The sequence below is a fragment of the Capra hircus genome, chromosome 12, assembly GCF_001704415.2.
Source record: "Capra hircus breed San Clemente chromosome 12, ASM170441v1, whole genome shotgun sequence".
NCBI classification, from domain to species: domain Eukaryota; kingdom Metazoa; phylum Chordata; class Mammalia; order Artiodactyla; family Bovidae; genus Capra; species Capra hircus.
The window spans coordinates 16,365,297-16,653,654 of record NC_030819.1 but is presented as its reverse complement, the minus strand read 5'-3'; the positions used below and the strand labels follow the sequence as shown (position 1 = coordinate 16,653,654).

The following is a 288,358-nucleotide window of genomic DNA, read 5'->3' as shown; positions in this document are numbered from 1 at the left end:
CTGGTCCTAGCACTGAAATCCAGCAGCCTTCTTTAAGCTTCTTCTCCTGTGACTAGTTGGCAGTGTTTGACCCCATGAACCTGGTCCTTTTCCTAGGAAACCATGGTTTCCATGGCACCCGCTCTCATGCTTCTCTCGCCGCCATTTTTTGTTTGTGATGGATTTTCCCTGTGGAGCACAGGTTCCACCTGGCGTGGGCTGCATGGGCTTAGTTGCCCCCATCACATGGGACCTTGCTTCCCCAACCAGGAAGGAACCCGTGTCCCCTGCATTGGCAGGCCGGTTCTTAGCCACTGGACACCAGGGAATTCCCTCACCACCAGTTCTTGAACTCTGCTAGGGCTCCCAGAATGGAATTCTCCAAGAGCACATTTCTTCTCACCTTCCAAGAGCACCTTCTTCTCACTTTTCCCTCACTCTTTCCCTTTGGAAACCTCTTGACTCTATTATGTCTCTTAAACACACCCAGATATAAGGCACAGTTCTTGGCCTGTCTTTTGCATCCAGTGTCCAGTTCCCTGTCTCCTCCAGGAGAGAGGCCAGTTCCTCCAACTGAGAAAAGCAGTGGCGCATGGGGCAGGGACATTTGCCATCTGTGGGACCCTGGGCGTGAAGCTCATTGCCCTGAGCCTCAATTATCCCACATGTTAAATGAGACCATGGGCATTAAATGAATATTAAAGATAGAATAGCTGTAACCAAAAAGGCAATCAATAACAAATTTTGGTGAGGATGAGGAGAAATGCAAGTGTTACTGCATTGCTCATGGAAGTGTAAGAGAGAACAGCTACTTTGGAAAACAGACAATTTCATAAAAAGTTAAAATTTTATCATCTGACCCAGCAATTTCACTCTTGAGTTCATCTTCCCAAAAGAAATTAAAACATACATCCCTACAAAGACTTGTATGCCTTTAGCAGCATTACCATAGTCATCCAAAAGTGGGAACAATATAAATGTTCATAAAGTAGTGAATGGATATAAAATTTGTGGTATATCCATGCAGTGAAATATCATTCAGCAATAAAAACTGAGCAAAGAACATGCTACAATATTGATAAGGCTCAGGAACATTATACTAAGTGACAGGAACTAAATTCAAAAGATTACATACAGGATGAGGAACACATGTACACCCATGACAGATTCATGTCAATGGATGGCAAAACCAATACAATATTGTAAAGTAAATAAATAAATAAAACTGAAAAAAAAAAGATTACATACATTTTGTACTGTTCTATTTGTTAAGAAATGTCCCAAAGAGAAAAATCCATCACACAAAATACAGATTAGTGCTTGCCTGAGGTTTGATGATGGGAGTGGAGATGGGCTACAAACACACAACAGATCTTTTAAGAGTGCATATCCTATAACTGGATTGTAGTGATGTTGCATAATTCTGATTTACCAAAAAATCATTGTTTATATCCCTGGGTCAGGAAGATCCCCTGTAGGAGAAAATGAAAACTGCTCAGAGTTAGACATGACCGAGCAACTAAGCACACTGCATACATATTGTTTATATGTGGGTGAATTTTATATTATTTTAAATAATATTTATTAATATTTTTATCTTCTTAATAATGCTTATACTTGATGCTTCACTGTTCCTTAGTGATTATTATCTAAAATAAGATAAGATAGCCCCAGAAATAAGACACAGGCTGCTCTTTTAGAATGAGCATATAAAAATCAAGAGACAATGGGTCTGTCCAAAAAGATTGAGAGACAAGAAAGCGTGACTCAGAGGCATGCCTGAACCCCTACATCTGAAGCTGTAATCAAATCAATTGTGTTTTATACATCAGTCTTTCATGAGCTTGGTTTTCATGACTAAACCCTACTATAACTGTCCACCTCTCAGCCCCCTGTGTTAGTTGCTCAGTTGTCTGTGACTCTGTGACTCCATGGACAGTAGCCCACAAGGCTCCTCTGCCCACAGAATTCTCCAGGCAAGAATACTGAAGTGGGTAGCCATTCCCTTCTCCAGGGGGTTTCCTGATCCAGGGACTGAATCCAGGTCTCCTGCATTGCAGGCTAATTCTTTACCATCTGAGCCACCAGGCCACCTAGCAAGATTCATTTGGTTTGTCAAAAATATTTTTTAATAGGCTTTGTTGAGGTACTCTTTAGCTTAGTTCTTGCTTAAGTCATTACAATATCTCAATTATTGGTATAAAACTCAGACTTTAAAAACACATAATTATACTCAGAATTTTAATGATTGCTAAAATCACACATAATAATAGACAATATAATTGACTATCCTTGTCTATACCTTTGTTCTGTGAGAGGAAACTAAAACACCAGATCGAAAGCAACTCTGGTCTCTTAAACTTTGAAATCAATTCAATAAACTCAGAAAATCATATTCACATAACATAAAGAATTTATTTTTAAATACAACCAGAAATCAAATATATGCACAAATTCAGACAATATTCATGGTTTATAGCAAATTAAACATTAACAAGATATTACAGGCAGGGTTTTACAGAAATGAAGATTTAAATCATTACTTGGCTTGTTCTTGGTATTTAAATAATTATTGAGAGCAGAGTCTTGGATGAGTTTACCCCCCTGAGTGGCATACATGAGACATATAGGCTTTCATTTTGTTGATCAAATTAGCATAGCATCATATAATTAACATCGATTGCCCAGTCAGTAAAACTGGCACTTACACCCCTTTATCTGAGCCTTATAACAGCCAGCGACCCTGAAAAAGAGGATATTTGCTTTCTCCCTGCCCATCGTGAGTGAAAGAGGCACAAGAACTGGGCACTCGCTCCTTTAGGGAGTTTATCATGACAGCAGCCTCCAGATGGGCAGAGCTGGCAACTTCCTTGCTGCTGGTGTGAACTGCATGATCTCATGCCTTCCTGAGACGGGACAGCACTGAGGGGCTTTATTTGCCCTGCACCTGCCCTGTGGGCAGCAGCATTGATTTCTGCTCCCAGAGACCCTCAATAAGTGGACCCATTCACTGGGAATGTGGCCCTGCACATCACCCAGGAAGAAAGACATGGGTCTTCTACCTCTCATACCCATCAATGATGGAACTTTGATCCTTATTTTCCAAGATATTTATTTTTTTCAGATATGGCAGAGACCAGAAACCCACCCACAGCCCTTAATTCTGGATCTATGAGAAATGATGCAACCTAATATTTCATTTTTTTAAAAAAGATGCATTATCAATCTGCTCCTGCTCACTGACTCATAGCAAATTTCTCACAACCAAAAGAAGCAAGTTGAAGAAAAGCATTAAAATGATACTTTCTCTTCTATTCTTTACTGAAATTTTTCTTTTTCTTTTTTGGGAGGAAATGAGGTAGTTCTAGTAAACTGACCATAGCAGATGGTCATAAAACATTGAACCTGAGTAATGGAAGAGGTCTTATAACATCAGCTTATGCTTGACTTAGTTAAATTCAGACCTTTCCAGAGGAATAATTTTTATTTCATTTGCAAAGATCTCTAAGGGAAGAAATTTCCCAAACTCATTTCATACAGTGGTTCATAACTGATGCTCCCAATTCTTTCTGATCCCAATTGAAGTTGGATTTTTTCATGCAGTTCTGGACGATTTTTTCATGTAGTTCTGACCTCTCTTCAACCTCTGGCTCTTATATAACCTTTGCACTTTGGAGGGCAATCAATACAACTCTTTGTGGCAAAGGGATTCTGGCTACCTATTCTTTGATTATTATAAAATCACAGAACATAAGAAATGAAAGGCATGTTAGAGATGTTATGCTCTGACTTCCCTGCTATGTAGAAACCCTCCAATAGCACCAACCCCCACTTAAACAGTCCCAGGGATGGAGGATTCCTTACACCACAGGACAATGGTCTGCTGTAGCACAACCTATATTGTCAATAAATCTCTAAATCAAAATGTTGTTATTTGAATTTGAGTCAGTTCTAGTGAAGAGGATGAACCTAGAGGCTGTTATACAGAATGAAGAAAGTCAAAAAGAGAAACACGAATATCATATATTAACACATATATATGGAATCTAGAAAGATGGTACTGATGAACCTATTTGCAGCACAGGAACAGAGACACAGATATTAAGAAGAGACTTGTCAACACAGCGGGGGAAGGAGAGGGAGGGGCAAATTGAGACAGTAGCATTGAAACATATATATTACCATATATAAAACAGACAGTTAATGGGAAGTTGCTGTATAACACAAGGAGCTCAGTCTTGTGCTCTGTGACAGCCTAGAGGAGTGGGATGGGGTGTTATGTGGGAGGGAGGTCCAAGAGGGCGGGGATAGATGTAGCTTACGGCTGATTCACACTGCTGTATGGCAGAAACCTACACAACATTGTAAAGCAATTATCCTCCAATTTAAAATAAAAAAGTGTTCTTAGTGAGAACAGTTTGCCTCCCAGGAACTTCCACTGGGCTCCTAATGGCCTTTCTAGAAAGATACAAAACCTCTTTCTCATAAGAGCCCTTCAGATAGTTGACAGTATATGTGACCTCTTCCCCCACTGCCCTAACACTGCCCTCATACAGACATTCCAATACCACACACAGCATCACCTTCCCTTACAGATCAGGGGACTGGATTATACCCTAGACTTTCAGGCTATGGTCCTCATTTGCATTATGTTGCAATAAAGCTATAGAAATACCATAAATCACAGTTTAAAAGCTATATCTGTAATTTAAGGACATGAACAGCTAAGTATAAATATGCTAGTAAAGAAAAGCAATCTTCACTTGAAAAGTGGAAGCTCTACAACTGTTCACATCAATCATCTCCAAAATGAGGTATACCCAAAATAATCTTTGGGATGCAGGAAGAAACATATAACCTCTACTGATATGTCTTAGTCTAAAGTGAAAGACAGGAACTAAGCCCTACTAATATTTATTATACAAGGCAATACTTGTAATCTCTTTAAGAAGTTTCCACATCACAACAAACTGTGGAAACTTCTTAAAGAGATGGGAATGCCAGACTACCTCACCTGCCTCCTGAGAAATCTGTACGCAGGTCAAGAAGCAACAGTTAGAACTGGACATGGAACAACAGACTGGTTCCAAATCAGGAAAGGAGCATGTCAAGGCTGTATGTTGTCACCCAGCTTATTTAACTTATATGCAGAGTATATCACATGAAATGCTGGCTGGATGAAGCACGAGTTGGAGTCAAGATTGCCGGGAGAAATATCAATAATCTAAGATTTGCAGATGACACCACCCTATGGCAGAAAGCAAAGAACTAAAGAGTCTCTTGATGAAAGTGAAAGAAGAGAGTGAAAAAGTTGGCTTAAAACTCAACATTCAGAAATCTAAGATCATGGCATCTGGTCCCATCTGTTCATGGCAAATAGATGGGGAAACAATGGAAACAGTGACAGACTTTATTTTGGGGGGCTCAAAAATCACTGCAGATGATGACTGCAGCCATGAAATTAAAAGATGCTTGCCCCTTGGATGAAAGTTATGGCCAACCTAGACAGCATATTAAAAGGCAGAGACATTACTTTGTTAACAAAGGTCCATCTAGTCAAAGCTATGGTTTTACCAGTAGTCATGTATGGATGTGAGAGTTGGACTATAAAGAAAGCTGAGTGCTGAAGAATTGATGCTTTTGAACTGCGATGTTGGAGAAGACTCTTGAGAGTCCCTTGGACTGCAAGGAGATCCAACCAGTTCATCCTAATGGAAATCGGTCCTAAATATTCATTGGAAGGACTGTTGCTGAAGCTGAAGCTCCAGTACTTGGGCCATCTGATGAGAAGAACTGACTCACTGGAAAAGACCCTGATGCTGGGGAAGATTGAAGGCAGGAGGAGAAGGGGATGACAAAGGATGAATTTGTTGGTAAACTCCAGGAGTTGGTGATGGATAGGGAGGCTGCAGTCCATGGGGTCACAAAAAGTTGGACACTTCTGAGAGACTGAACTGAATACTTGTATATACTTTATAAATAAGCATGCATAAGTGAGGGGTTGGAGAAAGCAATGGCAACCCACTCCAGTACTCTTGCCTGGAAAATCCCATGGACGGAGGAGCCTGGTAGGCTGCACTCCATGGGGTCGCTAAGAGTCAGATACGACTGAGCATCTTCACTTTCACTTTTCACTTTCATGCCTTGGAGAAGGAAATGGCAACCCACTCCAGTGTTCTTGCCTGGAGAATCCCAGGGATGGGGGAGCCTGGTGGGCTGCCATCTATGGGGTCGCACAGAGTCGGACATGACTGAAGCAACTTAGCAGCAGCAGTAGCAGCAGGTGAGGGGTACATGCTCAGATTCCCTTAATTATGGAGACACACTATCAAGCATGTCTGAGACCTTGGTTTAAAACCCTGCTCATCATCTATTAATTCACTAATCTAAATTGAAAATTTCTGTAAGGAAAGCAGAACATTAATGTCCTACTGCATAGCAGCGACATTTCACAAGGTAATCTAAGATCATGTCAACAAAAAACACATCAGGAATACATTTTAATGTGTTTTCAATAGCTGTTTCAATAAACATTTGACCTAGCTATTGAACATGGCTCCTCTGTCCATGGGATTCTCCAGAACTTCAGAACACTGGAGTGGGTTGCCATTTCCTTCTCCAAGGCATGAAAGTAAAAAGTGAAAGTGAAGATGCTCAGTCGTATCTGACTCTTAGCGACCCCATGGAGTGCAGCCTACCAGGCTCCTCCGTCCATGGGATTTTCCAGGCAAGAGTACTAGAGTGGGTTGCCATTGCCTTCTCCAACCCCTCACTTCTGCATGCTTATTTATTGTTTGTCTAAACCTCTCCAAAATAGCATGAATGGAAACAATAGTTAGCTAATTGCCTTACAAAAATGCGTGTGGGTGCTAAGGAGCTTCAGTTATGTCCAACTGTTTGTGACCCTATAGACTGACTGCAGCCTGGCAGGCTCCTCTGTCCATGGGATTCTCCGGCAAGAATACTGGAGTGGGTTGCCATTGCCTTCTTCAGATCTTCCCAACCCAGGGATCGAATCTGTGTCTAGATCCCAGGATTGAGATGGGCAGATGAAGTCACCAGTGCCACCTGGGAGCCTGAATCAAAAAGGTATATTCTAATACCAATTAAATCAAATTACAAATCATCAATTTACCTTTTTTATTTTAACAAGACGACAGTAGAATTTACCTGAGTTGAGAGAATATTTTTTCTTAGAGAATGTTGATAATGACTGTTTTTATCTTCTCTAATGCCAGTGCACAAAGCAGGCACAGACTGTGTTTCATCCAGGGACATAGCTCATAAGTCAGGATATTTTATTACAAATACAAGCTATGTGATTTTTCTTTTCCTTCATGAATAAAGTGCTAATGTTTTATATTTTTCTCCATCTTTAAAATGAGGCCAGTGGCATTAAGATACAAGGAAACATCTCACTTAAAAGAAGAAAGCAAGCATAGTTAGAAATTAAGGGAAATAAGAAGTGAGACAGTGAGAAGTGAGGAGTAAGGCCTTATGGAGAGGTGAACCAAGCACAATTGTTTGAAAAGTGTTTATACTCTCAATTCACAAGTGATATTTACATATGGCAGTGTCAGTAATAACAGCAAATCATCCTCAGAGTGGAGCAGTTCACTGTAATATGAAGGCAAAAGAAATACTTCAGAGTCATGTTAACTATTCAGTGAATCTGCAGCACTTCTTTCTTAATGAATAACACAAACACACACCAAAAGCACTGAACAATTACATGTTAATTTTCCTCTGATTTTTCTTCAAGGATAGTTGATTTACAATGTTGTGTTAGTTTCGTGTGTACAGCAAAGTGACTCAGTTATATCTATATATATTCTTTTTCGAATTCTTTTCCACTATGGTTTCCTGTGCTAAACAGTAGGTCCTTGCTATTTATGTATTTTATATATAGTAGTATCGATTAATCCCAAACTCCTAATTTATTCCTCCTTCCTCTCGCCCCTTTGGGAAAACATAAGTTTGTTTTCTGCGTCTGTGAGTCTAATTCTGTTTTCCTCTGATTTTTCAAAAAACAGCTATTGTTATCAGAACTGAGGAGTCAGAGGTGATAATTGCTCATATTTAGCATGTATTTTAATAAATGTCGGCACCTTCCTTTTTGTATGTGATGACACCAGCTGTATTGCTCCTCTCTCCATTCTCCTGTGACACCTTCAGCAGTGGTGATGGAAGCCGAGTGGCAGGGCCCGCAGACAAAGCAGAACCCTGAAGATGCTAACATGCTCCGGAGGACTAGCGAGCCTTGCCACCCTCCCTCTTGCCACCCTCCTTCTTACCCATTCCCCTCAAAGTCCGACCAACAAATAGAGCCCAGCGCCAATACGCCTTCCGCCCGGAAATCCTCTGATGAAGCTGCCTGATTTGAATCCTAACTAGAAAAACCAAAGGATTCCAGCTCCGACTCCAGGGGAAGATGAATAACATAAATGGCCTTCTCCCCTGGAAAAAAATCTAATTATATGTGTATAGATTTTTTTAAAGGTTGGCACTGAATACTCAGAAATATATTAAAATCATATTTACCCTCAATAGGAAAACTGAAAGGGGAAATGATATTCTGAGACAAAAGGCCAACTTTAAAATTCGAGAGACGATGACAGTCACAAAATGCAGGCATGGGATGAAAGGGTACCCACAAAATGCTGACATCTTTCTCATCAGACATGTAGGGAGAGTTCAGAAGCTAAAAACCATCATCGTTTCACTGTCCCCTTCTGAGCATCTTCTCAGTAAGTGGAAGCTCCTTTTCTCACCTTGAACTTAATAAAAAATCTTTTTGAACATGAGGGGTTTTTTTGTTGTTAGTGATGGTTATGGATTTGCTATAAATCTATCCTAATGAATTCAACAGTTGCTAATATACTGTCATTACTAAAATTAATATAAATAATAACATAGGAAGGCAAGACAGCATAGTACTGAGAACATGAACCTTGGACTCAGAAAGGCCTGACTTTGAGTTCTCATTTTTTTAGTTGACCAGAGAAGTGCTTACTGATCCGGGTCAAATCTCTATGACATTTTATAAATATAGGTCCCAGCAAAGCAGTCCTTAAACTTAAATACTAGAGGCATGGTATTCGAGAAGACATTTTGGGGCTTGCCTGTTGGCTCAGTGTGAAAGAATCCACCTCCCAGTGCCAGAGATTCGGAATTGATCCCTGGTTTGGGAAGAAACTTCATACTGCAGAGCCACTGAGCCCTGCGTCACAACTATTGAGCCTGTGTCCTACAGCTCAGGAACCACAACCACCGGGCCTGCACCACAGCTACTGAAGCCCGCGTCCTCTTGAGTCTGTGCTCTGCAACAGGAGAGGCCACTGCAAGGAAGAGCCCTTGAGCCATAACTGGAAAGTGGCCCCCACTTGGAGCAACTAGAGAAAAGCCTACACAGTGGGGAAGACCCAGCACAGCTAAAAATAAATAAATAAATGTAATTATTTTTTACAAAAGATATTTTGCCACCAACTTTAAACACAAATATTTTGATCGTTCAGCCTCTACATCCCAGGACACTATTCATCTAGATTCCACAGCTTAGAATATTTAAATTCATCATCTACTAAGTTCAGTTCAGTTCAGTCGCTCAGTCGTGTCCGACTCTTTGCAACACCATGAATCGCAGCACGCCAGGCCTCCCTGTCCATCACCAACTCCCGGAGTTCACTCAGACTCACATCCATCAAGTCCGTGATGCCACCCAGCCATCTCATCCTTGGTCGTCCCCTTCTCCTCCTGCCCCCAATCCCTACCAGCATCAGAGTCTTTTCCAATGAGTCAACTCTTCTCATGAGGTGGCCAAAGTACTGGAGTTTCAGCTTTGGCATCATTCCTTCCAAAGAACACCCAGGCCTGATCTCCTTCAGAATGGACTGGTTGGATCTCCTTGCAGTCCAAGGGACTCTCAAGAGTCTTCTCCAACACCACAGTTCAAAAGCATCAATTCTTCGGTGCTCAGCCTTCTTCACAGTCCAACTCTCACATCCATACATGACCACAGGAAAAACCATATCCTTGACTAGACGGACCTTAGTCGGCAAAGTAATGTCTCTGCTTTTGAATATACTATCTAGGTTGGTCATAACTTTTCTTCCAAGGAGTAAGTGTCTTTTAATTTCATGGCTGCAGTCACCATCTGCAGTGATTCTGGAGCCCCCAAAAAGTAAAGTCTGACACTGTTTCCACTGTTTCCCCATCTATTTCCCATGAAGTGATGGGACCGGATGCCATGATCTTCGTTTTCTGAATGTTGAGCTTTAAGCCAACTTTTTCACTCTCCTCTTTCACTTTCATCAAGAGGCTTTTTAGTTCCTCTTCACTTTCTGCCATAAGGGTGGTGTTATCTGCATATCTGAGGTTATTGATATTTCTCTGGGCAATCTTGATTCTGGCTTGTGTTTGTTCCAGTCCAGCGTTTCTCATGATGTGCTCTGCATATAAGTTAAATAAGCTGGGTGACAATATACAGCATACTTGACGTACTCCTTTTCCTATTTGGAGCCAGTCTGTTGTTCCATGTCCAGTTCTAACTGTGGCTTCCTGACCTGCATACAGGTTTCTCAAGAGGTAGGTCAGGTGGTCTGGTATTCCCATCTCTTTCAGAATTTTCCACAGTTTAGTGTGATCCACACAGTCAAAGGCTTTGGCATAGTCAATAAAACAGAAATAGATGTTTTTCTGGAACTCCCTACTAAGCCAGGCAGAAAATGTTCATTAATCATAAAAACAATTCCTGAAGATGTGCAAGTGATATCACATGATGCTGAAGTGAAACTCCTGTTTACCTGTATTTTGATGCCTGGTGTTGTGTATCAAATTGCATCAAAACTTAGCAGCTTAAAACAACAAAAATTTGATCTCACAGTTTCTGTGAGTAGAAATCTGGGAGCAGCTTAACTGGGAGATTCCAGCTCAAGAATCACCTCTCTTGGTGATAGTACTTCCCTCATGACTCAGCTGGTGAAGAATCTGCCTGCAATGCAGGAAACGCTGAGGACGTGGCTTCTATCCCTGGATTGGGAAGGTCCTCTGGAGGAGGGCATGGCAACCCATCCCACTATTCTTGCAGGAAAAATCCCAGGGATAGAGGACCCTAGCAGTCCATGGGCTCACAAAGAGATGGACAAGACTGAAGCTACTGAGAATCTACAGTCCTCTTGATATAAGCCGTGAAACAGGGCTGCTATCTCATCTGAAGGCTTGACTGGGAGATGATCGGCTTCCAGGCTACCTCATGGAACTGGTTGTTAGCAGGGATTTTAGCTTTCCATTTCATGGGCCACTCTGTTGGTTGCCTGAGTGTCTTCATGACAGGGCACCTGGCCTCTCCAGTTCCTTGTCAACTATCAGACTGATGGCTGATATTTCTTGCCTTGTGAGCCTCTCCAACCAATAGTGTACAATACAGCAACTAGCTTCCCCTAGAGTTAAGTGAAAAGAGAGAAAGATTGAGAAGGAACCCAGTTTTGAAAAAGTGAAAGTGTTAGCCGCTCAGTCGTGTCCATCTCTTTGCGACCCCATGGAGTGTAGTCTGCCAGGCTCCTCTGTCCATAGAATTCTCCAGGCAAGAATACTGGAGTGGGTTGCCATTTCCTTCCCCAGGGGATCTTCCCAACCCGGGGATCATCTTATGTGTCTCTTATGTCTCCTGCATTGGGAGGCAGATTCCTTACTGTCTGAGCCACCAGGGCAGCCCTGAAACCATTATCTTTTATAACCTAATCCAGGGAGTGCTGTGTCACCACTTCTCCATACCGTGTTGATCACACAGACAATTCTGGTACAGTGTGGGAAGGGATGACACCGAAATGCAAAGACCAGGAGGTGGGGATTATTGCATGCCATCCCGGGGGCTCACTACCACAGTCCTATCAGGTAACAGCAGAATGGGCTTTTCTCTGCTTTAAGGCTGTGGACTTTCTCAAAGAAAACAGACAGCCTCATGGTTGGGGGAAAGCTCTTCATTAGAGTAAATCAGAGGAAAAGATTTATTCATAGGCTTTTGAATGTGAAGTCATTCAAGAAGATACATATTGTAGTTATTACGTTTCTATAGTGAAAACACTTTTTTTTTGCTACAGCTTTTCTACATGGAATGAAAGAAAAGATGATTCAGAAAACTCACCTATAGATACCACAGTCTCCAAAACATGTTTAGTTTGTGAACAAATCTAGTCAGGAGCTAAATTTTCAAGAAAAATAACTTTGATACATAGAATTTTGAATCTGGAGGCTACCTGGAGTCTTGTCTTCATTTTATGGGTGATGAAAGGGGCATCCTGATTAGTAACTGCCTTCCCAAGGGGACACTGAGACAGAGGAAGAAGTTGGAAAGGAATTCTCATACAAATGATATTTCCAGTTATTTTTTAATGAGGAACAGCTCGGACTAAGACTTTGTCAGTACATTGCACAGGCTTATTTTAATTCATTCAACAGATACTTAGGAAGGCCTCTCTGTGCCAAGAAAAAGAGAAATAAAGATAAGACTTGGTTCCTGTCTTCAAGGAGACCATCTTCTCAAAGGGGAGCGAGAGAAACAAGCATGAAGTGTAATGTCAAGACAGCCTGGGAAGTGATCACACGTGGCAGGTAGCAGTTGAAACGAACAATGACTAGAAGGTGATAGGTCGTGCTTTATTGATCATCTGAGTAGATATGGGCCACTTAAGCTGAGTGTCTGCAAGCCTATTTCATTTATTAGGCTAATGCTTCTGTCTTCCAAGTTATTTGCTAGAGTAATGAATTTTTAGATAGAATATAGTTAGGGATTGTTTTGAGCCCTGAGAATATTGGCCTTTCACTGTAACTTAAACACTTGAGACCTGGATTATAATAAATGATACCATGGACAGAGGAGCTTGGTAGGCTACAGTACACGGGGTTGCAAAAAGTTGGAAACGATTGAGCAACTAATCCTTTCACTTTCAAATGATACTTAAATCAAAGTTAAGCATTCTCAAACTTTTGTTGTATCTGTATATTCCCTCATTAAGCAACTGACTAATATCTACCACGTGCCAGGCACTGAGCTTCTTGCTGCCAAGATTATACCTAAACACCACAAGGAAGTATAGACTTGAAAAGTTAAACTAAAACCCCTCAGTCTTCTGGAGGTGAAAGAAAACATCTGAAAATATTTGTTGCTGCCATGCTGGATCTGCTAGAGTCACTCTTCTTTGAAGAAATTCTTTAGGTTTCCTTAACACATAACGTACAGGAGACATTAGTCAACCTGGTGATGTCATAGAATGGACTTTCATTTCCAGAGTGTATCTGTGATAAGTATGTTTTCCCTCCTTACTGATCATGAGAAACTGGAGCTGGAAGGAAAGTTTGAATCATTGATGGGAAGTCATAGCTATTCACTTGCGTGTGTGGTTCATCAGAACGTTCAGGTTTTCCCAGGACTGGCTTGTTAATGGCTGAACGAGCTAAACGCCAATCAGGAGCAAACCACTTTGTTTCCCATGAATACGTCCACTTCTGTGACCTAGAGCCTTCGCTCAAATCCCATCTATTTAGGGGGGAATTCAGGGACAATAGATTAATGGCATTAATATTTCTCTCTTCACCTCCTGGAGGGCTGGTATTTTTCAGGAGAAGGTGACATCAGTGTGAAACTCACCCCTCTTAAGCTTTCAGAAACCTGTCTTCTTATTTAAAGATTAGATTATCCTTCTCCCATTGTTTTCCATTAGATTTTGTTTCCTTTCTCCTTTTTGGGGAAGGCCAGTTCACTATTTTTAAAAGGTGATGGACCATGTCAGGATTTAGAACGTGAAAGGAAAGAGATTGGTTTGGATTTTCTCACTCTCTTTGTGTGCTCTAAAGCTCAATAAACTTCGAATGGTGACTGCAGGTATAGGGGTAGAGGAGAGCTTTTGTGTCCTTAGAAAACGTAGGTTTCAGTTGGATTATAGAGGTAGTCAAGAGATAGGGGAAAAAAAGTTCAAATAGCACTTTGACTACTTTCCATGTCAATGGATCTGTATCAGCCATATTCCATTGCCATAAGAATCAGCATGTTCACGTATTGATAAAAAATTTTTAAAGGAGCACAATACCAGTTATCAAAAAACTGGATGAGTTTGTTGTAATGAAGACAGGACTGTATGTAGTTTATATTCAAGTTTATGAATTTTTCTGAATACTGAATTGTCAAAACTGTACTGATGCTCTATGTGAAAGGATCAGTCCAAACTGTTAATCTGCCTGATACATCTTTTTGCATTTTTTTTAAAGACTCTAAGCAAAAAATTTAAGCTCTTTCCAGCACAACTGTATAGATTCACTGGGACTTGGCAATATTCACATATGGTGTAGATCTACTGTTACTTTTCTTTAGAGCAATTTAACAAAATAACAGTGTATAGCGTACCTAAGGTAAGGGGTAAAACCAAGATGTGCAATTCTCATCAGAGGTTTATATTATAAGAGGGAATTTCTTTAGTCTACACTTAAAATATGAAACTAAGCAATGGCCATTGGTCAATATTTATCAGCATATATGCTTCCCCAGTTTCTTTACCACTTAATATTTGTTACAAGAGCAGAGTTGCCTGTGGCTACTCAAGGGTTAAAATATTAATTTATTAAAATTTTCCAATTTCAACCACTTGACTTTCGGAGAAGTGGGGGATTTTTTTGTGAGAGACAAGAATCAGGGAGTTAGCAGCCTTGAGTTCACAGCCAGCGAATTTACTTTTTTCACAGTTACTTAGCACTATTCACTTCTAAGCACTTAGCCTAGCCCTCCCTTTCCCAGACAGTTGTGCATATCAGAAATGACTGGGAAGGGACTTCCCTGGCTTTTGGTCCAGTGGTTGAGATTTCATACTCCTATGTAAGGGGCACGGGTTTGATCCCTGGCTGGGAAACTAATCTTTCACATGCCACACACCACAGCCAAGAAAAATTTTTAAAGAAATGACTGAGAAAAATATAACGTTATCCTGTGCATTAGGAACTGAAGACAACACTTCTAGCCAAGACTAAGGGATGACTAAATGAGACGTGGCACTACCATTTTTTTTGTTGTGATGACTCTCCAATTTGGAGATATAAATGTGTGTAATAATCTGTTATCACATAGCCAACGCTGCCCATTACTCTTTCTCTTCATGTCTTTCTCTTTGGGTCCACATATGGATTAAAGGGAGGATAAATTAATTAACTATGCATAATTACCGAATTTTCCAAACACTCGCAGACTTTAACACTGGAAGCAAAAGCAGGCTGTATATCGCTAGTAGTCGGTGTAGATGGTAGATAGGCATCATCTATTGTAAATCTATTCCCACAGAGGGATTAAGTGAATTCAAATTCAAATTATGTAGCCACAATATGCTGTCCAATGTGAAGCTTTGTAAAAATTCCTCATTGGGAAAATGGAATAATGCTTTAAATACAGGATATTTGCCAAAATTATGCCAACCACCAGGTGCATTTAGGTATCGAAAGATAATGAATTTAGAGAATATGGGACTTATACAACTTTTAAAGTTTTGTGATTGGGTAATTCTGTTATTTGGCTAGAGGTATTAATTTAATTAAATGTACAAGAGGACTTTCTCCCAATACCCAGAGAAGAAGATTTGCATTTCAGAAAATTATCACAGCTTGTTATATAATTGCAGCCGCTGGGGCTGGATGCCTTCAACAATGCCCCAAATTTTCTTCTGCCTCTTGCTTCTCCAATGATAATACACCTCCCCTTCAAAGTCTCCCAGCCTATCATTTCCTGCGACTCATATCTTCCTGTAAGAAGCAAGTTTGTGGGTTCATTAATAGAAAACTTAGAGGGTTCACTCCATATTAATCTAATTGGACGTTTTTGAGCAGGACAAGAATAATAATGGGATTAATTATTGTAATTTGTGCAGCTGAAATATACACATAAATAGGCAACCTGTATTTTTCTATATTGCGGGTGGAAGATGAATTTCAGACATTAGGACCTGGGAGAGCCGGGAGCTGCAGCTGTGGAGTGAGTGCCCCTCCCATGGTTCTGGCCAGCAGCCCCGACATCTTTGCACAAAGTAATCACAGATCACAGCATTTAATCACTGAAAACAAGCACTCCAGAGGACAGCAGTGTCAATATCCCACTCTCTCATTATCTGTTTGGATTGCACATCCACACTGTCAGATAAACAGAGTGGAAAATTAAGATTAAAAATATGGTAATTTCATTTCAGGCAGCAGGCACCACTCACTGCCCCTATTATGCTATTGATTACCTCTGAATTCAATTTTTCTTTCAATGCAAACTTTAATCTGTTTGCTACCCAGCAATTCAACTCCCCAAGGGCTATTTGAGAGTAAGTAACCATTTAATCTGATGCTAACTGAAAAATCACCGTCCTTAATGAATTGTGTAAATCATTCAGCTCTAAAGCACCTTTGACTTCTATTTCATTTTTTATTTTCTACTCAATATAGGAAAGGATCCGCGTGTGAATAATTACAAAGTAGCAAGTATTTTTACATAGAGCAAATATGATAAAAACCCTATTATAGTGGGGCATGTGTAATGAACAGTACTTTTTAATTTCAAAATAGCTATTCATTAAAAAAGAATGGAAGATTAAAAAGAGAGGCTCAAAGCTCAAGGTAAAAGTTGATAGACATTGTAATTACATGGTTAATTTCAAAGATTTATATGCTGTTATGATTTAAAAGGAATTTTTATGACCTGACATTTTCATTGGAGAAGATTTTTTATTTAAAATTAATCTTCGAGCTCCTATTCTTAATTATTTCTTGGCAAGCGATAAATGGGAATACAAAAAAAAAGTGTCCTATATCAAATTTTAAGCAGAATAAATGCTGGCGAAATCTCGAACAGGAGTAAAGTGGTTTTTACTTATTTGAATGGCTTTACATTGAAATCCCAGGTTGAAGGAATTTGTGGGAAAGAGCTGGAAATCATTGGCCCATTTAAGGGCGCAGCAATCTGACTGCAATGCAGCATTTATGACATTTCAAAATATCAACTTGGAGAGAGGGTTTTGCTCCAGCGATTTGATTGTCTTTCGAGCGGGTGTTAAGAGTTTGCAACAGGTCTTTTTCTCGGCTGGTCCCAGACCCCGAGGACTCCCTCGGAGCGAGGGTGGGGGGCTGAGCCAGCCCGGCCTGCCTCTTCCATCCGCGCGGAAGGAGCCGGAGCCGGAGCCGAAGCCCGGTGCTCGCCCGCGCCTGCTGGCACCTCTGCAGAGACCGGGGGGATGCCAGAGGCCGGCCGCTCCCCGCTGACCAGTGACACTGCGCTTCCCTATGACCATCCCCACCAAGCTCAGGGCCGCGGGGGACGACGTGGAGGGGGTCCTGATTACCCGGGCTAAGGGGCACCGCGCGACCGCAGAGGGTGGCGCGCGGGGGCCGATGGCGGACTGGGGGTCTCTGTAGCCCAGTGTCCCCATCCCCCTACCGTCGCGAGGTCGCGACCTGGGCGCCCCTCACTCCCTCGCCTCCTTGCGGGGGACCGCGGCTGCCAGCGAGGCCGCTGCCGAAGTTCGGGGACGAAGACTGCATGTGATCTCGCTTTTCCTGGCGCGTCCACGCTCCACCGGGGCGGGGGGACTTGAGGCCCTGCTTCCCCATCTTCACCCCCGCTTGCTGCTCCTCCGCAGGTGTTGGGCACGGTCCCTGGCTCCCCCTTCCTGCCTTCGTCCCAGCACCTCCCTCCCTGGGTCGGGGGTCCTGGGCGCTTGGGGAGCGGGTACCTAGGAGACTAGGGGCGGGGTGCCTAGAGGGGGCACCGCTGTCGGAGAGCAGAGGGAAGCAAAGAGCAGGCAGCAACTGCATCCTGCAGGCTCTGGAGGAGCGAAGTTGTGCCCTCCCCGGGCGAAAGGGGGACCCCGAGGGAACTCGGGGACGCGGAAACCTTCACTGCTGGGCGCGCCGGTAGGGTCCATGGTTATGCGCCGCGCCTCCGCCTTCCGCGGCCACTGGGCCTCCGCCTCGAGCTCGGGCTGCGGCGGCCGTGCGCCCCAGGGCGGCCCGTGGTCGGTCTCCAGGCGCTTCCGAGGTTTCCTCGGAGGTTCCCATGCCTGCGCTCCGCAGCCGGCGGGCAGGCGTGGTCCAGCCCAGGCTCTGCCGGTCTGCGCTCTGGAGTCCACATCTTCACTGGGGCTCTGCTCTCTGCAAGCACATCACTTCCCGGGGGTGGGGAGGACCGGAGAGAGCGAGCAAAGACCAGCGCGAGCGCCTGAGCCAGGAGGTCATCTCAGCTCCATCTGAGCCTGCCCTTTGGCTGTGACTCCGGGTAATTTAAGAAGAGCCTGCACAAAGTTCGGGGCCGGGGAGGAGTCCTGGGGTGGAATATACAAAAAGTCAGCTGTGCCGGCCAAAAACGGAGAAAGGAATTCTATCCTGCGCCCAGCCCTGGCTCTGAAATTCTGAACTTGAGCTGGTGGCTGTTATTTCAGGTCAACCACGGTTCTGAGAAGGCAGGAGGGCCAGTTTCTCCCCCTTCTGCTTTAAAGTACAAACCATCTGAGCCTCCAGGGCAGTCATTGCTCCAGATCAAAACCCCATCATGTGCTCTAGGGATTTCCGCTTGCTGGGGGTAGGAAGGAGGGTGGGGGATAACAACTCTGTCGGTTTGGTTTTCTTTTATTTTTTCTGAATCAACATTAGCAAAGACTTATTTCATTTATTAGATATTTATTGAGCATCAGACACTGTGCCAGGCAGAACCCTGTCACGGTTCAGGTAGTTTTTAAAAGCTTTTTATTTTGTGGAAAGCAGTGAGTGGCTGCATAACAATACGTAATGTATTTTAAATACGTGCACTCTAACTGGCTGCAATAGTTTCCTTAGAAATCATCTGAACTAGACTGTCACTGATGGTTTAAAGATTGTGGATCCTAGAAATTCTCAACTGCTAGGTTCTGCCCTGAAAGTGATCTCAGCTCCCTGCTTGGAGCTATAACTTTTTAAATATTTAAAACTGTAACCCTTAATAGATCAGAAGCCTGGGAATTCTCATGAGTTTTGATATAGAACAAAGTTTGACTATACAGGCATCCCTATGTTTGAAACGGTACGTTTTAAGAAGAGTTTTATTTGCTTTTTCTAAAAACTGCCAAAGGCCAGCATGTCCGTGAGGCAGCACATTTTTCAGTTTTGAAATACTGAGTTAAATGTAAACCTCAAAAGGAACAGGAAAGCAACATTTGTTCTGATCTTTGCTCTAAAAGTGCCTGAGCCAATTTATTTTTTAGTTGTCGATTTGTAAAGGAACACTTTCACCAAGAGGTGGCATGTCTAGGAGCTGGGCCCATTAGGTTTGCATTTTCTCAGTGTGAAAACGCATGTAAAGCAGCCATATTTGTAAATTCGGTATTATGATGGTGTATGTAAATTGAATACTTAACTGCAAGACCTCGTTAAATATAAATAGTCTGATGTGTTACGTAATATGACAAAAATGCAGATTTATGTTCTTCAGTCTGTTTTCTCTGATGTCAAGTGAATTGCATTGAAGTCTTATAATACTGAAGATACACTATCGGTACTGAAAAACGGAAGATTTTCTATCATCAGCCTATATTTTCTTGATCTTTTTTTGAAAGTTATGTTCTGTTGTGTAAATAGTCATTTCTTCTGGTCTGCATATTGGGTGACAGGATTCGGAGAGCAGTTGCTAGGAATACAGGGATGTCTTGTTTCACTGTACTTCACTTTATTGCATTTCATGGATATTGTGTTTTTTACAAATTGAAGGTTTGAAGCAACCCTGTGTCAATCATCCTTCCATGCCATGTTTTTCTAACAGCATTTGTTCACTTCATGTCCCTGTACCCCATTTTGCTAATTCTCACAGTATTTCAAACTTTTGCATTATCTTTACATTTGTTATAGTTATCGGTGATGTGATTTTTTTTTAATGTTACTACTACACTCGTTGAAGGCTTAAGATGGTTAGTACATTTAGCAATAAAGTATTTTTAATTAAGATATATAATTTTTTTTGACTTAGTGGTAAATAATCTGCATGTAATGCAGGAGATGCGGGTTCAATCCATGGGTCGACAAGATTCCCTGGAGAAGGAAATGGCAACCCACTCCAGTATTCTTGTCTGGGAAATCCCTTGGACAGGGAAGCCTGGTGGGCTACAGTTCACAAGGTCATGAAAGAGTCAGACACAACTTGGAGACTAAACAACAACAATAATTTTTTTAAAGACATAATGCTATTGCACACTCAACAGACTACAATATAAACATAACTTTTATAAGCTCTGAGAAGCCAAAACATGTATCCCCTGCTTTATTGCTGCATTTGCTTCATTTTGGGCTTCCCTTGTGGCTCAGCTGGTAAAGAATCCACCTGCAGTGCAGGAGACCCGGGTTTGTTCCCTGGATTGGGAAGATCCACTGTAGAAGGGAAAGGCTACTCACTCCAGTATTCTGGCCTGGAGAACTCCATGGACTGTATAGTTCATGGGGTCGCATAGAGCAACTTTCACTTTCCCTTTATTTCAGTGGTCTGGAACTAAATCCCCAATATCTTAAAGGTATGCCGATAACTAAAACGATCAAAAAACAGGTTGCTACTCTCAGTATAAGGCTTACTTCCTTTTCTAGTGGAGTTTTTCTTCCTTCTCTGTCCTTCACATATGTTTTAAAAACAACCATGTGCATGAGTACATTTGACACACAAATATCACATTCCTTTGCTTTTAAAAATTGAGCACTGGGAAATAAGAAGCAGCATTAATGGAGCTGTCACTTCCCAGGTAACTGTGACAGTTACTTTGGAAATCAAGGCCCTGATGGTTCTCTAGGTGAAACATTTCTAAATCAAAAGCTGGCCTGGAAAAAAAAAAAGCTAGTCTGACCATCAGCACCAGGACCAGGAAGCACTTAGGGTCTCCATCAAGGCAGAGCTGTGTCAGCGACACTGCCCAGAGAGGAAGCAGGTGTCCATCTGGGGAAGATGAGAATCAGCCAGAAACTCTGCAGACTGGATCCCACACATCTGAGTTCCCAAGGACGGGGGACCAGCTGCCTGGCAAATGATCATCCACAGAGAGAGGTAGTTCTGCCTTGGGAACATGTATGGAAAATAAATGACACATGTGTTCATGATTAGCCTAGATGAGGGAGTTCTGGCAATCTTTCACAAGGAGGTAGGAAAATCCATGAAAAAAAAAAGTATTTTAAAGGTGTGGGTGTAAATTATAAGAATGCTCAAAACTGGATGAAAAGGTAGAGAAGAGAAAAAATATCAGGACTTGGGTGCCTGTTTGTTAGTTCATTTGTTTAGTAAATGTTTACTGAGCACCTACTAGCTCCAGGCACTGGTCAAGCTTTGGGGATATGGCCCCTTCCTGAAAGGAGCTAACGTTGCATTCATTAAAATCAATGCCTCCCATTGGTTGAGTTGCTCAAAGAAAAAAGCAATACATCATTATTGCTAGGTGCAAACTCTATGCTTTACTTTAGGATTGGAGTGTCCCTCTGGTCAAGAAAACCAAAGAAATTCCAAATGGTGTTTTGCCCACTGATTCATTCAAATTCAGTCCCCAAAGGCTGTCCAGACTCATCAATTTTCACATAGAGGAAAATTTACATTTCAAGCCCCTACATCTGCAGTGAGGGTATTAGAAATATTAGCTCATTTAATCTACAAATGACACTTCAAGACTGTTTTTATCACTTTCTCACAGGTGAGGAAAATGATGCTCAGAGATGCTATATTTCTTACTCAAGGCATACAGCTGTTTAGTGAGAGAAGTATGTTTTGAATCTAAATTGATCCTCCCAAAGCTTAACTCTCCTTCAGTGTTAGAACCTGTGGAACTATGTGGAATCACCTTATAAACTGCAAGGTATTATGTAAATGTAAGTGAGGAATCTCTACTGCCCATTAGCTCTGAGTTTATTTTAAATACCAGTTCTTCTAGTTATGAAATAAAAGATGTGACTATCATTTCATTATTGTTAGTGAAATGATTCCTAGTCATCTTTCTCTCATGTGATTTTTTTCACTTGAATTTTTGATATAGAGATGGATCAAAAACAACTTATCTTTCTATCCATAGATATCTATCATTCCTACCCCAAGATGGCTTGTTCTGAAAAATTTGTGTTCTCAAGCTAATACCTCTGATGTAGGCTCTCTGTGTGTTATTCTACTATGTTAAAGATTGGGTTCCTTCTAATTAAGGCACTCCTCCAAAAATAATTCAAATAGAATGAAAACTTCAGAATCATTTCCAACTGCTTACCAATTGCAACCCCACTAAATAAATTTTCTTTATCATCACCATCTATAATTCTCAGAATAGTTAAGCGTCATCTGAATGCCAAATAACATTCTTGGGACAGAAGGGATCTTTACAATTTACTTATCAACTGTAGAAAAGTACAAGTGAATCTTTGGAACTTGGGCAAATACTACGGATGCAGGAAGTTTCTCAGCACGTTGATCGGTGGAGCAGGCAGTGACGACAGCGTCACTCAAATGAGGAGCTCTGTAAGTCTTAATCCATTATTTCCTTTTTCTGAGGAGGTTGGAATCAACCAAGCTAGTAGAATCAACTGTAGAGATATTCATTTTATGGAATGAATGGTTTATTAAGGAGAAGCCAAGCCTCCACATCTCAGTTGGTAAAGAATCCGCCTGCAATGTGGGAGACATGGGTTTGATTCCTGGGTTGGGAAGATCCCCTTGGAGAAGGGAAAGAGAAATTCCCACTCCAGTATTCTGGCCTGGAAAATTCCATGGACTAAGTCCATGAGGTTGCAAAGAGTCAGACACAACAGGGCGACTTTCACTTCACTTCACTTCACTTCACAAGATCTCATAGATAATCTGAAAAAGAAAGGCAGCTGCAATAGTGAATGATTCACCTAAGTTATAAGGCATTAAAGACATAAAAATAAAGGATAAGATGTTGATTTCCTTCTCTAAAGTCTTCTTGCCAACTCCCAACCTCACGCAGTTGTGTCCGTGGTGAAAGGTACTTTGTAGGTTAGTTCTTAATCACTGTTGTTGAGCTGTTGAGCCTCTATGGAGGCTTCCAAAACCTCATCCATCTGAAGCTGAGTTTTCTGTTAACCTAATAGCATCTTTTCATGAAAGACGTTTTGCAATTTACATAGGGCTTCCACAAATGTCTTCTCCTCTCCGTCTTCATAACACCACTGCAGGGTAGGAAGTTTTCTTCAGTTTTGCAAATAGAGACAGGAGGCAACTGAGATGCAGAGAGATGCCCTAACTCTTCCATTGCAAGACACCCAGGAAGTGCCAGGGCCAATGCCCCTCCTTCCAAGGCCAGTAACCCTTCCATGCCTCTACATGGAAACCAATTTGGGTTCCCCATTGAGCTGTCAAATTTCCGGTTTAAAAGTTTGAAGATCTGCAGGGACATATAAATGATAGCATGATCAAGCTTTATTAACAGAAAGAAAGTTCAACACTCTACTTCCCATGAGACTTTCAAAAACGACCTTTAATTCTTCAACTCATTTTTCACTTCTGACCAGATGGCATAATACACAATCTGGGCTTGATGGAAACATGCTTATTTGCAGTCAGCTTAAACTCCTGCTTCTACTCTGTAGGATATTTCAGGTTCATGTTCAAAAGCTGCTTAGCTGCCTAGCTATTGGTCTCTTGGTCAGTGGGGGTGAGTGAATTATGCTGAAATAGTGCCAGCTTAGCTGAATTTTAAGGAGTTATTCACAGAAACAAAATGTTTGAAGCTTGCATTCTACTGGGGCTGTGTATCTGACGGCTAGGTGCTGGTTTGTTTTGGGTTTTTTGTGGGTATTTTTTTTAGTTACTTAAAGAGATTCTCTTTCTTTTCCCCTCCCCTTAAATATGCGTCTTGAGTTGGTCTGTCTTCATCAATTTAACACTTTTGAAGGATATTCCCCAGCCCTGCTCTAAGATGATGGACACTGCTGATCCTGTATGCAGCCACATCTGTAGCATCTCAGCCTCCACCCAGGGTGTTAACCAGATTATTTTTCTATCACTGTCGCCCACACCGAATATGCTGAATACTGTATCTCTAAACTGGCCAGCCCACTCTCACAGCCTGAGTCTCTATTATCGGCAGCCACAGCATGCATGTTTATTTAGTTTCTAGTCCTGAGGGAATCCTCTCCATGTACCCTTCCCCAAGTAACAAAATCTTTGGATTTTTCCCTTTTCTGTTACATCTCCTGAAATGCTCATTGTCGGTTACGTGTATTCGGAATGGTTACAGAAAGCTGTCCCACGAGAGTTACGTGTCCCTGCCTGCTTTGAATTCTGGCGCATGATGACTATGCGATTATTTAATGCGTGCCTGCCTCGTGTCTTCTGGGCTGGTTTCCGTCCCAGTGCGTCCCCTGCTGCAGTCTCCTTAAGCACAGCAACTCACAAGCTGTTCGAAACTGTGTCTCCTTCTTTATTTCACATCCTTGCCTTGCTTGCTCTAGACGTGCATTTCCGTGCCAGGCTCTTGATCAGGGCACAAGCTGACGATTCCTTAACTGCCAATATCAGGACAGTTCTGTAAACCAGCCCACACAAGGTAGCAGATTTATATTTGCACGCTGAGCGCCTTAGTAGAGATGATAACAGAGGAGCCAAAATGCCATTGAGAATGATGGCTTGAGTGTAGCTAATGCACAGTAACTAGGCTGTTTCCCTGTAAACAGCACACTTCATTGCAGAGGCAAAACTTGGGATTTGGAAAGAAGGGCTGGAGTAGGGAGTACCTACCCAAAATGCCCCTAGATGGCATATGATTTCTTTACAATTGAATCTGTAAGAGGATACATTTACTCCAGTGTTTTTCTGTGTGTGTGTGTGTTGTTTTTTTCTTTTTAAAAAACTATTCTTGGGAATTCCCTGATAGTCTGGTGATTAAGACTAGGCACTCTTACTAACAAGGACCCAGGTTCGACCCCTGGTCAAGGATCCCACAAACTAGGGCTTCCCTAATAATCCAGTGGTTAAGACTGTACCTCCACTGCAGGGGATGAAGGTTCTCTCCCTAGTTGGGGCACTAAGATCCCACATGCTTTATGGCCTGGTCAAACATTTTTTTCTTTTTTTTTTAAATTCATGGGAGATCTCACAAACTGTGCAGTGAGTCTGTAAACAAAAACAAAAACCCACACAACTGTATCGAAAATATCATTTTAAAAGAACTATTCTTCATTCCTACTTATGTTTTCCAAGCTGCTATAAAATTGCTAAAGGCATTTATTTATCCTGATGATTTTGATCCTTGAAAGAGAACAGTTGATGAGGTAGGATTCTGAGATATGATTTTGTTTCCTTTCTAGAGTAAGATTTTAGAAACAAATGAGCCTTTTGCTAGCTCTGATATACCCAGGAGAAAGTGTGACTAAAAACATCTTAAGTACAAGAAGCTTCCTCTGACTAAACAGAGGAAGCAGGCTCGCCTTTTCACAGGAGCAGCCTCACTCAAGTGGCCCTGCTTTATCCTCACTCTTCTTTAGTGAGAATTTGCACTTAGACCTGGTGAAGAAGGATGACAGGCTTCCCAGGTGGCGCTAGTAGTAAAGAACCTTCGTGCCGGTGCAGGAGACATGAGAAATGCGGGTTTGGGCCCAGGGTCAGGAAGATCCCCTGGAGGAGGGCATGGCAACCCACTCCAGTGTTCTTGCCTGGAAACCGCTATGGACCAGAAGAGCCTGGTGGGCTGTGGTTCTTAGGGCCACAAAGAGTTGGACACAACTGAAGTGACTCAGTACACACACCAAGAAGGATGACAAATCCTTGATAAATTATTATCAGGATTCCCACATTAGAGGCAGAGCACTGAAGGCCCAAGAGGTCAAGGGATCCATCAAAGGTCCTGGAGGAAGCATATCTTTCTCTCAGTGTTTCCATGGTGCCTGGCATTGCCTGGGGGACAAAGATGGATTCCTACTGAGCAGGCAAGGCCAAAGGAAAAGAGGTGCCTTCTGATACAGAGAAACAGGGCAGCCTGCGACCAGAAGGAGGGTCAGGCCAAGTCTGCCTCAGGGAGACTAGCGGATTGACTGATAGCCAACAACTCATGTTTACTTGCAGAAAGGGGATAACAAAAACATACATCCTATTATTGAATATATTTTTAGCAAGGGGCTGCTGTGTAAATAGCATTGTTCTGGGCATCTAATGACTAAATGCATGCAGAGCACCAAACCATGAAGTTCTAGTACTTGTGTAATTGCTGAGCCATAGTAGGTGCTCAGTAAATTTGTTGTAATATTTAGTCACTCACTACTAAGCCTGAACTCACACTCTGCCAAGAGGGTGGTATATGTGATTTGACAGGCTAAATTTTATATAGCAGATTTTAGGGAGGTAAGATTTAAGTTGGTTTGTGAAGTAAGCTTTAACAAAATTTTTAATTTTCAAATAATTTCTGACTTAAAAAAATTGCAAATATAAGAAAATTCCTGTATACCCCTCACTCTTGTCTTCTTCAAATGTTAGCATCTTACACAAATGCAGCATGATCATGAAATTAAAACCCGCTGTTCTATTAAAGGTCATTATCTGGTCTGGGATCCAGGATTTAATCAAGGATCAGGCCTTGTATTCATCTCTCATGTTTCCTTACTTCTAATCTGAATCCATTCCTTCCTCAGTGTTTCTTTGTATTTCATGATCTTGACACTTTGGAAGAGCACTGGCCAGTTATTTTGTAGAATGTCCCTCCACGTGAATTTGCCTGGTGCATCATCTTGATTAAATTTAAATTGTGTCTTTTTGGCAAGAATTTCATGAATCGCTGTTGTTCCCTTATTAGGCACACCATCACACCATGTCTCAAAAATAAATAAATAAATAAATAAATAAAATAAGTGGTGTTGAAAGTGAAGTAAAAGTTGCTCGGTCTTGTCCAACTCTTTTCAACTCTGTGGACTGTAGCCCACCAGGCTCCTTTGTCCTTGTAATTCTCCAGGGAAGAATACTCAAGTGGGTAGCCATTCCCTTCTCGAAGGGATCTTCCCGATCCAGGAATCGAACCTGGGTTTCCTGCATTGCAGGCAGATTCTTTACCGTCTGAGTCACCAGGGAAGCCCATAGGTCGTGTTAGTTGTGACCATTTGGTAATGATGGTATCTGACAGGTTTCTCTACCAGAACGTTACTGGTCTCCTTTTGCAATTAATGAATTTCTCATGGGAAGGTATTTTGAGACCATGTAACATCCTGTTTCTTATTATGCTTTGCCAGCTAATTTTATCATCAACTCATGATTCTTGCCTATAAAAATTATTACTGTGGTGTTTGCCAAAGAGTAATTTTCTATTTCCATCATTCCTTTCACACTTACTAGTCAGCATTCCACTATTAAAGAGGAGCTGTCTCTTATCCCCTTTATTTATGCATGTGTATGTGTGTGCACAGTCTCTCAGTCATGTTTGACTGTTTGCGACTCTATGGACTGTAGCGCACCAGGCTCTTCTGTCCACGGAATTATCCAGGCAAGAATATTGGAGTGATCTGCCTTGCCCTCCTCCAGGGGACCTTCCTGACCCAAGGACTGAACTTGCATCTTCTGTGTCTCCTGCACTGACAGGTGGATTCTTTACCACTGTGCCACCTGAGAAGACCATGTAACCCTTTCCTAAATCACCCATATCTGCTAAGATCATCCTGCCTGGCCACATCACAATATATACTTTGTTCCTTTATTTTTACAAGTGTGGTTTAGTTTCAATTATTTGTGATAATTCTTAATAGCATATATTATCCAAATAATGATGGCCTGGTATTATGAGACCTTACTGAAGATCACTGTTATTAAGTCTTGCTGAGAAGTGGGGCATGGTTGCCAAACTTTTTAATAGGAATTATAGGGTTATGGGGCCGAAAGCAAGGTATGGCAGGATTCAGCAGTTCAATTAAATCTGTAAGACTGTTAAAGACAAAGGTGATTAGTGGCAGATCTGGGAATGAATTCAGTAGATGGAAGGTATAGTTAAGGAGCTAAATGCCAAGAATCTCATAGAATTTCTGTAAAAGAAACACTTGCATGAATCACGGGGCTTCACAGATGGCGCTAGTGGTAAAGAACCCACCTGCCAGTGCAGGAGACATAAGAGACACAGGTTCGATCCCTCAGCTGGGAAGATCCCCTAGAGAAGGGAGTGGCAACCCACTCCAGTACTCTTGCCTGGAAAATCCCATTGACAGAGGAGCCTGATGGGCTACAGTCCTTGGGCCCGCAAAGAGTTGGACACGACTGAGCAACTTGGCACACAAAGATGAATTATGAACTATGATTCCCTTATACTAAGAGTAAGAAGTCTTTGCCTAATTCAAATATATGCCTAGATTGAATGAATGAATGAATGTGTGTGTGTGCTTCCTCTAATTACATGCAGAAGATAGAACAAAGATAGAAGGTCAGAGGCATTGCACTTAAGCTTCTTCACCAAGAAGTAGCACTTTTAAAAGCCCAGCCATGTGCGGAGTTTGGAATCTTGCCCTGAATATTTCTCAGGACTCTATCGAAATATCCTCCTTGTCAGTGAAGTGTCTCTTACAAGCCCTGAGAAGGAATTCAGAGGTGTAGTTTTTAGGCCAGTTGATATCTAGAATGACTCTGGGTAGAAAATGGCATGTGCTCATCTCTTTTGTTGTTCAGTCACTCAGTTGTGCCTGACTTTCTGTGACCCCACGGACTGCAGCACACCAGCCTTCCCTGTCCTTCACTATCTCCTGGAGTTTGTTCAAACTCATGTCCATTGAGTCAGTGATGCCGTCCAACCATCTCATCCTCTGTCGTCCCCTTCTCATCTCTTTAGTTCTTTCCTAAAAAAAAGTAATTTGTGGGTATACTCTTGCCTAGCTTCTTAACATGTGCCCACTGAGCTTTTGGAGAGTAACAACTTAGGTCAGGCAGATAGAAAATAATAAAGTTTTCATCATTTTATTATATGTGCACCTCCTAGTGGATGGCAGGGTGATTTAAACTTCCTGTGGCCTAATTTGGGCTTCCCTGGTGGCTCAGAGGGTAAAGCATCTGCCTACAATGTGGGAGATCCAGGTTCAATCCCAGGGTCGGGAAGATCCTCTGGAGAAGGAAATGGCAACCCACTCCAGTACTCTTGCCTGGAAAATCCCATGGCCTGATTTATTTTCATCCTGATTTGCAAGGCTGCTTTAGGATTTCCACATTCCTTATAATTTGGGCATTTATGACACACTTTACAAGGCACTTGTGTAATGCGATATCAAACTTAAAAGTGGTATTGTATATACAGAAACTCTATTATTAAAAATTACTAAGTAGCTCTATTTGTTTACAGTAAAAAGAGACTCGCTTATAAACCAGATCGAAGATTCCTCTAGGCATAAAGACTTAATTAGCAACCTGGAAGTTAGTCTCTCTTGTTTCGCTATCTAAGTAACTTATTGCTACAAAATTCCTTGGACAAACTTATCTCAGTTATTCATCTTTCACTCCCAGACCAGGTGTATATTTAAGTCTTTATTGAATTTGTTACAATATTGCTTCTATTTTTATTTTTATTTATTTTTGGCTTCTCTGGGTCTGTTGCTTTTCTCTAGTTGCAGTGAGCATGGGCTACCCTTCATTGTGGTGTACAGGTTTCTCAGTGCAGTGGAGCGTGGGCTCAAGATGCACAGGCTTAGTTGTCCGTGGCATAGGGAATCTTCCTGGACCAGGAATCGAACCGATGTCCCCTGAATTGGCAGATGGATTCTTATCCACTGTACCATCAGGGAAATCTCAAACCAGGTATATTTGACTTGGACACATGAAAAAGTCTCTATACAAGTCTCACAAGTTTGCTTCCAGATATATTTGAAAATCATCCTACAGAAGGCTGACCAGTCAATGCAAATGTGTTGACTCTGGGAACCATGTCAGCAGCTCTCTCTCTCTCCCCATTAATAAACCAAACGGATCAAGCTGAGCCTGGGTTGTCTCTCTCATGGTGCATCCTTCCCAAAGCCTTGTGTTCCTTCAAAGAATTTTTAACATCCCTCTCGGACCCCAAATTCCATGAAATAACTAGAAATTGAAGCCGTCTCCTCATTTGACTCTATCCACAAGCAATACAATTGCCAACCTTCCCTTTCGCCCATTTTCATTGCAGATATTAAATTAGCAAGAAATATTGAGTGGGCTCTACTATGGCCAGGCGAGTGACCAGGGCCAGGTACACCCTGGATATGACATCCAGAAACATTTATCTCTTGCACAGTTTCTTATTGTTACCCTCATTAAATCTCTTCTCCAGAAAAGATCTAAAACTCTGGTTCTCAAGGTTTAGTCCTCAGACCAGCAGCATTGGCATCACGTGTTAGAAATGCAGATCCTCAGGTCTCACCCCAGATTTGCAGAATCAGAATTCCGGGGTTGGGGTCTCCCCACCCCAGCACCTGTGTGATTCAGATTCACCCTGAAGTTGGAAAACTACTTAGATGTGCTCAGCCACTCAGTCGTGTCCAACTCTTTGCGACCCCATAGCCTGTAGCCAGCCAGGCTCCTCTGTCCATGGGACTGTTCAGGCAAAAATACCACAGTGGGCTGCCATTTCCTCCTCCAGGGGATCTTTCTGACCCAGGGATGGAACCGGAATCTCCTGCACCTTCTGCATTCCAGATGGATTCTTTTACCGCTGAGCCACCAGGGAAGCCCAAATTACTAGCATACAGAGAGCTACTGGTTGAGACAAATGTACGTGCGCAGTGACTGGAGGCAAGTCTCTCAGTTGTCTGGGCTTTTTCTGATAGCTTCTCTTGATAACGGGGCATTTTGTCACCAAAATTTCATGTTAACTGCATACTAACCCTGTGTCCAAAAACTGAGATTCTAGGTTTTTCAAAAAACTTAAATGAGATTTTATTCATTTGTACATCCTTTTTCTGATACTCAGCTGCTGCTGCTGCTGCTGCTGCTGCTAAGTCACTTCAGTCGTGTCCGACTCTGTGTGACCCCATAGACGGCAGCCCACCAGGCTCCCCTGTCCCTGGGATTCTCCAGGCAAGAACACTGGAGTGGGTTGCCATTTCCTTCTCCAATGCATGAAAGTGAAAATTGAAAGTGAAGTCGCTCAGTCGTATCCGACTCTTAGCGACCCCATGGACTGCAGCCTACCAGGCTCCTCTGTCCATGGGATTTTCCAGGCAAGAGTACTGGAGTGGGGTGCCATTGCCTTCTCCAGATACTCAGCTAATCATGCCTAATTCAAATCTGGAGGGAATTCAGCTTGGCCAATTCCTGTGTTTTGAGTTTAAATTCCAGATAAATTGTTACCTAATCCTTTTTTTCTTTTCAAACAATTAAGCATTCACCCATTACTCCTCTTACTAACACAACTCAGAGGAAATAAGAAAACAAATTCAATGTTTAAAAAACAGAGGAAACTGTCAAAAACCATGTACCTCCCACACACCACTCAGTCTAAGTATCTGTCACGTTTATCTATACTCTTCCATGAATTCCGTATCGTCTTGCCAGTTGTTTTTGCATGGTTAGGAGTCATGTATTATCAAACGTTTAGAAAAAGCTGAAGTAAAGCCAGTGAATTGCCAGAGTAGTAATTAGTAAAAGTTTATGTGTATACACCAAAAAGACAGTTTGCAAGCCAAAGCACTCAAATCAAAACATGAAATGAGGCTCAGTTTGATAAAACATATCGTTATCAAGCAGCTTATATAGTGAGAAAACAGGGACTGTTTATTCTTCTATGTGATTGGTTCGAATATTAGAATTTTCAGTGGTTACCTCATATCAGCTTGGGAAACAGCTCAAGTTTTGCTTATAATTTCCAGAGGCATAAGTGAAAAAATGATCCTGTTCAAGTTAAATAAGTTAAATGAAGCTTTATTTACTTGACTAAACTGGTTTTGTCTGCCCGGGGAATTTTCAAGACTGGACTCCGTTTTTCATTTCAACAGCATAAAAATCAAATATTTAGTCATTGCATGGTTCAACCTGGAAGAAAGCATTAGGATTATTTGAAGAAACCAAGAATCTCATAAACGAATATCACAACCCCATTTCTCAGATGAATTAACTGAGGCCTAGAAAGGTTGATTGGATATAACTATTAGCCAGAATTCTCTGCTGATCAGCTCCAAATGCAAATCCCTTTAAGTTGGATTTCCAACTCAAAGATATTTTAATCAAATAAATTATAATAGAAAATCTCTCTTCTATTTTTGAATAAAATTCAATCTGAACATAATCCTTGTTAACACCTGCATTTCATAAGCAGCTGGATAGGATAAAGCTTTGTGGTAGTGACAAACCAGGTAAGGGTTTTGACCTATGATTTGGAAATAGCTAGAGGAAATGGGGGCTTCCCGAATTGCACTAGTGGTAAAGAACCCGCCTGCCAGTGCAGGAGACGTAAGAGTTGAGGGTTCAATCCTTGGGTCAGGAAAATTCCCCTGGAGGAAGGCATGGCAACCCACTTCAGTGTTCTTGCCTGGAGAATCCCCATGAACAGAGGAGCCTTGCAGGCTATAGTTCACAGGGTCGCAAAGAGTTGGACCCAAATGAAGTGACTTAGCACAAATGCAGAGGAATTGGGAGCAAATGAAAATTACCCCCACACAGACACTCACACAGACATACACACATGTACACACACATATGCACAAGATGTGATATTCAAATAAATGTAGACTTAAGTGGCAAGGAGGTTGTGCTCCTGAATACTCTGGGTCTTTCTCCACTTTCCCACCCTCTCTTCCAGACACATGATTAATCCTAATTAACTGAGCATGAAGACCAAGGCAGGTAAGACTCAGGTGGTTCCTCCATTCCTCTCTTCCTCTTCTCTGGCCACCTTGGAGTGTATTCCAAACCTGCATGCTCAGTCGTGTCTGACTCTTTGTGACCCCAGGGACTGTAGCCCATCAGGCTCCTCTGTCCATGGGATGCTCCAGGCAAGAATACTGGAGCTGGTTGCCATTTCCTTCTCTAGGGCATCTTCCCAGCCCAGGGATCTAATGTGTGTCTCCTGCATCGGCAAGAGGATTCTTTTACCACTGAGTCACCGGAGAAGCCCATATTCCAAACAATGAAGCTACAAAACCAGGAAGGAGGACTGCCCAACCCATATACGTGCTGACCTGAAAGAGAAATCAAGTGCTATCATACTAAGCCTTGGTGATTTAGGGACTTGTCTATTGCAGCACCTCACGTTATATACCCTTTGGAATTCAACCTGGAAACCTGAAGTTGAGTTGCACCTGGACTTCCTCTCCAGCCACCTGCTTCATCAGCAATGGGACCAAATCTTAAACTTTAAGTCAAATGTTGAGTCATTCTTTCATTAGACAAATATTCTTGAGCACCTAGTGTCTGTTGGGTATGCAGTCATTAAGGATTCAATTAAGACACACACACCTGCCCTTACATTGCAGCAGAAAAGAAAGAAAATCTAACAACTCTGAGCCAGCCCCTGAACAGAAGTAATTTCTTCCCCATTTGAGCTCCGGTGGGGTCTGTACACACTTAGGTCTTCCCTCCCAAAGTGAAAGTGAAAGTTGCTCAGTCGTGTCTAACTCTTTGGAACTCCAAGGACTATACAGCCCATGGACTTCTCCAGGCCAGAATACTGGAGTGGGTAGCCTTGCCCTTCTCCAGGGGATCTTTCCAACCCAGGAATCGAACCCAGGTCTCCTGTATTGCAGGTGGATTCTTTACCAGCTGAGCCACAAGGGAAGCCCTTCCCCTCCTGTAATTAGTAGTGTGAAAGCGAAACTGTTAGTCACGCAGTCATGTCTGACTCTCTGTGACTCTAAGGACTGTAGCCCATCAGGCTCCTCTGTCCTTGGGATTCTTCAGGCAAGAATACTGGAGTGGGTTGCCATTTCCTTTTCCAGAAACAAGTAGTAATAAAACATAAAACTAATGCTTTGGAACACTGCCTCTTTTCCCGCTAGGTGTAAGCTATCTGATGGTGGAGCATTTACCATATTTATCTATGCATTGTCTGTACATAAAAGGCTCTCATGGGCTTCCCTTGTGGCGCAGCTGGTAAAGAATCTGCCTGCAATGCAGGAGACGTGGGTTGCATCCCTGTGTTGGGAAGATCCCTTGGAGAAGGGAAAGGCTCCCCACTCCAGCATTCTGGCCTGGAGAATTCCATAGACTGTATATAGTCCATGGGGTCACAAAGAGTCAGACACGACTGAGCGACTTTCACTCACTCAAGAGGCTCTCCATAAATAATGAAAAAACTTCCCTGGTGACTCAGATGATAAAGAATCCGCCTGCAATGCGGGAGACCTGGGCTCGATCCCTGGGTCAGGAAGATCTCCTGGAGAAGGGCAGTCCTTGGGGCTTCCCTAGTGGCTCAGTTGGTAAAGAAAGTGAAAGTGAAATCGCTCAGTCGTGTCCGACTCTTTGCGACTCCTTGGACTGTAAACTACCAGGTTCCTCCATCCATGGGATTTTCCAAGCAAAGATACTGGAGTGGGTTGCCATTTCCTTCTCAGTTGGTAAAGAATCTGCCTGCAGTGCAGGAGACATGGGTTTGATCCCCAGGTCGGGAAGATCCCCTGGAGAAGGAAATGACAACCCACTTCAGTACTCTTCCCTGGAGAATTCCATGGAGAGAGGAGCGGAGCAGGCTTCAGTCCATGAGATGACGAAGAGTCGGACATGACTGTGTGACTAACTTTCACTTTCACTTTCATAAATAATTATTGATGATTTATATGGAGAGATATGTTACGTTTGTGAAAGCAATTGGCAGGATTGTTTCTGAGATGTAGGGACTAGGAGCAAGTGGGTCTAGGAAGGCTTTGTGGTGATTTTCAGGAGCATCTGATTGTGATCTAAGATTTTGTAATTAAGCATTTTCCTCCTGTGTACTGGCACATAGGGAGCACTCAGTAGGATGTTGAAAGGATAAGCTAAATGAATGGGGTTCCCACTTTCTATTGATCTGTGGCTCTCTTGATTGAATGAATTCCTACCCTAAGGTACCGTCAGTAATTGAATGAGACATAGCATGCATTTTTGCAGCAAATAAAGACATTAGCAAATCCACAGAATGATAGGAATATTTCATTTTTTCTTAACATCTTAAAAAATCAATAGACATATAGTTTCTGGTCATTTAAATCATCTCAAATATAATTTTCTTTATAGATTAGAACTCAGTTGGCAAAGTTTAGAGGATTTTTATTTAAAGTTTACTGAACCTATATAAAGTATAAATTGGTAATCTTAAGATTCTGCTAACAAAATTTTTCCAAGATTGAAAGGAGTGTATAGACTTTCATAGTAATTTAAAGAGTTCAGTTTTCCAAAGCTTCTACCTTTCATAAAAAGCAAACTGAAGACTAAAGGGAAATGAGATAATCATATTTTTATTCTAGTTTTAATTCCATTTTAGGAAAATAGTTTACATTTTTAGCAAACTAGAATTAATTTATCAAGTGATAATTAAAATTTATAAAACATTTTGGTAAAATGTATTTTTATTTTGTTTCCCCCTTCTTCCTATTTTTTTTTTCTGTTGAGGAACACCACAAACACTTTCATTTTGTAAGTTATATTCTTATATTTTTTAATATTCTGTTTTGTTGTTATTGTTCTAGCCATGATGTGATATTTTAGATGAAATTTTTGACCACTATGTAGCAACATCATTTGGGAGTATTAGTGAAGTAGTTATCTGCCTGTATTGATTTTATATTTCTAGATACGGATACTTTTCTTTTGAAGTGTTATTTACTCTGCATCTTAAATTTCTATAAGTAGTGATTAAATTATTAAGGTTGGATTTGCTCTCGTATAGAAATAAAGAGATTAATCCTGCTATAACACTATTCAGTAAACATGAAAGAGAAGCTGCTGTTTAAAAAACAGAAAGAAGGCTCAGAAGCAGCAGAAAGTTTAACCTGGCATAACGAAGCAAATGTAAATTACATTAAAGTACAGAGTAATAGCAGTAACATATGCTAATGACTTGCACCTTTTAATTAATGAAGTTGTTTATCGGGCTCCAGACAGCCAGGCAGGAGTCTCTCCTATTATTTTTGGAGGCGTACAATCTTGCAAATTTAAAGTTGTTACGTATGGAACAAATCCAGTGATCTCCATGTAATTCAGAGGAGCCTTTCCAAGCCTGAAGTTTTAATTGCAGATATTAATAAGATGAGTAAGAAAAGTGACCAAGAAGTAATGATAAAGGAAGAAACAGAAAGTAAGGCTGTGTATGTAGCAAAATGATAATTGCTCTTTTAAAAAGTCTTTAAATAGAAAAAGTTAGAAATAATGAAAGTTATTTGGGGTGTATATTTGAGTGGTGGTAGTAGCAAGTACAGATGTGAGAGTTGGACCATAAGGAAGGCTGGGCGCCAAAGAATTGATGCTTTCCATCTGTGGTGCTGAAGAAGACTCTTGAGGGTCCCTTGGACTGCAAAGAGATCAAACCAGTCAATCCTAGAGGAAATCAAGCCTGAATATTCATTGGAAGGGCTGATGCTGAAGCTGAAGCTCCAATACTTTGGCCACCTGATGTGAGGAACCAATTCATTGGAAAAGACACTGATGGTGGGAAAGATTGAGGGCAGGAAAAAGGGATGACAGAGGATGAAGTGCTTGGATGGCATCGCTGACTCAATGAACATGAGTTTGAGCAAAATCCAGGAGATGGTGAAGGACAAGGAAGCCTGGTGTGCTGCAGTTCATGGGGTCGCAAAGAGTAGGACACCACTGAGCAACTGAACAACAACAACAAGGGCAAGAAATGTTTTCCTTTATTCCCACTTTCCAATACTTCTCAACTTTCTTTTTCAGCATATCCCATTTTAAAGTGGAAATGTGACAACTGCTCTGCCATATTCAAAGGCTTTCTTCAGTGGGTCTGAAGACATTTTTGGAGCAGAAGATACCTCAGACACAGACAAGAGCAAGCCATCCCCTGAAGAAATTGGAGTGAGCATGCAGTTCGCTCTCCTCTGGGCTTGCTTTCATGGGGAACCCAGGTCAGGGAGTCAGGAGAACTCTCCCTACCTGCATGCAGCTTGAGCCCTGGAAAAGAGGAGCAATTAACAGGGACATCAGAGAGCATCTCCCAGATGAGACAAACCAATAACAAGGATCCTCTGCAAGCACCAGAGAGCAGACTTGAACAATACCCAGGAAGGCTCCCAACCTGAGAAATGCGAGCCTGATTGAAATGGGGTAATCCTGTGGCTCACCGCACTGCTCACTCATTCAGATCATTAACATGAAACACCACAAAACATCACCTTTCATTAAGGCTCTGATGATGCTGCCCCAGAACTCCTTTCCTTCCATCACTCCTGTCAGTCAATTCTAAATTCTCTCAAGTTTTGGATTCCCAATGGCTTTCCCATTGGTCTACTTGCTCTCCTAGAGGTGGGTGTTGAAATTTCTTTTGTAGCATCGTTACTGAGCCTGAGTTAATACGAAATCAAGTGCACATTTTTAAAATATGCATTTGGAACAGTTTTGACAGATTTATACAACCAAGAAATCACAACCACTTCTAAGACAGCAATATTTCCATCCCTCCCAAAGTTTTCTATTTTTTTAAATTGAAGTACAGTTGATTTACAATGTTGGGCAAATTGGCTATATAGCAAGTGACTCAGTTATATACATATACACATTCTTTTTTTATATTCTTTTCCATTATGTTTTATAACAGCAGACTGGATATATTTCCCTGTGCTATACAATAGGACTTTGTTGTTTATCTAGTCTAAATGTAATCATTTGCATCAACTAACCCCAAACTCCCAGTCAGTCCCTCTCCCTCCCCCTACCTTGGCAACCACAAGGCTGTTATCTATGTCTGTGAGTCTGCTTCTGTTTTGTAGACAAGTTTATTAGTGCCATATTTTAGATTTTATGGGGAAATATCACTCCCAAAGTTTCTTTGTGCCCCTTTTCGTGTGATCCCTCCCAGCTCCCTCTAAATCCTTCACCATATCCTCAGGTAACCATCCATCTGCTTTCTGTCATTATAGATTTTTCATTCATAAAAAGTGTTTTCATTTTCTAAACATTGATATAAATGGAATAGTACAGTATATATATACTCTTCTGTATCTTGTCTTTTTAACTCAGCATAATGGCTTTGATGAGCTTCCCAGGTGGCACTAGTGGTAAAGAAGCCGCCTGCCAATGCAGGAGATATAAGAGATGCGAATTCGATTCCTGGGTCGGGAAGATCCCCTGGAGGAGGGCATGGCAAACCACTCCAGTATTCTTGCCAGGGCAATCCTATGAACAGAGGAGTCTGGTGGGCTACAGTAATCAGTTCAGTTCAGTTCAGTTGCTCAGTCGTGTCCGACTCTTTGCGACCCCATGAATCGCAGCACGCCAGGCCTCCCTGTTCATCACCAACTCCCGGAGTTCACTCAGACTCACGTCCATCGAGTCCGTGATGCCATCCAGCCATCTCATCCTCGGTTGCCCCCTTCTCCTCCTGCCCCCAATCCCTCCCAGCATCAGAGTCTTTTCCAATGAGTCAACTCTTCACATGAGTTGGCCGAAGTACTGGAGTTTCAGCTTTAGCATCATTCCTTCCAAAGAAATCCCAGGCCTGATCTCCTTCAGAATGGACTGGTTGGATCTCCTTGCAGTCCAAGGGACTCTCAAGAGTCTTCTCCAACACCACAGTTCAAAAGCATCAATTCTTCGGCGCTCAGCCTTCCTCACAGTCCAACTCTCACATCCATACATGACCACAGGAAAAACCATAGCCTGGACTAGACAGATCTTAGTCAGCAAAGTAATGTCTCTGGTTTTGAATATGTTATCTAGGTTGGTCATAACCCTCCTGCCAAGGAGTAAGCGTCTTTTAATTTCATGGCTGCAGTCACCATTTGCAGTGATTTTGGAGCCCCCCAAAATAAAGTCTGCCACTGTTTCCACTGTTTCCCCATCTATTTCCCATGAAGTGATGGGACCGGATGCCATGATCTTCGTTTTCTGAATGTTGAGCTTTAAGACAACTTTTTCGCTCTCCTCTTTCACTTTCATCAAGGGGCTTTTTAGCTCCTTTTCACTTTCTGCCATAAGGGTGGTGTCATCTGCATATCTGAGGTTATTGATATTTCTCCCGGCAATCTTGATTCCCGCTTGTGTTTCTTCCAGTCCAGCGTTTCTCATGATGTACTCTGCATAGAAGTTAAATAAGCAGGGTGACAATATACAGCCTTGATGTACTCCTACAGTACATAGGGTCGCAAAAAGTTGGACACGAATGAAGTGGTTTAGCTCTCAGGCAAAGGCTTTGATATTCATTCAGGTTATTAAGGGTAGTAGCTGTCTCCTTTTTTATTGATGAAGTGAAGTGAAGTGAAAGTTGCGCAGTTGTGTCCAACTCTTTGCAACCCCATGGACTATACAGTCCATGGAATTCTCCAGGCCAGAATACTAGAGTGGGTAGCCTTTCCCTTCTCCAGGAGATCTTCCCAACCCAGGGATCAAACCCAGGTCTCCCACATTGCAGGTGGATACTTTACCAGCTGAACCACAAGGGAAGCCCAGTCAGTATAAAAAATACTGATTTTTATTGATAATCAGTATTTTATTGTATGAATGGGCATCATTTTGTTTATTTCTTCATCTGCTGATGGACATCGAGGTTGTTTTCATGTGGGGGGTATTACAATTAAGTTGCTATGTAAATTCAGGAAAAGTCTTTGTGTGAACATATATTTTCATTTCTTGTGGGTAAATATCTAGAAGTGGAATGGCTAGCTTACGTGTTAGATGTATGTTTAACTTTATAAGAGAATATGGTTTCCAGTTTTAGTACCCAGAGCTGTTTCAGTAGCCCAGGATCCTCACCGTCACTTGGCACATTCGGCGTTTAGCCCCTCTGGTGACTATGTCACATACGCATAGCTCACTGTGGGTCACACCTCAGCATCACTTCCCCACCGCCTTGTGGCAGAAAGCCTGGAGAAGAACTTCCAGCTTCCTCCTCTCTGCACGGTTTGTTCTCTGTGTTTGAGTCTTCGTTCTGCTCCAGAAACATCTTTAGACCCACCAGCAACAGGCTTTGCTTCTGCCTGGAAATGATCCTCACCACTTCCTTTCCAGAGCTTTCTATCCCATCCTGACTGTGAAACAAGGCCGCATTCACTGAATTCTTGCTGTGTTCATTTGCTAGGGCTGCTGGAAAAAATTACCGCCAACTTGGGGGCTTAAAAAGACAGAAATGTATTCTCTTGCAGTTCAACAGCTCAGAGTGCAAAACAAAGGTGCGGCAGGGTGGGTTCTGTGGGCTCTGGGGGAGTCCGCTCTCTGAGGGGGGTTCCTGGGCTTGGAGCCACGGCACTCCAGTCAGGCCTCTGTCGGCACGTGCGCTGCCCTCTGCGTGCACCCTCTCCTCTGCGAGTCCTCTCTCAGTGTCCCCCCACCCCATTGTCTCTCTTATAAGGACACTTGTCACACAATTTAAGGCTTACCTGGATAACCCACGATGATCTGTCCATCTCAAGATCCTGAATCAAAATGGCAAAGACCCTTTTTGCGGACAAGATGATGTTCACAGACTCCAGGAATGTGCCTTGAATACATTTGGTCGGGGCGGGGGGTGGTCATTTTTCAATGTCCCACACTCGGTAAGAAGGAGGCACAGTGCTAAACACTGTGTTGACCATATGATTTCCTCATAAAGCCTTGTGAGGTATTTTTCCTGTTTGGGGGTAATATGGGTGTAACCAAGTACCTTGGACAGATGAACCATTCTGCAAAGCAAAAATGCAGGCAAAGACCTGAAGAACAAATGTATGTACACCAAGGGGGGAAAGGAGGGTGGGATAAGTGGGGAGACTGGGACTGACATATACACACCACCAGGTATAAAATACTAATGGGAACCTACTCTATAGTACAGGGGATAAAAAAAGAAGGCACAATGTTTGTAGGACATGTATCAAGTTAACCTTATTACAAATGCATTCTGATGTGCATTAGGTGCAGACAAACACTGTTTGATTCCCCTTCTACAAGGTACCTAGAATAGTCAAATCCACAGAGTCAGAAAGTACATGGGTCCCTACTGGGGGCAGGGAGACAGAGGGGTGGGGAGAGGGAATGGGGAATTAGTATTTAATGGGGGCAGAGTTTCAGGTTAGGAAGGTGAAACTTTCAGGAAATGGATGGTGCTGAGAATTGCAAAACAATGTGAAAAAACATTAAACAAACAAACAAAAAAAGGAATATCTTGTCAAAGGCAGGTGCCAGTGAGAGGTAGAATCAGGGGAATCCTACAGCGTTTCCTGTCTCCTATGTCACCTTTTGCTTGTCCCAGAGATTCTGAAACTGCCAGAATACTGACAGTATCACCAGAAACATGTTTACTGAGTCATTTCTTAAACTTAAATCTACCGATTTTGCTTCATTATTGAACATTCTAATTGGTTTTGGGTTGGTGATTCTTAACCCTGGTGACATATCAGATTCACCAAGAGCTTTTATTTATTTTTAACTGAAGGATAATTGCTTTACAACATTGGTTTCATTTCTGCCATACACCAGCATGAATCACTGAGAGCTTTTAAAAGTGACTCAGCCCAGTTCACCCCTGAAACTTTGAGCCAGATTTGGGGAGGGTGTGAGGTGGGGGTCGGTGGGGGGAGTGTCCAGCTTTTGGAAAAGCTTCTCAGGTAATCCTTTTGTACAGCTAGAATTGAGGAATCCTGGGATTCTCAATTGAATCTGTGGCTTACCTGCAGTATTCCATTTTAGAAGTCCGCTATAGTAGGTTAATTTAATGATCAGCAATGACCCTCAAGATCTTCCCGTGTCAAAGTCTAAGTCCTGTTTCACACTTAACCACCAAGTCTCTGGACAATGCAGGAGAGGTGACTTAGAGTGTCACTACTTAAAGTGCTCATCCATTTAAAGTGTTATATATAGGGATGAATGAATAAATGAGTGAGTTTATTCTACAGCTCTGTCTGCCTTCTCCGGTCAATCACCCCCCAGGAGCTTGCTGAAGAAAGAGATCTTCTGGACCTTTATCTGTAGAAAATTACATATCAGAAATACATCACCAAAAACTTCACACACAGAGGCGAAATGAAAGACATCATATTCATCAAAGGAACGTGGAGTCAATTGTAATTTTTTTCTTTGTATTAAGAAAAGTGTATTATTTCCTTCTTTCGCATAATTAGACGTGGCTGGATGGATTTCATCTGATTTTTTTTCCTCTCTGAAAACTGCCTAAAGATTAAAAGCAAGCATGGAAAGATTTATCCCTAAAGTAAATATTTGGGAGACAGTTATGGCACCTTAATATTTGCTCCTTTGAACACAGTAATTAAGGAATTTAGATACGCATGCTGATATACTTCAAGTGTTCACTTGGAATACCTTATTCACCACTCTGTATTTGCCTTTCCCACAAACCATGTGCTTTTGAATATGAGTCTTTGGGGCTTTGTGGTGCTTGATGTTTCACTACAATTTCTCCCTCCTGCTACAATTTGGCTGAGTAATTTCTAGTTTTCAGGTTTTCTGTGAAAAGCTTACTGTGTACAACGTTAATTGTTTTGCTCTTCTGTATTATACTAGAGTCTGTTTGCATATTTTCCATAGGGAACTAGAGGCTACTCAAGCCTGTTCTTGGATTTACTTTTTTTTTCCTGTGTAATCTACACTCTTTAGGAAGACACAGAAAGAGAAATTTGGTGTGGTTGTCAAGTAATCTCCGAGTTTCTTCCACATTGACGTCTGTTTTGCTGATAATAAGTCATAATCAAATGCCTGTGTTTATGTCTTGCCAAATGGAAGAAACATTTGACAAACATATGACAAACCAAGACAGTGTGTTAAAAAACAGAGACATCACTTTGCTGACAAATGTCCATATAGTCAAAGCTGTGGTTTTTCCAGTAGTCATGTACAGATGTGAGAGTTGAACCATAAAGAAAGCAGAGCACTGAAGAACTGATGCTTTTGAACTGTGGTGCTGGAGAAGACTCTTGCGTCCCTTGGACTGCAAGGAGATCAAATCAGTCAATCCTAGAGGAAATAAGCCCTGAATATTCATTAGAAGGACTGATGCTGAAGCTGAAGCTACAATACTTTGGCCACCTGATGCGAAGAATCGACTCATTGGAAAAGACCCTGATGTCGGGAAAGATTGAAGGCAAAAAGAGAAGGGGGCAGCAGAGGATGAGATAGTTAGATAGCATCCCTGACTCAATGGACATGAATCTGAGCAAACTCCAGGAGGTAGTGAGGATAGCGAAACCTGGAATGCTGTAGTCCATGGGGTCGCAAAGAGTCATACATAACTTAGCAATTGAACAACAGCAGCAACAACAACAAGTGGAAGAAAGGGTCTCCGAGAGGGCCCTTCCATGGAATATAAAAAGTCCCCAAGTTGAGAACACGTCATGGATCTGTTCTCTGGCAAGATGCACAGAAAAATGGGCTGAGGGGTCCTGCATGATTTCATACAAACTTATCCTCTAGTGCAGTTTCAGGGAATTTGAGCAGGTTCTCAAAAACAATGGCTCCCTAGGGAACTATTTTCTGAAAGAATTGCATAATTTCATATTTTCCAGAAAGGACTCAGAAGGAAAATTTCTTAAAATTTCCCCTCTGAATGTGCTGAGTCCTCATCTGCTTGAATGGTTAGAAAAATGAGCTCTAGAAAGTTTGAACAAAGGCTTGCCAAGAGAGTCTGCACTATAACTCTGTCCTCAAATGCCCAGTGGGTGGAGGGCGTGGCCTTGAAAAAAAGTTGACACATACCAATTTTCTCTGCTGTCATCATAATAAGTACGGTTCCCACAGTCGGCTGATTTGGATTGTTTGGGCCATTGCTGAACTGATGGAGATGCCACATACTCAATCTGATTTTTATCATTTCAGAGATCAGTGATTTGGGGGCCAAACTGATGACTCAATCAATTTCTGGGGAGGGTTTAAGTGACTCTCAGGGCATCAGACTTCATAATGTTGAGCATCACTGATCAACTGGGCAAATTAACATAGTTACACTCATGACGAGTATAACTCATGAGGAGTGTAACTGAGGAGCCTGGCAGGCTTTAGTCCATGCAATTCTCGAGGAAAGAATACTGGAGCAGGAGGCATTTCCTTCTCCAGGGGATCTTCCCAACCCAGGGATAGAACCAGGATTTCCTGCATTGTAGGCAGACTCTTTACTGTCTGAGCCACCAGGGAAGCCCAGTTACATTCATAATTGATCACAAACTATGCGTATCTTTCCACTTTGTCAAAAAGTGCTAGCTAATGTCTACTGAGCACTTAATCTGGAGAAACACATTCCTTCCAGGAAGCAATGAATATTCATAAAATGTGGCCTTTGCTTAAGGGGATTTTACTGTCTCTATAAACAGCACACTGTTAGTGCATTGATGGGGCGTGAATAAAGAACAAAATGTGAAATAATGCCATTTGCAGAAACATGGACGGACTTAGAGATTATCATACTGAACACAGTAAGTCAGATGACTGTCTTCTTGCTGTGTCCTCTGAAGGCAGGTGCTGGGAGAGCCAGGGAAAGAGAAGGAATAGAGGGAGGGAAGAAGGGGAAGGGGAGGGAGGTGATAGGCAATCTCTGGTATCTCTTCTTATAAGGGCGCTAATCTCAGCTTGAGGACCCCACCCTCATGCTCTAATCACTTCCCAAAGGACCCCCCAAAATTGGGGTTGGGGCATCAAGATATGAATTTTGAGGGGGACACAAACATTCAGTTCATAACTCTATCCCTCTAACCTCAATAAAAGAATGTAAGTAAAGTTCTTTACAAGGGAAATAAAGTCCGGGTAATGGAGTGAGACTGCTAACAGTGATAGGCCCAGAAATTAGGTAATGTATATTGGTGAAAATTGGCAAATATTTATTGATAAATTTAATTTCTGTGAAAGAAAAATAAGCAATCTCACTGTGTGTTTTAAATAACAGAGCTTTTAATAACAAGATAATAAAATAATCTTTATTTTAGATCTAATCTATGCTAAAATTTAATTGACCACCACTTCATTTTATTCATGGTAGCTATAGTTTTTTATAACCTCAGGCTCTATAATAAACATATCCATTTTCATGACCAGTTGTTTTGTATTTTTCCTTTTTAAATCAAACACTTATTTTTGAATAGTTTTAGATGTATAGAAAAAATTTCTCAGATTTAGTTTTCCCTGTTGTTAACATTTTACCTTACTATGGTATATACTAGTTACAACTAAGGAACCAACATGAGTACATTACAATTAAGTAAACTCCATATTTCATTCGAATTTCAGTTTTTCCCCCCAACTCCCCTTTTCTGTTCCAGGATCCATCCAGGATACGTTGTTACATTTAGAAGTCATGTTTCCCTAGATTTCTTTGGCCTCCAACAGTTTCTCAAGCTTCACTTGTTTTTGATGACTTTGACCACTTCGAGATGTACTGGTCAGGTAGTTTATATAATGTTCTTCAATGATAGTTTGTCTGATGTTTTGGTTATACTGGGATTGCATGTGTTGGGGACGAAGGCCACAGAGGTGGAGGGCCATTGTCATCACATCAGGTAAAGAGTATACGCTAGAAACATGACTTACCACTGATAACGCTCATCTTGATCACGTGGCAGAAGTGGTGTTTCCCACTTATTCTCCTCTCCTTTCCATAATCTCTTTGGAAGGAGGTCACTAGGCATAGCCCATACTCAAGGAGTGGGAGTTAAGCTCCATCTCCTTTAGGGGGGATATCTACCTAAACAATTCTGAATTCTTCTGTAGTATATTTCTCTCTTCCTCCCTTACTTTTTATTCAACCATTCATTTCCTTCACTATGGACCCATGGATTTTTATTTTGTACTTTATCCTTAAGATATAAGCCAACATTGATTTTGTCATTCAAATTGTTGCCGGTTTGGCCACTGAGAGATCATTCAGGTTGGTTGATGTGTCCATCTCTGCAGCCCCCTTGTTTTCTTTCTGTGTACTGCCTTTCTTTCAGTTACTTCAAGACATTCCAGGCTCATCCTGTACATACTATGTCCCAACCAGAGAATTAGCCGTATCTCCAAGGAGCCCAGTTCTATTACCATGACCAGTTTTCAAACAACTGCAGTACAAAACAGGGGTGTCTAGGGAATTCCCTGGTGGTTCAGAGGTTAAAACTCCAGTATTTTCACTGCCCAGGGAACTAAGATCCCACATGCCCCACAGTGCTACCAAAGAAAACCAAAAACAGGTATGTCCTTGTTGAAAATAGTTTTAATCAAGATCACAGCTCATTCTCGACTCTCTCCATGTTGCTTCTCATTTAAAATTTTTTCCTTTAAAGCAGCATGTAAATTCCTCCCCATAGTTTGCTCTCCACTGGAAACACTTCACCATAGTTCATGGCCATTTATTCTTTTCCACACTAGTTGAAGTAATACACAGTGTACAACCGAATAGCCAAATCAGATTATTCTAGATGTTGATAAATTTGCGGCTGAATGCTACTTACTAGAGAAAGGGAAAAGTGAAGGTGAAGACAAGGGAGACCAGGAAGAAGGGCACCTGGAGCGTTCATGTACAATGCCTGCGGACAAGTAAGCAAGATGATGTCTACTCAACGGTCACCAGCCTGTCATTAGTCCTATAACCTCAGCACACATTTCTGACAGTCTCAATGTTCCTTGTATATTACAACATTTATTCTACTTGAATAATTCTATTCTACATCTATTCTACAACATTCTATTCTACTTCTCTCATGGATGAACCTAAAAGATGGCAGTTTTTAAAAAATTAATTAATTTATTTTAATTGGAGGCTAATTACTTTACAATATTGTAGTGGTTTTTGCCACACATTGACATGAATCAGCCATGGGTGTACATGTGTTTCCCGTTCTGAACCCCCCTCCCACCTCCCTCCCCATCCCATCCCTCAGGGTCATCCCAGTGCACCAGCCCTGAGCACCCTGTCTCATGCATTGAACCTGGACTGGCGAGAAAGATGGCAGTTTTAAACAAAAAGTCAATCTTGTAGCTCTGAACAAACAAAAAGTTGAACAATTCAGAATGAAGATGAATAATTTCAGCCTTCAGATCCTGAAAAACTGGAAGGAGAGCTATCCAAGATGAAATCATTAATGATTTTTGGAGCAGCTCATTGCAAAGATGCCCAAATATTGCAAAACATGCCGTTTGTGTTCTTCACCCCTTTGCCACAACACCCTCTGTGTTCCAACAAAAACAGAATAGATGAAGAGAGTTGATGTTGCACCCGATATGAAGTCTGACTCAGCCCTATTGTTCCAAATGTTAATACCTGATAAAGGGAAAGATATAAAATAGAGTTTGTTAAAGATGTATTCAGTATGTTGAGTTATAATGCAAAGTATAAACTGAAAGATGTTTTGTTCTTTATACAGGCTTTCCAGGTGGCACTAGTGATAAAGAACCTGTCTGCCAGTGCAGGGGATGTAAGAGACATGGGTTTGATCCCAGGGGATCTTGTTCTCAATAAAATAAAATCATATTTGTATAAGTTATAGTACATGTGAAGTGAAAGTTGCTCAGTCATGTCCGACTCTTTGTGACCCCATGAACTGTAGCCTGCCAGGCTTCTCTGTCCATGGAATTCTCCAGGCCAGAGCATTGGAATGGGCCAGCCATTCCCTTCTCCAGGGGATCTTCCCAACCCAGGGATCGAACCCAGGACTCCCATATTGCAGGCAGATTCTTTACCTTCTGAGTCACCAGGGAAGCCATAGTATATGTTAAAAGTATCTAAGTTATCTGTAATGAAAGACAATTCATTAAAAATCGAGCAAAATATTTGAAAAAGTATCTCACTGAAAGAAAATATGCCTGGCAAATGAACAGATAAAAAGATGCTGAACATTACTAGTCATTAAGGATATGAAATTAAAACCAAATGAGATACCATGACACACCCACTAGAATGGCTAAAACTAAAAAGACCGACAATACCAAGTGTTGGTGAGGATGCGAGGAATACGGAATTCTCATTCATTTCTTAGCACAGAAGAAATTTATTCTCTTACAGTTCTGGAGCCCTGAAGTCCAGATTCAGGGTGCAGGCAGAATCACATCCCCTCTGCAGGCTCTAGCAAAGAATCCTTCCTCTTCCATCTTCCAGAGGCTGTCGGCTTTCCTTGGCTCCTGGCTGCATCTCTCTCTGCTCCACCCTCATGTCACCTCTTCTCCATTTGTCTATCTCTAAAGTCTCTGAGTCTCTCTTACAAGGATACATGTGACAGCACTTAGGATCCACCTGGATAATCCCAGATGAATTACTCTTCTGGAGAATCTTTCTTAATCACATCTTTTGCCACATTAATTTTCACAGTATCAAAGGATTAGAATACAGATGTATTTTTAGCCCCTTACACAATCCAAATGTCTGTCAATGGGTGAATGGAAAAACAAATTGTGATACATCCATACAGTGCAATATCACATGGGCATAACAAAGAACTAGCTACTGATAAATGCCACAGCATAGATGCACTTCAACAGCACTTTGCTAAGTGAAAGAAGTCAGATTCAAAAAACTACAAATGGTATGATTTCATGTGTATGATATACCAGAAAGGAAACACCATGGGGACAGAAACCTTATCAGTAGTGGCCAAGGGCTGGAGGTGCAAGGAGACTGACTTCAAAGGGACATGAGGGAATTGTGGGGTGATGGAAATGTTACATATATTGGTTATGTAACTATATGGGCTTCCCTTGTAGCTTAGCTGGTAAAGAATCCACCTGCAATGCATGGTTCAATTCCTGGGTCAGGAAGGTCCCCTGGAGAAGAGACAGACTGCCCATTCGAGTATTCTTGGGTCTTCCCTCATGGCTCAGATGGTAAAGAATCTGCCTGCAATGAGGGAGACCTGGGTTCAATCCCTGGGTTAGGAAGATCTCCTGAAGAAGGACATGGCAACCCACAGCAGTATTCTTACCTGGAGAATCTTCATGGACAGAGGAGCCTGGCGGGCTACAGTTCATGGGGTCACAAAGAGTCGGACACGACTAAGTGATTAAGCACAGCACACAGCACATGTGACTATATACTTTAAAACTCATCAAACTGCACACTTAACATTGATAAATTTTCTTTTTCATGAAAGAAAGTGAAAGTGAAAGTCACTCAGTCGTGTTCGACTCCCTGCAACACCATACAGTCCGTGGAGTTCTCCAGGCCAGAATACTGGAGTGGGTAGCCTTTCCCTTCACCAGGGATCAAACCCAGGTCTCCCTCATTGCAGGCAGATTCTCTATCAGCTCAGCCACCAGGGAAGCCCTTTTTCATAAAGTATACCTCAGTAAGGGCTTCCCTGGTGGCTCAGCAGTAAAGAGTCTGCCTGCAATGCAGGAGGCACGAGAACTCTGCAGTTCTTGTGCAGTTCAATCTCTGGGTTGGGAAGATCCCCTGGAGGAGGGTGTGGCAACCCACTCCAGTATTCTGGCCTGAAGAGTCCCACAGAGAGAGGAGCCTGGAAGGCTGCAGTCCATGGGGTTGCACAGAGCCAGACACAACTGAAGCGACTTAACACCGCACAGCATACCTCAATAAACCCATTTTTAAACTAGCGTATCAATCAAATTTTGATAATTTCATGTGTTTAATCTGAGACACCTTTGCGTTCCTGATAATATTCTTTCCATATGGTATGTGCTTAGTCGCTCAGTCATGTCCAACTCTTCAAAACCCCATGGACTGTAGCCCGCCAGGCTCCTCTCTCCATGGGGATTCTCCAGGCAAGAATACTGGAGTGGGTTGCCATGCCCTCCTCCAGGGGATGTCCTCCACCCAGGAATTAAACAGGGTCTCTGCATTGTAGGCAGATTCTTTACTATCTGAGCCACCAGGCAAACCCCTCAATATGGTATAATTTTTCATTATCCCATGGTTTAAGAAAAGTTTAGAAACCTCCTTCCTTTCTGTCTCTCTACTCTGGAATACATTTTCAGCCACTGTGAAGAAGATAAGTGAAATGAATACTATCCCAAGACCACATTTGTCCAAGTGACATGGAAGGCCTCTCAGTTTCTAGAATGTCTTGGAGCTCCCAGACCTACAGAGTTTCTTCCCTAGCTGCTACATCCACCTCTTAATCAGCTTCCGATGTTCTTCTCTATTTCAGTCCCTTCTCCATAGTGACACCCCAAATTTTACCCCTGTCAGAGAAATTCTTGTGCAGTACCAGTTAGGACTCTTAATAACACACTCTTAAACCTGTCTTCCAGCCTCATCACTACCACCTTCAACAGAGTACACTGTGTTTCTGGCTTCAGAATGTCTCATGTTTCTTACAGACAGTGCATCTCATACTCCTGTGATTTTGCTTTTATTCTTCCTGGTTTCCTATATGCCCTCCCTGCCACTCAGCTCATCATATGCTGATTGGTTCAGGCCTCAGGCCACTGCTAGTCTCTGAAACAGTCACTATGGTCAGAGGATGAGGGTCCTCTTACGGGTGGTCCACTGGATGGGAACCCTTATATTCCCAGAGCTGCCAGTTGACCTCCACCTCTCCTAGAGATAAGGACAGGGCCATCTATAGAGGTGAAGAGCGCTAGGCACTCCCGCTTCCTTGCCACTCAGAAGATTATCTGTAATTGTGTGTGTGAGTGTGAATGTGTCTACACAGGCACACTCACGTGCACACGTGCGAGTGCACACATGCAACACACACACACACACACACACACACACACACACCCCGCTGCCCTGAGTGCCTGTGGGTAACACAAGGGGAGGCAGCTCGGGAGCCCACCTACAGCGCGCAGGTGAGGAGTGGCTCCAGGTGAGAATCACTGGGCACCATCACAGGCACCTTTGCGGGCAAGACCAACTCCCTTTAAACTACATCCAAGCCGGCATTGTCTATTCCATGTATATTTTATTCTTTCTTTTCTTTTGACCAGGTAACTGATAGTGTAGACGCCCCCCTCCCCCTCGCCCCCATATCCCCCGCCAAAAACAATGTTCTAGAAAAACCTATCACTCGGTGACTACCTATGCAGCGTCTACACGGCCCCTCCTGGGGCCAGTAAGCCCCGGCCTCCCTTTTTCCGGAGAGCCGAGGACTCACCTCCCTTCCTCACACCGCCTTCCCACCAGGAGGACACCCTGCGGGAAGCCGGGAGAAGCCCTCGCTCAGCCCCGGACGTCCCCGTGGGAACCCGCCCGCGATCGCCCTCCCCTGCGGCCCGTGCGCACCTCGCCCCGCCTGCGGGATCCGGAGGCCCTGCCTCTGATCGCGTTCCAGGCAGCAGGCGGGCTCCCAGCGCCTGTGATGTGCGGCCAGGGAGCGCGCGCAGCGTCCCGGGCGCCAGCCTGTGATCGCCCGCCAAACGCACTAGCGCAGCTCCGGCCCGCGCCCCAGGCTCCCGCTCGAAGCGCCCCGGACCGAGGAATCGGGGAAGCGGGCTCAGGCCGGCGGCCGTGGTCTGCTGTGGCCCCCAGAGGCTTTGTGCGCCCACCTACACCGGGCCACCGACCAGATCCAGCGAGGACCCCCAAACTTGCCCCTCAGGGGTCTCTAATGTCCACACGCTTCCGGACAGAGCGGGGCTGGGGGTGCATCCAGCCCTCGGACACAGGACTCAGCGCCCGAGCTGCTTGTCACATGAGCTGGAGGAGAGAGAAGGTGAACTCCTGCCTGCTCGCCGTTCTCGGGGCCTCTGCCTGGCTGAGCGTGTGTCCACTTAGGGGAAGACCTCTCTGGAATGGTGCCTTAGTTCCCCACAGGTGGTTATCAGGACAGGTGTGAATAGTTTAGCAAGAAAGAAACGTTTCTGCCTTAAACTCCTCCCTGTGCAGTCTCAAAGCAGACAAAAGCCTGCCATTAGCGTAGGTGGTGCAAAGCCACCTGTTCAAATAACTCAGATCAATAGTGAAAAGCAGCCTTGGAAAAAAGAAAAGAACCCAAAACCAGTGCAAATACTTGAATACAAGTCGAAGGATTAAGCTTCATCAACAGGGTAACAGGCAAGGAGCAGGAGAGGTGTTGCCCTGTTTGTGATAGGAACTTGCAGGGGTTATTTTTAGCAGCCTATTTGATTCCATCAGATGGCAAGATAGCAGCTTTCTTAGCCTTGTCAAAATAAAAATACCGGAGAAAAGTCCAGTCTGCTCTGATCCAGCAAACATTTGTGTTTGAAAATCCCAATTTCAGGTAATGGGTGAGCAGTAGGATTCTGTTCAGGAAAACAGCCAGGCGCTGGAGAGGTTGTATCTCTGGTTGTTGTTACTGCCTGCTTACATCCCAATAAAACAAAACCATGATTTCATCAGCATTAATTTTCAATATTTTTGAAATGTTATTTTTACATTTGTTTCCTGGCATAAGAGAAAATCAGGGGAGGGAGTGGGAACACCGCAGAAAAAGGAGCCAAAAGAAACCTGACTTGGGAAGAGTGGGTGGGAGATCAAAGGGCTGCGGTGGCAGAGCTGGTAGGGAAGGACCAGTGCCTGCAGTGTGGGAACAGAGCCCATGGATGCATCGGGATGTGGGCAAAGAAGGGACCAGACTGCCCTTAGAGCAGGGCAAGAGGCCTCTGCCCCGAGCCTCACACTTTAGAGGACCCCAGTCTAACCCTCCTCTGACATCCCCTCCCCAGTATACATGGGGTGAAACTTCTGAGAACCAAGAGGACACATGTGTCCAGAGCCCTCTCCTCCAGATGCTCGCTTGACAAGAGTGTGGTCCACAGACCAGCAGCATCAGCATCACCTGGACGCTGGTGAGACATGCAGGCTCCCTGGCCTGCCCTCTGAGCATAGCATATTAACAAGAGTCTGCAGCCTCACAAGATCCCCAGGGGGATTACTGGCACCTTAAAGATCCAGAAGGACTAATGTAGATACTCAGGGTATCCAGGAGCCCAGAATGGCCGGCCCAAATGACTCCAGCCCACATCGAGAACATGCATGGGCCTGTTCCATCCGCCCAAGGTTGATAGCACCATGCAACACCACAGGTGTGAGTAGTCCTGGGCCTGGAAGGGCCCATTTTTCAGGGTAGGGAGGGGTGGACAGAACATGCCTATACCATCTGGGGTGTCTCTACTACTGTGAGTAAGGCTCTTTTAGGTGTGGGCTGTGGGCATGGGCCTGCTTGCCCCACACCTCCATGTTTCAGTAAGAACTCTGAGAATTCAAGAATTCTAAATTTGAATCAAGCCAATTCGAATATAGCCTTCCAGGTAGTTGGGAAGGATTATTAAGGTGGGAGGATAACACATTATTGAACACTCTGTCAGGTTGATTTATAGTTCTACCTATTTAGACATATAATATGTGGGCCTCTATTTGTGCTCCTGTTCTGGTCCAGAAAATATCAGGAGCAAGCCCTACCAGCAATAGAAACTTCCTACAGTAAAGCAGAGGGGGAAAAAAAACAAACAGAAAAAGTGTTGGTATAACATAGCACACTTGGCCCATAAATACATTGTCTCCATTCAGTTTTCTAAAAGTTTAATCTGAATTTTTTGTTATTGAGATGTATTGGCTATTCTTCTATGGCCCAGATGCCACATTTAGCCAGGCTCTGATGAGTTAGACCAGCTGCCCTCAGTAACTCCTTTGGTACCTAAGCCGGCTAGCCCTCTCCATACTACGCAAGTCTGGTTCTTCAACTTTCTTCTTCCCAGAATAATGAACTCCAAGCCAAAGCCTTCAAGATTCTTCAACCAATTCTGCCCCAGGGCAAATTTGAGTGATAGTTTGATTAAATAGGCAAGGCTGAAGGGCTTCTCATGTGGTAGTAGTGGTAAAGAAGCCATCTCCCAATGCAGGAGACATAGGAGACTCAGGTTTGATCCCTACATCAGGAAGATTACCCGGAGGAGGACTTGGCAACCCACTCCAGTATTCTTGCCTGGAGAATCCCACGGACAGAGGAGCCTGGAAGGCTACAGTCCATAGGGTGGCAAAGAGTTCGACACGACTGAAGTGACTTAGCACACATGCAAGCTGCACCAAGGGTGGGTGGTGCTCAAATTTTTCTCTCTGGATGCCCAAAATGAAGCTGAATTCGATTGCCTATGTGTTATCCAGGGTATTGACAATTTCCTTATTGTGATTTTATATTATTGGGCAACCTGGTTGTTAAAATATCTCTACTGGTCAAGTTCCCTGTCATACTTAATGAGGATGTGTTCTTCCCTTCCAGGTGGATCACAAACACCCACCCTTGCAAATTATGGGTGGTGTCCACTGCTTCTTCTATTAGAGAGAAAGCGATATGGCAAACTCACTTGAGTTTAAGTGTCAAAGACTTAATGTTTTATACTTTCATGAGACTATGGGATCTCAGTTCTGAAAGAACCTCAAGGAAAGGTATCCACCTGAATGAATCAACAATGATAACCCTTTATGCATCAGTGGAAAACATAGTTTGTATAGAAGGTCTTCCCCAGGGCTCCAGAAATCGCAATGCTTGGGCAGCTACCTGGTCTATCTCCTCAAAAACTACCCTTGAAGAGAGGCTCCTGGCTCTAATGAAATCAACATAGCGATATCTTTATCAGGTAGGGTTAATTATTGCTGACTCCAACATAGAACTTGTTCTCAAAAAGACTCTACTGCCTCCACCCAAAATACTAATAGTCAGGAGTCCTATTCCAATTAGAAGGAGAGGAAACCAAGGTGAGAAAGCAAGAAAGAGGACAAACAGCCGTCTACAAGTAGCTAGTTCTCCTTTGTGGATTGGCTATACTGAGGTCCAGCCATAGACATCAGGGCTGGGCTGGCTTGTTGATGCAGTTTACCTACCAGTCCTCACCTTGGCCCCAGCTGCTGTAGAAACACCTGAAAGTCCAATTCCACGCAAAGAAGTAATTGTCTCAGGTTCCCAATTATCATCTGCATTTTTACCCCTACACATGTAAATGAGAAGCTGGAACATTCATACAATATGGAAAACCACCAACTTTTTCAGGGAAATTTGCCTAACTTTTCTTGTTGCCTGATGACTGATCTTAGGTGCCTTCCCAAGAGACATGTGTCAGCATATCTAGACCCATTGTGTTATTTGGAAGCCAAAATTATCAGCGAAAACTAGATCATATAGGACCATTATGTGGCTGTTCCTGAGCTGCAATGACAAAGTAGTTGGTGTGTATCACTGGGTTTTCTTAACTCTTTCACAGTGATATGTATGTATTTATTAAATAAGTTTTCAAAGTTTTAGAAATGAATGATTATCTGTCCTAAGTGTGTCCTAATGGTGTGGGGATATTGAAGCCAGGAGATTCTGTGAAGGTGGATAAGATATTGTTCATACATAAAACACAGAAGAACTGTACAAAAAAGATCTTCACGACCCAGATAATCACAACAGTGTGATCACTCACCTAGAGCCAGACATCCTGGAATGAGAAGTCAAGTGGGCCTTAGGAAGCATCACTATGAACAAAGCTAGTGGAGGTGATGGAATTCCAGTTGAGCTAGTTCAAATCTTAAAAGATGATGCTGTGAAAGTGCTGCACTCAATATGCCAGCAAATTTGAAAGTCAGCAGTGGCCACAGGACTGGAAAAGGTCAGTTTTCATTTCAATCCCAAACTACCACACAATTGCACTCATCTCACATGCTAGTAAAGTAATGCTCACAAAGCAATACGTGAACTGTGAACTTCCAGATGTTCAAGCTGGTTTTAGAAAGGGCAGAGGAACCACAGATCAAATTGCCAACATCCGCTAGATCATTGAAAAGGCAAGACAATTCTGCTTTATTGACTATGCCAAAGCCTTTGACTGTGTGGATCACAATAAACTGTGGAAAATTCTGCAAGAGATGGGAATACCAGACCACCTGACCTGCCTCTTGAGAAACCTGTATGCAGGTCAGGAAGCAACAGTTAGAACTGGACATGGAACAACAGACTGGTTCCAAATAGGAAAAGGAGTACATCAAGGCTGTATATTGTCACCCTGCATATTTAACTTATATGAAGAGTAGTACATCATGAGAAACGCTGGGCTGAAAGAAACAAGCTGGAGTCAAGATTGCTGGGAAAAATATCAATAACCTCAGATATGCAGATGACACCACCCTTATGGCAGAAAGTGAAGAAGAACTAAAGACCCTCTTGATGAATGTGAAAGAGGAGACTGAAAAAGTTGGCTTAAAGCTCAACATTCAGAAAACTAAGATCATGGCATCATGGGAAATAGATGGGGAAACAGTGGAAACAGTGTCAGACTTTATTTTGGGGGGCTCCAAAATCACGGCAGATGGTGATTGCAGCCATGAAATTAAAAGATGCTTACTTCTTGGAAGGAAAGTTATGACCAACCTAGGTAGCATATTCAAAAGCAGAGACATTACTTTGTCAACAAAGGTCCATCCAGTCAAGGCTATGGTTTTTCCAGTAGTCATGTGTGGATGTGAGAGCTGGACTATAAAGAAAGCTGAGTGCGAAAGAACTGATGCTTTTGAACTGTGGTGTTGGAGAAGACTCTTGAGAGTCCCTTGGACTGCAAGATGATTCAACCAGTCCATCCTAAAGGAGATCAGTCCTGGGTGTTCATTAGAAGGACTGATGTTGAAGCTGAAACTCCAGTACTTTGGTCACCTGATGCGAAGAGCTGACTCATTTGAAAAGACCCTGATGCTGGGAAAGATTGAGGACAGGAGAAGGGAACGATGAGATGATTGGATGGCATCACCGACTCAATGGACATGGGTTTGGGTGAACTCTGGGAGTTGGTGATGGACAGGGAGGCCTGGCATGCTGCGGTTCATGGGGTCGCAAAGAGTCAGACACGGCTGAGTGACTGAACTGAACTGAATTGAACTGAACCCTTATTTAGGCTTTGTTTTTTATATATATTGGAGGTGGGTGTAGGAATACCATAGCAATGATTCTGTTGTCATTACTTTACATATCAAGAGTCAAGGGTGTCTGTTGGTCCCTTACTGATGAAATTAACTCTGGTTACTTGGTTAGGGTGCTGTCTGCCCGATTTTTCTACTTTAACGAGACAATGACTCTTTTATTAACTAATTACTCTGGGAAATCAGTCTATGAAAATTCCCTGTCTCTTCCATCCCTCAAACATCACTCTGTATTCATTTATCAGACAACTGCTGAATTTTATCAGAATTACTTATGACAGCAATGACTGCTATATGGTACTTTATCTGTCAAACACTTTTCTACATTTGTTAGTTGGCAATCTACTGAAAAAAAGACCTTTCCATTCACATTTTTCTATCTCTCTATCTTATATTTTAGTAAAAGTATTATAAACTCTTGGATTTTTTTTAAAAAAACCATTGTGTTAGGGAATTCCCTGGTGGTCCAGTTGTTAAGACTCTGAACTTCTACCACAGGGGGCATAGATTCTATTTCTACTTGGGGAACTAGGATTCTGCATGCCAAAAAAATATTTGTTGTCATAAAATGTAAAGTTTTAAAATTCTCAATCCTCTGTTGACTGTTTCTTTCTTACTTACAACACTTCTAACATGATATAAACTTTGTCTCAGAGACATATTAATTTTTGTTTAGGTAGTCTGCAAAATTAAATTTAAAAAATGTTTTTCACATAATGTACTCCAAAATTAAATAGCTTATGGGTAAAACACTGTTTTGGAGTACTCAAAGCTTCTACCTATTGGGATGGATAATTGTAAGTTGGCTAGTTAGTTTTAGGAGCATGAATTTAGTTGCTGAGTGAAAGAGTAAATTTAATCAGAACTGTCCAAAGTAAGCTTTCCATAAAGCATTCTTGGTGTATCTAAGTCTTGATCTTGCTTCTTGAAAAATCATACAAATTCCAGTGTTGACCCCTGAGGCGAGTTAGATGGGCCTGGAGTATAGATGGAGGTCTTACAGGGCTGAGGCATGTTATTTCTTCTATTAATGTTCTATTTTCAGTTCTGAATTCAAATAAATATATATTTCTCTCAGATTTTTCAACACATAGACTGCTGTTTCAGATTTTTGAAAGAAAAGTGAGGTGAATTTCCTTTAGAACATTAGCTTTAATAAGCAGGAGCTTTTTAATCCTTATTCTTTCTGTTTTTAAAGAAAAATCAACAGCTTACACATAAAGTCCTGTGTTTTCCGAAAGGCTTTTAAAGGGGCCTGCTGTGTTTCCAGGAGAAGGCAATGGCAACCCACTCCAGTACTCTCGCCTGGAAAATCCCATGTACGGAGGAGCATGGTAGGCTGCAGTCCATCGGGTCACTAAAAGTCGGACACGACTGAGCGACTTCACTTTCACTTTTCACTTTCATGCATTGGAAAAGGAAATGGCAACCCACTCCAGTGTTCTTGCCTGGAGAATCCCAGGGACGGGGAGCCTCGTGGGCTGCCGTCTCTGGGGTCGCACAGAGTCAAACGCGACTGAGGTGACTTAGCAGCAGCAGCAGCAGCAGCAGCAGCTGTGTTTCCAAGTACTGTCTTCATCAGGAGCATGCTACTCATTCATGAATAGAGTGGGTACAAACACACTCAACAAACACACTTAAGGAAAACAGCCTTCCTAATGTTGAGCAGGAATTTAACTTTTTAATGCTGTTAAAAATATTGCTAATGTGCAACATGGATGCATATTGTCACCCTGCTTATTTAACTTATATGCAGAGTACATCATGAGAAATGCTGGGCTGGAAGAAGCACAAGCCAGAATGAAGATTGCCGGGAGAAATATCAATAACCTCAGATATGCAGATGACACCACCCTTATGGCAGAAAGTGAAGAGGAACTAAAAAGCCTCTTGATGAAAGTGAAAGTGGAGAGTGAAAAAGTTGGCTTAAAGCTCAACATTCAGAAAACGAAGATCATGGCATCCGGTCCCATTACTTCATGGGGAATAGATGGGGAAACAGTGGAGACAGTGTCAGACTTTATTTTTTGGGCTCCAAAATCACTGCAGATGGTGACTGCAGCCATGAAATTAAAAGACGCTTACTCCTTGGAAGAAAAGTTATGAGCAACCTAGACAGCATATTCAAAAGCAGAGACATTACTTTGCCAACTAAGGTCCGTCTAGTCAAGGCTATGGTTTTTCCTGTGGTCATGTATGGATGTGAGAGTTGGACTGTGAAGAAGACTGAGTACCAAAGAATTGATGCTTTTGAACTGTGGTGTTGGAGAAGACTCTTGAGAGTCCCTTGGACTGCAAGGAGATCCAACCAGTCCATTCTGAAGGAGATCAGGCCTGGGATTTCTTTGGAAGGACTGATGCTAAAGCTGAAACTCCAGTACTTTGGCCACCTCATGCGAAGAGTTGACTCATTGGAAAAGACTCTGATGCTGGGAGGGATTGGGGGCAGGAGGAGAAGGGGACAACAGAGGATGAGATGGCTGGATGGCATCACTGACTCGATGGATGTGAGTCTGAGTGAACTCCGGGAGTTGGTGATGGACAGGGAGGCCTGGCGTGCTGCGATTCATGGTGTCGCAAAGAGTCGGACACGACTGAGCGACTGAACTGAACTAAACTGAACTGAACATGGATTACCTAGAGATTGTCACATTGAGTGAAGTAAGTCAGACAGAGAAGGAGAAATATCATATGACCCTTATATGTGGAATCCAAAAAGAAATGATACAAACGAACTTACAACTCAGAGACTCAGACTTAGAAAACGAACTGATTGCCAGGGTGGGGGAAGGATAGGGGGAAGGGATAGTTAAGGAGTTTGGGCTAGATATGTACACTCTGCTATATTTAAAATGAATAACCAACAAGGACCTACTGTATAGCACATGGAACTGCTTGATGTTATTTGGCAGGCTGGATGGGAGCGGGGTTTGGGGGAGAATGGATACATGTATATGTACTACTGAGTTCCTTCACTGTGAAACTATCACAACATTGTTAACAGGCTATGTGCCAACACAAAACAAAAACTTAAAAAAAGAATTTTTAATGTATAGTGGGGCCTTTTGAGTTTATATGGTCTAATTTTAAACATAAATATCATAATAACGATGAATAAAGACAATAGTGTTGATAGAGAGTTTCTCAACTGTCTGGGGTTAAGAATCAGTTTTATTTATATTTTCATTACATTGCAAACTAATCAATGACCCCAGTGTGCATGACTGGTGTGCGGCTCAGCCACGTGCACCTCCCCTGCAAGTGTGACACGCTGGTCTCTGGCCTGTTCAAGATCCCAGCCATCCCAAGTGTGGCTGTCACAGCAATAGAAGATGGTTGTGAGTGTCTAGCTTTCTTAAAATCCCTGTACTTACTTCTAACCTGGTTACAAACAGGTTGTGGACTAACATTAGCTCACAAGCCACACTGTGAGTGTCACCGCCATATTTAATCTTGGCAATAACCCTCTGAGAACCATACTACTCCCATCTCAACGTTACAAAGAAACTGAGGCACTGTGGGGTTCTGAACCTTAAGAACCCACGAATATCAGCAGAACTTGAATCCAAAGCCAGTCAGGGTCCAGAGGAGCCGGTATCTGTCCCTGGAAGGCTGGCTCCAGAGCCTGTGCTCCTCCCTGTGTGCTTGTCATTTTAACTACACGTGAAGGAGGAACAGTCTGGTTTAGGCCATCAGATGAGGACCTCCTCAAATAGTCTACAAACCTCCTTCACCCACACTCGTCTTGCTCTCCTCTCCTGGTGGTTAGGAATCACCAAGGTCATGAGTCCACCCTGTGTCTTTGGATGCTCTTGGTCCCTCCATCATCCCAACCAAAGCAATGGTCCAAGGGCAGGAACTGGATTCATTTCCCAGATGAAGGATGTGAGATTCAAAGAGGTGGAAACACTTAGCCAAGCATGTAACTATGGCTGTATGGATATAAGGGGACCAGAGCCCATTTTGTCAAGGATGATGCCAGTTTATTGTCCTGGCACCTTTGCTGGTTACTGCTTTCCTTTAACTCTCAAGAGTTCCACTCTGGACAGTACATTCTTTGGACACCCACGCTGCTAGTGAGCAGTAGAGAAAGACCTGACAGATCAGTGTGACTGATTTCAAAGCCAGGGCTTCTCTGTTATCCTAGGCTACCTTAGAATTTCAAAATCATGAAGTTGAGAACTTATTCTCAGTAATCTATTCATCCAGCAAACAGTTACTAGGCACCACACCCCCTATGTGACACACACAGAGCTGAAAGATGTAATTAAAAAAATGAATAGGGCACAGTTCCAAGTCTTTCTCATGTGGTTTAGTGAGAAGACAGACCACGTATGAATACTCATAGTCAGCGAAGGCTACATAATTTACAGGACCCAGAGCAAAATGTAATAGAACAAAGTCCCTTGTTTAAAAAATAAGTATCTCAAGATGGTGACAACAGGACACTAGCCAAGCATGGTTCAGTTTAACAAATGAGAGGTGCTCAGGGTATTATAGAAATCTGAGTTAACTAGGATGATGATTGATCTCAAGGTGACTTCTTTGAAGAGGTGACAACTGGGCTGACCCTAGAGAATGAGGATATCTCCCCTAGATGGAGCTTGTTTTTTAGACCACATGGTATTGGGGAGAATGACTACGTCATCATTTTGACTTAAATGTTAAGTCACTAGCAGTTTTCTGTGACTGTACATCCTAATCACCAACCACTGGAGCTGTGACACATGCTGAGGGGGGACATGTGCTGTCCTGACCTCCCTTCAAGGAGTTGATGTCCAGCTGCTGGAAGTGCTGCCAGTGGGCAACCTTAAACCACCAGCCCCTCTGGGGGCAGCCTCTGTGCAATGACCCATCCAGGTGGAGGTATAAAGACCTGGTCATTGGACGTGTCAGGACAACCCTGGACAGCCATCTTCTCTTCAGAGCCCCCATGGGGACATCTAAGGTCACCTGGCCGGTGTTCCAGCTCAATTTCTTCCTCTGCTCTATCCCTTCTGATTCCACCAGTGGTGATATCACGGGTGCCCCTAATAAACATCCCAGCACTAAACTCCATCTGAGTACATCCCAGAGAACCAATCAGCAACCAGTATCAAAAAAAAATCCCAGTATTTGGGGAGGATTTTTATTTGACAATTATTGGATATTTACATACTTGTAACATTTTAAAATCCCAAAATAGAATACAGAGAGATGGAAACAAGGACTTTGTGTGTCGTGTGGTCCCTCTGGTTCAAAATTCTTAATTTGATAAGGATGAAAGCACATATGCCACGTAGTTTGTGAATATTAATCTATGAATTTACTGAAATTTGAGGCAACATTTTTGTAAAAAAATTGTTTTTGAGGGATGATGAAGTCTGCAACTTTTTAGTGGAGGATATAAAATGGGATAGACTAGAGATTTCTTCAAGAAAATAAGAGATACCGAGGGAACATTTCATGCAAAAATGGGCACAATAAAGGACAGAAATGGTATGGACTTAACAGAAGCAGAAGATATTAAGAACAGGTGGCAAGAATACACAGAACTATAAGAAAGATCTTCATGACCCAGATAACCATGATGGTGTGGTCACTCACCTACAGCCAGACATCCTGAAATGAGAAGTCAAGTGAGCCTTAGGAAGCATCACTATGAACAAAGCTAGTGGAGGTGATGGAATTCCAATTGAGCTATTTCAAATATGATGATGCTGTCAAAGTGCTGCATTCAACATGCCAGCAAATTTGAAAAACTCAGCGGTGGCCACAGGACAGGAAAAGGTCAGTTTTCATTCCAATCCCCCAAAAAGGCAACAGCAAAGAATGCTCAAACTACCACACAATTGCACTCATCTCACACTCTAGTAAAGTAATGCTAGCCAGGCTTCTGCAAGTCAGGCTTCAACAGTACGTGACCCATGAACTTTCAGATGTTCAAGCTGGATTTAGAAAAGACAGAGGAACCAGAGATCAAATTACAAACATCCCATTCAGAAGGCTGTCTTTTCACCTTGCTTATAGTTTCCTTTGTTGTGCAGAAGCTTTTAATTTTAATTAGATCCCATTTGTTTATTTTTGCTTTTATTTCCAGAATTCTGGGAGGTGGATCATAGAGGATCCTGCTGTGATTTATGTCGGAGAGTGTTTTGCCTATGTTCTCCTCTAGGAGTTTTATAATTTCTGATCTTACATTTAGATCTTTAATCCATTTTGAGTTTATTTTTGTGTGCGGTGTTAGAAAGTGATCTAGTTTCATTCTTTTACAAGTGGTTGACCAGTTTTCCCAGCACCACTTGTTAAAGAGATTGTCTTTACTCCATTGTATATTCTTGCCTCCTTTGTCAAAGATAAGGTGTCCATATGTGTGTGGATTTATCTCGGGGCTTTCTATTTTGTTCCATTGATCTATATGTCTGTCTTTGTGCCAGTACCATACTGTCTTGATGACTGTGGCTTTGTAGTAGAGCCTGAAGTCAGGCAAGTTGATTCCTCCAGTTCCATTCTTCTTTCTCAAGATTGCTTTGGCTATTCGAGGTTTTTTGTATTTCCATACAAATCTTGAAATTATTTGTTCTAGTTCTGTGAAAAATGTGGCTGGTAGCTTGATAGGGATTGCACTGAATTTGTAAATTGCAAAAGACAGCCTTCTGAATGGGAGAAAATACTAGCAAAGGAAGCAACTGACAAACAACTAATCTCAAAAATATACAAGCAACTTCTGCAGCTCAATTCTAGAAAAATAAACGACCCAATCAAAAAATGGGCCAAAGAACTAAATAGACATTTCTCCAAAGAAGACATACGGATGGCTAACAAACACATGAAAAGATGCTCAACATCACTCATTATTAGAGAAATGCAAATCAAAACCACAATGAGGTACCACTTCACACCAGTCAGAATGGCTGCGATCTAAAAATCTGCAAGCAATAAATGCTGGAGAGGGTGTGGAGAAAAGGGAACCCTCCTACACTGTTGGTGGGAATGCAAACTAGTACAGCCACTATGGAGAACAGTGTGGAGATTCCTTAAAAAATTGCAAATAGAACTACCTTATGACCCAGCAATCCCACTGCTGGGCATACACACCAAGGAAACCAGAATTGAAAGAGACACATGTACCCCAATGTTCATCGCAGCACTGTTTATAATAGCCAGGACATGGAAACAACCTAGATGTCCATCAGTAGATGAATGGATAAGAAAGCTGTGGTACATATACACAATGGAGTATTACTCAGCCATTAAAAAGAATTCATTTGAATCAGTTCTGATGAGATGGATGAAACTGGAGCCGATTATACAGAGTGAAGTAAGCCAGAAAGAAAAACACCAATACAGTATACTAACACATATATATGGAATTTAGGAAGATGGCAATGACGACCCTGTATGCAAGACAGGAAAAAAGACACAGCTGTGTATAACAGACTTTTGGACTCAGAGGGAGAGGGAGAGGGTGGGATGATTTGGGAGAATGGCATTCTAACATGTATACTATCATGTAAGAATTGAATCACCAGTCTATGTCTGATGCAGGATACAGCATGCTTGGGGCTGGTGCATGGGGATGACCCAGAGAGATGTTATGGGGAGGGAAGTGGGAGGGGGGTTCATGTTTGGGAATGCATGTAAGAATTAAAGATTTTAAAATTTAAAAAATAAAAAACTTAAAAAAAAAAAAAACAAATTACAAACATCCACTGGATCATCAAAAATGCAAGACTTCCAGAAAAACATCTACTTCTGCTTTATTGACTACATCAAAGCCTTTGACTGTGTGGATCACAACAAATTGTGGCAAATTCTTAAAGAGATGGAATACCAGAAGATCTGACCTGCCTCCTGAGAAATCTGTATGCAGGTAAAGAAACAACAATTAGAACTGGACATGGAACAACAGACTGGTTCCAAATTGGGCAAGGAGTATGTCAAGGCTGCATATTGTGACCCTGCTTATTTAACTTATATGTAGAATAGATCATACTAAATGCTGGGCTGGAAGAATCACAAGCTGGAATCAAGACTGCCAGGAGAAATATCAATAATCTCAGATATGCAGAGGACACCACCCTTACAGCAGAAAGTGAAGAAATAAAGAGCTTCTTTGACTAAAGTGAAAGAGGAGAGTGAAAAAGTTGGGTTAAAACTCGACATTCAGAAAACTAAGATCATGGCATCCCATCATTTCACGGCAAATAGAAGGGGAAACAATGCAGACAGTGAGACTTATTTTGGGGGGCTCCAAAATCACTGCAGCCACGAAATTAAAAAGACACTTGCTCCTTGGAAGAAAAGCTATGATCAACCTAGACTGCACATTAAAAAGCAGAGACATTACTTTGCAACAAAGGTCTGTCTAGTCAAAGCTCTGGTTTTTCCAGTAGTCATGTATGGATGTGAGAGTTGGACTATAGAGAAAGCTGAGCACCAAAGAATTGATGCTTTTGAACTGTGGTTTTGGTGAAGACTATTGAAGTCTCTTGGAGTGCTAGGAGATCAAACCAGTCAATCCTCAAGGAAATCAGCCCTAAATATTCATCGGAAGGACTGACGCTGAAGTTGAAACTCCAATACTTTGGCCACCTGATGCGAAGAACTGACTCATTGGAAAAGACCCTGATGCTGGGTAAGATTGAAGGCAGAAGGAGAAGGGGACAACAGAGGATGAGATGGTTGGATGGCATCACCGACTTGATGAGGAAACTCATCAAGTAAACTCTGGGAGTTGGTGATGGACAGAGAAGCCTGGTGTGCTGCAGTACATGGGGTTGCAAAGGGTCGGACACAACTGAGCAACTGAACTGAATCTATTTCCTTTAGTGACACATACTGTACTAATTCAGTTTCAATAAATGAACTTTGGAGAATTAGGTCATTTGGAGACTAAATGGGGTTGATTATACAAACATGGATTTTGGAGTTTTGTTTTGAATTTGAACTTTCTCAGTTCTCCTCATTCCAAGTGAAAGATTTCCTTGCTTTTAATAAAAGTTCATCTGTCCCCTGAAATACATTAGTGAAATTACAAAGACATTTTCTCTTGAGATGTGGTATCCAGAATGTCATACACATTTCTAGGTAAAGATGTGTTGAGAAAACACTACAAAATAGAATCATAGTGAAAGTTTGACTTACAAACCCAGGTGCTAAATCTAACACACTCAAGTCCTAAGATTATGAACATCATTAAACTTCTCAGAATTCGATATGAAACAAATACTCAGATTTGAGACGAGAGGCTTCTAATATATCTAGGCAAAGTATCCGAAAGAAAAACCCAGATTTTCATCAATTTACATAAGGTCATATGTACCTTATGTAAAGGTACATATTAACATTTAACTCACCAGATCATAATACTTAGTCTAAATCACTGCCTTGTGGAATTGACTTCAATTGTTTCTTCAGAAAACACATTTATGCCTTTATTTAAAGCAGTTAGCATTAGAAAGCATTGAAAGCATTGAAAGCAGTTAGCATCTTTCCTACTAGTGGAGGTTAAAAAGGAGGGTGGGAGGAAACTTTCGGAGGTGATTGATATGTTTATGGCATAGACAGTGAGGTTGACTTCATGTATTATCTTCAAACTCTTCAAGTTGTTTCCATTTAATATGTACAACTTTTGCTATGTCAATCATACCTCAATAAGTGGTTAAAAAAAATAAAATCTAGAATGATTTGGACAGAATTGGAGAGATGAAGTAGGATTTATTTTGGTTGTTTAGACAAGATACAGAAGTTATACCGAGAGCTTCACATGAAGCCATTTGCTATGGGCTAGAAGACAACCCTTGTGCAGAGTTCATATTTTAACAACTCAGCAAAAATAACTCCTCAGGTATAGATTATTCACCTTTAAATGACCGGACCGCTGCATTTGAATGAGATTCTACAAGAAACATGGGGCCGAGAACTTTTTTTAGCTAACTCAATTGTGAATTATGACATGCAACAGAGAAGTGAGGAAAATAAATGAAGAGCCCAACCAATACCCACCTAAGCCCTGCCCCCAACAAGGGAATATTTTAAGTAACTCAGAAGCTGACTTTCAACACTATGATTTGATTGTAACTATGTCTGAACCTTGTGTAAAGGGAATCATACATTTTCTTGGGGGTCAGGCCTAAGTTTGTGTTGCATCTGTGTGGTTGATTTTCAACTGCTATCACTGCTGGGGGATATTCTGTTACATCACAGCCCATTTTCCTTCTGCTGTTCATGAGAATGTGGGTAATGTCTAGTTTGCGGCTACTAGGAACTAGGTTTCTAAGAACATCCTTGAACAAATGTATATGTTTGGAGCAGAATTAATGGATCTGAGGGCGCACAGTATGAGTAAATGCTGTCAAATTGTTTTCCAAAGTTTTTTGCCAACATATACTTTTTTGCACATGCAGCAGTGCACAAGAGTTCCCACTGCTTCATTGGCACTCAATTCTTATTCTCAAACTTTTTAATCTTAGCTCTCTGCTGGGTGTTTAGCGGTATCTCGTTGAGGTTTTCACATTTGCATTTCCTGGGTAACTAATGAGACTGAGCCCTTTCGCAGTTCTTGGCCATGTGGATATTCTCTTCTGTGAAGGGCCTATTTGAGTCTCTTGTCCGTTTCTCTAATTGGGCTTTCTGTGTTTTTCTTAATGAGTTTTAGGAGTTCTTTATTTCGTGTTACTGGTTCTCAGATGTTGGACTGCATCACAATCACCCTTAGGCCTTGTTAAGGCAACTGGGGACCACTGGTCCCCATCACTAGTGTTTCTGATTCAGTACATATGGGACACAAGAATCAGCATTTCTAACAAGTTCCCAGGTGATGCTGCTGCTGCTGGCCTAATGACCACACTTTGAGAACATATATCCTGTAGGCGCTTTAAATGTAGCAGCAGTAGAGGTTTCTTGTTAGTTTGGAGCAAAAATCAAAACCCCCAAACTCCAACAACTTAATACTTGATTCAATCCTGGGACATAAGCTATGACTTTCGCTTAGTGGAAAGGGTACAGCTGAGCTTACTTCAGTAGCAACTGTTTCAATCAGTGACACCCACCTCTGCATAGAGCATCTAGTGTACTTTTAACCTAGAAGAGTTGGAATGGATCTTAAGGAAACACACTAGCTTTCAATAGGAAGGACATGAGTCAGACCTCTAAAAACGAAAACACAGATCTTTGGAGATGAAAACATTTATTTCAACTAAATTTTGTTTCATTGAAAAAGTCTATAATGCCATTAAAAAAGAAATAAAATAGAAACATTTAACTGCCTTTAAGAAAAAAACAAAAAACCTCTAAAGACCAAATAAACACATACATATACATTTCAAATATTTCCACTATTTTAACAAACCTCAATATTATCCTTGTTGTCATTTCAGTCTCCTGAAATAAGAACCCTGACTACTATATAATTATTGGACTAAACATTAACCGTATTATTTCTAAATACAAACTACACTCAATGTATTTGGGTAGTTTGCCGAGTATGTGGTTTTTAAGGCTTGATTCTATGAAATATCTGTTTTTCTCTGGTAAAGAGTCCAAATACCAGCTATCAGATGGCACACATATATATATATGCAATTTGAGGGTGGTTATTGAGAGGTCATGAAAGTACACTTAAAACCAGGGCAGTAACTTTAGTAACTTGAACTCAATACACCATACCCACCACCATGGAGAAAAGCTAAGGACCTACAGCTCAAATCAAGTACTGCAGGCCGTAGAAGTATTCTGGTTTGTTGATCTACTGATCTGAAAGACCTAGACAAAGTGCAATTAGTGGTCAGAAGTAAACTAACCTGGGCAGGCTCATGAACGTGAACCTTCCTGATGCATCCTGAGAGCACAGGGCATAAACACAGTCAACGTAGGTAACGGCTTTCTATTTTTCTCACTTTCTAGTTCTCTCTTTCTATCCTATTTAGACAACATTTCAATGATGGCTAAACCAAAAGGCTTATGTCAGCAGAGGGTCAGTCGTCATGAGAAATCCAGATGAAATCACCACTACATACTCAGGAATTTCATTTAGCAGCATGGCCTTTTAGAAATATCACCAAGCTGAAGCTAAAACTGCAACAGGTATATCAAGTCAGAGCCATGGATTCTAGAAGCTGATCTATGATCACTCACATGTCTGTCATTATCCAAGCCCCATAGAATGGCAATTTCCCGAAAGCATTCCTTTCTCTTCCATCTCTTTTAGAAGATATAATGAAATACTGACCTTCATTTATCTTGGGGGATGGGGAGGAGGGCTCTCCTACGTAATGCCTCCTATTGTAATTTCAACTAAAGTGTATTTTTTGTTTTCCCTATTTTGTACTAGCTTAACTAGAGGTCTTTGGTGGGGAATAGTGGATCCTACTTATGTTAAAGAAAGTGGTAAGGCAAAATGGCAACTTTCACAAAGTCTTCAAGTAAACAGAATCCCTGATATAACTGGAAAGGAATATGTAGTCTGGGGACAGTAAAAAACATCTATGACAACTTTGTCTTACACCTTAGAATATGTGCTTTGGCTCTGGAGTCTCTTTAAGGCACGAAACCTGGTAGACAGCTTTTACTGGTGGCCTGTACCTCTGATTTAGATAAGAAAAAAATACTATTAACATATAAATAACAATATTTTGTTAGGAGCCTGAAACCACTGGGTGAAGTTGCAGGAAAAAAACCCAAATAGACTAACATATTCTATGTGTAAATATCTGCTGCTGGTATAAAAATAAGTAAAATGTAGTTTACACAGTGCAAAAACTATTGGAAAAATGCCTCTGGAACAGACTTGACGTCATGGTAGAATCACAGTGCTGTCTCAAAAATCGTTAAGGCTGAGGGCTGTCCACTGGAAGCGTTCATAACCACATGGCCATTGTGAGTAATATCTGGATAATTCCTCTTGAAGTACACCTAAAAAAAAGGACAGGTATAAAAACATGTTTAAAAGTTTTCAAGTCCTCCTCCCTAAGGTAGCGCATTTCTCTGTCCACTTTTCATATGAAGCAATCATATCACTAGTGGAGACACAATATTAAAAACCAGGGATGTATTTATTCTGTGGAGGAAGTAGCCCCCATTAAAACCCTCAGTGGGGCTGGGCTTAATGCCAAACAACCTGTAGATCCACTACAGTTCTGATCATTCTGATCCACAGATATGCTTTATCAGTACATTAAATTGATAAGCAAAATCATCTTACTGACTCAAAGCCTGGAGATAAATTAAAAACAGGGTGACAAAGAGGCTGGGAAATCTTAGCGTCTGCACGGGGCTTTCTCATTTTCACACATAAAATGAGCACAATCGATTTGGATGTTAATATCAGGTTGTAATCCCTATATTTTATAAACTCTGATTGACAAGCATTGAAACGCTGCCGTATATGTATGAAATATCCTGGCGTTTAATTTGTGCGGCAAAGCAGTTATAGGGCCTATAGAAATGTGATCTGTGGATAGTGGGTCCCAAGAATGAAAAGAGAATCAAAAGCTTTAACAATGACTCAACCAAGCAACTTCTCTAAAACGTAAGATGATACCAAACAATACGACAGTTCTTTGCCAGGCCTTTGAGTTCTTGAATTCTACCAATTTCTAGCTGAACTAGAAGAGATACAGGTTTTCTGATAAATGTATAATCAGAACACAAAGGAAATGAAATGCTGTCAAGTTTCTCTGTTCCACAATCATCACTTTTTAGTAGCTGTATCGTATCTTGGTTCCTTGACGGATACACATAACAAAATGAAATAATGTCAAGACTTGTGAGCTCTTATCTCCAAATGTGTTTAGGTGAAAAAGGGCTTCAAAAGTAATTTTTTTCCTCCAAGGAAGAATGTGAAAAGTTTTGTTTAAGTCTTTAAAACAGAAAATGCACCATCTATCTGAGGCTGACTCGTTGTCACGTGCTGGGTTGCTTAGACACATGATTCTTACAAAACCTCACTCTAAGGATGCTGTCAACAAAGTTATCATGAGAGATAGTAGGCTTCATAGTTGAAACAGAAAAGCTCTGAGACACCTACTTTCTTATTAGCTGTACTTTCTTTTTCTCTTATTGCTTGCATACTTGCTAATCTCAAAACCACACTGCATATGAAATGCTGTATATAAAAATGTCACATGAGGAGAAAAATAAATTCTCCAAGAATGCTTGGACCCCACTGGGTAAAATCTGAAGCTATTTCCATTATAATGTAAGCATCGAAAAGCAAGGGTCTTGGGCGGGGGGGCTAACTGCATTTCATCTTCCTCCTCAATTTAAAAAAAAATTGTCGTACTTGAGTTGTTATATATTTATGTACAAAACTGTTAGTAAAACTAAAAGCAGTGCTCCCTCAAAGGAAATTAGTTTCAATTTCTAATGCTTGATACACCACCCCATCAACTGGTTCTTTTCAAATGACTTTGTCAATGTCATTTTTTATTAAAAAATTTTATTATTAGCAAGTTTTAACCAAAATGGTCTTCATTTCATGGTCTAAAATACTTGAAACTAAATGAAAAGAAGCTGCCTGTGTGCATAACCTCCTTGGTTTGACTTTTCTCTCATCTGTTACCCTGGTGGAGCCCACACTCACAGTAGGAGTGAGAGAAAGCATCTTTTTCACAGGGTGGGTTATGAAGGGAGTTGAGATGATTGAACGATTGTTAGCAGAGTCCCCGTGGATGGGCTGAGCCTGGGATGGAAAAGCCCAGTCTCACCCTCTCTCTCTCTCCTGGGACCACTGCTGACCCTGGAAAAATCACTTAAGCTCTCTCCGCATCGGCTGCCTGATTTGTGAAATGAGACAACGACCTACCTCATATGAACTAATTGATGGCTACAAACTGCAGGATGAAAACAGGGTGAGCTAAATGTTGGGTGTGATTACGATGGCGCTCAGAGACACGGCCCCTTAGCCCACGGAAAGTAGCAGCAGCATCTGGTTTGAACAATGAAAACAAAACATCTAGGAGTCCCTTGGTGAATCTTTTGATTTTATCGTTACAGTGGGACAGGCTTGCAGTTAACACGCAGTTGAATCAATAAATATAGTAACCCAAGAGGCAGTAATCCTGGGCTTCCCTCATAGTTCAGCTGGTAAAGGATCCTCCTGCAATGCAGGAGATCCTGGTTCAACTCCTGGGTTTTGAAGATCCCCTGGAGAAGGGAAAGGCTACCCACTCCAGTATTCTTGGGCTTCCCTGGTGGCTCAGATGGTAAAGAATCTGCCTTCGATGCAGGAGACCTGGGCTCGATTCCTGGGTTTTGAAGATCCCCTGGAGAAGGGAAAGGCTACCCACTCCGGTATTCTGACCTGGAGAATTCCATAGACTGTATAGTCCACGGGGTCACAAAGAGTCGGACACAACTGAACGACTTTCACTTTCAGGAGGCAGAAAGGTAATTAAAAGACTTAACACTTTCTAACCTGTGACTTTGATAAGTTTAAAGGTAATTAAAAGACTTAACACTTTCTAACCTGTGACTTTGATAAGTTACTTAGGCCCTTCTGCCTCAATTTCTTCATCTGAGGAAAAATACTACCAGCTCAAAATGGTTTTTAATGAAGATTAAAAAGACACAATGCCAAAAAAGTTCAATTCAGGGTAAGCAAAACGTAAGACCAGTGAGTGTTGGGTTTCTTGAGACTTTTCATGTCCTACTCTGGTTTGGTTCATTATAGGTCCAATGTAGGCTGAAACAGTATTTCAACTCCAACTTGTAAACAAAGCTATAAACTCTCCCATGCATGGCCAAAGGTCAGCAACGGATGGTTCAAAAGTGTAGAGTTGTGAGTCAAGACTGTCCATTAATTCTCACTGAACCGCATGACCCTAGTTTAACCTCAGCTACCCTCTACCTCCTCATCTTTAAGTCAGGTCTAATATTAGTACACTTCCTGGCAGGTGTATTATCAAAGTTATCTGGAGAATTAGAGAGGATTTCTTCATTTAACAGAATTTTGGATTTCCTCTCTTATCCTCTCAGAAATCACTCTCAGAAGCAAGGACACTGGAGATTAACAAGTAAGCCCAATATATGATGAAATCAGGAATGATCTGAAATCACAAATGACAAAATATCTGAATGAACTGCCTTATGCAACTGGACCCAATGGGCTGCAGCCAGCCAGACAGAAGGTACCTAAAGAGAGCAGATCTGAGAACTGATGGGACAGCAGATCTCCAACTGCCTGGTGAATTCCAAGGTGCCAATAAGGAATCATAGAGAATCGCTGTCTTTGCCTAAAGCATGTCCTAGGTGAGGTCCCAGGACAAGAGAGATTCTGAACTGCAATCAGCATTGTAGCTGCCCAACTCTATAGGTTAGGGAAAAGTTCAGGCTAAATGACTATGTATTCTCAGTTTCTCTCTAGCACACACATGCTCAATCTTAATCTGGGTCATGAGGAGTGCTTCTATGTTAAAAGCACAGGAATTCCCTTAAGTCTGAAATGAAGCACTAGCCACAACTATCCAACAAATATATGGTCTTAAAATAACAGAATTAAAAAGTGAGTAGTAAGAATAATAATAAATAAAAAGGTAATACAGTTTGTAAAACAAAACAAAAAAAGGGAAAAGGAATAGGATCAGCACATGATGGATGAAAGAAATACTCACTGGACAGACAAATATTATGAAAAAAATAATACATTAAAAAGAAAATGTAGGATAATCAACCTGTAAACAACAGATTTCTGAGTACAAGAAAACATGCAATAGTAACAAAAGATGAAACATGACAAAGTGAAAGAGAAGATAAAGTAGTGAATGGAAAATCGGGGATCTGTAACAACCTAGAGGGGTGGGTGGGGGAGGGAGGTGGGAAGGAGGCTCAAGTGGGAGGAGACCTATGTATACCTATGGCTCATTCATGTTGATATTCTGGAGAAACCAACACAATACTGTAAAGCAATTATCCTTCAATTAAAAATAAGTTTAGAAAAGAGAAAGCAAAAAAAAAAAAAAAAACAAAAACAAAACAACAACAAAAAAGAAAAACCATAAATACTTTTTAGCCATTAAAAGAGTGAGATAACTATACTCATAGATAGTAATATTAAGTGAAAAAAGGAACAGTTATCATTGTGCTTAAAAACAGGAAGGCCACATATGCACAAGTTCTCACTGGTACACAGAACAAGTCAACAGAATAGCCAAAAATGGTACTGGGGCTCCACCCTGGGGGAGGAGCCCTGTAATGACAGGAATGGTAAAGTGACTTTTTAATTTATGAACTGATTTTATATAAATGTTAAGATTTTTGAATTTTGTAGCATTAGACATATCATTTCTTTAAAAACTGATTATTAAAAATAAAATTTAATTATTTTCTGATGCTACTCAGAATAACTGTGGGCACACGTCCGTATTGTTGGGAGGTAACGGTTCAATATACATCCTTTTAAAAAGTGATCCCACTTTTATATTACAAAACACTCTGTATTTTCATAGCGCTTAAGCATCTGCTCTCTCATCTGATCCCTGTAAAAAGGGAAGAAGCTGACAGGGCTGTAATCCCTGCCCTACACACAGGTGAGGAGGACCTGAGGCTCAGAGACCTGGGGGGACACAAGGCTACATGGCTGCCAAGTGCCAACTCCATCTATTCAGACTGGTCCAGGCTCCTAGATCTAGGATATGACGTTTCATAACTTTTGGGTTGTTATCTGGTAATAACATGAATAGATAAAATGAAATTTCTGTTACACATACTGGGAACACAGGAACTTCAAAAAACAAAACGAGAAAAAGAAAAACAAAAACAGACCCTCAATCAGGTCTACTTCATCACAGAAGAAAATGAATGACAGGCAGTAATCCTTTGTTATGTGATGAACTGGGTCCTCTCCAATTTTACATGTTGAAGTCCTAAATCCACCAGTCCGCCAGAATGTCATTTTATTTGGAGCCAGGGTCTTTAAAGGGGTGATTCAGTTATAATGAAGTCATATAGGTGGGTCCTAACCCCCAGACTGCAGTCCTTATAAGAAGAGGAGATCAGGACACAGGCACACAGGGGGAAGACCATGTGAGACACAGAGAGAAGACGGCGCCCCCAAACCAAGGAGAGAGACCTCAGGGGAAGCCTCCCCTGCCGACACCTTGACCTCAGACTTCCAGCCCCCAGGGCTGTGAAAAATATGTTTCTGTTAAGTTGCCTACTCTGTGCTTCTCCTATGGCAATCCTAGCAAACTAATGCACCTCAACTTTATGTAGCTAACAGGTACTTTTCTTTACTATTTCATGGATCATCTAAAAGTGTCCATCAGACAGTGATTCAGCTTGCCTGTACCAACATTTTCAGATAATCAACGAAGTGAAGAAAACGTGACTTGGAAGAACCCTTTCGCGGAAGTTGAGTTTTGTTTTCAAATGAATGAATTCTGTTAGAGTAAAAAGCTTGTTGATTCAGGCTAATCCTCTTGGTGTAACAGCTCCGAAGTGTGTATTGATTTCTGATGCTTTTACATATTAAAAGTTGACAATCTGACAGCCTGTTCTCTTACGAGGACTAGGTATATATGCAGAAATGACGTCAAGAAAATACTCAACTGGGATGGGAATCAGGATATGTATTTTTGTCTTTCTGTAGAAAGTGAAAGAAAGTGAGATTTCTGGCTGTTTCGTGGCGAGAATACACAGGGAATCCCAGAAGGATGATGGGATCTTAGCAGGAAGTTCTAACGGGGAGACATTCTAGTGGATGAAAGTGTTTCGTGATGTGAAATTTCAGGGATAAGAAAATACAGCGCTCTGAGTACAGCTTCTCTATACTTGCATACAATATAAGTAAGTAGGAAAAGTTCAGAACACAGTCTCTGTTGTCCCCAAACTCTTTAGCCAGCTTGGTGACCCTGCACAGGTACTGGTCTTCATTTCCAAGAGGATGAATGAGATAAAACAACGACAGAGAACTCCGTCCACAGTGTGAAGGCATTGTGAATCCTGACTTATCCTGATGATAGTTTCATCTTCTAGAAGGAAAAGGAAGCATAGGGTGGGGAGGTAAGGGGTGCGGGTGGGGGGTGGTGGCGGGGCAAATGGACCTAATTCTAAACACTGAAGAATCGGGAAGAAAGTGACATACGATGGAGGAGTTTCCCTTACAGATTAGAAAACAGAAGTGCTCCACATATTTCCCCGCTAAATCTTTCTAGACTGATAAACAACATTCCTTTTTTTTTCTCCTCCAACGCTCCAGGATATTCCTCAACAGCACTTGCATCACAAATGTGCTGAGCACCAATCAGAATGAATGTAAAGGGTCTGCAAAATGAAACTATTCTGTGTTCCCTGAGAATCTGAACCCAGAGTCCAACGTGGGGCCAGTTCAATCCGAAATCTCACTTGTGTGCGCACATCCTGACCCCTCCCCCACCTCTGCTGTAGAGTCTCAGCAGCCCTGCCTTCCACCTCAAAAGTATTCTTAAGACCTAGTCATGAAGCTTTGTCTCTGGAGGCTTGTAATTGAAAAGGGCACAGAGTGCTTGTTACCAGACCCCTGGTGCCAGAGCGTTTGAGGAGTGAACCTTGGAGACGAACTTTAATTACAACTCCCCGCAGTGGGCTCACCTGTTTTGCTGTTTCAGTGAGGGCAGCGGCCTCGGCCTTGCCCAGTTGTTGCACCATCTTATAAAACAGGCTGTCTCTATTTTGCAGCAAAACATACGGCTCATCATATTCTTTCAGTCTCCCTGAATCCAAAACCTGTAGATCAGCAGAAAGAAAGCATTAGCACACAATGTTTTGCAGTAACGTATTATAATGCAGACAATATTTCGGAAAGGGATAGGACAGGGAGAACAGAGAATCTATTTGGGTGGTAGCACTGGCTGGTGTTTAAACGGTTTGATTACCCTGTTTTACTAGACAGAAAGGCCTAACCCGACCTTTTATTATTATAATGTTAAAGGAAGAAAATGAAAGTTTCAGACTATGATTACTTGCACTCGGCATATTATATTCTGCCCCATGGGGTTGTTATCGTTAGTAAGTGCTTCTAGCTCTCAGACTCTGAGCTTTGAAGGCTGTTTATACAGATACACAGAGTTGGGAAATTTCTTCATTCAAGAAAATCAAACTCAATCTAGCTACAAAGCAGGTTGATGTCATATAAACTGATGGCAGTGACCTGACAGCAAATTAATTAACTCCACGTTGGTTTCACAGAACCCGAGGAACATTGGGGGACAAAAATCAAATGCTTCTGGAATTTCCTTGGGTTCATGGAATATTTCAGGTGCTGACTTTGGCTGTAGCTTATTGCTCTGAGTGAAAGGCTGGCAAAAAGAGCTGCTACCTCAACAGCTTTAGCTGAATTGCTCAGCACAGAAACAAATCTCTAGAAATCCAATTTTCTATCTTTCGATGAGACTAAAGAAGCAATTAAGAAACAGCTCCAAATTCCAGCGATCACTGCATGCACAGCACACGAGGACAGGCCAATCTGAATTCCAGAGCATCGGAATTTGTTGTTGCAAATTATCTCTCCTTGCATCTTGTTCTTTATTCAGCTGCCGGCCTTTCGGGCATTTTACTGCTCATTAATATGTCCACTAATTTGAAACTGAAAGGTAGAGGAAGGGGCTGTTAACTTTGCCTTTCTGCTTATTAGTGGCTTTGCTTAATGGTTTCAGAGGGAAGGAAGAGTCTGAAGCCATTGGCCCAAATGACGTACCTAGGAAAACAGTTCTGATGTTAAGTGGTACTTAGTTCTCCATTTAGGTCATATTTAGAGTAAATGCATCTTCGGAGAATACGCTGAGACGCTAAGCAGGACACAGGTTGTTTTTCCACACCTAGGTATTGCAGTTAACTCTGTCCCAGGGTATTTAATCGCAAACATTTTATTAAGTCTCATAAAGGCCATTTTCCTGTTAAACTTTTGTTTACTACTGGGAATACCTGCTAAGAGCAGGCCTCACAAAAGAGTTCAAAAATAAATGAATCTGTTACATCTACATAATTATTAAAATGTCCTATAATTTGACATGCCAATTTATATGCCCTGAATGTGTAATTTTACTTAAGTATAGCGTTATAGAGCATAACCATTCTTCCTGATGTTGAAGGAAAAAAATGCAATTTTAAAACATAGGTCTCTCTCACGCCAGAGACTAAGTATACATATCAAATTACTTCATACAATGAAGAGCTTCACATTCTTCAAAAGCCACAACTTTTAAAAATCACCACCTCTGAGTTGGTAGAAATGAGTTCTCTGGCTATAAGAACTATATATTTTTCAGTGGAAATCACTAATATTAATATTTTTCTAACTTTCTACTTTATTCAAATTTGAATGAATACTAAATCTTTCCATTTTCTTTCATATTGCCTAAAACACATGCCACTGAGATAGTAGTTCTCAGAACTGCTGAATATCTAAAAAAGGGAAAGGCAGAAAAAAAGTAATAGGATTAACAATATAAAAGGCAGAAAGATCTATTTGACCCTTAAAAGTATTAGCAATGTAATGATTGTGCATAAGGGCAGTTTTTGTGTGTGTGTGTGGGGTGGGGGTGGGCGGGCAGTGACAAATCCAAGTGGACATGCGACAATAGTTCCAGGTTTTCAGTTACTAGGAAAACCTTACTAAAACAAAGCTTGAATTGATGAAGAAAAGCAAAGAATATAAAAACCATAAGATTGCCTACAAACAGAAGAAGTGGGATCTCTGAGTTTATCGGCTCTTGTTTTTGGTCCATCATCATAGATTTCCAAAAAATTCTCTAACTGCAGACACTGAAAATATTTAACATGGGCAACAATACCGTTAGGCCAATAGTAGATTTTCATATGCCAACTTTGCTCATGTTACCAGGGAGAATCTGGGGTGATCTGAAGACTGGACTGTGTAAGGATTGGAGGGAAAAGCTGTGCTATTGGCTGAAGACAAAACAGGTCACAAGCAACCAGCTAATCCTAAACAGTACAGGAAGGGGCCTTTAATGTAGAGATAGTGCTGAGTTGTAGAAGAAAGGGGATTTCTCATTTGTCTGTCTTGCTCCACTGTTTTTCGACAACAGAGAAAGTAAGGAAGATTACATTAGCTGTCATTATGACTCCATCATGTTTAATAAACTTAAAATTGAGAGAACATCTTTGTAAAATAGAATTCTTAGCCTAACACATTAATGGTGCTTAATGAACCAAAACTGGGTAAATCCCTTTGGAGAGTCAACACATAAACAAAGCTATTAATTAGGTCACAGTTGTTTCCCAACAAGCCTTCTGCTTGATGTACTTATATTAAACAAAACCATATCCATCCGTCTTTGTGCAGAAGTATTCACCAGTGCAACAAAATGTGATTATTATACCGTAAGCGCTTGTAATTACACGACTTTATGGTGACAACACGGTTGGCTCTGCCCTTCATCAGCATCTGTCACTTCCCCAGCTCCTCCCCGACTGAGGCTGGCCGCCCACTCTCTGGAGCACTGGGCTTTCTAGCAGATTGACTCGCCTTTATGTCTACATTAAAGCTTTAGGAACACTTCCTGGAAAAATTTCCAGAAAGTATACTTTCTGGAAAGGAATACTTTCTGCAAAGGACACAGGTGGGGGCATCCCTCAGAGAATTCATTTTTAGGATGAATTCTCTGAATTCATTCTAGAGAATGAATGAATTCATTTCTAGAACACGATGAAGATGTGAATATCACGATAAAGTGAGGCACTCAAATATTCTGGTTTCCCAGGGTGTATAGAAGTTATGTTCACACTACACTGTAGCCTAGCAAGCCTGCAACAGGATTAAGTCTGCCTTAATTTAAAAATATTTCATTGCCCAAAACTTGCTAACCATCATCAGGGCCTTCAGCAAGAGAGACTAATAATATCAAAGATCAGTGATCACAGATCACCATAACAAATATGATAATGAAAGTAGTGAATGTGAAATAGTGCTGAAAGTTACCAAAAGGTGACACAGAGACATGGAGCAATAAGCACATGCAATTGGAAAATGGACTCGATAGACTTTCTAGACTTAGGGTTGCCACAGACCATCAATTTGTAAAAACTACAACATCTGCAAAGCACAGTTAAGCAAAGTATGCCTATGTTTCTAAATCACACAAGAAAAAAACTCTCGAAAATGAAAGCTTCGAGAAAGAACATTATTTATGGTGCTTCTTTTTTGCCAAATTGAAAAGTTGACTGGTAATCAGAAGTTCTAGAACAAAACACAAGGTTTAAATCTGGGGTGGGTGGAGAACAGAGGACAATACCCCACCTCTGAAGCTGCAGTATGCGCATCTCTTAGGTCCCATGAAGTCTAATCCTGCCGAGCCTACCAGAGGAGTCAGCAACTACCACCAGCTCAGACCAAGATGTAAGTAAGTGGCCAAGTTGACATTTCCCCACGGGACCTCCCGTCACATCACTGATGACCCAACCAGGAGCCCTAAACTGAAGGTCACCCAACACAGGAGTGGGAAGGGGAGCTCCACAGTGAAGGGCAAGGTCAACCACGGAAAACAAGTCCAGTCATTGCAAAGGTGAGAGGCTTCAAAGACAATCCTTGTGTTTCCCTTCCTCTCCATCTTCCCCATTCACCCAGATACTCAGTCTCCACACCTAGACACCAACATCGACTCCTCTCTCTTTCCTCAGATCCCATGTTCAATCCATTACACAGTCTACTTGGCTCCATGTCCTTCTCGATCCCAGATCCAACCATCTCACCATTTCCATTGCTACCACCTTAGCCTAAACCACCAATTTTAGAGAGGGCAATATTATGAGAGCAATGTCTGGAGATCTAACCTAGATAATAGCTAACTAACATGATTAGCACAGTGTATCTTTTATTTTTCCATGCCTCCAATTCCTATGTAAAAGATTTCCTAAATTAAATGCTATTTGTTGAAATCCTTTGTTTTTCTCACTAGGCCTTTTCTCAAAGACTCCCCTCAGGAAATCTTGTGAATATTCCAAAGCTGAGATATTCTGCAATCTAACCTGACAACTTCTAGGCAGTCTAAATAAAAGGCTAATTTTATGATTAAGGGAATCCAAAAATCCAGGAAAAAAAATCTGTGACATAGAGGAAATGACTGTGTTCTTGAACACTGAAATTTGAAGCCTTGCCTAGCATTTGAATTATTTTTCTGGTTTTTCATCTCAATGAAAAATAACAATTCCAATAAACTTTTAATATGAAAATATGAAGTTACTAGATATATTATTTAATAGCACATTCTAAAAGTGTGGGTCCATACTTGAGTTACTGTCAAGAATAAGAATAACTAATTGGACATATAACTAATAACTAATTGAGTTACTGTCAAGAATAAGAATAACTAATTGGACATTACTGTTTTACATGGAAAGATACATTGAAAAATGGAACATAAATGGAAATAACTGAAATAACACAGGAGAGCGTCTTACCATTATCTTGTCACTATCAATGATAGTATTCAATCTGTGTGCTATGGTTAGCACTGTGCAGTGGGCAAATTTCTCACGGATTTTTTTTTGTATTAACTCATCGGTTCTAGAAACAAAGAACTTGAAGTTATTAGTTCAATAAAGACAGAGCAGACTTCAGAAAAAATTACCATATAATAATTTCATAAGACTTTTAAAAATCAATACTTTAAGACATAATCTTGCTCATCAAAAACTGAGTAGAAAAAAGTCTCTTTAAAAGACTTTTTGTAAAACAATGTAAAACAGTCTTCCTTAGAAACTTCCTGAAACTATCAGGAGCTGGATTAGAAATGAAGCTCTCTTAGGATGCCTCATAACAACATTAACACATTTTGGTTTCTTTCTCTGTTTTCTAAAATTAATGTGATCAAGAGACAAATGTGGGCAAAAGAGAGCACTTAGAACATTTCTCAGCAACATTACTTTTTTTCCTTTCACCACATTTAAATTTCACATTTCAATTTCAGGGGCCAAAGCTCTGTACCTTGGATCCACATTGGCCGTGGCTTCGTCAATAATCAATATCCGATTTTTCCTGAGGATAGCCCTGGCAAGGCACACCAGTTGTCTCTGTCCAACGCTAAAGTTTGATCCGGATTCTGCTAATTCGGTATCCATTTTACCAGGAAGATCTTCGATGGCTTCCTTCAGTTGCACCTGTGGATACAGAAAGAAGGACACTTTCCTGAAGGAACTGCTACTAAAGGCGACAAGCCTCTGAGACATCAGTGCTTTGAGGTCATCAGGACGCCTTACATATCTTACACGTACAGCAAGGAGATGGGGAGAGCGCCTTCATATCAGCAAGGACGACAGTGCAGTCAGTGAAGGACACAAAGGTCTCATGACCGATCCTGCCACAGGACACCTACTGGGAACCTCCCCTAGGGACTACTTCAGAAAGTCTCTCAAAAAATGAAGCTATTTCTCTCATTGTGATCTAAACGTGATCTTTATGGCTGACTCAAGTTTCCCAAACTACATTCTGCAGTGGAGTCAGAACTCTACATAGGAAAAAAAAAAATTTTTAATTCCTGCAGGAAGTATGGTTCTCTAAAGACATAATCCAATGAAGAATTCATTTTCGAAGGTCTGAAAGTTTAAAAAAAAAATTCAAACAACGACTAACTGTACAGCTGTAACACGTAAGCCTATTCAGGGGGCTTCTTTCCCAAGTTTAACACTATACTACTAGGCCACTCAAGGCTGTTTAACTTCAATGTCATGAAAGTTTCATAGTGAATGGAAATCTTGTGAAACACAAGACACAACATAACATTTTATTTCCCCAGCCTATGGGAGTGGATAGTGTTTAATCTATTGTTATAAGATTAACCAGTATTACAAAATTAAAAAGAAAAAAAATTTGACTGCCAAAGATAATCTGCTTTCAGAAACTAGAATTACTGGCAGGAAATTGTGACAACTCAGAATCAAAATGCTCAGAGTCAAATCCAATCTGTATAAATTGCAGATTTCAGAGCTTGGAAGAGTGACACTAAATGACAAAAGGTATACATTCAAAACACAATGTGAGCAATTGGTCATTGAGATTTGTACAACAATGACAAAAATACGATTTTTTTTAAGGAAATAAGCCACACTTTTCTGAAATTAAGAGATCAAGCAACTATTCAGTAACTATTAAGCGCTTACTTTTTAAAAGCAAAAAACTGAGGCTAGGTCACATGAGGAATTAAGAACCTCTATATGGTTTAGAAAGCTAGAAAGAGTTTCTGCCATAAGCAGCTTACCAACTTTAAAACTAGGGCAAATATACAAAATAATTAGTATTAAAATATATAAACCATTAGCACCCTAATAGTCAAAATCTTTTTCATGCAAGGGTAAGGAAATTCAAGGAAGTGGTGTAAAGTCAAACACAAATAATAGAAAATCTTCTAGAAATTAACCTATCCATATAAAAACTGAGCAAAAGCACCAGGCTTCTTCTGTTACCTGTATTCATGTTGTAGCATTAAAATGACATGACTCCCAATAAATAATTATTATCACAATCCGAATGTGTGATTTACCATTCTGCAAAAAGTTTTCTGAAACTTCGCAGCATTTTATTACCATGATTTCATTTATCTTTCAGTTAATAATCAAAAACTACTATTGCCCACACTGAGTAGATATTACCTGAGAAAAGAGGAATAAAATGAATGTTGCAGGGTTCAGTTCAGTTCAATTCAGTCACTCAGTTGTGTCCGACTCTTTGTGACCTCATGGACTGCCGCATGCCAGGCCTCTCTGTCTGTCACCAACTCCCACAGTCCACCCAAACTTATGTCCATAGAGTCGGTGACACCATGCAACCATCTCATCCTCTGTCGTTCGCTTCTCCTCCTGCCTTCAACCTTTCCCAGCATCAGGGTCTTTTCAAATGAGTCAGCTCTTCGCATCAGGGGGCCTAAGTATTGGAGTTTCAGCTTCAACATCAGTCCTTCCAATGAACACCCAGGACTGGTCTCCTTTAGGATGGACGGGTTGGATCTCCTTGCAGTTCAAGGGACTCTCAAGAGTCTTTTTCAACACCACAGTTCAAAAGCATCAATTCTTCAATGCTCAGCTTTCTTTATAGTTCAAATCTCACACCCATACATGACTACTGGAAAAACCATAGCCCTTACTAGATGGATCTTTGTTGGAAAATAAATGTCTCTGCTTTTTAATAGGCTAAGTTGGTCGTAACTTTCCTTCCAAGGAGTATGCGTCTTTTAATTTCATGGCTGCAATCACCATCAGCAGTGATTTTACAGCCCCAAAACATAAAGTCTGTCACTGTTCCAACTGTTTCCCCATCTATTCGCCATGAAGTGATGGGACTGGATGCCATAATCTTAGTTTTCTGAATGTTGAGCTTTAAGCCAACTTTTTCACACTCCTCTTCCACTGGGCAGGAGGAAGAACAAGCTGGAATCAAGATTGCCAGGAGAAATATCAATAACCTCAGATATGCAGATGACACCACTCTTAATGGCAGAAAGTAAAGAAGAACTAGAGAGCCTTTTGATGAATGTGAAAGAGGAGAGTGGAAAAGTTGGCTTCAAGCTCAACATTCAGAAAACTAAGATCATGGCATCTGGTCCCATCACTTCATGGCAATCTATTTCTCACTTCCACTGTATAATCATAAGGAATTTGACTTAGGTCATTCTTGAATGGTCATACCACTAGGTTTTCCCTACTTTCTTCAATTTAAGTCTGAATTTGGCAATAAGGAGTTCATGATCTAAGCCACAGTCAGCTCCTGGTCTTGTTTTTGCTGACTGCATAGAGCTTCACCATTTCTGGCTGCAAAGAATGTAATTGATGTGATTTCGGTGTTGACCGTCTAGTGATGTCCATGTGTAGAGTCTTCTCTTGTGTTGTTGGAAGAGGGTGCTATGACCACTGCGTTCTCTTGGCAAAACTCTCTTAGCCTTTGCCCTGCTTCATTCTGTCCTCTAAGGCCAAATGTGCCTATTACTCCAGGTGTTTCTTGACTTCCTACTTTTGCATTCCAGTCCCCTATAATGAAAAGGACATCTTTTTTGGGTGTTAGTTCTAGAAGGTCTTGTAGGTCTTCATAGAACTGTTCAACTTCAGCTTCTTCAACATTACTGCAAGGGGCATAGACTTGGATTACCACAATATTAAACAAACAGAGATCATTCCGTCGTTTTTGAGATTGTTTCCAAGTACTGCATTTTGGAATCTTTTGTTGACTATGAGGGCTAACTCCATTTCTTCTAAGGGATCCTTGCCCACAGTAGTAGATAAAATGGTCATCTGAGTTAAATTCACCCAGTCCAGTCCATTTTAGTTCGCTGATTCCTAGAATGTCGACGTTCACTCTTGCCATCTCCTGTTTGACCACTTCCAATTTGCCTTGATTTATGGACCTAACATTCCAGGTTCCTATGCAATATTGCTCTTTACAGCATCAGACCTTGCTTCTATCACCAGTCACATCCACAACTGGGTGTTTTTGCTTTGGCTCCATCCCTTCATTCTTTCTGGAGTTATTTCTCCACTGATCTCCAGTAGCATACTTCAGGGTAGTTAGGATATTAATTCACTAGGTCACTAGTAGAATTTGACCCCCTAATGTTAACTTCTAGTTCAGTGTTCTGTTAAGGACAAAATCATGTTATCTAGTTGCTTTGGGTTCTAGGGAAAAAGCCAAAAAGTATGAGGCATTATACTGCCGGTTTTCATTATCAATCAATACACACATTTTAAACGCACCTATGTCATCAACATTCTCCTAGGAGGTAAACAAATTCTTTTAAACTGATAGGCTCCCATTAATTACTTGCAATGCTATAAATGCACACACATAGAAACTGATGTTAAGATGTTAATTACATTACATAAATTACCTCTTCTAAGGCATTCCACAGTTCCTCATCTGAATGCTCATTGAAGGGATCCAGATTCTTCCTCATTGTTCCAGTGAATAAAACAGGTTCCTATATATTGCAAAATAGGAACTGTTATTTCTGTAAACTATTTTTATTTTACACAAATGCTTACAGAAAATAATTTAAATTCAAACAAACCCAACATTCATTATAATCATTAATAACAAGGTTTTGGGACCTTTGCTATGTCACGTGGCATGAGGGCTTAGCTGCTCCAAGCCATATGGGATGCTAGTTACTAAACCGCAGATTGAAACCACGACCCCTGCATTGTAAGACAGACTCTTTACCCCAGGCCCACCAGGGCAGTCCCAAGAGGTGTTTGTTTTGATGAAGTGACCCGCTTTTCATATTATATTCTAGAGTTATTACTTAAGCTAATCTATGGAATAAATTGGTTTTGAAAGACAAGACTTTTTGCAAGTGCCTGGTGGTCCAGTGGCTAAGACTCAGAGCTCCCCATTCAGGGCGTCAGGGTTCAATCCCTGGTCTGGGAACTAGAATCTCACATGTTGCAACTAAGGATCCTGTGTGCTGCAACAAAGCCACGGCACAGCCAAATAGAATAAATAAATACTTTTTTTTTTTTTTTTTTTTTACAAAAAGACAGACCTTCCTTCCTTCCTTGAGCAATGAAAGGTCCCACAGGACCAATAAGTTTGGGAATGGTGGTTTGGGTGGTTTAGGAGAAAAGGAACGGGGACCCCATTTGAAGTTCAGTCACAGATTTCATAACAAGGGCCTCGCTCCACTGTCACTTCCTTCAACAACTTCTCTTTGGAAATCTTGTTAAAGTGAATGAGTCTCTTCAAATATTACGGGACTAAAATGAGATTCTTTGCAGAAAGAAGGATCCTTCACTTCTGAACCCTTGACCAAGGCCTGTAGTTGATTTATGCTAAGTGTTAAATGGAACTCTCAGACATGCTATTGGCCTCAGGGGGGTTCTGCTAATTATCACCAATCCACTGTTAATTGTCACAAAAAGAAAAGAAATTAACTATCTCACAATGCTATAAGGGTGTCACCTAAGTCCATACTATTGCTCTCAGAGGAAATACTTGGCAGCATCTATTGTTTATTTAGCAGCAATGGATGAAAAACAATTGTTTTGTACATAAGAATATTTCTGTTTGCAATGACATGTCAAAAACATATTTCAAAATCAGTAAAATTTCAATCAAAACTTGCGGAATGAAAAGAATGATGTACCAGAACACTAACCGATTGAAGCTATAAAAACAGCAGGCAATTTGTGAACAGTGTCTGTTTTAATTTGTCAATATATTTTATGTATGGTGTCCATTTTGGTTTCTACTCACTCTACTTTCATCCACTTGCCAAATATGAAACCATTATATTAGCTTCAAAAGGTAACAACAGTGTTCACAGTAGACACATACTCCAAGGGCAGACAAGGGTCGGATTAATGATAATTTCTGACAGATATCATTATTAAAGTACCCACTTATAACCAACAAAGTTACTAATCACATAAATAAGAGTTGTAAAACTGTTCTGCAGGCAGAACACTTCAGTGTAGAGATTTATGGTAGGACCTACAAGCTTCATATAAATATACACTAACATTTATTAGGCTAAGAGTCTTTTTTCTGAAGGCACAAAATTAAGCCTCACTTAATAAGATCCCCTAGAGAAGGAAATGGCAATCCACTCCAGTACTATTGCCCGGAAAATCCCATGGACAGAGGAGCCTGGTAGGCTACAGTCCATGGGGTCGCAAAGAGTCGGACACGACTGAACGACTTCACTTTCTTTCTTTTTCTTTCACTTTAATAAAAAGTAGCTGGCACAGTACAGTTGAAGAACAAACACTCTTGTACAATGTAGTATTTTAAATGAAGCATCGGTTTCCAATCTGTTTTTCATCAAGGTTTAAAGTCAGATGTAATCCTTTGTGCCATATTCAATAGTAACTTTTTCCTTTGTTATGAATATGACATGAGTTCATATTAGGTGTGTGACCCAAATATGGCCACGCTGAATCACAGCATTTAGTTTGGTAAATTGATAATCCCTTGATACAACCGAAAGACTGAACGGCAGTCTGAAGGGACCTTTAGCATAGGCTGCTGGAAGAAAAGGCTGTTATCTTTGTCGGATAACAATCCTGCAAAGAAACACTACCTACTAACCTTCTAATGCTTAAAATGACCTAGGACCAAGACAAAAAGTATACAAATGGTTACAAACAAGGCAAATAAAGGACAATCATTTCAGTACTAAACTAGGACTATCATGAGTAGCTACTACTAAGAAATTAACACAACAGTGTAAATTAACAATTGTTGTGGTTTAATCACTAAATCGTGTCTGACTCTTTCACGACCTCACAGACTGTAACTTGCCAAGCTACCCTGCCCATGGAACTCTCTAGGCAAGAATGCTGGAGTGGGTTGCCATCTCCCGCTCCTGGGGATCTCTGTAACCTAGCAATTGAACCCACATCTCCTACACTGGCAGGCGGATTCTTTACCACTGAGCCACCAGGGAAGCTCCATAAATCAACTATACTTCAATTTTTTAAAAAAGTATCTACTGCTGCTGTTTCCTGGTGTCCTAAAGCTCTGTTCTCCTTTCTAATCTGAGGACTTTTCACAGGAGGAAACTCATCTCCCTGTTTCAAGAATAAGAGAAGCACCTGAAGTCACTTTAAATTTTGGTACTCTCATCATTTTTTTTTCTAGATCCTGTAGCCTCTGAAGGATCTAATCATCATCCATATTCAGAAGAAAAGGACACTGTTTGCCAACAAAGAAAGAAGAATTTAAGTCATGTAAAGTCCTCTTTCAGGGGCTCCAGGGAGCAGTTCCAAGAAGACTTCAGTGTCAGGAACAAAGGGTGACTGAATACTTTAGGCTAGAATCCAATTATATTTCTTTACTAGTAACAGCATATCCAACTCCTCTCTTTCAGTTTAATTCTCAACAAGATAAAAAGGGAAAGAAAACCAGAAAACCATGGAGAAGTCAATGAGATAGCTCTGGTTCATCTTCTTCAACTTACTGAAGAAAACACAAGGAACAGAAATACCAAAAGAGCAGAGGGGGCTGTTTAAAAAATACCAAGCTTTTGCTTTGATACAGAGAAAAACTATTAAATATAAGAAATGACTCTAATCATAATTAAGATGATGGATGCTGATCTGTGCCGACCTCTGGGCTCCCATCATAAACACTGAATTCACATGGAATCCCTCTTCAAAAGAAAACATTTTCCTTGTGCCATTTTCTCTAGGTACAAAGAATCATCCAAAGAGGCTCGTATTAGCGATTATACTTGGGGTAACCTATTAAGACTCAAGTTTCCTTACTGGCAACTGGGGCTAACGGTGCAAGGCTGATGTGCAAAGCTGGAACAACAGTGATGCTAACACTGACCAGGAGACCAGCCCAACAGGGGACAGGGAGGGGCGGGATCTATCCAACTGCAAGCTCAGTCAATGGATCAGAAAGTCAATTTTGTGCCTTGTGACTGTCATTTTATCTTTTATGTTAGCTGGAACAGAATGGATATCCTAGATGGTTTTAAAGTCCACTTCCAAGAAGAGCAAAGCTAATTAGAAGAATGGAGAGTAAAAACCAGCATATAGAATAATAATGTTTTAAAAAAACTTTGTGTGTGTGCAAGTGCAGACATGAGATTTCATGTTATGAAGCAGTTCTACTGTGGATGACAGTCAACAGGGTACTGAAGTCCTCACAGGGTGATCAGCTGCTCAGGTTCTGGAGTTGGGAATCACCAAAAAACACATAGGAAATTCAGGCTCTGCTGCTTACTTGCTAAGTGGGTTAAGCTCTTAGTGCCTCAGTTATCAAATCTGTCAGATAAGGATAATAAGAGAATTATGAGGATTAAGGAGGAGAGGGTAGGGAAAGAGGCAAACATGTGTTAAGAATTCCACAAGTGTTAGGAATTATTATTAATACTGTGTAAGTTGTCAGGGGCTGCAATAAAAACTAGAGCAACAGAAATGAGGGACAGAAGTCATGTCTTCAAGGAGAACAAGACAGCTGTCAAGAATGTGGAAAGCATTGAGAAAAGTGCCAGAGGTCTTCGTGGGGGACGGAAAAGTGTGACTGGGGTTCAGGGTGATGGTCAGGAACAAATTTGGTGGAAGGGGAGCCAACAACCAAGAGAAATAGTGATATTCTTTCTTCTTGCTCCTTGGAGAAAAGACATTACAAAAATTTTTCAGTTATGCTTTTGCCTAACACTCTACTGCGTTGCTTTTAAATTTTGCTTCACTCTTTAAATTTCTATAAACAATGTGGTTTACGTTACAAGCAATAAAATTACTGAAAATCACCAAGGACTATAAAAACATGAAAAGAAAGAGCAAAGCCTTTCCAAAATGTGTTAGTCTTTTAGAAATAACACCTGAAAGGTCAGTGCCTTCATTCTTAAGAATACTTATAATTACTGTTGACTGACTGGTCCCAAGAATCAGCCATGGGATCTAAGTTACATTTTTAGTGTTAGTCACTCAGGACCCGATGGATTGTACCCATCAGGCTCCTCTGTCCACGTGATTCTCCAGGCAAGGATACTGGGGTGGGTAGCCATCTCCTTCTCCAGGGGATCTTTCCAACCCAAGGATTGAACCCAGGTCTCCCGCATGGCTGAAAGATTCTTTACTATCTGAGCCACCAGGGAACCCCACATATTTTTAAAAAGTATTTGTTTAACTTATTTGTTTGGCTGCAGCTGGTCTTTGTTATGCCATGTGGAACCTAGTTTTTTGAACGGGGATTGAACCTGAGCCCCCTGCACTGAGAGCAGAGTCTTAGCCACTGAACCACTGGGAAAGTCCTTAATCATATCTCACAACAAATCTGTGTCACATTAGTTTCTAGACGTGGTTCAAGGACCAGGACCTGCAGACAAGTGACATCCTCAAGGCCCTACAGTCACATGAGACAGAGCAGGAATTAAAAAGTGGCTCATGTTGACAGTCTATGCCCTATCCCTGGCTGCCTCCTGAATGATTCTCCTGGGACACTTTACACAAACATTCTCTTTTATCAAATAGCATTGCGCCTCAGAAACAAAGACATAGAGAGTGAAAAAATAAAGTTCTGTGTTTACAATGGTTAGTGATCATTATCTACATGGATACAAAGCTTAGCACTGTTTTGTAAGCACGCTCCCTGCAGTGTGTACACAGAGCATGCTCAAACGTAGGGTGGAAACTGATGGAACAGAACCAAAACGTGGTGATGTCAAGGGATGTTTAGTCTTTGCTCAGATGTGCTTCCAAAACATTACTGGCAGAGCCAAGAATCATCGAACGTTATTTCTTTATTTATACTGCTCTTTTATGTACACAAGCATACAACCTTTTCTTATTAAGAAGCATTAAAAGTAATACAGGGCACGGTTTCTCAATCCTTTTATCCAGGACATAAAAGTACTTTACAGACACACCCGTTATGTCTTAGAACTAATCTCATTTGGCCCATTTCAGAAATGGGTAATGGCACCCTACTCCAGTACTCTTGCCTGGAAAATCTGATGCATGGAGGAGCCTGGTAGGCTGCAGTCCACGGGGTCACTAAGAGTCGGGCACGACTGAGTGACTTCACTTTCACTTTTCACTTTCATGCATTGGAGAAGGAAATGGCAACCCACTCCAGTGTTCTTGCCTAGAGAATCCCAGGGATGGGGGAGCCTGGTGGGCTGCCGTCTGTGGGCTCGCACAGAGTCGGACACAACTGAAGTGACTTAGCAGCAGCAGAGACGGGTAAAATCAAAACTTAAAAATGGGAATCCAGAAACATTTATTTTCTACATTAATCACCAAGTCAGCCACCAAGAACAGACTGCTAAGTACTTCAGGTAAGAATCCACCTGCCAATGCAGGAGACTTAAGAGATGCAGGTTCAATCCCTGGGTTGGGAAGATCCCTTGGAGGAGGGCATGGCAACCCACTCCAGTATTCCTGTCCAGAATCCCATGAACAGAGAAGCCTGGCAGGCTGCAGTCCATAGCATCACACGGAATTGGACATAACTGAAGTGACTTAGCATGCACACACAGCAGCAATGCACAAGGATTCTAATTTCTGCACATCCTTGTGAACACTTGGTTCTTTTTTTTCCTTAAAAATTGTTGACATCTTTAGAGGTATGAGGTGGCATTTCACTGGTCTAAAAACAATATCTTGATTCCAAAAGTGCTTATACTAATTCCAGGTATTTTAAAGGAAAGGGGTGGGGAACAACAGTTGAACTGTCATAAGACACAAGTCTATGCTCTCCTTCCTTTGGGTGCCACGTTCTATATGCTTCCTAATAACATTTCAGAGCTCATTATACCCGCATTCCAGGAAGCACATTTGCCTGGCTCTTAATCTCTCTTTTCTATGGTTCTCTTAAAGGTATCTATTTTTCTCAGCATTCCTTGATGGTCAGATGATTGTAGAGAATTTTTTTTAAAACACCAAAGATAAAAAAATAAAACCAGCAAGTTTATCATAGCAGAGGGCAGGATTAAAGATGAAGGCACAGAGTCTATGTTGTCCTTGGCTATATACATGGAGGATAGTAACGGATCAACAGACATCCTCTGCATTATTTTACGTGGATGAAACATAAGTAATGACAAGAGCGTCTACTATGCAAATAATCAAGCACTCATACATATTTAAGAAGTTAAAAAAAAAGGAAGAATCAGAAACCAGGAAGAGATGGTTAATTCAATGTTCCACCAACACAGAAGCCATGCACTGGGCCTATGTGAATCGATCCACATGCACTGACCTATTTAATCTCACAGCAGCTCGAGGAGTTGGTACTGTGAGCTGCCTTGTAAGGGAGAGGAAATGGAATTCCATGTCCTGTGCTTTTCCTCACTATTCTGTACTGAATGCCTGGTTAAAACCACTTATTAACGGCTAATTTCTAAAACTTTGCCCTGTCCATCTATACACACTGTAATTCTCAAAGTCCTACACTTTCACAGAAAGCCTTCAACTCTAAAGATGCAGCTTATTTCTTATAGCAAAATTCCATCATTAAGACACTTAAATTAAGATGCCGGTTTTTCCCAAAAGAAACCTTTCATATGTTAAACCATTTATAATTGTTTTCTCAGAATTATGTGGTTATCAGTGGTCAAAATAGAAGTACCTGAAGAAGCTTAAATTCAGAAATCTTATCTGGAAAAGTTATTAAACCACACACACACAAAAGAAACAAACTAACAACAAAAAACCCTGATACCCGAGAAAGTATCTGTGAAAATACCTGTACTTAAAAATATGCTCTACTGGGGGAAAAAAAATCAATACTTTCATCCAACTAAAACCAACAAATCAAAAGAAATTAAATTTAGATGGTGTATAAAAAGAACATGTGAAAATGCTCTGATGTGCATACCTGAGGTATAATTGACATTTTCTTCCTTAAATCATGAAGACCAATTTCGGTTGTCAAGATTTTATCAATCCAGATTTTACCTTCAGGCTCCGACAATCTAAAAAGGGCAGCGATGAGAGAACTTTTTCCAGCTCCTGTTCTTCCCACAATGCCAACCTGTAAAGAGATCCAGGAAGGATTAAGAACTAACAATATGCAGCAAACCTAGGAAAAACCCTGGTTGCTGAAGATGAATTTTAAAAGTTCTACTGAGTGTAGTCTCTCTAGTTCCTCAACTGTGGCACTGTTGAGATTTGGGCTCAGGTAATTCTTTGCTGGGGAAGGGAAGCTGTCCTGAGAATTGTAGGATGGATACCAGTAGCCATGGAGTCTACCCATTTGATGACAGAAACACGCGCCAGGTGGTGGAAACCAAAAATGACAGACATTGACAAATTTGCCATGGTGAAGACCCCTGGTTCAAAGAACAGAATCAGTCCACAATCAGTAAAAAGTCAGAAGCTTTCCAAGTGTTCCATTAGAATTCAGCTTTTAAATTAGTTGTATTCCTAGTGTCTAGATATTTCGAACATTGAGAATTATGTGAGCAATTTTGCAGATATGTCAACAAGTCAAGTCAGAAGTCTTACATACAAACAAATATTCAGATTTCCAGATTTCTTTCAGTTAAGAGGACGTATTCTTCCGTAGACAAACTAAATCACTTCCAGATAATAAATACCTTACTAATGACTTGTCTTGAAAGGAAACATCTTAAAATTTTAAAATGCTAGTCTCAGTGTCTTAAAAGGCAGTAGCCAGGTAGACAAAACACACATAATGAGGTCAACAAAAACAACAACACAAACAACACTTTCTATTTATATGGGATCTTTCATCTCAGCACTTCAAAAGACATTTTACAAACCAATTAATACTTATAATTAAACCCTGGAAAGATATGTGTCAAGTATCAGCCAACTTATTAAAATCTAAGCAAACAGAAATTAAGTGCATTAACAATAAGATCAAAGATTCAATATAATGCACGGAAAATGCAGATCAGGAGTAAAATTTTATTGTAAAAACTGGTTAGTTGTCCGAATTCAAACATGTATGCAGAAATTGGTCTTTTTTACCAATCAGGTGGCAATCTACAAATTCCCTGGTAGGGCATACGATACGCTTTCATGTGTGCTAAGTCACTTCCATCGTGTCTGACACTCTGTAGCCCGCCAGGCTCCTCTGTCCATGGGATTCTCCAGGCAAGAATACTGGAGTGGATTGCCATTTCCTCCTCCAGGGGATCTTACCAATTCAGGGATCAACCGGCATCTCTTCATTTCTATCACTGACAGGTGGATTCTTTACAACTAGCAGCACCTGGGAAGTCCACGATATTAGCCAAGCCCAGAGGGCATAGCAAGCACCAGCAACTTGTGACCAGCAGTACTCCCCTCTGCGGCCTTCTGAAGTTGGCTTTAGTGATGTTCAATAATTCAATTTCAAAAATTTAGACACATTAGCAAAAAGAAAAGTGGCTTTTCTTTGTACCTATTTTGTATGATATGATAAATCCTGATTTATATATTATAGATGGGACACTTTCTGCATCTAGGCAGGTCCTAGAGAATATATATATATGTGCGTGTATGTGTTCTGTGTTTCACATGTAGATTTTGAACATGCGGATTTCATTCCAGACCATCACAATAATGGGAATATCAAAAAATAACTCAAGTCATATGGATATTTTTCTTCCTCTGAATTTGTCTTCCTCTAAAAAATGTTAACCATCACCTGATCCCTCTTCGGGTTGGAGTAACTTCAAGAACACTGAATACAGGTCACCGTGACAAATATAATTATAATGAAAAGATTTGAAGTATTGCAGGAATTACCAAAATGTGACAGAGATATGAAGTGAGTAAATGCTATAGGAAAAATGGTGTTGCTGCTCGTGCTTAATGCAGAGTTGCCACAAACATTCCATTTGTGAAAAAACAGAACCCCAAAGAAACAGCACTTTGAAACACAATAAAACCAGGTATGCCTGCATTTCTGGGTGTTTTAATATGTAAATCAACACACAACACAATACAGGTGAGAACTGTGTCTATGAAAATGTTTGTACACTTCTATGCTACTCATATTGGTGGTAGTTTAGTTCCTAAGTTGTGTTTTCCTGTTGTGACCTCATGGGCTGTAGCCTGCCAGACTCCTCTAACCATGGGATTCTCCAGGCAAGAATACTGGAGTGGGTTGCCATTTCATTCTCCAGGGGATTTTCCCAACTCGGGAACTGAACCTGGGTCTCCTGCATTGCAGGCAGTTTCTTTACTGAGTCACCAGGGAAGCCCATGCTATAAATATCAGCAGTTTCTTTACTGAGTCACCAGGGAAGCCCATGCTATAAATATCAGCTATACTGAAACTGATGCATCTGTGTAAACTGGGATATTTGTACACTTTGGGCAAATGGCCAAGATATGGCAGGGACACTAAGGGCTGCTCAGGGCCACAGGAATGCAACTTCAACAGTCCAGCGAGGAAGAGGTAAGAACAGAACAACTCAAATAAAGCCCAGAGCAGGCTATCTCTACCGTTCACTTATCGAAACTATCATCTGAACGTCTTTCCCAGGTCACCAACGGGTTTTACAAATTGCCGATGGTGAGTGCCACCAGTGTCACTGAAATTTACATGCCTGAAACCAAAGACATTCAGAGAAATTCTTTACAGAGGTCTTGCTCAAATGCAATGCTGAGAAAGGAGGTCTCTTTGGGCCTGAGACTCTGCATTTCTGAGAGGCTCCCAGGTGTTGTAGGTGCTGTGGTCCTGGCAACATAGTCTGAGTTGCAAGGAATTAGGAAGCTGGGACAATCTGGGAGTGAGGGGAGGGTTTGCTGAGGATATATTATGTAAAAAGGAGAAAGGGTAGGAAACTAATATTTTTGCACATTATAGCAAGGTCTAGTAAGCATCGGTAAAAATGTATTATTCAAGAAATAGCTCCGAGCGAGAAAAAAATAACAAACCAAAATCAATCTACCTCTAGAGCTGTAAAACGCTTTAAAATGGCCCAGTACTTTCTAAAATGATCAAATCAACCACAAAATCATCTAAATGAAAAATGCAGCCCGTGTTCAGAATCTACTCAGGAAGTCTACGGTGCTATTTACCTCATTTTGGTTCTTTATTTTTACTTGCTATTTCTTCTATGAATTAGAAACCAGCATAATACCTATTAATTTTTCCCATTTACTTCTGGGAATAGGGACAGCAGAGAAAATGAGAGAAAGAGAATTAAAGCCCCAGTTGTGCTAGGCTGGCTCACTCCCACATCCCCCCCACTCTTAGCTCTCAATCAAATCCAAGACCAAAGGGGTGTCCTGGAGTGATGGGGGCTGGGACAGGTGAGCATGAGGGGAAACCTGGGATGTACACAGGCAGAGTGAAATGACTTCATAGACACACTGCCCGAGTGTCATCTCCAAACACAGAAATGAAGCTAACAGTGATACTCACAGTGGACTGAGACACAGATCAAAAGTCACGTTATTGCAGTTTTTAATTCACTCTCCAGACTCAATTTTCCTACATACATTTTAGAAGCTCGGATAGACCTATGATTCAGGGATTTAAAGATGGAAGAATGCACGTAGTTGTATTGCAGTTCCTTAGATAATTCGTATTTTATGGCTTTTGGGGGAACTTAAGATGGGTAAATTAACAGAAATATATATACAACAGGAAATATGGTGGACACAACGTCTGCAAGCAAGCAAACCTCACTTCCTTCCCAACCTATGAGCCAGTTTTTGCTGTGTGACTGACTGAGGCTTCTCCCTGCATATCATTTGGGCATTAAATTGAATACTCTTTCGCGTCACAAGGGTATCATTCATTAAATTACAGCTCCAGTCCACTAGATGGGTGTGTGGTGGGAAGAGTTTTAAGGAGCAGTTAAATACCAAGTATTTAACATGAGAGGTAATAGGTTATTTACGCAGTTGTGCTGTGTGTGTGTTTTGGTTACTGGTTGTTCACAACTATGGGTTACTCATTCACTTTCCCAGCGGGGAGGCTCTCAGCACACTCTGTGTGCCCTGAAAAATACAATTTTGTGGGGGAACAGAGATGAAAATAAGATACTCTCTGATCTTTAAGAAGCCTTAGGTATCTGTGAGATACAGACCCCAAATTACAAAGCGTGTCAAAGATGGCATCAATTAAAGGTGGTAAAATACAGATAATTTAACACTTACCAACTTACCCATTTTTACGTGGACAGTTTAGCGTTAAGCACATTCACTCTGCTGTCCCTCCCGAATATTTTCCCCCTTGTAAAACTGAAACGAACTCTGTATGCATGATACGACAACCACCAATTCCCCTCGCTCAGGTCATGGCAACCACCATCTGATTTTCTTTCTTTATGGATCTGAGTACTCTAGGAAATCTCAAGTAAGGGGAATCCTACAGTACTGGTTCCTTTTCTGTCTGCCTTATTATCATTTCACCTGATGTCCTGGGATCGGGATGTTCTTCCTTTTTCAGGCTGAATGTTTCACTGTGAGGATACACCACATTTGTTTATCCATTCGCCTGTCACTTTCTTTAGACAGACACTGAGGAAGAATTGAGTGTCTTGCAGAAGCAGACGCGCTAGAGTCAGCTCAGAGAATGAGGAGCCGTACACTGGGCAGGTGCCGAGGGGAAGGGTCTCTGAGATAGAGGGCAGCATGTGCAGTGGGGGCTGGGAGGACAGCAAGCTTCGGGAGAGCCCACAGACGACCAGGAGTATGTGAACATTAGAACCTGAAGCTCGAGGGGCAGGCGGGGCCAAGGTAGGCAGGGAAGAGGTTCCTACTGCCTTGTCGACTCTCACTAAGTCTCTTTTCCAAGAGCCTGCCCTGGTTCCCACCGACAGACTGATCGAATCTTCATGCACACAGGATGAAAAGACTGCCCCCGACACACCGCTCAGGAATCCCAGAGCACATGCGGGGCTAAATGTTCACAGGTAAACTATTACAGAAGGAAGTGGCTGAAACAAACCTTTTCTCTTGATTTAATCAGTGCTGTCAGGTGCTTCAATACCAGAGGGCCATCTAGGCTGTACGAGAAGTTCACATTGTCAAAGATGATCACACCTTCATGGGGCCAGGACGGCAGCGGGCGTTTCTGGGATTCCCAGGGCGCTTCTTTTTCCAGATCTGTATACTCGATCACCCTTTCTACTGAAATCATCTGAAACATAGGACATCACATGAGTTAGGAACAGAGGGTCTTCGTAATGGGTGTCAGGTTATAAATGAAACTTCTGCTTTTGTATCTTTATATCTGCATTTCTATAGTTAAGAATATCTCAGGTCTTAGCATCTACAAAAGACAGAAGTACTGCATCTACAAAAGACAGAAGTGCTAATTTAAAGAGCATACTGATGATGGGTAACTTTTTCACTGTCTCGTAACACATTTATTATGGCTACCATGTTCAACATTATATCAAGACTGAATGACCTAGAGAAATTAAATACTCTAAGTGACCCAATTTTCATATATAAATTTTTTTAAATAGACAACCTTGTCAATGAAAACAGTATGTGTGGACAGAAATCATTATTATTAATATTTTTCTATAGAAGGATCATCTGTTGTAGATGAGAAGAACTGGATGGTCATTACACCTCATTTTAATAATTAGCTACTTTCTATTCTAGTAGAGAGTGAAATAGACAAATTTCAGTTTCATCATTTTTCTCTCTTTAGGAAAAAATGAAAATATTCAAAAAAGGAAGCAATTTATGTATTGACTAAGGCCTCTTAAACAAACATAACTTGACACCTTTGATAGTACTTTCCAAAAGAAGGGCCATCAGTAAGTTCAGGCATTCAACACATACAAGGAGACATTCTAAAATGGAGATGGTGGGGAATAATTAAATTAATTGAACAAATAAACTTCAAAATACTAAATTCTTAAACTATTAAATAACAAATGTAAACAAGCCTCTAAGAAATAAGCTGTATCTTCTGCAGGATGTCAGAAACTCCCTCCTACAGAGGCATGTATTAAATTTGAAGACAGCTTGTGATGAATATAAAACCAGCTGACGTGGCATACATAAGACTGAGAAAAGATGTGTTTATTTTATTTTAAATAAATGTTAAACAGATGCTGGAAGGATCTAATAAACCCTGTTAGCTATGATGTAAAAAACAGTTTAAAGAGGTTTTTTTTTTTTTTTTTACATAATAATTGCCTTTATGTCATTTAACGTTAAGGAAAAGGCTAAAAGGTAACATCACCATATTTTCAACTTCGGCACTTTGCCTGACGCACCACTGGAACATCCCCATGAGCGTGAGGGCGTAGGACAGCGCCAGGCCAACCTGCCCAGCATCCAAAGCTAAATGAGGAAGAAGAAAGGAAACATTTCAATCCCACTGTTAACCCTGAGCTGGGCTTCTTCCATCACTGTGCCTAGACTTCTCTATAATATTTAAATCACTGGCAAATAGATAGTGTTAATTATACTTTTACTAAGTGTTGATAGAGAGCATGAAAGAAGAGTAAAAAAAAAAAAAAAAAAAAACCACTATGAACACAGAAAACTATTAAAAGAGCTTATTAATCCTGCCTGACAGGGTTGACATACTCTTGACAGTTATGATGTAGGGAAGGAAACACGTCATCATGCAGACTTTCGTCACTATGGTTTCAAGGATCATCATGTAATTTCACTTTTTACGTGCAACGCAGCCACAGTTGGAAACCACGAAAAAACAAGTCAATTGGTTCTAAGAGCCAGTGCTTTTAAATCCAAAATACTGCTCTTGTTCCATTATTTAAACCAGTGATTCAGTGTTGTTACTATGGAATAGTAATTCACAATAGGGACGGTGAATGCATGCCATGCACACCAACACCAGCCGCTCATCTGGTACCCACACAGCAGTGAGGATGGCGTTCTTCCCTGCAGAGAATGTTTCTCACTGCAGTACACCAGGCATCTATAACCAAGAGATCTGAGTAGTCCTAAAGCCACAAGCTGGACAAAAAGCTTAACAGCAAACTTGTTCCTCTCTTCCCAAGCTAAAATGCTAGCAGTAATGTTCAGAAGGTCAGTTGCTAGGCTGACTTCATCCCACTGAAGACAGATTAAAGGGATCAAAGATCACATCAAGAAGTCTCACCAAAAGCCTCATCAAGACACAAGTGACTCCTCTACAGGGGCCACACTGCAGTATCACATGGTGCAAACACTTTAACACAATTCATTAGAACGAAACCGTATATTAGACAAAGGGGCAATAAGGTAAAACAATAACTGCAAATGAAGCTGTAACTATAATCAAACTACAGTGATGCACTTACTTTTCGCCAGAATCAGGGACCCAAAGGCAACAACAATGACAAACACAGCACAGATGGCATCCAGACGCACAGCGAACCATCGGGACGTCGTCAGAAATAAGAACCAAGCCTCTGGGTTTGAGGACAGAAATAAGCAGAATGAATAACCAGAGATATCATGTAGGCTGCTTTGAACTGGGACGGGGTCTTCTGTGCAGGTGAACTACAGAAGATTTTTACATAGGTTAGGACAGCAAAGTTATAGGCTCAAGCACCATGAGGATTGCAACAAGCTAGCTTCTGACATGACAACGTATGGGAACACAGGAATCACTCCAGGAGCCTTGTGGGATGCAGGCACTGGAAACTTCAAGCCACAGGTTATAAAGAGAAATATGATCCTAATAATTAACATACAAAAATGGCCCCATCGTTGTGTGTCTTATGGTACTGGGCTCCAAGTGAGGCTTATCCTCTCACAAAGTTGACTGTTCCCAAGTCTAGGGTGGCACGGAGCGTACCTGGCACTGTTTCCAGCACCATCTGCACTTACTACAGGGCCCCACATAGTGTTAATTCTTAGGAGCCAGTATTTGAAGGACCATCAGATAACAGTATCTGCATGTGGCTTTCCAAATGTCATTTCATCAGTTGGACCAGGATTTTACTAATGTAGAGGAAATTCTGGATGCCCTATCTAATAATGGAGAAATTATTTTCCTTAAGGCTCTTAAAGGATGAGATGCTTAGATAGTATCACCGACTCAAAGGACATGAGTTTGAGCAAACTCCTGGAGACAGTGGAGGACAGGGAAGCCTGGCGTGCTGCAGTCCATGGGGTCGCAAAGAGTCGGACACGAATGACCAAATACAGCATGCTCTGAAAAGAGTCCGCAAACTTAACAGCCTGTGGGCCAAGAATGGACACAGCTTGCTTTTCTAAATAAAGTTTTATTGGGAGATAGTCACAGCAATTTGTTGATGTATTCTTTTTGCCTGCCTTAGTGCTATAATAGCAAAGATGAGTAGTTGCAACAGAGACTGTGTGTTTTTTAAGTTTGTAAACATCCTTCTTAAAGGGCCAAAGGAATAGGATGTGGTGACAGTTGGACAATGCAAGGCAGTAGGAGGAGGAAAAGCAGGGGTGACAGGGAAGAGAGGAGCACACACAGGGTGCTGAGAGGAAGGGCTGGGGGAGGCAGGTTTACAGAGTGAGAGGCAGAGCGGCATAGAGAGCGGTGCGGGCCAGCAAGGCCACCTGAGAGGGAGGTCAGGCCTCAGAAGGCAGCATATCCCATCCTTTGAAATCATTTCCAGAATTCTACAGACCTGAGTGCAAGTCCTGGTGTGAGTCAAACAGTTCCTGAAACCTCTGTTCAGCTTTGTAGGCCCGGATGGTCCAGAGGCCTTGGAGAGAAGACGATAAGTGGGAAAACACCGGGCTCCGGGCTGGGGAAGCAGAGACAGACACACGACAGAGAAAATCAGGGAGGCTGGATGCGAGGAAGTCAACTGTTTCCTGTGCTTGGCCGGTCATTTACCTTCCGAAGGGGCACACCCAGGACTTCTTGGTGACTGCCTGGCAAAGTACCTACTGTGACCCTCAAATCACTTCTCATCCCTAGCTTCACTTTCACGACCCACATATAACAGATTCCCTTCAAAGTCATCTTTGACCAAATTTAATTTGGACCTGTATTTAGATAAAGCATTTCTGTACTAACTCATTCATCAAGGTCCCCCTCAATCTTGCCTCCCTCCCTATTCTTCTCTGCCATCCCTCCAGGTAGAAGTCATAATTCACTAATTTCTGATTATCATTTTTAAATGTAATCCTCCATAAGAGTCCTCACCGCACTGAATTTTTACGAGCTTTGTGTTGTTACCACCATAACATTAGAAATTTAAGGGCTGGCAGAGGACAGGGGTGAGATAAGTGAGGTGAGCGGACAGTCTGCCATCTCTCAGCATCATCCCTGCACCTGCACCAGAGTCTCTGGGCAGGTCACAGAGAACCTGGTGCTATACTGCCCTTGTGACCACAGGACGCGTGAATTAAGGCATATTCCGCTCTGGGAAACTGATGGATGTTCTTATAAGTGCCCTGCTGGATACCCAGGGAATTTGGAGGTCACTGTGGCATGTCACACTCAAATCACCCTTGCATCTTTTGACATGGCCTCAGTGGCCATTCGCTTTTGAGTGATTTCATGTGGGCTTTGGGCCTGCTGTCACATGACTGGTCATTCATTTCCTGCCATCTTCTCTAAGAGCACACTGACCACAAGCACCAGGGTGAGGATCCTGACCATCAGGGAACAGGTGGGCTGCAGGCTGCTGGGCAGTGAGGACCCCCTACGGTTCTCATTTCGATTGTGAATAAGGCTGTAAGCTGTTTTTTCCATAGGAAGACTATAACCTGTGACCTTTGTCAGGGATGAGTTGTATTAATATCCTGTGTTGTATTAATATCAGCAGGACATCACTTTGTTACCTGTGCATCTCTTGAAAAAGATTATTACTTGTATCATGATGCACTATTTTCCTTTTTAGAAAAATGATGCACTATTTTCCTTGTACTGAGTGGCTGGTCTATGTCACGAAGTATGTGATGAGCAAGACAAAATCAGTCCCGATCCTCATGGTGCGCACATTCATTCTCCTTGCGCTATAATGCAAAGCTGAAACTAACCCACTACCAGCTCCATGTGCCTTAAGGGCCACACTGACTCATAAGGCCCCTAATATGCAATTACCAAATGTAGACTTGGTGAGAAATTCCAGGACAGAATCTGCAGGATTTCAGGGTTCTGGTTAATTATCATAAATGGAAGTCAGTCTGCACTGACATCCCAAATTAAGAGCCCCGGTACTCACTTGTAGATTCTAGGCGTTTGACGTCTCGCGATGTTTCTAAGAAATATCGCCGGAGGACAAAGAAAACAATGCCAAGGGGAACGAGGGGTATGGCGATCCAAGGAATCACCGCCACTGCCACGCCCACCACACCAATCACTTGTAGAAATGTCTGAAAGAGAAAATATAGATACAAGGGCCTGTTTATCCAGCATTCTACTGAAAAATAAAATTTAATAGGTTGCTTTGTTAGGATTAAACTCCTTTTCCTCAAAGGATATGTTGGAAAAGGGTGGTCCTGGTGGTGTTTACTGTACACTTACCGTGTGTACAACACTGGGCTAAGTACGAAGTTTCTAGGTATAAGCTCTTTTGATCAACTAAGTAGCCCTAAAGCTCCTGGAAAAGATGAGAATATCTGAGGCTCACAAAACAGAAACTATTGTGAGACAGTCAGTTGTCATCCTATCACAGATGATGAAACCAGAAACCTCAGCTATACATGGAGAGATAAAGAAGTGGTTGGTTACAAATTCTGAGTTCAGAAAAGGTAGAAACATTCAAATATTGACCTTTGAAAGCTGGAATTCTTCTTTCTTGGTTTTCTGTCCATTGTGACTGTTTATGAGTGCTGACTGCACATAGGTCTGTACATTCAAAGCATCGCATGTATTAACTCATTATTTATCACAGTAACCCTACTGAGTAACAGCATTCTCTCATTTTATAGATGGAGAGCAAAATCAACTTGATGTCGAGTGCAAAGCATAAGTCACAGAGCCAGGGGGAGTCTTGGCGTGCGTGACTGTGATAAATTTAATCTTCCCCCAAACTTACAGAAATGCTGGACTGGAAGAAACACAAGCTGGAATCAAGATTGCTGGGAGAAATATCAATAACCTCAGATATGCAGATGACACCACCCTTATGGCAGAAAGTGAAGAGGAACTAAAAAGCCTCTTGATGAAAGTGAAAGAGGAGAGTGAAAAAGTTGGCTTAAAGCTCAACATTCAGAAAACAAAGATCATGGCATCCGGTCCCATCACTTCATGGGAAATAGATGGGGAAATAGTAGAAACAGTGTCAGGCTTTATTTTTGGGGACTCCACTGCAAATGGTGACTGTAGCCATGAAATTAAAAGACACTTACTCCTTGGAAGAAAAGTTATGACCAACCTAGATAGCATATTCAAAAGCAGAGACATAACTTTGCTGACTAAGGTCCATCTAGTCAAGGCTATGGGTGTTCTTTGGAAGGAATGATGCTAAAGCTGAAACTCCAGTACTTTGGCCACCTCATGCGAAGAGTTGACTCATTGGAAAACACTCTCATGCTGGGAGGGATTGGGGGCAGGAGGAGAAGGGGACGACAGAGGATGAGATGGCTAGATGGTATCACTGACTCGATGGACATGAGTTTGAGTGAACTCTGGGAGTTGGTGATGGACAGGGAGGCCTGGCGTGCTGTGATTCATGGGGTCGCAAAGAGTCAGACACGACTGAGCGACTGAACTTAACTGAAGGGAAAAAGTGGTGCGCTTATGAATCAAAATGAGTGATATTTTCTATTCCATGCAGTATAAATTGGTAGTTGAGATTAAGGAAAAAAGCTAGTATTTGGAATCTTGTGAATCCCCAGAAATTCAACGGTCTCCACCCCCAGGTCAGCCTTCTTGGAGCAAGCAGCCTGGTTAGGACATCAAGATGACTAAAACTGAGGATCCTGTCACTACCACCTGTGGAAGGGAAATCTGATGGCACCTCTGAACGGATGCTGTCTTTGGACAGCAGCTGTTTCTGACAAAAACACAGTGGCATCTAAGTAAATTGTTAACTAAGTACACAAACACAGGAGAGAAAGGTAAAAAAAGTAATGCTTTCTGAAAAATTGTTAATGGCTTTGTGCAAAAAACCATTCAAAAAATGTGAAAACTAAAATAACTACTTTATTCCTAGTGCACATGGTAAATTTTCTCATTTCACTGAAGAAATTCCACCATTTCCTATATTCAGTTGACACCAAATAAGTGCTGGTGACTACCTCACACTCAAACTTATCAATAGATAATTCATAAGGCTTGCAATGGGTGCCACCTCTCCAGTATTTTACAGGCATTATATAATTTCATTATCATATCAAATCTGAATAGGAGATTCCTGTTTTAAAAGTTCAGTGAGGTTTAGTAATTTGCTCAAAGTCAGAGAATTCATTGATTTTGACTCCAAGCCTGTACTTTTAATTTCTGCCTGCTATGGTATCCCACATACATATAAAATTCATAATAAGAAAGTTAAGATCTAAATATCTTCCCCTTTTATATTTTTCCCCGTTTATCTGAATTCTCTATTTCTGTTGAATTTCTTAGGGTTACATGGGTCTCTTCCATGCAGGCACCAGTCCATGTTTACTAGTTAATTAGGGCATCAGAGCCTGCTCACCTCAAACAGCAGACAGATCAGGAAAAGGTCTTAAAAGTATGAATGCTACACATTTTAATAAATACTGTTTAACAGACACTTACATATTTTAATAAATACTGTTTAAATAATAAATGTTTCATAAGCATAAAAAACAACCCAATTTAATTGTCATAAATACATAAACCCCAAGAACACAAAATGAGACTACGTTTTCTAAGTTCAATATATACATTTGGGTTAAAGTTTCCCCAGGAATTCTCTATGCCTACAATTAACACTATATTCTACTATTGCAGATATAACGTATTCCTTTCACAAGCACAGTTTTAAATATGAGGGCCTGTTTGCCTGTTTAGCATTTAAATTCCAAATTGCTTACAGTCCTGTAGGAATTCCTAGGTATCTACCCACATTTTACTTTCAACTTAATTCCACAGGATTCTATTCCTGCTAGTCTTTGTGAAGCTTGTGCCAAAGAACATGTTTTCTATAAACAGCAGTAAAAATGTATTCTTCTTATTTTATGCAAATAAATATGCCATCCATACTTTTGGCTCACTACATGCTTATTTGAACTCTCTCTCGCTCATGCACATATTAGGCACAATGTGAAATATGTATTTAATCATAAAGTCCCTTAATAAGTAGACATTACTTTTATTATCTGTGTACAATAATAAAAAAAAAATCAGGATCATTATGACGGCTAACACCTCAGAAGACTCTCAAACCTTTGAATTTTCCTGTCAGAGTCTTAAGAATTTTGTTCTAAGTTGTGATAAGTACAAATCATCCTACCTGCCTTAAACTTCTACTGATTTATAATGGAAGATATGACTCAAATGCCATAAACAAGATTCATCTCTTGGCACAAGTTTCTTTTGATTTAGGGAAAGAAACAAATGCTGCCGAGTTTTGATCAATAAGGTGTCTGCTGACGTGGGTGTAGGAGTGATTCTATTTGTTCTGGAAACATATGAGATAAAAAAAATCACCTTTTAATGAAATGACTATCTCACCATTGTGCTGCTAGGATAACACAAGATACTTGTTTTAAAATCTTGAACAGGCTGCACAAAACTCTCCAAGTACTAAGAAATAAAATGTAATTTCTATGAATCAATATTCAGTACCCTTCAAACACAAGACAAATATTAGTAAAGGGAAAAACGAGGAAAGCTCTTCAGTGTAAGGTCCTAAATCTAATACTGACCTAGAGTTAATATTGAGTCTGCAGGTGTTAAGTGGAGACAGTATCTTGAATGTTCACGGGAGTTTAGAGACCAGCTCTGGTTTGGTTCCAGACCCTTCGTTTATCACCTGTTTCTCTTGACCTCATCCAACCCAGTTAATTCTGTTAAATCAGAAAATGATGGGAAGTTGGTGTGTCTTATCTATATGATGAGATCCATACACACTCTAGTATTAATTGAGTTTTCTAAACGTGTGCTGTCCTTAGGATTCATTAACCATCCCTTTCATCCCTAATTTGACTGCCTCAGATCTTTTCTGAGGCATCCACTCTGGCTGCGAAACCTGTGTAATTCTTCAGTTAGCTCTTAATCCTGAGTCACAGCTAGCTCTTCTGAAGCATAAACGGTGAGATTTGGTTTACAGTTCCTGAACCAACACAACAGAAACCATTAGGAAAACACAGTGCACTTTCCCCTTCCTTTGTGTTCAGCAAATCTCAATGATCAATAGCTTCCTGTCTAACCTTTGTCAGGGTCTGAGCTTATTATGAAATTCAAGACACAGAATCCATCTAGTTGCTATTTTAAAAAGGGCCACCTTAACACAACTACTGAAGCCCACATGCCCTGAAGCCCGAGCTCCACAAAAAGAGAAACCACAACGGGAAACCTGCGCACTGCAATTAGAGAGTAGCCCCTGCTCATCGCAAGCAGAGAAAAGCCAGCACAGCAACTAAGACTCAGCACAGCAAAAAATAAAGTAATTCAAAAGTCAGTTCTAATGAGGTGGATAAACCTAGAGCCTACTATACCGAGTGAAGTAAGTCAGAAAGAGAGAGAGAAATATCATATACTAATGCATATATATGGAATCTAGAAAAATGGTGCTCTAGAAAAATGGTACTGAAGAATCTTTTGCAGGGCAGCAGTGGAGAAACAGACATGGAGAACAGACTTATAGACATGGGGAGAGGAAAGGAGAGGGTGAGAGGTATGGAGAAAGTAACATAGACACTTACGTTACCATATGTAAATCAGATAGACAACAAGAATTTGCTGTGTGTCTCAGGGAACTCAAAAAGGGGCTCTGTATCAACCTAGAGGGGTGGGATGGGGCGGGAGAGGGGAGGAAGGTTCAAAAGGGAAGGGATATATGTATACCCATGGCTGATTCATGTGGGTTTGACAGAAAACAACAAAATTCTGTAAAGCAATTATCCAACATTTAAAAAATAAATGAATTTATAAAAATAAATATAATAATCAAATAATTAAAAGGCAGACCTTAAAAATAATCCACATAAAAGTGGAAATAAAATGTTGAACAAGGTACCTCATAAAAAAACTAAATAAAAGAAAGCTGGAGTATCTATCTAACATGAAGTTAGGATAGACTGCTAGAAATAAAGGAAAACATTTCATAAGAATAAATGGTCAAAACAACAAAATTTTGTAAAGCAATTCTCCTTCAATTAAAAGATAAATAAATTTCAAAATTTATAGAGGGTCAATTTTATCCAATAGATTTTTTTCTAAATCCAAATTTACATGAGCCTAATAACATAGCTCAATAATGTGTAAGGCAAAATCTGACAAAGCTTAGTAGAAATACACAATGCCATACCCATAGTAGGAGATTTAAACTTACCTACCTCAAAAACTGAATAGGATAAACAAGTTAAAAAAAAAAAAATCAATGGAGATATAAAATATTTTTAAAACATCATTAACAAATATGACCTAGTCAAGAAATATACAATAAGGTAGTCATTAGATGTTCCTTTCAATTATATATCCTATACTATAAAGCAAGTATCAACAAACTTTAATGGACAGAAAGAGTACAGAACATATTCTGACCTAAGTGGATTTAACAAAGAATCAGTAACAAAAAGGTAACTATTGTATCATTAATATTTGGAAGTTCAGTAACACATTGAAGTATCATCTAATTCAAAATTGCGATAAAAATCAAGTATTCTGACATAAAATAAAAATCTACAGATATTAAAATTTGAAGGCTATAACTAAGGCTGTGCTTAGATGCTGTGTATTTCCCTCTCTCCACACCCAAAGACATTAGGCCCGGAGAGTTTCACGAGTAGATTGTGAAGAAAGTTTTACCAAATTCATCCAGGGAATTTGAGTCCAGCATTATCATAATATAAAAATCAGATAAAAACATTAAAAGAAACAAAAATTATAATCCAAACTGTCTTAAGAACACTAAAGGACACACCAATAAACTGAATCTAACAACACAAAAAAGTAATGTTTCACAATCAAACTTGGCTAGGTAAGTCAGAAATCCACAGGGCTGGCTGTTACAAGCGATAGGCTGGAACTTTTGGGCAGGAGCCAATACTGTTCACATAGGCAGAATTTCTTTCTATTCACAGAAGCCTTAGCTCTTAAGCCCTTTCAACAGACTGAATTAGGCCCACCAAGACTATCTAAGATACGATTCCTTACTTAAGTGAACTGATTATGCACTTTAATCATTTTTACATAATATCTACACAGTAACAGCTTGACTACTTTTTGACTGAGTAACTGTGGAAAGCCGCCTGGCCAAACTGGCACATAAACTGACTCTGGTAGCTCAGTGGTTAGGATTCCAGGCTTTCACTGCCACGACCTGGGGTTCAATCCTGGGTCAGGGAACTGAGATTCCCACAAGCTTGAGGTAAGGCAAAAAATGAAAAAAAGAAAATACATTAACAAAAAGATATATTTCTCATGTATTTTTATGAGGTCTGCATACCTTTGATACTAAAAACTGGCAAAACATTCAAAGAAAAGTATAAACCAATGTAACTCATGAAGAAATGAAAATATTCTTGACAAAATATTAACAAATTGCCTATAGTGATATGAAAAGAAAAAAATATGTTACATATTATGACCAGCTGTAGTTTATTTAAGCAATATAAGGTTAATTTAACCTGCAAATATGACTTGGTATAATTTATTACATTTAAAGGTTAATGGTGAATAATCATATGATTATCTCAACCAATTTAGAAAACATACTGGCCAAATTTCAAGACCTAGTCTTGATTTTTAAAAACAGTAAAATTCTCAGGAATTTAGGAATTAAGGGAAATATTCAATCTACCTAAAAAACTGTAGTTAACATCATTCTTGATGGAAAAACATTGAAATAGTTTGCCTTAATAGTATAAGGATTTATCATTCTTTTCAACATTTTACTCAAACCTCTGCCACAGCAAGGAAATAAAACTAATAAATATTCTAAGTGAAGAAGTAAAACTGACATGATTGTGGACATAGAAAATTCTATATAATTAAAGAAGAAAAACTAAGTTCAAGAAATGCAAAGTAGATTCACAAACAAATCATTATATTTCTACACAGTAGCAACAAGGAAGTGGAAAGTGATCTTAAAAACCATTCCATAAATACAATTGAAAGACATCAAATATTCAGGAATGAAGTCAACCAAAGCATTATAAGACTTATAAAAACTAAAAAACACTTCTAAAATTAAAGATGACCTCAGTAAGTCAAATATATAACTGACCTCAGACACTCCTCAAACCAACCTACAGATAAAAGGAAATATTAATCAAAATTCCAGAAGGCTTTCTTTGAAAACAAATTTAAAGGTTTCTAAAATTTATACAGAAATGTAAGTGATCTAGAATGATCCAAACAATCTCGAAGAAGTACTGAGTTAGAGGAATTAAACCAGAAGACGTCAAGTCTTATTAACACATACAATAACTAAGACTGCGGTATTGGTAGAAGGATAAACTAATCAGTGGAACAAAATAAAATATGCCAAATAAATAAAGTATACAAACTCAGACTTGACTACACAGAGTCAAATGATTTTGAATCAGGTGCCAATTCAATCCATAAAGATGTTGTAAATAAATGTGGCTAGCATAACTGGGAAAAAAAATGACCAGTAAGCAGGCATGAAAAAGAACTCTATCATTAATCATCAGGAAAATGCAAATTGACACCACAATGAGAGTAGTCATGCACAGAAAGACTAGACACAAAGCCTGATAATATTATGTGTTGCAAAAATTGCAAAGGTGTGGAACAACCAGAACTCCCATATATTGCTGGTGGGTGTGTAAAAAGGGTGCAACAATCTTGAAAAGTTTTATGGTAATTTTAAGTTAACAAACGCTTACCTTATGACTGAGCAATTCCACCCATACATACGCATTCCATGGAGAGGAATGATAACCTATGGCCATATAAACACTTCTTAGAGAAGGTTCCCTGCTAAAAGCTACACACAACGCAAATGTCCATCAACTAGAGAATGGATACATAAATTGTGGCATCTTCATACAATAGAATGACTCAGAAAGGAGTAAGAAAGAAAAGAACCACTGAAACATGCCACAACATGGGTAGGTCTTGAAAATCTTGAAAACATGTTAAGCAAAAGAAGGCAGCGCAGAAAAACCTGTACTGTGTTGATTCCATTTATTTTAGGAGCACAAAAGCAGGAAAACTGACACAGGCTGACAGCAATTTAGCACAACCGTCGGGTGTGGAAATTTACTCCAGAGGGCCAAGAGAGATTTTTGGAGGTGATGAGAATGCTCGAAATCTGGTTTTGTGTGCTAATCAAAGGAAGGCTAAATCAACAGACCCAAAGCAAGAGTTGCAAGAAACAAATGCACCCTAAAACTCACAAGCAGAGAACAACCACAAGATAAATAGACTACAATAAATCATGTTCCACAACAGACTGAAGCAATATATCCACATGTAAAATGCTAAGTACAGGGTTTTAACAAAAAACAAGAATTAAGGAAGTTTTTCAGCACACCCACTCTTCGTTTTGTTAAGACAGAATTTTGCAAAGACAGAACTGAATAAATGTACCCAAGAATAGAATATGGAGGACTTCCCTGGTGCAGTGGATAAAAATCAGCCTACCAATGCAGGGGTTCAATCCCTGGTCGGGGAAGATACCACATGCTAAGGAGCAACTAAGTCCAAGTACCACAACTACTGAAGCCCTTGTGCTCCATAGCATGATAAACCTGAGCACCCCAACTAAAGAGCGGCCTCTGCTCGACGGGCCTAAAAAAGCCCGTGCGTACCAATGAAGAACCAATTCAAACAAAAATAATTAAAAAATAAAAACAACAGCATATGGCCCTCAACCTGAGTAAGTATTTGATGTTTGATCATTTCTAAACATACAAGATGCCAGGGAGAGAAAGTATTGTGAATAACAGCTGTAGTTTTTGAATGGACATCATCCAATGATGCTATAATATAAAATTTTATGCTCTAAACACCACCAGGTTTGAAAAAAATGGGGTCCTTATTTTTTTTCTTTAGGTCTTAATTAGCTTCTTGTTAAACTATAAACATTATCACTGGAGCACACATGCTGGGACATACCAAATGCAACACTTGGTTGCCAGCCTAAGAAGGTCCCGCTGATTAACTGTCACCAGGCTGATGCTGACGGTGCTGATTTCTAAGTGTGCTATTATGCTGGGAAAAAACCCAACCATCTCATCTTTCATTAAAAAGAAAGGTAAACAAGCATATGAGTGGGCTTATGTGAAGTATATTACCTTGATATCAGAAACCCAAGGGTCAAGTGTTTGTAAATATTTCCAGTAACCAACATCATTGATTCTCCTTTCTATTAATGAGGAAACCCACTTAAAGTTGGCAGTATGCATAAATCTCTGGGACTAGCATTTCCAGGGAATATTCGATCCCTGCAAATTCCTAACTAAAACACTTTTGTTGATTTTAAAAGCGTGAAAATGCTGTGACTCAGTTCAAATGAATGAGTTTACTTTTAAAGAGTCCGTAAAACAGAGATCTTTCAAACAGGGCAAGGCTGCCTAACTAACGATCTCTTTTGTCCAACTGGGATTTGAGGGAGGGGTTGGGGGAAGGGGTCAACACACCACAGAAAAGCTCAAAATGACAAAGTCATTGTTCAGTGAAAGGGGCTGGAATGCTTTCTACACACTTTCCCTGACATCTCTACACAATGAAATGCAAGGGTCAGTGGTACCAAGACAAGTAAAGGCAGTTCCACTCTTTGCTTTTATAAAAGCAAGTGACCCAGCCTATTATGCTGAGTCTCAGGCTTTGTTCTCAATATCCAGATGCAGTAGCCTGTTCTTCTGTGCTCCCCTCTCTGGAAAGCAATGACAGAGGACACCTCCTTCACTTTTTCTTTTTTGGGGGCATTTTCACTTCATAAAACTGCAGTCAGTGCGTTGTGTGTGTGCTGAGGAGGGAATGACAAGGTCCCTGGTGGTCTCACCATGGCCGGCATTGGTGGTTCAAGAGGCCTCAGGATAAGCCCTTTGTGTCCATGAAAGGACCTGAAGAGTCAGTTATTTGAGCCCAGCCGAGCTGTTGTTGTGGAGTTTTCTTGGGGCGGGGGGCAGGGAGCGGCAGGGAGAGAATCAGGAGTGTGAGGAGGACAGGTTTGGCAATTCAGCTTTTCTCAATAAATTACAGCACTTAGCTGCATGCAAGTTTGCATGCTCAGAGCAGTCTCCCAATTTTTTAGTCTGCATAAATTCAAGCTTTATTAATATGCATAAATTCTTACTGGTCATTTCCACATATTCTGCTATTGGAGGACTTCTTGAAAATGTGTTTGTGTTTCATCCTTTTAATCAAAGGGAGTGTGTGTAAAAGTCGCTCAGTCGTGTCTGACTCTTTGTGATCCCATAAACTATACAGTCCATGGAATTCTCCAGGCCAGAATACTGGAGTAGCCTTTCCCTTCTCCAGGGGATCTTCCCAAACCAGGGATCAAACCCAGGTCTTTAGTGGAAAGAGTTTAGGAATAATTGAGATTCCTTACTACATGTTACCTGAGATCTTGAAGCTTCAGAAATTCTACAGAAATATTTCGCTCTATTCCCCACTGGCCCCCAACCCAGTGAGCCTACATTAGGAAGTGTCCATTAGGGACTTTCCTGGTAGTCCAGTGGGGTTTTCCTAGTGGCTCAGAGACAAAAGCATCTGCCTGCCACGCAAGAGACCTGGGTTCATTCCCTGGGTCAGGAAGAGGACCTGCACAAGGGAATGTCTATCCACTCCTGTATTCTTGCCTGGAGAATTCCATGGACAGAGGAAACTAAGAGGCGATACAATCTATGGGATCCGCAAAGAGTTGGACACAATTGAGCAATTAACACTACATTTTACTTTTGTGGTCTAGTGGTTAAGATTCCTCGATTCCAGTGCAGGGGGTATGGGTTCAATTCCTGATCAGGGCATTAGGATCCCACAGGCTTCAGAGTGCAGCCAAAACGTTTAAAAATCCATTAAAATCTTCGGGAATTACAAACCTAGAAACACTGTGTGTGATACACATTCACATGGTGATACACACGGGCCTAGAAATTGTGACAATTACTTTAGTGCAACATAATGCATTATTGGATTATTTTTCCTCATTAAAAAATATATATAACCCTGTATGCCAGACAGCAAAAGAGACACAGGTGTATAGAACAGTCTTTTGGACTCTGTGGGAGAGGGAGAGGGTGGGATGATTTGGGAGAATGGCATTGAAAAATGTATAATATCATATAAGTAAATAATCGCCCATCTAGGTTCAATGCAGGATACAGGATGCTTGGGGCTGGTGCACTGGGAGGACCCAGAGGGATGGTACGGGGAGGGAGGTGGGAGGGGGGTTCAGGATGGGGAACACATGTACACCCGTGGCAGATTCATGTTGATGTATGGCAAAACCAATACTATATTATAAAGTAATTAGCCTCCAATTAAAATAAATAAATTTAAATTAATTTTAAAAATGTGGCATTTAAAAAAACTAACTAGCCATTATTTATCATTTAACATGTAGCTAGATATTACACCAAGAATTTTATTGACTCCATTATATCTACCAAACAAATTTTCTGAAATTGGTCATATTATCTCTATTTTATGGAGAAGGAAAGTACAGCTTTTTGGGAAAAGGGAGAAACCTAGGATTCAAGACTGGAAAGGCAGACTGTGGGGTTCCCCACTCCAGCACTTAAAGCTCTTGGCATCATGAATGATTACCAGTTAACACAAAATCTGTATATGATTTAATATACCCTCAGACCATGAAAACCATCAAGATTTTCCTAGAGATTTAAGAACTCTATAAAACAAAACATTTTCAAGATTCTCACATCATCAGAATCATACTAAATAGACTTCGGCAACTGGGTTTTTTTCATGCTGACTTCCTCTTCCTTTGTAATGAACAGCTGGTAACTATAATTTCACTGGACAGGTAACTGAAGAATCAAACTAGCAGTGTATAAACCTGTGACTGCCCCTCTGTTAGGATATGAGGAAAACATTGCCATCACCTGAGGGAACAGACTGTATTGCAGTGTAGAATCTCAATTAAGAACGGAGGGTTTTCATCAGCCACACCTGACATTATGATCTGGCTGTTCCAAAGATGAAATTGGACAAACCAGTGCCTCTTCCTGTCTTCCCTACCTTGTCAAAACCTCAACATTCTACCAACATTCCAAACCAAATTCCTGTGCTGATGACACAAGTCATCCTATGTCCTGACCCCTGCTGGGCCTCTCCATCTTTATCTCCTCCAATGACTGATCTCCAACTTCACAATCCAACTATTTATGCTATGCCGGTGCCACTAACATCCCAGGAATTCGGTTCCCTGCCCTTTGTGCCTCCTCCATCCCTAAATAAGGTTCTAGAAGCCATCCCCAACTCCCCAGGCAGGGTTTCAGAAGATGCTCCCTTAACTGCTGCAATCTAAATAGTTGGCCAACGCTAGAGTAATTCAGAATCTTAATGTTTTGGTATAATTTATCAACATGCATAGGTATCAGGTCAGAGTATCTCTGTATAAATCCCATCTGTACTGTGTCATTCATCGAGCACGTCTACGACAACTGTGAAACTCAGCACAGAATTCTCCTTTATTTCTCCAATTCATCCCTCACTCCCATGCATCTGCTGTCTCATTAACATATTTGCTATTCAAGCAAAGCCTTTATTAAGACCACCCAGAATATCCAACTTGCCAGACAAACAACTCATGCACTTGGAATTCACAATTTAACAGTTTAGATAAGTACTGTCATCTATGAAGTTCTAATACCTTTCTATGATATATTAGTCTGTCATTGAAGAAAGTACACTTGATTCCTAAATAAGCAAACATTCGGGGATTTGAAGGAAAAAAACAAGGTGTCTGCTGGTCTTAGAGAATTGTGGGCAGGTTAATCTATTCAACAGTGTTCAAGAGGCAAAGACATAAGAAACAAAGAGATAAAACAAAGCAGGTCTTTCATATAATTACAAAATAGTAAATAAATTCTCTTTAGGGAGTGAGAAGGAATAAGACAAGAAAAAGTATATAGAATAAATACTTTAGAAGTAATAAAAATGAAAATTATCAAGTATCTTTCAAGGTTTACCAAATATACCCAAGGATGAGCAGAATCATCAAAAATAAGCTTGAACACACTTGGTACTACTAACTTCATCCTTTAAAAAGAAAACTGAATAACCCGCTTCACACTTCTTGTCATACCTACTCTCAGCTGGTGACTGAAAGAAAAGACTGCTCCCATTGGGCACTTGGCTTCCAGCCACACCTCCAACCCCACCATCCACAGGGGTCTCATCTGGGATTCAAAGGTCACCTCCTTGAAGCTCCACCCACCTCCTGACCCAGGACAAGGAACTGCCTCCAGCCCCCAACCCATCTAGTTTGTCTTCCAGGACTTCCTTCTGCTGGTGATGAATTCCTGGAGGACTCCCTCTCCTTAGGGGGCTACAGAAGACTCATGAGGGGAGGGCTTTGTACCCTAAGGCCTCAACTCTAATCTTTGTTTGTTGAAGGGAAAGAGGAATATATCACCGAGCACAACCCCAATCCCCACCCCATCAATACTTCCATAAGCTTCTGAGGTTCAGCCCTGAAAATCATCACTCTCTCTGGGAAAACTTGTCCTTCTTCACAGACTCAGCGGCTATGCTCAGGTGCCACACTCATTCCAGGTTTCTCTGTTACTTCCAATTAAGCACAGGATACCTCCAACTTGAGGTCCAAACACATCAAGGAAGATCTGAGTGTGGAAATCACATTTGCCTCACACGGAAATAAAGCCTTATCCATTCTCCTAAATAGTACACTCTCACAGTTATGCATCAAACAGTACTGTACTTGATGACTGTCTGTCTCACCATGGAAGACGGGAATTAGTTTCATTCACCTCCATGGCTCAGCTGGTAAAGAATCTGCCTGCAATGCGGGAGGACCTGGGTTTGATCCCAAGGTTGGGAAGATCCCCTGGAGAAGGGAAAGGCTATCCATTCCAGCATTCTGGCCTGGAGAATTCCATAGACTGTATAGTCCATGGGGTCACAAACAGTCAGAAACAACTGAGCGACTTTCACTTCCCTTCGTCCACATTCCAAGCCCTGCCTGTGCCTACCACATGGAGCACACTCAGTGAGTGAAGACAAAGGCTTTACGTTTTCCATCCCACATCCCTAGCACATAGAAGTCCAATAAGAGACTGCTGAAAACGAACCAAAATGGAAGATATGTTGTAGGAAAGAAAAATGTTGAAAGAACTACAAATTTTCACATCAGATATGTAATAGGAAGAACTCATTAATGAAAAAAACTTCAATGTTTTCCATTATTATATATCTCGTTGCAAACAGAACAATACAAATACTGTTCAGTGCAAACTGAAGAATACAACTGCCCATCAAATGTTATAAATATAGTGTATTATTGGAATGATTAACCATTATTGGAATGATTAATCACTAAGAATTATTTAATCCTAAATAAAATTTAAAATTAAAAACTATAGAAACATTGTAAATATTATGTATGTATGTACCATTAACTAAATTAATCACTGTTAAGAAAATGAGTGGCTATATTTATGTTGCTTGTATTTACATTGTGCTATTAAAAATATCAGTCATACACTAAGAATGTGAATTTTAATGGACCAGTATTTTGTTTGTATTTATTCAAATTCAGTATATTCTGAACGTCAAACCCTTCTTCAAAGAATTCCTTCCATGTTGAAATCTCTCACATGTGAGATATTTAGTTTTAATGAGGGAAGAACACCAAGTTCTGGCTTGATAAATGACTTGGTTTTTAAAAATACTGTTAGTACTCAAAGCTATTATGATTTTCGAAAAAACAAACAAACAAACGAGTTTCAACAACACCTTGATAAACCAGATTTGCGCTGCCAGCCACTGGCTAACTTATCTGATAGGCCCACGGCAACCCTGAGGTAACCTACAGACTGTTGTCATTTTGCATAAATTATTTATTTCCTATGATACATCCAAAAACTTCCCTCACTTCTGGCCTTCCCTGCAGAAGGCCTTGGCAGCCAAAAATTGGTTTCTGTTCATTCACTCTTGTTCCATACCTGTGTCAACTCAGGTTCCCAAATCCCACACATTACCCCACGGCTCCTCTGGAATTCTCATGGGAATGCCAGACAGTTGTGAAGAACACTCGTTTTAAAATGAGCTGTGTCACTCATCAGCATGGATATGGATCACTCACTAAAACTAAAAATGAAACAAAAAATAAACCAAAACCCATAAATGTTCACACAAATTCAAATTGAAGTCCAAGGGACAAAGTTAAGGAAATAGTTTCTATCTGCCCAGCAAACTGGTTCATACTTTAAATAGCATTTTCACATCTTAGTCACTTTGTTAGTGAAATGAATGATAAAATCTGACTTCTGACTTCCTCACTGGAGAATTACCTTTCCTAACCTTTGATGAGGATTCTGGTCTCTATTTTCTTTCCCCAATTCACCAGCAGCAGACTCAATTATACTACAACCCAATGGTCTATTTTCTGAACTCTTACTTCCAAGACCAACAAAACTGTCATTGTCTTAGAGAAGAAGTGATGAAGCACACACGCTCTGGATTAAAAAATTCCCATGGATAAGTGTAATTACATTATTTCTATATCTATTTGATTTTAATTCTCCTGTAAGGTATTATCACATGCTTATCAGTAAGAAACAAATGTTAAACATGTCAGTGTTGGTCTGAATATTTCAAAAGTGGAAAGATAGCTTTGAATTTTGATTTGCATTCTATTTCTTGCTATACATCCTGCCAAGTTCTTTCTGGCTCAAGCATCAGAGATGACATGTAGATCAGGAAGGACCACAAGATAAAACCAAGGTTAACTTCTTGATATGGAAATTCCCAACGTTTTCTAAACTCAGCTGATGGGTTTAAGAGGACTGGTGTTGTGTGAGCGTCCCTGAGCACAGGAGGAGCTGCTAGTCACTAAGATCCTTACCCTAAGAATCCGATGAGAGGTATTAAAACCCAGCTTCTCCTGAGGTCGGCAGCAGGTTTTGCTAAGGACATTAAAATCAAAGGCAGACAGGAAATTTTCAATCTCAGTTAAGAAGGGGGATGACAAAACTCTTTAGACAAGCTGATGGGCCAGACAAGAGACCTTCCATTTCAGATTCCCATGCACTTTAGAGGATGTTACTGGTCACCGAGATAATACTGAGGATAAGTCAAAGTGGATAAAATGTCCATTCAAAAAATCAAACAATTTCTTAAAAAAAGAAAGAAAGAAAGAAAAACAAACCTAGATCAACTTAAGAAAAGTCATAAGGTGAGTCAAGCTGATTGTCATTTTGACCTTCTTTTGCTTTAATTCAGGAGCCTGTTTAGAAATGTAATGAGCAACCCTCTTCATTCAGCTCAGCTAGCAGAGCTAATAGGCTTCTAATTAATTTCCAGAAGATTGCTGTTATAACTAACAGGTTTTAAACATTTGGTTGATTGGGGAAAATGAATTGAATATAATGTATTTGATTTGGAAAATTAGTTTTCATTCTATGTGCTTACCATAATAGTGTTTATTTTAAGTTTACATGATTCTATTAAGAGTCCCAGATCACACCACGGAGTTCTTTTCATCATTACAGAGTCCTACCCAACTTAAAAAAAGAAAAATCAATTTACATTTTTATTTTTGTTGGCCTTTCATTGAGGTCAGGTTAACTTCATTTTTCTGGCTTTAATAAAAATCTTCTCTCGCTAATACAGCAACAGGCCCAAATACTTCAAAATGATCCCAGTGATACCTCGTCAAAAGCCCACTCATCGAATGCAAATCCTCTGGAGAAAGGCTTCGGCGCACAAAGTACGATGAACCAGTTACTGCATTGTTTATTAAGTTTCACTTGATTCCTCCTGACAACCATTTAAACAATGAATGTTGGGAAATGTCCCTCAAAGAATCAACAACAATGGCAGGGATCAGGGCTTTTATATTTAGCTAATACTATTTTTAAAAGGAGAAAATATTTCTTCCTGAAGGGATTACGGCAGCCTTATTAAAGACACCTGCAAACAAAACAAGTGACAACAGATCTTTATCATAATTGATAACTGAGTCATCTTTCATACAAAAAACTCCTTTCTTGGAGACAATAATACAGAGATTTACCATTGCTGTTAGATTCAAGAAATCAGCTAATTGGGACTACTGGTATTTAACAATGGTGTGTTCCATCAAGATTAAGTGAGACCCTTGTCTCTCAGGTTAAAAGGAAGAACAGTGAGACTAGAATCTTCTCCTCACACTACTGAGAACGTTGGACGCAGACAGCAGTTGGCATCCATCCCTGTTCCTCTCTAAGTCATACAAATATACGTTTGTATATCATTATGAGGGCTAATTAACCACGTGTGAAGCACACGGTGGGCCATTCGGCTCTGGAAACCCAACCTTGGCCCGGCTAGCAGTAGAAAAATACAGAACCTTCCACAAAATCTTCTCAGAGTAATCAACAATCACCCTCACAACATGGGATTCTTTTGGTAAAAAATTGCTTCTGCGGATAAATTATAAAGCCCAGTAGAACTCAAACATATAAGTTTGTAAAAGCAGCGGGGCGGAGGGTTGGAGGGGGTGGGGGGGGAGCAGAATCAGACATCTTTGCAGTAAAAAACTACTTTGCCTCTAAATCACAGCCTACTACACATTGGTTGAGAGTGGAAGGTTTCTCCCATAGGCTACACCTTTACAGCCAGATATTCACTGACACATTGTTTGTGACTTAACAGGAATGCCTAGAATAATTTCAGACAAAGTACTGATTTTTCTGACATAGCTAACTTTCCAAATTAAGTACTTTGGACTCCTTTTATAGCAATGGCTCCTGAAGAGAGCCTAAGTTTTGATTTAGAGAGCTTTTGAACACTGACATAAAACTGGGAAGTTGGGAGCATCAGCACCAAGCCATAATATCACATCCTCATCACAACATTTCTCTCCTTCCTGGCCTTAAAATGGGATCATGTTAGCTGGCAATTAGAGAAAGTGAAAAGGGTTTAAACCCAGGAATTGTTAGCAGCAGCAGCTGGGATTTTTGAAAATATACAGCTTTTGATAAATTCTATACATTTGATAAATCCAAAATAAACGCTTGACAAGGTCCCTGTAGCTTGAATAAGTGAAAAGCAGAGAGGGGAAAAAAGAACAGGGAAAAAATCCCAATGAACAACTGTACTGAATAAGCAGATGACAACTGAGATGACCTAACACCATTCTTTGGAACCTCGAAGTTGACTGGAGGCCGGGGAGAAGGTATTTCTGTGGGATTATAGGATTTAAAAAAAAAGAGAGAGAGACACCTTAAGATACAGCAATCAACATGTAAAAGAAAAGCTGACTACACAAACAAAAAAAGACATTTTCTGAGATGACTTTGATCCCATACTCAAATTATTGGCTTAAAGGTACTTGCTTTTAAAGGCTTTGTATCTTCCATAACTGCTCTCTATTGTCCTTGTTAAAGTATTATTTTCACCTTATTATTACTAATCTTTTCTTTGTAAGTAACCACACCTGGCTTTATTGAAAAAAGGTGCAGTAAATATTTGTCCTTTGTGGTAACACAAGGCATAATTTAGTTAATCGAGGCCATCTTTCCGAGAGAGGTGATTATTTCTATATTATGAAATGTACACACAGTAAAGGGAATCCAGGCCAGACACCTGGAAGGCAGAGGGAGAACCACTTACCCTGCACGTCGCAGCTTCAGACCAACCTTGCCGTGACTGTGTAGCCACTCCTGCCCCAGGTGTTACTCACGTTAACTTACTTAGTCTCCCAGTCACAGCCACACCTTTCTCTCACAAACATGGCATTTATTTAAGATAACAGGACACATCACCAGGCTAAAATACCCACCCTCAGCCCCTGAGAAAACGCCTTGAGAAAAAGGTACTCTGCTCTTCCCCGGGACAACTCTAACAGGACTGTTAAACATTACCTGGATGAAATCAAGAAATGTCAGCGGCAGCAAGTCATCCATATGCCCAATGTCTTTGGAAAAACGATTTAAAATCCTTCCTGCAAGAACAGGACACAAGAAATTACTTATTTCCCCAGGCAAGCCCTTTAAGAGAAACAATTCATGGACAAATCATAATAGCATTTTAAAATGCATATGTATTTAATAGATTAGGGATTCACATGAAATAAGGTAGTGTTAGTGTTGAAAAAAAATATGATATTACCAATACAGAATATCAGTAAGAGCTGGAGGATTGTAGAATATTCCCTCCTTTTCTGTTCATACTATTTAAGGATTCAAGTGCTAGCTTGGTAAATTACAAAATACATAAAAACTAATAATCCTAATTGTTACATTAACTATGCTACCAGAATTAATTTTGCTAAGTGATACTGTTTTTTTAAAACAGTAATTACAACCTGTCCTCAACTTTTTAGCCTCCAGGATGGTGCAAAAGCACCTTACATTTTGGGAAATTTGGGGTTCTTTCAATTTCAAGCTGAGCATTTACTATAGGGGTGATAAGCTGTTGCTTTCAGAGGTGTACCAGATGTGGCAAACACACAGCTCACGCTTCAGCATCCAAGAAGACCAGAGGGATGGAGGCAGAAAACAGAAATATTACTTGGTAACTAATGATCATGTCTTATCATTGCTTCTATTTCCCCTCTCAAAATCCACCCAAACAGGATATCCTAAAGGCTGCAGGATTGGAAGAGAAAGAATTTCTGGTCTTTTTAACGATTACAGTCAAAGAAATTGAAGTTATACACAGAGGTATGCATGTATACACATACATGCACTTGCACACTCACACACGACGTACAGAGAGAGGTATCCATGTGCACACACACACACACGCAGAGCCTATTCTCAGATAGTAGCTCGAGAAAAGTGCGTTTCTTTATGCCCCTGAATTTCCTTTGTAATGAAGACTCCAAGAAGCCAGCCTGTAGGTAAGATGAGGGACCTCTACCTACACTTCCTGACCTCAGTCACAGGTGACTTTCTCCTGAGGCCATTCACACCAGCCACAGCTGGACGGTGAATGAGCTGGGGCCGGCTTTCCACTGCTGGGATGAGCCTGCTCTGCTATCCTCCTCAAGGAGCCTGGCTCACAGGAAGCGCAGGTGTGCCCACACCAGTAGCTGGAGGCTGCTGTGCTTGGCCACGCCAGACCTACACAGGCTAGGCCTCAACTTTCCTATCTCACCCTTAGGAAATACAGACCCAGAAACTGTTTTTTCAGGATACCTTTCTATGCTCCAGAAATAACTTCCCTTCTTTAGAAGGCGAGTCTCAGGATTAAATGGCCTCGTGCTGGTGAAAGAATTAAGTCACAACGCCGGGTGAGTTAACAGTTGCCCAACCACCAAGGTGAGACATCATGTCACCTGGCAAAGCCCACCGGGTGCTGCAGGAGGGCCCGCTTGGTAAAATGCAGACTCTGATTCAGGAGTGCTGGGGGAGCTAGAGGGTCTGCACTTCCTCCAAGCAGCCCTTCCTGTTCTTTCCCAGGCCTCACTTCAATCGGCTCTCCATCAGTTCTGCTTTAGGACCATTAACATCAGATGGGCAATTTTCCCACACATTCTCACCTGTTTTGTGGCCCACCTTGTCATTTTTAAACTTCTCAAAGTAGCAAACCCAACCTCAGGAATATACACATTTAAAAAAAAAAAAAGTTAAAGATATAGCTTAAATTTTATGACTTCTTCATCGGAAAAACACAACTTTTTAATGTTGGCACAATCTGGAAACAAGAGAGTTTGCTATCTGGATTTAAAAACATGACCCAGCTTTTTGTTTGGTGTCTGTGGGGGCACTTTGTCGTCTAATGCTGTGCAAGCTCGTGGGATACACAGGAGGGGACACAGCAGTTAGAGGGATGCAGGACAGCGGGAGCAAGCAGAGGACAGGCAGCAAGGATGGAGTCACAGCTGCAGCTGGTGACACCAGAGCGGGTGACTGCAGGGTTAGGCTAACAACTTTTCATGGAGGAAACACAGCCTGAGTGCATGGGGGGAGGGCAGGCGCTGGATTGATGGAGAGTGGAGTTTGTCCAGGTGGGAGGAATGACATGTGTGCGGACTGAGGGGTGAGAAAGGGCAAATATTTGCCTCTTTGATGGAAGGGGCACGCCCTTAGGAGTGCTAAGATAGGAGAGAGCTGAGTGTGAACAGGAGTGGAGGACGAGTCCAGTGTTAGGGGGCCTCCGCTGAGAAATTCCCTTTAGTCAAAAAGAAGCCCAACTTCTCTTTTCAAAGCCGTGGTTGTGAGAAGGACGTCCTGAGGAGAAGGCTGGGTGCAGAGAGGATGGAGGAGCAACTTACACGAGTGACTCAGGCGAGTGAGTCTGAGCGCTCCCAGAAGGCGGCTGAGGACCAATTCTATCTCGGCCACTGTTCTCACAGACAAACCCTGCACAGACTCATCAGCATGCCTGTGGTACACACCAGAGCTTGGGTGGCATTTTTCCCTTGATATCGTGCCTGCTGGTCACCCTTGCTTGGTTTCTAGAATACCACCACCACCACCAGATGAGCACCAAAAAGTGCCAGAAACCACGGATGAATCATCTCATCAGAACTCTTGAGAGTGATGTTGTCCCCATTTTACAGAAGAGGCAGCTTAGGCTTAGACGCAGAAGGAAATTAACTCACTGACATTCAGTTATAAAACAGGTCAAGACTTGCATCCAGAGTTGCAGAGACTGAGAAAATTCATGTCATCACATCTACGACATAGAGCTATTTTAGCAGACACATCTAAAAACTCTATTAAGTATCTACTAATAAGAATGGCTGATTCATGTTGATGTATAATGGAAAGGAACACAACATTGTAAAGCAATTATCCTGCAGTTAAAAATAAATAAATTGAAAAAAAAAAAAAAAGAATGAGTCAATAAAATTACAGGCAGGGCTGGTGTTAAGCTAGTATGAATGGTGAAAGCCAAACTGGCCTCTGACAGCCCGGCCCCTTCTGACTGGCTAATACTTGCTCCACTGGCTGCTGAATGCTTTGAACATTAAAACAGACGAGGTCCTTCGAATTCTCCTGGCTAACCATAATTAATGGTTAATATCTCCACCTCTAAATTAAACTGCACAGTTACTGAAGATTCAATGAATGCATTAAGAAGTGAATAAACGCATGAAAGAATGAACGAACCAGACAGTCTAACAAAAGCATAACTGATTACGAAAATTCAGGGCTTGAGAACCCTCTCCAAGCCTCATGCTATCCTGTGACACAGGACAAGTCCCATCACCTAATGTTAACTATGGCAGGGCACTGACCTTGAAGGAGTGGATACACTTCACATATTGCCCCAGGAACCACCTGTTGCAGTCGCCATGAATCTTCTTCTACAGTAAGTAGATGTAAAATGTTTTTTACATTGCCTAAGCAACCACTGCAGATGGTGACTGCAGCCATGAAATTAAAAGATGCTTAATCCTTGGAAGAAAAGTTATGACCAACCGAGATAGCATATTCAAAAGCAGAGACAATACTTTGCTGACTAAGGTCCGTCTAGTCAAGGATATGGTTTTTCCTCTGGTCATGTATGGATGTGAGACTTAGACTGTGAAGAAGGCTGAGTGCCGAAGAATTGATGCTTTTGAACTGTGGTATTGGAGAAGACTCTTGAGAGTCCCTTGGACTGCAAGGAGATCCAACCAGTCCATTCTCAAGGAGATCAGCCCTGGAATTTCTTTGGAAGGAACGATGCTAAAGCTGAAACTCCAGTACTTTGGCCACCTCATGCGAAGAGTTGACTCATTAGAAAAGACTCTGATGCTGGGAGGGATTGGGGGCAAGAGGAGAAGGGGACGACAGAGGATGAGATGGCTGGATGGCATCACTGACTCGATGGACGTGAGTCGAAGTGAACTCCGGGAGTTGGTGATGGACAGGGCGGCCTGGCGTGCTGCGATTCATGGGGTCGCAGAGTCGGACACGACTGAGCACCTGAACTGAACTGAAGCACGGTGGGGAGAAAAGAGGTCAGGAAGCAAGATCAGGCTAGTTTCTTTGCCCCTGGATTTTGTGCACATGTCAGGTGAGGAGTCTGGCTCACGGCTCATAGAAGGTCAGAACTGACAGACTAGTGCACAGCAATAGACAGTAAAAAGATGATGGCTCTGAAACACTGTGAGCCTGATAAAAACAATGGAGCATACCCACTGGAAAATGCCTACAGCTTTCATGATTTCTGGGGATTCTTCAACCATTAACTGGGCTTCCCTGGTAGCTTAGATAGTAAAGAGTTTGCCTGCAATGTAGGAGACCCGGGTTTGATCCCTGGGTCGGGAAGATCCCCTTGGGAGGAAATGACAATGCACTCTAGTATTCTTGCCTGGAAAAACGAACAAATAGAGGAGCCTGGCAGGCTGTAGTCCATGTGCTTGCCGAGTCGGACACGATTGAGCAACTTTCACATACATACATACATAGATACATAAACCATGAACCACAGGACGTGGGGTGGCCAAAGCGGGGTGTAGACAATTCAGAAATGTTAATTCTGAGGGGACAGGACAGCACGCATCACAGGACTCCTCCAATCACAGAAACACACCACTTTGCCTCTAAGGTCTTTTTTCCTGGCACACTGCACCTTGACCATATTTCAGGAGAAAATGCACAGTTTTGCTCTCATACTTCCTGAAGAATGAGAACTGGGGAGTTAAAACACAGAGCAGTCTCGCCTAGGAAACGTGCACCCACAGAAACAAAGGTCAAAAGATCGGTTAATAAAGTCATCCAAGCAGGGACATCCCACTTCTTCAAGCCAAGTATCAGGAAGTTGCCATCCAGAATGCAAAATCAACCCTTCCCTCTCCAATATGCATACAAGAACTTGTACTGCTCAGAAATGGGTCAGCAAAACATTTGGTGTGAGGACGTGACTAAACTTGAAGACAATGGTTCCTCCCACAACCCACCGCATGTAAAGTGACTGAAGGTGAGCTGGAGTGGCATCATCCAACACCCAACTCTGATCTTAGTCTATCTCCAGTGCAACATTTTAATTTCTGGGAACCCCCAACAGTTGTTACACAAATGTGGTTGGGTTGTATTAAGTGTGAGAGCATGGGCCTTTGTTGGGGAGGAAAATGAAACACACAAATGAAGAACACTGTTAAAAACAAGGGGATTAAAAAATTATACAAATAAACTTATTTATAAAAAAGAAGTAGACCCACAGACCTATACAGAAGATAACCTTATGGTTACCACAGGGAAGGGGGAAAGGGATAGACTAGGAGTTTGGGATTAACAGATGCATACTATATAGAAAATACACAACAAAGAACTACTGTATAGCAGAGGGAGCTACATTTGATATCCTGTAATGGAAAAGAATCTGGAAAGCTACGGATATACATATATATGAATAACTGATCACGTTGCTATACATCTAAAACTAATACAACATTGTACATCAACTGCACTTCAATTTTCTTTTTAAGAAAGAGGGGAAAGAGAAAAATCATTTTCACTACTGTATTCCTTCCTTTAAAAATTAGATAGAAGCTGTAAGAAGTGGAAACACTGCTCAAAAAGTTATAATTCTACATAGTGTACTGTGGATGGGAATTCTCTGGTGGTCTACTGGTTAGAACTCTAGGCTTTCACAGCCAAGGGCACAGGTTCAATCCTTACTCAGGGAACTAAGATCCTGCTAGTCGTGTAGAGGCCAAAGAAGAAAATGGGGTGGGAGGGAGCATAGGAGACACATTCCCTCTTGGTCAAACATTCCTCACATTAAATTGTGGGCTATTCAAATATCCCGCAAACCCTTCTTCCAGTCCAGCTGCCACCCTCTTTACACATATCATCTGGTTTCTAAAACCAGTGTCTTTCCCTCCATCGTCATTCATCTTGACTTCTTCTGTGGCAGCTAATCCCTGTAATGACTTTTTTTAAAAGAAAAATCATCCTAGGTGCTGGTTTCTGGGATATAACTATTTTCTAATACCTCTCTTCATTCCTGTAGCTTACACCTGCCCCCCTTATATTTGGAACACTATTCCCCAGAACGGTCACTTCCCACTGGTTCAACTATCATCTATTCTCTAAGGACAGTGACACCTGAACCAGAATTGGGCCCTAGTGTCTCTTCATCAGGCTTCCCTGGAAGCTCAGGTAGTAAAGAATCTGCTTGCAACAAGGGAGACCTGGGTTCGATCCCTGGAGGAGAGCATGGCATCCCATTACAGTATTCTAGCCTGCAGAATCCCCATGGACAAAGGAGCCTGGAAGGCTACAGTCCATTGGGTAGCAAAGAGTCCTTTCACTTTTGGTGTGTCCAGTAGGTGGGATCTCTCCCCTTGGACATCTCAGGTGCACGTACTCAGTAACACATTATGCAGTGAGGAAACTGATACATTTGCATAAAATATACAAATGAATTTGAATATGGGGATTCTTAAACCATGAACTTAATGGATATCTTAAAAAAGAACTTCAACATAAAAGAAAACCTTTACATGCTGTATTTTGATTCCTAAAACTTTTGCACATTGAAAGAGAAACTGAAATTCCAATTCATATTGGGTTTTGATACTTTGAGACAGTCCCTCGGCTTTGAGCAACCAGAGGTCGCCCGTCAGCACTGAAACAGGTACACAGCAAGGACAGAGCCGACTTCCCAGCGCCAAGAAGGTTTATACATCAAATAACTTAATCAGAACACAAACTATTCTTAGATTTCTGGGGAGGTAATTAAATACCAATTCAATGCCAATTAATCACAGTCAAATAAGAGTCTGTCAGAGAAGAACTCTATACACATGCAGGCTATTTAATGGTCAAACACTTGGCAGGATCTTAGTTAAACAATGATTCATTAAGCCTCCTCTGCCACACAATGGCCAGGCTGAACTCCAAGTGAAAGAATCGAAACTCTTTTGTTCTCCCATAAAAAGACATCAACTGCCTGTGCATGATATTCTTTCCTTCTCCACTTAGCAGGCAGCTCAATTTGCATGCTTCTGGATGTGCTGGGCTGCTCCTGGGCAGCAGGGCATCTGTGAGTCTTCCTTCGGTTCTGTGCTCAATACCAAGGAGAGGCAACTCCCTTCTTCCCAATGGAAAACAGCTGGACAGCTGACCAAGTTCTGAAGATGTCTGTTCACTCTAAGCAAGGAAAGGACTACGAGACCCTACCTTCCAGTAAGCAAAAGCAAGCTATGATCTTTTTCTCCTTTGGCATCATACTGCCACCAAAAAATACCAAAAAACAAACCTCTGGATACATATAACTATCCAGGAAGAATATTTGCGGTTTTCTGCACTTACCTTATCAATTTGCATCCTTTAAATTACTTGGCCCTTCAGCACACAACCACTCATTAAACTCAGAGAGCCATTTTAAGTTTGACTTTTCCTAGGGTTTCTTAGGTGGACGCTATTACCTTTCTGCAAGATCCTTCCCATGGAGAAACTATCAAAGAAATGGACATTGCTCCATGTTTGCTGGGGGTTTTGCCTACACTAGCACTATAAGCATTTAAGTAACGCTGCTATTTATTAAATGCATAATTTTTGCCCTTCAAAATTAATTGAAAGTGGGTTGAAAAGGGCTTTTATAATGCTGTAAATTCTACTTGCCTCTTTAGAGAAGGGTTCTTAGGGCAGCTTTATTAAATATTTTATTATGCTTTAAAAATAAGTGGGACTTCCCTGGTGGTCCAGTGGTTAAGCATCCGCCTGTCAATGCAGGGGACATGGATTCAATCCCAGGTCCAGGAAGAACCCACATGCTATGCAACAACAAAGCCCATGCACCACAATTACTGAGGCCGTGTCCCTCAGATCAAGCTCCACAAGAGAAGATACCTCAATGACAAGCCTGCATATCGCAATTAGAGAAAGCCCATGTGTAGCAACAAAGATCAGTGCAAACAAAAATAATTAAAAAAAAATTTTGAAACTGAATGAATAAAATTAATTCTATTTTTATTTAATAACAAAATATGTACTAGATAGTATTCTTAGAAGGGGAAGTAAAGTCTCATAAAAACTATTTTGAAAGATTTTATATATACATATAGGGATCAAGATGATCCCCATGGAAAAGAAATGCAAAAAAGCAAAATGGCTGTCTGGGGAGGCCTTACAAATAGCTGAGAAAAGAAGAGAGGCAAAAAACAAAGGAGAAAAGTAAAGATATAAGCATCTGAATGCAGAGTTCCAAACAATAGCAAGAAGAGATAAGAAAGCTTAAAGAAATAGAGGAAAACAATAGAATGGGAAAGACTAGAGCTCTCTTCAAGAAAATTAGAGACACCAAGGGAACATTTCATGCAAAGATGGACTCAATAAAGGACAGAAACGGTATGGACCTAAAAGAAGAAGATATTAAGAAAAGTTGGCAAGAATACACAGAAGAACTGTACAGAAAAGATCTTCACGACCCAGATAATCACAATGGTGCGATCACTCATCTAGAGCCAGACATCCTGGAATGTGAAGTCAAGTGGGCCTTAGGAAGCATCACCACGAACAAAGCTAGTGGAGGTGATGGAATTCCAGTTAAGCTATTTCAAATCCTGAAAGATGATGCTGTGAAAGTGCTGCACTCAATATGCCAGCACATTTGGAAAACTCAGCAGTGGCCACAGGACTGGAAAAGGTCAGTTTTCATTCCAATCCCAAAGAAAGGCAATACCAAATATTGCTCAAACTACCACACAATTGCACTCATCTCACATGCTAGTAAAGTAATGCTCAAAATTCTCCAAGCCAGGCTTCAGCAATAGTGAACCGTGAACTTCCTGATGTTCAAGCTGATTTTAGAAAAGGCAGAAGAACCAGAGATCAAATTGCCAACATCTGCTGGATCGTGGAGACAGCAAGAGAGTTCCAGAAAAACATCTATTTCTGCTTTATTGACTATGCCAACGCCTTTGACTGTGTGGATCACAAGAAACTGTGGAAAATTCTGAAAGAGATGGGAATACCAGACCACCTAACCTGCCTCTTGAGATCTCTTGAGAAATCAAGAAGCAACAGTTAGAACTGGACATGGAACAACAGACTGGTTCCAATAGGAAAAGGAGTCCATCAGGACTGCATATTGTCACCCATTTAACTTCTATGCAGAGTACATCATGAAAAACGCTGGACTGGAAGAAACACAAGCTGGAATCAAGACTGCTGGGAGAAATATCAATAATCTCAGATATGCAGATGACACCACCCTTATGGCAGAAAGTGAAGAGGAACTCAAAAGCCTCTTGATGACAGTGAAAGAGAATGAAAAAGTTGGCTTAAAGCTCAACATTCAGAAAACGAAGATCATGGCATCCAGTCCCATCACTTCATGGCAAATAAGATACGGAAACTGTGGAAACAGTGTCAAACTTTATTTTGGGGGGCTCCAAAATCACTGCAGATGGTGACTGCAGCCATGAAAATAAAAGACGCTTACTCCTTGGAAGAAAAGTTATGACCAACCTAGATAGCATATACAAAAGCAGAGACATTACTTTGCTGACTGAGGTTCATCTAGTCAAGGCTATGGTATTTCCTCTGGTCATGTATGGATGTGAGAGTTGGACTGTGAAGAAGGCTGAGTGCCGAAGAATTGATGCTTTTGAAGTGTGGTGTTGGAGAAGACTCTTGAGAGTCCCTTGGACTGCAAGGAGATCCAACCAGTCCATTCTGAAGGAGGTGAGCCCTGGGATTTCTTTGGAAGGAATGACGCTAAAGCTGAAACTCCAGTACTTTGGCCACCTCATGCGAAGAGTTGACTCATTGGAAAAGACTCTGATGCTGGGAGGGATTGGGGGCAGGAGGAGAAGGGGACGACAGAGGATGAGATGGCTGGATGGCATCACTGACTCGATGGACCAGAATCTGAGTGAACTCCGGGAGTTGGTGATGGACAGGGAGGCCTCGCGTGCTGCGATTCATGGGGTTGCACAGAGTCGGACATGACTGAGCGACTGAACTGAACTTATATATACACACACACATATGTATATTATCTGAACCTCCAGACTGAATTTATGACGACTGACCAAAGATAAATACATGTGATATTGTTTTTCATAAGAATCTTTAGAAATTTCATGTAAAACTTATTAGCAGATTATATTCTAATTCTGCTCATAAATTGAGTGATACAAACAAAATATAGATGCACTTTTACTGGGTCTCACTGCAAATAAAATATCAAATTCACTTCGACACCATTACAATGAAGGAAGGATATACTGCATGCTTACTATTTCAAAAAATACATAAGTGAGTCCACAATTGCAAAGTTGTAACACATTAGTAAAGCATAAGTGATTAAAGCATTAAAAATTTGACTTATAATTATTAAATATATTTTCATGATCCCTCAGACATAAAACCCACATTTTTATTTATGTTGCTTTAACGGGACACAGCAGTAACAGCCCTTCATGTGTTTATTTCTCACGTAAACTACAACAGATAATGATTTTGTAACAGGGGTGTGAGGGGGGAAGGTCACACTACGTCTGCATATAAATATAGCATACCATAGGAAAACAAATTTTCCTGCAAATATAAGCAATTTTACAGCCTTTCAACGTGGTGCCCAAAAAAGTAGATCTATCCGTATTAAAGTGCTGACAGGAGAGAAACGGTCCAGCACTAAAGAAAGTACATTGTAACCCAATCATCAAATCAATAAAGTCCTTAAAAATATGCTACATTCCTCAAGGAAATGGTGAGTTGAAGGTTAAAAAATATTTGGTCACCGTGGAGAATGTCCCTCCAACACAGCTGACAGTTACTGGTCTGGACCCTGTCTCCCCACTACCCCGTGCCAAGAATAAAAGTCTGCAGGCTTATCTTTCTTCGTGTGTATTTAGCCATGTAACCTTCCAGGCAGCATTTTCAGCTTCATATAGGCATCCTATAAATACAAATAAGAAACTATGCCATTTTTCTTCTTCTTATTCTGTGCCCCAAACTGATGAAATATTACCACGTTTGTAGACTCTTGCAAACAGACACATTATCATAGGGCAGAAATGTGCTGAGATTATAATATCCATTCATCTAAACTGTCAGCATATAACATTCAGGTGGGGTACTTGCCACCTAAATTAATGTACTACTTAAAGAGACTTCTTATACAAAGTCTGTCAGGAGGGTTTTAACAAAACTGTTAAAAGTGAAAGTCTTAGTTGCTCAATCATGTCTGACTCTTTTGTGACCCTGTGGACTATAGCCCACCAGGCTCTTCTGTTCGAGGGATTGTCCAGACAAGAATACTGGAGTGCACAGCCATTCCCTTCTCCAGAGGATCTTTCCAACCTAGGGATTGAACCCTGCACTGCAGTAGGTTCTTTACCTTCTGAGCCACGAGGGAAGCCCCCACAAAACTGTGAATAAATCTAAACACGTTTTGCATTTTATCTAATTTTCAAGTGTTGGATTAAAAGGAGGAGACTAGCGACAAGGAAACCTGCACTTGACCCACCAGGGCACCCTCTTTCCAGGGACCTGTTGTCCAGCTGTTTTGGGGGGTGGGACGCAGGCTTGCTGCCACAGAGGAATGATATCCCAATCCACCTCCTACGATTTACTCAAGAAAGTCAGTCAGTTCAGTCGCTCAGTCATGTCCGACTCTTTGAAACCCCATGGACTACAGCACGCCAGGCCTCCCTGCTCATCACCAACTCTGAGTTTACTCAAACTCATGTCCATTGAGTCAGTGATGCCATCCAGCCTTCTCATCCTGTCGTCCCCTTCTTCTCCTGCCCCCAATCCCTCACAGCATCAGAGTCTTTTCCAATGAGTCAACTCTTAGCATGAGTTGGCCAAAGTATCGGAGTTTCAGCTTCAGCATCAGTCCTTCCAAAGAACACCCAGGACGGATCTCCTTTAGAATGGACTGGTTGGATCTCCTTGCAGTCCAAGGGACGCTCAAGAGTCTTCTCCAACACCACAGTTCAAAAGCATCAATTCTTCAGCGCTCAGCTTTCTTTACAGTCCAGCTCTCACCTCCATACATGACTACTGGAAAAGCCATAGCCTTGACTAGATGGACCTTTGTTGACAAAGTAAGGTCTCTGCTTTTGAATATGCTATCTAGGTTGGTCATAACTTTCCTTCCAAGGAATAAAGCATCTTTTAACTTCATACCTGCAATCACCATCTGCAGTGATTTTGGAGCCCCCAAAAATAAGGTCTGACACTGTTTTCACTGTTTCCCCAGCTATATGCAGGTCAGGAAGCAACAGTTAGAACTGGACATGGAACAACAGACTGGTACCAAATAGGAAAAGGAGTACGTCAAGGCTGCATATTGTCACCCTGCTTATTTAACTTATATGCAGAGTACATCATGAGAAACGCTGGGCTGGAAGAAGCACAAGCTGGAATCAAGATTGCCAGGAGAAATATCAATAACCTCAGATATGCAGATTACACCACCCTTATGGCAGAACGTGAAGGCGAACTCAAAAGCCTCTTGATGAAAGTGAAAAAGTTGGTTTAAAGCTCAATATTCAGAAAGAAGGTAAAGGAGGTTATAAAAAGAACAGAAGGCTAAGGGGGCAAACACCAAAATAAATCCAAAGTGGATCTAAATGGAAGATGACAGTGAGTGTTTACATTCCCTGTCCTTTCAGGGCATGTTACTCTTGGAATTAAAAGCAAAGGTAGATATATCCTGGGACTGTAAGGAGATCAAACCAGCCAATCCTAAAGGAAATCAATCCTGAATATTCACTGGAAGGACTATCACTGAAACTCCAATACTCTGGCCACCTGATGTGAAGAGACAACTCACTGGAAAAGATTCTGATGTTGGGAAAGACTGAAGGCAAAAGGAGAAGGCGGCAGCAGAGGATGAGACGGTTAATAGCATCACTGACAGAATGCACATGAATTTGAACAAACTCTGGGAGATGAGGGGGAGAGGACAGAGGAGCCTGGCGAGCTACAGTCCACAGTGTAGCAGAGAGTCAGAGGCGATTTATAAACTGAAGAACAACAAGAATAACAAAAGATGCATCATTAGATCAAGGGTGGCAAGGATGGGAGAGCCTGGAGTTTAAAGAAGAAAAAAAATCCCACAGGATATGCTAGAAGTGAGCATCTAAGAACTTATATTAAAGGAAGGATAACCGGAGATCCAATTATATGATGGAAAGGAGCCTTGAAACTTGGTGGGCAGGAATAAAGGACCCTCGAAAAAAAACGTTTCGGGGGAGTTGAAGGAAGGGACCAAAAAGGAAGCTACAAAAGCAGAAGAGAATGCCACGCAGGGAAGACTCCTGGACTGTGGGGCCTCTCTTTCAGAATACAGGTCTGCTTGTTTCTAAACTCTGGATACCACACATAAACACAACTGTCAATATCTTTCCCCTTATGCAAAAACTGAAAAACTCTGAATAAGCCTCAGGAGAACTTGGCAGACATGATGACTTAGCAGACGATGACTTAGCAGACATCGTTCTAAACATTTTAAAAGGTTTCTATTTTGCTCACATGACATTTAATATAGACCCTTAGACAAAGTAAAAGGGAACAATGATGTCAGAACCAAAGAAAATTAAATGAGGAGCATGGGAATAGAATTCCACAAACTCAACACAAAAGTTTCTCCCCTGAACTCTTATCATTCAGGATAAGATAAAGTTCTAATAATACTCATAACTCTTGTTGGAAAAATCAAGATGTTGCCAGCATTCAATTAGAAAGAGAAAATATTTTGACAGTTATTTTTGGTCATTAGGCATAAAACTACCCATACCTACAGCATGCAATTGTGGAGATCTAATAGTAAACAGCAATCTGAAGCCATTACAGGTCTCACATACATAAAATATGAAAATTCTGTTGAAAAACAAAACCACCAGTTCCCATGGGTGAAAGAACACTAACTATGAAAGCATCTGTAGCTAAATTTCATCCTGGGCTTCAAAATACATTTCGCAAAACTGAAACAAAGGATTTTATAAACTGTTGGTAAATTGTGACTTTTCAGTCAAAATTTAATGTGAAACTCATTAAATAGAAAAAGTAAGCTAATGATTTTACAAATATTTAAGGGACAGCAAGGCTTTTATTATTATTATTATTAAGGCTTCTCTGGTGGTGAAGAATCCGCCTGCCAATGTAGGAGATGCAGGTTCAATCCATGCGTCTGGAAGATTCCCTGGAGAAGGAAATGGCAACCCGATCCAGTATTCTTGCTTGGAGAACTATAGGAGCCTGCTGGGCTACAGTACTTGGGGGTCTCAAAGAGTTGGACATGACTGAAGTGACTAAACAACAAGGCTTTTATTATCAGGAAAGGTCTCAAATTGAAAACAGACCAAAAGGGCTGGGTAACTGAATTGAGCAGCCAGCTAGTTACTGAGGGCATACTCAGCATGAACTGGCAGTGTGGGAAACCTAAGCCAAGTTATATTCTTGAAGTTACTGTTGACAAGGCTGGATTTCTAAGAGGAGATCCAGCCCCTAAGTGAAAAAGTTCCCCTCCAAACAGGCCAACCTGGAGAAGATGTAGAATTCCACGCAGTTTGTGCTAAGCGTACTACGCTTGAAGGCAGTTCCTTTCAACTCTCTCACCTAAGGGAGGTGGACATGCTGCAGAGAAAAAGGAAGGGCAGAGTCAAACACCTGAAAAGGTAAGGAGGGACACGGAGCGCCCAAGAGCAAGAGGCGTGAGGCCCAACCTGCCAGCACCTTATCTGCTTGGCAAGCCGCATGCTGCTATTGGCAGAAGCTTCCCGGGCTAGTGAGGAAAGCACCACAGATTTCCAGACGGGTAAAACCCAGACTTTGATTTTAAGGTCAAGTTTATACCTTGCCTGGTTTGCTCTGTAGCGATTGCTGCATCTTCAGAGCAGGTATAAAGGTACGAGAGATTTCTTTTCAAGGCTGTCACGTCACAGGACTGCCTGCCTCATCCTCCCACTTCTCTTTCCACCTTAACTACCACCCGGAAGAGATCAGCGGCAAGGAGGCCTAAGCAAGAAAACATCTATTGATCAATAACCCCATAAGCTAAATCCATGATCTTTTAAAACATTCAGAAAAGGACTTCAAAGAAGGCCTTCAGTGTCTGAGACTCTGTTACTCAGAACACAAGAAAGGTTCTACGACTCCTGCCTCTGCAGTTTCCCTGTCCTGCGCTCAGTCACTTCAGTCTGTGTCCGACTCTTTGCAACCGCATGGACTGGAGCCCACCAGGCTCCTGTCTGTGGGATTTTCCAGGCAAGGATACTGGAGGGAGTTGCCATACCCTCCTCCAGGGGATCTTCCCGCCCAGGGATTGAATCCATATCTCACGTCTCCTGCACTGGCAGGTGGGTTCTTTACCACTAGCCCCGCCTGGGAAGCTCGGCTGCTTCTCTATCCGGTCTCAACTCCTGAAGGCACCCTCTCTCTCAGAGGTATTAGTCACGAAGGCAGTATGGTTACTACAAAATTCCTGTTGTTTCCCACTGAGATGGTAGATATTACGTGTTTTAAAAGTAATACAGAAAATGAAACCCATACTTTCATAGGAGGTGGAAAAACAGTTATTCCCTGTTTTAAAGGAAGAAATTACAGAAAGACCAGTGATAAAATGTGAAAATAGAAGAGGCAGGAGGTGTCCTAATGAGCGACGGAAGGCTGTGCGCTGCAGGGAGGTTTCAAGCAAAGGCCCCTGACTGAGTAGAGAGGAAGAACCCTACTCTGGATGGATTCTTCACCAGGTGCTTGGTCCCCATCCAGAACATTCCTTAAGATGTGACCTGCACATTAAGAGCTCTTCTGTGGCTCCTTTCACAGAAATCTTCTTGGGGACAGGCCTAAAGTGCTACAAAGAGTTCCTAAGACACAGGTCTTTGATCTTTGTGGCTTTGCCATGTATGTTTTTAAAATTTCTGGAATGCACCCAGGGAGGCAAATGGCTTGACAGCAAACACTATAAATATCGAAATAAATAAATACATACAAACATCTGGAACCCTGATTAACCACCAAAGTTTCGTGTGTTTTTTTTTTTTCAGGGACAAGGGGTGTGGGTAGCAGAGAAAAAACCCCCACTGAACAGTGTTTTTTTTTTTATGGAAAAATGTCCTATTCTTTTCGTACGATTAAACCCCCCTCTGACATGACAAAAGTTTCAGAAAGCTGAAGTCTGTCTGTCATGGGGAAAGGAGAGTTTCTGATCTTCTATAGCTACAAAAGAAGAAACTTCACTACTGGCCCAGAAAGAAGATGGGACCAAAATTTACTTTTTTAATAACTCATCATGGAAGGGTATAAAACAACAGTCATTACCTAGAACTACAAAAATAAATCCAGGCAATACAGTAATCTCACTTGAGTTTGAAACGACGTTTGCACAGATTTTACAAATTACTCATTATACAATAATTTTCTGTGTTAAAAGGATACTAAAATAAATTGGTTTTTTTCCTCTTTATGAGGCACTCAGAACAATAATAAACAGTGAGAATATAGAATTTGCCATGGTTGTGCCTGATAAAATTAAATTAAAAACGAAGAATCAAATGACCACAAACCACGTGGTTAAGTGTGAAATAGGAGTAAGAGAGTTGGGAAAGTTTTAAAAAAAGAACTGTGTGTGTACAAGCGTGTGTGCTGAGTCATGTTCGACTCTTTGTGACCCATGGACTGTAGCCCGCCAGGCTCCTCTGTCCAATGAATATTCAGGCAAGAATACCATAGTGGGTTGCCATTTCCTCCTCCAGATCTTTTCAACCTAGGGATCGAACCCAGGTCTCCTGCGCTGGCAGGTGGATTCTTTGCCACTGAACCCGCAGGAAAGCACCATTTAAGAAATGAGAATGCCCCCAAATTCCCAATCTACCCCACTACGAGGTTCCACAATGTGACAGACCTTTCGAAAGCCAGAAAGGTGTATGATCAGTCCTCTCACCAACCAGACCCTACCAATCTCAGGACAGAGTTGAAAGCCTTCCCAGCCTGGCCTGGTTCTGCTCCCTTCATCCTGCCCACAGTGACACCACTCCAGACAGGCAGCATTCCCTCCCTTGTTTCCAGGTACCATGTCCTGGGTGCCCCAACTCATTCTCTGCACCGTCCTGTCATCCAACAGCAGCCTCTCCTGAAATCTGCTCAGGTCTCCTGGCACACGCTGAGCATCTTTGGCCCTATACAGCCAATCACAGCTTCTTCCAGAATTACTAATGTATCCAGCAGAAAACACACAAGTATGGATGACACCATGCATGATTTGAGAAATACGTATGGAGCCCTTATCACAACAGATGGATTAAAAAAAAAAGATGCATAGTGCTTATAGATTGGCACTAAAGAAGAGATAGTATGTGAATCTTGTTATGAGAACTGAGGGCAATGTTGAGGCAGGTTGACACTGACCACCCCAAGGACTGATGAAAGAGGATGTGACAGGTGGGTCTGGGGACACAGGGACAGTCATCGGTCAAATTCAGAAGAAGAGGAATGCTACACCTTCTTTACACTGCAGCTGCAACACTGACAGAAACTTGTCCCTGTGACAAAAACATGATGGCTAGGCAGAGAGATACCTCCAGCTACAGGAATCCTGCCCCCTGCGTCCCTAGCTGCTCCCTCCCCCAACACTGCCTGAACAAAGAAACTAGTCTAAGGACTGCCTGGCACCTCATTTGCTCCCGCTACATGAGGTCATGTGCTCCCAGAAACAACAGTCTCATGTATATGGTGCCTGTCTGCCTCCATCTCATGGAGAGCAAGATCTATGGAAATTGTTTAAACTCAACAAAGAAAAGAGGACTTCATCATGCCTGTCATTCTAAGTTCCTTGCTAGCAGCTTCAAGATATTTAAAGTCCAAAGGTTACATTCAATTGTGATTCCCCACTTAGGTTGTAGCCAACTTCTCAACTCGGTAGCTGTTCTAAAAGGGAAAGATTTTGGTTCTAAGCCTCTGAGTGGTTAATCACATCTATACAAACATGTGCTTCCGCAATTGGCACAGCATCCCCTGGCGTGAAGCTGGCAACAACCCAGACGGAAAACTCCATGCTGACATCCTCGCCTCTAGCGCTCATTCTGATCTGCTCTACAATCCACCAGCAAAGCTGAATTCTCTGTTGCCTCCATTATCCCCGCTCCCCCTCTTTCCTGATGCCACTCCGAATGGTTCTGCTACCTCAGTCTGCATCGGGCTCTCCTTTCAAAGTGTCTCCTCTCGGTGAAGTCAGCCACTAAAAAACTTAGATGTCAAAACCAGCCCAGTGCCCTCTCACCAGCTCAGCCCAGCCCTCAGGCTCTGCCTTTCCTCCATTCTCTGATCTCCTTCAGAAGAAAGGACAGACTACAGATCTTCTACAGCCTCAAAGGAGAGGCAACAAAGCTAGTCTAAGGACAGGCTACAGATGGCCAAAGAATTTGCAGGTGTAGTAAAACCTGATGAGAAACTGAACCTTTCCTCGCTGCACAAGTGAACAATATGAACAGCAAACCCTCTCAGTAATCCGGGCTACCAAAGCCTGCCACAGAGTACTGTCCACTAAAGTTGGTATACATTTATTCGTGCCAGTGTTCAGTCACTAAGTGGTGTCCGATTCTATGACCCCATGGACTGCAGCCCGCTAGGCTCCCCTGCCCGTAGGATTTCCTAGGCAAGAATAATGGTATGGGTTGCCATTCCCTCTTCCCTAGGGATCTTCCCAAACCAGGGATCGAAACCACATCTCTTGGGTCAAATAGATCCTTTTATTACCACTGAGCCACCTGGGAAGACCATACATTTCTTGAGGGACAGTCCATAGAACAAAGGTCTCTCATGCATTCTTTCAACAGAAAACTCTAGAAACTAAGGAAAGGTGAAATTTCTATGTAAGGGGGAAAAGGTTTAAAATCTATAAAGGCATCATTCTGCTGAACTTTAAAAAAAAATTCTCTATTAGGAAAATCTGCAAAAGTATCAGTCTGTCATTTCTAGTAAAATCCAACTGACACATCAGCTGGAACATTCTTGGCTTGGTATTTATGGATTTCCACGGCTAATTTTCCCATACTAGTCCTTCTTCTCCATCAAAATACATATTCTGCCTGACATCCCCATAACTCTCAGGGTATGTCTGCTATTGTAACCTACACGAACAAATATTCATCTCCCAAGAGCTATACTGCACAAGCTGTTCATGCATATTAGGGGAAAATCAGGCTTCCACAGGACATCAAAGTCCTTTGAGATCAAGACCTTAACCGTGTTCCTTACCAGCATTCGAAACTTGCCGGCATTAAATAATGCTGGCGTGTGTTCATAATGAAGAGAAATCACTGCGGGACCCTCATCTCTTGGGGTCACAGGCCTCAGATGAAAAGTCCCATTGCCCACTGCTGACAGGGTCTCCTCAGAGCTGAATAGATCCACTAGTCTCAATTCTGAAACTGCTAATATTTTCATCAGAAAGGACCAAGAGAGCTTTAATTCACCACAACATTACAACTTGGAGGCTGCCAGGAAGGAGGCCCAAGGCCGAATGGATCTCGCCTTCAGATGCTGTGAAATAGTCATCAGAAACTGTGTGGAGAACAGACCAATAGAACGTTTCACTTTTCTCAGATCAAAACACATCATTCCTTATGCTTGGATTTTCTAGGATAATTTTTTTTTAAAACTTCACTTTTTACCCAGGTCTTTTTTCTAGAAGCAGTCTTCACCAGTCAATTGTTTTTCCCTAACTTGTCTGCGCCCTCAGTAAAGGAAAGGAAAAGTTTTTACAGTGCAAGACTGCCCTGAAGTGCAACACGAACATGTGAAGACAGAGAACACAGGTTATTACAAGAACAGAAAGCCCCCGACTCAGTCTTTCACTAAACTGCATATTATGGGGGAGAGGGGGCAGAATTAATGACATTTTTGGACTGGGGGAACCAACGACCAGGGATTGGGCCCAGGCCACTGAGTCTCTTTAGACCTTTAACAAAGAAGATACTGGTCCAACTAATACCCAGGGAGCCTGCCAAGCCCCCAAGAGTTCAAAAGTTGTATTTCTGTAAAACACAAATGATACTAGAAACAGGCTTCCTAGGAACAGAGGAAACAGTGATACTTATAGGTTATAAACCTAAGCTTATAGCAAAAAACAAAAAGGTGACTTTTAGGATTAGGTCCTATAGTTTTACTACTTGAGATAAGGAGAATAAGCAAGAGTTGAATTTGCAGAAATAAAACTCTCACTGTAAAATACTGAGCCTTATAGAGACAAAAAAAAGAAATTTCTAGACACTATTTTTCTGAAACTTTCAACACATTTTTTCACTTCTGTATCAGGCAGTAAAACAAGTAAGAAAGCAAAGTACTAACATCACTGCAAAACTATGATGACACAGACAGTAAAACAGACAATGAAAGAATATCTGTCTTTCCAGTCACCATAAATTTGGTGGGTAGGGGCATGAGGATAGGGCATAAAATCGAACCAGGTGCCAAAGCCAGAATACAAGAAAGAGAAATGGTGGTTTTAAGTGGGATTTCATACATCTATGGGATTTGATACATCTATGGCTCCCGGCTGCTCTTATCATAAACTCTAAGCTCCTGGTACTGAGGCATGTTAGTAACAGGGTTTACCTAAATAAACTAAACCAATGCGAGAAGTCACCCAGCCATCTATAGCCCTGATGTCTTTACATCTACAGAAGAGCTTCTGAAACATAGGGAGTCATGTTCTGTGGCTCTCCCTATAGAAACCTTCTCAGACCTCCATTCTTTCTACTCCACTTACTAAGTCCTCTGACCGTATTATTCTCCCATTTAAAATCAACATGAGCCCAATTAAAAATAATACTACATTTCCAAAATAACCTGCTTAAAGGGAGTTTTATCTTTATGCAAATTATTAAAGACATCATGGGATGTTTAACAGCATTTCTAATATGATAGGATTAGAGAAAGAACTCTTTTACTCCCTAAGTTAGGTTAAAAAAAAAAAACAAAAACCTCACATAAAGCTGTTTTTACTCCTAGAAGGGGGTTAAATGCCAAAGAAGAGCTTACTATGATACCAAGATCCCACATATTCTCTTATAATAGCAAATAATATGAATTGCAGAGCAGACATTTTCTTGTTATAAGCAGTTATAAAATCACAAAAACTTTAGTAAGACAGTATTGCAACAGGATCCAGAAGAGATATGTGCACTCCTGTTTCTACTGCAGCATTATTCACAGTAATTAAGATATAGTAACAACTCAAGAGTCTACCAACAGATGAATGTCTGTATAGATAAATATACACACACACAGTGGAATATCATTCAGCCATGGGAAAAAAGAAAATTGTGCCATTTGCCAATTGTGCCATGGATAGACTTTGAGGAAATTATGCTAGAGTGAAGTCAGACATGGAAAAAGAAACACTGTGTGATAGCTCTTATATGTGGAATCTATAATTCTTAAAACCAGACAATAAAATGAGATGTCTTAAGGTCTGTATTTGCAGTTGGTCAATAAATAAGCCCTGGAGACATAACATCCAGTACAGTGATGAGAGACTAAATCTGCTGAGACTAGATCTTACTCATTCCCAATATGAGAATAATTATGTGATGCCATAGGTGTTAGTTACCTAATACAATCAGAGCAATCATATAGCAATATAAATGTATAAATCAATGCATCAATCAAATCAATACTTCAAACTTATACCATATTGTACCACAAATGTAACTTTTTCAGAAGTCATGACAAGGCACTAGGAGAAGTCTTAAAAATTAGGGCCAAGAGAACAGGCAAAAAAATGATCATCTAGTTTTCAGAAATAGTGATCTTCCTTGAAGATGAAATATCCACCTCCCATCCCCATGCTGGGTCTAATTCATCTTCAAATGCTAAATTCTTTTGAAAATTGACCAAAGCAAGAAGCTCATGTAAAAGCTAGATAAACAAAATGAGGAAGATGAAGGTCAAAGAAATACATACACACAGACACATTCAGACACACATATCCATTTTTCATACACACTGAAATACCTGTTTGTGTGTGGATTGTCCAGATCGTGCAAATTTTTTAAACAGTTTCTGATAACGTCCATATTCATTTCATGAGAAATACTGTACTAAACATAATTTGACTCCACCAGAGAGCTGCCATTATTGGGTAATACATAATATGTTGGTATGGGTGCTGAACCTTTTGAAAATGCCCGTGGAGATTTCAGAATACATTATCTGGTTACTTCATGTGAAATTTCCAGCATGCTAGCATATAAAGATGCTTTTAAAATGTTGAGTTATATAACTGTATGATGATTAATGATTTGGGTCAAACTGGTTCTTCATTTTCAATTGTAGGCACCAGAGCTCTATGGTTTCCACATAAAAACCAATGGGAACAGTAACTAGAGGATTCGGCAAGAAGGTAAGAAAAACGATGGCGGATGGCGGTAGAAGCAAAAGATTTCTTGTGTTTGGTTGCTATTAAAAATGAAACAATGGAAGTACAGTATTTTAACAAGTTTAAACTGTCATATAAATTTACAACATTGCCCTGAATTGACAATACAAAGAGCAATGGTTCAAATTTATCATACTCCAGGCTGATGTTCAATATGATACGGAACAAGATTATACCTGCCAACAGATCAAAACTCTGTCATGCAACAGATCTCTGAAACATTAGGCGGTGTATCACAAAGACTCTGAACTTCTTACAACTTACTTTTGGTTTTCTTTTTCATTGAATTATTTCTTAGCAAATTCTGCAGGATGAAAGAATAGTTGAATTTCAGAGCTGCAAAGCCTCTCAGACGTGACTGAGGCTGAATGCCAAGACTCAGGAAAGGTAGGTGCTTACAGCTACCTGGCATCCAGGTGTTAATCAAGTAAGTACACTGTCTTCACTAAGGTCTCTCCACTCAAAACTATGCTATTTCTTTAACTACTTCAATGCCACTATACCCAGCCAGTAAGTTGTGGTATTTACATGGTTAGTTTCTTAACAATAACTGGGAAATATTTATAAGAACTGAAACTGAACGTCGCTCAGTTGTGTCCGAGTCTTTGTGATACCATGGACAATACAGTCCACGGAATACTCCAGGCCAGAATACTGGAGTGGGTAGCCTTTTCCTTCGCCAGAGGATCTTCCCAACCCAGGGATCGAACCGCATTGCAGGCTGATTTTTTTACCAGCTGAGCCACAAGGGAAGCCCATTTATAAGAAAGTTGTGCTTGTTCTATTGCATTTTTATACCTTTATCTGCATTAAATATATAATCTACATTTTTAACGATCTAACAGGCGACTCGCATTTGCATCCCATGCTACTTGCAGTATTATTTTGTGCAAGAAGAAGTTGTGAAGTATCAAAATGTCCATCTGATAGAAATGCAGGAAGACTGCCTGGAATTAACTGGAGTGAACAAACCACGAAATGTTCCTAAAAACATCCCATGAATAAAATTTGAAGGCCTGACAATCTAAAACTGCCTTAGGTCAACTTTAACTTTCACATGTGAAATTTGTCATTTTTCATGCTTTTTGAAAAAGGTGAATACATTTTGACCAGTTACTGCATTTCTTAAAAAAATAAAAAATAAGTTCTTGCTGCTCCTAAGAAGTATAGCTATTCCCTGGAAGAATTACAATGTTCCATTTAAATAGAACTTATTTTATAAAACTTCAAACTGTATTTCTAATTATACAATAGACTTCTGTAATAAACTTCAGCCATATCATTTTCAAACAAACACAAAAATCCAGATGTTTGGCATTTATATGTAAACTCAGCTCCCACTGTGAAACCAAATTAAAATGAACTCAGAAATGAAACTTAGGCCCTATGAAAACAAAAATAAAACAAGCTAACAAACAAACAAAAAAAAACAGGCTATTGATTCTATTTTGCAGGTTGTTAGTTTGATCATTTATATATTTCTCCTTGTATCTGGGAAGATACACACATCCTTTCGCACCATTTTATCACAATTAAATGTACTCCCTTGGATTTTGTAGGAGGAAGAAAAAGACTAAAAGAAAAATCAGAAACTTGCATGATTTAGTCCTACGGTTCATTCCTATGAAATGAATGCTCTACATATACTAAGTCTCTTAACTCTCACACATATAAAAAAACCTTGTGACTATTATACAATCATCCCCAGCATGTAACAAAAAAGACTAAATCACCGGACAAAGGTCTGTCTGTGGTCAGGCTGGATTCACATTCATTCAGATTGGTTGATTCCAAAGTCTGTTCTCTTTACCACTGGGCACCTTGGGTCCCAAATTAGTGGTCAAAACCACTATTGGAAAATAAAAGAAAACAACTCAGTGTGGTGTTGGTATGTCCAACATCACTTTATTCACGGGATTAATTTTCCAATCTTAAATTTCACATGTCTTACACACTCTCTCTCTCTCTCACACACACGTGTACACACGCGCGCGCACACACACACACACACACACACACACACACACACGTCAATGCTGCCTAAGACAATTATGGTCCAATCCAAAGAACTTGACTGTGCCAGCTAAATGACTGGCACAGCTCTCTGAAAGCTCAGTTCTAACATCTCCACCTACATCCCAACTCCCTGCCCATTAAGAGCTTTAAATTTTCTACTGGTGACACAGTTCTCTCATCTGACATCAAATGAAAAACGGACATAAGAATTAGCAGGGAGAGAAAAGGTGACCTGCTGCTGCTCTGCTGGGGCTGCTAAGTCGCTTCAGTTGTGTCTAACTCTGTGTGACCCCATAGATAGCAGCCCACCAAGCTCCGCCATCCCTGGGATTCTCCAGGCAAGTACACTGGAGTGGGTTGCCATTTCCTTCTCCAATGCATGAAAGTGAAAAGTGAAAGTGAAATTAAGTTGCTCAGTCGTGTGTGACTCTTTAGCGACCCTATGGACTGCAGCCCACCAGGCTCCTCCGTCCATGGGATTTTCCAGGCAATAGTATTGGAGTGGGATACCACTGCCTTCTCCAAAAGATGACCTATATATTTAAAAAAAAAGAATACTCAGTGTTTATCTAAAGCCTATAAGGTATCACTGTGTCACCCAAAATTTCAAACCCTAACCTTAGGTTAGTTAGTGACTTGGTTATAACAAGAAGCAAAAGATACACCTGAAGGCTAGTATAGGAGATTAACTAGTAAAGGAGATGTGAATGGGTAGAAAATTAGATATCAAGGGGTATTAAACCACCATCACTCAAATTTTAGAACTCCCTAATGGTGACTGCAGCCATGAAATTAAAAGACACTTACTCCTTGGAAGAAAAGTTATGACCACCCTAGATAGCATATTCAAAAGCAGAGACATTCCTTTGCCAACAAAGGTCCATCTAGTCAAGGTTATGGTTTTTCCAGTGGTCATGTATGGATGCGAGAGTTGGACTGTGAAGAAAGCTGAGGGTCAAAGAATTGATGCTTTCTAACTGTGGTTTTGGAGAAGACTCTTCAGAGTCCCTTGGACTGCAAGGAGATCCAACCAGTCCATCCTAAAGGAGATCCGCCCTGGGTGTTCTTTGGAAGGAATGATGCTAAAGTTGAAACTCCAGTACTTTGGCCACGTCCTGCGAAGAGTTGACTCATTGGAAAAGGCTCTGATGCTGGGAGGGATTGGGGGTGGGAGGGGAAGGGGACGACAGAGGATGAGATGGCTGGATGGCATCACAGAGTCAATGGCCGTCGGTCTGAGTGAACTCCGGGAATTGGTGATAGACAAGGAGGCCTGGCGTGCTGCGATTCATGGGGTCGCAAAGAGCCGGACGCGACTGAACTGAACTGAATGTACGAGTGAAATCTACTTACCTAAAAGGCTTGACAATTTACTTAAGGAAAAAAACCCCAAAACAGCAGCTTCTCTGATAGACCACTGCCTGTCCAGATTACACAGGTGCTGCACTCTATTACCACAGCCATTTCTGTCAACAACTGTTTATTTAATCTTGAAGTCAAGGAAGAACAATTTTCTAGCAATACTGATTACTCATCATCTTGAATTATGTGTTTGTTTCCCTTCTATTTACAGGATTATGTCAAGACTAACATTTCAAAGTTGGCACCAATAAGAAATACGTCTGTCTACAGGACAACCCATTGGTGAAACTCATTAAACCATATTTGACAACTTTTTCATTTTTATGCTAAGTAAAAAGGAAAAGAGAGTGAAGATTTATATTAGCATGAGATATAATTTTAAGATGTTATTGCCACTTTATTCTCCAAAAAGGAAGAATTATAGATTTATAGTTCTACCACAGGAAATAAATTTTATGAGCCCAGATCAGTCTGACAAACTAAAAAGTGAAAAAAATTCTAAAAATAATGACTCCATAGAGGGAAGCAACTATTTCTTCTTATTCTATTTTTAAATATTTGAAGCTAATGAGAAAAAGAAAATTATTCCATGATCTTGACTATATTTCCATGCAGCATTGCTGACCTAGATGGATAGAATTGTTCATATACAAAAACATATTTAAGGACAAATCCACACACACTGTTCAAATATCTTTGCGTAGAACCAAAAGACATGGATGCTCTGTTTTTCTTACCACACCCTTAAAAATCTCTATACATTTTCATTTTATGCCTCACACCGAGTAAGGAATAAAATCAGGGACTGAGTCCAAAGAACACTTCACTGAAATATCCACTTGAAGTTCAGAGAGGAATCCTTCACTAATTATTGACTTAAACATCCTGCAAACCAGGAACTGAGGCTGAAAATCACCCAGGGCAGACACTGGTTTTCACTGATGTGTTATCAGCACACCACTCTGTAGCCCTGCTCTCTCTCAACAGCAGACCTGGAGGCAGGACTTTCCCATCAGCAGAAGCATGACTGTATTTGGAGTAACATCAGGGATAAAGGCTCTTAAACACATAACAAGTCAGAAATAGACTTTCCAGGTGTTCAAGAGATTGAAACATTTCCCTGTGTGATACAATCTATTAAAATGCACTTGCAAAATGAAAGGAAAATATTTTCAGAACACAGAACTTAATTTTATGATAGCTTTCCATTTAACCACAGTATTTTAATAAACTTCCACTCAATGTGTACTTTGAAGCTTGTCAGAGACTTTCTATCTAAATGAGGGGGAAATTTTTTAAACAAAATTATCCTGTCTACCAAGAAGGAAAAGAACACCCAACAGATCATAGTTGATTTCATAACAACATTACTTATGGAGAAAACATCATTGCTTATGTGCCGCCTACTGTCAAAGCATTTGTAACACACTTGTAAAAAGCCCAAAGTGAGCTGCGAGTACATATTCGTAAAGGGCAACACCGGCTTCCCTCTTTTTTCCCTAAAACACTTTAAGAGATGTGCATACCACCCAAGCAGTCCCTTTAGAATCATTTCCAAATTGTCAAAGAGTCTCCTTAGAAGCCAGGATCAGTCTACTGTGCGTTAGTAAGTTAGTCACCTTAAATAAAGAATCACTTACTTTTATTTCCTAACGTCCTCACATTCCCAATGGTTTGAAAACAATGCTTGTTTAAAGTCCCAGGAAAGCAGTTTTTGGAAGTTTTATGAAATCAAGGGTAACCAGTTATGTGATTACCATATCATATAGAGCTATGCATGGAAGCATCAATGTTTTGTTTATATGTGGATTGAGCTCCAATCTACAGTTGTATTAAATTCTGAATCTGAATCTTTTCTTTATGGAATAACAGAATATTGGTACTAGATCTAAAAGAAAAAACAACAACACTCCACTGTCAACAATTACTTACATTAGAAAAAGGCCTAGAAGACAGTACTTTTTCTTCCAATGTTTGTGACCACAACTGATAACCAGCAAATGAGCAATAAATGCTTGATGAGTGAAAAAGCCCCAGTGAAAAGTTAAGCGACTGGCACAACTCTTGCAAAGCTATGTTCCCAGCAGAACTGGGTCATCTTGACATCTCAGCTTCCTATCTAGTAACAGTTTAATAATCCCTACTGATTTTTTTTATAATGGATGAATTCTACCTCTTTACTTCTTAAGGCACTGTAATTTATAAGGTAAAAACTACCAGGCATCAAATAGTTAACCCATATAAGTGCCAAGATTCGTTTTTAAAGCACTACCAAACATATTAAGTGTTGGACAGCTTCAGTTCCATGACTGACTGGCATTAGGGGAACTTGGAAACTTGCATAATCTGGTTTCACGAACTGCACTTTCCAAATAAACAAGGTTTATTCTTTATGCCACCAAATAACAGAAATAAAGTCCACCATATAAAAATATATTACAAGCTCAACCTGTGAAAATAAACTATAAAAATTAAATTTAATGTAAACAACAAGTATGAAGGAAAAAACAGCTCTAAATCACTTGTACGTCTGTGAAGTTCCACTGTTGTTTGAGATCACAGCATGGAGACATTCAAACACATTCCTGAACCCTCTTTCTTCTATCCACTCAACAAATCCTTACTAAGCAGGTAAAGTTGCCCAATCCTGGAAGTGGAGGCTTTCCCAGAAACACCATATACTCGAGGGCACAGCGCACAAGGCTAAGATAAGAGACAGTCAATACAGAGTCACCTAAATAATACTTTACTTGTAATTGTGATAAGCATTATAAAACTGAGATTGAAAATACAGCTGTGAAATAAGCATCACTGGCTCAATATTATTAATATTTGGATTTTTTCCATTTTCTTGATGGCAAATAATAATAATGTTTAAAAACTAAAGGCGAGAGGGGTGGGGAGCAGGGAAGAAATGGTAACAGAACATGAAGTCTTCAGTTAGAAAATGAAAATCAAGGGATTCCCTGGTGGCTGGATGGTAAAGAAGGAAACCTGTGTTTCCTGCGGAACACAGGTTCGATCTCTGATCTGGGAAGATCCCACATGGCTCAGAGGAACTAAGTCAGAGCAAGCAACCTGATGGGTGTGGCCCAACCATTGAGCTTGGGCTCTCCAGCCCTGGAGCCACAACTCTTGAGCCCTGACAACCTTACTCCAAGCTCTGCAACAAGAGAAGCCACCACAATGAGAAGCCCGTGAACCTCAACTAGAGAAGAGCCCGTGCAGCAAGCAATGAAGACCCAGCATGGCCAAAGATAAACAGATAAGTAAAAACATTTTTTAAAAAAAAACAGAAAATGAAAATCAAATTCTGCCTTAGGGTGCCACATATCAATCTTATATTAAATCTTTGAGGGGAAGGATTTGGGTCATAAAGCAGAACCACTCAGAATTTTCAATACAACAAATTGATATGCTTCTCAGTGTTTATTGATGGTGACTCTGACCTCAAAGAATTATGCCAATTTTTCTTGAAATGATGTACTGAAAGATGAACTATGTCATAAGGCTACTTTGTGGTATTTTCTGTTACAAACAGCTAAAGGTTGAAGTAATTGTGTGTGTGTGTGTGTGTGTGTGTGTGTGTGTGTGTGTGAGAGAGAGAGAGAGAGAGAGAGAGAGAGAGATCTGGAGGGTGGCAATAGATAGCACTATTTGAATTATACTTCCTACCCATGGGTTCTTGAATTCAACCAACCATTGGTCAAAAATATTTGGAAAAAAAATTCCTGAAAGGAAAACTTGAATTTGCTTGTAAGCAATTTGAAGTATATGGGAGGATGTACATAGGTTATATGTGACACTAGGCATTTTCAGACGTTGGTATCCACAGGGGTCGTGGAACCAATCACCAAATATGTCAAGAGATAACTGTACTATTAATTCACACATCCCATAAGGTAATGGCAACTAACTGAGAACACTTATGCCAGAAACTGGAATATAACAGTGAAGTCCTGAGGCCATACATTGCCTGGCTCTGATTTAGCTGAAGGCTGAGACAATACATATATTAAAATGAAGTATGTATGTATACATACAATCTATGTATACTATAATATTAGGAAGTATTAGTGCAATCAAATAAAATGCCATCCTTATGATCCGCTGAGGTGGTGCGGTGGTTTAAAAAACCGGCCTGCAGTGGAGGAGATGAGGGTTCAATCCCTAGGTCAGGAAGATCCCATAGAGGAGCAAATGGCTCCACACTCCAGTCTTCTTGCCTGGAGAATTCCATGGACAAAGGGCTACAGTCCATGGGGTTGCAAACAGTTAGCCAGCACTTAGTGAATAAACAACAACAATTAGGGCTAGCACTCTGAACCCAGTACGAGCTTCTCAAATCTTATTTTTTTAACATTTTATTAGAGAACTACAGTGCTTTCTCTGTTACTAAGTTATCAATATTTCCATGTATGATTATTACAGACAAAAAAATCAATGAGTAACCAGAACACTAACAGATTAAAAATGTACACCAAAATGGTGCAATATTTACCAGGAGTAGACAAGCACTATAACAATTACCTTTATAAAGATTACTGACAAAATAACAATAGCAATCAAATATATGTAACTATGTAACTATTTAAACTCCTAACAAAGGCTTTTATGATACTATTAGCAGTAACACAGCAACTCCCATAAAATATGACTTAATATCACCATGATAAGAGTTTAAGTACATATAGCAATTGTTATGTGAAAAACATATTTTCAATATGTCACAAGCCAACAGGATTTAATTACCACACCTACTTCAGACTATTAGCTGTTTCATTCAAACCTGAAAAAATAATATTTATGTGGTCATTGAGATTCACTATGATTGATGCGATCTTTTGTGTTATTCCCCTTATAGTCACTCACATTTGTTAAAAAATAACAAGGAAAACTGAAAGGGGAAATGTGTGTTTTTGTTTTGCAACAAAGCTTTTCAGATGATGACTAACCTCTTCCTTTGAAGACAAAAAGCCTCTGTAACTAATGTACATAGAAATATGTTCTTTACTATGTGCATTAAGCAAAGAAAGGAAAGAAAAAGAGGGGGAGAGGGGAACTGAAGGACTGAAGCCAGAATTCAAAGCAACCTAGGCAAGACTGAGCCCAGGAAAGCTGTCAGAAAGTTATTATTCTTATTCTCAATTTCTTACAGCTCATCTGCTCTCAAGGAAGAAAACTCGTAGTTTCTTTAAACCATATCCACAACAGATCTCACTTGAAAGGAAACACAGCGAGTGATTTGGCATGAATGGGTGTATTACCAATTTTCCAGCATCACTACTGAATATTTATGTCGTGACGAATGATGACACTGGTGAAATATTTTAACACGAAGCCTTGCCTTGTAAATCGTCTGAATGATGTTGTGTCAAAACAACACCTACCATAAATCAGAGGTTTTAGGACCAGTATTTCTTGTTCTAACACGCTACCTGCTCAGCAGAATCACTTGTGCGAACAGGCATAGATTAATGTGCGCTAAGCAGAGCCATCTTACCGCCTAACTTATAGAGCTATAATTTAACAGGCCTATTATCGTCAAGGTAATTTTGACAGTGCTGAAATATTATCCTTGTTAAGAATATGCATTTAGCACAAACCTCAGTGGTCATTTGCACTGAATAAACAGACATGGATCCCTACAATTATTCTTCGTTTCTACCAATGACTCTTTTTCCTAGCAAGGCAACAGTCCGTTGACAAGTGAGTTTATAAATACTATAGCAAGATGGTTATTCTCAATAGTACAAAAAGCTCAGCACGTCGCTTTCAATTTACTTTCCACTACTTCATGAGTTCATCAGCAACTTGAAGTGGAGGCTAATGAGTCCCTTTCCAGATTTACGAAACAGCAATCATTTAAACCACGAAGACCCCTCCTCCTTGCCCCAAACTCAATTCCTCGTTCTCAGTATTTTACATGGGTGAAATTTACACAGCCTCATCTCCCACGCAGTCAAGTAGGAAATATTAATACTTAGGGCAATTCCAGATTTTTCATTATGGAAGATAAAAGAATATGTCTTCTCTTAAACCGTAGTACTACTGCTGCTGCTGCTGCTGCTTCTAAGTCACTTCAGTCATGTCTGACTCTGTGCGACCCCATAGATGGCAGCCCACTAGGCTCCTCTGTCCCTGGGATTCTCCAGGCAAGAATACTGGAGTGGGTTGCCATTTCCTTCTCCAAGGCATGAAAGTGAAAAGTGAAAGTGAAGTTGCTCAGTCGTGCCCTGACTCTGAGCAACCCCATGCACTGCTGCCTACCAGGCTCCTCCATCCATGGGATTTTCCAGGCAAGAATACTGGAGTGGGTTGCCATTGCCTTCTCTATTCTAAGTTACAAGTTACTCCGAAACTGTAGTACTACCAGAAGAATAAAAATAACAAAAGAAATTAGTGAATTTTTTTTACAGTGCATTAGCTCTAACTAAACTTGATCTACTAAAAAATAATATATATAAATTTGTACTTTATAAACACTGAATAACTAACACACACACAGAGAGAGCACAAAAGTCAGTCGTGTGAAACAAACATACTAGCCACAACCCAACTGACTGCATTTTCCTCAGAGAAGATACACAGCATCTACCGACACCGTGGCTCAGTGTCTTAAAGCCAAATTTGCCAATAGAAAGGAAATCAACAAAGATCTATCTGGAATCCATTACACGCAAAGCTCTAAGCCAAGAGTTTTGCCATAATAATTAGGCAGGAACAAACAGGACAACTATCTTCTCATCTTGTCTCCAAATCAAAGGGTGAAACTTTAGACACTTGATAAAGATAAAATATTTCTGCTAACTCTGACTGCGTGGATGAAAAGTGCTTGATCATAATATCTTCCACACAACTGATCATATTCTACTCTTTAGGAATGAAAATAAAATCCATTAAACATGTCAGAAGTGGCCTATTTCAGTTACTAGGGTAAACCATATAAATTAAGAAATCCAAATACCATCTTTGAATCGCTAGTTATTTCAGGACAGCAAGAGAGTTTAATGTTTCAGACTTAATGAACCTCAACAATGCTTTTAAAAACTGTAACACTACAGAATACAGAGCCTCAGGCCATAAAAATAGAATTTCCAAGAAAGCTTTAGTATAAAAACAACCAGATTTTGCAGGAAGGTACCCTTTATAGTATATCCCTGAAATAATGTAGATCATGCTGCCCTCTTGTGCCAGATGTAGAAAATAAAACAAATTTTGTCCTCACGAGGGAAACAAAATCTGGGTTTTTAACAGAAATCATCTCTGAATTTCTAAATGACTTACTGTTGACTTGCGATTTGTGTTACCCGAGTATGAAGATCTGATGCAAGTGAACGTCGACTTCAGAGACAGAAAACAAAGGTTGGCTAGGAAGATGTGGACATGACAAATAGCGCAGGAACGCGGCCCACATGCCCATAAGATACTATTCAAACCCAGCTGCAATCAAAACATGCAAGAAATGTCTGCTCTGGCTCCTGAACACTTGTAGCTCTTTAATAAACACACACAGGAAGTGGGACTTCCCTGGTGGTCAAGTGGTTAAGAATCCACCTTCCAATGCAGGGGGGCGTGGCTTCGATGCCTGATCAGGGAACTAAGATCCCACATGCCACGTGGTGCAGCAAAAAAATATTCATAAATAAGTACACATTAAAAATATATAAATGTAGTCCATTCATTAAAAATACGACCTCAAAAAAAACTTAATGAGGCTTCCTTGGTGGTCCAGAGGTTAAGAGTCCACCTTGCAATTCAGGAGACACTGCTTTTATCCCTGGTCCAGGAAGATCCCACATGCCTCGGAGCAACCAAGCCGTGGGCTGCGACTCCTGAGCCCAGGCTTAATAGTCTGTGCTCCACAACAACAGAAGCCACTGCAAAAAGAAGCCTGTGCAACACAAGGAAGAGGAGCCCCCACAAGCTGTAACTAGAGAAAGCCCACAAGCAGTAACAAAGACTCAGCACAGCCAAAAATAACTAAATAAATAAAATTAGTTTTTTTTAAAATTTAAGAACTAAATAAGTCAACATATAATACCATTACCGAGGGGTGTCCCAGGTGGTACCAGAAGACTTAGAAGAAGTAGGTTCGATCCCTGGGTCAGGGGAATCCCCTGGAGAAGAGCATGACAACCAACTCCAGTATTCCTGCCTGGAGAATCCCATGGACATGGGAGCCTGGCAGGTTACAATTCATAGGGTTGCAAAGAGTCGGACAGGACTGAAGCGACTTAGCACTCACACACCATTACCAAAATACGTCAAAGTAAGAAAGTGAAACAGAGATGGGTGAGATAACGGGAGGGAATAGGAAGAGAAAAGGAAAAAATGAAACCTGGTTTTGCCATTCTAAGGCCACACACTAATAAAACTCCAGTAGGCAATGAAGCATCACATTATATGAACAAAGTAAAGCTCGTGCATCAAAACATATGTTCAAAATAGAAAGTAGCCACAGGAGCACTGCTGGATTGTTACACTGTAGGCAGAGAAACCACGCACTTTCTAGGCTGACGCTTCTTTCCTTCATAGAATACGATAAACACAATGAACGTAAAGGAACCTGCGAATTTGGTTGAGCAACTGGTGTTTTCAGCAACTTCCCATGGAGCCCTGGTTCTTAGCACACCCAGTGCAGTTACAACCAGTTACTCCCCTAGTGTCTAGCAAAACTCATGAAGATCTGGGATGAAGCATCAGAATAGAAACAGAACATTTAGAGTGGGCCCACCAATGAATGAATGTACAAGGCCTTGTGACCATCCAGTTCAGGGTCATTGAGAACCCACTGGCACAAGTGGGCTTGGAGACAAGTAGAAACAAGGGAACTCTGGTGTGGTGAGTACAAATCCAGGCAGACTGGGGAAGGCACAGACCCGATGGGCCTCTCTCTTGAGTTTCCAACTGCACCATCCCAAGCCCAAAGCCCTTCCTTTCATCACTTTTCTAACTCTGGGTGGCTGTCAGGATCCTGAAATCATAGGAAATGTACTGACCCCCTAGGATATCCTGGAGAGATACACACTTCGTGATCACCACATGCTACAGGGGAAACAGACTAGAAATCAAATCACCCACAATTTTATGCTGGGAACTTTGTTGAATTAAACCCAGATATTGAAGGTAACTTAGAAGTTGAGGGACTTCCTGGCAGTCCAGGGGTTGAAACTTCATCTTCCAACACATGGGTTGTGGGTTTGATCCCTGATCAGGGAGCCAAGCAAGGTCCCACATGCCAAGAAATAAAAAATCAAAACAGAAGCAAAAAGTTGAGCAAGTCAGTCTCTCTGCTATAGAAGGGGATTAAAAAATATATATATAACTATTAGGGTACACATAATAATCTCAACTATGAGGCATAATTCTTACACATTACTTGTTTTTCCAAAGAAGAGCAAGATAAAACAAGTATAAAAAGTATAAAAAATTTTTATTCAAACAATAATTTAAAATTCATCACTTAAAATTTTTCATTAAAAAAAAGTCACGGCTCCTAAACCTTTGGGGCAAGGCAGGCCTGTCCTTGGAGTACTATTTGGGCTTCTATTTTCTTGAAGGAATCAGGTCCTGTTAATAGTTACAGGACAGGGAGACAAGATACAACCTAGCGTGCCAGCTGCAGCAAGATGAGTGATTTGAAGATTTACGCTTGGGCCCAAATCCCTAAATAATTAATTAACCAGCATCTGGAGAAGCCTACAGGGGTTGTTCATGCTTCCAACGTTATGACTGTAATTTTCACATTAACTGAAAAGTGGAGCAACACCACAACCATAACAGCACGGACTCCTCCAATTACTTTGTCTCCACAGCTTTATAGTAAGACGAGATCTGTACTGGCCTCTGCAGCTTACCATCCTGTGCTCCACCCAGTGCTTGGATGAAACATGTGCTGGGTAAATCTACACAAGACGCTGCACCAACAGCCTCATTTAATCCTCACACAGTGATACAGGAAAGGCAGCAGTTATTCCCATTTCACAGGAGACGAAGTGCCCACATAGCATGTGATCATTGACTCGAAGAATCATAAGGCCCTGGCTTCGATCTAAATGCTGTGAATGTACTCACCTGCCTAATTCTAACAGTATCGACATTCCGGCAAGTGTGGGAATAGCATCCCATTTTCCAGATAAAACTGAGACACAGAGTAACCAACACATAAGTATTAATTAAAATTTGACCATTAGTAACTAGCACCAGGATTGAACCCAGGCAGTTGGCTCCACAGACCACACTTCAAAACCAAGACAGACAACATCCTCCCTTGAGATCTGCCTGCCCAATAGATCTACCTTCCTTTGGCCTTGGTCACATGGCTAGCTGATGGCCAGGCCAAGGCTACTTCTGTCCTTTCTGTAGCCCACCTCCCTGCCTCAACAAGTCCTGTCAATCATCACCTGCAAAAACAAAGTCACCCTGGGCCTTAGCACAAGTCTAGTCAACTAGACAGAGTGGACCCATACACTGATGAACCACCTCTTCATGGAAACATAGCTCAGGAGGCTACATTCTGAAATAAGACAGGTTGAAGGCCTCAAGGTGGAGTAACCAAACACTGGGAAACCTCCCAGGACACGCATACTGAGAAACTTACTACTGGGCATCTACCTACTACGTATGTACCACAAAGCCTCTTACATGTTACCAAAACTCCACTATAAGCTATACAGTTAGTTTAATTGAAGAGGATATCTACATTAAATTAATCTTGGATGTTCATTAATTATTCATTACCATTTTAGGTAAATCTCATACTCTGGGCATAAGCCAAAGCGCTATGATCCTAGATATGCATGGGCAATGAAAGAAAAAGCCCCATAGCTTGTCTTGAGTAGAGATTCAGTGTAACAAGGTTTGAGTAGAGACCAAGCTAAAATATGTAACACCACTTGTGTTTTAGCAACAAGCACAAACTATGTAAATATGTTTGCATTGAATGTAGAAAGGTTCATTTGCCACACGAATCAGCTCTTAAAGCATTCTGCAAAGTGAGCATACATCTATATTTTCGCTCTCACACAAAAGTGGAATAAAAGTTTATATGCCCTTATATTCAGATATACCATGGTGGAACAAAAATTTCAGCAAAGTTTTTTGTACAAAATGGATCGATATGCACAGAGATTTTCTTCAAAGCAATTCAAATGTCAAAAGTAATCAGGCATTGGCAGGGAATGGATACATGTATATGCGGGGCTGAATTCCTTCACTGTTCACCTGAAATTATCACAACACTGTTAATTGGCTATTGCCAGGTCACTTCAGTCGTGTCCGACTCTGTACAACCCCATAGATGGCAGCCCACCAAGCTCCCCCGCCCCTGGGATTCTCCAGGCAAGAACACTGGAGTGGGTTGCAATTTCCTTCTCCAATGCATGAAAGCGAAAGGTGAAAGTGAAGCTGCTCAGTCATGTCCGACTTAGCGACCCCATGGACTGCAGCCTACCAGGCTCCTCCATCCATGAGATTTTGCAGGCAAGAGTACTGGAGTGGGGTGCCATTGGCTTCTCCGTTAATTGGCTATACCCCAATACAAAATGTTTTTGATGTTAAAAATAATAAAATTTAAAAAAGTAATCAGGCATTAAGTATGATAAGAAGACATATTTACAAGTTCCTTCACTATTCACCTGAAATCATCACAACGTTGTTAATTGGCTATATCCCAATACAAAATGTTTTTGGTGCAAAAAAGAATTAAATTTTAAAAAAAGGAATCAGGTGTTAATTAAGTACGATAGCAAGACACACTTACTGTTAAAATCTGGTGTCTGACCTACCTATTGGATTTCTATCGAAGAACAGTACTGGAGCTCTCAAAATGGACTCGAACATTTGGTTGTGCAAAGTTTGTGAAGAACTAACAAGGACAAAGAACACCAACAGAGATCTAGCGATGCCAAACAGGACAGTGGATGCAGTTAACCCTGAAATAAAGAAACATCATTAAGCCCAAGATCTCTGCCTTTGAATCAAGAAGGCTAAGCCATGCCAAATAGCTTATAAAGATATTATATCCTTACCCCATGAAGTATCTGGATTCTAGAAGAGTTTAACTCATTCATGACATACATTTTAAAAAGAAGAAAACAAAAAACACTATTTTCCTCTCATTAAATATAAACCTCATGAGGGGGAAAGAAATGAAGTGTAAAATAAAATTTCATTCCAGTATTTCCTAATCCAATTATAAGTTTCAATAAAACTCAGAAGAATTTTTAAAAGTTGTTAGTCTTCTCTTCTTCACATTTCAATTCTTAATAATTATAACGTCTCATAATCTAAAATGGTGAAAAGCTTTGGTATCGGCATGTTAATGAATAGGAAACAGAAGAAATACTATCATGTCCTTATAGACAAACCCAAGTAGCTTTAAAGAGTATAAAAATACCACATAAACTTGCAAGCAAAAAATCTAACTGAACTGTAGGAAAATACAAATTATAAATATAAATGAACATCAGCATTTAAATTACATTTTGTTAATGATAGAAATGAGTATCACTATGCATATAAAAATTAGAATACCCTCCCAACATCTTTTGAACTAAACAGAGGGGGGATAACTTCTGTAATAAATATTCCATTAAGAACTTTATTCCCTTCTGATGAGACACTTAAATTCTGAAATTTAAATTTCAGTATTTAAATTCTGACAGTTATTCAAATTTCTCGGCTCCATCAACAGGCATTTGCCTTAGCCCACCATCCTATATGAGTATATAACATAAACCCCCCACCTTCCTCCTTCAAGCCCCCATAAGCCACCAATTCAGAAGGTAAATAGCTAATGGATTTAGAGTTCTTAGCAAGAGATCAACAAAATACATAAAAAATTTCAATGCGTGGGTTCTTACAAAGATAACTCACTCTATCTTTGCAGAAAGCTTGTATATTTCCTGTGTGAATATTTAAAATTTTAGATGAGGAATTCCATTTAAAAGTATGCAATGTCACGTATATTCTAGGCACTGGTGTCAAAACAAAGAGCTGTGTTGATATTAGTAGGCAAGACAGATGTTAAATTAATCACACAGTTATGGACATAATAACACTGTGATCTCAGGAAAGAAGAAGGAACCTTAATGCCCAGACACTGGATTTCTCCCTGTTTAGCTTCTGCCTTAAGTAATTAGTAAAACCCAAGAGATGAGCAGTGTGGCGAAGGAGAGTTTGCACACCTGCGAGGCAGTAATGCTTTTATTTGGGACCCTGGCTGCCAGAGGATTTCAACCAAGGTCAATAAAAGCCAAGTTTCATTCAGAAAGAATTGCAACAATCTGAACCATAAGGTGGGGATCTGTTTCTAATCCCCTCACACATCCATAAAATGATATAAGATTTAGCTAAAGCAACCTATTAGAATAGACAATAGTCACATATTTCCAGTGGCTGATTTTCTCAATATGCAATGCTGGTTTAACTTCCAAAATCCAGTACAGAGCAAATTAAAAGTCTTCATTCAACCTCTCTTCTTCTAGCAGATTTTTAAAATAATTATTCTAATTAATTCACAGAATAAATGCGGCTGGCTCAGAAACTTAATCTGTTAAGACATTACTGAATTACTCCTGGAAGCTCTAGTTGCTCACATGGGCTCATTGTAAGCAACTCAGACTCTCGGATAATAGACCAGATGACTCAACTTTACCTGAGTAAATTCCTAAGTACCAGTTCAGACTGAGCTTCTCAGTTACATTTCCTTGTCCATTAACAGTGACATTCAGGGCACTCTGTTGATTGGCCCTAGGGAACAGGGAAGAAAAAAGATTACACATAGATACAATTAGGTAAATACAAAAAAAAAAAAAATATCCTTGATGTAGGAGACAGGATTTATGCTGCCAAGTGTTTAGCAGCTCACAGGGCCCTGTGTTTCTCTACCGTAAAAAAATTTCAATTTGAATCATGACTTTCAGCTCTCTGAACTGTCTGTGAGGAAGCTGCTAAGGATCACGGGAGGGTCACACGCCACCAGCAGGATCTTTACTTTTTCTTCAGGGAAACTACGTGAGAGTCAGAAGAGGAGGCTGTACAAGCCCCCTCCTTCCCACCGACTCTGTGGAAAAGCGAGGTTCGCGTAGATTTCACAACACTTTGGGTCAGACCAGGAATCACTCACCAGTATGAAAGCCACCAATCCTGCAGGACGTAGGCAACCTGGAGCAGGAAATAACAGTCATTCACACACTGACATCAGTGAGCCTCACACCTCGCTCACAAGGAACCTTTGGGTTCAGGTCTGTGCCAAGCCCTACACCCCAGATGACCACAGGTCAGGGGACGGTATGCTACATTTTAATATCTCTAAAAGACATTGTTTATTTCTAGAATCTGTCATGTACACACACCACCACCAAGCTTCACTTATTTTGCATTGCACATATAACACTTTTCAATGCAAATCCCAGTGGACTGCAAACACAGTATTTATATACATACCAGGATTTTTCAAAGGATTTTTCAAAGGATAAAAGCTTAATAGGTACTGTGGTGGCCAGTTTTCGCTGTCAGTTTGGCCATACCAGTCTCCAGTGATTCAACAAAACACTAGTTCAGATGTTCCTGTGAAGGTATTTTGTGGGTGAGGGTCACATCCATCATCAGAACTTACAGGAGGTCACCCTCAACACTGCGGTGGCCTCGGCCACTCAGTCGAAGATCTTAAGAGCAAAACCTGAGGAGGAAGAAATTCTGCCTCAAGACAGCAGGTAGCTCCTGCCTTGAGGTTCCAGCCTGCAGGCCTGCCTTTCTGATTTCAGATTCACTCAGACAGATCCCATAATCTCATGAGCCAGTTATTTCAAATAAATCTCTTAATTCACATATTAAAAAATAATAATATTACAGTAAGGTAAACACAGTATAAATAGTATTAAAAATATCAGCCTTAGGGCACAAATCAAAATAAAAATTATTCCTTTGCTCCTTATTTTATTTTTGTTTAATCAAATAAACAAGAGGGTGTTTTTCCATGGAAAAAAATAAAAATAAAAATCCTTCCTTACCTGAGCTGCAAGGTTTACTAGAATGAGGAAAATGATGATAAACCAGTGAGCACCAGCTGTGAAGTAATTCTTATAAGCCTTAAAACCAACTTTTCCTTCTGAACGGGTCTCCTCAGTTAGGGTGACCTGTATATTCTCGGTCTTGGAAGGAAAGGCAGAGAGAGACAAAAATTTAAATAATGAACCCTAAATCAACAATAACCTCCACTGCAAAGCTGCGGTGAAATAGACACAACTCATATGCTGGTAGGAGGGCAAGATTCTACAGAGAGAGAAGAGTGTGGAAACACTGAGCCAAACCATGAGTGCATTTACCCAGCCATGCCAACTCTAGAAATCTATCAGAAAAAAGGAAATGTCATCTGCAAAATGCTACTCATTTTCAGGTGGCTTTGCTTAAATAAACAGCATGATTAACCGCACATGTACAAAATACCTGATTAAAGCATAAATGCCAATGTTTTCTCCAAAATAATACATGAAATGATATATAAGTATCCATGTAATTTACGTGTGCCTCTCAATGACAAAAGAGTGGTTCCTGAGTATGGAACTTGACGGACTCTTGTGAATACTCATCAGAATCAGCCAGAATCCCGGGTATGGACAATGAGAGTCTGGATACTGAGAAAACTGCTAGGTGATTTTAAAGGAGACCTAGTGCAGTTGTCTGTTTCTGTCTGTAGGATTTAGAATATATTACACAGTCACATGGGCCAAAGGATTGCTGCCTACTGTATATGCGAGATAACTACATAAAGGGGGTACCTTAACCCTACCCCCGCCCCCTGAACCCCACCCACTAATTTGTTCTACATCTTGAAAAATAAGAAAGGAAACTGGGAACAAATTCCAAAGTGTCTGCTGTGTGTCGGGTGCTTTGCCCCTTTGTGACAGAGGTGTCCTGTCACAGACCATCTGATGATGAAGCAAAACAATGCCAGAATATTCCAACCTAAAGCAAAAGCAGCTGATTTAATGAAGTCATAGCAGGCTAGGAATGAGGGATTCTGGAAATTAACCATCTGGATGAATAAGGGATGCCGGGGTCCACCAGAGCACATACAATTAACTATGGTAACATCAAGAGTGCCCCTGTCAATACCACATACATCATGCAAGTCATAGCAGTGCACACAGGACTTGTCTCCATCCTACACCAAAAAGGAGAAGCCGAATCAGGCTGGCTCCCTGCATGCTGTTTTAATTCTACCAATTTCATGGAACAAGGCCGTGGAAATTTGGTGTCTTCTTTGGAACAAAGAGATGTCATTAACATAGCAGACTGAAGGTCCATGAGGCCACCAAGAGCGATAGACCCGGGCGTGCTGCAGGACGAGAAACTCACGTCTGGGCCCTCTGGAGTGGCCTCTTTCAAGGAGGGTCTGGAAGACTGTTGAGACCAAACCGAAGACTCGGAAAAGGTGCGATTCCTCAGGGTGGGAGTTCCTGGAACCGGAGATGGTTCAGCCTCCTCATTCTCCTTCTTTAAAAGGGAACCAAAATCTATCCCGGATTTCAGGAACTCAGTGTAAGTCCCCTTTTGCACCATTTTGCCCTAAAACAGCAATAAAGAATTTGAGAGCTTGTGGTTAAGGTGTCTAATCATTTATGATATCTATCTTCTTTGTGAATTGTACCTTCTATTATTAAAAATATTCATCTTTGTTTTATTTCAAACAAATGATTTTTAAAAAATTTGAGAGGAATGGATTTTCATTTGACAATCCTAACCTATCATGCATACATGTGCGTTATGCATGCTAAAGTACTTTAATCGTGTCCAGCTCTTTGCTACCCTGTGAACTGTATAGCCCACCAGGCTCCTCTGTCCATGGGATTCTCCAGGCAAGAATACTGGAGTGGGTTGCTTTTTCCTCCTCCAGGGGATCTTTCCCACCCAGGAATCAAACCTGTGTCTCTTATGTCTCCTGCATTGGCAGGCAGGTTCTTTATGACTAGTGCCACCTAGGAAGCTAATGGTAAGCACTAATCAAGAGAAATAAACCGATATTAAATTATGCTGTTTCTAAGAAAATGATCCTGAGGTCTGAATTTCTGGTGGACAAATCAAGTTCAGTTCAACTAGAACAGAAGTGAGCACTGTGCTCTCTGCCAAACCCTGTGTAAGGTTTGGGGACATGAAAGAAATGTGTGCTCATGTGTTAAAGATGGAGTCCGCTGGGCACTTAGGAAAGCAAGAAATACAGAATTTGGTGGGAGGATCAGCACAATCTCTTAAGACAACATGGAAAGTTAGAGAAGCCTCATGAGACAAAAAGAAATTTTTTTAAAGTCCATGGGGAGGATATCCCGGGAAAGAAATTTGTTGGCACAGAGGTGCGCTGGCACGCCTGTCTCTGCTGCCCACTGCCACAGTACCATGTGTCTGACTAGGACAGGGCCTGAAGAAAATGATCCTGCACAAGAATCCAAGAGTTATGTCTTCATAGTCTTTAACACCTCCCCACAAACTCAGGAAGTTCTCGACTGAAAATTCAGTATTCCCCCAGAAAATCTACCTAAACAAGGAGGTCATAAGACTGGGATGCTCTAATGCCTTGGTATGCCACAATCAAAAACCTAAGCCAGAAGCAAAGCACTGAAACCCGAGGATAACATAGGCACAACCCATCACAAGCGGCCCATCTTTCCCAAATCAGGCAACTGCTTAAGCTACAGCCAGTCTACTCATCTTCTTGGAACACTGTATGACACACCATTGCAGTGTCCCTCATTTACAAAGTTACATAAAATAAGCTGTAGAGGATTTCTTCTTTTTCACCATATGAAACAAAACTCAGCTGATTCACTCAGCGGTGAACAAAATATGAGGAAAAACCCCAGGATGCAAAACAAACCAAAGGAGAGTAGCTCTGGTTAAGGCAAGTCAGGTGGCCCAGCATCCTGACTAGGACCCCCCTCTCTGGGACAAACCCAGTGAAGCCTTTGGGGACCATTTGATACCGCAGAACAAGGAAACGATTCGGGATATACTGTATATCTTGTCCTCACCTGGGAGACAAAGTGCATCTACCTTATTTAGGGAAAGCTGCTTACAACTTTCTACTTAGTAAGATGCATTCAGAAACACTAGTGGCACAAAGACAGCAATTTTACTCAACAACCAAGTATTAACAATTCCGGGGGGCAGCCATCCCCTCTCTGCTGTGAGGGACGTATCAGATCAACTGTAAGGATGGTCCCCAACTCATCCAGGTGCGTTCACCAGTAGACAACTGGTCTTCTGACAGTATTGAGTTGGCCAAAAAGTTCAAAAAGTGAATATATTCTTCAACAAAGTTCTCAGTGACAATGATAAATAAGTCTTTTACTGTTGCTTAAAATTGATCAAACTCTTTGGCCAACTCAATACTAAACCTAAGGTTGTCTTCTCAAAACAAGCCCCACGTAGGCAGGGCCTTATTCTCCTTCTGCACAGGTTCCCGCATGTATCAGACACAGAAAGAGATCCGGGTAGCAAGAAGAAGAAGGCAAAAAACTGAAAGCTAAGAGGGCTTTGCCACAAATCCAAGCAGAATGACCTGCAGAACAGCCTGGCCTTCAACACACCACAGTGCTAGCAATTCCAGAGACTTTTAGAAATTACTTACATCTTTTAATATCAGAATCTGACTTGCAGCTTTTAGGTACTGCAACTGATGAGTCACTAAGATTCTGATCTTCTCATGCAAGGCTTGACAAATACACCTACAAATGGAAAAGGGACAGAATGCAAAAACACATTAGTGGAAGTCAGACAAACTGTAAGCATACATTTTGAAAACATAATGAGACAAAGACAAGACAGCAAAGATCTGTAGTTCAAATACTCATATGAATAAAAATACAAATTAAGTACAAAGTGATGAATTCAACTAGGACCTCAAATTATTCAGCAACAAGTCTGAATCAAGCTCCACTGGAGGGGGGGAAATCTAAAATCCAGTCTAGCGAAACATGCATCAGCTGCTAAGTTGTTTTTCCTCAAACTGATCTTAACAAGTATTTACATATTTCATGATGAAAAACAGTGGAGCAATACTGACATTTCAAAAGTTGAGAGAAGTGACTGATGTCACAGAAATATACATACATATTCCTTAGTTTCTTAGATGTTGCTTTATGAAGTACATATTAACCACCCTAAGAGTCATATCTTCTCAATAACCTTAGCCATATTCCCTTCCACAGACGTTTCTTCCTAAGTAACATTAGATGGAAAATGAATGCAAGTGTGGCCTTTATTAGTCTCTACAACATTCCCAGTCCTGTCCAGGAAGTAAATCTTACTTCATTTGCACTGAAAACTCCCTCAATGTGAAAACGAAAGGGCCCCGGTGACCACAGGCAGGGCTCCAGGCAGGTTCTCTGGGAGCCCGAGGCCCTTGCAGAGCACATCTCAGGAACCTGGGCCAGAGCTCAATCTGTGAGTGAGCCAGATGGAGAGTCTGGAGGCAGCAGGCTGCAGCTCAGTCCCTCTCATGAGCCTGATGTCAGATGAGTGACTCAATCTCACGTTCCTCATCTCAAAACAATGCCAATGACAACCCACCCACATGTTCTAAAAAATCAAACCACCAATCCGCTCACTAAATGTCAGCCCCCTTCCCTACTCCTCTCTAACCACGAGCTGTCATGTGCTTTGGACACAGGACAGAAAAGTCCTAAGGGGACACTGGACCTGTGATCAGAAGACCGGGGATGTAGACACATACGCCATCACTTCATTAAGTTAAAGAAGATTCATTTTTACCTTCTGACAAGTCTTAGTTCAGCTTTCGTGCTAAATTTCTTGACCAAGCATACCTTTTCAGGTTTCAATCGAGTTTTTTGCTACATTCAGAAGGCAGATGGGCTGGTAGGTCCAAGATGGCGCTAACCACAAGTTTTAAAAGGTTTCCTTCCTGACATTCTATCACAGATGAGGTAATATAAATAAGCACAATAAAGTGATCAGTTTTGATGGCTAGGAATGTATTCCTAAATAAGACTTTTAATCTGAATCTCTAGAAAAATAATCTTCCAAGTTTTTAAGAGCAAAGATTTCTAAGACATATCATAAAAATTGACTCAGCGATGAATTCTTTAAAATTATTCCTATACAAGAGCTGTGTTAAGAAGGGACAAATCCCATAGCACAGTAGATCAAATATGAACAAAAAGAGAGTCCCTATCTTCATTCATTCAATTAACAAACTTTGGTGAGGTACCAGGCACTGTCCCAACTGCCATGGATACACCCTCCGGTCAAGACAGAAAAGAATTCTCAGCATTGCGTACAGGGGTACGCTGAATGTGTATAGGAAATGCTCTACGGGGCTGTGATGTGTGCTCTGCGGGAAATCAAGAGGGGCTGCTGTCTTAGACAGGGAAACAAGGGAGCCCTGAGACTCTCTGGGGAAACATCCTGGAAGAAGACACAGCAGTTGCAGGGGTCCTGGAACTGAACACGCAGGGCTGAGGCGCCTTCCTGCATTCACAGCGCATGGAGGTTGAGGGGACTCATAAACGGTCAAGTGCACCCACTGAGGGCTGTGGGAAGACAAAGGGCACGGGCGCCCCCTGGAGGAGCAGGAGGGAGTGGCAGGGCCGCAGCCTTCTGCCTTCCGTCTGGATCCTAGCACACTGCTCCCTGGCTCTGGGACAGAGGGACCAGTGTGAACAGACAGACAGGGGTGAGAAAGGACCCCCAGAGAGCCAGCACAGCTGGACCCCGAGTGGGTGTGGGGACGAGCTGGAAAGGCTGAGGCGGGCAGACAGCAAAGAAGCCTGTTCTCTGTTTGAGGACCTGGAGCTGCTTCCTGAACAGGTAGGGGTGGGGGTAGGGTTGTCTGTGAAGGGCTGGAGCGGGAGGGTGAGCTGTGTAGATCAGAACAGACATGAAGACCTGGTTAGGGTTACACAGGAGGCAGGGGTCTGGCAATGTGGGGTTGAAACACATCAGGATCCACAGCAGAACACAGGTAGGACACAGCATCAGTTCATCTAAGGGGCCTCACCTTAGCTGATAGAACCCACTATGCTCAGAGCATAAAGTTGTAAAACTCATGAACCTGAATCACCTTGGATATAGATTCAAGACTAGAGGAAACTGTTAATGGCAAGAAGTGTGAGTCACTCACTTTTAATAGAAAACACTCCCCATTACTAAGCTCTGACACGACCACCATCTCTCATAGCATGTTGTTCCATCCAATTTTCTAACTCGTTGAGAACATCCTCAGTTGCTGCTGAGTGATTTCCTAAATTGCATTCGTGCTCCCTGCCCTAAGTTTCCCCAGAGAATGTGGTTCTGATTGGCAAACAACAATCCAAACAAGCTTGCTTCTATCAAGTGTACATCCAAGGTCATTAAACCCAAGAGCTATTAAAAAAAAACTGCTCTGTTTGAAGAACTTTTGAGAACTTCTGTGATTACAAGAGGAATGGACAGGCTGAACTGCCAATGATTCCAGGAGTGAGGAACGGCAAATGAAGCTTACAGCACTTGCACCCTGTTACCAAACCCATGACAAGGCACTTCTCTATGGTAAAATCCATCAGGTCACAATCAGGAAAGGGTGGGAAAGCCGGATGAGACCACACAGCTGGGAGCAATGCCACAGGCCCTGCTCTCCTGTTCTGAACAATTTAATGCTTCTTTGCACTTTTTATCGTGGTGGTGGTGGTGGTGGTTTAGTCACTAAGTCATGTCTGACTCTTGCGACCCCACAGACTGTAGCCTGCCAGGCTCCTCTCTCCACGGGATTCTCCAGGCAAGAATTCTGGAGTGCGGTGCCGTTTCCTTCTCCAAGGGATCTTCCCAAGCCAGGGATCGAACCCGGGCCTCCTGCATTGCAGGTGGATTCTCTACTGACCACGAGCGAAGTCCCTTTTTATTGTGGTAAATGAAACATATCAGTACATAACATGAAATTTACCACTTTGCCTATCTTTAAGCATACAGCTCAGTGGTATTAAGCCCATTCACACTGCTGTGTAACCATCACCACCATCTGTCTCCAGAGTGTTTTCATCACCCCAAACTAAGCACTAGTTACACACAGACTTTGGTAGAACCTGCCCCATGATCCCGCTTAGCGGATGTGGAATCCCAGGTCCTCGTATCCAGAGCTCAGCGCTCCTCACACGTCTCTCTCTCTCACATCTGCAGACTCTGCCGAAGCCTCTCTACTTTGCAGTTGTGGGTCTGCTGTAAATCAATAATTTCCCCGCCAGTTCAAATGCAGGCACCTGAGAATTCGGTGATAAGGCCTCTAAAGACATAATTGTTACCCCTAACGACACTAGGTCTAATCCAATCTGACTTGTATCTCCAGAAGAAAAGGAGCCTAACACAGAAGGGCAGGGCACGTGAACAGAGGAAAGTCCACGTGAGGACACAGGAAGGTGAATGCTATCAGAGGCCAAGAAGACAGGTTCCTCAGAGGCAGGAATGAGAGCTGAGCATCCAGGTCTCCTTTTTCTGCCCAGTGCGGGTCCTTTCCCTCTCCTGGTACACTGTCCTCCTTGTAAACTAAGAGGTTTTGTGCAGTAACATCTGTAAGGGCATTTAACTCAGTGCATACAGCAGGGCATTAATAAGTGCAGCTGGAAAGCTCATTGGCTTTAACAAGGTGAACAGCAGCAAGGGAACTAACTAACCATGGGGGAGATGCAGATACTGTTTCAGAAAAAGTGAGTTCATGAAGCTTTCAAAGAGGTCAGTCTAAGCTCCACCAGAGGCCTCTGTTAGCGTGACTTGGACACATTATACACAGAAAACCATCAGAGTTGTTCTACTTCAGAGGTTCAGTGGCCAAACAAGAGCAACAAATTCAACAACAGACAAGAACAACAAATTCCAGAAACACAACATGATAGTCAGGAGTTCAGCCAGATTCTAAATACCTGCTGCTGCTAAGCCGCTTCAGTCATGTCTGACTCTGTGCGACCCCATAGACAGCAGCCCACCAGACTCCCCCGTCCCTGGGATTCTCCAGGCAAGAACACTGGAGTGGGTTGCCATTTCCTTCTCCAATGCATGAAAGTGAAAACTGAAAGGGAAGTCGCTCAGTCATGTCTGGCTCTTAGCGACCCCATGGACTGCAGCCCACCAGGCACCTCCGTCCATAGGATTTTCTAGGCAAGAGTACCGGAGAGGGGTGCCATTGCCTTCTCCTTCTAGATACCTAGTTTCACAATGAAGTTACCCATACATTGTGGGTTTAAGTATCCATGAAGCAATGTGCAATGACTGAAGACATTCTGAGGTGCAACAAATCATTCTCAGATTCTATACCTTATTCAGAATTTCTGAATCTACAGAATAATAAGCATCAACATGGTCTTTCCACAGAAGCCCTATGTCAGTACTGAAAACATCACTTCTAACGTGTCTTAAAAAAAAAGATGACGAAAATGATTGGCAGCCAAGTACCAGATTACTGAGTCCCACTCTGATTTAAAAACTGTAAATTTTCCTCCTAATTTCTGGGGTCTGAATCCATCTACAGTGTCCGGTTTTCTACTGCAAGTAGCAGGGGGAAATTTGCCATCTATTTCTCACTCCCTAAGGACAGACTCCACTGTCCTCCACACCCTGGAAGCACCTTCTGTATTTTCCTATCTTGACCTCATCATGATCAAAATTTCTCTACGATGGATCTTCTGCAGAATGAAGGGGAGAGGGACACCAGGGCAGAGCCAGCTGAGTCTCTTGAAGCACAAAGCCTTTACTGAGCTCTTTTCCCTGATCGGTTCTTGGAAAGCAGAAGTAATAGGAAACAGGAGCAAACTCACAGTTCAAACAAGTGCCTGCTGACTTCTGCATCCACTGCGCTGAGTGGATCGTCTAGGAGGTAGATGTCGGCATCCTGATACACGCTCTAGAAACATAGAGAGACATCAGGATAAAACACTTCACACTCCCTGGGTCTTGTCTCTGAATCACAGTGGTGTCCAACAACTCCATGTTCATTCCAGGAGCCCAGGGAAGGGACCAGGACCCTGCTTCACACAGGCCCACCCAGTGAGCGGGGTCTGCATGCTCACGTCCACCAGGAGCCGCAGAGGAGGAGGGGCAGGATGGCAACTGAAACCCCATTTACCTTGCAAGGTTGACCCGGGCTTTCTGCCCTCCACTCAGGGTGGTTCCCCGGTCTCCTATCATAGTTAGATCTCCATCTTCCAGAAGCTGTAAATCCTACATGGAGACAGAAAAGGGAAAAAAGAAAAAGATTTAAAATGTGTTCTCCTCCTGCCATCCTAACCCTTTAGCCTTAGTTCTACATATAAATATTGTATGAACAGCAATGAGTATATTTCATAATGACTGTATTATAATCTTGAATACTAAAAAAATCTCATTTGTTCTGATTCCATAGGTTTTCACTGCATTTATGAACTTGACCGTGATAACAAGAAGTATTTATTGAGGATCGATTATATTCCAGGCATTGTTCTCTGCACAGTGAATTCAGGGATGAGGAAACAAAGTCCCTAGAGTTTCTTTCCATGGTGTGAGACAAACGATATGGAAAATTAACCTTCATGTAAGTACTGAGGATGAGAAGGAAAAGGAAGCCAGCTCAGGGCAACAGAGAGTAAAGGAGGGAAGCGAGTCCACACTGGGGTCAGGAGGGCATGGCTCACAAAGTGGGTGGGAGCAGATCAGTGGGAGGTGGGGAGGGGGGCTTACGTAGACTGCCTATAACTCAAGTGATGCTGCCATAGCAAGCAGAGTTCATAGAGTTTGTTATCCACTAAAACCCTCAGGCATCATCCTAGGATGCACAGCGGTACTTTTCTGCAAATGAAGCCAGAGCGTCTCTGTACTTTAGCAAATTTGGGAAGAACAGAAATGGCATAGTGAAGCCCCCAGGATAAGCAGCTTTCTGACCTTGTAAGTCTCAACTTCTTCTACAAAATGTGCTGCAGAAACAACAGTCACTAAACTCAAGGATGCTGTGAGAACCTGAAGTGTATGAACACCTTCCATACATGGAAAAAGGACATGGACTGATTATAACTTGCTACTGGTGAATGAGGCTTACTTTCTCTTCAAACCAACACTGAGACCCCATTCACCGTGTGGATCACAGCATGTAAGGCACCATGACCACAAGGAGAAGAGGGAGACTGTCTCCATCATCACCCTCCCTGAAAGCCACAGGCGCACGCACACACACACACGCACACACACACGCACACACACACGCGCACACACACACGCACACACACACACACACACAGTTTACGTGGTCTGTTTTACTGGTGACAGCCCCTGCAAACCGTTCCAGTTTTTAATGCCTAGATTTTATGTTGCTTTGGTTTCCTTCACAAAACAGCACCACGCTGTAGCACAGCAATCTCAACCATGCTCTGGAAAAGGCACTTAAATCCACTCTTCCATTTAGCACAGATGGGCCCCAAGAAAGGCTCTCTCTGAGTCTGGTAGCAGGACTCTGAGTATGCTGTTGACTCTGCAAACTATTTATGGGCCAGCCACAAATGGGAAAAGCATTTCACACGATTTGAAGTAAAAATCCAAGTCAGCCTAATTTCCCAGCCACCATTTTCTGATTAGGTAAAAGGGGGGAAAGTCTGAGTTCAGCATATAATACAATGCCTCCCACAGACAAGAAGTTTTTATTTATTTATTTCTTAAAACCAATTTCCCATGAAGAACAGACACACCAACTACAGGGAAACTAGGAAATGGCTCGTTGGTTTGATGCCATCAGCCAGGAGCATATGGAGGGCCCTTCAGGGATGCTGGCTTCTTGGTGTAAAAACTGCATGGAGCAGACTGCTGAGTTTCCATCAGAGGAAGGCTGGATTCCTGAGTCAAAGCAGGAGGACCCTGACTTTCATCACACCTGTAACTCCATTTCGCTGATGGCAGAGCACTACGATTTCCATTTTAAGGACGATGAAATTGAGACCTTGTGAGGTTCAGAAAAGAAGCCAAAAATCACATTTTTTTCCCTCCTGAACAGAGAAACAAACTCAATCCCTGAGCCTTATGACTCCTAAGCCTTGTCGTTTAAGCTCGACCCCTCCAGTTGACCAAACATTATTGGCTTGTTCCCTGAATTATGTGGTGTAACTCATTATAATGTCACTTTGAATACTGCATCAGCTTAATTCCATGTTGCCAAATGTGATTACTTCATGTTTTATTACAGAAATGTTTGCAGCTCAATGAACTTAAAAAGCTTGCTTCAATTAGATCTAGTTATCATGTGTCTAGTTGTTATTAATGCATGTGATACACGAAATGCTCCTTTTTCCTGTTTTATCTTCCAGGTGGGGGGGGGGTGGGGATCACATGTTAGAAATATTTTTGTTTCTATATATGTATTTAGTTTGTATGCATTTATTTACTGAAAACCTGGTAGGTTTCCATTTTACAAAAGTTGCCATGCTTACTGCAATAAACCTGTACCTCCCTCATTTTACAAAGAAACAGACACCTCAAATTACAATCCAAGATGACGCTCTCCAGAGGACACACTTTTTTTTTTTCCCCTACTACACATGCAGTATCTCTCTACAAGTAAAAACACGCCCAGGGCACCTCTATTGTCTATTGACTATGTTATGTCCATCCACTGAAACACACATTCCAAAAGGAGATAAGCAGAGGCTGCAAAAATGCATTAAGTGGTTCCCAGGTGTTGTGCAGACCTGGTTGACCCCTTGGTAATCAGAGTCATAGCTGACATTTCAGAGCAGCGGCAAAACCTCTTGGAAACACTCTGACCCAATGTCCCCGTTTTGCTGCAGAAATGTGAGATGCCCAGACAACTAACAGGACATTTCCAAAGTGACAGCAGCCGAGTGACAAAATCGGGGGAGGGACTCGGCTCCCTTCCTGCCAAGGAGGGAATGGGCATGAGGGGCCCTGCCTCTATGCTCTGACCACGCAGAGAATAGGAGGGCAGTTGATGTTTATAAACGTCACATCACATACGTCACTGGGCAGCCCAGTTCTGCAGGGCTCCTTCCTACCAGAGTCTGTTACACATGCAGCCCCAAAGGTGTGTGAAGCCCCAGGACACTCCCTCACATTACTGGTCCAATCACCCCAAGAGGCTGCAGCAAAGCATTGACCATCGTGGATCTGAACCTGAACTGCAAACGTAGAGATGGGGTGTTTTACCTCTCCAAGCTTCAGTTTTATCAACAACATGGATTAATAACTCATACGCCTTTTTATGTATGCTTGCATGGGAATGACAGAGATGATCTGGACATCAACTCTGAATAAATGGAAGCTATTGTTCTTACTGAGACTTTCCAGGTATCTCAGTGGTAAAGAATCCACGTGCCAATGCAGGAGACTCAAGATATGCAGGTTTGACCCCTAGGTTGGGAAGATCTCCTGGAAGAGGAAATGAAAACCTGCTACAGTATTCTTGCCTAGAGGACCCCATGGACAGAGGAGCCTAGTGGGTCCAGTTCACTGGGTCACAGCCAGGCATGACTGAGGAGGCCTAGCATGCCCAGAGGCATTCTTACTACTTTACATGTGCATTTCCCCTTTCCTTATAATATTTTTTTAAAAAGCTACCTCAATCCTGCCAACCCTACATCATTTCTGCAAATGAAAAATCTATTTAAAACAACTCAGGAGAAAGAAGTAGAAAAATAAAAGCAAACAATTTCTTACGTCCACAAAATTATCAAATACTACTCTATGATGTTCAAGCCACTGTTCAACCACAATAACTATTTCCTCACAGGTCTTCACTCCCACACCTTTGAAAGGCAGTCCAGCCTTTTTCCTCACAGTATAAAAGAACAGTCGGATGTCCAGACTGCACTGAACTGACCCACGGGGAGCCCTTTAATGCTATTATTCCCTGATTTTTATAACCGAAGAAAATAACATAGCACCTAGTCAGTATTTACTTTTTTCCCTTTCCTTCCATTAAATTATCAATATACTCTCCTACTAGGTAAGCCCAATCTGCATAACTGATTCCCTAATTTTATTTACTAAATCTCCATATACAGTAAATGTTTCAATTTCCATTTTCTGTGAAACAAAATACCGTTTCTGAAAACTATCTCTCCTCCTGTGAAAATAGGCTGTATTAAGAAGAAATGGTAAAGGAGTCCTTTTTCTTTAATTACTAAGGAAAAGCGAAGTGGAGAGGAAAACCTAGAGACAGAAAGGGACCAAGGCGGCATCAACCAAGTGCAGGAGACAGATCTCATGTGGATTCCAACAACGGTGAAGAAGGTTTCCAGTGAGCTGATCAATAACACATAAGCGCTGATGAGAAAGCTGATGACAGTCAGGAATTTGAGTTGTTTTTCAGGTAAAATAATGTGGTCTCTTTTCAGTCTCAGAGAGAAAAACTAATGAAATATTTACTGACGAACTAATCTGAGGTCTAGAATCTGCTCCAGAATAGTCTGGGGTGGGGGTGGGGCAGGCAGAGGGCAGGAGTGGAGATGCAGCAAGGCTGGCCACCATCTGATCCGGGGCGAACTTGGGGGTGTGCACGCGAGCGTTCATTACACAGCGCTATTTTTACAAAGTTTTGTAATTGTGCACTAAAAGAGAAGTAAAAGTGAATAAAACTGCAAAAGACGAAACAATCCCCACCCCAAAACAGGCATTCTGTGTTGTTACGACATCAGAATTCAAACAGTAGCATATGTGTGTGAATGTTCGTGAGAAAACCAGCTTCAAGTATTAAGCAACACAAAAAGATCTTCTAACAGACCTTGTAGGTTAAACCAACATGATCGTCATTTGAAATCTGGGCATATGCAACTCAAAAGTCATTACTCACCTTTTTCAAAGCACAAGCCTTTATTACTTTTTCATATCGTTCCTTTTCATATTTCTTCCCAAATAAAATGTTACTCCTCACAGTTCCTGAGAACACCCAGGGCTGCTGAGAAACATACGCGATCCTCCCGTGCACGCTGACCTGCCCCTGGCTCGGGGGCAGCTCCCCCAGCACAGCGCTTAACAGTGACGACTGAAACAGATGGCAACACACACTCGTGAACAGGGTGCACTCAGGACGGAACACGCCCCGCAGCACAGCCGACCCCACCCGGGTGCTTGATAAATGATAGAACCCTTTCATTTAGAACAGGATAAAATACAGTTCTGGCAGTTGTAGGGAAAAAAAAAAGAAATAACACTATTGGTCAATATAAACTAATGAATGAATATATTCAGTTGATAAGTAACACAATTATTAATATAATACTAAAACAACCTAAACAGGCTTCCCTGGTGACTCAGGCAGTAAAGAATCCACCTGCAATGCAGGAGACCTGGGTTCCATGCCTGGGCGGGGAAGATCCCCTGGAGGAGGGCATGGCAACCCACTCCAGTATTCTTGCCTGGAGAATCCCCATGGACAGAGGAGCCTGGCGGGCTACCATCCATGGGGTAGCAAAGAGTCGGACACAACTGAGCGACTAAGCACAGCATAACAACCTAAACTGCCCAGTAGTTTCTCCCAAATGAAACACTAAATTCAGCAAAGACTAATTAAGAATGTTTAACATCCTTAACCAACAAAACAGCCCAGCAGGATGCATGGTTCATGTATCTGATGTTTAATTCAGCTGTCCCTGCATCCCAGGCATCCTTTACTTATCAAATATTTGTTCTTAACAAGCTTTCTGTGACTAAAATATCCAAAGATGATTCTTTAAAAAAAAAAAACCACCTCTGGAGTCACGTTTCAAAAAAGTCCATCGTATAGGAACTCATCACCCTCTCATGTACATATCCCTCATTTAGAACTCTGTTTTGTTCTTTCAGATGAGGTTCATGTGCACATGTCGTTCAAATCTTGTCTACCACACAGAAGGGGTGTGTCCGTGTGTCTCAGCCACACTGGGCTGAAATAATCTGTCTGCCCCGGAACCTGGTTGCCTCTAGAGGGCAGAGATGCTGGAGTCTTGATCTCATCTGTACCTTTAGCTCCAGCACATTCACTACCCTGGGCACGGACAGGACCAAGTCACATCATGTGAGGAAATGCTCAAATTTCCCAGAAGAGCCTTTCTAACATCCAGACTCCCTGGAGGGACAACCGTCACAAAAAGAAGACCCCTCTATCTCATTCTGTCCTGAACAGCGGACAGAACAATAATTTCCTTCACTAACAAGTCAAAAGCCTGACAAGCAGTTTCCAAATGTGCAACGTGAAGCACCAAGAAGGAAAGCAGTGTGTATTTATCCAGATTCATCCAGCCAGGAAACCTTCTTGAAAAACTAATGTTCCATGGAACACACCTAGAGAAAACACGGTTCTAGACACCCTCAATTCAAAGTGAATTATACACAGCTCTGGGCTCTACTCTATTAGAATTTAACAGGGGCTGTGGTATTACATCAGGCTGACAAAAGGCGTCACAACTTACCTTTCCTGCTCCCACAGGTCCAACCACAGCTAACAGTTCACCAGGTCTGACAGTAAAGGAAAGGTCTTGTAGGGTTGCGGTGTCTGATGCCTGCAAATATAAGTTTAGAAAACTTTGTTCATCTCATTAAAATAACACAAGGAACTTTGAAAAGTGGAGAAAATAATATATCATTGACATGCTAATATAACCCATATTTTCCTCCTTCCTGTTTTAAGATACTAAGCCCTGCGGGCCTTTTATCCCCAAATATCTTTGAAACAGCTTTAGTTTGCCTTTATGAAGGCTCCCTCTTTTTACCAGATTTCCATACGACACTGTTCCCAACACTCACAGGATTTAAGGACTGAAATGACACGTCACGTGTTCAATATGTACCTGCACGTTGCACACTAACTTACTACAATAATATACTTAATTGAATATCCAGTATGGGAGGTTTTTAAATCAATTGTGAATTTTCATTATAGCCCTTGGTTATGTCAACTTCAGTATTGTCCACAAGGTGGCAGAATACGTACGTATCATGCCTGCTCCTCTACTAATAATTTGATATCTCCTCTCACCTCTGTATTTTCACTTGTTAAAGAATAAGTCTTACTAATGCTCAGCAAGCAGCAGAGCATTTTATATGATATAGTTGCTCTTGGTAAATAAAGTCACATAAATGGCAGTCAAGGCTCCAATTTAACCAGAGCTGTAGTTTTCACACCAAAAAACAAAACAAAACCAAGCAAAGGGGATTAAGTATAATATCGTGGGTCAGTGACAATGCCTCAATTGTATACCTCTTACATGCTAAACAGAGAGAATGAAGTACTTCTACTGTAAAAGTACAAACAAACCAGGGAGTTACCTGTGATGGTCAACAATCCAACACAAAGGAGAAAAACAAAGTATTCATCATGCCAATCACAGGTCATGTTCATGAACAAACTTAAGGGTGAATATGTGTATCATTACATATACTGTATTCTTAACTGCTAATTTTTTTAAAAGTAGTTAAATGTCATTACATAAAATACCCAAAAGACTAATAAAAGATAATGTTCTAAATGAAAAACGTCTCTGGAAAAAACTGAACCAACTATAGATAGTCACTTACTAAAAAAAAAAAATAATAATAATTATTTATAATCAAAGTAACTAGCCCTAGATTTTAAAAGAGATATGTTTTCACTGCTTTCTTTTTAATTGGATTCCGTAATTTTCACTCAGAAATACTTCACTAACACAGCATTGTAAGACAACTATACTCAAATAAAATTAATTAAAAAAAAAAAGAAATGCTTCATTATTTTCCTCTCACAACGGTTCATGATTCTGTGGGCAAAATACACAAGCATAGCCTCCTGTTGCAGCCCTTCAGTTGGTCAGGGCAAAAATCATGGACTTCCCTTCCTCTTTGGGCTTGAGGCTTTTCATTACTAAAATACTAGCCCCAGGTTTCACAGGAATTACAAAGCTATCAATAAGAGGCTAGATTTTAATACATAAGAAACATTTTTAAAGCACCCTCCAATTCTTTATTCTTCTCTAACATTTAGGGCTTCTATTTTACTACTTTTCACTCAGCTAAGACTAAAAATAGTGAACCACTTACAAACATCAGCTCCCTGTCACCAACCCTCTAGGTCTGTCAGGGCCAGACACTGAATTCCCATCCTGTTCAGGCTTCAGGATAGGGCACTGCTCTGTTGTGCCCAGAAGGGGGCAGCACTGGACTCTTGGTTATCCAGGCTCAGGAGAAGCTGGCTCAATAAGCATCATCAGCTGAGCCCTACTTGGGTTTCATGAATGAGACCCAGATTCTGAGATATTCCCCCACCTGCCCAGCTGGTTATGGAGGGGAGCAGGTTACAAAGCTCATGTCTTCCTCCAGCCTCCCAGCCCAGCAGAAGTTTCAGTCAGACTCAGCTTCTCTCTAAATCTCCAATGTCTGTGTCCCTCCCCACTCCCAAGGGCTCTCTCACCTATGACCTAACCTGACAGCCCCTAATTACTAATGACCCCAGCAAGGGACACGTTCCTTCCCTAGGCAAGGCCAGAAGGTTGTGAAGTACTGTAATTCAAATTGCACAGAAGTATCAGAACATGCTATTAACTTCTTTGGACTAAGAGCAAAAGAGTTCACTTTAAAATGCTGCATAGTTTGGAACAAGATAAATTTGGTAATGTTTGCATTTACATAGTAAACCTTATAATGGAATTTTAATGCTGCTTTCCATAAATGCTTTAACTGTATTATGATGAGAAATACAAAAATAAGAGGGAAAATAGGAGCAACTATCAGGTTGGAAAAGTCACCTTCTTTGAATTTCCATGTGCAAAAGCTGTAGGGGTATATTATTATTTATTTGGAAATATACTACTGTTTTGTAGGTGCAGAGGCAGCTACTGAATCTGAAGTAGTGGTACAATACGTAGTGTCACACACTCAAGTGGCACGATATGTAGTGTCACAGGCAGGAAAACCCACGAGTCTACAGGGTCTAGACACTTGCACTCTGGTCCCCAATGCCACCAGCAGAGAGGCTCCTCCACTGTCTGCATAAGTAATTCTCTGCATGGAACTCCTTCTCCTGGACCATGGGTTCTATTTATCCTACTATTCTACACTCTGATTAACTCCCTGATAGCTCAGCTGGTAAAGAATCTGCCAAACCAGTGCAGGAGGATGTGCACAGAGAACCATGAAACCATGGAGGCGGGACACTCTCTTTCAGTCCCTGGTAAACGGGGAGCCACTGCATGTACAAGTTTGAGAGGGGTCCCTATTGTTTTTCTGTTGTTGTTTTTTTTTCTTTAAAGTTAAAGTGAAAGTCGCTCAGTCATGTCCAACTCTTGAGAACCCACGGATTATACAGTCCATGGAATTCTCCAGGCCAGAATACAGGAGTGAGTAGACGTTCCCTTCCCCAGGGCATCTTCCCAACCCAAGGAACTGAACCCAGGTCTCTCTCACTGCAGGCGGACTCTCTACCAGCTGAGCCACAAGGGAAGCCCTTTATTTCATAAATAAACCAAGTGCTGGAAAATCTCCAGTTCTCCCTGTCAGCTTCCACACACTGCAACCCTTCAACTGGCAATCACTGGTGCTCACCATGCCCACCTGCTGTCTCCTCCCGGCCCCTGGCTGCCAACAAAGTAGCCAGAACCACACAGAAGCTTAGGATGGGGGAGCCCCCACCCTAACTCACAGCAAAAAACCTAACTCAGCAGTAAAGAATCTGCCTGCAATGCAGGAGACAAGGGTTCAAACCCTGAGTCAGGAAGATCTCCTGGAGTAGGAAATGGCAACCCACTCCAGTATTCTTGTCTAGGAAATCCCATGGACAAAAGAGCCTAGAGGGCTACAGTCCATGTGGTTGCAAAGAGTCAGTCAGGGCAGAGCATGCAAGCGTGGTCTTACTAGGCTGCAGTGATGGTCTGACGACATCAAGGCAATAAATGTACACTGATTCCCAAAAACCTGCTGTCTTTAATGACTGGTTGTATATTTGCTCGTTAACCCATATCACACTGAGGCATTTTCTCTCCAATGCTGCAAATTCTACCATTACAAACATATGTACTTTAAATTCCAAATGGGTTAATAGTTCTCTTGAGAGCAACATGTCCAATGTCTTAGGTTGACTTTAAACTGAATCTCCATCACATGCAAACCTTATTCCTCATTGAGAATTTTTATAACATACTTTCAGTAAATGAATAAATCACATTTATGCCATATACAAAACCTCAACATTCTCCAATAAACCTTTCAGCAGTCAAGATCTTATAATAGAAGGTTTGCTACCTTATCCCAAAAAGCAGTGAAATCTTCAACATTCACGATCATTTTACCATCTGATGGCAGTTGAGAGTGGAGCTGTGTTATCTCATCAAGTAACAGGAAGTTCTACAGAAGAAGGAAACACACAGATCAGATTATTTAAACTGTAGGAACAAATAAACAAGAAGAATTGCTTCCTTGGAATCTGCAATTAAAAAAATTTATGCAGCCTACATACTGCTATGCCAACTGTACGTAATGTGTAGTTTACCCTAGAACAAACTAGATAATATATACAATATTATATACTATTATAATAACATACAATGAAGTATATGTATATATATACACACATATATACACATTATTATAATAATATATAATAAACTATATTATATATACACACACACATATTATTATAATAACATACAATAAACTATATTACATTGTCAGGAAGCATTTAACAGGAGGCTTCCTGTGTTGTGTTTTGGATCTGTCAGGGATTCGCTGCTCCTTACTACCTCCTTAATATTCAGGATTTAAGAGGAGAGGCAAGCCTCTCCAGGGGGCTGAAGAATCCAGGCATTTCCTTCATTAGTTTTTCTATACAGTGATAAATACCCTCTTCCTTCTTGTGAACCATGCGGTAAAAATGATTGTTTACAACTCTCTCTCTAATATGGATCGCCTATGTTTTGTAAGTCTGGAATTTTAATCTTTATCTTTGCTGAGAGTAACTACCTTGTAAGACAGTATATATGCCCACACCATGTTGATTAAAACACCTTTGTTCCATCAGAGCTCTGGTCCCTGTGTCTGTCTTTCTCTCCCTCTCTTTTTCAAGCTGATCCCTTGGAGCACAGAGGCCCTCTGAGTTCACTTTCCTGCCCTGGCTTCTAAGACCGTCTCGAGAAGGTACTCTGCATCTTCACTCCATCGAGAGGGCGCGTGAGAGCAAGTCCCATGTCAGGGGCTTTATTGGCTTTCTGCGTAAACCAAGGAATGTCAGCCTCTTTCTCTCCCCTTTACTTTCATATCGGTCGACTCCAGACCACCAGGTTCTGGTCCATTAAAGGCCCGCAACATTATATATACCTATGGAACTTGTTCAGGGGAGGATTGTAACCCCCCACTCAAATAATATCAAAAGGTCTTAAACCCCAAATACTTCAAAACACGACTTTATTTGGAAATAGAGTTGTTGCAGATGTAATCAATTAAGGTGAGCTCACAGTGGATAGGGTGCGTACTAGACCCAGTAAGATTGGTGTCCTTATAAGAAGAGAGACATGGAGACAGAAAATAACCATGTGGTTATGGAGACAGAGGCTGGAGTGATGGCGGTCACAAGTCAAGGAGCTCCAAGGTTTGCCTGCAAACTCCAAAGCCAACAGAGGAGAGGAAATGAGTTACCCTTGTAGGATTCCGGGGGATCCTGACTCTGCTGACACCTTGATTTCAGACTTTTAGGTTTCAAGGCTGTGAAACAACATAATTCTGTGGCTTTAAACCACCAAGTTTGGGGTACTTTTTATGGCGGCCCAAGGAAATCCATACAGAGACTTAAAAGGACTCTTGCATGAGAGAAAAACAAGCAACTTCGGTAATTGTAAGCAAATTTTAAGCAGAATGGATGGGTAATTCTAAGACTAAGAGGCAAACCGAATCCACACCAACACAGATGGCAACTGACAACACGTGAGGACGTTTGAGAAACAGACCACCACATGAGCAGGGACCTTCTCTGCTAAACATCACAAACAGCCTTCAAGTCCTTGACATCCTCATCTATCATGCCACGAAGCTACAAATGTGTTTGCACCTTCTCAAAAGAAGAACTGGGAAAAACAACATAAAAACCTGTTTCTGTGCAGGAAAAGGAAGAAGAGATCCCTGCATCTCTCCAGAGACCAGCTGGTGGGAGTCACAATCCACTTGTTCCCTCCTCCTCTCATCCAGGCTCACGGAGAACCTGGACACAGGGCACGGATACTCCTCCCCCCCATGAGCCCATGTCCAGCAGGAGGAAGGATGGACGGACGGTGGGCTGAGCAGGCCTCTGTAGACTCTCAACCACCACAGGCTGAGTTCTCTCTCCACACCACCTCTCCCATCATCAGCCATGTACCAGCTCTTGCCTGTTCTGACACAGCTTCTCTCTCTGCCAATTCTCCATTCCTCTTGAAACAACATAATGTAAGCATCTCACTCACTATTCATTAATTTCAAATACTGATATATATTTTTCCTTTTGCTTCTTTCCCCAGCCCTCCCCACCACCACTGACCCTACCTCAACACAACTCCCTCTTGATCTCTTTACAGCATGACTGAACGTGTCCACCACACTTAAATACCCACAATGTCCCACCAGCACCTAAGTCCACAGTCCCCAAGTGGTCTCTGCCTAGACGCCCTGAGTACTAATCTCATCCATCCTTCCAGCCCATCTCAAATGCTAATCCTCCTGGGAACCTGCTCAGAACACTTGAGGCTGCCACCATCCTCCCCACCTTTAATCTCCAAAGGGATAGTAAATCATATAGAGAGGAGATACTATGCCTTCATGCACTTACACTGTCCACCTTCAACTAAGACTGAGCCCTGCACAAAGTCAGCCCATCATGGGCATTAGCTAAAGGAAGAGGCTGTACCATGTAGTGGCTGCACGGATTTGACTGTTCACTGACTGCAGGGCTACAGCCTTACACAGTTTGAGTTCACATAGCAACAAGCAAAAGGTTGTACATGTATATTATCCAACTTGTCTAGACAGAAATTAAAATTTTAGCTTAAGCGTGTTACCAAAAAACTCAATATTCAGTGTGTGTACTGTCAACTAGAAATTCCTCACTTTCAAAAAAACTGACTTAAAAAAAGGAAAAATTATGCCTCAATTGAAGAATTAAATTTATTGAGCATTTGCCCACAAATAATAGGTCTGAGTGGGAAAGACAGTATAATCTTCCAGAGGTTAAATGAGATTCCAACACATGACCAGCTTGAAAAGGAGCCAAAAGTGCTGGCTGCATTTTTTTTTCCCCAGGGCTCAGGTTGATGAAAAAGCTGGAATTAAATGCCCATTAGAGCCATGAAGTGCAGACCCAGAACAGGTCATGCAGGAAAGTATCGTCAGAACTGCAGCCAAAAAGACTGACTTCCCAGTGGCTACAAAGGGAAAATCTACACAGCTTTCTGAAAAATATTAACCTCTGAGACACATTTCATTGGATGTAAAAGACACTGAAGACTTTTGGTACTTTTAAGTTAAGACAAGATATTTATAATCCTATTGCAGTGGCACAATACCAAGGCCTTCAGTCCCCTTTTATTACTAAGAGAAAAATAAAGGGACCACTGCACCTGCTCCAAGGTGGGCAGGGTTGGTGGGTTTCCTCCCTACGGCTCCCAGACATGACCTGAGTGGAAATCCTGGGAGATGACCTCCCAGGCTACAGAGTACCAGCCTGCAGGAGGCACTGGGGCAGCAGGACTCAATACCACACCTTGTTCTAAACTCTACATGGCCACCATGCCTCCAGTCCATCTGTGGTCAAACCCTGCCCAGGTCTGACCACTTGGGTCAGTAAACTCAGCTGACCTTTTCTTCCACTCCTGTTGCCCTCTTGATCTTCTAATTGGGCATGAACATATCCAAGTGAGAGACAAGGAAGAGAAGGAACCAAGTTCTTGTTCTTCTCCTTCCAGGTGACTTGCCAGCCCTAAAACTTTGAACACTCCCAGGGAGTCAGCATCACTCTACCTGACATGATGCTGGGCAGTGCGGGGCTGGGCAGTATGGGGCTGGGCAGTGCGGAGCTGGCCATGCATATAGATGGAAGCCCTAGATCAGGGTGAACGGAGGTGCTGGGAGAGTGTCACAGGGCTGCTGGAGGTTTAGCAGCATTTACTTAAATCAAGGACAGAGAAGAAGGTGACCCAGGGGGCTCAACAGAGTGAGCCAAGAGATTCCACCATTCCACATGCCAGAAGGTATGAACAAGGTACTGTTAACAGTGGTTTTAAAAAAAAAGAAATCAGGCTTTGGGCAGAATCCTAGTTCTGTCATTTGAAAGCTGCGTGAGGATGGGTGAGCTATTTTATCTGTTACACAGGAACTTTGTTTCCTTATCTGTAAAGTAGGGATACTAATGTTTATCTCATTCAATTGCCGTCAAGATAAAATCAGATGATGTGTACAGGGTTTAAGAGATCCTGGACCACACAGGGAGCCCTGGCGGCAACGATAACAAAACCACAGCAACACAACACACATGTGAAGCTTCTATCTGGACAGGTCACCGTGTCACTGAGAACATTACTATGGTCCAAATCCATTTCTAAATGTTCTGCTTCAAGATGTGAAAGCAGAAGGAAATTTGATTGAACTGCATGGACCATTCCTTAACAGTGTTGCTAGAAACCCCATCAGAAAGAAAGATAAACTCAGAGGACCAGAACTGACCTCATATGGCTGATTTGTTTAGGTGCAATGGTTTTTTATACTACAGAAACTTCATAAAGTATCTCAGCTTTTATGGCAAGACCAAAACATAAAATCAAAACCACAGCCAAACCTAATTTCACTAGAGATCTATTACTGGCCAACCGTCACTGTGGAAACATGGGAACAAAACAAATTAAATCTTTTATAAAGCCCAAACACTTAAGTTCATGCCCAGGCTGCCTCACAGAGCCAATTCATCTTCATTTTTGACTGATTCATAAAAACACAAATCCTTAAATATCTACAGGGTCTTATCTTGGTGATGGAAATTATTCATCTCTGGCAATTTAAAGACACTTTTTAAAAAGAGAACAGGACAGATTGTGGGTATGTTGGAATCACAAGTTTGAAAGGAAGAGGGCAACTAGAGAGGATTAAGCAGCAACAGAAAAAGGGCAGAGACAAAGAGGCAAATCAAAAGGGGAAGCTCAGAAATCAAGTGAAACATCTATGGAGGAAAGAATCTGTTTTTGATACAAAGAACTAAATGAATCTGAGGCCACTCTTTCTGCCCAAGAAACAGGGACCTCTCAGCAAGTTCCTCCTCTCCCGGACCAGAGAGGAATCCAATTCATGCCAGGACTGAGCACAGTCACTACCTAGTCATTCAAGGCAGCACAAGAGATGCAATCTGTTTGCTCCTCCTACTTTCAAACAACTTAATCATCCTGCGTCATCAAGAGCCTGTACCCCTGCGACTCATACTACCACCTATAAGTGGGCAGGAATCATATGATATTTACAATGTACTCTAAATGGCAACCCACTCCAGTACTCTTGCCTGGAGAATTCCATGGACAGAGGAGACTGGAGGGCTGCTGTCCATGGGGTCGCAAAGAGTCGGACACAACTAAAGCGACTTATCATGCATGCATGCGCTGGAAAAGGAAATGGCAACCCACTCCAGTACTCTTGCCTGGAGAATCCCAGGGACAGAGGAGTCTCGTGGGCTGCTGTCCATGGGGTCACACAGAGTTGGACATGACTGAAGCAACTTAGCGGCAGCAGCAGCTGTATCAGAAGGCAGGGGAGTACTGAGACATTTTGGAATGACTGCCAGCCTTGGCACTAAACCTCAGCTAACTGGAACACATTTACACCAAACAAAAAGAGGCAAAAAAAAAAAAAGACACAAAATCCACCTACAACATAATAAAGTTATGTGTCAGCAAACCTTGATTCTTCGGATGCTGACGAATGCCTCTGACACCTTCTCGACAGCCGAAGGGAAGAAGAGGGTGACTGTCAACCGCACAGCCCCGTACAGCGACACCGCCACAAACACACGGCTGGCTGTGATCACGTTGCCAAGGAGGACGTAGGTGGTGAAGGTGACGAAAACGATGATTTTGCTCGCAACAAAAAATGATGCCAAATTCATTCCTCTAAGGTAGGAACTTCTCAGAATCTTGGAAATTTCCTTCCTGGGAAAAAAAGTGTAGGAAATAGGTTTTAAAAGAAGCATCCACATCCAAGACATGAATTCAGTGCCCTGTGTGAGTGGTCCCTTTCTAGGGAGTGGACACAGATTAAGATAATCCATCTCTCACATCCCGGAGACACTGCATACCCAGGGGCTCTGCCTGAGACAAGGACCACATGCTTCATCACTACTTCACTCTTCCAACTAAATGGAGTCACTTTTAAACACTTTGGGTCAGTTAGACAAGGTTTGAACTTCCATTCAACCAGCATTTGTAACAAGTCCTGGGCTGAGTTCTTCACTGAAGACAAAAAGACAGAGCCCGTCCCCACCAGGAGCTCATGAAATCAGAGGAAAGAGAATAAGCAACCCCAAAACTGAGAGACACCAAGGCAACAGATAGAGGCAGGGAGCAGAGAAACAAAGAGCAAAGGCGTGTTAACTCGGAGCAGTGGCATCAGGGCAGGTCACAGGGACGAGGAACTTGAGAACATGAGCTGGAGTCAGTCGGGGCTGGCGGAGGCCAGAGAAGAAGGAAGATGAGAGTGTATCCCCAGCAGAGGGAGGAGTGCTCACAAAGGTGCAAAGGTAGAGGTGATGGGAGCAGCCAGGGAACTCTAAGCACACTGTGCTGGAGTACAAACACTCATCAGAGGCGTAAAGGAAAGATGGAAAAAAAATTCTATAAACAAAGCAAAGCATAAAAAAATGTTTTTATGGCTCTGTTTGGAATAATACTGATTCATTGGAGAAGGAAATGGCAATCCACTCAGTTGCCTGGAAAATCCCATGGACAGAGGAGCTTGGTAAGCTATAGTTCATGGGGTCGCAAAGAGTCAGACACGACTGAGCGACTTCAATTTTCATGGCTAATTCATGTTGAGGCTTAACAGAAAACAGCAAAATTCTGTAAAGCAATTATCCTTCAATAAAAAAAAAATTTATTAAAGAAAAAAAATACTGATTCATAAAATCTGGCCTGATACATGTACACTCAACCTCTATAATCTCCCCATTTGTGCTGTATAAGTTATAGTTTCAGTTTAAATATCATTTTAAATGCTAACATCTTAAATCATTGCTCATTTGGGATATACAGTATTAAGAAATATTATTTAATTTCTATAAGAAGCATATATACCTATTCCTTTACTCAAATGACACCTCTCCTATTCAACTTAACCTTCCTGCCACATGTAATAAAGCTGAACTAAAGAGTATTTAAGCTCACCTTAATCTGAAAACTTGGTAAGACTTCTAAACCACTCAGTAAATATGAAATAAACCAGAAAATACATGTATGTACAAAAACTTACCTTCTCAAATTGGTGATAAGGTCTGCAAAAGACTTTTCCCAAGCGTACATTTTTATTATTCTGATGCCAGTTATGACTTCATTCATGGTCCTGATCCTGGTGTCTGTGAAGGCTGCGGTCTTACTCCTAAGAGGACAGACATGAGAGACGAGCCTTAGTGACCACAGCAAGAATTTCCTTACCGACAGCAGCAAGGGCACAGCCAAGCACCAGGGATCAAATGATTCCCTACAGCTCTCCTAAGCTGACAACACAGGCAGGTCCTACTCAAAGTACAGACGGAGGAAGACTTCAATTAGGGAGTCAACCATTCAGCCCACTTCAAGAAGTAACCTGGAGAACTTCACAGTATTGGCTAAGGAAGACCTGAAATGAGTCAGATACAAACCACCTGCCCAAGGAGGTCGTGGTTGGGTAGAGAAGTCAGAAAGACACCCAAATCTAACAGGAAGACAGTGTCGGTGATGTAATAAAATAGGAGTAAAGTGCTGGGGAGCAGAAAAGATGGGGTTGTTAAAATGGCACTGGGAAAGGACAACAAGAAAAGCTTCAGGGACCTGGTAGCATTAGAACAGGGCCTTGAAGGATGAGGAACAGCTTTCCACAGCAAAAGTAGGAAATGAAATTCCAAGGAGAGAAAAACACCACGTGAAAATGTATACACACAAAAAAACTTAAACTGGCTTCAAATAGCACAGGATCTCCATCACCTGACTACGTGGACAATGACCCACCTCAAAGCTCTAATTTATCACCATTAGGCCCTTTATCACCAGTCTCTTTTCTATCACAAACGCTGCTGGGACTGTGGTACTTTACAAAGTCATATTTAAGATTGATCTCGCTCTTTGGGTGCTTATAGCATTGTATTAAAAACAAGATACATACAACGTATACACACCTGAAAATGGCTCTAACACAAGCATAACAAAAATATATGCATCTGGAACTGGGCCTCTAAGGTTATTACTATTTAATAAAGTTTAAATAACATCATTTAAGGTACATTCTGCTGAAGGACACTCCACTTATTCAGGTTTGGTGCCTGGAGGAGCCAGCAAACGACTCCAAGCAGATGGTCGATGTTAATCAATTACACATTAGCAATTTTTTAAACCAGTGTCTGTCTTACCGGAGTGAAGAAAACAACTTCCCGATGCAGCTTTGCAAAGGCAGAAGAATAATGAGAACCGCCATCCCAGCAAGACATGATATTCCTATTTCCATCCAGAGCAGGGCGGTCACTACGATAGCCTGCAGTGGCCCTGCCCACAGAAAGTGCAAGAATATCGTTACCTTAAAAGAAAAAGACAAAGCCTTCTTAGGACTATACAAAAACAAAACCTATAAGGACACAATTTAAAACAATCTCCTGTCAAAGAACAGATGGGGACTGAAACAGAAATGATCGCAGTGGGTTTTAAGCCTGCTAAAGCAGAAATCTAAGCATCTGCCCGAGATGCTGCTGTTCCAGGGCAGCACAAGATTAGCTGCAGGAATGTCCTGGAAGAAGCTGACTGGCAGCCCCTGGAAGATTTTAATTTTGTCTACCCCAGAGGTGACCTCGAGGTTTCCCCAAACCCTGTCCACTTCAGAATTCAGTCCTTGTGTCCCCTCCAGCTGCCTGGCACCCCAGGAAAGTCTATTTCCCCCACACTCTCCAGTAATCATTTGTGTATGTTCCTCCCTAACAGGCTGTGGCTTCTCCAGGGCAAAAACTAAATCTTATGCATCCCTGAAACTGAGTAGGGGCCTCTGTTCATGTTTGATGAATGAATAACTGAAAGAGAAGTGTCTAATGCAATACAGATTTGACTAGAAGCTACAATGCCCTGGGTAATGTGATCTATTCATAAAGCGTAAAAAAAGATTGCAATGGGACAGTGGAGAGTAGGTTGCCTCTGGCTAGGGACCACCCAGTTGGCATTACTCCTCACAGGCTCCCTATGCAGCAGGCACTGAACAGGGCACAGGGGAAAGAACAACCCCTGCCCACCAGGCCTTCATCACCTTGAAAGGAGGAACACAGTTCAGGCAGCAAACTGACATCATGTGCCAAGAAGGGCCATGGCAGAAGGACCCCTAACCAAGGGGGACACTAAACAAGCTGGGCAAGAACTCTGCTGCCAGTCTATTACTGAAGCATGTTGTACACAATGTCAGAAAAACAAACTTCTCATCTACAGAGCAATACACATGACTACATCTAAGTTGCACACAGAGGAAATGAGCTAGATAAAGAGAACACTTGTCTTACGTCCTCAACAGAACCCTGTGCCTAGAACCCGGCATCCCAATAAGCTGAACGCAGTGAGAAGGATGGAAAATGGAAGAGGATCCCTTGCGCAGCTTACCTGATCAAACTTGTTCACGTCATTGGACAGCAGGTTGACTATCTGGCCTGTGGTGGTCCTCCCCATGGCCGAGTTACTCAGGCGAAGGGCCTGAAATGAAAGAGATACAGAATTGGATTTCTGTGGTGATACCAAGTCACTCCTGGAACGTAACACAACAGAGCACGTTTTGATGGGGTCTTGAGCTATGTCAGGTTGAGGAGTGTGACCCCTGACAGCGGGGTTCTAGGGACCCACGTTTGTCCTTCAACCCCTCAATGTGGCGACCGCCATCTCCACAAGGACAGCAAACAGACAGAAACAATGCCCCCAACCCTGTCTTGTTTTTGTTCTTGTTTGGATGAATTTGGACATGGGCAATATCTAAACAGATATATTAAAAGGTTCCTATTTACTTTTTAAAGGCAATTTTACATACAAATAAATGATAATTTTTCATGCAGAAAACACATATTTTGAAGAAGTAGATATTTGATGCCTAAACTAAAAGAAGGCAGAACTGCACACCAATTCTGACTTTAAACTGATCATCAAAGGGAAAAACAAAAAAATCCACCTAATGGGAATCAATGGACCAAAGGGCTAGTTTTGGAACAAAAGTTAACATGAAGCAATTATAACACTGCAGCCAACACAGAAATCAAGAATCGGTCACAAGAGAATCACTGAGATGCTACACAGGATAGAAAAAAACAGAACATGATGCGACAGTAGTATTATTAACAACGAAGACATGACTTACAAGCAAATCTGCCCAGATTTATGCTTCCAACCATGAATGAATAATGGGTATTGGACTTGCCCGCCACTGCAAAACTATGAAGCTGGACAAAATATACGAAGCACCTGTTTTCAGGCATTGAAAGACCAGCAGTGCAGGACTGTGACCCCCGGGAAGAAGTGTGCCCTGTGATTGGCTTGTTTTCTCCCTGGGGGTATATTGTGCCCAAGCAGAGTTCAAGTGTCACTGAACTGAAGTGGAAGAAATGGATGTTGTAAGTTGTAGAAACAGCTGTAATTTGGGTAGGAAGAGCAGAGGTTAAATCCAGAACATCTTGTGGGGATTCCCCAAGGGGCTTTGCCCGAACTTCACTGTATGTGAACAGAGGCAGACTCCACGGGGCCTCGATGAGGTCACTCAGTGCCAGGAGACAGCAGATTCTACCCAACGACAAGAAAGAGATCTTCCTAATAAACAGCTCAGACATCCACATCAGCTGTCAGGAACAACATGACTTACAAAAAATAACTGCCCCAGACAGACTAACAGAACCGATCTAACAGGAATTCCGTATCAGAACAAAACTCGATATCATCTAATCCAAGGCTTGTTGTTTTTTAGTCACTCCGCTGTGCCCGACTCTTTGCGACCCTGTGGACTATAGTCCACCAGGCTCCTCTGTCCATGGGATTTTCCAGGCCCACCAAATAAAACTTAATTCTCAACTCCTAGGTACCGTTTTTTCTTCAGTCCACACACTGCTGCCCATTAATTATAGAAAATTAATCTTCAGTTCTAAAAAAGTATGTGCATGCGTGCTCAGTTGCATCAGTCGTGTCTGACTCTTTGCAACCCTATGGACTGTAGCCTGTCAGGCTCCTCTTTCCAAGGAATTCTCCAGGCAAGAATACTGATGTGTGTTGCCATTCGCTCCTCCAGGGGTCTTTCCAACCCAGGGATCGAACCCACGTCTATAGGTTATAGTAAAAACAGTTCACATCCACTTTAGAGAAAACAACATACAAACTAATGCTATTATTTTAGCTCTATATTTACTTAACATGTTACAAGGGGCTATTATCGATATTTGGTTAAATTTGTTTTCCTTGCGGAAGCAAAATAGTTCTACCATGAGAACAATAAAAGGCAAACCAACTGGAACAAATCTGCTCTATAAGTCAGACCCTAAATTAGTAAAGTTAATTAATAAGTTATTAACTTTTAATAAATCAAGAACTTCTAAATATTGATTAACAATTATAAAAGCCTACCAATTTTTTTAAGAGACAAAGGATATGTATAGGAAAAGAAACATAGAATGTTAATGAAAATCTGCTAATAATCAAATATACTCAAAATATGACATCCAAGTTTGGCAGCGGTGTAGGAACATTTCATTTCACCAAAGAGAATATATGCAGTTAACTCTCGAAGGAAACCTGGCATATCAAAAGTTCTGCAATGCACACACCCTGAGAAATTAAGGATGTCTTGAAAGGTTTGGCTTTAATCAGGTTCATGTGCACTGCTATTTGTTAATATATAAATCTGGAAACGATCTAAATGTCAAATTACTAAAAATTAGGAAACAATCTAAATATCTAATTACTGATTATTCTAGAATCCACATGGCCATTAAGAACAATACTATGAATTGTGGAGTATTCATTCCATCGAAGCAGGGATCTATTTATGGGGAGGTGGAGGATAGGGAGTAGAGAAATTACATATGGGACAATTAAGAGAACTCTATGATGAAAGGGACAATTAAGAGAACTCTATGATGAAAGTGAAAGAGGAGAGTGAAAAGGTTGGTTTTCTGAAAACATTCAGAAAACTAAAATCATGGCATCCGGTCCCATCACTTCATGGCAAATACATGGGGAAACAGTGGAAACAGTGGCTGCCTTTATTTTTCTGGGCTCCAAAATCACTGCAGATGGTGACTGCAGCCGTGAAATTAAAAGATGCTTACTTCTTGGAAGGAAAGTTATGACCAGCCTAGACAGCATGAAAAGCAGAGACATTACTTTGTCAACAAAGGTCCGTCTAGTCAAGGCTATGGTTTTTCCAGTGGTCATGTATGGATGTGAGACTTGGACTGTGAAGAAATCTGAGCGCCTAAGAATTGATGCTTTTGAACTGTGGTGTTGGAGAAGACTCTTGAGTCCCTTGGACTGCAAGGAGATCCAACCAATCCATCCTAAAGGAGATCAGTCCTGGGTGTTCATTGGTAGGACTGATGTTGAAACTGAAACTCTAATATTTTGGCCACCTGATGGGAAGAGCTGACTCATTTGAAAAGACCCTGATGCTGGGAAAGATTGAAGGTGGGAGAAGCGGACGACAGAGGATGAGTTGGTTGGATGGCATCACCGACTCAATAGACATGGGTTTGGGGGGACTCCGACAGTTGGTGATGGACAGGGAGGCCTGGTGTGCTGACGTTCATGGAGTCACAAAGAGTCGGACACGACTGAGTGACTGAACTGAACTGATAATCCAGGCCAAAACATAAATTTTGTTCGACTTTTAAAAAAAATAGTTTAAGAACTATTAGTCATTCCATTTGAAAAATAAACGTCTCCTTTCTCAACTATTTTGAATCAGATGTGAAACTCCATAACCCATATATGGACACACAAATATCACCATCAAAGAGCAGAGGGGAAAAGAATGTTCTTTGCACATGAATTGAGTTTTCCAGACTAGTGAAAACTACTAACCCTTTAAGAATCCAATGTTCATTTGAACAGCATCTTCCCCCAAACTCTGCTGCAGTTGGCCTTTAAAACCAAAGATGAGAACTCAGTTCACCATTTTAATGCTGCACTCTCCTCATCACCAGCAAGACTTTTTTCCAGTGCCAATGACCCTCAGTGCATAGAAGCGCTTCTGTCCCACGGAATGCTCCAAATGGCCAGGCTTTTTGGGTTTTTCTTACATTATATCTTTTCCCCTGCCATCAGGTTATCCCTTCAACTGACTAGCTCACCATTACCTACTGCTATTGCTAAACTAGGTTCTGGCATCATAATATCATAAGTGAATCAGAGTAGCAGACCCCAGCAAGAACCTAAAGGACTCAGAATAGAAAGCAGACTCAGACTCTGGTCACTTATTTTGCATTTGGCTTATTTCCTGGTTCATGGCCCTGCCCCCTAGAATTGAGCATGTCAGATAATGGGAATTATTCCAACAGGTAACTAGGTTGAGCGTGTATTTAGCTCACCTGAAACAGAATACTGCTGTATTTTTCCCAGAGTGTTGCCTAGCGTTGCTGTCATACCTGCTTTCATGACTGCATAATCTAAAGCCATTCATCTCTGCTTTTGAGGGGAGGACGCAGAAACTGCCTAATATCTTCCACCAGCATGACCATAATGGGTGACTATTAAACTAATGAGACTGCCATAAAACTAATCACATTGCCTCTATGGTTGTGTAGATAAAGAAAAAAACTCACTGCAGGACATAAAAAACAAAGTCAATACAAGATCAACCACCTGCTGTTCTCTGATCTGACAACTCCACTGCCTTTTTCTTGTTACTGGCCTGATTTTCCATGGCTGGCATGCAAACCAGCACAACCTACTCAGCTCTCTACAAGCTTTGAAGGATGTGGCAATTAGCTCCTGCAAGTACCTTTAGCTTTCGTCGAAATCCACAGCACCTCCTGGAGGCACCAGAACGCCACGTATACAGAGCTGACAAGTGAGCCTCTGAGCATGAGAACCAAAATGTGGACTCCAAGCAACCCAGGCTCTCCCGGTGGCTCAAAAAGTAATCCTGCAATTCCATCCCAGAGCTGGGAAGATCCCCTGGTAGAAGGGAATGGCAACTCACTCCAGTATTCCTGCCTGGAAAATCCCAGGGACAGAGGAGCCTGGAGGGCTACAGTCCATGGGGTTGCAAAGAGTCAGACACAACTGGGCAACTAACACTTAAAGTAAAGTGCCACTGGTGGGTGGAAGCCACTGATACCACCCTGAGGTCAGGCTAAGGATCTGAACCCCTCAGGAGGAGTTTCTGCATATTCTCAGACCTCATCCTCTCAAAGGGCTTTGAGTCACTGAGATGATACCCTGGGAACTCCCCTGCCCCCTGCCTGGGATCAGGGAACTTTTATGGCAATCGGGCAAAGCTCACACCTGGACACACCCCTCCTAGAGCTACAAAATACAAAGAAACTATATGGGACTAAAAACAACTGTGCTCATATGCAGTTGGGGCAAATTCTGGACCAAAAGATACAAAAAAGACAAAAAGAACCAACTGCCATTTCTAAAGAGCTGGGACCTAAACCAAAGGTGTGGCAAAAACAATGCGCCCCTCCCCCGCACTCAATACCACAAAGGGATTTGCAAACCACCTAAGGGGTTTCCAGTGGTCATGTATGGATGCTAGACTGTATGGATGCTTGGACTGTGAAGAAAGCTGAGTGCCGAAGAATTGATGCTTTTGAACTGTGGTGTTGGAAAAGACTCTTGAGAGTCCCTTGGACTGCAAGAAGATCCAACCAGTCCATTCTGAAGGAGATCAGCCCTGGGATTTCTTTGGAAGGAATGATGCTAAAGCTGAAACTCCAGGACTCTGGCCACCTCATGCAATGAGTTGACTCATTGGAGAAGACTGATGCTGGGAGGTATTGGGGGCAGGAGGAGAAGGGGACGACAGAGGATAAGATGGCTGGATGGCATCACGGACTCGATGGACTTGAGTCTGAGTGAACTCTGGGAGTTGGTGATGGACAGGGAGGCCTGGCGTGCTGCGATTCATGGGGTCGCAAAAAGTCAGACACGACTGAGCGACTGAACTGAACTGAATGAAACTACCCCTCCAGCCTGATCCCTGACCCACCACAACCCTCATCCCATATAAGGAATGAACTTGCCCTCCTCACTTGGGGAGGGAACAAGAGAACCTGTTTTACCTCCTACAACCAGTGCAGGAGCCCCAGTACAACCTTTCCTGAATTTCTTTTGGGGCCTCTAGGCAATTTCTCTTTCCTTGGGGAAGACCAAGAACCCTGGTCGGGATCAAGGTGAGCTAGGGCAACAGAAAAGAGGAAAACCACAGAAAGGGTGGAAAACTCCACAATGAAGAGAGAGGAGATCCAAGAACATGCATAAATATACATTTAGGGCTCAGCAAGCGAAGACAGTCTTAATGAGAATACAAATCAACCATGACCCCAAAGGGAGGAAGGGGAGATGTCTATCAACATTTTCCTTTAATGAATCATGTTTCCCTACACCTAAAAATTAATAATCTATCTTCTCAAATGGAATGTTCAGTAGTAAGAATTTATACGTGGGGCCATATACTGTCTTTTACAGCAACTAAACTGAGAACCATTTTTCCGATTATTTTGTTGTTAGTATGTGTCCTTCCAGATCAAAAGAATAGAAGGGGAAAACAACATACCCACTCTAAGCTCACTGAGAGTAAATCATTTCACTGAGAATTTGTCAAAATCGTAGTATTTTATAAGGGTTTTTCCTTTTTCCTAATGTTTTCTACGTAGCAAAGTGTTGAATTTGATTGAGGAAAAGCAATAAACCTCAAGTAATCAATGGTGCTCACTTTTATAATGTCACAGAACTAGTTGCATTACCCTTCCCTTGGAAGCTGTCAGAAGATGAAATCTGTGCAGCAGAAAAGAAAAACAAAATGACAAAAGTAGGAGATGCTCCCTACATAATGTTTTCAATATACAGTTTTACAACCAAACATACTGAGAGCAGCGATGCCTCAACTTCTCTTACCGATGCAGATGAAAGAATTAGGATAAAAATGCACAGAGCCAAGAGCACAAGGTGCTCCCAGAAAGCCATCTTTACACACTCTTTACCCAGTTCCATGTCCCTAAAACTCACCTTCTCCCACTCACTGGAGTGGAGCATATAAAATACCAGATGGTATCCAGAGCTGTAAATTCCCAGAGGTCACAAGCAAAGAAAACGGCCTGGTTAGTTCAGCTAATGAGTCCCAGAGGGAGGAGTAAGCAGGGGATCAAGGCTTCAAAACAGAACCAAGGCAGAGCTGATTGCTCCGAAAGGCACCCGGAGAGGATGCCAGTCTCTCTGAAATGCCTTCCTTTTCCTCCATAACTAACTCAAAGTCATCACCACAGCTGAGGGCTGGGATGAACAGTAAATTGTTTCCAATGAATACTGAGTACATGTATGTCCTCTACCCTTTCAAAAAAAGCTAATCTAGCTTTGAGGACAAAGTGATAAGCCACCCATCCAAGGACGATTCTACATATGTGAGGTTCCTCGAACAGACGTATACACTCAGATAGAAAGTAAAATGGAAAGCTGCCACTCACGAGGCAAAGACCTGATGATGCTTGGTGGTGATGCCTGCACAACAGCATGAATGGACTTAACACCACTGACTCAATTGTAGACTTGAAAACGGCAAACCTAGTCAATTTTATGTTTTGACTGTTTGAAACAATTTAAAGAACAATGACCTTTGAAGACCAAAATGAAAATAACCACCAATCAAAAACTGCAAACGCAGTGAAATATTTTGAAGAATGAAGGAGACATGAAACACAGGTAGACAAAAAGATTAGAATGTTTAAAAACAGGTATGAGTCATGATTGCAGCACAAACCCGAGGGAAAGGAGAAAGAATATACATGCTGTTTGTTCCCTTTCCAGGGAGACACCACATCTCCGACCTGGTCTGCTGGTCCCTTCACCATTCTCCAGTACAGTTTCCTAAACTTTCTCCATGATTAAGAATCCCTGGGGCACAGATTAAACAAATACAGATTTCCAGGCCCCTTCTTTAAAAAAATGCTAAGGGAGGGACTTCCCTGGTCCAGCGGCTAAGACTCCATGCTCCCAATGCAGGGGGCCTGGGTTCAATCCCTGGTCAGGGAACTAAGAGCCCATACACCATAAGATGCAGGCTGCAGGGAGAAGGAGTAGGCGGGCTATATGGAAGTGTAGCAGGGAAACTTACATTACCGTATGTAAAGGTAACAAATAGGAATTTGCTTTGTGACTTGGGGGAACTCAAAGATAAAGGGATGGGATAGGGAGGGAGGTGGGAGGGATGTCCAAGTGGGAGGTGCATTGCTAAGTCTCTTCAGTTGTGTCTGACTGTAGACTGCCAGGCTCCTTCTTCCATGGAATTTTCCAGGCAAGGATACTGGAGTGGGTTGCCATTTCCTTCTCCAGGGGAATCTTCCCATCCAAGGGATCAAACTTGGGTCTCCCACACTGCAGGCAAACTCTTTACCGTCTGAGCCACCAGGGAAGCCTGAGATTTAGAAACCCACCTCTTAAAACAGAGATACTCTAGTCTCGTCTTGGGAAAGACAATAGCTCAGTTGGTAAAGAATCTACCTGCAATGCAGAAGACCCCAGTTCAATTCCTGGGTCGGGAAGATCTGCTGGAGAAGGGATAGGCTAGCCACTCCAGTATTCCTGGGCTTCCCTAGTGGCTCAGGTGGTAAAGAATCTGCGGAAGACCTGAGTTCCCTGGGTTGGGAAGATCCCCTGGAGAAAGGAAAGACTACCCATCTAGTATTCTAGCCTGGAGAATTCCATGGACTGTACATGACTGAGCAACTTTGACTTTGACTTTCAAAGCCTAAGAGGGCTTCCCTGATGGTTCAGATAGTGAAGAATCTGCCTACAATGAAGGGAGATGCAGGAGGCCTGGGTTTGATCCCTGTGTAGAGAAGCTCCCCACCTGGAATAGGAAATGGCACCCACTCCAGTATTCTTGTCTGGAGAATCCCATGGACAGAGGAGCCGGGCCAGCTACAGCCCACAGGGTTGCCAACCATCAGACACAGCTGAGTACACGCAGCACAGCACATACCCCAAACTTAGGCGTTTAGTTACATTAACTTTTGATGGAAGGGTATAGGAATTTTGTTGTTGCTGAGGAATTTTTGAAAGAAAGCAGGGATTAGCAATTAGCTTTCCAGACTGGGTACCTAGTAAAAACCTATTACACACAGCCCACCTCAGGGGTACACATATTGCCACTATGGGACGGGCACAGCTCAAGTGGAACAGTGCGCTACCAAACTCGGTCTCCCAAACAACTGCAACAAAATAAATGCCGTCTGAAGGTACCTGTGGCATACGCAGCCAAGAAAAACACATGGATCAAAAAGACATTCCATGTAAGGCCATGAACACAAACATCTTTCACCCTAGGACTAACAAACACAGTGAGTCCATTACTATGTGTTGCTGGATAAAGACTGGAAAAGAATCTACAAAAATGATGCCTGCCATTACAGGATGGTGGTATTTGGGGTATTTCCTCCCAAATTTTGGAGTAATGGTGAGCAAACCAGCAATGCTTACGAAACAGCCGAAGTTTCAGGGCAGACTGCCTTTGTGGATTCCTATCAGAACTAGGATTTCCTAACCAACACTTTTCTCCCCTTCTATAATAAACCCCTGCGAGCTGAATCCTTCCTTTTCTCCATCTCTGATGAATACTGTAATGCATTAAAAGGTCCACAACTAATTCATGTTGCTATTTTGTCTAACATGTACTGTACTACATCAATTCACATGAGGTGAAATAAGACATTATTCTTTTCTTTCAATGACCCACCACTCTCACTAAACTCTTCACTCCATGGGCAAAATAGTAAGAATGAAATGAAGGAATGAATAGCCAGATGTGATGTCCTTTCCAATCATTTTTTCAGCTGACTCACAACTTCACATGTACCCACACACAACAGCCTTCCATTGTATTTTCCTAAATCACTACTCTGATCATTTACTACCTTAATCAAAATTTCCAAGGGTTCCCCTTTACCAGCTCAGTAACTCCAACAGCCTTCAGCTCATGATCAAGACTCTGGTCCCACTGTTCCTTTCTAGATGTATGTTGGAGCCTCCTGCTATGCCAACTGTGCTTCTACAATTCCCTGAATGAATCATTTTGGCTTTCTACTGAAATACTGCTCCATGCATGGACTGGCCCCCTGCAGGCATACACACTGACACAGAATAACAGACATGCGCACATCGCTCCACCCATTGAAGGGGTCCTCTCCTAAATCATTAAGTCTGTACACTTGTCTACCACTTAACACCCATATTTCTATTTCATCTAATTGTAGGTATTCTAGCCTTCTGGGACTGACTGCCAGTAATCAAGATGACAGGAATGTGTGAACACTAGCTAAATGCCAAGCACTACGTTAAATGCTTTACAAAGACTGGCTCATTTAATCCTCTCTACAACCATAAGAGTTGGGTACTATTACAAATGAGAAAATGTAGGCTCAGAGCAGTTAGCCTCAGGCTAATGTCTACAAAGAGGAAAACTGTGGTTCAAAGAAAAGCACTCAAACTTGTTGTGTGTATGACCCTCCACCCTCCTATACTGAATACATGACTCTGTTAACAGGTCCTCTGCAAAATCAGTGCTCACAAAAACCTCATGAAGCATATGTTCTCTCCTTCAGTGTTTAAACTCAGGACACTGAGGCTCTGAGAAGTGGATTCCACGCACTCACAGTTCAGCAGACAGCGAAATCAAGACTGGATCTCGGGTCTGACTGCACTCAGAGTCTACGCTCCCAGTCTCTCTCCTATCTGACCTGCCACACTGTCGTCTAGCAAGTACTTGTGCACCTGATTCAAGAACCTCATCACTCAGTGCACGGGAGATTCCCAGCTTAGAATCTGAGCCACGAGATAACTACAAAATGGCCACCATCCTTCAGGTTTATAGCTGCAATTTCAAAAGGGCATCTGCACCGAGAAATGTTAAACATCTAATGCACATGCTACTGCAATGTATTAGAAGATCTTGGTTATAAGATACAAGAAAGAAACTAAGCTAAAAATGCATTTGAGGCCTATCACTATCACCTGGTACCTTTTAAAACTCCCCCATGCCAAAAACAAAACAAAACACCGCTATCCCAGTGGTTAAGACTCCATGATTAACTAAGATCCCACAGTTCATGTGGCCAGAAATAAATAAAATCCACCCACCTCCCCAAGCCATTAAAATGGATTTCTGCAGAGAGGGCTCGGGTATCAGTGTTTTTAAATTATCATGAATCTTAGTGCAGCAGTTTGGGAACCATGGAGCTAAGTCTTCCCTTCCAGTTTGCACTGCACCCCACATAGCAGGTAGTTACCAGATGGTAGGCAGTATACAATTGACACCCTTTATTCTCAAGCAACAGAAACATCCTTTGAACAAAGCGGTTTAAACCAAACAGCCTCTCCTTCGTTAACCTGCTTTGCTCAATCTCCTGCCACCAGAAAAGTAAATCTTTACCCAAAGGCTCCTTGATGAGATTAACTCTTCACAAAATGCGATTTTATATCAGAAATAAAGGGGGAAAATATTTTTAAAAACTGCTAAACAGTGCAAGAAACATTACTAGCATATTCTAATTTTGTCTGGAAGTTAGAAAATACCATTAGAAGATAAAATCCAAACAAGGTATGAGATGCTATAAGAGAGTCATTGTATTTTCATAAATACCACACTGTCTCACTTGAACAATACTCAACATCCTGGTCTCTTAGAAATATAACTGCAAACTCGTAAAAAAGACATTAGATTGACCATAAGAAATCGCTGTTTCATAATCCAAATCAGTTGAATATCTGTCATTCCACATGTAAAATAAACATTAGTCATTCAGTCGAGTACAACTCTTGGTGACCCCATGGACTGTAGGCTGCCAAGCTCCACTGTCCATGGAATTCTCCAAGCAAGAATACTGGAGTGAGTTCCCATACCTTTCTCCAGGGGATTTTCCCAACCCAGGGATCAAACCCAGGTCTCCTGCATTACAGGCAAATTCTTTACTGTCTGAGCCACCAGGGAAGCCCCCAAGTCCAGGCCAAATTTAAAGCAATATAGTGTCTATATTGAAACAGAATTGTTTGAAATAAAAGACAAAAAGTTCTGGAACTATGAACACGATATCACGTGGCTGATTCAGCAACAAAACTTTCTATTATGTTCTTTCCACAATCCAAGGAGCAAACTCAGAGAGAGGAAAACAGGAAGGGTGGATGAAGAGGGAGGTGCTGCAGGGGGTGAACCTTCCCTTCTCATACTTAGCACACTCGGTACACAGATTGTTTTTAAAGTCAGGCTTCATTTATCCAGAGGAGTTTGTAAGTTTGACCACTCCCAGCACCCTGAAAGAGCACCTACTTCCTTCCAGTTCAGGCTCCAGGAGAAAGGATGCCTGCTGTCCTGATCACTGATCTTAAAACATAACTGAAATGAAGAAATGTCTGCAAAAGAGATGGGAAATGATCCGGAGAAGGAAAGGGTCTTAAGAGACAGGATTAAAGGAAAGAGAAAGAGTCCTTCACTGAGACAGATGATGGTTACCTGAAACCATGAAATAGAAATGGTGTGGATACAAGGAGCATGTAAGTCCCCCCAAATTACAAACTTCTGAAACTAGAACTACACTGCTTAGATGACAACTGAAAACGGATGTAAGGTAAGTACGAATATTTCTTTAAGCAGGATGCTCATGTATAGAAACAACCTCCCTGAGTTGTACCGTATGAATATCAGCAGTCATGCTCTATGGTCACTACAAAGGTGAATTAGGGCTTTGTTGGTGGATCAGCGGTCAAGAATCCACCTGTCAATGCAGAAGATTTCGATCCGTGGGTCAGGAAGAGCCCCTGGAGAAAGAAATGACAACCCACTGCAGTATTCTTGCCTGGGAAATCACACAGACAGAGGAGCCTGGTGGGCTACAGTCCACAGGGTCACAAAGAGTTGGACAGGACTTAGAGAGTAAACAACAACAAGAACCTAAGTGAATACTAATTGTTCCTAAGGGAACTACAGGGCTAGGGTTCTGCCAGCCTTTTGTAAAAACATCTTCATCAACTGCTCCACACTTAGATGACCTTCTTTTGTGTTATCTTTCTATTTCACCTTATTTAATTGCCATTGGTAATTCACAAACACTGGCCTCACACAAACACAGCCAGCAGCACCAGAACACTACCTGAACCAAGCTCACCAACACACATATTTCCCCGTGGGACACATCACAGTCCTCTGCTTAGGAACACCAGACAACACTTCAGCACTCTTAAGCTGCAAACTCCCCCGAAAAGAACAAAAATATGAGAAGCAAGGCACCAAGCAGACCACGAAGACGCCATCTGTTCCACAGTATGAAAGCAGAAATACATTCCACCCCACTGGGAATATGCACGTCAGATGACAAGAAATTTAAGGGACTGTATCAACATGGGCAGAAGACCAGCAAAGTATCCCAATTTTTAAAATGATTTTTAGAATTATAAGTAAATTTTAGAATGATTTTTAGAATGACATATAAATGATAGGGAGTAGGCAAATTTCCAAATACAGAATATATGAATATTCAAGAATACTTTTGTTTTTCAAATGCTATGTCAAGTACCCCCACGGACTGTACCCCTAGGACTACAGCCTGCCAGGCTTCTCTGTCCATGGGATTTCCCAGGCAAGAATACTGGAGTGGGTTGTCATTTCTTCTTCAGGGAATCTTCCCTACCCAGGAACTGAACCCGTCCTGCACTGGCAGGTGGGTTCTTTACAATGGAGCCAGCAGGAAAGCCCTCCAGATCTACAACCAACGATAAAGGGAAATTGGGATGTTTGCAGGGAATCAAGTCATCTTAGAAGCTGAAACAACGAATGACGAATCTCTCCTGCAAACCACCCTTTGGGTAACAAACACTAAAGAGAATTAGGATGAGATATCAGTCACATTAAGAATTCTGGTAAACTGATCAGATTCTGCAGGTAAATCTGCCCTGGGTAACAGGCAGCAGAGAACACTCAGTGACCTCCCTGACTATCTGCTCTGGCTTTACCTGGCACTGGAAGCAAACCATCCCATTATCAGGACTCATTGTGGGAAAGCATGCTTCTTAAAATCTCTGTGCCATAGGATAAGACCATCCTGATTAGTGACACTGTCATGCTGCCTGTCCCAGGTCTGGACATCCATAGCATTGAGGCAAGAAGACAAGGACAGGACTGGCAAACGGAAGACACATTGTCACTACTGACTTGGGCTGGACAACTATCTTCAATGCAGGCTCAGCTTGCTTTAAGTTTTCATCTTGCCCCATTCCAGATCCATCTCCCACGCTCTAAGCTTGGGGAGTTATTACCCTTTGAGATTTGAAGCTGGGGGAGTACTCCTTCTGTGTTCCAACCATAAACAGACAGGAATTAAGACAATGGTCTCACTGTAAAGGTGATAAGTGACTCATGCTGGGAATATCACCAGGGACTCCTGGCGATTTTCTAAAATGAGACAGTATAAGGTTTAAACCCTATTCATTTAATCAATATGCTGAGCACATCATGAGAAACACTTGGCTGGATGAGTTACAAGCTGGAATCAAGATAGGAGGGAGAAACATCAACAACCTTAGCCATGCAGATGATACCACTGTAATGGCAGAAAGTGAAGAGGAAGTAAAGAACCTCTTCATGAAGGTGAAGGAGGAGAGGGAAAGAGCCAGTTTAAGACTAAACACTAAGAAAACTAAGATCATGTCATCCAGCCCCATTCAATTCAGTTGCTCAGTCGTGTCCGACTCTTTGTGACCCCATGAATCGCAGCACGCCAGGCCTCCCTGTCCATCACCCACTCCCGGAGTTCACTCAGACTCACATCCATCAAGTCAGTGATGCCATCCAGCCATCTCATCCTCTGTCATCCCCTTCTCCTCCTGCCCCCAATCCCTCCCAGCATCAGAGTCGTTTTCAATGAGTCAGCTCTTCACATGAGGTGGCCAAAATACTGGAGTTTCAGCTTTAACATCATTCCTTCCAAAGAAATCCCAGGGTTAATCTCCTTCAGAATGGACTGGTTGGATCTCTTTGCAGTCCAAGGGACTCTCAAGAGTCTTCTCCAACACCACAGTTCAAAAGCATCAATTCTTCGGTTCTCAGCCTTCTTCACAGTCCAACTCTCACATCCATACATGACCAACTTTAAGGTACTACCTTTCAATGTACTACATCTTTCTCTTTTTGCTACAATCATTCCTTTAAAGGTACAGTACTAGTAGTTTCAGTGAATGGATAGATGCAACAAGGTTTAAAACACTATTCCTTTGACAGATCTGTGTTCTTAATGCCAGTTAGCTGACTTCACAAAAAAACACAACCCATGTTGCATAATCCCAGTATTTGCTAAGAACTTCGGAAAAAAATGCCCTAGAGATCTGAGGAATCTGAATAGACACCCTGAGCTGCTTCAACAGACCACCAACTGGAGTCACTAATCCAAATGAAATGTCATGTTCATAAAAACTTCATTTAGTCCTCAAGTCAAACAGAAAGATCAATGATCAAGTGCGAATGTAAAATAATGCCATCACAATGGAATAGAGTCTGGAAGTTCCTTAAAATACTAAAGATAAAATTAGCATATAGTATATATAGCAATTCAACTTTCTGGGGATGCACTCAGAAGAACTGAAAGCACAGACTTGAACAAATACTGGTACACCCACGTTCACAGCAGCATTATTCACAACAGCCAAAATGTAGGAACAGCCAAAATGTCCAATAAAATGTCCAATAACAGATGAAAGGATGCATAGAATGTTGTATAGATCTGTAATGGAATGTTATTCAGCCTTTAAAAGGAATTGAATTCTGACACCTGAGTCATCTAGTCATTAAATTCAGAGCAGTAGAATGGTGGTGAGGGGCTGGGGAGTCAGTGTTTTAATGGGTACAGAGTTTCAGTCTGGGATGCTGAAGAAGTTCTGAAGATGAATAGCATTGATGGCTGCAACAAAAACGTGAATGAACCTAATGTCAAAATGGGGGCTTCCCTGGTGGTGTAGTAGCTATTAACTATGCGCTCCCAATGAACCCTGGTTAGGAAACTAGATCACACATGCTGCAACTAAGACCTGGTGCAGCCAAATAAATATATTAATTTTTAAAAAAGAAGTTAAAATGGTAAACTGGATGTTGTGTATATTTTACTACAATTTTTTTAAAAAAACTGTAGCAATGATCAAAAGTAATTTTACCAAAGCAGTCAAAAGGTAAATAAATATGTCACCCATATATAGGATATATCCCAAAGGATCAAAGTTACAACTGTGACTTAGCAACAATTTATAACACCCAAGCTGATTTCTTTCCAGGACCAGAGATCAGGAGGTGGGGCCTGAGCATGAATCACAATCGTTCCAAGGGGCCTTTCAGAGCTGTTCAGAAGCACCAGCTTTTGCTCTAAGGAATCAGTCCACCGGTAACCTGCAAAGAAGTGTTGAATTTCTCCACCCCAGTGGGATCCTAGGTGCAAGGCTGTGCAGGAGGAAACAGTTCTTTCTCACGTTTCTGGAATTTCTGGTTATGTCTGTGGTTTACCCCAACAGTCCCTGACTTTGTAAAGGGACAATTCTCTTAGCCTAATCAAGCCAGCAAATTAATGGCTTTGGGAGATGTTTACATTCATCTAAGCAAAGGCGCCAGGGCCAGATCGGATTTCCCAAAGGCAATGTTCCAAAATGTCAGTGCCAAGAGGAAGAAAACAGGTGGACCCTGGCTCACCTGTGCAGCAAAGAGAGACCTTTATTTCACTGAACCATTAGACCTAACAAAAGATTTTTACAATGTGGGTCTGGTGAAATTTCCTATTTATTTACAGGAGCTAAGCATGATCTAGAAAGACAAACATCTAGCCAAATTTTGGGAATCAGAGTGTCTATCTCTTAAATAGTAGACGGTATCATAGAATATCAAGGAACGTGATTGATGATCAAAAAGGAAGAGCCCTGACCAGAGTGTAGGGGCACCACGGCCATTTCCACATCACCCAGGAGGAAACTGGCTCAGATGCTACAGCCAAACACAGACAGTGAGATGCCAGGCCCCGGGGGATGACACAGCCCTGAGATTAACAAGACTCCGCTCAAGGGAAAATAAGGAGATAAGTCACATTTTGCCAACAAATGTACCCCCAGGAAGCAGAAGTCTAAAATTTGTAGCAAGTAGATGAAAGAAGTGATAATTTCAATTTAAACTGTTTGGCTTTAGACTTCAATCACAATTTTAATTGTTTTATAATACAAATTGTATATATTTAAGGTGTACAATGTGACACTCTGATACAAAATTTATTATAGTAAAGCCACTTAACACATTGACAATGTTGTTGTCCTTTTTGTGTGTGTCTGCTATCTCAGTAAATTTCAAAGTATATAATACAGTCAAATGAAAGTTCTTAGAAAAGTAAACAGGGCAGAGATACCAGGATCAAGTTTATAAAGGGCACTTCAGCTCCTGACACTGGCAATTTCTCTATAAATCCACCTGAAATCCTCACTCCCTTTACAGTAAAGACCAGGGTAACCTATGGAGTAATTTTATGGGTATTTCTCAGCACAAAAGCACTAAAAACATCAAACCAGGTCATACTAAAACTGCTATAATGCTTACTAAAGAAAAAAAGGAAATCTATTATGAAAAAATGAATGGCAACCAACAAATTCTTTTCAAAATTACTAAAAACAATGAAAAATTTCAAGCTTTATACAAACATCTATTGTCTTTACTACTGTTATGAACAATCACAACTATATAACACAATGAGTGTGTCTATATGTGTCATGGATTCCATTTATATTTTAGTAAACATAATTATAATGAATGACTACATGCGATGTTTGAAAAAAATAAGCCTTCCCTTTCTCAAATACATTCTTTTCTCCTAGATTTAATTTTATAGATCCAACTACAGAAGCTTTCTAGTAAATACAACTTTGTGTAAATAAAGGTTTTCATGAACAACAAAATTTCCATTAATACCAATATGTGATTTCGGCATGAAAACATTAAAAATCAACTTCATATCTCTGATGCTTATAGACTTCTTTATAAATTTACTGAATAGTATCGAAGAGCCTGTGAATAAACATTATCAAAAGCTGTCCTGACCTGATCTGAATACAAATCTCTTCATTATGTTTTCCTAACGTTTTCTTAAACAATATCAGCTGGACGCAAAGAGCAAACTTCTGTAGCATAGTGTAAATGAGCATAATCATTAAAAGAAAATGCTCTTCTTGGGTACAATGTGTCTTACTTTTTTACTGAAGTATACTTGATGTGCAATGTTATATGTTACATGTGTGCAACAGTGACTCACGATTTTCACTAGTTAAAAAATCTGTAATTGACAGAGAACTTCTCCAACATGCTTCTGGTACTTCACGAGAGGTACACACTTTGGTCCCGAGTGACACTTACCTTGCGGTAAATCATGTGGCACATGGCTACTCTCAGCCTCATCCCCGCACACTGGACGTGGTAGAAATACAAGTGGTGCAGAATGGCCAAGACAAGCGTGCAGGCGCTCAGCACCCCGGCATAGCCATGGGCTTCGTACAAAGCAGCAGAATCAGAGGGATCGTAGTTTTCAAAATAACCAATAATTTTCCCCAAAATTATGGGCTGAACTACTCTGGTACTTTCCTAAAAACAAATTTTAAAAAATCTTCATTAGACATACAAGCCAAATCAGGTTTTCTTTTAGGCTTTGGTTTGTTGGTTTTTTTTTCTTTTCTTCAGTCGACAGAGTAAAGACTTTATTCAGCCCTCAAACCTTAAATCATAAAATCTAGTTGGAAGATTGAAGCTAATTGGATTCGTGGGTATTAAGTTGCTTCAGCCATGTCCGACTCTTTGCAACCCCATGTACTGTAGCCCGCCAGGCTCCTCTGTGCATGGGATTCTCCAGGACATGGGTTGCTATGCCCTTTTCCAGGGGATTTTCCCGACCCAGGGATTGAACCCAGGTCTCTTAGGTCTCCTGCATTGGCAGGCGGGTTCTTCACCACTAGCACCGCCTGGGAAGCCCCAAACCAGGTTTTCTTAACACACGCTTTACTTTTATTATTACTTGTTAAAAATCCATCTTGACAAAATGCAACATTCCTAGTTAACCTAAAGAAAAAATCCACAGATCCACTATCTTCTATAAGACAAGCAGACAACAGTTTTAACCTAAGCACAAATGTGATAAATACAATAAAGTACACTGTGGTTAGTACATTGTGGATGCTCAATAAATATTATAACCAGTGCTTTAGAACACATTTGGCAAAATACAAAGTGACTCTTGGCTTCAGATGAGCATAAGAAAGATAAGAAATTTGTTTCTATATGAACAAGCTCTTTTGGCAGCCTGCTCCTGGTCCCCTGTATTCTCAGTGCCCCAGCCCAACAGAAGTTCAAGGTCATTCACACAAGGGATGACCATTCTTGCCATCTCTGTCAGCTTTAAGAGCCTTTATGGAGGGGAAGCTGAAGACGACGGCACTTGAGTATGACAGGGAGATCGTCAGCCTCCCCACAAATACATCAAAAACTCATCAAGAGGGACTATCCTGGTGGTCCAGTGGCTAAGACCACATGTTCCCAATGCAGGGGGCACAGGTTCAATCCCTGGTCAAAGAAAAAGATCCCACATGTAACAACTAACAGTCTGAACAACTAAAGATCCTATATACCACAACTGAGACCTGCTGCAGAAGCCAAATAAATAAATATTAAAAAACAACAACAACAACAACTTATCAAGAGCCTTTGTGAACTGAGACATTGGCACAAACACAGATCCCCTCTTTCCGACCCTGAACTCTACACATACAGGGATCAAGAGAATGGAGCCCAGCTTCTGTTGGAGTTTCTCGAAGAAAGCAGGCTTGGGAGCTTCCCAGGATCCAGCCCCGGGGTACACTGTATCACTGTCTCTCCACCCCAGAAGCTGGGATATTCCTTGGAGCCAAAAATTAAATACAGCAGACACCAAGCTAAAAAAATGATGTCACCCATGGTTCTTCATCTGCCAAACACTACAGGTACTGGTTTAGAATACATATTACCAATCTTCTTTTCCCCAAGGCAAAAACTACAATTCTAAACCAATGAGTTGGGAAGCATTAGGACTTATATCTTAAGTATGGCGTAGGGAAGACAATTTTCTTTCCCAAAGCTAACGTCAAAAAAACTGCAACACTTGCCCACTCTGCCAAACGGACACTCCACCCCACAACCTACTTCTGCCCCCTTGTCGCCCCTTGAAGGTCCCCTTCTCTCTCACCAAGGAAATCCAAACATTCAAGAAATCCAAGTCGCCAAAAGTAAACACCTTGGCCCTCGACATCATTTCCTCCAGAATTCTCAAAGGACAAAATGCCAAAAGTTTGGAAATCTTTCCAGAATTCAGTTTTTCCTTTCAAGCAATCCCTCCTTAATAATACAGACAGGGTAAATAATTGATGGGTTTGCTTTTGATAACTCTGTCTGTCTGTCCAAAGCCGAAGAAGCCACATGCAGGAGGAAGGGAAGGAGAATCAAACACTTCAATCAGCAAACAAAACTAACACATATTTTCTGCTCAGTCAACTAATGCCTGATCAGATTATTCACAGAAAGCTGTCTCCGTTTTTCAAAGGAATGCAACACGGAAGCCCAACACTCATGTCTTGCTCCGCACCCACAAACCCACACATTCACTGACTGCCTTGCCTTCCACAAGGTCATGGAAGGTTTCATCTAGTAGGGAAAAGAAGGTGAATGCTGTTTAGCTGAATATTTATGAGTAAGATGATCATGAGAGTAAGATTTCCCAAGAACACGAAGGCTCGTTACATTTCCAGCAAGCCCCATGATTCATCCCAAGGGGCATGAAGAGCTTATTTAAAAAGCCCCTCACATCGTATATTGCAAAACACACTGTTTATAGAGTTTACTGAGATAGAAGTCTGAAGAAGGCTTACAAAGAGAAGCAAGAACGTCAAACTGTGCACAAAGACAGGCCCAGGCCAGGTATGACCCAGAGCAGTCCACAGCTGCAGCCCACAAACCTGGAGCTCTGCACCAGAAGCCCAGTGGTAACAGCCGCCTTCCCAAACTTTCCTAAAACCTACGATTATCTCTGGAATCACTGTCATCTGTGACTCAGCTCTCCACTTGAGCCTAACATTGAAAACCCACCAAAGAGAATACCAACAGAAGTAACAAATTCAGCAAAAATCAGTTTTTGTAAAATAAGGATCACTACTGCCTTAGCACCTTGATTTTTTTCACTGAGGCCACCACTTGAATAACTCAGTTGATCCAACAGTCTCATTAAGGAGTATATCTGGTCCATGACTCAAAGTGTCCACACTTCTGTCTGTTCTTGACCCTAACCCTCAACTGAGTGAGAAAGAAAACAACTGAGAAAACATTCAGTATCAAAGTTGAAAGTAGCCAAATGAAAAGTTTCCAGATAAACAGGAACAAGGTCAAAATTACTCCTATAATCCCTTCATATTTGACACCCAAACTACAACTCCACAAACCAACTGAGAAGATAGTTTTTATTCCTTCACAAGAATTCTTCACAACTGCAAAGCCAAAAGCGATTTTTACAAGATCCCAATATAATACCACAACACCTGCTTGGTGGAGTCCTTGGTATTCAGCCTCCGGAGAACACCTCCCATGTGACCCTATCTCTTGCTTTTAGGAGAACTTCTTACACAGCTTGATGCTAGAAATTCCCCAGTGGGTAGTTCCTCATCTATGATTCCACATGTGCTGCTTTAAACATTTCTTGCCCAACTGTTATCTCTGATTCATGACCAAAAAAAAAAAAAAAACACAGGAACTAGAAACCATCGAACAGAGAAGGAAATAAGCGGGTGAACTTATGGGAAAATGAACAGGCAGCTAATCTTTAGAAACTGGAGAAGAGATGACAATGTTAGACTTGAGATGGATCCAGAGCTAAGAGGGAAAGCAGTGAATCCGGGGAAATTGTTCCGGTCTATCAGTTTTCACTCCTCTGTTACACAGTGGACTTCGTCCTGGGTGCATCCCTCGAGAGGAGCTGAGAGCACTGAGGCCTGTAGCCCAGCCCCTAGAAACTGGTTTGAGTGAGTGAGTGAAAGTCGCTCAGTCGTGTCTGCCCCTTTTCGGCCCCATGGACTATAGAATCCATGGAATTCTTCAGGCCAGAACACTGGAGTGGGACCAGCCGTTCCCTTCTCCAGGGGATTTTCCCAACTTAGGGATCAATCCCAGGTCTCCCTCACGCAGGTAGATTCTTTACCAGCTGAGTTACAAGGGAAACCCAAGAATACTGGAGAGGGTAGCCAATCCCTTCTCCAGCAGATCTTCCCAACCCAGGAATCGAACTGGGGTCTCCTGCATTGCAGGCTGATTCTTTACCAACTGAGCTTTCAGGGAAGCCCTCCAAAACTCACAACAAATTAGGGATGGAGACTTAAGTCCTCCCTCCCTGGAAGATTCTGGATGCAGAAACTAACCTCAAGTAAACATCTGCGATCCTCCTGTCCTACACTGTCAAGGCAGCTGAGCCTAGGGGGATGACAGATCTGTTGTGAATGATTTACAAGGACCACAAAGGGTTTTAATTAGAATTCCATGAGATCTATCATACTTCCAAGAAAAACCAATATGAACCCAAGTCCTGACATTCCAGCTAAAGGGTGGGGTGCAGGAGGGGGGGCTCAGGAGAGGTTAATAGGCAACCCAGAGTAAACAAAGCAAGAAAGAGTTGGATTCATTATGCAAATCCATTCTCCACTGACAAAAAGCTTTTGTGTTTCAGGGCCAACATTCTCTTTCAGGTACAGAGCAGAAGAAGCCCTTACAAATGGAGATTTTCTTCCTGTGTCTACTTCTCAAAAAACAGGCAGCTCAAAATTGTCTTTACTCCAAAAACAAAGATTCTAGGGTAATGGATTCTGCTACCTTGTTCTAGTCTTCTATTTTTGAAATGTTCCTTAAAATCTTCAGGGAAAAAGAAAACCCCACACTGCAGGAAGCAGCAGAAAGAGGAGTACAAAGCTGTTGTCAGAAAAAAGTCTTGGCTCTGTGATCTGGTGGCTCAATCGGTAAAGAATCCACCTACCATGCAGGAGACCTGGGTTCAATCCCCTGGAGAAGGAAATGGCAACCCCTCCAGTCTTGCCTGGGAAATCCCATGGACAGAGGAGCCTAGTGGGCCACAGTCCATGAGGTTGCAAGAGTACAACATGACTTAGCAACTAAACCTGTGACTCTTCAGTGGAGGCTGTGTAAGGAGAGGAAATCTCAGGACAGAACACAGAGAATACTGGTCTAGGAATTAAAACACTGTCCTTCAAAAACCAGGTCGGCCACCTGTGGGTCACATGGCCCCAGGCCCCTCTTGGGCCCTCCTGCACCCCCAGGTCCTCATCAATGGAAATACCTGCCTTGCCTCCCTTGGGGGAATCCTGGGACAACTAAATAAGTTACAACAGCTCAGAGCGCTCTGAAACTAGCATCAAAACAAATATAAGCTACGATCACTTTCCTGTACAAAACTTCCAGGAAGGGACCTACTGTATTCTTAACAGCAGAGGCTGGTTTCACAAAGAGCTTGGACAACTCGTCACTGCTCACAGGTGATCATACCAGAACCAGAACTCTTGAGAAAAAGGCATTCATAAAAGCTCACTCTTATGGACAGTAATGAAAAATATCAGTTCTAGCCAGATTTTTGAAATCTGATCCATTATAAATGCAGTCTTGTAAAAATGAGTTACCTACTTCCTGACTTCAAACAGAAAACAGATTGAGGGGATGTGTGGAATAGGTGATGGAAATTAAATGGTACAATCTTACAGGTGTAAAATAAAAAAGGCAAGAGAATGTAACGTACAGCATAGAAACTACAGTCAATAATATTGGAATAGCTCTGTATGGTGATAGAGGGTAACTAGACTTAATAGGGTGAGCATTCTGTAACGTACAGAAATGTTTAATCACCGTGTTATATACATGAAACTAATATAATATTGTAAGGCTACCATTCTGAAATTGAAAAAAAATTTAATTGTTACAATAAAATTTAACATAGGCTTTTAAAAATGAAAACGATTGAAAAGCATTCCCCTCATTTGTGCCTCAAGATCATCACTGTGGATATTACTAACACCTAATGGCTAGTGCTATGCTCTTAAGAGGGGCTTCCCTGATAGCTCAGTTGGTAAAGAATCGGCATGCAATGCAGGAGACTCTGTTTCAATTTCTGGGTCGGGAAGACCCGCTGGAGAAGGGATGGGCTACCCAATCCAGTATTAATGGGCTTTCCTTGTGGCTCAGCTGGTGAAGAATCCACCTGCAGTGTGGGACACCTGTGCTTGATCCCTGGGTTGGGAAGATCCCCTGGAGAATGGAAAGGCTATCCACTCCAGTATTCTGGCCTGGAGAATTCCATGGACTGTATAGTCCATGGGGTTGCAGAGTCAGACACGACTGTGCGACTTTCACGATAGTCTTAAGAACCTGCAGGGCACACACAGCAGGTCTGCTCTGCAGGTTCCTGTCTCGCTTTGCTCAAGGCCCCCTCCCTCCTCTCTTTTGCTGTGTGGTCCTCAGGGGTTACTCCAGGCCCACAGTTTCTTTGCCACCAGCAGCCACTCCTCAGACTCCTGGGTGGAGCAGAAGTGAGGGACACATGGAAGGAGGGTTGGGAAATAAATGCAAAGATCACTCAGCTCTTGGGGAACCAACCCTGAGTTGAGGCACAAAGCCCACTGCGGGACGCAGAGGATTCTGTTTATTTCCTGCCCATCAGCTGAGCTCCAAAGTGAAAACGTACACAAATACGTGCGTGTTCCTACAGCTTCCACCTAACACAGAGGCAACCAGCAAAAATGGCCTTGAACAAAGACCAAGTGCCAGGACAAGGCCAGGCCATTTCTAAGGTTCCCAGAAAGAGAAACCCTTGCCACTCCTCCCCTCTCAGGGGAAGGGACTGCGTGAACTGACTATGGCTCTCTGAGGTCACCCCACTTACACACCAGCAGTGGAGACTTCACCTCTCAGAGCGAAGCCCTGATGACCTGGGGAGACGGTCTCTGTGTCTCTGGTCCAGGCAGAGGTTTCAGGCTCCTCCTTTCCACCCTGAGGGCCCTGGGCAGGCAGAGACCCGTCCTCCCCACCCGCAGTCCCCAAGAAGGTACACACAGAGGCCAGGCGTGCTGGTATCTCATTGGCTATTCTGTTCTGTTCTAATTAGCATCAGCCTGCAAGAGCTCCTCAAACCCTAAAGTCACTCCTAATACTTATAGGAGAGAAATTTTCATGGTTTTGAAATCCTAACCCTAAATGCCTCGCCCTGGACTGGCATCACTCTGCCTCTTCCCACTGGTGCTGCTGCCGGTAGTTCAAGGGAAGGCCCTGATTGTGTTGTGGCTGATCAGAGCACACTGCGTGGGAATCATGGATGATCCATGCAGCACTCTGTGCACCAGATGAACCAAAAGAGGGCTGCAGGTCACACAAAAAACATGTTTGCATTTTAGAGAATCCTGGGCTGAGTTTAGATCTTCCAGTATCTAATAAAGACCAGCAAGCAGCATAGATAGATCAAAAAATGGAAAGCTGATTCATAAAATCAATTGTTTAATGTTCATTGCACTTTTCTCAGTAGCTTTAATCACTTAAAACCCAAAAGAGTACCTGAAAATGAGTTCTAAAATCAAATCCTTACTAGCTTCGTCATAAGAAATCTTTTCTAATTTCTCCAAAACAGCAGTGTGTCAAAAGGCAAGTCAAGGTTAAAGAGAAGTGTTTGTGCTGGATTTCAAACTTTTTTTGACTGCCAGCAACAACAACAACAACAAAAATTCAAGGTTTACTTGTTGAGCTTCAATGGCCCTGAAGTCCCTGAATTCCAATGCATCAGAACTAAGGGTTCTACCAGTTCTACCAGTGTCCTAAGGACACAGATTTGGAGTTAGCACTGTATGCCAATCACCTAGGAATATAGGAACAGTCACCAAGGGAATATAGGCCACTGTCTAGTTTCATGTTTAAACCACCAAGGTCTCAACACAGCAAGATCAAGAAACCTCCCTCCTGGGAGAAAGCCCAGTTTCACCTGATTAATCTGCTACCCTCCCAGGGATTGGCTGGTTCCCACCCTAAGACCTCGGGCCTAGGACACACCCTCCATGTGGGAAAGTGTATTCAGACAAGAGAACAGGAGAACTGCTCCACACTCCGGTAACTGACCTGGGGTTCTCACTCTCACTGAACAGATGCATTCCCAGATTCACCAGGATGTCAGCTTTCAGCAAGCAACTTGGCACATGTAGTAAAAAATCAATATAGAAGATTCCACCTCTGTGCAGATTATCAATGTCGGAACATAGCCACTATCCATGACCTACCGCCTTTCCCCTGGTCCAACTCAAGGAGCCGATCTGGAATGGTTTCATAACAGCGTGGATGGATGTCTAGAACTTAAATCATCAGAATAGTCACAAGCTCATTCACTTGTAGCAAAGGCCAACCCACCTTTGGTCATCAAGAATTACACCTCCCAGGACCACCCCGTCACCTGGGAGCTGACAGATTCTGTCTCTCCAGTTGTGTGGGGTGGACTTTACCTATCCAATTGCCCACTGCCCGCAGTGCCCTTCAGTACAACACACCCTTTAAACAGGAGCCATGCTGCCCACCTGCCACCTTGCCCATCACCTCACCCCAACACGATGGACTGAGGACAACTCACACCTTCTCCACCTAAAATGCTTCCACCCCTCCTGCCCTCACACACTCACAGGCTACCCGTGTTCCTAAGGCAGTGCCAAGGGACCACGGAGAGCATGAGCCACTCAGGGGGGTCTGCAGCAGACCCCCAGCAGGCTCAGCCAGAAGAGGGGGCTGACGGCACTGTGTCCCCAGATGAACTGTCTCACTGGGCGATCTTGACCCAGGATCTTTAGGGTCACGGAAGTCACTGACCTAATGGCTTTCTCCTCTGGTTTGCCCTGCACATCCCTTCCACCACCCTCTGCCAATGCCAGGCTACCAGAATCCCCCTTCAACCAGCAGACCAGCCCCACAGTCACGGACAGAAAAGAGCATGGAAGGTGCACAGAATTCATGGTGAAGCTGGAGCTCCTCCCCACAGTGGGGATCTGACCTGGGTGACCGGGCCCACAGGGAGGGGGCACCCTCCTGGGGAAGACGGTGCTCTTGGAAGCTCTGGCAGCTCCTGCCAGATACAGGGCCCTGGGTTCTGTTCCACAGGAAGAGGAGAGGCGACAATCCCTTCTTAGGAAACCATTTATCAGATGTGACCTGGGCAAGTTAACAATCATTTGCTGAGCGCCTGTAAAATGTCTTTTAGGCTCAAGGCTTCCCAAGTGGCTCAGTGGTAAAGAATCTGCCTGTAATGCAAGAGATGTGGGTTCGACTCCTGGGTCAGGAAGATCCCCAGAGAAGGAAATGGCAACTCACTCTAGTACTCTTGCCTGGAGAATTCCACGGACACAGGCGCCTGGCGGGCTACTAGGCCGAAGTTTCCCAAAGAGTCAGACATGACTCAGCAACTGAGTGCACACGCATGCATTCTGGGCTCGGATCCAAGTTTACCTCCTCAAAGCCACAGGGTACACATTCTTTGAGGCTGTAGGATCTTCTTTTGATCAAGGACCACTCTTAGCATTCATACTGAACACCAAGAACACTCTAACATGGCATAAAATTCTCCTTTTCAGTGTCATCCTTCCATAACACTGTTTTAATCAGTTAAAAGGAAGATAATAATTCCTGGAGGTCCAGTAGTTTAAGCATCTGTCTATTCTAAAGATATATCAAGCACTGAGCTACATCACAGACAAGGTTTCATAAACACATTGTATCCTCTGACCTCTCTCCCCACAGGTCTCATTCATCTCAGTACTGAACCACATACCCTGAAAAGCAATGCACTGTATGTAAAAGCTTTTACCTCAATTAATGTAAAAATTCCCAAAACTACATAGGATTTCCAGTAACACTTTATGATTGCTTTTGTTAAAGAAGGCTCCCGTGCATCTTTCTCAGCTTTCAAAACCTCTCGATCCCAGTACCTGCGATGAGAAACAAACACAATAAAGAACAGGTGTCCACCATAGGGCAAATAGGGGAGTGGCAGAGTGGAAGATAAGCCTTTACCACAGGGCGCTCTGTGGCTGCTCCACGGATGCGGGCAAGTTGCTCACAGGGCTCCTGAAAGATGAGCGGTACAGACTGAAGCACCAGAAAAACACACCTTGAGGGGAGAGGCCCAGTCTTGGGAAACAAGTTCCTGCCAAGTTCTCAGCACCATGAGCAGCTCAAGAGGACAGAACCCCTCCCCCCTTCCAGGGACCCCACCTCTAGGGACAGAGATTGGCCTGCAGGGCCATGACTGCGGGCTCCCTCCACGTCCACAAACGCACAGGGGTCAGCCCTCCAATGTGGGCTAAGCTCAGGGTCAGCCTGAGGGGGTGAGTGTGCAGTGTCAGGAGAGGAGGCTCAGAAGAACCCAGAGGAAGGCAAAGAGCCCCCACCCCACACACCTTCAGCCACACGTGGAAATTCTCACTGCCCCTCCCCTTCTCCCTGCTGCCTGTGCTCACCCTTGCAGCTCTTCTCCAAGGTGCTGGGAGCGATCTTCTGGAAGCACTGAGTACATGTCATCTTCTTCTAATCTCCGTTTGTGACCAATTTTAAACAAGGGGTTTAGCCACCTGTGAAAAATTAAGAGAAACGGAGAATGATATATATCCAAACTACACATCTTTGTCTAATCAGAATCCTACTCTGACAGGCTTTGTTGTTTGTTTTTAAAAAGACAGAAATAGGTTCCCAGGTGGCTCAGAATCCACCTGCAATGAGGAAGACTCAGGTTTGATTCCTAGGTCGGGAAGATCCCCTGGAGAAGGGAATCCTGACAGAATACCCACTCCAGTATTCTTGCCTGGAGAATTCCATGGACAGGAGTCTGATGAGCTACAGTCCATGGGCTACAGTCTGGGAGGGTCACAAAAAGTCAGACGCAACTGAAGGACTAACACTGTCACCTTCAGTTTTAAATATATAGAAATATGGGGAAAAACACAGACACATATATACAAAGTCCCTAACCCTACTCGGTGACAGACCCTGGAAGCAATGACACACTGGTACCAAAAATCATTCAAGGCCCCAGATCTTGGTGTTTTGGTTTTTTAACATACATTATTATGATTTGTTCTTTTCTGATACGAACTTCTAAGGACAACTCTCAGCAACTTTCAAATATGTGTCACATTACTAGCAATAATAGTCACCATGCTGAATGTCTCCCTGACTTATTTACACCTGAAGTTTGTGCCTCTTGGCCCCCCTCACCCAGACCTTTGCTTTTTAATATTCTTTCTAAGAGGAAGCAGGGTTCCCTGAAGCAATGGCTGATTCCAATGTTGCTGCAATAGGTACTGTGAGTCGCTTAGTCATGTCTGACTCTTTGTGATCCCACAGACAGTAGTCCACCAGGCTCCTCTGTCCATGGGATTCTCCAGGGAGAATACTGGGGTGGGTTGCCATTCCCTTCTCCAGGGAATCTTCCCAACCCAGAGATCAAACCTGAGTCTCTTGCATTGGCAGGTGGATTCTTTACCACTGAGCCGCCAGGGAAGTACTAAAATATCAGCAGCTGACAATATGTATTAGCAGCTGACAATTAGCTTTTTTTGATCATAATGCAAGCACCTGACATTATGCTTTAGAGACACCCACTTTGGAGACTTCAACTGGAATAAACACAGGCCACCTGCACAACGAGATAAGGAGCCAGGCCACCCCACTCCTGAAGTTCCCTTTTTCAGAAAGCTCTGATTGACCTGCTAACAGACCATCTTATTTCTGATAACAGACTGCTTATTTCTCCATTCCTGTACTTTAATTCTCACTCATGTCTTTAATTACCAGCAGATAGTGAGTGGAAACCCCAGGTACCCAGCCATTGACCCCAACAAGGCAGAAGCACAGGTCCAGGTTCGCTCATGATCCATCTCGCTCTCTCCCTAGGACCTTGCTGTGTGCCCCCAGGCACGCCGTGTACCCTCCAGGACATGTGCATAATAAACTTTGCCATTTCAAAGTTCCCTGATGGTCATAATCAAGAACCAAAAGGACCAGTCCAGCCACAGCATGGGCTCCAATGGGGAAAATGTCTATGGGGGCTGCTGTTAGGAGAATGGGCCCAGGTGTGCAGAGTCCCAGGCATTCCCAGCAACAGCATCACTATTGATAGGCTGAGACCAACAGGCATCGAAAGATAAGCCAGGGACAACTTGCCTCATAAAATAAACAGCTCAAGGAATCATAAGGATATGTCCAAAGGACACAGAAGCCAGCTTGAGGTGCTCTTGCTAGCCAAATCTGAGATACTGGAATATTAAGTAAGTGTCAATGAGTGATAACCCATTAAATAATGAAAAAAAAACTATGACTCTTTACTGCTTCATAAATAGAAGGGAAAGCCTCCATTCTAGAACAGAAACAAATATAGAGGGAACAATAGAGTCAGAAAATGGTCAATGAAAGTTAAAACTAGTGTTAAAGTTTAATGTGAATCATGATATTTACAGTCTCAAATTATCCTTCTACAAATTACTTATTATTGATGGAAAAAAACTAACTGTACAAAAGACTAAAAAACCTTATTCAAACCAATTATGCATCATTTAAATGATAATGATTAATATGCAAAGACAGCCCAAAGATGAATATCATGTACTGCTTTTGACAGGGTAAGGAAATTTCCAAAGCCAGATGATAATCACCCATGAAAGCAGAGACCACATTTCTCTTATTTAATGCGCTATTCCTAGAATAATACAGGGGAAGAGATGCTCAAGAATTCTTTGTTGAATAAATGAAATGTCTTTGAATTATCAAAGAAGCCATAAGAAAGACTGAGCTTCAGGTGTTGCTCATCCTGGCCCCCTCGCATTTCTAATGAACCCCAGTCCAGGATTCCAGTCCCAGCTGTGGTCCTGAAGACCCCAGGTCTCAACTATGGCCTCACCCCACTTCATCTGCTCCAGTTAGCTTCTCCATAACCCTTAATATCTCTAGGTCTCAATATCCTTCCAAAACAAAAGTATAGTTCTGTGAGCATCACCACTACACAAGTTTGAAACATGCTTGGCCCTTTAACCTAGTCATTCCCTACACGGAGAAGGCGATGGTACCCCAACTCCAGTACTCTTGCCTGGAAAATCCCATGGACAGAGGAGCCTGGTAGGCTGCAGTCCATGGGGTAGCCAAGAGTCAGATGTGACTGAGAAACTTCACTTTCACTTTTCACTTTCATGCATTGGAGAAGGAAATGGCAACCCACTCCAGTGTTCTCGCCTAGAGAATCCCAGGGACAGGGGAGCCTGGTGGGCTGCTGTCTATGGGGTCGCAGAGTCGGATACTACTAAAGTGACTTAGCAGCAGCAGCATTCCCTACAGAAAATGCTCAGGGAATTAGCACTGGGACGTAACCCTGAAAGGCCCTCTTTAAAACTCTGCTTGCCAGGGGTAAGCGTCTCAACATCACTAATTGTCAGGGAAATGCAAATGAAAATTACAATGAGATGCGACCTCACATATATTAGGATGGCTATTAGAAGAAGGAAAGGAGGGAAAGGTGGGAGGAGAGTGGAACAAAATAAGTGTTGGGAAGGATGTGGAGAAACTGGAACCCTTGCACGCTGCTGGTGGGAGTGTAAAATAGTGTGGTCACAAAGGACAAATACTGTAGGATTCCACTGACAGAAGAACTTAAATTCAGGGAGAAACCAAGAGGCCCGATGGTTGCCAAGGGCAGGATGGGAGTGGGTAGTTATTGTTTAATTACACAAGAATGTAGGATGAAGAGATTCTGGAAACTGGAAAACAATGTGAATGTATTTCACACTACTGAACCATATGCTTTAAAATGGTCAAGATGGCAAAATTTTATGTTGCATGCATTTATCACAAGTTTGTTTAATGTAATGATACTGTATCACATTCTGGTTGCAGGAGCTTCAACTAGCCACAGAACTTCTCCACACCGGCCTCCAGCAAATGGGGATAACATCTGGAGATAACAACACTCACCTGGGCTGCTGAGGGATCAAATGAAATGGTCAGTGATGCTCTGAACACAACCAAGTCCGGTCAGACAAAGAACAGCCATCACGGCAACGCTTTTGAGTAATTCCCATGTAAGCCCCAGCAAAAAAGAGACGACGGTGCTCAACTAGGCAGATTTCTTTGCCCACAGTTCTTGATTTAAGGACCCTCACCAAGCCCTTCACCACCTCATATCTCAGAAAGCCAAGCCAAGCCCTCTGGGTACCATCAAGGGGTGAAGGTTTTCACTCCCATCACAAGGGGTGCTGACTGACAGGAGGCTAAAGTATGTGTCCCCACCTGAACAAAAGAGCTAGACAGGGAGACCTGAGTCAGTTCACACCCTGACTCCAATTTATCGCTGACAGCGTTTGCTCAATAATCCCGTCACTGCCAAGTAAGCCCTCCCTCCAAGCCAGTTCCTCCAAGAGCAGTCCTCCCCTGCAGGATACCCGTTCCTCCCCTCCCACCAACATCTTCACCCAGCAGCAGCATCTCCTCCTCACTGTCCCAGAGGGCACACCTCCTTCAGGGCAATGACTACTCACACACCGCATGGACTCTCCATGAGCCTCGCGTGCCACAGCGCCTGGCACAGACAACACTGGAACCCATCCAGAATGACATCAGAACACCCACGCTGCTGGTGAGCTATCTTCAAAACAGGTCATCACCCTGGCTTTCCCCGAATGGCCCTCGGCCAAATCCAATTAGCCATACTTGAGTGGCAATGCTCAAGCTAGAACCTTCTCTCCTTTCTTCTTTCAGTTCATTTCCTCAGTCGTGTTCAACTCTTTGTGACCCCATGGACCGCAGCATGTCAGGCCTCCCTGTCCATCACCAACTCCCAGAGTTTACACAAACTCATGTCCATTGAGTCAGCCATCCAACCATCTCATCCTCTGTCGTCCCCTTCTCCTCCCACCTTCAATCTTTCCCAGCATCAGGGTCTTTTCAAATGGGTCAGTTCTTCACATAAGGTAACCAAAGAATTGGAGTTTCAGCTTCAACATCAGTCCTTCCAATGAACATTCAGGGCTGTTTTCCTTTAGGATGGACTGGTTGGATCTCCTTGCAGTCCAAGGGACTCTCAAGAGTCTTCTCCAAAATCACAGTTCAAAAGCATCAATTCTTCAGCACTCAGCTTTCTTTATAGTCCAACTCTCACATCCATACATGGCTACTGGAAAAACCATAGCTTTGACTAGAAAGACCTTTGTTGGCAAAATAATGTCTCTGCTTTTCAATATGCTATCTAGGTTGCTCACAACTTTTCTTCCAAGGAGTAAGCATCTTTTAATTGCATGGCTGCAGTCACCATCTGCAGTGACTTTGGAGCCCCCCAAAATAAAAATCTATCACTGTTTCCACTGTTTCCCGATTTATTTGCCATGATGTGATGGGACCAGATGCCATCTTAGTTTTCTGAATGTTGAGCTCTAAACCAACTTTTTCACTCTCCTCTTCCACTTTCATCAAGAGGCTCTCTAACTTTCTTCTTTAACTTTCCTCATTTCCTAAAACTTGCTCAGAATCCATTTTCTCATCCTTGCACTAAGCTAAGCAATAGTACAGGCTGCGTACCCTCCCTGCCCAAGGTTCTCCAGTTCCCTGCACACCCGCTGTCCTGCGGCCCATCAGGGTCCTCCCAGCTCGTGAGGCTGGCAAAACCTTCCTGCCTCACAGCTTATTTCATCCCTGGCCTTCTTGTCTCCCGTTTTCTTGCCACTGGCTACTCCATGCCTTTCGCATCTTCATAGTGTCCTTTGTCTTATCACCACATACCTTCCCAACACTTTTTCCCACACTACAACCAACACCGAGAATCTACAACTATCGTGCATCGGTAACTACCCTAATCCCCTTCTCAAAAAAAAAAAAAAAAATATATATATATATATATATCTTTTTTGACACATTTGGACACAATTAACACTGAGAATAAAACAAGGAATCACGAGTTAAATATTACTCACGCTGGCCACCTCCCAAGGTTTTGAAGGGCTTAAAACAGTGCTGGTTGGAACTAACAAGTAAGGGACCTCACATCCAGCAGGTGATCAACCTTATCTACTTAGTGCAGCATGAAAGGCCACCACTAGACACAGGACCCCGTCATCACCAAAGTCCCCCTGAGCTCCTGAGTGCCTGGTGCTGACTTACCTCTGAATATCAGGCTTTCAGGGCCTGTTCCAATCAAGCGCTCCCTTCCAAACTATTCAACTTCTCCCCCTCATGAGGAATGACAGAGCTTTGGTTCCAAGTTCCAGGTATCCCCGCTGACAGTAGGGAGTATGACTGCCTATCCAAGCAAGCCTTTGATGGCTCTTCATTGGGATTTGAGAAACCACAAAGCATAGGAAAGAAACTACCTTAGTTAGGTCAAAGAACCATTCCAGAAGCTGAATTAAATATATATGAACATGAAGTCACATTTTCTTAGTTAAAAGAACCCGCCTCACCCAAGGATACAGAACTGAGAGTCATCTTGATGCTTTTCACAGATTGCTCAAAGTATATCCGTCTGTAGGAAATAAACATTGGTGCATTTAGCTTAACGTAGGCTCACAGAGCTCGCGAAGCTGCACCTCGGGCTTCATCAGTGCTCTGGGTCTGCCCATGCTATGGGCACATTTCCCCTGATATTTTCTATTCTACCCTACTTCATTACAAAAGAAATGCCAGGTGGTATACCTATAATGACAGAAGCATTACTCACAGTATCCAAAAGGTGAAAGTGACCCCAGAGGACAATGATGAAAGAATGTACCAAAATGTGGTACACATTTTGTGGTACGTGACACGCGTACATTAGAGTATTGTTTTGTTCATTAGTAGCCAAGTCGTATCTGACTCCTTTACTACCTCCTGGACTGCAGCCTGCCAGGCTCCTCTGTCCATGGGATTTCCCATGCAAGAATACTGTGAGTGGGTTGCCATTTCCTTCTCCAGGGGATCTTCCTGACCCAGGGATCGAACCTGGGTCGCCTGCATCGGCAGGTGTGGATTCTTTACCACTGAGCCACCAGGGAAGCCCATGTTGGAATATTCCAGAGCCTTGAAAAAAGGAAATTCTGACACATGCTACAACATAGTTGAAACTTGAGGATATTATGCTAAGTGAAATAAGCCATCACACTGAGAACACCGTATGATTCAACTTATATGCCGTATCCAGAAGAGTCAAAATGAGAGAGACAGCAGGAATGGTGACCACCAGGGGGTCAGGCGAGGGGAATGAGTAGTTGCAGTAATAGGTACATTCCATCGTTACCAATGAAAAGAATCCTGTGGACTTTGATGACAGTTGCATAGGGGTGAAACATCATTGCTGCCACTCAAGGGCACAGTCGAAAATGGTTACAGTGGTACATATCATGTTGTATATCTTACCACAAATTTTTTAAATTGTTTTTAAAAAGGAAATACCAGTTGAAACTGATTAAATTAATTTCCAGCTGCACTAATGGGTTGCAATGTTATGTCTGAACAACACTGGTGTGGAGAGCTGTCCGCTGCGCGCACAACGCCCTTAGGGCCACCATCTGCACAACAGACTGGGGCTCCCTCGAGGGCAGACGGCCTCACAGACGTTTCACATACTCCGTGACCAGCACGGCCCCTGGAACACAGTGCAGCTCAGTGAACCACATGGTAACCACCTTTGAGGGCTTTTGTCCCTCCCCAGCTCACACTAGGCGGCCACTACGGGTCAGCTGTTTCCCAGAGTGAGAAGGAAGTGGCATGTAAAAGAAGCCAAGTACTTAAATTACAAAGGGCAATGCCCCTCTGGGCGGGCCCACACTCTCAGGAGGGTTCTTGGATGCCCTAGGAGTACACAAAGCCCCAGAAACATGGGCACATCTTCCCAGAAATCACAGTAACTTGTGGAGCATTAAAAAAAAAAAAAGAAAACCAGACAGGGTGCTCAGGGCTGGTGCACTGGGATGACCCTGAGGGATGGGGTGGGAGGGGGGTTCAGGATGGGGAACACATGCACACCCGTGGCGGATTCATGTCAGTGTATGGCAAAAACCACTACCATACTGCAAAGTAATTAGTCTCCAATTAAAATAAATAAATTTTTAAAAATAATTTAAAAAAATAAAGAAAGAAAACCAATACTGACATGCTATGACCTTTATAGGTTTTCACCACCCCACCTTGCTCAGTGTCCAGCCCCGTCATGCAGCGTTCCAGCCACGCTGACCTGTTGTGTTTCCAAGAGCCTGCCTGGCTCCTGACTGCTGGGCCCTTTCCTGGGAATAGACGTTTTTTACTCATTTTCTCCATGATTACTTAACACCTTTTCTTTCCCAGGTCTCAGGCCAATTGCTGCCTCCACAGAAACGCCTGGACTGCCTTGACTACAAAAGCAGATCCAGCTTTTTTATTTCCTTCTTCCAGCTTTCTTTTTACCCATTTACTGCAATCTATTTGTTGTTGAGAGAAAAAAATAACGCACTTATTTTATTTTGTCCCTCTCCTCGCTGGAATAAGAGCTCCTCGAGGGCAGGACCCAGTCGATCCCTGGCAATTCACGAGGCCTGGCACTGAGTGGGTCACTCAGAACTCGGCAGAGTAAATGAATGGATGACCCTCTGGTGGAGAAACAGCGGCGAAGAACACTCACACACACTGTCTACATCTCTTGATGAGAGGGGAATGTGCAGGTCTGCTGAGGCCAGTTTAACCATTCACGTGCCCTCAACCCACTCAAGTAAGTCATTTATTGTTGAACAAATTATGCATTTTAAAGCACTTTTAGCTGTGGCGAATTATTAACCACTGGTTAATGTTCCCTGCAGCTTCTGCCAGCCCTGATTACTGGAGGCTTTTATGGCCCAGCCTGAGCAGGGCTGGTGAGGCAGAGGGGCTACAGAAATAGGGAGACCTGGGTCAGCAAGTCCAAGAGCAAGGGCTGGAGTGAGGGACAGGTGAGAGGCACGCAGAAAGATCTCACAGTAAGACACTGGTGGCTCAGGGGGTAAAGAATCCAACAGCAATGCTGGAGACCTTGGTTCGATCCCTGTGTCAGGAAGATCCCCAAAGGAGGAAATGGCAACCCACTCCAGTATTTTTGCCTGGCAAATCCCATGGACACAGGAGGCTAGTCCATGGGTTTGCAAGAGTCAAACACAACTAGCCAGCTAAACCAACCACCTCACTAGAACCATTTCCTCTAAGACAGGAGTTCTCCAGCTCAGCAATGCTGACATCTCAGGTTCTTTGTTGTGGGAGGCATTTCTGTGCTTTGTAAGAGGGTGAGCACTATCCCAGGGCTATTTCCTCCAGATGCCAGTAGTATCTCCTCACCCCAAACTGTGACAACCTACAGTGACAAGGCCTGGGTAGCAAAATCTGGATCAGAATGACTGCCCCAGCCTGTCTTTCTGGAAAAGGGGTACAACTTTTCTTCAAAGGTTGGCCCCAGGGAGTAGCCACAGAAATTAGCCACAGGACACTGGCAGGAGGCCCTTTGCCAACAAATCAAGGATTATGATATAAACACATCACTAATAGTGGTGGCTCAGATGATAAAGAATCAGCCTGCAATGAAGGAGACTGGAGTTCGATCCCAGGGTAGGGAAGATCCTCTGGAGAAGGAAATTGCAACCCACTCCAGTATTCTTTCCTGGAAAATTCCATGGACAGAGGAGCCTGGTGGGCTACAGTGCATAGGGTTGCAAAGAGTCAGCCACAACTGAGCAACTAACACTTTTCAATTGTCCTCCAGCAGTCAAGCCTGGGGAACAAGGGATCAACATTAACATATCATTAAGATATGAAGTGGCAAGTGAGGTTTTGAGCTATGCACACAGGATCTGCTTCTTGGCTTTTGCAGTAGGGATAAAAGGATCGATCCCCCAGCTTAAGCATCTTCTGTACAGAATAGGTTCTCAAACTATGGTCCCCAGAGTAGCAAGATTAGCATCCTGTAACTCTTCATTAGAAAAACAAATTCTCAGTCCCAACTATGACCTACGCTGAGTAAGGCTCAGCCATCCATACTATACCAAGCCTTCCAGATGATGCTGATGCTGGCTCAAGTTTGAGACCCTGCCATAGAGTGTGCTTTGACACACTTCTGGTATTTATACCAACAGTCCCAACCACAGTGAAGTGAAAATCGCAAGCTCAGACTGGGTTATTTTTAAATAGACCAACAGGTATCCAGAGCCCCATCCCAAATGAATGAATCAGAATGAGCCAAGATGGAATTCAACGGGTGGTCTTCTTAAAGACCCCACTAGACAGTTCCAGTCATCAGCCAGGTCTGGGAACCAATTGCTAGAGGGAGGTTAGGGAATATTTCCAGAACAAAGCTCGAGTCGAGTCCAGAAGAATCACTTGGCATTCACTAAGGAGATGAGAGAACAAGGAAAGAAGCTTTCCAGAAAAATAAAACCCACGAGAAGTATTTGCATGGAGTATAACAGGATGAAGGAAGGTGAAGTCATTACTGTTCTTTTGGCTTCAACCAATAACAAATCTGAGGTTCTATGGGGTTTTGGGGTTTTGTGTTTTTTTTTAACCACACTGCATGGCATGTGGGATAGATAGCTTAGTTCCCTGACCAGAGAACACACCCATGCCCCCTGCATTTGAAGTTTCGTGTCTTAACCACTGGACTCCCACGGAAGTCCCCTCTTTGTGCATGCATGCTACATCACTTCAGTTGTTTATGATTCTCTGTGACCCTATGTACTGTCGCCTGCCAGACTCCTCTGTCTATGGGATTCCCCAGGCAAGAATACTGGATTGGGTTGCCATGCCCTTCTCCAGGAAATCTTCCCTATCCAAGAATAGAAGTCAGGTCTCTTGCACTGCAGATTCCTTACCAGCTGAGCCACAAGGAAAAGTAACAGGAAATTGTGGAATCTTTTAAGCCATTTTGTAGCCATTTTGTAGACTCTCCTTGCTTTTGAAGGCATTGAATCTGAAATATTAAGTAGGTGTGACCAATATAATTACTTCATTAATTCATGTAGCTTCACTGAAATAAATTAGATTCAACTTGATGTCGAAGCTTTACTCTCCTCTAGTAACACTAATCCTGGTTGTCCTCTGCTTGGTCCTAATTCTGGAGCTCTACCAGACGACCATAGACTATCTCTGGTTATCCAGAGATAACCCAGGTAAATCAACAATCAGTTTAAAATTCAACATCCTATTACTAGTTAACCCTAGGAAGTCAAATCAATTAAAAAACACTGCAACTTATTTTATTATCCTATGTAATAAAAACTGAAATAGTAACTCTACATCAAATTAATTTCTTTTTTTAAACATTAGTTTGGTCGCAGTGGGTCTTCGTTGCTACACACTGGCTCTCCCTAGTTGTGGCCGGCGGGGGCTGCTTTTCACTGTGTACCTGGGCCTCTCTGGTGGCACGGCACAGGCTCCAGGCACATGGGTTTCAGTAGCTGCCACACTGGCTCAGGAGTTGTGGCACATGAGCCTTATTGCTCCATGGCATGTAGATGGAATCGTGCCAAACCAGGGATCAAACCCATGTCTCCAACACTGGCAGACAGATTCTTAACTGCTGGACCACCAGAAGCCCTCAAATTAATTCTTAATTAAATTCCTTAAGATCAGCATGCCAGTGATATGTTAAAAACTCTGTAATATATGTTCTATATAATAATGTACAAAAAACTACATCCATGAGCAACTCTGCTCACCAGCGAAAGACACATTATGTTCATCCTCATTAAGACAAAATGTAAGAAAGATGGCTCACTGAACTGTTAGTAATGATGCAAACAGCTAACAAAAACACAGGTAGAGGAGTAACAAATACACATAGTTTTACAAGAGTAAAAAGTCCAACTTTCTACCTTTTCAATTTTTTACTTTCTACTTTTTCAATGACTGAAGACAATACTACTATATCAGGTTTGTAGGATAGACCCAAAAAAAAAAAAAAATCAACTGCATTACTATATTCTCATGACATTGCAGAGGGGAGTGGCTTCAGCTGATAAATTATTTAATACATGGAGAAACCTGGCAAACACCATCTTAATCAAGTGACAAAAGTTACCATCCAGAAATGAGGCACGTGGATAGCAGGTGCATAAGATTTATTGAGTACTGTATTCTCTCAGTATTCCTGCTATGAAGAAATATCAGACAAACACAAATTGAAGAACAATCGACACCATAATGGTCTGTATTCTTCAAAAATGTCAAGGACATGAGCGACTGGAGTTATTCCACATTGAAGTATACTAAAGAGATAGGACAACTAAATACAACACAGGAACCTGGGCCTAAAACAGCCTATACGGGTAAACTGGTTATGTGTGCAGTCAGAGGGATACTACAGGAAAGCATCAAATCACAAAGAAGGCGAGAGAATGAGGTACAAAGCATAAACAACCAGAAAGCAATTAACCAACTAGCAACAGTAAGCCCACATCTATAAATAATTCCTATTAATGTAAATAGACTAAATTCTCCAATCAAAAGACAGAGTACCTGAATGGATAAAAAACAAGACCCCTCCTTATGTTGTCTGTAAAAGAGTCACTGCAGCTTACACAACCTAAAAACGTAAGAATGGAAAAAGATATTTTATGCAAACAGAAACAAAAAAAAAAGCAGAGTAGCTATACTTATCAAACAAACAAAAAACTTGATTAAAAAACAGGTGAAGGATCTGAATAGACATTTTTTCCAAAGAAAGTAAAAAGATGGCCAACAGACCCGTGAAAAGATGCTTAATATCACCTATCACTAGGAAAATACAAATGAAAACCACCTTGAGACATCACCTCACACTGGTTAGAATGGGTGTCACCAAAACAGACGAGAAGTGTTAAGAGTGTATATAAAGAAAAGGGAACCCTCGTACACCGTTGGTGGGAATGTACACTGGTGTAGCCACTATGGAAAATAGTATGCAAGTTCCGCAAAAAGTCAAAAATAGAGAACTACCATACAGGCCAGCAATTCTACTTTGGGGTAAACATCCAAAGAAATGAAATCTTTATCTCAAAGAGATACCTGTACTCCCATGCTCACTACAGCATTAGCCACAACACTCAAGGCAAGGAAACAACCTACACGTCCAGTGACGAATGGATCAAGAAACTGTGACACTAATATACATGTATAGGCATGCATGCATATGTGCGCACATACACACACACACACTCCAACACACATAAAAACAATGGAATATTATTCAGCCTTTAAAAAAGGAATCCTGTTATTTGTGACAACATGGATGTACCTAGAAGGCATTGTTTCCTTTGTGAAATAAGTCAGAGAAAGACAAATACTGCATGCAGAATCTTTTTTTTAAGTCAAACTTAAAGAAACAAAAGAAAAGTGGTTGCCAGGGGCTTGGAGGAAGGCTGGGAATAAAAAGGGAAAGCTGGTAAAAGTATACATACTTTCAAGTTCTAAGATGAATAAGGTCTGAGAGTCTAATGTAAAACATGGTGAATACAGTTGCTAACAGTGGACTGTACAACTGAAATTTGCTAAGAAAGTAGAAATAACATGTTTTCACCCAAAAAAGGTAACCATGGGGTGATGAATGTATCAATATTAGTTAACTTGATGGAATCTTTCCACCTTGCATACATTTATCAACTCAAACTGTAGAGCAAATATCTTACAATTTTGTCAAGTTACTTCAATAAAGCTAAAAAGAAAAAAAAAAAAAAAGACTGTGACTGCTACTTGTCCTCATTCCTCTAAGTCCATGGAATTTTCCAAGTAACATTAGTATAAACTCTGATGATTTTTGCTAACAAGGTGACTCATGCCTGGGCCCCTAAAGGTTATGCTAACAGATGACTCAAGATGAGGGCTCGCCATACCAGCAAGACCAACCATGGGATAAGAAGGCTGTGCCTGTGAGTCACATGCTTTCAGTCTGGCCTTCATAGAGGGGGTCTGAAGACAAGATCAGTCACATAGCCAGTGGTCCATTTCGTGATGCATACATAATGAATCCCCAATAGAAACTCTGGATTCCAAATCTCGGAGGCGATTTCCTGGTTGGCCATACTCTAAGTATCATGACACACTGATGTGCTGGGAGGGTGACACGACCTGTTTCCACTGGGGTAAGACAAGGAAGCCTAGAGACTGGGACCCTCTCAAACCTCAGCCTTCCAATTTGAATATGTTTGCCATAACACAACAGTGTTCAGTTGTTTCGATGAATTAATTAAAAGGAGGGGGTGGTGGGAACCCCTAAATTTGTAGCCAGTTGGTCAAAAGTGAGGGTGTCCTGGGGACCTTGGGACTGAAAGCTGGTTTCTGATGAGAGGGCAGTCTTGTGGAGGACCATGCCCTTCACTTGTGAGGCTTGGGTCGGCTCCACGGAGTTGGGGCCAGACTTCAGCATAAGGGGGACTCTTCCCTAGAGCTTATGATCCCACATTATCAGCTCACACCTCAAGAGCTGGCCAAGAGGTCTGCTTACCAACTGGCTCCCCCTGCTTTGACCACCTCTTTCTCCCACAACCTCCCTGTCCTTCCCTCAGCTGATACACAACTGTCGGCCTAGACCTATTTCTGTCACTATGAACACTTCTGCCAACTCTGAAGGAAGAGACTAGGAATGTTTTAAGAGCTCCTCCTCTTGCCTGGTGGCCACAGGCTCTAGGATAGACTTCCCACATTTTAATCTACAATGAAATCACCTGAGAAGCTTCTTCAAAATAAACACAGACCCCATTCACTGGGGTTCCGACTCCCCAGATCTGGGGTGGAGACGAAGAATCTGCGTTTTAAGCAAGCATTCCTCATGGATTTGGTCATGAACCACACGGAGAACTGTCTTTCTAGGAAGGATTGGTGGTGGTAAACGATTATTAGATCATAGGAGGTGAGAGCTAGAACCCTCTTTGGAGAAACCTAGTGCAGTCCAAGAGCCCCAGAGAGGGAAACAGGCCCAAGATGCCAAGGTCAGTTAAATGACTGACTAGAAGCAAAAACTCATGCTTTGAGGCACCTGGCCTGAGGAAGCTTACAATGGGTTAAGTCAAAGATCTCTCCCTCACCTTAGAATCTACCTGTGGTGGATGCCTGAGGAAAGGATGGGCAGAGGATTCAAAATACTGCCTAGCAGACCAGCTACTGAAAGGGGACACACAGGGCTCCGTCACTGGTGACCCCTCATGTCTACCAGTCCGGCCACCACTGACCACTAGCTCAGGAGTGAAAGAGGTCTAAGCCGCCACACAGCCATGGAAATGGACATCTGTAACTGGCAGGAGGTAGGAGAAAAGCTTTCGAGGAACGAATTCCAGGCACCTGGGGCCACACTAGTAAGAAGAAGGTAGGACTTGAGTCAGGAGTCACAAACTGGGACCTGCCTCACTGCTAAGGAGCCCCACTTATTGAGTCGCTCAGTCGTGTCCGACTCCTTGTGACCCCATGGACTGTAGCCCGCCAGGGTCCTCTGTCCACAGGATTTCCCAGGCAAGAATACTGGAGTGGGTTGTCACTTCTGTCTCCAGGGGATCTTCCTGACCCAGAGAGCGAATCCCCAGGGGTCATCTCCTGCAATGGCAGGCAGATCCTGTACCACTCAGCCAACAGGGAAGCCCAAGGGGCCACGACAGAGAGAGCAACAGTCAACCTGTTCAGCAAACCAACAGTAATCGGTGTCGGGGAAGCACCAGCCTTGCTGGGAATCAGAATAATTCGAAGGTACCATGCCAGACCCAATTTTATTTTTCCCTCCAAAGTCAACATAGACCCAATTACAAGATTGGCATATTTCAAATTGATCCAATTTTTCTTTAAAACCACCCAGATAGGTTTCATTAAGATTATTAATACAAAGCCAGTGTACCCTTTGCCTCAGACATTTAACTTTTAGACATTACTCCACAGAGCTAAGCTCTGAAGCTTGGGAGAGAAGGCCAGCACTTTCCCTCCCTAGTGCAGACCAGCACCTGGGGGTGGAGATATGTATTTTCACCTGTAGTTTCAGGATGAATGGGTTATATGGTTCAGAATTAAAGAATCAGTCCAGATATGATGACTATTTTTAGAAAGTAGCCAAATTGCAAGTGCCCCACAACAGATATATTGCTAAAATGTTAACATGCTAGAATATTTTAGAGCTATTTTAAAAACATAGGATCTGTGTTAGTTACCAAAAGGTGTTGCTGTATTAAATTATACTGCATTCCAAAGAGAAGCAGAATGTGAACCCATAGCATGCAGACTAATTAAAACTCAAAAACAAAAACAAAAAAATATACATTACAGATACATTGATGAAAAGTTTAAAGAAATTTAGGCTCTGAAGAGTTTGAAGCTGATTTTTCTTTTTGAGGAAAAGGGAAGGGCTTGTGACTGGAATAGAATACCGGAGGGTAGGAAGCGGAGCTGGCAGAACCTTCTTTCATGATCTGGTTAACTTACAAGGTATTAGGTTTATAATAATTCTCTAAAGCTATGGGTTCGTTTTTATAATATTCTGTGCCTGTTGTATGACACAGAGCAAAAACAAAAATGTCAAGTGAGATGATATACAATATGATAATGTAGCAGGTCTGTATGAGTGTATATAATCATATTGACCATTTCCTACAAAGACTTGTAGGAAAAAACAAATGTGTACAAAGACTTATTAAGAAAAGTAGGTTACAGGGCTCTTCCTTTAAAAAGGAAAAGAAACACAGCAACGGTAGGTGTACCATTTGTATTCCGTATACCATCTATATTAGTTTTCTAGAGCTGCTACAACAAACGCCACAGACTATGTGACTTAAAATTATGGAAGCTGCTCACAGTTCTGGAGGCTAAAAGTCCAAGACGAAGGCGCTGGCCGAGTTGGTGTCCTCAGAGGTCTCTCCCCTTGGTTTACAGACGGCCACCCCCTGTGCATCTTCACAGGCCCTTTTCCTCTGTGCGTATTCATCACTAGCGCCCAATAGTTGTCTTCTTGCAAGGACACCAGTGATACTGGATTAGCGCCCACACTAGCATCTTAATTTTCACCTAATCACCTCTTTGAAGGCCCAATGTCCAAACAACAGTCACTTTCTGAGGTCCTGGGCACTAGGGTTTCAACACATAAGTTTTACAGGGACACAATGCAACCCATAACAGCATTCTTTATTCATCAGACTTGCCAAAAAAAAAAAAAAAAAAAGACAGTTCATCTTTAGGACAGGAAGTGAGTCAGAAGTGAGTTGAATCAAGATTTGCCATGAGGCAGTCTCCTTGCTGACACTCACAGATGGGTTCTCCCTCTGCTTTGTATATATGCTTGCCATTTTCCATCATGACAGGGAAGAGAAGACTAGGGGGAAATCCACATCTTACATCAGTCGTAGATGTTGGGTTATTTCCTCTATGAAAGTGAGTCACCCAACAATAATATTGATGTTATATGAGCTTAGAAATAAAATTAATCTTTTCCTCTCATCAGCAATGAGCATAATTTAAAAAAATTCTTTTAGTATAATGAGTTAAGAAAAAAAATAATACGAGTAACAAAAAGAAAGCTGGGCATAATGTTTACAGCTGAACTCCATCCACAGTGTAGCTCAGCTAATCCACTGCTTTGCCCATTTCTGAGTCTGATCCTTCCTTTACTTACTCCTGGTTACATGGTCTGACTCTTTCCCAGGCCCCCTGCAGCTAGGTGAGACCATGTGATGGGGGAGATAAAAGGACTGTGTGTGACTCACACACAGGACACAGACCTTAAAACCATGAGCACACCTTCTCCACGCTCTCCTCTTCCACCCTCAGAACCTGCTTCAATGAAGCAGAAGACAAGAGGAGCCTGGCCTAGTCCCATGGATTTGAATCACCTGGAAATCTTGGTCAAATACAGATTCTGATTCACTAAGCCTGTGGCAGGACCTGAGAATACATTTTGCCCAAGCTCCAGGTGACGGCAATACTGCTGGTCTGCGGAGCCACCCACCGGAGAGGTTCTCCTTTCTGATGCCTCAGAGATGGCAGTCCAATGATGAGCAGTAAAAGACACGCCAAAATAGACCCAACCAGAAATAGCCAGCTGGCCTTTCTCTCCTGACCCATGACAGAATTTAACTCAGCCCTATAATTAATTCTGGTCTCAAAGTGCAGCTAGCAAGTGAATTCAGAGACAGCTGCAGACAGATTGCTTTAGAATGTGCAACGTGATAGCAGTTGGCTGGGTTCTACTAAAAACAATATCTGCCACCCTGAGTTAGAAGACAGGGCTGTCAACAGTGAGATCTCCAGAGTACAGAACACCGACAGCTGACCAAGCAGGAGAGGACAAAAGGGGCACACACGGGCCCCACCAGCCATGCCAGTCTCGCACAGAAGTCCATGTGGAAGTTGTTTACTCTCTGAGACCACAGCTATCGTTAACAGACTGTCTGTCTGTATAAAACCTGGGCAAATATTTGCATCACCTCAGCCCTAGACATCCTAGCAGTCCGGGGTTTATAAGACCTGAATATAAATATCACCTTGTTTGTCCAAAATTTTGCAAGAGGCAGATGAGAACTTAGCAATAACTCCCACGATAGCTCCAGTTTGCAATGGAACTTCTTTGAGGTTTAAGGTGAAGCTTACTTAACTTCATGTTCCTTTGCAACATGTTCCTTTGCAACACACATTAGGCCTAAGAGAAACAGGGCACAGGACATGACATGGCTTTGCATGAAACCAGAAGAAGGGAACAGGATTCCCTCAACCTAAAATCACCATTAAACCAAAGCCTGGGTAATATTCAGGAAGCTCCAATGCTTTCCCTCAGCTTTCCCCAAGAACTCTCATTGCAAGCCTCTGCTCACGAAGTCTAAAAAAAAGCCATCTGAGTTGGCGTTCATGGGTGTGTAGGTACACGCACGCTCAGTCACTTAGTCAGGTCCAACTCTTTGCGACCCCATGGACTGAGTGTAGCCCACCAGACTCCTCTGTCCATGGGATTCTCCAGGCAAGAATACTGGAGTCGGTTTCCATGTCCTCCTCCAGGGGATCTTCCCGACCCAGGAATCAAACCTGTGTCTCCTGCATTTGCAGGCAGAGATGCTTTACTACTCACTCAGCTACCTGGGAAGCCCGAATTGGGATGCATGAGAAATCTAAATTATTGGATGACCTCAAAGAGGTGCAGACTGCTTAATATCAGGGACCTGAGACAACATCTCACACTGTTCGTGTACTTAGGAAAAACCTTCTGCTATTGGAACTGCCACAAATTTCAGCTAAATAAAAAATCTAAATGAATCCTCTCTACTTTCAGTGAAGGGTCCAAGCCCCACGAGGCCACAAGCTGTCTTTACTGTTTTCATTTCCCCAAATCCCCTAATACATATTGCAAAGTCTATTCTGGGCAGAACTAAATTCTTGCACAAAATACTTAACACAAAAACAAACCTATGCCTCATATGTGACTCCACTGATCTTATGTCACCCAAAAGGAGAAGAAAAACAGACACTCTGCCATCAAAAAAAAAAAAAGAAAAAAAAAAACAAGAAGATGCATCAATTCCAATTCCTTTTCTCTATTTCAAATACAATTTATTCAGAACGCTTATTTGGAGCTTCCCCCAAACTTCCAAACTTTTATCTCCCAAAGTCTCCTTACAGCATAGTTCAGATTTTTAGACATTCTCATTCTCTGATGATTCATTCAGAAGGGACAAACAAGGGCCCCCTTCAACACAGAAGTGAATTTCAGGGTGCAATTCTGTCTTGCGCAGACTCTCTGTAGCTGTCAACTTGGCTCAGCCGTGAAGTCCTGAATAACACCCTCTGTTACTACTTTTTTTGTTCCTGGTCCCTTCCCCTGGGGTCATGACTCTTCAGGTCCACCTATCAGACTCAAGTTGTGCCTTCAATTCCCCAGAGTCACTGAAAACGCAGTAAGTTGACAAAAAAGGCACCCGGTTCACTGAGGCAGCATCTGATGCATTTCCTTGCGTTCCACTGGGAGGGTAGAGGACTCTGGTGCAGCACCATGGACCCTCTTGTTCTCTCCAATGCCTCTTCCAACTGGCTCCAGGGTTTTCTTAACAACCTACTTCAGCTCCTCATGTTTCTTCCCAAGCATCTTTCTCCTCAGGCATGAGCATCAGATGCTTCTGTAAGATGACCTGACCTGCTAATTCACTCAGTCATGGCTGACTCTGAGACCCCGTGGACTAGTCCACCAGGCTCCTCTGTTCATGGGATTTCCTAGGCAAGAATACTAGAGTGGTTTGCCATTTCCTCCTCCAGGGGATCTTCCCGACCCAGGGATCGAACTTGCATCTCTTACATTGGCAGGCAGATCCTTTACCACTGAACCATACAGTATGGCAACTAATTTTTATTTATTTATATTTTTTGCAACTGATTTTTAATATTTAAGGCAGAACACTGACAGAGACTTCAGCCCCTGGCCGACAATGCCCTACAATCCAAAATATTTTGTGGCAAATGGTATGAGGTTTGAAAAGAAGCGCAGCTGATAACACAAATTTGATTTTCCTCCAAGTAAACAGAATAACTAGTAAAGTAGTTGAGCCTACCTTTTCATTGAATTTCTTTGTCACCAACCTACATCATTAGGAGAAAATGCAAACGGTTAAAAAAAACTAACAGTGATTTGAGTTCATATTTCTGGTAATTAACCACTAGCTAATAACTGAAAGATTGCTTAAGCTCCATAAACAAAACAGACAAGGCTCAACAGCCCTGAGGCAGAGGGTGTGATGGAAAAACCCCCAGCGCCTACACTGGCTTTAACTATAAAACCACTCTTCCTCACCAGGTCAGTCTTTAAGACTATCCTGTCTGTCTGTCTTCTAGGCAATTCGTCTCTCTCAGCAGAGACTCCAGACTGACAATGTGGAATTCTTTACACAATATTGAGAACAGCGGTCCAAAATTTAACACCAATTTAAAAATCTAATAGTCTTTCTGCCTATTACTCAGAGTTAAAGGGGGAAGGCTAATTATAAATCATATACTTTCTGTCTGGGCAATACAAAGTCAACAGGACAGACTTTAGGAAAATTCCAGCTAAACCAGTTCATTCTTTGAAGCATTATAGGTCAATTATGAACATAACAACCCTCAGCATGAGTAGGTAACTGCATATTCAGAAAGAACAAAAACATCTTTTGAAAAGCCTCTCTGTATGTGATCTATTATTAAAGGGCTTATTTGATTGGAAGTTAAGTAGAGAGAGAGAAAACTCCCTAGAGAATCTGAGGACAGGCTAAAACAGCTTCCTTAATAATTTTGGTACATTCTCCCATTTGCTTTTAAAAAAATGTTTCCTATTAGCACAAAAGCTTGCAGAGGTGGGAAAAAAGCAACCGAAAACAGAAACAGGTTTTGTCAGCAGGGAGAATGCTCTGCAGGAGATTCTTTATGGATGGCCTGTGACTCAATGGACATGAGTTTGAGTAAACTCCGGGAGCTGGTAATGGACGGGGAGGCCTAGTGTGCTGCAGTCCATGGGGTCACAAAGAGTCGACTGAAGTGTCACCTTGGTTCCAGGCCGTCCTGTCTCCCAGCTCTAAACCAGCCAGTGAGCTGAATGCCATCGTCAAGAGAGGCATATCCAGATGAGATCTTTCTCCCTCAATCCCCTGGGAAGTAGCCCTCAAGCCATAGGATATGCATGACCCCTTTATTAATAAACAAGGATGCAATCCACAAGCTTTTTTTCACTAGGAATCTCAACCATAGGACTATAGGGAAACCAGAATTATAACATTAATTCAAATTAATCTTCACCACCCATTAAGTAAGACATTTTTCCTAGGTTCTAGACCTTAGATAGGGTCTTTTTTTTTTTTAATAGAGTTCACATTTGAGAAGAGGGATGATAATCAAATTATAAAGACAGGTCAGTTCAGTTCAGTCGCTCAGTCGTGTCCAACTCTTTGCGACCCCATGAATCTCAGCGCGCCAGGCCTCCCTCTCCATCACCAACTCCCGGAGTTCACTCAGATTCACGTCCGTCAAGTCAGTGATGCCATCCAGCCATCTCATCCTCTGTCGTCCCCTTCTCCTCCTGCCCCCAATCCCTCCCAGCATCAGAGTCTTTTCCAATGAGTCAAGTCTTCGCATGAGGTGGCCAAAGTACTGGAGTTTCAGCTTTAGCATCAAGAACAATGATAATAACCAAACAGAAAATAAAACAGGGAGACACGACCGAGGGTGGGGGTGGCCACTTTAGACAGAGTGAAGAACACAGCTCACCAAGGAGGCCAGGCGAGGACCAGGACCCAAAGAACAAGTGGTTCGTCATGTTCCAAGCCAAAGGAACAGCAGGGCAGAAGCCCAAAGGCCTAAAGCACTTCAAGAAAAATCCTGAGATGCTAAGTGTTTGCCTCTTGAGCAATAGAGAGCGTAAAAGAATGTCCTGTAGAAGGGAGAGAACCTGGGAACCTGGGAGAGATAGTAGCTGGGCTTGAGGTCCCTGAGGAAAGCAGCAAAGGTGGCTGACATCTAATATCTCTTTTCCATCCACCCTCGGGCTAATGCTAACATGTTCAATTGGGCGAATAAAGAAACTGGCTCAGACTGGATCTGGACCAAGATTGAGATCACACAGCTGGTTGCCAGCCAGGACAGTCAGCACAGAGTTCAAAGTCACTTACTGAGCCTCACCTCAGACATGGGGTCCTTCCAACAGGGCAGAGGGTTCCTCAGCCTTGGCCGAGCCCAAGGGAGCCCCCACGCCCCTCGGAACCCTTGGCCTATTCTTCCTCCAGCCCACTGCAAAAGCACTGTAACCAGTCTATCATCTTAGCTACCTAAGACAGTGAAGGTGCAGGTCATCTGGGGAACTGCCAGCCTCTCCACCTGACCCAAGGCTTCCCTGGTGCCTGGCTGCTCAAAGTGCCCTCATCTTGGCTTTCTGTTCAGCTGGCTCAGCCGGAGATAAGCACCTTCACTGGCTGGACTCGCATACACCTTCAGGAGACCACTGTGCCTCCAGCCGCAGTGACTGTGCATTCCCCCGGGACCCACGGCTAGGAGGGACCAAGCAACCCAGATGCCCGCGTGCCACCTCCAGGAGCACACACTCTCCTTGCAGCTTTCACAGCCATCACTCATGTACAAATCACAGGTCAGGGATTATCTTAGAAGGATACCTGCTCAAGTGGTTACAGTAACAGGATTTCACTTGTCATTACTCAGATATGTCGTTTAGCTGAACTCTGTCCACAGTTTCTGCCCATACTCCGCAGGAGTGTGTGTGTGTGTGTGTGTGTGTGTTAGTTGCTCAGTCATGTGTGTTAGTTGCTCAGTCATGTCCGGCATTTTGCGACCCCATGGACTGTAGCCTGCCAGGCTCCTCTGCCCATGGGATCTCCAGGCAAGAATACTGGACTGGGTACCATTCCCTTCTCCAGGGGATCTTCCCAACCCAGGAACTGAACCCACTGGAGAGGGAGGAACATATTTTATGGAATATGAACTTAGCTCTGTTAGAGCGACCATATTATTTATCATCCAACCTAGATACTGCTAGGAGTAAAACAGGGTGCTGTTAATAATTACAGGATGATTAAGGGGTGTGAATCAGGACTGTCCTGGGCAAACCAGGAGTTGAGGCACCTAGAACAGGCCAAAAGGAGCAACTTTTAGAAAACAGAGATTGAAAATAGCTCTACAAACTCAGGCAATCAAAAATTTTACTATTAATCTGATTTCATATCAAATCAAGGTATTTTCCCGCCCCCTTTTGTGGGGGAGAGGAGCGGAAGGGAGGCTGCCATACCATAACATTTCATTCCAAAATAAAAAGATGCAGGGATTTCCTAGCGACGCAGTGGTTACAACTCCATACTCTCACCGCTGAGAGCCGGGGTTTGATCTCTGGTCAGGGAACAAAGATGCTATAAGCTGTATGGCCCAGCCAAAAAAAAAGAAATAAAGTAAACAAAAATTTTAAAATAAATAAAATAAAAAGATGCAAGCGCAAGAATACTAGGATCCTGGCCTGTCAAAAGACCAGGATATAAGAAACACCAAACCCTTTGCTTTGCTCTACAATCAAGTCAAATGCTAAGATCCATTAGGAACCAGGGGACACGTCAGAAATTTAAGACTGAACATTAACACCAGACTGTTAGGAATAAAGTCATTATTTGCAGTGCAATATGCTTTCGGAGATAGACTTCTTAAGAGAATTTCTGCATAAATGAAGATACAATATAGCTTTTTTTTACAAGCACCACCTGTTCTCTTCTTGGCTCACACCACTCTTGGAGCTGTATGTAACTCATCCTCTTCTGCCTTCCAAGGGTCTCTGGCACTTGACTTTCAACATCTGAAGCTGAAATTAACAGCCTCCTCCCCATTTACAGATTTGTGTTGCCTTGGACATGGTATCTTTTTAACCTCTCTGCACCTCAGTTTCTTCAGCTGGAGGCCAAGAAAGTGGCTGGGCTTGGCCAGTCTTTTATCGATACAAACGTTAATCATGGTTGTGGTAGCGTTCCACCTGCTAGTATAGAATCTGCTTAAGGTAGCAAGGTATTCTCGAAAATCTCAGCGGGTCCAGGAGTGCTCAGCGTGGCTGTGTGCACAATGAGGGGAGACCCTGCCTCTTACTTCAGCGGGAGGGGGGCTGAGAGAGGAAATAGAGGGGAGGCAGGCCAGGCCCTCCTGACAATCCTCAACCCACTTCTTCAAAGATCACCAAACCTCACTGCACGTGGACTTCTGTGGAAACCACCAAGTGGGGCTGACTTTCTGAGGAGGGAGGGACGGCAGAGATAAAAAACAAAACAGAGGGACTTTCCCTGGAGGTCCCAGGGGTTGAAATGCCACACTTTCAGTGCAGGGGGCAGGTGTTCAATCCCTGGCCGGGGAAATAAAAACTCCACATTCCTCACAGCGCAGCCAAAAGATAAAAACATTTAAAAATAAATTTAAAAGTTTAAAAATAAGCTACAAAATAAAACAGAGAACACAGAAGGCAGGGGAAGGAGGCAGAAAGAGGCAGGAGGAAGTGAGCACGAAGGAGGCAGGAAGTGTGGAGGATGACCACTTCCTGCCTGGAAGCCGCCACCAGCCTGGAGGGCCTCCCTCCCTCAGGCCCACACGCTCCACCGCGCTTGCGCTGGTGGGTTCTTCCACATACAGGGGGCTGCAGCGGCGCTCGCGTCCACCTCTGCCTGCCTTGATATTCTTGCCAGAATTCAGCCTAAACACGTGAGCAGGAGAAACCACGTTGCGGCTTTAAACCGCAGAGCGGCTGTCTGGTGGCTCTGGGCCAGCTGGATTCAACCAGTGTGTGGACACCCCACCCACCCCGTTCGCCTGCCACCAACTTCTCAGAGTAAGACTTTCCAGAAGAATCAGCCGGAGATGACTGGGAGTCACAGAACGGCGAGGCCGGCCTCGGGTTCACCCGTGCTTTGCAGGTGGAGTTCCGTCTCACCCACAGGAGCCTCACCCAACCCCCGGCCCACCCTTTCCACACACGTTCAGCACTAGGTACTACTTCCTCACTTTGCTCTGCCCTCACTAAGGAGGCGAGTTCCAGAAATCAAAGGCAACTGATTCCCCTTTTGTGTCTGTGAGCTGGCAGCTCTGCAGGATTCCTCCCGGCTGCACTTCATCCTTCCTGGAAGGGTTTCTAAGAAGGTCTCCCCCCTTTACAGGAAAGGAATCCCTCCTGAGGAACGGGGCTGATGAGAAGGCGGACCTGCGGAATTTCCCTTCAAAACACTTCAACTTACTTTCTGAGTGGCTCCTAGTAGAGAAGACCAAATCCACTGAAAGAGAGGGAGGGAAGGAGGGTTTTGCAATAATCCTCACTGTCCCCATTTATTGAGGGCTTGATATGCAGCAGGCACTTACCTGTGCATGTTTTACAAGTGAACAAACTGTGTTGCTCAAGGAACGCTCAGAACTCATATAAATGCCACCTGTGTAATCTGTGGCACCAATATGCCAACCCCTACAGGCCCAGGCTTAAGTTTTAAGCCATCTCCCTTCTATTTAAGCAAGCTCCCAGGGTTTTTGAGCAAGCTCTGGGAGGTGGTAATGGACAGGGAAGCCTGGCGTGTTGCAGTCCGTGGGGTCACAAAGAGTCGGACATGACTGAGCAAATGAACTGATTTCTGTTTAAAAACAGGACAATTGGTGGTAGAGAGAAGGAAGTGAGAGTAGGAAATGGTTCAGGCCGAAATGGCCGTATTTAGAAGATACCACAAATTATAACCATTATTCGTGTGTGCAATTTTAACAGTACCATGTACATAGAGGATAAGTAAGTTTGTATATGAAATATCTAGTCTTTCTAGATATTTAGAAGTGTTTAATGCATTTAAAAGTAGAAGTAGTGTAATAATGCTTCCTGTAAATAGTTTTTTAAAACTGATGGGAAATACTGTAATTGGAATGGAATTGTTAAACCTCCTCTCTGAACAGGAAAAAAAAAAAAAAACAGGACAGACAACTTTCTCTCTTTACAGAAAGGGAAGAAGGTACACTGCCGAGCTGAGAAATCCCTTCAGTAGAAGTAGTAGCCAGATGGTTTTATCACATAATCTGTCACATCCTCACCAACAAAACACACCAACAGGGGTCTGAAAAATAAAAGCAGCTTATTGAGTGAGCAACTTTATGTTCACGAGCTTTCTGTTGACAAATGAGAGATTTCCTCTCAATCACCATTATAAGCTCAGTCAATCCAGGCATTCTGTGTGCCCTGGGTAAGGAAATACACACAGCAACAGAGGTCATAGCCAATACTCTGGAACTTGTCACCTTGACTTAACTCTGAGCTCTTCAATGTCCTGCTTTGGTAAAAGGAAGACAAAACCAGGTGCAACAAGGGTTTACTATCCAAGGAGTCAGGGACCAAGTATATTTATCTCCGCACACAGGAAGTCCCCTTCTTCCCCAATACCTTGTTGAGTCCCAACAAGAGTGAACAAGCCAGCTGCTCTCATGCTTTGAGAGGAACTTGAAAACAGGGTGCAGATCTTAAAAATATGTAAGTTATTTTCAAGTATCTTTTGATATTGATTTGTAACATAATTCCACAGTAATAAGGGAACAGACTGTATGATTTCAATACCTTTAGACCATGAAAGTTCTGCACCTTGTTTCGTGACCCTGGATATGTATCAGTGTCTCCTCGACACTGCAGAGATTTATCATCTATGGGAACATGAGCAGAATTTGCATCCTGCTGCTGTGTGAAAATTATATAAATCTTAACCATGTTCAACTGGTTCATAGTGCTTTTGGGTCTCCTATATCCTTCTATTTTTCTGTCTATTCATTCTATTAATTTTTGAGAGTTTGACATTGAAAACTCCAACAAAAAGATCTTATATCGATTTAAAAAATAAATAAAGTGGGAGGGGCCAGGCATTCAAATTTTCGGGCCATCAGGGTGAGTCATCATATTGAGGGCTGAGAAACTGCTGTATACTCGCTAGTAAGAACAGCGCTGGCAAGTTAAACAGATAATGTTAGTTGCTCAGTTGGGTCCAACTCTTGGTAACCCCATGGACTGTAGCCTGCCAGGTTCCTCTGTCCATGGAATTCTCCAGGCAAGACTACTAGAGTGGATAGCCATTCTCTTCTCCAGGGGATCTTCCTGACCCAGGGATCAAACTCATTACCGAAAACACTCAAAGAGGTTTATCTTACTCAAACCCACAGTAACAGCCTCATAGTAAGAAGGACAGTGTTCTCTGGCTACATCGAAACGTTACAGGCAAGATTTAGGATGAAAATGTTCCACACATCACAGAGGAGACAGTCTGGGAGAAAGACATGCAGGTGTAAAAAATTAACACACAGAGAAACCTCAATTACATAGTTGGGAGACCAGGAGGGGGAGCTCTCCTGCCTGCAACAATATCAGAGCCCAGTGGCAAGAAGTAACAATCTTCCTTTCCTGGCAAGGATTCAGCTAATGAAAAGCCATGGATTCTGTTCACTACAATAACTTTCCCAAGTCTCCTGTCCCTCTGTAAGAGTTCTGCTTCCTCCTTCTCTGTAGACTTGCCTGAGGCTTCCCATGGCTGCAGACACTGAACTGCAGTTCTCTGCTGTTCCCACATAAACCCATCTTTGCGGGAGAAATATCTTGACAGTCTGTTTCAGGTCAACAAAAGGAAGGGAGTCAACACATTGGGGGACCTGTGGATGACTCAGAAAAGCAAATTATTCACTTGACACATCTGAATGGATACTAGTCGACATCTCTCAGGCTGACCAGATGTGGAGTATAAAAACCCCAATATCAAGAACTACAGGAGTTAAATCTGTTACACTGTTTATTTCATGGTAAGGACTTAGTACAGTAGTAGTAGTAGTTTAGTCGCTAAGTCTTGTCTGACTCTTGGGACCCCATGGACTGTAGCCTGCCAGGCTCCTCTGTCCATGGGATTCTCCAGGCATGAATACTGGAATGGGTTGCCATTTCCTTCTCCAGGGGATCTCTCCAACCCAGGAATCGAACCTGCCTGTCCTGCACTGCAGGCAGATTCTTTACCGACTGAGCTATGAGGGAAGCCCAAAGACATAGTAGTAAACTTTAATACACCTTTAGGGTGATCCTTCTGCATCTTCCTTGGAGCTGGAGTTATCATATAAAATCACCAAAAGCAATCAAACTAAATGCCTAAGAGGACTTCCCTGGGGTTCAGTGACTAAGACTCCATACTCCCAATGCACGGGACCCAGGTTCAAGCCCTGGTCAGGAAATTAGATCCCACCTACCCAAACTAAGACTCCATATGCCCCAACTAATATCCAACTTAGCAAAATTAATTAATTTTAAAAATTAGATATGTATCTAAAAAGGGGGAACAGAACAAAGCCAGAGAAAGCACCCCAGAGAGCTCGCCCAGATTCCATCAACAACATGTGGATTTCTGACTGTTAATGAAGAACAACAAGATTCATACAAGTGGCATTCTGAAAATGGTGCCAAGAATCCTAGTTTGAAATTAAACATTTTGATGTATTCACCATCGATAGTTACTGAGGACCTAACAGAACCAACCTCCCTAAACCGTCTCAGCACTCAGCCAGTTCACATCCCCCTCATATCATCAGAATCTGACAAGAGTTTCTAGAGTCTGTCTTGACATCAATGGCAGTTTCCACAACCACACTCCCTTTGCAAGGGGACAGTTCACTAACTGAAATGTGGTCAGTGTCAGAGGAATTACGATTTAAGGCAAAATGGTTGTCTGAGGATGCCTTACAAATAGCTGGGAAAAGAAGAGAATGAAAGGCAAAGAAGAAAAGGAAAGATGTATGTCCATCTGAATGCAGAGTTCCACAGAATATCATGGAAATAAGAAAACCTTCCTAAGTGATCAATGCAGAAGAAAAACAGAAGAAAAACAATAGACTGGGAAAGACTAGAGATCTCTTCAAGAAAATTAGAGATACTAAGAGAACATTTCCTGCAAAGATGGGCACAATAAAGGACAGAAACAGTATGGACCTTACAGAAGTAGAAGATATTAAAAAGAGGTGGCAAGAATACACAGGAGAACTACACAAAAAAAAAACATCTTAATGACCCAGATAACCATGATGGTGCGATCATTCACCTAAAGCCAGACATCCGTGACTGTGAAGTCAAGTGGGCCTTACGATGCATCATTATGAACAACACTAGTGGATGTGATGGAATTCCAGCTAAGCTATTTCAAATCCTAAAAGATGATGTTGTGAAAGTGCTGCACTCTATGTGCCAACAAATTTGGAAAACTCAGCAGTGACCACAGGACTGGAAAAGGTCAGTTTTCATTCCAATTCCAAAGAAAGGCAATGCCAAAGACTGTTCAAACTACTGCACGACTGTACTTATCTCTCCCGCTAGCAAAGTAATGCTCAAAATTCTCCAAGCTAGGCTTGAACAGTACACAAACCGAAAACTTCCAGGTGTTCAAGCTGGATTTAGAAAACAGAGGCACCAGAGATAAAGTTGCCAACATCCGCTGAATCATCAAAAAAAACCAAGAGAATTCCAGAAGAACATCTACTTCTGTTTATTGACTACACCAAAGCCTTTGATTGTGTGGATCACAAAACACTGTGGAAAGTTCTTCAAGAGATGGGAATACCAGACCACCTTACCTGCCTACTGAGAAATCTGTATGCAGGTCAAGAAGCAACAGTAAGAACCAGACATGGAATAACAGACTGGTTCCAAATTGGGAAAGGATTATGACAAGGCTGTATGTTTTCACCCTGCTTATTTAACTTCTGTGCAGAGTACATCAGGCAAAATGCTAAGCTGGATGAAGCACAAGCTGGAATCAAGATTGCCAGGAGAACTATCAATAACCTGAGATATGCAGATGATACCACCCTTATGGCAGAAAACGAAGAGGAACTCAAGAGCCTCTTGATGAAGTGAAAGAGGAGACTGAAAAAGCTGGCATAAAACTCTACATTCAAAAAAATGAAGGTCATGGCACCTGGTCCCATCACTTCATGGCAAATAGAAGGGGAAACAATGGAAACAGTGACAGACTTTACTTTCTTGGGCTCAAAAAATCACTGCAGATAGTGACTGCAGCCATGACATTAAAAGATGCTTACTCCTTAGAAGAGCTATGACAAACCTACACAGCATATTAAAAAGCAGAGACATTACTTTGCTGACAAAGGTCCATACAGTCAAAGCTATAGCTTTTTCAGTAGTCATGTTTGGATGTGAGAGTTGGACCATAAAGAAAGCTGAGCACCAAAGAATTTATGCTTTTGAACTGTGGTGTTGGAGAAGACTTGTGAGAGTCCCTTGGACTGCAAGGAGGTCCAACAAGTCCATCCTAAAGGAAATCAGTCCTGAATATTCATTGAAAAGACTGATGCTGAAGCTGAAACTCCAATACTCTGGCCACCTGATCCAAAGAACTGACTCATTAGAAAAGACCCTGATGCTGGGAAAGATTGAGGCCAGGAGAAGGGGACAACAGAGGATGAGATGGTTGGATGGCATCACAGACTCGATGAACATGAGTTTGAGCAAACTGCGGGACATGATGGACAGGGAAGCCTGGTGTGCTGCAGTCCATGGGGTCACAAAGAAACAGACACAACTGAGCGACTGAACTGACTGACTGATGGAACAAGTGAATGTGGTCCAAGATCCTACTCAACCCTCATCTCTGTGGATAGATCATGTACTAACCCTCAACCTGCTGGCCTCTGGGATGAAAGTGGTTGAGAAATGCAGAGCACACCCCAGGGGGCTGAAGTGCAGGACAGCAGGGACACTGCCAGGGAGTCTCAGCAGACTGGAGAATCCAGTCCCCAAGCTGGACACAGTTCATTAACTGTGCTCCTTATTTTCAGTAACAGGGATGAGCAAGAATTATTCAATAAACCATGACAGGAAAATGGGCTGTTTCAGGAAAAAATGAAATTCTAATTGGCTAAATTGTTAGAAATGAAACAAGATTAAAATAAAATGCCTACAGAGATTTAAATGATGCTGAGATTTTACAAAGACATATTACAAAAGCAAGAAACCAAAAGGCTTGATATACTTAATAACTTTTAAAACCTCTAAATTCAGAGAAATGAAAATCTGTAAAATTGTAAGTGCTATTACAAGTTATTTCAAAAATATAAATGCCTCATATGAAAAAAATCTATTAATACACAATTCGATAAATAAATAAAGGGTCAATAGGCACCAAAAAGAGGTTCTATTTTTACAAATCAAACAAATTGAAATTAAAAATGTTTGATATTATTGGACTTCCCGGAGGTCCATTGGTTAAGACTCTACTCTTCCACTGCCAAGGAGCACAGGTTCCATCCCCAGCCAGGGAACTAAGATCCCGGATGCCTCATGGCAGGACCAAAAACCAAAGACTGTTTGATATTAACCTTAGACCTAGAAGAATTAATTTAGGTATTCAAAGTTGACACTTAAATAAGCTCACAAACAGCTGTGAAGAGGGCAAATTGGTCCGACCTCATGGAAAACAATTTGGCCTTTCACTGGTCATTTTATGTCTGAGAATATAGAAAAAGGAAAGATGCACCACAATATAAAATCATGGATATTCATCACATCATAATCAGCAATAAACTGTGTTAAACAAAATTGAAAGACTGCATAAATTGCAATTAAATACCATGTTTTGAAGATTTGTATTAAATGTTAACCAAAGAAAATTAAGAAGGTTTCAAGATTCAAAACTATTTTGTTTTATACAAAAAATGAATATGGGTAAGCAGGTGTGCATAAAAATTTCTAGGGGAAAGACTAAGAAACAATCAAAATATCAGTAAGTGTACTTGGCTAATAAAAACAAATCCTTATTCTTTTCTTGCCTTATAGTTTTACATTTCTTACACAAATAGAAAAAAAATGTATATTTTTCTATAAAATCCACAACAATTACCAACACCCATATTGGTAAAGGGTATATCCTTATACCCTACCTGCAAACTGTTGTGAAACACTAAACCGCAGATGAAATTTAAAGTATATACCCAAGGAGAACATGAAAACTCGGTTTTTCTCTACAAGGTGAGCCTTCTCTCTGGGCAAAACTTCCTGGCTGGGCTCAGTTCATCATTCCCTTGGTAGTGAAGTTGGGTACAGAAGGAAATCACTAAGGTACTTCAGGCTTTGAATACAAGACAGCTATTATGGTCAACAACTAAGTCTGCAAACTCTGAACACCCTCTCCTCGGGATCGTCATTCCCCACCATGGATGGAACCCGCCACCCCCCTGCACTACAAGAGCAGAATCTTAACCACTGGTCTGCCAGGGAAGTCTGGACCCCTTTTTAAAAGATTATACTTAAGTAACAATGCCAGTGGGAAGAGTGGCTTAAAGCAGTTGCTAGAAAAAAAAAATTTTTTAAGCAAGTTGCCAGCATCAACCTTCCACCAGAATCACCTGGAACACTTCTTTAAACCTCATCCCAACAGCTTCTAATTTTACAGAACTGATCTAGAATAAGTGCAGGAAAACTGCATTTCTAACAGGCTCCCAAGTCCACATATATAGTCAAAGCTATGGTTTTCCAGTAGTCATGTATGGATATGACAGTTGGACCATAAAGAAGTTTGAGCACCAAAGAACTGATGTTTTTGAACTGTGAACTGTGGTGTTGAAGAAGATTCTTGAGAGTCCCCTGGACTGCAAGAAGATCAATCCAGGCCATCCTAAAGGAAATCAATCCTGAATATCCACTGGAAGGACTGATGGTGAAGCTGAAGCTCCAATACTCTGGCCACCTGATGTGAAGAGCTGACTCATCAGAAAAGACCCTGATGTTGGGAAAGATTGAAAGCAGGAGGAGACAGGGACGACAGAGGATGAGATGGTTGGATGGCATCACGAACTCAATGGACATGAGTGTGAGCAAACTGCGGGAGATGAATATGGACAGGGAAGCCTGGTGTGCTTCCACACCATGGGGTCGCAAAGAGTCGGACACAACTGAGTGACTGAACAACAGGCTCCCAGGTGAGGAGGATGCTGCAGGTCTGAGAGCTGTACTTTGAGAAAAGCCGCCCTAAAGCTTGATTATAGATGTTTCACATGCATCATCTCCCACAGCAAGAACCTGAATTGTCTACAAGAACAAAGGTGTGTTTGGAATCGCCTTCTTTGTGCATTTAGGAACAAGTAGGCACACCAACTGGTAGGCTGCGGTCCATGGGGTCGCTAAGAGTCCAGCACGACTGAGCGACTTCACTTTCGCTTTTCACTTTCATGCATTGGAGAAGGAAATGGCAACCCACTCCAGTGTTCTTACCTGGAGAATCCCAGAGACAATGGGCCCCCGTCTATGGGGTCGCACAGAGTCAGACACGTGTGAAGCGACTTAGCAGTAGCAGCAGCAAGCATACCAACAGAAACAGTTACACACAGGTTACAACAGTTACAGGTTAAACAGAACAGTTAACAGAACTACAGTTACACACACAGGAATCACAGACTCAGAAGTCAGACTGCCTAGTTCAGGATCCCACTCCACCACTTACCATGTGATGTAGGCAACTTCCTCAACCTCTATGCTTCAGTACCTTCAGCTGTAAAAGATAATAGCTCCATCTGCTCCCACAGGAAAACTGGAAATGGGTGTCTACCAAAATCAATGAGATCCTCACTTTCCATTTCCATGCTACATTTTTAAAATCCAAAAAAAATGTCTTGGAGAGTTCCTTGCCCTGCCTGACGTTATAGGAACAACAGATCGCTTCTCTGAAGGCTAGAGATCTGGACAAGACCCCACAGGCTTCAGGTACCCCAACCCCAGTGTGGCCTTCAAAGGTGGAAGGATAAATAAATATTCACAACAGTGAAAGCGGTTAGTCAAAAGACATACTCCAGTCGTCGCTGTGTGTCCCAGGCAAATGCAAAACATGTTCAAGAATAGTGTCCCCATTCATTACATATAAATTGTTTCTTTACCCATTACAAATTTGCCTTAATTAGGTACCAGACACACACACACAGAAGGATGGAGAGAGACACGGTCACAAAGTCTAGCCGGGTGCAACTGGCCGGCAGACGTCCCATAGGGAATATGGTTAAAGATGGAGACATTATTGGAAGAGGACAATTGGTCTAGGGCACTAATTACATAAAGGAAGCTGCTCATAAGCTGCTTGCTTAGCGGGGGTGAAAAACGAAAAAAAAGTGCAACTCAAGCTCGGAAGAGCAAATTCCCAGAGCAGTATTGGAGAAGCCGGCTAAGGGTAGGGTGGAGGGGGGCAGCGGGGTGGTGGGGGGAGGGTCCGGTCCATTCTCCGGCTGGGCGGTGACTCTCCCTGGGCAGCCTCGGTTCTCCGCCTCCGGCTCCAGCTGCTCCCTCTGCTCCAGGAACCGGAGGCTGCCAGAGCGGCGAGCAAATATACTGGGATAGCCGGCGACCCCGCGACCACGTCCCCCTCCTCGGCCAGCTCCCCACACCCCCACAAGCCGGCTAGCCGGCGGGGACCACGCGGCCGGCGCGGGGCGGCCCCACCAGCGGCAAGAAGCCGGGCGGCCTGAGGGAGAGCGGAAAGCGCCTCTGCCCACGAAAGGCGAAGGCGGCATCAGTACCCGCCCCACGGTGGCGGGGTTATCACAGCCCAGGCGGGGCGCTCACCAGAAGAACACGCGCGAGCAGAGGTTCGCGTTCCGCAGCGGGTTGGGCTTCACCTCCGGGTACACCGGTTGCATCTTGCCGGCCGGGGCGAGCGCGGTTTGAGATCCGGCCGCTGAGGCGTCGGTGCCGCCTGCTGCTCCGGGAGGTGTTGGCCGGGATGCTGGACTTCAGGCCGCCGCGCCAGTCCGCGCAGCGGGAGCCAGAGAACCACTGGCTTCCGGAAACCGAGCGCCTGCGGCCGGCCGGGTCCCCGCCTCCCAAGGCCGCGCCGCCTCCCGGGCCCGCCGGGAGGACGCCGGCAAAGCTCCGCGGCCGGATCGCCGGGAGCCCAGAGCCACAGGCCGCGAGCGGGGGCGCCGGCAGGGCCTAAAGTTGGCCTGGGCTGAGGTTGCCCGGAGGCGGGCGAAGGTGCGAGGCGAAGGGAGGAGGGTAAACGCACCGCCCGGCACGCGGGGCTCAGCGCCTAGGCGTCCACGTGCTCGCACCTGGCTGCGAACGCGGCCTTAGTTATTGCACCCAGCCGGGTACCCGCCCCCCGCCCCAGAACGTGGAGAGGGGAGGCGCCGTAATGCCCGCCCCCCGCTGCTCGGAAACGCCCCTTCGACTGCGGTTTTGCAAATATCCTGGAAAAGCTGGCAGAAGGCGTGAACAGTTGGAGCTCCAAGCACCCTGTCGTCTTGGTACCAAACTACGGTCCTCTGGGAAGTCCTCCGACCTGCGGCCAAGCCTTTGGCGTCGGACAACAGCACGGTTTAGCACAGATTATGTTTGCAGAGCGTCAAGAGCCAAAGAAAAATAACAAGATTAGAAGAACTCAGAACGATTTTGGAAGATGAGTGAATGTTGCCACTGGGGACAGGCTGTTGGCATCTCGTGTTGCTGCATTGTGTAGGGACGGACCTCTGCGAGCGTTTTGCTGCCCTTTTAGATTGTGAGGGATTCCCAGGTGGCGCTATTGGTAAAGAATCCGCCTGCGAAGCAGGAGTCCTAAGAGACCGGGCGGGGGATGGGGGTTCGATCCCGGGGTGGGGGAGATCCTCTGGAGGAAGGCATAGCAACCCAGTTGCCCCCAGTTCGCCAGTATTCTTGCCCGGAGAATCCCCGCGGACAGAGGAGCCTGGGGGGCTACAGTCCTTACCGTGGTACACTGTCGGACAGGACTGAAGCACACGCTTAGATTGGAAAAAGGGAATCTGCAGAGAGAGAGACTCACTTATGATTTCTTTCATCATGTACTCTGTTCCTAGTGGATTAACAGTGACATATGCCACAAAATATCAAGTTGGTTCGCATTTCTGAGGACCTGACCTGACTTTTTTTTCGTTTAGTCGCAAAGGTGGGGCTGACTCTGTGCTTCCTACATTGTAGCCAGCCCTCCAGGCTACTCTGTCAATGGGCTTTACCCAGGCAAGATTACTGGAGTGAGTTGCCATTCCCTTCAGGGGATCGTCAGGATCCAGGTCTCCTGCATCGGCAGGCCCATTCTTTACCACTGAGTCACCTGGAAAGCCAACTCTAGCTATAAGGATGCCCTAATTACGTATTATCATCCCATTTCACAAATGAGGCTTAAGGACAGAACTTGCCCAAGGTCTTAAAAATCAATAAATGATGAATTCTGATTTGGATGCATAGTTCAGCCTGGTCTGGTGGATGGACAGTGTGTGTGGATGGGTGTCTAGAATACACTGAATGAGTAACTTGGACTGAATGAACAGAAACTTTGACTCCCAATAAGTATTTAGTTATTTGTGTGGCCTTCTTACCAACTCAGCAGTTTCTGGTCCCTTCCAGCCTAAACAAAGATCAAAGTTCTTGATGCTGATAACAGATCACTTTGATAATTTCCCATGTACCTTGACTAAAGTCATGTTTGTTATTAATAATGACTTAACACAACTTTGTAAATCAACAATGTGTGCACGTGTGCTAAGTCTCTTCAGTCGGGTCCCATACTTTAAAAAAAAAAAAAAAAAAAAAAAACAGCTTTTAGCTTCAGTTATTCAGGTTGAATAAGTTTGTAACCAACCAAAACTCTGCAGGGGCCTCCTGAGCACAAAAGCCTTTCTTTTTTTATCCCGCATTTCTAATTTGTCCGATACAATCTTCAGACTTCTAAACCTCCCTGTTCCAAAAAGCAAATTCAAATAGTTGCTAATAGAAACAGGAAGAAACCAGAATGCAGTGATTAAAGCAGGATCCTGGTTCCTCCTCAAGGAATAAACATAACAATATCTTTGAGTTCTTCCATTAGAACTAAGCCCCCCCCCACCACCACCACCCACTTGGAAGATGGTTACTTTAGGCTGAGCACAGGATTCCTGGAGTGCTGCTCTGTTAGGTCACCAGCAACCAATCAGAAGAAAGTCATTCACCCTGCAGCCCTCACCCCAAATTTTGCCTATAGAAATGTCGACCCCAAAACCATCTGGGAGTTTGGAGCTTTTGAGTATGAGCCATCCATCTCTGCCTATAAGTCAATTTTTTGATTTTCATAAAACAGCCATCTCTCTGCCGTAATGACACTTCTTGATCCATTTGGGGGTCTTATTTCATTTTCCTGCATTGTCTAAAATAAATGAATGGAAAATGGAGAAAATAGTATGCTAGCATTAACAGTGCAATTAACGCAAACATGGAGAAAGCATGAAGTGGAAGAAAGGAGATGCCTCTTCAGTCTGGTTTGCATGCATATTGGAAGTAAGCTGGTTCATTATATGTTTAATTTTAAATGAAAAGAATTTTTTTGAATCTGTGAAATGTCTATAGCAGCTTTATTCATAACTCCCCAAATTTGGGAATAAGCAAGAAGCCCTTCAGTAAATGAATGGATAAATAAATTGGCCCAGCCAGACAATGGAATATTATTTGGCACAAAAAGGACATGCATGCACCAAACCATGAATGCAAGGGAGGAGACAATGCTTACTACTAAGTGAAAGAGGTGCAAGTGGCAAATAACCCACCTGCCAATGCAGGAGACATAAGAGATGTGGGTTTAATCTCTGGATCAGGAAGATCCCCTGGAGGAGAGCAAGGCAACCCACTACAGTATTCTTGCCTGGAGAATCCCATGAACAGAGAAACCTGGTGGGCTACAGTCCATAGGGCCCAAAGAATAAGACACGACTGAAGCAACTTGTTTAGTGAAAATTCATCTGAAAAGGCTACATATTGTGTAATGCTAATTATATGACAAAAAAAGCAAACCATGGAGATAATAAAAAGATCAGTGGTTGCCAGAGGTTGGAGATGGGAATGAGGGATGAATAGTGGCGCAGAGAGGATTTTGGGACAATAAAAATACCTTGTATCATTCAATAATGATGAAAATGTCATTATATATTTTTCCGAAACCAATCAAGAAAATTAGAAGGGCAGACTTAGCTTTTCTCATGTCAACTTTTTAAAATACAGTGTATAACATTACCAAGGTTGTCATCATAGTCTGCTTTCCATCCCTTTAAAATTACCATCATCAGTTCTGTATTTTCTTCACTAAAAATTATTTGGTTTATTAAATATTAAGCCAAAATAAATACAACTTGAGATAAGAAAGATATTTATAAAATTAATTGGTATTGCATAGTGTTAATGTTTAATCTTTGTTTTCGATAGTCATAGATAGGCTCAGATGGTAAAGAATCTGCCTGCAGTGCAGAAGACCTGGGTTCCATCCCTGGGTCGGGAAAATCCCCTGGAGGAGTACATGGCAACCCACTCCAGTATTCTCGCCTGGAGAATCCCATGGACAGAGGAGCCTGATCAGCTACAGTCCATGGGGTCACAACGAATCAGACACAACTGAGAGACTAAGCACAGCACAGATATATAACATTCAGGGATTTAAAAGCAGAAACACTCTTCCCAAACATAATAAACTTAACAATTTTTGTTTGTTTTCTGAACAGACTTCCTTTCGTTCCTTTTAGATATGAGCTCTCAGGGCAACTGTAGGTGTAAAAGTAGCAAATTGCATCTAAATGAAATGTATGCTGGTGCTTCCCTGGTAGTCCAGTGGCTGAGACTCTGAGCTCCCAATGCAGGGGACCAAGGTTGATCCTTGGTCAGGTAACTATCGCCTGTGCTACTAAGACTGACCACAGCCAAATAAATAAAAAGAATTGCTGCCCCATGGATTGTAGCATGGCAGGCTTCCTTGTCCATCACCAACTCCCAGAGCTTGCTCAAACTCATGTCCATCAAGTTGGTGATGCCATCCAACTATTTCAGCCTCTGTCACCCCCTTCTCCTCCTGCCTTCAATCTTTCCTAGCATCAGGGTATTTTCCAGTGAGTCAGTTCTTCGCATCAGGTGAAAGTTTCAGCTTCAACATCATTCCTTCCAATGAATGTTCAGGACTGAATTTCCTTTAGGATTGCCTGGTTGGACCTCCTTGCAGTCCAAGGGACTCTCAAGAGTCTTCTGCAACACCACAGTTGAAAAGCATCAATTCTTCAGTGCTTAGCTTTCTTCATAGTCCAACTCTCTCATAGAGCTTACAACTGAGCAATTTCCGTCCTTAGAGTCCAAACTTTGAATGAAGATGTTGATTACAATGTAAATAATGGAAATAAGCTCACTGTGTTACAATATTAAAAAAAATGTTGTTGGCAAAGCGATACCTGCTTTTTAATTCACTGTCTAAGTTTGTCATAGATTGTCTTCCAAGGAGCAAGCATCTTTTAATTTCATGACTGCAGTAACTGTCCACAGTGACTTTGGAGCCCAAGAAAATAAAATCTGTCACTGCTTCCACTTTTCCCCTTCTATTTTCCATAAAGTGATGGAACTGGTTACCAAGATCTTAATTTTTTTAATATTGAGTTTCAAGCCAGCTTTTTCACTTTCCTCTTTCACCCTCATCAAGAGGCTCTTTAGTTCCTCTTCAGTTTCTGCCATTTGAGTGTATTATCTGCGTATCTGAGGTTGTTGATCTGTCTCCCTGCAATCTTTATTTCGGCTTGAGAGAGGCTTCTGAGAGGTTAGTAATTTGAAGACAGAAGAGTAACAATTACATCTGGCAAAGATGAGGTATTTGTTGATTTAGCAAAAGCAGTATTTTAAAGAGAGTGGTCAGTTCAGTCAGTTCAATTGCTCGGTCGTGTCCGACTCTTTGCGACCCCATGAACCGCAGCACGCCAGAACTCCCTATCCATCACCAATTCCCAGAGTTTACCCAAACTCATGTCCATCGAGTCAGTGATGCCACCCAGCCATCTCATCCTCTGTCGTCCCCTTCTCCTCCTGCCCCCAATCCCTCCCAGCATCAGGATCTTTTCAAATAAGTCAGCTCTTCGAGTCAGGTGCCCAAAGTATTGGAGTTTCAGCTTCAGCATCAGTCCTTCCAATGAACACCCAGGACTGATCTCCTATAGGCTGGATATCCTTGCAGTCCAAGGACTCTCAAGAGTCTTCTCCAACACCACAGTTCAAACCATCAATTATTCAGCACTCAGCCTTCTTCACAGTCCAACTTTCACATCCATACATGACCACTGGTAGAAACCCTATAAGATGTGTGGAGCAGAGAATGGTGTTGAAAGTGTGGAGACAATGGTTGTACACAGCTCCTGAGAGAAATTTTGCTCTAAGGAGGAACAGAAAATAGAAGAAGAAGTAACTATAGACTTGTGGACATGGGAAGAGGGAGGAGAGGGTGAGATGTATGGAGAGAGTAACATGTTGGTTTCTGGAGAATTGGTTAGCGTGGGGAAAAAACCACCATTTGGTGGCCTGAAGTTTTTTTTTTTTTTTTTGGAGTGGGGAGGCAGATGTATTGAAAGTCACCAAATAACAACTACTCTGAAATGGAGCAGGATGCTGTGGCCCTTTCCCTATCCCTCATTTCTTATTTGCAGGAAAAAGACTTCAGCCACCTAGGCCTTCCTCAATACCAAAGAGCAGGTGGCAACAGTTACTATTCAGGGAGTAAGGGGATGCAAAAACACAGGAGGACCAATCAAAAAACTATAAGGCAGAGATTAAAGCAGAAGCCCAGTTCCTCCTCAAGGAATATACAAAACAATATCTTTGAGTTCTTCTAGGGGAACTAGGGCCCCCATCCAAGCGGAGGATGGCTGCTTCTGGCTGAACCCAGGATCCCTGGAGCACCTTCCTGTTACCTCACCACCAACCAATCAGAAGAAAGTCATACCACCTGCAGCCCTCACCTCAAAGTTTGCCTACAAAAACTTCTCTCTGAAATGCAACAGGGACTTTGTGTTTTTTCAGCACAAGCCATCTTCTTGTTTCTTGGCCCTGCAGTAAACCTTTCTCTGCTCTAAACTCTGGTTTGCATTTGTTTAGCCTCACTGTGTGTTGGGCACATGAATTTGTCTTTGGCAATAATTTCATGTATATGAATGGGCTTCCCTGGTGGTTCAGATGGTAAAGAATCTGCCTGCAATGTGGGAGACCTGGGTTCGATCTCTGGGTAGGGAAGATCCCCTGGAAAAGGGAATAGCAACCCATTTCAGTATTTGAAACAGGAAGTAGAATGGTATTTGCCAGAGGATGGGGGTTTGGGATGGGTGGGGAGCTGTTTTAATCAGTACAGGGTTTCAGTCTGGGAAGATGAGAAAGTTCTAGAGATGGATGTTGATGACAGTTGTACAGCAATGTGAATGTATTCAATGCCACAGAACAGCACACTTAAAAACTAGTAAGGTAAATTTCAATGTTATTTACATTTTACCAATTAGAGGAGGAGAAAGTTGCTTTTTCTTCTACCCTTCCAAAATACTGGGGCACTGGAAGTTCAACTCATAGAAGACAGATAAACAAGAGAAAGACAGTTTTATTGACAGGTGCAGCATGCATGCATGTGAGAGAAATGCAGTGTTAACTCAAATGGGTCCTTAGAACTTAGGATAAGTATAGCATCTTAACAAAGAAACAGATTCATGGAGAAGTTACAAGACAAAGGAAAAGGAGATTAGGGTTTTTTTTCAGAAATGCAAATTATAGGGAGCTAAATGCATTGGAGAAATTACTGGGAGATGGATTTAGAAAAGGCAAAGGAATCAGACACCAACATCCATTTGGTCATAGAAAAAGCAAGAGAGTTCCAGAAAAACATCTATTTCTGCTTCATTGACTGCACTAAAGCTTTTAACTGTGGGGAATCACAACAAGCTGTGGAAAATTCTTCAAGAGATGGGAATACCAGACCACCTTACCTGCCTCCTGAGAAACCTGTATGCAGGTCAAGAAGCAACAGTTAGAACTAGACATGGAACAACGGACTGGTTCCAAATTGGGAAAGGATTATGACAAGGCTGTATATTATCACCCTGCTTATGTAACTTATATGAAGAGTACATCATGAGCAATGCTGAACTGGATGAAGCACAAGCTGGAATCAAGATTGCTGGGAGGAACATCAATAACCTCAGATATGCAGATGACACCACCCTTATGGCAAAGAGGAACTCAAGAGCCTCTTGATGAAGTGAAAGAGGAGAGTAAAAAAGTTGGCTTAAAACTCAGCATTCAAAAAGCAAAGATTATGGCATCCGGTCCCATCACTTCATGGCAAATAGATGGGGAAACAATGGAAACAGTGACAGACTTTACTTTCTTGGGCTCCAAAATCACTACAGATGGTGACTGCAGCCATGAAATTAAAAGATGCTTGCTCCTTGGAAGAAAAGCTATAACCAACCTAGACAGTGTATTAAAAAGCAGAGACATTACTTTGCTGACAAAGATCCATCTAGTCAAAGCTATGGTTTTTCCAGTCATCATGTATGGATGTGAGAGTTGGACCATAAAGAAAGCAGAGCACTGAAGAATTGATGCTTTTGAACTGTGATGTTGGAGAAGACTCCTGAGAGTCCCTTGGACTGCAAGATCAAACTAGTCAATTCTAAACGAAATCAGTCCTGAGTATTCATTGGAAGCACTGCTGCTGAAACTCCAATACTTTGGCCACCTGATGCGAAGAACTGACTCATTAGAAACCACCCTGATTCTGGGAAAGATTGAAGGCAGGAGGACTCAGTAGTTGAAGCTCATGGGCTCAGTAGTTGTTGTGGGACACTGGCTTAGTTGCTCCACTGCAAGTGGGATCTTCCTGAGCCAGGGACCAAACCAGTGTGCCCTGCATTGGCAGGCAGATTCCCATCCACTGTACCGCCAGGAAAGTCCCCCATCACTTTCCATAATACTGTCCAGCTTCTGAAGGACTATGTCTGATATGTCCTGATCTCTTGCCTCTCAGACCAGACCCACCTTCCCCCATTTCCTTCACAATAGAGGTCTGCAGCCACTCAAAAGAGAAGGTCCAGTTAAAATTTATTCCCTCACATGGGACTACTCACATTACATAGCAGTTTATATGGCTCCAAACTGAACAGTCAAGGTTATAACAAGACAACTCATGTTATAGGAGGCCTACTCACCATACACTGACATAATTGTGACTCTCCCCCAAACAGTGGAGATAATTCCAAGGTAAATAATCTTTCCCCCTGGACAATGGAGCCTACCTGTTTACCTAAGCAGTAGGCTTGCCCTACGGAGCCAAGTCTCCATCAGAAATCTCCGACAGCACATGTCAGGAATCCAAAAAGAAATTTGAGGTAGATACTAATCCATTAAAACAACTATGACTTGTCTGAAACAAAAGTTCCAAGAAGAAATCTAAGGACTTAAGGAATAAATGTACGTAAGGATAAGGAATAAATGTACGTAAGGATAAGGATAACGTAGTAGAAAGGAACTAAATACAAGTTGAAGGACTTCCCTGGTGGTCCAGTGGCTAAGACTCCACACTCCCAATGAAGGAGGCCTGGGTTCGATCCCTGGTTAGGGAACTAGATCCAACATGCCACAACTAAGAACCCAACACAGCCAAATAAATAAATAAATGTTAAAAAACAAACAAAAAAAACCATGAATTAACAACTTAGAAAATAAATGCAAAATAATTAGAGTTTAGCACCAGCAAATTAACAAAATATAACAGACTGGACTGAATAAATAGCGTTAAATTGGAATTCCCTGGCAGTCCAGTGGATAGGACTCAGTGCTTTCACTGCTGAGGATCTGGATTCAATCCCTAGTTAGGGAGTTAAGATACCACAAGGCAAGGCCAAAAATATTTTTTAAAAATTTTAAAAAGGAAAAAAATAGAAGCAATAATACATAGTATTAAAGTAATAGGCTATTTGGAAAAGATAAAATTTGGTACATATGTCATACCTTACACCATATAAATTTAATATATATGAGTCAAAGATTTAGATATTTTAAAAGCAAAGTCTATAAAGGTTATAGAAATAAACATAGGTGATCTCTTTCTAATAATGTTGACTCAGAGAAAACTTTCTTTAAAAGTCATAAACTCAGGGACTTCCCTGGCAGTCCAGTGGCTAAGAATCCATGCTCCCAACTCAGGGGGCCTGGTTCACTCCCTAGTAAGGCAACTAGATCCCACAGGCTACAACTAAAAGAGTCTGCATCCCACAACTAAGACCCAGAGCAGCCAAATACATAAATAAAAATAGTTTTTTAAAAAAGAAAGTCATAAGCACAGACACCAAGACACCATGAAGAACAAGACTGTTAAAATGGACTTATTAAAAATAGAAGTTTGTTGTATGGCGAAAATCACATAAGTGAAAATGACAAGCTAGGAAAACAAGATAATTGCAATCACTATGCTAGGGATAAAGGGGATTGTTCATTTCATTTACAAAGATATCGGATAAACCAGTAAGAAGAATACTAACAGCCCAACTGGAAACTGAACAAAAGATCAAGGCTGATCATAGGGGGAAAATGCAATTTTCTTATGAACCACAGATAAGATGCTCAATATCTTGCTCAGAATTAGGGAAACTCAAAACAATAAGATGCAATTTTTCACCTTACAGAGTGCAAAAGATGAAAAAAAATGTGTCGGCTTGAGTGTCAAAAGAGGCATCTTTACACATCTCGGTGACATTTTATGAAAAAAGAAATCTGTAAAAATTTTGACAGACATGTGTTTCAACACAGCCATGTATTTCAGGGACATATCCTAAAGTTACAATCATGCCTGTGTGCTGACATCTCTGAAGAAAGATGTTGTCACAAAATTGATTGTAAAAGCAAGGGCTGCAACGATATATGTGTGCTTATCAATGGAGGACTGGTTATATTAATACAGTGGAATACCAGGAAAACAAAAAGAATGAGGTAGAGATCTATCTCGGAGAAGGCAATGGCACCCCACTCCAGTACTCTTGCCTGGAAAATCCCAAGGATGGAGGAACCTGGTAGGCTGCAGTCCATGGGGTCGCTGAGGGTCGGACACAACTGAGCGACTTCACTTTGACTTTTCACTTTCATGCACTGGAGAAGGACATGGAAACCCACTCCAGTGTTCTTGCCTGGAGAATCCCAGGGACGGGGGAGCCTGGTGGGCTGCCATCTATGGGGTCACACAGAGTCGGACACGACTAATGCGACTTAGCAAAGCTCTATTTGCTCTATCTAATATCAAAGATTATTCAGTAGCATACATCATCCTTGCATGTATGCGGATATTTAATAGTTTCCACTCTGGAGAGGGTTACCAAGGAGTCTAGGATGACTGGGAAACTTACTTTTCCTTCAGTAGTGTCTTGATGCACACAAAGGGCCTAAAGTGAATAATCTCTTTAATCGAGAAAAAAATGGGAGTATGTTTTTCTGAAACCATCTTGTAGCAACTACCCAAATATAAGTATTTTGATCATGCCTGTCTGTATGAAAAATATGTGTGTGGAGGGAGCTGGGGCCAGTGAGATGAGATGCAGTAAGAGCATATGACCCCCCGCAGCCCCTGCCAAAAAATAACATATGCCTAGTTATGCTAAGTGAAATTAGTCAAAGACAAATACTGCGTGATATCACCTATACGTGGAACCTAAAAAAATGCAACAAACTAGTGAATACAGCAATAACAACAACAACAACAACAAAGCTGACTCACAGATACAGAGGACAAACTAGTGGTTACCGGTGGTGAGAGGGAAAGGGGGGCAGTACAGGGGCAGAGCAATCAGAAAGTAAGAGGTACAAACTATCAGGTAAAAAAATAAGTGATGCTTAGTTGCTCAGTTGTGTGCAACTCTTTGCGACCCCGTGGACTGTCCCCGCCAGGCTCCTCTGTCCATGGGGATTCTCCAGGCAAGAATACTGGAGTGCGTTGCCATGCCCTCCTCCAGGAGATCTTCCCAACCCAGGGATCGAACCCAGGTCTCCCATATTGCAGGTGGATTCTTACTGTCTGAGCCACCAGGGAATCCCAAGAACACTGGAATGGGTATCCTATCCCTATTTTATAAACTATTAATGTTTTATGAGAACTGTAAATAAAGTATAACCTTTAAAGACTGTGTATCAGTATATTGCACACCTGTAACATATAATATCACTGTACATCAACTATACTTCAATAAAAATGTTTAAAATTTTTAAGTGTAAAAAAAAAAAACAACAACAAAACTACATGCCAAGAAAACAAAGGAATTTGGAACAACCATGTTTTAAAATAGACACAGATAACCAAATACAGGTGCCCCAGATACAGATAACATGTAACTCTTGATAAGTACAGTTTATCTGCATCCTATGAGATTTAATAGGCAATATTTTCATTTTTATTCAGATCTTATGCTATGGATTAAAGATATTTTGTATAATATATGACTATTGGTATCTGATAATGTTCTTTTTTTTTTTTCTTTCAACTTAATAGATTTTCTGGTTTAGTTTCATTTTTGGTAAACAGTACAGGTCTGGCTTTTGTTATTCCTCCAACATGATATTTTCTTTCTCTTATTTTGTAAAACTAATCATTATTAACTTACTATAATAACTGATATATCTGGACTTAATTTGAATCATCTTAGTTTTTACATTATTTATCCTGATTGTGTTGTGCCGTTTAAGAGGAAAAAGGAGACAAAATTATATATGTACAATATGAACATATATTTTAAACAGTAAATGTACCAGAGGGAAAGATATCTAAGGATTAATGATGTAATAATAGTTTGTCTTAAAGAAGTGAAATTATAGGCGGTTTCTTCTATTATTTTCTATGTTTTTTAAATGTTGCATGATGAGAAGATATTATTTACAGGGTAAAAAAAATTGGCCAACAAATTAATATAAATTTTATTTACTGAATAAAATGACAAGGAAGCTGATGAACCACTCCATTCCCGCTGGTTCTCCTCCCCTCATCCTGTCTGGAGAGCACTGGGGACTCCTAGGGAGTGTGTGTCTCCACTCACCAGTCTCTGGATTGAGTTTTCCTTTTATGTCTACAAATGGCAGTGTCCTCACCTGGCCCTTGACTTCTCAGGGCGTGGGAGGAAAGGGGAGGGTGAAGTGAATGCTCAGGGCCTTATCCTGCCATTGAGTCCCCTTGAATATCAGCAGGATGTGGCCCTGAGGTTTTTCCTCCCCTGATTTCCCCAAACAGAAAATGCCATCCTCTGTCTAGACAGCACTTTGATGGATTGTGAACACAACTATATCACAACTTTATCTGAACTAGCTGAAAATGTCCTGCAGCCAACTTAAAATTTAATCTGTGGAGGTAAATGTTTGTTCACTCTTGGTTCCCAGACTAGATGCAATTTGGCCACCAATCCCTTTTGAAGTGCTTAGTCTGAATTTAATTTTGAGGCACCCGTTATTTTTTTTGTAAATTCTTGGCACTGTTTGTAATGCCTTCCGATGTTGGTCCGTGTCTCTGATTAATGGGAGTTTTGTCTTTTCATGTAGTTTAATATTTTTCCAACTTTTAAAATCTATAAAATCTCATACATTTTTCAAATGAATTAAACACAGTACTTAAAAACAGCAAGCAAAGGAAGCAATAGCCTTATTGTTTTAGAATGATGCAGAGCTCCACCCAGGGATGTTTTGAAATCTTATTAAGTTCTGGACTGGACCAGCTATACAATTTGTAGGGCCCAGTGACAAGTGAAAACGCTTGGTTCCTTTTTTTAAAATTATCAAGACTTCCAAGATAACAACAGCAAATCATTAAACCAATCTCAGGGCCCTTCTAAAGAGGTGTGCTCAGTCAGGTCTGATTCTTTGCAGTCTCATGGATTGTAGCCCACTAGGCTCCTCTGTCCATGGGATTTTCCAGGCAAGAATACTGGAGTGGGTTGCTATTTCCTGCTCCAAGGGATCTTCCTGACCCAAGGATCAAACCCAAGTCTCTTGAGTCTCCTGCATTGACAGGGGATTCTTTGCCACTAGCACCGCCTGAGAAGCACCTTCTAAACATAGGACCCCTGTGCTAATGTCCTGGTTGCATGTCCACAGAACTGGCCTTGCCTCCGAACATTTCTGATAAGTCCTACCCCACATTAGTTTCCATGCAAAATGCACTCACATCCTACTGAAGGTATTTAATGTTGGAATCATTTGGGAAAGGATTTTGCTTTGAAATTTTGTGTGTATGTGAAAGTTGCTCAGTCGTGCCTGACTCTCTGCTACCCCATGGGCTTTAGCCCAGCAGGCTCCTCCGTCCTTGGGATTCTGCAGACGAGAATACTGGAGTGGATTGCCATTTCCCCCTTTAAGGAATCTTCCCGACCCAGGAATCGAATCCAGGTCTCCCACATTGCAGACATATTCTTTACCATCTGAGCCACCAGGGAAGTGAAATTTTGCGGCTACAAGCAAAACATTTCTTTGATTGACTCTAATATCTCTATCCATAGATATCCTTACAAACAGTGTATATGTTTAGAAATTCCTGTGGTGAAAAAATCAGGCCTTTCAAATCACTTTCACTAACATTTTTATAAACATTAAAATTGGCAATGAAAGGAGTTGTCATTAGCTGTCTTATACGAATATTTAGTTAAATAACTGTTTCCATATTATAGTTGTCTTTTGATGTTTTGAAGCTGATGACTGTTTTTTAGACCCAAGTATTGGCATGTATCCCGGAAACACTCAAGACTAAAGTACTATGACTAAAATGGGGGGAAATGGTGCTAAGGATCCCACCCCTATTCTGATCCCCCTCCTATTCATGTCCCCTCGTGAGAGCAGGCCAGCTTTCTCCCGATACATCACACACACACACACACACACACACACACACACACACACACACACACACAGTAAAGGACACTGACAAAACACATGAGATTATGAAGCTCTGTTTGGTACAGAGGACATTTAGGGCCTTGTCTTCTCTTGTTCGTCTAAAGTTAGAACTGAGTGTCTTGGTATCTATGTTACTTGTAATAGACTTATCCTCACATCTTACTGGTTAAAATTGGATCGCAAGTCCACTGGCAAGGCAATGGAATCCCTAAAATGTCTAGATTCAATGCTTGAGGTGGTTGAATTCATCTTTTCTGAATCACAGGATGGCATGGAGTATAGAAATCAGAACAAAATTTGGTCTGGGTTAGAAGGGGAAAGGGGTCATGCCCAGCAATGCCCTCTCTCCCACCCACTTGGCCAGATACCTACCTAATCTCTGTCAATTGAACTTACCCACACAAGAGTGTGACCTAGGAACTACTGATGCCAAGAGAGCAACCTAGACGGAATCTACCTGGCTTAGGTAGTACTACTACAGTCAGTTTCCAGAGATGTGGGGGTCATGGTTCTAACAACAAGGTCCAAGGTCTGGAGCAAGTGTGGCCAGGGGCAGTAGCAAGGGCATCCTCTCAAGCTTAGCTTGGTGGCAGGATTTCAGACATATTTTTCCTGTTGATGGACATAGCATTCAATACTAGTTCTTATCCCTACTGGACATTCTGTGAATTTGCAAAAGCCTGTAGTAACTTTTACCTCTGATTAAGTACTCACTGACTTCAGTTGCTCAGTCATGTCTGACCCTTTGTGACCCCATGAACCGCAGCACGCCAGGCCTCTCTGTCCATCACCAACTCCTAGAGTCCACTCAAACCCATGTCCATTGAGTTGGTGATGCCATCCAACCATCTTATACTCTGTCGTCCCCTTCTCCTCCTGCCCCCAATCCCTTCCAGCATTAGGGTCTTTTCCAATGAGTCAGCTCTTCGCATCGGGTGGCCAAAGTATTGGAGTTTCAGCTTCAGCATCAATCCTACTAATGAACACCGAAGAGTGATCTCCTTTAGGATGGACTGGTTGGATCTCCTTGCAGTCCAAGGGACTCTCAAGAGCCTTCAACACCACAGTTCAAAAGCATCAATTCTTTGGTGCTCAGCTCTCTTTATAGTCCAACTCTCCACATCCATACATGACTACTGGAAAAACCATAGCCTTAACTAGACAGACCTTTGTTGACAAAATAGTGTCTCTGCTTTTCAATATGCTGTCTAGGTTGGTCATAACTTTCCTCCCAAGGAGTAAACATCTTTTAATTTCATATCTGCAATCCCATCTGCAGTGATTTTTGAATCCAGAAAACTAAAGTCAGCCACTGTTTCCGCGGTTTCCCCACCTATTTGCCATGAAGTGATGGGACTGGATGCCGTGATCTTAGTTTTTTGAATGTTGAGCTTTAAGACAACTTTTTCACTCTCCTCTTTCACTTTCATCAAGAGGCTCTTTAGTTCTTCTTTGCTTTCTGTCATAAGGGTGATGTCATCTGCATATTTGAGGTTATTGATATTTCTCCCGGCAATCTTGATTCCAGCTTGTGCTTTCTCCAGCCCAGCATTTCTCATGATGTACTCTGCATATATGTTCAATAAGCAGGGTGACAATATACAGCCTTGACGTACTCCTTTTCCTATTTGAATCCAGTCTGTTGTTCTGTCCAGTTCTAATTGTTGCTTCCTAACCTGTGTACAGGTTTCTCAAGAGGCAGGTCAGGTGGTCTGGCATTCCCATCTCTTTCAGAATTTTTCACAGTTTAGTAGGTTGGATTCTATTTCTTATAGATCTGAACCTGATCATCTGTCCCTTTCTGAGGGCTTAAGTCGGATAACCATATGTGAAAACACCATGCAGAATTCAGATACACAAGTGAATTTCATTTCACTGGTGCTAATTTATAGATTCCGTGCATGCTTGCTTGCTGAGGTGCTTCAGTCATGTTTGATTCTTAGAGACTCTATGGACCGTAGCCTATCAGGCTCCTCTGTCCATGGGATTCTCCAGGCAAGAATACTGGAGTGGGTTGTGGTGCCCTCCTTCAAGGGATCTTCCCAACCCAGGGATCAAACCTGCATCTCATAAGTCTCCTGCATTGGCAGGTGGGTTCTTTACCACCAGCGCCACCTGGGGAACCCAATTTACAGCTTATTTGTCCAGGAAATCTTCAGTTTCATCTTAGACTTTCTCACTTGAATGACCCAAAACTGAACTCAGAATCTTCAATTGTGCTTCCTTGGGAGTTGCTTTAAATCTTGCAAATGAAGGAGTGGCCTGGTTCACTGAGCAAGACAACTCCTTCCTCATGATTTGTATAATGTTCCTCCCTCCCTCTCTTTGAGGGCAGCTTCTCAGGGAACTTCCTGGGAAGGTGGGAGGGGGAGGCTCCATGCTGAAAGAGATAGTTCCGCAATGGATGGAAGACAGCCTTTTCCTATTTCGTAATCAAGCCAAGTTCTATCATCACATCCACCCATTCAGCGAAGATATGGTTGCCCGGTACTAACAAATGGGTTATTGGGGGACATTCAGGATATGATGAATCCGTTAGTGTTTGGATGCTGTCGACGAACATGATACAGTTATGCAGACTACAGATAACATACTCAGAATAGAACAGGGTAGAAGTCTCTACTGGCCATTGGTATTTGTGTGTATTATAGGTTGCAGTCTTGACTTGGCATCCTCAGGTCATCTTGAGTGAACTTCCTAAGAGTATGAGGCAACCATACACCTGAGAAGAAATACCCATGTGAAATGGTCACAGAATGGTCTGAAAGCCTTCAGACCCCTGGAGACTTTAATGAGTTACAGTGTGGTGAGGGGGCAAGGATGCGTGCGTATGCTACAGGAGCAGAGTTGTGGGTCTGAAGATCCCTCCTGCAACTGCTTCCTGGGCTCAGGCCCCTATTGGTGCTGCCAGGAGGTAGACTTTCCTTTGAAGTTACCTACATGTAGAGCTCAAATCCATTTACTCCATCATCATTTTGCTATCTTGGCAAATCCTGGTAATCAGAGCAGTATATCTCCTTGTTTCAGTTCTCCATCTGCTCTATTCGCACCCCCAGCACACACACGCACCCAATTCCCTTTATTCCTTCTACTCTAGAGGAACCACAAGGAAAAAGATATTAATAGTTCCTAACACTGTGGAAGTCACAAGACCAGGCCTTGAATAAACTGTTTAGAGCTGCTATCAGGCACAGACATCTGGCAAATACTCATGTGGACCTTTGAGTGCCAGAAATGTCCTCATTCTTCATGGAAGCGACTCAGAAGCCTGGACCAAAGAATCATATAATACCATCGCAAGAGTCAAGTCCCTGTAAATAGCTCTAACATATCACTGCACATGCTGAGATCTGCAATACTGCTGTGAGTTTGTTCTCTTTGCCAAAGAAAGTGATAGAAAAGTTTGGAGCTGCCCCAACTCTTTTTTGGGGGGGATCCACACGAATGATGCTAAAGCTGAAACTCCAGTACTTTGGCCACCTCATGAGAAGAGTTGACTCATTGGAAAAGACTGATGCTGGGAGGGATTGGGGGCAGGAGGAGAAGGGGACGACAGAGGATGAGATGTCTGGATGGCATCACCGACTTGATGGACGTGAGTCTGAGTGAACTCCGGGAGTTGGTGATGAACAGGGAGGCCTGGCATGCTGCAACTCATGGGGTCGCAATGAGTTGGACACGACTGAGCAACTGAACTGAACCGAACAGAACACAACTGCCTACCATGATACTCTTGGTGTTGCTCATTGAACTTCAAGACCCTCAGAATCCTTGATTTTACTCTCACTTAGTCGGTCCCGTAGTTAGGACTCCAGGCTCTCATTGCCAAGGACCAAAGTTCAATCCCTGGTCAGGGACAAAAAAACCCACAAATCAAGGGTGCGGCCAAAAAAAGCTTTTAAATCTTCCTTCAAAATGAAGATCTGAAAATTCAAAGTGACTTGGTTTTGCTAATTTTCCTAACACATAAATTATTTCAAAGTAAAAGTAAATGGGTATCTAAAAACTCTAAGTTATGCAAGATCTAAGAAGAACAATTTTGTAATATTAACAGTATCAGTTGTATCTTATATGAAATAGGTATTATTTTAATGTATTAATTGCATTGTTCCAAAGAGGCTGTCAGGAACAGATACGTGCCTTTATTATGTATAATAATTTAAAAGTTACATACACAATGCTTCACAAGCTTTAATGTTCACAAACCTGGGAATCTTGTTAGAATGTTGATTACAGTTCAGCAGGTTTGGGTTGAAGCCTGAGAACTTGTATTTTTTTTTCTTTCTCTCTCTTTCCTTTGTTTTGTTAACCATGCTGCATGGCTTATAGTTCCCCAACCAAGGATTGAACCTAGGCCCTTGGCAGTGAGAGCCCTGAGTCTTAACCACTGGACCACCAGGGGACTCCTGAGGACTTGTATTTCTTCCATTCTCCCATGTGATGCTGCTGCTGTTGATTCATGGGCCAAACAAAGTATAGCGCATTCAATCTGCCTTCAATCATTATTTCAATTGAATTTTTAAAAAATGCTCCAAAAAGTAAAATAGTGACTTAACACTTTCTTCTTGCTTCTAGGATGTCTTAGTTTGTTTAGAATATACTCAATACATTTTTTAAATCTCTCTCTTTCTTTATGGTTATCAGTCTCCTGCTTAGATTGATGGTACTTATTAGCATAGGAATCTGAGAACTTCAGCTGATAAAGAAAACCTTTGTTTACTTGATCTTCAGAAATCAGGCCAGGAGCCAGCATTTGTAAAGCAAAATTAGGTTCCCATGGTAATTTCAAAGCTTGGCCTCTTTTGCTGCTGTGTAGGATAGGAAAACTCTGGAGGTGGACTTTAAAGCTCTTTGTGAGTTAAATCCTGTTTGGCAGCTTCTTAACTCCTCCCTATTATGTGCCTGTTGTATCCGAGGATTCCTCTTCCCCTTCAATGGTTTCAGATGAGATCTTCTGCCCCCTTGAACAGCTTGTGAAGTCCTTGGGGCCTGTTGTCTGATTCCGTGTATCACAGGCTCATCTTTATAATCCCTCTTGTCTTCTGGAGCAACAATGGGAATGGTCTGATGTCGGAAACTTTTGTAAGACAGTCACTCTTACATAACTGCACGATGTCATTTTTGCGCCCCTGTAATGCTTTTGTTATAGTGCAGCCCTTCCTCCTTTGACACTTGGCATGGAAGAAATAGGAGACCACACAAAGTACAAAAGGAAGGAAGGAATGGAATTCCTGGAGTTTTCAGCACGGAAGGCACTGGTGCTGGCAAAAAGAGCACAGTCTTCAAGAAGACTTAGGCAACCAAGTTATCCTCCACAGAAGAGAGACGGAAACGCAAGTCAGAGGAGAGCAAAGGTCTGGGAACAAGAGACAGAGAGGTGGAGCTCTCTGTCCCCAGTGGTCACCATCCTCAAAGTAGAGGGGATACAGGATACTGTCAGGCGAATGTACGCTCCTCGGTTTTTGTCTTGCCACAACGAAGATTTGGAGTGACGGACATTAAAGCCCCCTTGGCGTGTCACCATTTCTGTCCTTTGTCGAGCCCATCTTTGCATGAAATGTACCCTTGGTATCTCTAATTTTCTTGAAGAGATGTCTAGTCTTTACCATTCTGTTGTTTTCCTCGATTTCTTTGCATTGATCGCTGAAGAAGGCTTTCTTATCTCTTCTTGCTATTCTTTGGAACTCTGCATTCAGATGCTTATATCTTTCCTTTTCTCCTTTGCTTTTCGTTTCTCTTCTTTTCACAGCTATTTGTAAGGCCTCCCCAGACAGCCATTTTGCTTTTTTGCATTTCTTTTCCATGGGGATGGTCTTGATCCCTGTCTCCTGTACAATGTCACGAACCTCATTCCATAGTTCATCAGGCACTCTATCTACCAGATCTAGGCCCTTAAATCTATTTCTCACTTCCACTGTATAATCATAAGGGATTTGATTTAGGTCATACCTGAATGGTCTAGTGGTTTTCCCTACCTTCTTAATTTGAGTCTGAATTTGGTAATAAGGAGTTCATGATCTGAGCCACAGTCAGCTCCTGGTCTTCTCTTTGTTGACTGTATAGAGCTTCTCCATCTTTGGCTGCAAAGAATATAATCAATCTAATTTCAGTGTTGACCATCTGGTGATGTCCATGTGTAGCAGAAGATATTAAGAAGAGGTGGCAAGAATACACGGAAGAACTATACAAAAAAGATCTTCACGACCCAGATAATCATGATGATGTGATCACTAATCTAGAGCCAGATATCTTGGAATGTGAAGTCAAGTGGGCCTTAGAAAGCATCACTACGAACAAAGCTAGTGGAGGTGATGGAATTCCAGTTGAGCTATTTCAAATCCTGAAAGATGATGCTGTGAAAGTGCTGCACTCAATATGCCAGCAAATTTGGAAAACTCAGCAGTGCCAAAGGACTGGAAAAGGTCAGTTTTCATTCCAATTCCAAAGAAAGACAATACCAAAGAATGCTCAAACTACGGCACAATTGCACTCATCTCACATGCTAGTAAAGTAATGCTCAAAATTCTCCAAGCCAGGCTTCAGCAATACGTGAACTGTGAACTCCCTGATGTTCAAGCTGGTTTTAGAAAAGGCAGAGGAACCAGAGATCAAATTGCCAACATCCAGTGGATCATGGAAAAAGCAAGAGAGTTCCAGAAAAACATCGATTTCTGCTTTATTGACTATGCCAAAGCCTTTGACTGTGTGGATCACAAGAAACTGTGGAAAATTCTGAAAGAGATGGGAATATCAGACCACCTAACCTGCCTCTTGAGAAATCTGTATGCAGGTCAGGAAGCAACAGTTAGAACTGGACATGGAACAACAGACTGGTTCCAAATAGGAAAAGGAGTACGTCAAGGCTGTATATTGTCACCCTGCTTATTTAACTTCTATGCAGAGCACATCATGAGAAACGCTGGACTGGAAGAAACACAAGCTGGAATCAAGATTGCCGGGAGAAATATCAATCACCTCAGATATGCAGATGGCACCACCCTTATGGCAGAAAGTGAAGAGGAACTCAAAAGCCTCTGATGAAAGTGAAAGAGGAGAGTGAAAAGGTTGGCTTAAGGCTCAACATTCAGAAAACGAAGATCATGGCATCCGGTCCCATCACTTCATGGGAAATAGATGGGGAAACAGTGTCAGACTTTGTTTTGGGGGGCTCCAAAATCAATTCAGATGGTGACTGCAGCCATGAAATTAAAAGATGTTTACACCTTGGAAGAAAAGTTATGACCAACCTAGATAGCATATTCAAAAGCAGAGACATTACTTTGCCGACTAAGGTCGGTCTAGTCAAGGCTATGGTTTTTCCTGTGGTCATGTATGGATGTGAGAGTTGGACTGTGAAGAAGGCTGAGCGCTGAAGAATTGATGCTTTTGAACTGTGGTGTTGGAGAAGACTCTTGAGAGTCCCTTGGACTGCAAGGAGATCCAACCAGTCCATTCTGAAGGAGATCAGCCCTGGGATTTCTTTGGAAGGAATGATGCTAAAGCTGAAACTCCAGTACTTTGGCCACCTCATGTGAAGAGTTGACTCATTGGAAAAGACTCTGATGCTGGGAGGGATTGGGGGCAGGAGGAGAAAGGGACGACCGAGGATGAGATGGCTGGATGGCATCACGGACTCGATGGACATGAGTCTGAGTGAACTCCGGGAGATGGTGATGAACAGAGAGGCCTGGCGTACTGCGATTCATGGGGTCACAAAGAGTCAGACACGACTGAGTGACTGAACTGAACTGAACTGAACTGGCGTGTCACAGCTCTCAGGTCTTGGACAGACCGCATTATAGCTCTCAGGTCTCGAATGGACCGTATTATAGCTCTTAGACAAATCAGTGTTACAGCTCAGTGTTACAGCTCTATTTTACTTAGAAGATAGCAGGAAAATCCATCTTCAAGGCATGAGGGCACGTTGATCCAAAGATCTGAGGAGAAGAGCACCCCAGCGACTGGGGCCGGCGGGGGGGCTGGGGGGGCCGGGGAGCCAGGGGAGGAGGAGGAGAGGAGAGCGAGAGAGAGAGAGAGAGAGAGAGAGAGAGAGAGAGAGAGAGAGAGAGAGAGAGAGAGAGAGAGCGCGAGAGAGAGAGAGAGAGGAGAGAGAGAGAGAGGAGAGGAGAGAGAGAGAGCGCGAGAGCGAGAGCGAGAGAGAGAGCGAGCTAGCTTTGGCTCTTTTTATGTTTTTCTCTCCCTGGGCCTGTCCTATGCAAATTGGGCCAGGCAGGAGTGTTGTTTGTTTTACCTGAGGTCCTCACTTCAGTCTTTGGACCTTCCTTTGTTCTATTTTCGCGGGCTTTTCTCTTCCTTATCTTTTAGACACCGCCATTCTGGACTCCTTTTCCCTATTCTAACTATAAACAATACTATAGAAACCTCTTCAAGTATGGCTAGTGCCTCACCTCCTGCTAGAAGCCAGGTGAATTTGCAGCTTTGTAGAGGAGATTCCCATGCCATCAGCCTGTGTTACGAGTGAAGTAGAAAACTCTCACTTCCCACTTGGGAAAAAATCAGAAAGTGAAACTGTTGTAGGACCCCCTTCCAGGGTCCAAACTCTTGTCTAACACTTGGAAATGAACTGTCCAAAGAGACACATGTGCTGATAATGCAAGAGACTTTATTTGGAAGGGGCACCTTGGTGGAGAGTAGGCGGGTAAGGGAACCTAGGAGAACTGCTCTGCCACATGACTCACAGTCTTGGGTTTTATGGTGAGGGGATTAGTTTCTGGGTTGTCTCTGGCCAATCATTCTGACTCAGGTTCCTTCCTGCTGGTGCACACATCACTCAGCTAAGATGGATTCCAGTGAGGAGGATTCTGGGAGGCTGGTAGTGTTGCTGGCACATTTGAGGTTCTTTATTGGCCCCAAAAGAATTCTGAGATAAAGCAGAGAGGTTAAGAAAGTAGAGTGAAAGCTTATTTAAGCAAGGATATGCTGAGAGAAGGCAGACAGGTGAGGAGCTATGGCCCTGGGTCTTTGGCAAGCTGGATATGAGGGGCAAACAAATAAGGGACAGAACATTCACTGAGAAAGGAGGGGTTTAAAGGTCAGTGTCCCTGTTTTTCATCCCAGCTCCATTGTCCTGAGGAATGGAGGGATTTCTGTGGTCAACTACAAATTGGCACTTGCCAAGAACATTTGCCCTGGCCTGCTGCCTACTGAATTTTGACATTCCCTGAAGGAAATCCCTCACTGCCTCTTTGGAGCAGCCTCTCAGAGCAATCTGAGGTGCTGTCTCCTGGGCTGCAGTCCTCATTTTGACCCAAACAAAACTTAGCTGACAATTCTCCTTGTTGGGCATCTTTCTAGTTGACAGCAGCTTTCTTATAAAGGTACCAACACAAGAAGGACAGGAGGCTGGTGCTCTACAACCCCTAACTCCTGGATGGTTTCTTTAGGGGAAATTTTCTGTAGACAAAACCTTGGGGGAGGGCTGCAGGTTGTGTGGGTTTCTTCTGATTGGTTGGTGGTAAGGCAACCGGGCAGTGCTTGGGGAATCTTGTGTTCAGCCTGAAGTTACCTCCTCCACCACTGGATCATCAAAAAAGTGAGAAGTTTCCAGAAAAACATCTACTTCTGCTTTATTGACAATGCCGAAGCCTTTGACTGTGTGGATTACAATAAACTGTGGAAAACTCTTCAAGAGATGGGAATATCAGACCACCGGACCTGCCTCTTAAGAAATCTGTATGCAGGTCAGGAAGCAACAGTTAGAACTGGGCATGGAACTACAGACGGGTTCCAAATAGGGAAAGAAGTACGTCAAGGTTGTATATTGTCACCCTGTTTATTTAACTTATATGCAGAGTACATCATGCAAAATGCTGGGCTGGATGAAGCACCAGCTGGAATGAAGATTGCTGGGAGAAATATCAGTAACCTCAGATATGCAGATGACAGCACTCTTATTGGCAGAAAACAAACAACTAAAGAGCCTCTTGATGAAAGTGAAAGAGGGGAGTGAAAAAATTGCCTTAAAGCTCAACATTCAGAAAACTAAGATCATGGCATCTGGTCCCATCACTTCACGGGAAATAGATGGGGAAACAGTGGAAACAGTGACAGATGTTATTTGGGGGGGCTCAAAAATCACTGCAGATGGTGACTGCAGCCATGAATTTAAAAGACGCTTACTCCTTGGAAAAAAAGTTATGACCAACCTAGATAGCATATTAAAGAGCAGAGACATTACTTTGTCAACAAAGGTCCGCTAGTCAAAGCTATGGTTTTTCCAGTAGCCATGTATGGATGTGAGAGTTGGACTATAAAGAAAGCTGAGCACCGAAGAACTGATAATTTTGAACAGTGGTGTTGGAGAAGACTCTTGAGAATACCTTGGATTGCAAGGAGACCCAACCAGTCAATCGCAAAGGAAATCAGTCCTGAATATTCATTGGAAGGACTGCTGCTGAAGCTGAAACTCCAATACTTTGGCCACCTGATTCGAAGAGCTGACTTATTTGAAAAGACCCTGATGCTGGGAAAGATAAAGGGCAAGAGGAGAAGGGTGATAGAGAATGAGATGGTTGGATGGCATCATTTACTCCATGGACATGAGTTTAAGCAATCTCTGGGAAATAGTGGAAGACAGGGAGGCCTGACATGCTGTAGTCCATGGGGTTGCAAAGAGTAGGACACCATTGAGCGACTGAACAACAACAAGGACTTCCCTGGTGGCTCAGTAGTAAATAATCCACCAGCCAATGGAGGAGATGAGGGTTCAAAGCCTGGGTCAGAAAGATCCCCTGGAGAAGGAAATGGCAACCCAATATAGTATTCTTGCCTGGGAAATCCCATGGACAGAGGAGCCTGGCAGCCTACAGTTTGTGGGGTCCCAAAAGAGTCAGACATAGCTGAATGGCTGAGCACACACACACATACACACACACACATTACTCAGCATGTGGTTAGCCTGGAGGGATAAATTAAGCAGTATGTGAACTCATGCATGGTTAGACCCATTCCCCAAGCCCAAGAGAAGGGACCCTTTAACCCCCTTGAAATATGCCCTCCAGGTAGGAGAAGCCATGGTAACCATGTGCTACCCTCCCTCAACCTGCCCTCCACCCCTTGTGGCCAGGAGACCAGAAATATCTTAGAAACATGGCAAGCCTGGAGCCTGCAAGGTGAGTTATTCCTAAGAGGAAGGGATCCCACTTGGTGATGCCAACCACCCATCTGCCCTGAAGCTCCAGGGGATCACTCTGTGGGGACACCACACTCTAGTGAAAGGGGCCCTGAGCCCCAACCTGTGGGGAGACAACCTGGGTAAACAGATCCCCTTGAGTACTGGTGTGAACCACTCTCTGACCTGAAGCCTCTCTTCCCAAAAGCAACAAAAGAGCAGAGTAAGTGTAGGAATCATTGCGCTCAGAGGGTGGCCAGTGACCTTGGCTGGGGGAACCACACATAGCACTGTCACCATAAAAACAGTAACCACCACCATGACCCGTCTCCAGGAGGCGGCAGAAGCCCTGCCCCTCCCTAGGGCCCTGAGGACCCCACACTCACAAGGAAGCTGCAGGAGCCAGACCTTCCCCATTAGCGACCTCAGGGCAGGAAACACAGGAGGGACATGTTACCTGCAAAGCCCATCAACAGTTCCCAGGGAGTAAACATGGATTCTGGTCATAAATAAAATCTAGACTTTTTTCTTTTCCTTTGTGCTTTGAGGAGGTTCCTGTTCAAAGCAGAGGCTTTGTACCTAGCCCTTCAGACCAGAGTCCCTGGTGTGAAATGCTTGCACCTTGGCTTGGCGGGCTGTATGCAGAAACATTGGGTCCTGCACTGTAATTCAAATTGGCATCTAGGGATGCCAAGTGTGTGCAGAGGCACTGCACCCATCACTGTAATTCGATAGGGCAGCGAGGGGGCCATGTGCAGAGTCACTGCGCTCGCACTGTGATTCGAGTTGGTGTCCAGGGCCCGTGTGCAGAGATGCTGCCCCTGGCAGTGCAACTTGGAGCCGTGGGAAGCCGCGGGTGCACATGTGTGCTTGACCCACAAGAGCTCCAACTGCCTCTTCGTAGACTGGAACCAAATAAAGCAGCGAGTCCAAGTGCCTTCAGGGGGAATGAAAGTGAAAGTGTGAGTTGCTCAGTCGTGTCCAACTCTTTCCAACCCCATGGACTATATATAGCCTGCCCAGCTTCTCTGTCCATGAGATTCTCCAGGTAAGAATATTGGAGTGGGCTCACCATTCCCTTCTCCAACGTGTCTTCCCATCCTAGGGATTGAACAAGGGTCTCCTGCATTGTAGGTGGATTCTTTACTGTCTGAGCCACCAGGGAAGCCCACCTTCAGGGGGAGTGTGTGCCAAAGGGTAAACTCTCCCCCTCCTTTTCTTATCAATGACTGAAACTTTGCTGTGCATCTCATCTGATTCGTCTGTGGGCACCAGTGGAAGGACCTCTGCTGATGTCTGACTCAGGAGGGCCAGTAACAGAGCAGAAAGAAATCAAACCCTCTTCTTCCCAGTAATGGTGTGTTAGTCTCCTTGAGACCTAGAGAAGGGAAACGTGCTGGAATAGCTAAGAAAATTATTTCTTGATAAGAGTGTGGTCTGCATCGGCCCCTTTGAAAGTGATATTTACTTTGAGAAATTCATGCCTCTCCTCCTGATGGAAGGCAGGTGAGGATTATAGACCTTCTATCAAGAACCTGACACTCAGGGACCTCTCAGAGATGGGATTCTTTTTTTGTTTGTTTTTTGTATTTAGAGGTGGGATTCTTTGTCTGGGAGACCCAGGCTCACACTAGAGCCAGGAGCCAACTGTTTCAGATAATTTCTCCTTCAGACACTCCCACCCTGCTGACCTGAGCCCCAGGAAACACCCCTGTCACTCAACTGAGTAATTTAGACTCAAGACTTGGTGACTGGGCAGGGGAATGGAGCTTGATTCAGGAGATGAGACCTTTACGGGGATGAAGTTTTCCCACGAGGATTGGTCTCCTGTAGGAGACAGAGATTCATGTGAACAGAGTGGAAGGGGGCTCTCAGTGAAAAACAACAAGGGCAAGAGGGATGGTGTTGCCCTGAGGTGTTCCCATGTAGGGGTTCTTGTCTGCTAAATGGCCAACTGTTTATGTGATTTCCCTTTCAGAACCTGGGAAAAGAAAAGTTGTGAAAAACTTCAGCCCTTTCCCTTCTGCAGTGAAATTAATACCCTTTTGACTTTACTCCAGCTCTTGAGTTAACTAAATGAGAACACCCTGGCCCAGTGCAGGGCTGCAGTTCCAGGGCGGCTGACGGACAGGATGGTGAGACTGGAAGGGGAACAGTCTCCCCAGCTACACTCACTGACCTACTGGGGAGAGAGCGTCATCCTGTCAAGTGGACCGTGACTCAGAAACTCAGGTCCTGAGAGCAGTCCTGTGAAGCGGACAGAGCAGGAGGTGAGGGGGGAAATTCCCCACAGTAGCAGGGAGCTTTTCTTAGTGCGCAGTGAGAAACACCAGGGAGAATGAATCTGCTGTCTGTCACTACATAAACAACCTGAGACATAAACGGCCTAAAGCAGTGGTCACTTATTCATTACTCAGCACAGTTGTGAGGCTGATGAGGCAGGGTTGTTGCTGGCCTCCTGGGCTCACTCACAGGCCTGCCCACAGCCAGGGGCCCCGCTAGCACTGGGTGTCCAGACGGGCCTCATTTCCACCGTGGGCTGAGCCGGGATGGCCCCCACAGGGCCTCTCACCTCAGACTGCTGACAGCTCAGAGGTCAGGGAGGGAGTCTCTGATGGAGTCACCTGTGAGCTGAGGTCTCCTAAAGGATTAGAAGGCTGCAGTGAGCAGGGTAAGGGGGGGAGTGGCCAGTAAGAGGGAGGAAAGGACATATGAGGGAATAGCAGGTGCTAAGACACTGTGAGGTAGGAAGAAACACGATACTTTCTAGAAAAACAAGAATAAAGTTAGTTTGGTTACTGCACAGAACACAAGAAAGGAGGGAGGGTGGGTGCCAGGTCATGTAGGTTCAAGGAGTGGAGGATTTTTGGGTTAATCTTAACAGGAAAAAATGGGAAAGATTAAACAGTTTTAAAGAATGGCATGACATGATACAAGTTGCCTTTTATAGAATGAGCATGGTTAAGTTTTTGAGGTTTTTCAGAGAGACTGAATGCAGGCTTTCTCAACCTCAGCACCACTGACATTTTGAATTAGATAATTCATTATCAGTGGTGGGAGCTATTCTATACATTGTAAGATGTGTAGCCGTGTCTTTAACCTCTACTCACTAGATGCCAGCAGTCTTTGCCTACCTGCCACTTAGTTGTGACAACCAAAAATGTGTCCAGATTTTGCCAGATATCCTTGGGGAAGCCAACTTCTTATTGAGAATCACTGGGCTGGAGTGAATTCAGGGCTCTTTTGCTCACTATGACTGTGTCTTCCAAGAGAGAAATACTTATCACCTGGGGTTGGATGGTGGAGGTGGAGCTGAGATGAGCAGATGGGATTAGAGATTCAAGATCACCGCATTAGTATTTGGGTGGACAGACCTCAATCCCCACCCCCTCTTTTTTTTTTTCGTGAACCAGTCCTCCATCTCCTCTCTATTTGCCTCCTTCAATGTTCTTGCTGCTCAGAGAAAAGAATCTTGTTTGTGTCGGGAAGTACTCATAGAGGGCAAAAGGATAACATGTGAGATATAAAATTCATTTTCACTCCTTTGTCGTTTGTGGATACAAGACTTACGTAGGGTCAAAGTCTGATCAAGGAATTGATTGACGGACGATCAGGAAGGCAGGGCGTTTCCAGGGTTATTCTGAATGAGGGGAGTCTAGATATTTGGAGAGCAAACCACGAGACAGTTGAGAGGACTCTGAAATGAACTTGCGTGAGGTGCTGGCAGCAAACCTCGGCAGTGAGAGCTGCAGTCGTCCAGTGTTCCAGCCATCAGCCCACCTGTCTGCAGAGGCCAGCGTGTCCTTTTTGATTACAGCAGTGCCCTCCTCCCTTTGGTTTTTACACAAAGACTAATAATTCTCTATCCTGTGCCTGTTTGTAAGGAAGCATTGTGAGGAACAGTGAGTTGCCAAGCCTAAAACAGTTGGAATTCATCCGATAAAAGACCCTGCCCTGATTTTTCCACCAAGAGAGTACAGTTTTCTGTAGGAGACAAAAGGTTGTATTTTCTGCTCTTGTAAGGAAAAATAGAAACCAAAACCCCTTTCAAATCAAAGCATCTTTCTTGAGTCAACAGGGCCTCCTGAGCCTCCAGCCAAGTCCATGAAAAGGCTTTGTTAGGTTATCTAAAGCATCCGGGGTTTATAAAGGTCATCATATCATTTACGCTGAGCTTGAGAAGTCTGTCCTTTCTCTGCTTCTCACATGCAGAGGAAATTGAATGAGAAATTTTTATTTCATTTCTACCCTCTTCCCACTCTTTCCTTTCTGACTTAATGAATGTGGTCACCCAGAAGGTCATCAGTCATGTTACGGTCTATTTTACTGTAAAGTGTGATTTTTAAGTTCATGAAAACATAATCACATAAAATTAAGAGAAGAATATGAAGAACTGAAAGTCAATTCTTTTCTTCGTGGTCAGAAGGCTGGTGCCTTTCCTTCCACCCCCCAATTTTTCTCCTGGACAAAGGAGACCATGAACCATCACCACAAACCACACAGCCAGTAGTCAGGACACAGTCCTACCAATTCTCACTTAGAAGTGAGCAGAAGATTCTTCAATTACACTAATAATTACATTATATTAATAAATTACATTATGTTAATTACATTAATAAATTAGATGGGTTGGCAGAAATTTAAAAAATTACTATGTGGTAAGCATCACAGTAGTAATAATTACAAGTAAGAATAAATGCTAAAATTAATAGGCAAAAAAACAGATGAGAAACAGGATATCTGCAGAGTCTTAAAGTATTAACACAGCCCCACAAGTCCCTTAGTAAGTTGAAAGGGAAACTGGACATTTACAGTGGAGAAACCTGTGATCGAGTTAACAACACTATGTTGAAACATCATGTGTTTCCAATAAGATGTCAGCTCGACTGGCTACAGAGTGCCCAGATTACACATTTCTGGGTGAGTCTGTGGAGGACTTCTGGATGATCAGTATTTGAATAAGTGACCTCTGTAAAGTAGATTACCCTCCCCAGTGTGGGTTGCCATCATCTGACCTGTTAAGGGCCTGAATAGAAGCAGGGCAGAAGACAGAGGAATTCCCTCCTTTTTTTTTCCCTGCCTCACCACTTGAATGCATGTCTCATCTCATCTTCTTGGTCCTTGGACTGATATTTACACCTTTGCCTTCTCTGGTTCTTAGGCCTTCTTGTAACTTGGACTGAATCACGCTACTGGCTTTCTTGGGTCTCCAGTTTGCAGATGGCAGATAGTGGGACTTCTCAGCCCTCATAATCATGTAAGCCAACTCTTCATAATCTTCTTTATAAAAGTCTATGCACATATAGGTATATGCCGATGAAACATAGATCAATAGTTGATTCAAGAAAGAACTGGAAAATTCTATTGGTGCCAACTTGGGTATTTTAACCCTGGAAGACAGTCTTCTAGAAAACAATGAGGACTCTTCTGCCCCATTAGAGATCAATGCACAGTTATGTGTGTTTTTGAGGCCAAGGGCAATTTGTCAGATGACGTATTGACAGTTACACAATCCAAATCTTCTGGTACAAAGTTGCGGGTCATCCTGACTCTTTACAAGGTTAAGAAGGCAGGTTATTTCCTAAGGAGGTCTGCATGATACACACTAAAGGGGAGGGAGGCAGCTCAAACATGCATAGAGAAATTTAAATTTTTCTTGTTTTGTCATAAAATATGAATCTTTTTTCATCTTCTGTTGGTTCTTTTTCTCTAGAAGGGCACAACATCATTTCTGTGGTATTCTTGCAAAAATGTGTAACCTGAATTTAATCATGAGAAGACAGTGGACAAACCCCAAAGTCACCAGGAAACTGCTTGTTGCCACATTCAGTGATCATTTCTCATTCCAAGTTTTACTCAACCTGTAAGCATTATGTAATATTGTTGAACAGCTGTCTTTGAATCACTTTCTTCTCTTGCTCTCTGGGGCATAACTCTTTCAGTTCTCTGCCTACCTTATAGTTAGTCACCTCTTCTGATTTTTTTTCATCATCCTAACTTTTCTTTTCATCCTCTGTACTGACACCCACGATGATCTCATTCATTCCCATGGCCTCTCAGCTGTAGGAGGACCGGTGATTACACACTCTTTATAGGCAGCAGCAGTAAAGGAGGGTGAGATAAAGTCCCCAACAAATACCCTTAAATCTTATAAGTGCAGAACTCCTCCACTTATATTCCATCAGCCGGGATTTAGTCTCGTGGCCACTCTTAGCTGGAAGGGCCGTGTGCCAAGCTGGAAACAAGGGTTCTATTATGATGAAATAAGAGAAGAACAACCATTGGAAAATTAATAACTCTTCTATAGGTGGCAGATATTATTACTCCTCTAGTTTAGACAGTGCAGAAGTCAGATCTAGAATAAAGTAAGTGGCTTATTATAAAATTAATCAGAAAGTAAAAGTAAAGTGTTAGTCATTCAGTCATGTCTGACTCTTTGTGACCCCATGGACTGTAGCCTGCCAGGCTCTTCTATCCACGGGGTTTCTCCAGGCAAGAATACTGGGGTGGGTTGCCATTTCCTTCTCCAGGGGAGATTCCCAACCCAGGGGTCGAACTGTGGTCTCCTGCAATGCAGGCAGATTCTTTACCATCTGAGCCACCAGGGAAGTCAAAATTAATCAAATGGTAGCTCTAATAATAGCTACTGTTCTAGATTAAATTCTTTTTTTTTTTTTTAGATTAAATTCTTTCCTAGAGAAAATCGACATAGCACCTGCCACCTGATATGTAGCTATTGAGGGGACAGTTTCTTTGCTCTCACCCAATAAACAGGGAACATAATAGGCAGTTGACTTATCTTGATGTAGAATGACATAAAATGACAGAAGGCATTTTGCCACAATAGTCTGCAGTGACTTTTATCATCTCCTTATTACAGAGGGTAGCTGTTTGGTCCACTGCATTGATAACACTCTGCTGATAGCGCCTGCAGAGTAGGAAGTAGTAGTCTTTGCATCAAATGCTTATCTCGGGAAGAAGTGACCTGCTGTAGTGTATCAGCCACACTCAGGGATAGAACTATATACGCTGATGTGAAATAGTCCCTGTTAGCGAAATTTTGAGTGGTCTGTACACTTCATTACCTACCTTGCCTAGAAGGCATAGCCTGAGAAAGATGAACAGACATGAATGTATATCCCCTTCCTCTCTTCCTTCTAACCTCCTTCCCTCCTTCCTTCCTGTCTATCTCTATCTATCTATCTATCCGTATGTCGGGGGAGTGTATAATTTCCTTGGTTCTGTCTTGCTATAGCAAAAATTTGAAGCAACAGATGGACCAGTGTTACAGCTGTTTTATTTGGCAAGCAAAGAAAAGTACATCCTCCAGGCATGAGGGCGGGCGACCCAAAAGAAGAAAAGAGAGGCCAGAGGCTCAATTTTGGCTCCTCTTCTTCTGTGTTTTTTCTCCTCCCCCTGGGCCTGCCCTGTATAAACTGGGCTAGGCAGGAGAGCTGTTTGCTTTACCTGAGGTTCTCAGTCCTGTCCTCTGACCTTTCTTTGTTCTATTTTTGAGGGCTTTTCCTTTCTTTGTCTTTTAGCCACCGCCATTATGGACACCTTTTTCCTATTCTACCTACCTAACATATCTGTCTGTTTATCTATCCATCTATCATGGCTGCAGTTTTAGCCAGATTGTAGGAATTAATGGTTGGAAGATTTTTTTTAAATAGATTTATTTATTTATTTATTCTTGGCCGTATGCAGTCTTCCTTGCTGTGCAGGCTTTTCTCTAGTTGTGGCAAATGGGGGCTTCTCATTGCAGTGGTTTCTCTTGTTGGGGATCACAAGCTCTAGGGTGCTTGGGCTTCAGTAGTTGCAGCACGGGGGCTCACTAGTTGCAGCTCCTGGGCTCGAGAGAACAGGCTCAATAATTGTGGCACACGGGCTTAGCTGCTCTGTGATATGTGGGATCTTCCCGGATCAGGGATCAAACCCATGTGTCCTGCATCGGCAGGCAGATTCTTTACCACTGAGCCACCAGGGAAGTCCCGGGTTGGAAGATTTGTAACAAATTCTAGAGAAGAGACGTATGAATGAATGGATGGATGGATCTCTGACATCATCCCTCAGTGAGATAATATTTTGTCCCATGTGATTGCTCACTGGGAGTCCCTCACTGCTGAGGGTGTTTTCAAATCGGGTATTTCCACTCTACCATGGCTCTTTGCTCAGCCTCCTTAAGACATGCTTAATGAGTTCATGAACAAAATGATAAAGGTGTTGGGGATGGAAACCATGCCTAGACTCCATGACACAGATTCCTTCTCGTCAAGTTAGCTTGGCTGCTATCACTATGGAGTGTCCAGCTTGCCCACAGCTGTAGCAACCTCAATATGGTTCATAAAACCTCAATATGTTTCCATACTGTCAGGGGAGTGTGTAATTTCCTCGGTTCTGTCTTGTCGCAACAAAAATTTGAAGCGACAGATGGACCAGCGTTACAGCCCTCGGAGGGACCAGTGTTACAGCTCTTGGACAGGCCACTGTTACATTTCCATCTTAGAACTCAGTTTTATTTAGAAAGTAAAGGAAAATACTTCCTCGAGACATAAGGAAATGCTGACCCAAAAGACACGAAG

At 42.2% G+C, this 288,358-nt stretch overlaps 1 protein-coding gene across 1 annotated transcript; it reads right to left on the bottom strand.

The window, feature by feature from the left end:
• Nucleotides 67,955-256,402, bottom strand: ABCC4 (ATP binding cassette subfamily C member 4). Its single transcript, XM_018056447.1, is given in 31 exon segments — nt 67,955-69,695; nt 76,350-76,484; nt 81,177-81,282; nt 81,703-81,875; nt 85,589-85,678; nt 93,031-93,186; nt 98,071-98,262; nt 99,325-99,425; nt 100,394-100,504; nt 101,702-101,821; nt 103,250-103,400; nt 122,187-122,266; nt 159,777-159,923; nt 161,648-161,742; nt 162,119-162,156; nt 163,005-163,145; nt 164,353-164,562; nt 166,619-166,715; nt 171,789-171,872; nt 172,088-172,191; nt 176,798-176,989; nt 178,395-178,484; nt 182,194-182,295; nt 187,850-188,099; nt 189,415-189,540; nt 190,547-190,710; nt 191,769-191,858; nt 209,770-209,994; nt 219,308-219,428; nt 219,960-220,070; nt 254,531-256,402. Coding segments are annotated over 31 exon segments (3,984 nt in total). The 5' UTR covers nt 254,605-256,402; the 3' UTR covers nt 67,955-69,587.